This window comes from Salmo salar, chromosome 09 (genome assembly GCF_965601325.2).
Source record: "Salmo salar chromosome 09, fSalSal1, whole genome shotgun sequence".
Lineage (NCBI taxonomy): Eukaryota > Metazoa > Chordata > Actinopteri > Salmoniformes > Salmonidae > Salmo > Salmo salar.
Genome location: NC_138299.1, coordinates 109,998,615 through 110,286,972, shown reverse-complemented (window position 1 = coordinate 110,286,972; position 288,358 = coordinate 109,998,615). Strand labels below are relative to the sequence as shown.

General features: G+C 41.2%; 1 long non-coding RNA gene across 1 annotated transcript; it reads right to left on the bottom strand.

The window, feature by feature from the left end:
* Nucleotides 1–75,557: 75,557 nt before the first annotated feature.
* Nucleotides 75,558–285,520, bottom strand: LOC145857981 (uncharacterized). Its single transcript, XR_014378684.1, has 2 exons — nucleotides 285,403–285,520; nucleotides 75,558–76,030 (listed from the first exon to the last, which is right to left on the bottom strand). It is a non-coding gene; the product is annotated as an uncharacterized LOC145857981 (long non-coding RNA).
* Nucleotides 285,521–288,358: the final 2,838 nt, after the last annotated feature.

The following is a 288,358-nucleotide window of genomic DNA, read 5'->3' as shown; positions in this document are numbered from 1 at the left end:
CTCCGCAGTTTATAGTTCATATCCTCCCCATAGTCTCCTCGTTTCATATCCTTCCCATAGTCTCCTCAGTTTATAGTTCATATGCTCCCCATAGTCTCCTCAGTTTACAGTTCATATACTCCCCATAGTCTCCTCAGTTTATATCCTCCCCATAGTCTCCTCAGTTCATATCCTCCCCATAGTCTCCTCAGTTCATATCCTCCCCATAGTCTCCTCAGTTCATATCCTCACCATAGTCTCCTCAGTTTATAGTTCATATTCTCCCCATGTCTCCTCAGTTCATATCCTACCCATAGTCTCCTCAGTTCATATCCTCCCCATAGTCTCCTCAGTTCATATCCTCACCATAGTCTCCTCAGTTTATAGTTCATATTCTCCCCATAGTCTCCTCAGTTCATATCCTCCCCATAGTCTCCTCAGTTTATAGTTCATTTCCTCCCCATTGTCTCATCAGTTCATATCTTCCACATAGTCTCCTCAGTTCATATGCTCCCCATAGTCTCCTAAGTTTACAGTTCATATCCTCCCCATAGTCTCCTCAGTTTACTGTTCATATCCTCCCCATTGTCTCCTCAGTTCATATCCTCCCCATTGTCTCCTCAGTTCATATGCTCCCCATAGTCTCCTCAGTTTACAGTTCATATACTCCCCATAGTCTCCTCAGTTCATAGTCCATATCCTCCCCTAAGTCTCCTCAGTATGTAGTTCATATTCTCCCCATAGTCTCCTCAGTTCATATCCTCCCCATAGTCTCCTCAGTTTACAGTTCATATCCTCCCCATAGTCTTCATATCCTCCCCATAGTCTCCACAGTTCATATCCACCCCATAGTCTCCTCAGTTCATATCCACCCCATAGTCTCCTCAGTTCATATCCTCCCCATAGTCTCCTCAATTCATAGTCCATATCCTCCCCATAGTCTCCCCGAGTTTATAGTTCATATTCTCCCCATAGTCTCCTCAGTTCATATCCTCCCCATAGTCTCCTCAGTTCATATCCTCCCCGTAGACTCCTCAGTTCATAGTCCATATCCTCCCCATAGTCTCCCCAGTTTATAGTTCATATTCTCCTTATAGTCTCCTCAGTTTATAGTTCATATCCGCCCCATAGTCTCTTCAGTTCATATCCTCCCCATAGTCTCCTCAGTTCATATCCTCCCCATAGTCTCCTCAGTTCTGTTCCTCCCCATGGTCTCTTCAGTTCATATCCTCCCCATAGTCTCCTCAGTTCATATCCTCCCCATAGTCTCCTCAGTTCATATCCTGCCCATAGTCTCCTCAGTTCATATCCTCCCCATAGTCTCCTCAGTTCATTTCCTCCCCATAGTCTCCTCAGTTCCTATCCTCCCCATAGTCTCCTCAGTTCATAGTCCATAGTCTCCCCGAGTTTATAGTTCATATCCTCCCCGTAGTCTACTCAGTTCATAATATCCCCATAGTCTACTCACATCATATCCTCCCCATAGTCTCCTCAGTTCATATCCTCACCATAGTCTCCTCAGTTTATAGTTCATATTCTCCCCATGTCTCCTCAGTTCATATCCTACCCATAGTCTCCTCAGTTAACCTCTATGGGACCGGCGGGACGAATTCGTCCCACCTACGTAACATCCACTGCCAGCCTGTGGCGCGATTTTCAAAATCTTCAAAATCCTATTACTTCAATTTCTCAAACATATGACTATTTTACAGCCATTTAAAGATAAGACTCTCGTTAATCTAACCACACTGTCCGATTTCAAAAAGGCTTTACAACGAAAGCAAAACATTAGATTATGTCAGCAGAGTACCAAGCCAGAAATAATCAGACACCCATTTTTCAAGCCAGCATATAATGTCACCAAAACCCAGAAGACAGCTAAATGCAGCACTCACCTTTGATGATCTTCATCAGATGACAACCCTAGGACATTATGTTATACAATACATGCATGTTTTGTTCAATCAAGTTCATATTTATATCAAAAACCAGCTTTTTACATTAGCATGTGACGTTCAGAACTAGCATACCCCCCGCAAACTTACGGGGAATTCGCTAACATTTTACTAAATTACTCACGATAAACGTTCACAAAAAGCATAACAATTATTTTAAGAATTATAGATACAGACCTCCTCTATGCACTCGATATGTCCGATTTTAAAATAGCTTTTTGGTGAAAGCACATTTTGCAATATTCTAAGTATATAGCCCAGGCATCACGGGCTCGCTATTTAGACATCCGGCAAGTTTAGCACTCACCATAATCATATTTACTATTATAAAAATGTCATTACCTTTTGTTGTCTTCGTCAGAATGCACACCCAGGACGTCTACTTCAATAACAAATGTTGGTTTGGTCCAAAATAATCCATCGTTATATCCGAATAGCGGCGTTTTGTTCGTGCGTTCCAGACACTATCCGAAATAGTAAAGAAGTGTCGCGCGCTTGGCGCAATTCCTGACAATAAAATTCAAAGTATTCAATTGCCGTACGTCGAAGCATGTCAACCGCTGTTTAAAATCAATTTTTACGTCATTTTTCTCGTAGAAAAGCGGTAAAATTCCGACAGGGAATCTCCTTTTCGGCAAACAGAGGAAAAAATCCCAAAGGCGGGGGCGGTCGGGGTCACGCGCATAAGCTAGTGTCTCTTGATGGGCCACTTGAGAAAGGCGATAATGTGTTTCAGCCTGGGGCTGGAATGACGACATTCTCTTTTTTCCCGGGCTATGAGAGCCTATGGACGACGTGGGAAGTGTCACGTTAGAGCAGAGATCCTTAGTAAATGATAGAGATGGCAAAGAAGTTCCAGAAATGGTCAGACAGGCCACTTCCTGTAAAGGAATCTCTCAGGTTTTGACCTGCCATTTGAGTTCTGTTATACTCACAGACACCATTCAAACAGTTTTAGAAAATTTAGGGTGTTTTCTATCCATATGTAATAAGTATATGCATATTCTAGTTACTGAGTAGGAGTGGTAACCAGATTAAATCGGGTATGTTTTTTATCCAGCCGTGTCAATGCTGCCCCCTAGCCCTAACAGGTTTAATATCCTCCACGTAGACTCCTCAGTTCATAGTCCATATCCTCCCCATAGTCTCCTCAGTTTATAGTTCATATCCTCCCCATAGTCTCTTCAGTTCATATCCTCCCCATAGTCTCCTCAGTTCATATCCTTCCCATAGTCTCCTCAGTTTATAGTTCATATTCTCCCCATAGTCTCCTGAGTTCACATCCTCCCCATAGTCTCCTCAGTTCAAAGCCTCCCCGTAGTCTCCTCAGTTCATATCCTCCCCGTAGTCTCCTCAGTTCATATCCTCCCGTAGTCTCCTCAGTTGATATCCTCCCCGTAGTCTCCTCAGTTCATATTCTCCCCGTAGTCTCCTCAGTTCATATCCTCCCCGTAGACTCCTCAGTTCATATCCTCCCCATAGTCTCCTCAGTTCATATCCTCCCGTAGTCTCCTCAGTTCATATCCTCCCCGTAGTCTCCTCAGTTCATATCCTCCCCGTAGTCTCCTCAGTTCATATCCTCCCCATAGTCTCCTCAGTTCATATCCTCCCCGTAGTCTCTCCTCAGTTCATATCCTCCCCGTAGTCTCTCCTCAGTTCATATCCTCCCCGTAGTCTCCTCAGTTCATATCCTCCCGTAGTCTCCTCAGTTCATATCCTCCCCGTAGTCTCCTCAGTTCCTATCCTCCCCATAGTCTCCTCAGTTCCTATCCTCCCCATAGTCTCCTCAGATCATATCCTCCCCATAGTCTCCTCAGTTCATATCCTCTCCATGGTCTCTTCAGTTTACAGTTCATATCCTCCCCAGAGTCTCCTCAGTTCCTATCCTCCCCATAGTCTCCTCAGTTCCTATCCTCCCCATAGTCTCCTCTGTTCCTATTCTCCCCATAGTCTCCTCAGTTCATATCCTCCCCATAGTCTCCTCAGTTTACAGTTAATATCCTCCCCATAGTCTCCTCAGTTTACAGTTAATATCCTCACCATAGTCTCCTAAGTTTACAGTTCATATCCTCCCCATAGTCTCCTCAGTTCATATCCTCCCCATAGTCTCCTCAGTTCATATCCTCCCCATAGTCTCCTAAGTTTACAGTTAATATCCTCCCCATAGTCTCCTAAGTTTACAGTTCATATCCTCCCCATAGTCTCCTCAGTTCATATCCTCCCCATAGTCTCCTCAGTTTACAGTTCATATCCTCCCCATAGTCTCCTCAGTTTACAGTTCATATCCTCCCCATAGTCTCCTCAGTTCATATCCACCCCATAGTCTCCTCAGTTCATATCCACCCCATAGTCTCCTCAGTTCATATCCTCCCCATAGTCTCCTTAATTCATAGTCCATATCCTCCCCATAGTCTCCCCGAGTTTATAGTTCATATTCTCCCCATAGTCTCCTCAGTTCATATCCTCCCCATAGTCTCCTCAGTTCATATCCTCCCCGTAGACTCCTCAGTTCATAGTCCATATCCTCCCCATAGTCTCCCCAGTTTATAGTTCATATTCTCCTTATAGTCTCCTCAGTTTATAGTTCATATCCGCCCCATAGTCTCTTCAGTTCATATCCTCCCCATAGTCTTCTCAGTTCATATCCTCCCCATAGTCTCCTCAGTTCATATCCTCACCATAGTCTCCTCAGTTCATATCCTCCCCATAGTCTCTTCAGTTCATATCCTCCCCATAGTCTCCTCAGTTCATATCCTCCCCATAGTCTCCTCAGTTCATATCCTGCCCATAGTCTCCTCAGTTCATATCCTCCCCATAGTCTCCTCAGTTCATTTCCTCCCCATAGTCTCCTCAGTTCCTATCCTCCCCATAGTCTCCTCAGTTCATAGTCCATAGTCTCCCCGAGTTTATTGTTCATATCCTCCCCGTAGTCTACTCAGTTCATATTCTCCCCATAGTCTTCTCAGTTCATATCCTCCACATAGTCTCCTCAGTTCATATCCTCACCATAGTCTCCTCAGTTTATAGTTCATATTCTCCCCATGTCTCCTCAGTTCATATCCTACCCATAGTCTCCTCAGTTCATATCCTCCATGTAGACTCCTCAGTTCATAGTCCATATCCTCCCCATAGTCTCCTCAGTTTATAGTTCATATTCTCCCCATAGTCTCTTCAGTTCATATCCTCCCCATAGTCTCCTCAGTTCATATCCTTCCCATAGTCTCCTCAGTTTATAGTTCATATTCTCCCCATAGTCTCCTGAGTTCACATCCTCCCCATAGTCTCCTGAGTTCAAAGCCTCCCCGTAGTCTCCTCAGTTCATATCCTCCCCGTAGTCTCCTCAGTTCATATCCTCCCCATAGTCTCCTCAGTTCATATCCTTCCCATAGTCTCCTCAGTTTATAGTTCATATTCTCCCCATAGTCTCCTGAGTTCACATCCTCCCCATAGTCTCCTCAGTTCAAAGCCTCCCCGTAGTCTCCTCAGTTCATATCCTCCCCGTAGTCTCCTCAGTTCATATCCTCCCGTAGTCTCCTCAGTTCATATCCTCCCCGTAGTCTCCTCAGTTCATATTCTCCCCGTAGTCTCCTCAGTTCATATCCTCCCCGTAGTCTCCTCAGTTCATATCCTCCCCGTAGTCTCCTCAGTTAATATCCTCCCCGTAGTCTCTCCTCAGTTCATATCCTCCCCGTAGTCTCTCCTCAGTTCATATCCTCCCCGTAGTCTCCTCAGTTCATATCCTCCCGTAGTCTCCTCAGTTCATATCCTCCCCGTAGTCTCCTCAGTTCCTATCCTCCCCATAGTCTCCTCAGTTCCTATCCTCCCCATAGTCTCCTCAGATCATATCCTCCCCATAGTCTCCTCAGTTCATATCCTCCCCATGGTCTCTTCAGTTTACAGTTCATATCCTCCCCATAGTCTCCTCTGTTCCTATCCTCCCCATAGTCTCCTCAGTTCATATCCTCCACATAGTCTCCTCAGTTTACAGTTAATATCCTCCCCATAGTCTCCTAAGTTTACAGTTAATATCCTCCCCATAGTCTCCTCAGTTTACAGTTCATATCCTCCCCATAGTTACTTAGTTCATATCCTCCCCATAGTCTCCTCAGTTTACAGTTCATATCCTCCCCATAGTCTTCTTAGTGTATAGTTCATATCCTCCCCATAGTCTCCTCAGTTTATATCATCCCCATAGTCTCCTCAGTTTATATCCTCCCCATAGTCTCCTCAGTTTATATCCTCCCCATAGTCTCCTCAGTTCATATCCTCCCCATAGTCTCCTCAGTTCATATCCTCCCCATAGTCTCCTCAGTTCATATCCTCCCCATAGTCTCCTCAGTTTATATCCTCCCCATATTCTCCTCGGTTCATATCCTTCCCATAGTCTCCTCAGTTTATAGTTCATTTTCTCCCCATAGTCTCCTCAGTTCATATCCTCCCCATAGTCTCCTCAGTTCATATCCTCCCCATAGTCTCCTCAGTTTATATCCTCCCCATAGTCTCCTCAGTTCATATCCTCCATGTAGACTCCTCAGTTCATAGTCCATATCCTCCCCATAGTCTCCTCAGTTTATAGTTCATATTCTCCCCATAGTCTCTTCAGTTCATATCCTCCCCATAGTCTCCTCAGTTCATATCCTTCCCATAGTCTCCTCAGTTTATAGTTCATATTCTCCCCATAGTCTCCTGAGTTCACATCCTCAACAATAGTCTCCTCAGTTCAAAGCCTCCCCGTAGTCTCCTCAGTTCATATCCTCCCCGTAGTCTCCTCAGTTCATATCCTCCCGTAGTCTCCTCAGTTCATATCCTCCCGTAGTCTCCTCAGTTCATATCCTCCACGTAGTCTCCTCAGTTCATATTCTCCCCGTAGTCTCCTCAGTTCATATCCTCCCCGTAGTCTCCTCAGTTCATATCCTCCCCGTAGTCTCCTCAGTTCATATCCTCCCCGTAGTCTCTCCTCAGTTCATATCCTCCCCGTAGTCTCTCCTCAGTTCATATCCTCCCCGTAGTCTCCTCAGTTCATATCCTCCCGTAGTCTCCTCAGTTCATATCCTCCCCGTAGTCTCCTCAGTTCCTATCCTCCCCATAGTCTCCTCAGTTCCTATCCTCCCCATAGTCTCCTCAGATCATATCCTCCCCATAGTCTCCTCAGTTCATATCCTCCCCATGGTCTCTTCAGTTTACAGTTCATATCCTCCCCATAGTCTCCTCTGTTCCTATCCTCCCCATAGTCTCCTCAGTTCATATCCTCCACATAGTCTCCTCAGTTTACAGTTAATATCCTCCCCATAGTCTCCTAAGTTTACAGTTAATATCCTCCCCATAGTCTCCTAAGTTTACAGTTCATATCCTCCCCATAGTCTCCTCAGTTCATATCCTCCCCATAGTCTCCTCAGTTCATATCCTCCCCATAGTCTCCTCAGTTCATATCCTGCCCATAGTCTCCTCAGTTCATATCCTCCCCATAGTCTCCTCAGTTCATTTCCTCCCCATAGTCTCCTCAGTTCCTATCCTCCCCATAGTCTCCTCAGTTCATAGTCCATAGTCTCCCCGAGTTTATAGTTCATATCCTCCCCGTAGTCTACTCAGTTCATATTCTCCCCATAGTCTTCTCAGTTCATATCCTCCCCATAGTCTCCTCAGTTCATATCCTCACCATAGTCTCCTCAGTTTATAGTTCATATTCTCCCCATGTCTCCTCAGTTCATATCCTACCCATAGTCTCCTCAGTTCATATCCTCCATGTAGACTCCTCAGTTCATAGTCCATATCCTCCCCATAGTCTCCTCAGTTTATAGTTCATATTCTCCCCATAGTCTCTTCAGTTCATATCCTCCCCATAGTCTCCTCAGTTCATATCCTTCCCATAGTCTCCTCAGTTTATAGTTCATATTCTCCCCATAGTCTCCTGAGTTCACATCCTCCCCATAGTCTCCTCAGTTCAAAGCCTCCCCGTAGTCTCCTCAGTTCATATCCTCCCCGTAGTCTCCTCAGTTCATATCCTCCCGTAGTCTCCTCAGTTCATATCCTCCCGTAGTCTCCTCAGTTCATATCCTCCCCGTAGTCTCCTCAGTTCATATTCTCCCCGTAGTCTCCTCAGTTCATATCCTCCCCGTAGTCTCCTCAGTTCATATCGTCCCCGTAGTCTCCTCAGTTAATATCCTCCCCGTAGTCTCTCCTCAGGTCATATCCTCCCCGTAGTCTCTCCTCAGTTCATATCCTCCCCGTAGTCTCCTCAGTTCATATCCTCCCGTAGTCTCCTCAGTTCATATCCTCACCGTTGTCTCCTCAGTTCCTATCCTCCCCATAGTCTCCTCAGTTCCTATCCTCCCCATAGTCTCCTCAGATCATATCCTCCCCATAGTCTCCTCAGTTCATATCCTCCCCATGGTCTCTTCAGGTTACAGTTCATATCCTCCCCATAGTCTCCTCTGTTCCTATCCTCCCCATAGTCTCCTCAGTTCATATCCTCCACATAGTCTCCTCAGTTTACAGTTAATATCCTCCCCATAGTCTCCTAAGTTTACAGTTAATATCCTCCCCATAGTCTCCTAAGTTTACAGTTCATATCCTCCCCATAGTCTCCTCAGTTCATATCCTCCCCATAGTCTCCTCAGTTTACAGTTCATATCCTCCCCATAGTCTCCTCAGTTTACAGTTCATATCCTCCCCATAGTCTCCTTAGTTCATATCCTCCCCATAGTCTCCTCAGTTTACAGTTCATATCCTCCCCATAGTCTTCTTAGTGTATAGTTCATATCCTCCCCATAGTCTCCTCAGTTTATATCATCCCCATAGTCTCCTCAGTTTATATCCTCCCCATAGTCTCCTCAGTTTATGTCCTCCCCATAGTCTCCTCAGTTCATATCCTCCCCATAGTCTCCTCAGTTCATATCCTCCCCATAGTCTCCTCAGTTCATATCCTCCCCATAGTCTCCTCAGTTCATATCCTCCCCATATTCTCCTCGGTTCATATCCTTCCCATAGTCTCCTCAGTTTATAGTTCATTTTCTCCCCATAGTCTCCTCAGTTCATATCCTCCCCATAGTCTCCTCAGTTCATATCCTCCCCATAGTCTCCTCAGTTTATATCCTCCCCATAGTCTCCTCAGTTCATATCCTCCATGTAGACTCCTGAGTTCATAGTCCATATCCTCCCCATAGTCTCCTCAGTTTATAGTTCATATTCTCCCCATAGTCTCTTCAGTTCATATCCTCCCCATAGTCTCCTCAGTTCATATCCTTCCCATAGTCTCCTCAGTTTATAGTTCATATTCTCCCCATAGTCTCCTGAGTTCACATCCTCCCCATAGTCTCCTCAGTTCAAAGCCTCCCCGTAGTCTCCTCAGTTCATATCCTCCCCGTAGTCTCCTCAGTTCATATCCTCCCGTAGTCTCCTCAGTTCATATCCTCCCGTAGTCTCCTCAGTTCATATCCTCCACGTAGTCTCCTCAGTTCATATTCTCCCCGTAGTCTCCTCAGTTCATATCCTCCCCGTAGTCTCCTCAGTTCATATCCTCCCCGTAGTCTCCTCAGTTCATATCCTCCCCGTAGTCTCTCCTCAGTTCATATCCTCCCCGTAGTCTCTCCTCAGTTCATATCCTCCCCGTAGTCTCCTCAGTTCATATCCTCCCGTAGTCTCCTCTGTTCATATCCTCCCCGTAGTCTCCTCAGTTCCTATCCTCCCCATAGTCTCCTCAGTTCCTATCCTCCCCATAGTCTCCTCAGATCATATCTTCCCCATAGTCTCCTCAGTTCATATCCTCCCCATGGTCTCTTCAGTTTACAGTTCATATCCTCCCCATAGTCTCCTCTGTTCCTATCCTCCCCATAGTCTCCTCAGTTCATATCCTCCACATAGTCTCCTCAGTTTACAGTTAATATCCTCCCCATAGTCTCCTAAGTTTACAGTTAATATCCTCCCCATAGTCTCCTAAGTTTACAGTTCATATCCTCCCCATAGTCTCCTCAGTTCATATCCTCCCCATAGTCTCCTCAGTTTACAGTTCATATCCTCCCCATAGTCTTCTTAGTGTATAGTTCATATCCTCCCCATAGTCTCCTCAGTTTATATCATCCCCATAGTCTCCTCAGTTTATATCCTCCCCATAGTCTCCTGAGTTTATATCCTCCCCATAGTCTCCTCAGTTCATATCCTCCCCATAGTCTCCTCAGTTCATATCCTCCCCATAGTCTCCTCAGTTCATATCCTCCCCATAGTCTCCTCAGTTCATATCCTCCCCATATTCTCCTCGGTTCATATCCTTCCCATAGTCTCCTCAGTTTATAGTTCATTTTCTCCCCATAGTCTCCTCAGTTCATATCCTCCCCATAGTCTCCTCAGTTCATATCCTCCCCATAGTCTCCTCAGTTTATATCCTCCCCATAGTCTCCTCAGTTCATATCCTCCAAATAGTCTCATCAGTTTATATCCTTCCCATAGTCTCCTCAGTTCATATCCTCCCCATAGTCTCCTCAGTTTTTATCCTCCCCATATTCTCCTCAGTTAATATACTCCCCATAGTCTCCTCAGTTCATATACTCCCCATAGTCTCCTCAGTTCATATCCTCCCCATAGTCTCCTAAGTTTACAGTTCATATCCTCCCCATAGTCTCCTCAGTTTATAGTCCATATCCTCCCCATAGTCTCCTCAGTTCATATCCTCCCCATAGTCTCCTAAGTTTACAGTTCATATCCTCCCCATAGTCTCCACAGTTTATAGTTCATTTTCTCCCCATAGTCTCCTCAGTTTATAGTTCATTTCCTCCCATTTGTCTCCTCAGTTCATATCTTCCCCATAGTCTCCTCAGTTCATATGCTCCCCATAGTCTCCTTAATTCATAGTCCATATCCTCACCATAGTCTCCCCGAGTTTATAGTTCATATTCTCCCCATAGTCTCCTCAGTTCATATCCTCCCCATAGTCTCCTCAGTTCATATCCTCCCCGTAGACTCCTCAGTTCATAGTCCATATCCTCCCCATAGTCTCCCCAGTTTATAGTTCATATTCTCCTTATAGTCTCCTCAGTTTATAGTTCATATCCGCCCCATAGTCTCTTCAGTTCATATCCTCCCCATAGTCTCCTCAGTTCATATCCTCCCCATAGTCTCCTCAGTTCATATCCTCCCCATAGTCTCCTCAGTTCATATCCTCCCCATAGTCTCTTCAGTTCATATCCTCCCCATAGTCTCCTCAGTTCATATCCTCCCCATAGTCTCCTCAGTTCATATCCTGCCCATAGTCTCCTCAGTTCATATCCTCCCCATAGTCTCCTCAGTTCATTTCCTCCCCATAGTCTCCTCAGTTCCTATCCTCCCCATAGTCTCCTCAGTTCATAGTCCATAGTCTCCCCGAGTTTATAGTTCATATCCTCCCCGTAGTCTACTCAGTTCATATTCTCCCCATAGTCTACTCAGTTCATATCCTCCCCATAGTCTCCTCAGTTCATATCCTCACCATAGTCTCCTCAGTTTATAGTTCATATTCTCCCCATGTCTCCTCAGTTCATATCCTACCCATAGTCTCCTCAGTTCATATCCTCCATGTAGACTCCTCAGTTCATAGTCCATATCCTCCCCATAGTCTCCTCAGTTTATAGTTCATATTCTCCCCATAGTCTCTTCAGTTCATATCCTTCCCATAGTCTCCTCAGTTTATAGTTCATATTCTCCCCATAGTCTCCTGAGTTCACATCCTCCCCATAGTCTCCTCAGTTCAAAGCCTCCCCGTATTCTCCTCAGTTCATATCCTCCCCGTAGTCTCCTCAGTTCATATCCTCCCGTAGTCTCCTCAGTTCATATCCTCCCCGTAGTCTCCTCAGTTCATATTCTCCCCGTAGTCTCCTCAGTTCATATCCTCCCCGTAGTCTCCTCAGTTCATATCCTCCCCGTAGTCTCCTCAGTTCATATCCTCCCCGTAGTCTCCTCAGTTCATATCCTCCCCGTAGTCTCCTCAGTTCATATCCTCCCCTTAGTCTCTCCTCAGTTCATATACTCCCCGTAGTCTCTCCTCAGTTCATATCCTCCCCGTAGTCTCCTCAGTTCATATCCTCCCGTAGTCTCCTCAGTTCATATCCTCCCCATAGTCTCCTCAGTTCCTATCCTCCCCATAGTCTCCTCAGTTCCTATCCTCCCCATAGTCTCCTCAGATCATATCCTCCCCATAGTCTCCTCAGTTCATATCCTCCCCATGGTCTCTTCAGTTTACAGTTCATATCCTCCCCATAGTCTCCTCAGTTCCTATCCTCCCCATAGTCTCCTCTGTTCCTATCCTCCCCATAGTCTCCTCAGTTCATATCCTCCCCATAGTCTCCTCAGTTTACAGTTAATATCCTCCCCATAGTCTCCTAAGTTTACAGTTAATATCCTCCCCATAGTCTCCTAAGTTTACAGTTCATATCCTCCCCATAGTCTCCTCAGTTCATATCCTCCCCATAGTCTCCTCAGTTTACAGTTCATATCCTCCCCATAGTCTCCTCAGTTTACAGTTCATATCCTCCCCATAGTCTCCTTAGTTCATATCCTCCCCATAGTCTCTTCAGTTTACAGTTCATATCCTCCCCATAGTCTTCTTAGTGTATAGTTCATATCCTCCCCATAGTCTCCTCAGTTTATATCATCCCCATAGTCTCCTCAGTTTATATCCTCCCCATAGTCTCCTCAGTTTATATCCTCCCCATAGTCTCCTCAGTTCATATCCTCCCCATAGTCTCCTCAGTTTATATCCTCCCCATAGTCTCCTTAGTTCATATCCTCCCCATAGTCTCTTCAGTTTACAGTTCATATCCTCCCCATAGTCTTCTTAGTGTATAGTTCATATCCTCCCCATAGTCTCCTCAGTTTATATCATCCCCATAGTCTCCTCAGTTTATATCCTCCCCATAGTCTCCTCAGTTTATATCCTCCCCATAGTCTCCTCAGTTCATATCCTCCCCATAGTCTCCTCAGTTTATATCCTTCCCATAGTCTCCTCAGTTCATATACTCCCCATAGTCTCATAGTCTCCTCAGTTCATATCCTCCCCATAGTCTCCTAAGTTTACAGTTCATATCCTCCCCATAGTCTCCTCAGTTTATAGTCCATATCCTCCCCATAGTCTCCTCAGTTCATATCCTCCCCATAGTCTCCTAAGTTTAAAGTTCATATCCTCCCCATAGTCTCCTCAGTTTATAGTTCATTTTCTCCCCATAGTCTCCTCAGTTTATATCCTCCCCATAGTCTCCTCAGTTTATAGTTCATTTCCTCCCATTTGTCTCCTCAGTTCATATCTTCCCCATAGTCTCCTCAGTTCATATGCTCCCCATAGTCTCCTCAGTTCACAGTTCATATCCTCCCCATAGTCTCCTCAGTTTACTGTTCATATCCTCCCCATTGTCTCCTCAGTTCATATCCTCCCCATAGTCTCCTCAGTTCATATGCTCCCCATAGTCTCCTCAGTTTACAGTTCATATACTCCCCATAGTCTCCTCAGTTTATATCCTCCCCATAGTCTCCTCAGTTCATATCCTCCCCATAGTCTCCTCAGTTCATATCCTCCCCATAGTCTCCTCAGTTCATATCCTTCACATAGTCTCCGCAGTTTATAGTTCATATCCTCCCCATAGTCTCCTCGTTTCATATCCTTCCCATAGTCTCCTCAGTTTATAGTTCATTTTCTCCCCATAGTCAACTCAGTTCATATCCTCCCCATAGTCTCCTCAGTTTATATCCTCCCCATAGTCTCCTCAGATCATATCCTCCCCATAGTCTCCTCAGTTTATAGTCCATATCCTCCCCATAGTCTCCCTAGTTTATAGTTCATATCCTCCCCATAGTCTCCTCAGTGCATATCCTCCCCATAGTCTCCTCAGTTTATAGTCCATATCCTCCCCATAGTCTCCCTAGTTTACAGTTCATATCCTCACCATAGTCTCCTAAGTTTACAGTTCATATCCTCCCCATAGTCTCCTCAGTTTATAGTTCATATCCTCCCCATAGTCTCCTCAGTTCCTATCCTCCCCATAGTCTCCTCAGTTTAAATCCTTCCCATAGTCTCCTCAGTTCATTTTCTCCCCATAGTCTCCTCAGTTTATATCCTCCCCATATTCTCCTCAGTTCATATACTCCCCATAGTCTCCTCAGTTTATATCCTCCCCATAGTCTCCTCAGTTCATATCCTCCCCATAGTCTCCTCAGTTTATATCCTCCCCATAGGCTCCTCGGTTCATATCCTTCCCATAGTCTCCTCAGTTTATAGTTCATTTTCTCCCCATAGTCTCCTCAGTTCATATTCTCCCCATAGTCTCCTCAGGTTACAGTTCATATCCTCCCCATTGTCTCCTCAGTTCATTTCCTCCCCATAGTCTCCTCAGTTCATATGCTCCCCATAGTCTCCTCAGTTTACAGTTCATATCCTCCCCATAGTCTTCTTAGTGAATAGTGTATATCCTCCCCATAGTCTCCTCAGTTTATATCCTCCCCATAGTCTCCTCAGTTCATATCCTCCCCATAGTCTCCTCCGTTCATATCCTCCCCATAGTCTCCTCAGTTTATAGTTCATATCCTCCCCATAGTCTCCTCGGTTCATATCCTTCCCATAGGCTCCTCAGTTTATAGTTCATTTTTCTCCCCATAGTCTCCTCAGTTCATATCCTCCCAATAGTCTCCTCAGTTTACAGTTCATATCCTCACCATAGTCTTCAGTGTTTATAGTTCATATCCTCCCCATAGTCTCCACAGTTTATAGTTCATATCCTCCCCATAGTCTCCTCAGTTTATATCCTCCCCATAGTCTTCTCAGTTCATATCCTCCCCATAGTCTCCTCAGTTTATATCCTCCCCATAGGCTCCTCGGTTCATATCCTTCCCATAGTCTCCTCAGTTTATAGTTCATTTTCTCCCCATAGTCTCCTCAGTTCATATTCTCCCCATAGTCTCCTCAGGTTACAGTTCATATCCTCCCCATTGTCTCCTCAGTTCATTTCCTCCCCATAGTCTCCTCAGTTCATATGCCCCCCATAGTCTCCTCAGTTTACAGTTCATATCCTCCCCATAGTCTCTTCAGTTTACAGTTCATATCCTCCCCATAGTCTCCTCAGTTTATATCCTCCCCATAGTCTCCTCAGTTTATATCCTCCCCATGTCTCCTCAGTTCATATCCTACCCATAGTCTCCTCAGTTCATATCCTCCACGTAGACTCCTCAGTTCATAGTCCATATCTTCCCCATAGTCTCCTCAGTTTATAGTTCATATCCTCCCCATAGTCTCTTCAGTTCATATCCTCCATGTAGACTCCTCAGTTCATAGTCCATATCCTCCCCATAGTCTCCTCAGTTTATAGTTCATATCCTCCCCATAGTCTCTTCAGTTCATATCCTCCCCATAGTCTCCTCAGTTCATATCCTTCCCATAGTCTCCTCAGTTTATAGTTCATATTCTCCCCATAGTCTCCTGAGTTCACATCCTCCCCATAGTCTCCTCAGTTCAAAGCCTCCCCGTAGTCTCCTCAGTTCAAAGCCTCCTCGTAGTCTCCTCAGTTCATATCCTCCCCGTAGTCTCCTCAGTTCATATCCTCCCATAGTCTCCTCACTTCATATCCTCCCCGTAGTCTCCTCAGTTCATATTCTCCCCGTAGTCTCCTCAGTTCATATCCTCCCCGTAGTCTCCTCAGTTCATATCCTCCCCGTAGTCTCCTCAGTTCATATCCTCACCGTAGTCTCCTCAGTTCATATCCTCCCAGTAGTCTCCTCAGTTCATATCCTCCCCGTAGTCTCTCCTCAGTTCATATCCTCCCCGTAGTCTCCTCAGTTCATATCCTCCTGTAGTCTCCTCAGTTCATATACTCCCCGTAGTCTCCTCAGTTCCTATCCTCCCCATAGTCTCCTCAGTTCCTATCCTCCCCATAGTCTCCTCAGATCATATCCTCCCCATAGTCTCCTCAGTTCATATCCTCCCCATGGTCTCTTCAGTTTACAGTTCATATCCTCCCCATAGTCTCCTCAGTTCCTATCCTCCCCATAGTCTCCTCTGTTCCTATCCTCCCCATAGTCTCCTCAGTTCATATCCTCCCCATAGTCGCTTCAGTCTACAGATAATATATCCTCCCCATAGTCTCCTAAGTTTACAGTTAATATCCTCCCCATAGTCTCCTAAGTTTACAGTTAATATCCTCCCCATAGTCTCCTAAGTTTACAGTTCATATCCTCACCATAGTCTCCTCAGTTCATTTCCTCCCCATAGTCTCCTCAGTTTACAGTTCATATCCTCCCCATAGTCTCCTCAGTTTACAGTTAATATCCTCCCCATAGTCTCCTAAGTGTACAGTTAACATCCTCCCCATAGTCTCCTAAGTTTACATTTAATATCCTCCCCATAGTCTCCTAAGTTTACAGTTCATATCCTCCCCATAGTCTCCTCAGTGCATATCCTCCCCATAGTCTCCTCAGTTTACAGTTCATATCCTCCCCATAGTCTCCTCAGTTTACAGTTCATATCCTCCCCATAGTCTCCTCAGTTCATATCCTCCCCATAGTCTCCTCAGTTTACAGTTCATATCCTCCCCATAGTCTTCTTAGTGTATAGTTCATATCCTCCCCATAGTCTCCTCAGTTTATATCCTCCCCATAGTCTCCTCAGTTTATATCCTCCCCATAGTCTCCTCAGTTTATATCCTCCCCATAGTCTCCTCAGTTCATATCCTCCCCATAGTCTCCTCAGTTCATATCCTCCCCATAGTCTCCTCAGTTCATATCCTCCCCATAGTCTCCTCAGTTCATACCCTCCCCATAGTCTCCTCGGTTCATATCCTTCCCATAGTCTCCTCAGTTTATAGTTCATTTTCTCCCCATAGTCTCCTCAGTTCATATCCTCCCCATAGTCTCCTCAGTTCATATCCTCCCCATAGTCTCCTCAGTTTATATCCTCCCCATAGTCTTCTCAGTTCATATCCTCCCCATAGTCTCCTCAGTTTATATCCTCCCCATAGGCTCCTCGGTTCATATCCTTCCCATAGTCTCCTCAGTTTATAGTTCATTTTCTCCCCATAGTCTCCTCAGTTCATATTCTCCCCATAGTCTCCTCAGGTTACAGTTCATATCCTCCCCATTGTCTCCTCAGTTCATTTCCTCCCCATAGTCTCCTCAGTTCATATGCTCCCCATAGTCTCCTCAGTTTACAGTTCATATCCTCCCCATAGTCTCTTCAGTTTACAGTTCATATCCTCCCCATAGTCTCCTCAGTTTATATCCTCCCCATAGTCTCCTCAGTTTATATCCTCCCCATGTCTCCTCAGTTCATATCCTACCCATAGTCTCCTCAGTTCATATCCTCCACGTAGACTCCTCAGTTCATAGTCCATATCTTCCCCATAGTCTCCTCAGTTTATAGTTCATATCCTCCCCATAGTCTCTTCAGTTCATATCCTCCATGTAGACTCCTCAGTTCATAGTCCATATCCTCCCCATAGTCTCCTCAGTTTATAGTTCATATCCTCCCCATAGTCTCTTCAGTTCATATCCTCCCCATAGTCTCCTCAGTTCATATCCTTCCCATAGTCTCCTCAGTTTATAGTTCATATTCTCCCCATAGTCTCCTGAGTTCACATCCTCCCCATAGTCTCCTCAGTTCAAAGCCTCCCCGTAGTCTCCTCAGTTCAAAGCCTCCTCGTAGTCTCCTCAGTTCATATCCTCCCCATAGTCTCTTCAGTTTACAGTTCATATCCTCCCCATAGTCTCCTCAGTTCATATGCTCCCCATAGTCTCCTCAGTTTACAGTTCATATACTCCCCATAGTCTCCTCAGTTTATATCCTCCCCATAGTCTCCTCAGTTCATATCCTCCCCATAGTCTCCTCAGTTCATATCCTCCCCATAGTCTCCTCAGTTCATATCCTCCCCATAGTCTCCTCAGTTCATATCCTCCCCATATTCTCCTCGGTTCATATCCTTCCCACAGTTTCCTCAGTTTATAGTTCATTTTCTCCCCATAGTCTCCTCAGTTCATATCCTCCCCATAGTCTCCTCAGTTCATATCCTCCCCATAGTCTCCTCAGTTTATATCCTCCCCATAGTCTCCTCAGTTCATATCCTCCCCATAGTCTCCTCAGTTTATATCCTTCCCATAGTCTCCTCAGTTTATATCCTCCCCATAGTCTCCTCAGTTTATATCCTCCCCATATTTTCCTCAGTTCATATACTCCCCATATTCTCCTCAGTTCATATACTCCCCATAGTCTCCTCAGTTCATATACTCCCCATAGTCTCCTCAGTTCATATCCTCCCCATAGTCTCCTAAGTTTACAGTTCATATCCTCCCCATAGTCTCCTCAGTTTATAGTCCATATCCTCCCCATAGTCTCCTCAGTTCATATCCTCCACATAGTCTCCTAAGTTTACAGTTCATATCCTCCCCATAGTCTCCTCAGTTTATAGTTCATTTTCTCCCCATAGTCTCCTCAGTTCATATCCTCCCCATAGTCTCCTCAGTTTATAGTTCATTTCCTCCCCATTGTCTCCTCAGTTCATATCTTCCCCATAGTCTCCTCAGTTCATATGCTCCCCATAGTCTCTTCAGTTTACAGTTCATATCCTCCCCATAGTCTCCTCAGTTCATATGCTCCCCATAGTCTCCTCAGTTTACAGTTCATATACTCCCCATAGTCTCCTCAGTTTATATCCTCCCCATAGTCTCCTCAGTTCATATCCTCCCCATAGTCTCCTCAGTTCATATCCTCCCCATAGTCTCCTCAGTTCATATCCTCCCCATAGTCTCCTCAGTTCATATCCTCCCCATATTCTCCTCGGTTCATATCCTTCCCATAGTTTCCTCAGTTTATAGTTCATTTTCTCCCCATAGTCTCCTCAGTTCATATCCTCCCCATAGTCTCCTCAGTTCATATCCTCCCCATAGTCTCCTCAGTTTATATCCTCCCCATAGTCTCCTCAGTTCATATCCTCCCCATAGTCTCCTCAGTTTATATCCTTCCCATAGTCTCCTCAGTTTATATCCTCCCCATAGTCTCCTCAGTTTATATCCTCCCCATATTTTCCTCAGTTCATATACTCCCCATAGTCTCCTCAGTTCATATACTCCCCATAGTCTCCTCAGTTCATATACTCCCCATAGTCTCCTCAGTTCATATCCTCCCCATAGTCTCCTAAGTTTACAGTTCATATCCTCCCCATAGTCTCCTCAGTTTATAGTCCATATCCTCCCCATAGTCTCCTCAGTTCATATCCTCCACATAGTCTCCTAAGTTTACAGTTCATATCCTCCCCATAGTCTCCTCAGTTTATAGTTCATTTTCTCCCCATAGTCTCCTCAGTTCATATCCTCCCCATAGTCTCCTCAGTTTATAGTTCATTTCCTCCCCATTGTCTCCTCAGTTCATATCTTCCCCATAGTCTCCTCAGTTCATATGCTCCCCATAGTCTCTTCAGTTTACAGTTCATATCCTCCCCATAGTCTCCTCAGTTCATATGCTCCCCATAGTCTCCTCAGTTTACAGTTCATATACTCCCCATAGTCTCCTCAGTTTATATCCTCCCCATAGTCTCCTCAGTTCATATCCTCCCCATAGTCTCCTCAGTTCATATCCTCCCCATAGTCTCCTCAGTTCATATCCTCCCCATAGTCTCCTCAGTTCATATCCTCCCCATATTCTCCTCGGTTCATATCCTTCCCATAGTTTCCTCAGTTTATAGTTCATTTTCTCCCCATAGTCTCCTCAGTTCATATCCTCCCCATAGTCTCCTCAGTTCATATCCTCCCCATAGTCTCCTCAGTTTATATCCTCCCCATAGTCTCCTCAGTTCATATCCTCCCCATAGTCTCCTCAGTTTATATCCTTCCCATAGTCTCCTCAGTTTATATCCTCCCCATAGTCTCCTCAGTTTATATCCTCCCCATATTTTCCTCAGTTCATATACTCCCCATAGTCTCCTCAGTTCATATACTCCCCATAGTCTCCTCAGTTCATATACTCCCCATAGTCTCCTCAGTTCATATCCTCCCCATAGTCTCCTAAGTTTACAGTTCATATCCTCCCCATAGTCTCCTCAGTTTATAGTCCATATCCTCCCCATAGTCTCCTCAGTTCATATCCTCCACATAGTCTCCTAAGTTTACAGTTCATATCCTCCCCATAGTCTCCTCAGTTTATAGTTCATTTTCTCCCCATCGTCTCCTCAGTTCATATCCTCCCCATAGTCTCCTCAGTTTATAGTTCATATCCTCCCCATAGTCTCTTCAGTTCATATCCTCCATGTAGACTCCTCAGTTCATAGTCCATATCCTCCCCATAGTCTCCTCAGTTTATAGTTCATATCCTCCCCATAGTCTCTTCAGTTCATATCCTCCCCATAGTCTCCTCAGTTCATATCCTTCCCATAGTCTCCTCAGTTTATAGTTCATATTCTCCCCATAGTCTCCTGAGTTCACATCCTCCCCATAGTCTCCTCAGTTCAAAGCCTCCCCGTAGTCTCCTCAGTTCAAAGCCTCCTCGTAGTCTCCTCAGTTCATATCCTCCCCGTAGTCTCCTCAGTTCATATCCTCCCATAGTCTCCTCAGTTCATATCCTCCCCGTAGTCTCCTCAGTTCATATTCTCCCCGTAGTCTCCTCAGTTCATATCCTCCCCGTAGTCTCCTCAGTTCATATCCTCCCCGTAGTCTCCTCAGTTCATATCCTCACCGTAGTCTCCTCAGTTCATATCCTCCCAGTAGTCTCCTCAGTTCATATCCTCCCCGTAGTCTCTCCTCAGTTCATATCCTCCCCGTAGTCTCCTCAGTTCATATCCTCCTGTAGTCTCCTCAGTTCATATCCTCCCCGTAGTCTCCTCAGTTCCTATCCTCCCCATAGTCTCCTCAGTTCCTATCCTCCCCATAGTCTCCTCAGATCATATCCTCCCCATAGTCTCCTCAGTTCATATCCTCCCCATGGTCTCTTCAGTTTACAGTTCATATCCTCCCCATAGTCTCCTCAGTTCCTATCCTCCCCATAGTCTCCTCTGTTCCTATCCTCCCCATAGTCTCCTCAGTTCATATCCTCCCCATAGTCGCTTCAGTCTACAGATAATATATCCTCCCCATAGTCTCCTAAGTTTACAGTTAATATCCTCCCCATAGTCTCCTAAGTTTACAGTTAATATCCTCCCCATAGTCTCCTAAGTTTACAGTTCATATCCTCACCATAGTCTCCTCAGTTCATTTCCTCCCCATAGTCTCCTCAGTTTACAGTTCATATCCTCCCCATAGTCTCCTCAGTTTACAGTTAATATCCTCCCCATAGTCTCCTAAGTGTACAGTTAACATCCTCCCCATAGTCTCCTAAGTTTACATTTAATATCCTCCCCATAGTCTCCTAAGTTTACAGTTCATATCCTCCCCATAGTCTCCTCAGTGCATATCCTCCCCATAGTCTCCTCAGTTTACAGTTCATATCCTCCCCATAGTCTCCTCAGTTTATATCCTCCCCATAGTCTCCTCAGTTTATATCCTCCCCATAGTCTCCTCAGTTCATATCCTCCCCATAGTCTCCTCAGTTCATATCCTCCCCATAGTCTCCTCAGTTCATATCCTCCCCATAGTCTCCTCAGTTCATACCCTCCCCATAGTCTCCTCGGTTCATATCCTTCCCATAGTCTCCTCAGTTTATAGTTCATTTTCTCCCCATAGTCTCCTCAGTTCATATCCTCCCCATAGTCTCCTCAGTTCATATCCTCCCCATAGTCTCCTCAGTTTATATCCTCCCCATAGTCTTCTCAGTTCATATCCTCCCCATAGTCTCCTCAGTTTATATCCTCCCCATAGGCTCCTCGGTTCATATCCTTCCCATAGTCTCCTCAGTTTATAGTTCATTTTCTCCCCATAGTCTCCTCAGTTCATATTCTCCCCATAGTCTCCTCAGGTTACAGTTCATATCCTCCCCATTGTCTCCTCAGTTCATTTCCTCCCCATAGTCTCCTCAGTTCATATGCTCCCCATAGTCTCCTCAGTTTACAGTTCATATCCTCCCCATAGTCTCTTCAGTTTACAGTTCATATCCTCCCCATAGTCTCCTCAGTTTATATCCTCCCCATAGTCTCCTCAGTTTATATCCTCCCCATGTCTCCTCAGTTCATATCCTACCCATAGTCTCCTCAGTTCATATCCTCCACGTAGACTCCTCAGTTCATAGTCCATATCTTCCCCATAGTCTCCTCAGTTTATAGTTCATATCCTCCCCATAGTCTCTTCAGTTCATATCCTCCATGTAGACTCCTCAGTTCATAGTCCATATCCTCCCCATAGTCTCCTCAGTTTATAGTTCATATCCTCCCCATAGTCTCTTCAGTTCATATCCTCCCCATAGTCTCCTCAGTTCATATCCTTCCCATAGTCTCCTCAGTTTATAGTTCATATTCTCCCCATAGTCTCCTGAGTTCACATCCTCCCCATAGTCTCCTCAGTTCAAAGCCTCCCCGTAGTCTCCTCAGTTCAAAGCCTCCTCGTAGTCTCCTCAGTTCATATCCTCCCCGTAGTCTCCTCAGTTCATATCCTCCCATAGTCTCCTCAGTTCATATCCTCCCCGTAGTCTCCTCAGTTCATATTCTCCCCGTAGTCTCCTCAGTTCATATCCTCCCCGTAGTCTCCTCAGTTCATATCCTCCCCGTAGTCTCCTCAGTTCATATCCTCACCGTAGTCTCCTCAGTTCATATCCTCCCAGTAGTCTCCTCAGTTCATATCCTCCCCGTAGTCTCTCCTCAGTTCATATCCTCCCCGTAGTCTCCTCAGTTCATATCCTCCTGTAGTCTCCTCAGTTCATATCCTCCCCGTAGTCTCCTCAGTTCCTATCCTCCCCATAGTCTCCTCAGTTCCTATCCTCCCCATAGTCTCCTCAGATCATATCCTCCCCATAGTCTCCTCAGTTCATATCCTCCCCATGGTCTCTTCAGTTTACAGTTCATATCCTCCCCATAGTCTCCTCAGTTCCTATCCTCCCCATAGTCTCCTCTGTTCCTATCCTCCCCATAGTCTCCTCAGTTCATATCCTCCCCATAGTCGCTTCAGTCTACAGATAATATATCCTCCCCATAGGACTCCTAAGTTTACAGTTAATATCCTCCCCATAGTCTCCTAAGTTTACAGTTAATATCCTCCCCATAGTCTCCTAAGTTTACAGTTCATATCCTCACCATAGTCTCCTCAGTTCATTTCCTCCCCATAGTCTCCTCAGTTTACAGTTCATATCCTCCCCATAGTCTCCTCAGTTTACAGTTAATATCCTCCCCATAGTCTCCTAAGTGTACAGTTAACATCCTCCCCATAGTCTCCTAAGTTTACATTTAATATCCTCCCCATAGTCTCCTAAGTTTACAGTTCATATCCTCCCCATAGTCTCCTCAGTGCATATCCTCCCCATAGTCTCCTCAGTTTACAGTTCATATCCTCCCCATAGTCTCCTCAGTTTACAGTTCATATCCTCCCCATAGTCTCCTCAGTTCATATCCTCCCCATAGTCTCCTCAGTTTACAGTTCATATCCTCCCCATAGTCTTCTTAGTGTATAGTTCATATCCTCCCCATAGGCTCCTCAGTTTATATCCTCCCCATAGTCTCCTCAGTTTATATCCTCCCCATAGTCTCCTCAGTTTATATCCTCCCCATAGTCTCCTCAGTTCATATCCTCCCCATAGTCTCCTCAGTTCATATCCTCCCCATAGTCTCCTCAGTTCATATCCTCCCCATAGTCTCCTCAGTTCATACCCTCCCCATAGTCTCCTCGGTTCATATCCTTCCCATAGTCTCCTCAGTTTATAGTTCATTTTCTCCCCATAGTCTCCTCAGTTCATATCCTCCCCATAGTCTCCTCAGTTCATATCCTCCCCATAGTCTCCTCAGTTTATATCCTCCCCATAGTCTCCTCAGTTCATATCCTCCCCATAGTCTCCTCAGATTATATGCTTCCCATAGTCTCCTCAGTTCATATCCTCCCCATAGTCTCCTCAGTTTATATCCTCCCCATATTCTCCTCAGTTCATATACTCCCCATAGTCTGCTCAGTTCATATACTCCCCATAGTCTCCTCAGTCCATATCCTCCCCATAGTCTCCTCAGTTCATATCCTCCCCATAGTCTCCTCAGTATATAGTTCATTTTCTCCCCATAGTCTCCTCAGTTCATATCCTCCCCATAGTCTCCTCAGTTTATAGTTCATTTCCTCCCCATTGTCTCCTCAGTTCATATCTTCCCCATAGTCTCCTCAGTTCATATGCTCCCCATAGTCTCTTCAGTTTACAGTTCATATCCTCCCCATAGTCTCCTCAGTTCATATGCTCCCCATAGTCTCCTCAGTTTACAGTTCATATACTCCCCATAGTCTCCTCAGTTTATATCCTCCCCATAGTCTCCTCAGTTCATATCCTCCCCATAGTCTCCTCAGTTCATATCCTCCCCATAGTCTCCTCAGTTCATATCCTCCCCATAGTCTCCTCAGTTCATATCCTCCCCATATTCTCCTCGGTTCATATCCTTCCCATAGTTTCCTCAGTTTATAGTTCATTTTCTCCCCATAGTCTCCTCAGTTCATATCCTCCCCATAGTCTCCTCAGTTCATATCCTCCCCATAGTCTCCTCAGTTTATATCCTCCCCATAGTCTCCTCAGTTCATATCCTCCCCATAGTCTCCTCAGTTTATATCCTTCCCATAGTCTCCTCAGTTTATATCCTCCCCATAGTCTCCTCAGTTTATATCCTCCCCATATTTTCCTCAGTTCATATACTCCCCATAGTCTCCTCAGTTCATATACTCCCCATAGTCTCCTCAGTTCATATACTCCCCATAGTCTCCTCAGTTCATATCCTCCCCATAGTCTCCTAAGTTTACAGTTCATATCCTCCCCATAGTCTCCTCAGTTTATAGTCCATATCCTCCCCATAGTCTCCTCAGTTCATATCCTCCACATAGTCTCCTAAGTTTACAGTTCATATCCTCCCCATAGTCTCCTCAGTTTATAGTTCATTTTCTCCCCATAGTCTCCTCAGTTCATATCCTCCCCATAGTCTCCTCAGTTTATAGTTCATTTCCTCCCCATTGTCTCCTCAGTTCATATCTTCCCCATAGTCTCCTCAGTTCATATGCTCCCCATAGTCTCTTCAGTTTACAGTTCATATCCTCCCCATAGTCTCCTCAGTTCATATGCTCCCCATAGTCTCCTCAGTTTACAGTTCATATACTCCCCATAGTCTCCTCAGTTTATATCCTCCCCATAGTCTCCTCAGTTCATATCCTCCCCATAGTCTCCTCAGTTCATATCCTCCCCATAGTCTCCTCAGTTCATATCCTCCCCATAGTCTCCTCAGTTCATATCCTCCCCATATTCTCCTCGGTTCATATCCTTCCCATAGTTTCCTCAGTTTATAGTTCATTTTCTCCCCATAGTCTCCTCAGTTCATATCCTCCCCATAGTCTCCTCAGTTCATATCCTCCCCATAGTCTCCTCAGTTTATATCCTCCCCATAGTCTCCTCAGTTCATATCCTCCCCATAGTCTCCTCAGTTTATATCCTTCCCATAGTCTCCTCAGTTTATATCCTCCCCATAGTCTCCTCAGTTTATATCCTCCCCATATTTTCCTCAGTTCATATACTCCCCATAGTCTCCTCAGTTCATATACTCCCCATAGTCTCCTCAGTTCATATACTCCCCATAGTCTCCTCAGTTCATATCCTCCCCATAGTCTCCTAAGTTTACAGTTCATATCCTCCCCATAGTCTCCTCAGTTTATAGTCCATATCCTCCCCATAGTCTCCTCAGTTCATATCCTCCACATAGTCTCCTAAGTTTACAGTTCATATCCTCCCCATAGTCTCCTCAGTTTATAGTTCATTTTCTCCCCATAGTCTCCTCAGTTCATATCCTCCCCATAGTCTCCTCAGTTTATAGTTCATTTCCTCCCCATTGTCTCCTCAGTTCATATCTTCCCCATAGTCTCCTCAGTTCATATCCTCCCATAGTCTCCTCAGTTCATATCCTCCCCGTAGTCTCCTCAGTTCATATTCTCCCCGTAGTCTCCTCAGTTCATATCCTCCCCGTAGTCTCCTCAGTTCATATCCTCCCCGTAGTCTCCTCAGTTCATATCCTCACCGTAGTCTCCTCAGTTCATATCCTCCCAGTAGTCTCCTCAGTTCATATCCTCCCGTAGTCTCCTCAGTTCATATCCTCCCCGTAGTCTCTCCTCAGTTCATATCCTCCCCGTAGTCTCCTCAGTTCATATCCTCCTGTAGTCTCCTCAGTATATATCCTCCCCGTAGTCTCCTCAGTTCCTATCCTCCCCATAGTCTCCTCAGTTCCTATCCTCCCCATAGTCTCCTCAGATCATATCCTCCCCATAGTCTCCTCAGTTCATATCCTCCCCATGGTCTCTTCAGTTTACAGTTCATATCCTCCCCATAGTCTCCTCAGTTCCTATCCTCCCCATAGTCTCCTCTGTTCCTATCCTCCCCATAGTCTCCTCAGTTCATATCCTCCCCATAGTCGCTTCAGTCTACAGATAATATATCCTCCCCATAGTCTCCTAAGTTTACAGTTAATATCCTCCCCATAGTCTCCTAAGTTTACAGTTAATATCCTCCCCATAGTCTCCTAAGTTTACAGTTCATATCCTCACCATAGTCTCCTCAGTTCATTTCCTCCCCATAGTCTCCTCAGTTTACAGTTCATATCCTCCCCATAGTCTCCTCAGTTTACAGTTAATATCCTCCCCATAGTCTCCTAAGTGTACAGTTAACATCCTCCCCATAGTCTCCTAAGTTTACAGTTAATATCCTCCCCATAGTCTCCTAAGTTTACAGTTCATATCCTCCCCATAGTCTCCTCAGTGCATTTCCTCCCCATAGTCTCCTCAGTTTACAGTTCATATCCTCCCCATAGTCTCCTCAGTTTACAGTTCATATCCTCCCCATAGTCTCATCAGTTCATATCCTCCCCATAGTCTCCTCAGTTTACAGTTCATATCCTCCCCATAGTCTTCTTAGTGTATAGTTCATATCCTCCCCATAGTCTCCTCAGTTTATATCCTTCCCATAGTCTCCTCAGTTCATATCCTCCCCATAGTCTCCTCAGTTCATATCCTACCCATAGTCTCCTTGGTTCATATCCTTCCCATAGTCTCCTCAGTTTATAGTTCATTTTCTCCCCATAGTCTCCTCAGTTCATATCCTCCCCATAGTCTCCTCAGTTCATATCCTCCCCATAGTCTCCTCAGTTCATATCCTCCCCATAGTCTCCTCAGTTCATATCCTCCCCATAGTCTCCTCAGTTCATATCCTTCACATAGTCTCCTCAGTTTATAGTTCATATCCTCCCCATAGTCTCCTCGGTTCATATCCTTCCCATAGTCTCCTCAGTTTATAGCTCATTTTCTCCCCATAGTCTCCTCAGTTCAAATCCTCCCCATAGTCTCCTCAGTTTACAGTTCATATCCTCCCCATAGTCTCCTCAGTTTATAGTTCATATCCTCCCCATAGTCTCCTCAGTTCATATCCTCCCCATAGTCTCCTCAGTTTATATCCTCCCCATAGTCTCCTCAGTTCATATCCTCCCCATAGTCTCCTCAGTTTATACTCCATATCCTCCCCATAGTCTCCCTAGTTTATAGTTCATATCCTCCCCATAGTCTCCTCAGTTCATATCCTCCCCATAGTCTCCTCAGTTTATAGTCCATATCCTCCCCATAGTCTCCCTAGTTTACAGTTCATATCCTCCCCATAGTCTCCTAAGTTTACAGTTCATATCTTCCCTATAGTCTCCTCAGTTTATAGTCCATATCCTCCCCATAGTCTCCTCAGTTTATAGTTCATATCCTCCCCATAGTCTCCTCAGTTCATATCCTCACCATAGTCTCCTCAGTTTATATCCTTCCCATAGTCTCCTCAGTTCATATCCTCCCCATAGTCTCCTCAGTTTATATCCTCCCCATATTCTCCTCAGTTCATATACTCCCCATAGTCTCCTCAGTTCATATACTCCCCATAGTCTCCTCAGTTCATATACTCCCCATAGTCTCCTCATTTTACAGTTCATATCCTCCCCATAGTCTTCTTAGTGTATAGTGTATATCCTCCCCATAGTCTCCTCAGTTTATGTCCTCCCCATAGTCTCCTCAGTTCATATCCTCCCCATAGTCTCCTCGGTTCATATCCTTCCCATAGTCTCCTCAGTTTATAGTTCATTTTTCTCCCCATAGTCTCCTCAGTTCATATCCTCCCAATAGTCTCCTCAGTTTACAGTTCATATCCTCCCCATAGTCTCCAGTGTTTATAGTTCATATCCTCCCCATAGTCTCCACAGTTTATAGTTCATATCCTCCCCATAGTCTCCTCAGTTTATATCCTCCCCATAGTCTCCTCAGTTCATATCCTCCCCATAGTCTCCTCAGTTTATATCCTCCCCATAGTCTCCTCTGTTAATATCCTCCCCAAAGTCTCCTAAGTTTACAGTTCATATCCTCCCCATAGTCTCCTCAGTTTATAGTCCATATCCTCCCCATAGTCTCCTCAGTTCATATCCTCCCCATAGTCTCCTAAGTTTACAGTTCATATCCTCCCCATAGTCTCCTCAGTTTATAGTTCATTTCCTCCCCATTGTCTCCTCAGTTCATATCTTCCCCATAGTCTCCACAGTTCATATGCTCCCCATAGTCTCCTCAGTTTACAGTTCATATCCTCCCCATTGTCTCCTCAGTTCATATCCTCCCCATAGTCTCCTCAGTTCATATGCTCCCCATAGTCTCCTCAGTTTACAGTTCATATACTCCCCATAGTCTCCTCAGTTTATATCCTCCCCATAGTCTCCTCAGTTCATATCCTCCCCATAGTCTCCTCAGTTCATATCCTCCCCATAGTCTCCTCAGTTCATATCCTTCACATAGTCTCCTCAGTTTATAGTTCATATCCTCCCCATAGTCTCCTCGGGTCATATCCTTCCCATAGTCTCCTCAGTTTATAGTTCATTTTCTCCCCATAGTCTCCTCAGTTCAAATCCTCCCCATAGTCTCCTCAGTTTACAGTTCATATCCTCCCCATAGTCTCCTCAGTTTATAGTTCATATCCTCCCCATAGTCTCCTCAGTTCATATCCTCCCCATAGTCTCCTCAGTTTATATCCTCCCCATTGTCTCCTCAGTTCATATCCTCCCCATAGTCTCCTCAGTTTATAGTCCATATCCTCCCCATAGTCTCCCTAGTTTATAGTTCATATCCTCCCCATAGTCTCCTCAGTTCATATCCTCCCCATAGTCTCCTCAGTTTATAGTCCATATCCTCCCCATAGTCTCCCTAGTTTACAGTTCATATCCTCCCCATAGTCTCCTAAGTTTACAGTTCATATCTTCCCCATAGTCTCCTCAGTTTATAGTCCATATCCTCCCCATAGTCTCCTCAGTTTATAGTTCATATCCTCCCCATAGTCTCCTCAGTTCATATCCTCACCATAGTCTCCTCAGTTTATATCCTTCACCATAGTCTCCTCAGTTCATATCCTCCCCATAGTCTCCTCAGTTTATATCCTCCCCATATTCTCCTCAGTTCATATACTCCCCATAGTCTCCTCAGTTCATATACTCCCCATAGTCTCCTCAGATCATATACTCCCCATAGTCTCCTCAGTTCATATACTCCCCATAGTCTCCTCAGTTTACAGTTCATATCCTCCCATAGTCTTCTTAGTGTATAGTGTATATCCTCCCCATAGTCTCCTCAGTTTATATCCTCCCCATAGTCTCCTCAGTTCATATCCTCCCCATAGTCTCCTCAGTTCATATCCACCCCATAGTCTCCTCAGTTTATAGTTCATATCCTCCCCATAGTCTCCTCGGTTCATATCCTTCCCATAGTCTCCTCAGTTTATAGTTCATTTTTCTCCCCATAGTCTCATCAGTTCATATCCTCCCAATAGTCTCCTCAGTTTACAGTTCATATCCTCCCCATAGTCTCCAGTGTTTATAGTTCATATCCTCCCCATAGTCTCCACAGTTTATAGTTCATATCCTCCCCATAGTCTCCTCAGTTTATATCCTCCCCATAGTCTCCTCAGTTCATATCCTCCCCATAGTCTCCTCAGTTTATATCCTCCCCATAGGCTCCTCGGTTCATATCCTTCCCATAGTCTCCTCAGTTTATAGTTCATTTTCTCCCCATAGTCTCCTCAGTTCATATCCTCCCCATAGTCTCCTCAGTTTACAGTTCATATCCTCCCCATTGTCTCCTCAGTTCATTTCCTCCCCATAGTCTCCTCAGTTCATATGCTCCCCATAGTCTCCTCAGTTTACAGTTCATATCCTCCCCATAGTCTCTTCAGTTTACAGTTCATATCCTCCCCATAGTCTCCTCAGTTCATATCCTCCCCATAGTCTCCTCAGTTTATATCCTCCCCATAGTCTCCTCAGTTCATATCCTCCCCATAGTCACCTCAGTTTACAGTTCATATCCTCCCCATAGTCTCCTCAATTCATATCCTCCCCATAGTCTCCTCAGTTTACAGTTCATATCCTCCCCATAGTCTCCTAAGTTTACAGTTTATATCCTTCCCATAGTCTCCGCAGTTCATATCCTCCCCATAGTCTCCTCAGTTCATATCCTCCCCATAGTCTCCACGGTTCATATCCTCCCCATAGTCTCCTCAGTTCATATCCTCCCCATAGTCTCCTAAGTTTACAGTTCATACCTTCCCCATAGTCTCCTCAGTTTATAGTCCATATCCTCCCCATAGTCTCCTCAGTTTATAGTTCATATCCTCCCCATAGTCTCCTCAGTTCATATCCTCCCCATAGTCTCCTCAGTTTATATTCTCCCCATATTCTCCTCAGTTCATATACTCCCCATAGTCTCCTCAGTTCATATACTCCCCATAGTCTCCTCAGATCATATACTCCCCATAGTCTCCTCAGTTCATATACTCCCCATAGTCTCCTCAGTTTACAGTTCATATCCTCCCCATAGTCTTCTTAGTGTATAGTGTATATCCTCCCCATAGTCTCCTCAGTTCATATCCTCCCCATAGTCTCCTCAGTTCATATCCTCCCCATAGTCTCCTCAGTTTATATCCTCCCCATAGTCTCCTCAGTTTATAGTTCATTTCCTCCCCATTGTCTCCTCAGTTCATATCTTCCCCATAGTCTCCACAGTTCATATGCTCCCCATAGTCTCCTCAGTTTACAGTTCATATCCTCCCCATTGTCTCCTCAGTTCATATCCTCCCCATAGTCTCCTCAGTTCATATGCTCCCCATAGTCTCCTCAGTTTACAGTTCATATACTCCCCATAGTCTCCTCAGTTTATATCCTCCCCATAGTCTCCTCAGTTCATATCCTCCCCATAGTCTCCTCAGTTCATATCCTCCCCATAGTCTCCTCAGTTCATATCCTTCACATAGTCTCCTCAGTTTATAGTTCATATCCTCCCCATAGTCTCCTCGGGTCATATCCTTCCCATAGTCTCCTCAGTTTATAGTTCATTTTCTCCCCATAGTCTCCTCAGTTCAAATCCTCCCCATAGTCTCCTCAGTTTACAGTTCATATCCTCCCCATAGTCTCCTCAGTTTATAGTTCATATCCTCCCCATAGTCTCCTCAGTTCATATCCTCCCCATAGTCTCCTCAGTTTATATCCTCCCCATTGTCTCCTCAGTTCATATCCTCCCCATAGTCTCCTCAGTTTATAGTCCATATCCTCCCCATAGTCTCCCTAGTTTATAGTTCATATCCTCCCCATAGTCTCCTCAGTTCATATCCTCCCCATAGTCTCCTCAGTTTATAGTCCATATCCTCCCCATAGTCTCCCTAGTTTACAGTTCATATCCTCCCCATAGTCTCCTAAGTTTACAGTTCATATCTTCCCCATAGTCTCCTCAGTTTATAGTCCATATCCTCCCCATAGTCTCCTCAGTTTATAGTTCATATCCTCCCCATAGTCTCCTCAGTTCATATCCTCACCATAGTCTCCTCAGTTTATATCCTTCACCATAGTCTCCTCAGTTCATATCCTCCCCATAGTCTCCTCAGTTTATATCCTCCCCATATTCTCCTCAGTTCATATACTCCCCATAGTCTCCTCAGTTCATATACTCCCCATAGTCTCCTCAGATCATATACTCCCCATAGTCTCCTCAGTTCATATACTCCCCATAGTCTCCTCAGTTTACAGTTCATATCCTCCCATAGTCTTCTTAGTGTATAGTGTATATCCTCCCCATAGTCTCCTCAGTTTATATCCTCCCCATAGTCTCCTCAGTTCATATCCTCCCCATAGTCTCCTCAGTTCATATCCACCCCATAGTCTCCTCAGTTTATAGTTCATATCCTCCCCATAGTCTCCTCGGTTCATATCCTTCCCATAGTCTCCTCAGTTTATAGTTCATTTTTCTCCCCATAGTCTCATCAGTTCATATCCTCCCAATAGTCTCCTCAGTTTACAGTTCATATCCTCCCCATAGTCTCCAGTGTTTATAGTTCATATCCTCCCCATAGTCTCCACAGTTTATAGTTCATATCCTCCCCATAGTCTCCTCAGTTTATATCCTCCCCATAGTCTCCTCAGTTCATATCCTCCCCATAGTCTCCTCAGTTTATATCCTCCCCATAGGCTCCTCGGTTCATATCCTTCCCATAGTCTCCTCAGTTTATAGTTCATTTTCTCCCCATAGTCTCCTCAGTTCATATCCTCCCCATAGTCTCCTCAGTTTACAGTTCATATCCTCCCCATTGTCTCCTCAGTTCATTTCCTCCCCATAGTCTCCTCAGTTCATATGCTCCCCATAGTCTCCTCAGTTTACAGTTCATATCCTCCCCATAGTCTCTTCAGTTTACAGTTCATATCCTCCCCATAGTCTCCTCAGTTCATATCCTCCCCATAGTCTCCTCAGTTTATATCCTCCCCATAGTCTCCTCAGTTCATATCCTCCCCATAGTCACCTCAGTTTACAGTTCATATCCTCCCCATAGTCTCCTCAATTCATATCCTCCCCATAGTCTCCTCAGTTTACAGTTCATATCCTCCCCATAGTCTCCTAAGTTTACAGTTTATATCCTTCCCATAGTCTCCGCAGTTCATATCCTCCCCATAGTCTCCTCAGTTCATATCCTCCCCATAGTCTCCACGGTTCATATCCTCCCCATAGTCTCCTCAGTTCATATCCTCCCCATAGTCTCCTAAGTTTACAGTTCATACCTTCCCCATAGTCTCCTCAGTTTATAGTCCATATCCTCCCCATAGTCTCCTCAGTTTATAGTTCATATCCTCCCCATAGTCTCCTCAGTTCATATCCTCCCCATAGTCTCCTCAGTTTATATTCTCCCCATATTCTCCTCAGTTCATATACTCCCCATAGTCTCCTCAGTTCATATACTCCCCATAGTCTCCTCAGATCATATACTCCCCATAGTCTCCTCAGTTCATATACTCCCCATAGTCTCCTCAGTTTACAGTTCATATCCTCCCCATAGTCTTCTTAGTGTATAGTGTATATCCTCCCCATAGTCTCCTCAGTTCATATCCTCCCCATAGTCTCCTCAGTTCATATCCTCCCCATAGTCTCCTCAGTTTATATCCTCCCCATAGTCTCCTCAGTTTATATCCTCCCCATAGTCTCCTCAGTTCATATCCTCCCCATAGTCTCCTCAGTTTATAGTTCATTTTTCTCACCGTTGTCTCCTCAGTTCATATCCTCCCAATAGTCTCCTCAGTTTACAGTTCATATCCTCCCCATAGTCTTCTTAGTGTATAGTGTATATCCTCCCCATAGTCTCCTCAGTGTATATCCTCCCCATAGTCTCCTCAGTTCATATCCTCCCCATAGTCTCCTCAGTTTATATCCTCCCCATAGTCTCCTCAGTTTATATCCTCCCCATAGTCTCCTCAGTTCATATCCTCCCCATAGTCTCCTAAGTTTACAGTTCATATCCTCCCCATAGTCTCATCAGTATATAGTTCATTTTCTCCCCATAGTCTCCTCAGTTCATATCCTCCCCATAGTCTCCTCAGTTTATAGTTCATTTCCTCCCCATTGTCTCCTCAGTTCATATCTTCCCCATAGTCTCCTCAGTTCATATGCTCCCCATAGTCTCTTCAGTTTACAGTTCATATCCTCCCCATAGTCTCCTCAGTTTACAGTTCATATCCTCCCCATTGTCTCCTCAGTTCATATCCTCCCCATAGTCTCCTCAGTTCATATCCTCCCCATAGTCTCCTCAGTTTACAGTTCATATACTCCCCATAGTCTCCTCAGTTTATATCCTCCCCATAGTCTCCTCAGTTCATATCCTCCCCATAGTCTCCTCAGTTCATATCCTCCCCATAGTCTCCTCAGTTCATATCCTTCACATAGTCTCCTCAGTTTATAGTTCATATCCTCCCCATAGTCTCCTCGGTTCATATCCTTCCCATAGTCTCCTCAGTTTATAGTTCATTTTCTCCCCATAGTCTCCTCAGTTCAAATCCTCCCCATAGTCTCCTCAGTTTACAGTTCATATCCTCCCCATAGTCTCCTCAGTTTATAGTTCATATCCTCCCCATAGTCTCCTCAGTTCATATCCTCCCCATTGTCTCCTCAGTTTATATCCTCCCCATAGTCTCCTCAGTTCATATCCTCCCCATAGTCTCCTCAGTTTATAGTCCATATCCTCCCCATAGTCTCCCTAGTTTATAGTTCATATCCTCCCCATAGTCTCCTCAGTTCATATCCTCCCCATAGTCTCCTCAGTTCATATCCTCCCCATAGTCTCCTCAGTTTATAGTCCATATCCTCCCCATAGGCTCCCTAGTTTACAGTTCATATCCTCCCCATAGTCTCCTAAGTTTACAGTTCATATCTTCCCCATAGTCTCCTCAGTTTATAGTCCATATCCTCCCCATAGTCTCCTCAGTTTATAGTTCATATCCTCCCCATAGTCTCCTCAGTTCATATCCTCACCATAGTCTCCTCAGTTTATATCCTTCCCATAGTCTCCTCAGTTCATATCCTCCCCATAGTCTCCTCAGTTTATATCCTCCCCATATTCTCCTCAGTTCATATACTCCCCATAGTCTCCTCAGTTCATATCCTCCCCATAGTCTCCTCAGTTTATATTCTCCCCATATTCTCCTCAGTTCATATACTCCCCATAGTCTCCTCAGTTTACAGTTCATATCCTCCCCATAGTCTTCTTAGTGTATAGTGTATATCCTCCCCATAGTCTCCTCAGTTTATATCCTCCCTATAGTCTCCTCAGTTCATATCCTCCCCATAGTCTCCTCAGTTTATATCCTCCCCATAGTCTCCTCAGTTTATATCCTCCCCATAGTCTCCTCAGTTCATATCCTCCCCATAGTCTCCTCAGTTCATATCCTCCCCATAGTCTCCTCAGTTCATATCCTTCACATAGTCTCCTCAGTTTATAGTTCATATCCTCCCCATAGTCTCCTCGGGTCATATCCTTCCCATAGTCTCCTCAGTTTATAGTTCATTTTCTCCCCATAGTCTCCTCAGTTCAAATCCTCCCCATAGTCTCCTCAGTTTACAGTTCATATCCTCCCCATAGTCTCCTCAGTTTATAGTTCATATCCTCCCCATAGTCTCCTCAGTTCATATCCTCCCCATAGTCTCCTCAGTTTATATCCTCCCCATTGTCTCCTCAGTTCAAATCCTCCCCATAGTCTCCTCAGTTTACAGTTCATATCCTCCCCATAGTCTCCTCAGTTTATAGTTCATATCCTCCCCATAGTCTCCTCAGTTCATATCCTCCCCATTGTCTCCTCAGTTTATATCCTCCCCATAGTCTCCTCAGTTCATATCCTCCCCATAGTCTCCTCAGTTTATAGTCCATATCCTCCCCATAGTCTCCCTAGTTTATAGTTCATATCCTCCCCATAGTCTCCTCAGTTCATATCCTCCCCATAGTCTCCTCAGTTCATATCCTCCCCATAGTCTCCTCAGTTTATAGTCCATATCCTCCCCATAGGCTCCCTAGTTTACAGTTCATATCCTCCCCATAGTCTCCTAAGTTTACAGTTCATATCTTCCCCATAGTCTCCTCAGTTTATAGTCCATATCCTCCCCATAGTCTCCTCAGTTTATAGTTCATATCCTCCCCATAGTCTCCTCAGTTCATATCCTCACCATAGTCTCCTCAGTTTATATCCTTCCCATAGTCTCCTCAGTTCATATCCTCCCCATAGTCTCCTCAGTTTATATCCTCCCCATATTCTCCTCAGTTCATATACTCCCCATAGTCTCCTCAGTTCATATCCTCCCCATAGTCTCCTCAGTTTATATTCTCCCCATATTCTCCTCAGTTCATATACTCCCCATAGTCTCCTCAGTTTACAGTTCATATCCTCCCCATAGTCTTCTTAGTGTATAGTGTATATCCTCCCCATAGTCTCCTCAGTTTATATCCTCCCTATAGTCTCCTCAGTTCATATCCTCCCCATAGTCTCCTCAGTTTATATCCTCCCCATAGTCTCCTCAGTTTATATCCTCCCCATAGTCTCCTCAGTTCATATCCTCCCCATAGTCTCCTCAGTTCATATCCTCCCCATAGTCTCCTCAGTTCATATCCTTCACATAGTCTCCTCAGTTTATAGTTCATATCCTCCCCATAGTCTCCTCGGGTCATATCCTTCCCATAGTCTCCTCAGTTTATAGTTCATTTTCTCCCCATAGTCTCCTCAGTTCAAATCCTCCCCATAGTCTCCTCAGTTTACAGTTCATATCCTCCCCATAGTCTCCTCAGTTTATAGTTCATATCCTCCCCATAGTCTCCTCAGTTCATATCCTCCCCATAGTCTCCTCAGTTTATATCCTCCCCATTGTCTCCTCAGTTCATATCCTCCCCATAGTCTCCTCAGTTTATAGTCCATATCCTCCCCATAGTCTCCCTAGTTTATAGTTCATATCCTCCCCATAGTCTCCTCAGTTCATATCCTCCCCATAGTCTCCTCAGTTTATAGTCCATATCCTCCCCATAGTCTCCCTAGTTTACAGTTCATATCCTCCCCATAGTCTCCTAAGTTTACAGTTCATATCTTCCCCATAGTCTCCTCAGTTTATAGTCCATATCCTCCCCATAGTCTCCTCAGTTTATAGTTCATATCCTCCCCATAGTCTCCTCAGTTCATATCCTCACCATAGTCTCCTCAGTTTATATCCTTCACCATAGTCTCCTCAGTTCATATCCTCCCCATAGTCTCCTCAGTTTATATCCTCCCCATATTCTCCTCAGTTCATATACTCCCCATAGTCTCCTCAGTTCATATACTCCCCATAGTCTCCTCAGATCATATACTCCCCATAGTCTCCTCAGTTCATATACTCCCCATAGTCTCCTCAGTTTACAGTTCATATCCTCCCATAGTCTTCTTAGTGTATAGTGTATATCCTCCCCATAGTCTCCTCAGTTTATATCCTCCCCATAGTCTCCTCAGTTCATATCCTCCCCATAGTCTCCTCAGTTCATATCCACCCCATAGTCTCCTCAGTTTATAGTTCATATCCTCCCCATAGTCTCCTCGGTTCATATCCTTCCCATAGTCTCCTCAGTTTATAGTTCATTTTTCTCCCCATAGTCTCATCAGTTCATATCCTCCCAATAGTCTCCTCAGTTTACAGTTCATATCCTCCCCATAGTCTCCAGTGTTTATAGTTCATATCCTCCCCATAGTCTCCACAGTTTATAGTTCATATCCTCCCCATAGTCTCCTCAGTTTATATCCTCCCCATAGTCTCCTCAGTTCATATCCTCCCCATAGTCTCCTCAGTTTATATCCTCCCCATAGGCTCCTCGGTTCATATCCTTCCCATAGTCTCCTCAGTTTATAGTTCATTTTCTCCCCATAGTCTCCTCAGTTCATATCCTCCCCATAGTCTCCTCAGTTTACAGTTCATATCCTCCCCATTGTCTCCTCAGTTCATTTCCTCCCCATAGTCTCCTCAGTTCATATGCTCCCCATAGTCTCCTCAGTTTACAGTTCATATCCTCCCCATAGTCTCTTCAGTTTACAGTTCATATCCTCCCCATAGTCTCCTCAGTTCATATCCTCCCCATAGTCTCCTCAGTTTATATCCTCCCCATAGTCTCCTCAGTTCATATCCTCCCCATAGTCACCTCAGTTTACAGTTCATATCCTCCCCATAGTCTCCTCAATTCATATCCTCCCCATAGTCTCCTCAGTTTACAGTTCATATCCTCCCCATAGTCTCCTAAGTTTACAGTTTATATCCTTCCCATAGTCTCCGCAGTTCATATCCTCCCCATAGTCTCCTCAGTTCATATCCTCCCCATAGTCTCCACGGTTCATATCCTCCCCATAGTCTCCTCAGTTCATATCCTCCCCATAGTCTCCTAAGTTTACAGTTCATACCTTCCCCATAGTCTCCTCAGTTTATAGTCCATATCCTCCCCATAGTCTCCTCAGTTTATAGTTCATATCCTCCCCATAGTCTCCTCAGTTCATATCCTCCCCATAGTCTCCTCAGTTTATATTCTCCCCATATTCTCCTCAGTTCATATACTCCCCATAGTCTCCTCAGTTCATATACTCCCCATAGTCTCCTCAGATCATATACTCCCCATAGTCTCCTCAGTTCATATACTCCCCATAGTCTCCTCAGTTTACAGTTCATATCCTCCCCATAGTCTTCTTAGTGTATAGTGTATATCCTCCCCATAGTCTCCTCAGTTCATATCCTCCCCATAGTCTCCTCAGTTCATATCCTCCCCATAGTCTCCTCAGTTTATATCCTCCCCATAGTCTCCTCAGTTTATATCCTCCCCATAGTCTCCTCAGTTCATATCCTCCCCATAGTCTCCTCAGTTTATAGTTCATTTTTCTCACCGTTGTCTCCTCAGTTCATATCCTCCCAATAGTCTCCTCAGTTTACAGTTCATATCCTCCCCATAGTCTTCTTAGTGTATAGTGTATATCCTCCCCATAGTCTCCTCAGTGTATATCCTCCCCATAGTCTCCTCAGTTCATATCCTCCCCATAGTCTCCTCAGTTTATATCCTCCCCATAGTCTCCTCAGTTTATATCCTCCCCATAGTCTCCTCAGTTCATATCCTCCCCATAGTCTCCTAAGTTTACAGTTCATATCCTCCCCATAGTCTCATCAGTATATAGTTCATTTTCTCCCCATAGTCTCCTCAGTTCATATCCTCCCCATAGTCTCCTCAGTTTATAGTTCATTTCCTCCCCATTGTCTCCTCAGTTCATATCTTCCCCATAGTCTCCTCAGTTCATATGCTCCCCATAGTCTCTTCAGTTTACAGTTCATATCCTCCCCATAGTCTCCTCAGTTTACAGTTCATATCCTCCCCATTGTCTCCTCAGTTCATATCCTCCCCATAGTCTCCTCAGTTCATATCCTCCCCATAGTCTCCTCAGTTTACAGTTCATATACTCCCCATAGTCTCCTCAGTTTATATCCTCCCCATAGTCTCCTCAGTTCATATCCTCCCCATAGTCTCCTCAGTTCATATCCTCCCCATAGTCTCCTCAGTTCATATCCTTCACATAGTCTCCTCAGTTTATAGTTCATATCCTCCCCATAGTCTCCTCGGTTCATATCCTTCCCATAGTCTCCTCAGTTTATAGTTCATTTTCTCCCCATAGTCTCCTCAGTTCAAATCCTCCCCATAGTCTCCTCAGTTTACAGTTCATATCCTCCCCATAGTCTCCTCAGTTTATAGTTCATATCCTCCCCATAGTCTCCTCAGTTCATATCCTCCCCATTGTCTCCTCAGTTTATATCCTCCCCATAGTCTCCTCAGTTCATATCCTCCCCATAGTCTCCTCAGTTTATAGTCCATATCCTCCCCATAGTCTCCCTAGTTTATAGTTCATATCCTCCCCATAGTCTCCTCAGTTCATATCCTCCCCATAGTCTCCTCAGTTCATATCCTCCCCATAGTCTCCTCAGTTTATAGTCCATATCCTCCCCATAGGCTCCCTAGTTTACAGTTCATATCCTCCCCATAGTCTCCTAAGTTTACAGTTCATATCTTCCCCATAGTCTCCTCAGTTTATAGTCCATATCCTCCCCATAGTCTCCTCAGTTTATAGTTCATATCCTCCCCATAGTCTCCTCAGTTCATATCCTCACCATAGTCTCCTCAGTTTATATCCTTCCCATAGTCTCCTCAGTTCATATCCTCCCCATAGTCTCCTCAGTTTATATCCTCCCCATATTCTCCTCAGTTCATATACTCCCCATAGTCTCCTCAGTTCATATCCTCCCCATAGTCTCCTCAGTTTATATTCTCCCCATATTCTCCTCAGTTCATATACTCCCCATAGTCTCCTCAGTTTACAGTTCATATCCTCCCCATAGTCTTCTTAGTGTATAGTGTATATCCTCCCCATAGTCTCCTCAGTTTATATCCTCCCTATAGTCTCCTCAGTTCATATCCTCCCCATAGTCTCCTCAGTTTATATCCTCCCCATAGTCTCCTCAGTTTATATCCTCCCCATAGTCTCCTCAGTTCATATCCTCCCCATAGTCTCCTCAGTTCATATCCTCCCCATAGTCTCCTCAGTTTATAGTTTATTTTTCTCACCTTTGTCTCCTCAGTTCATATCCTCCCAATAGTCTCCTCAGTTTACAGTTCATATCCTCCCCATAGTCTTCTTAGTGTATAGTGTATATCCTCCCCATAGTCTCCTCAGTTTATATCCTCCCCATAGTCTCCTCAGTTCATATCCTCCCCATAGTCTCCTCAGTTTATATCCTCCCCATAGTCTCCTCAGTTTATATCCTCCCCATAGTCTCCTCAGTTCATATCCTCCCCATAGTCTCCTAAGTTTACAGTTCATATCCTCCCCATAGTCTCATCAGTATATAGTTCATTTTCTCCCCATAGTCTCCTCAGTTCATATCCTCCCCATAGTCTCCTCAGTTTATAGTTCATTTCCTCCCCATTGTCTCCTCAGTTCATATCTTCCCCATAGTCTCCTCAGTTCATATGCTCCCCATAGTCTCTTCAGTTTACAGTTCATATCCTCCCCATAGTCTCCTCAGTTTACAGTTCATATACTCCCCATAGTCTCCTCAGTTTATATCCTCCCCATAGTCTCCTCAGTTCATATCCTCCCCAAAGTCTCCTCAGTTCATATCCTCCCCATAGTCTCCTCAGTTCATATCCTTCACATAGTCTCCTCAGTTTATAGTTCATATCCTCCCCATAGTCTCCTCGGTTCATATCCTTCCCATAGTCTCCTCAGTTTATAGTTCATTTTCTCCCCATAGTCTCCTCAGTTCAAATCCTCCCCATAGTCTCCTCAGTTTACAGTTCATATCCTCCCCATAGTCTCCTCAGTTTATAGTTCATATCCTCCCCATAGTCTCCTCAGTTCATATCCTCCCCATAGTCTCCTCAGTTTATATCCTCCCCATAGTCTCCTCAGTTCATATCCTCCCCATAGTCTCCTCAGTTTATAGTCCATATCCTCCCCATAGTCTCCCTAGTTTATAGTTCATATCCTCCCCATAGTCTCCTCAGTTCATATCCTCCCCATAGTCTCCTCAGTTTATAGTCCATATCCTCCCCATAGTCTCCCTAGTTTATAGTTCATATCCTCCCCATAGTCTCCTCAGTTCATATCTTCCCCATAGTCTCCTCAGTTTATAGTCCATATCCTCCCCATAGTCTCCTCAGTTTATAGTTCATATCCTCCCCATAGTCTCCTCAGTTCATATCCTCCCCATAGTCTCCTAAGTTTACAGTTCATATCTTCCCCATAGTCTCCTCAGGTTATAGTCCATATCCTCCCCATAGTCTCCTCAGTTTATAGTTCATATCCTCCCCATAGTCTCCTCAGTTCATATCCTCACCAAAGTCTCCTCAGTTTATATCCTTCCCATAGTCTCCTCAGTTCATATCCTCCCCATAGTCTCCTCAGTTTATATCCTCCCCATATTCTCCTCAGTTCATATACTCCCCATAGTCTCCTCAGTTCAAATCCTCCCCATAGTCTCCTCAGTTTACAGTTCATATCCTCCCCATAGTCTCCTCAGTTTATAGTTCATATCCTCCCCATAGTCTCCTCAGTTCATATCCTCCCCATAGTCTCCTCAGTTTATATCCTCCCCATAGTCTCCTCAGTTCATATCCTCCCCATAGTCTCCTCAGTTTATAGTCCATATCCTCCCCATAGTCTCCCTAGTTTATAGTTCATATCCTCCCCATAGTCTCCTCAGTTCATATCCTCCCCATAGTCTCCTCAGTTTATAGTCCATATCCTCCCCATAGTCTCCCTAGTTTATAGTTCATATCCTCCCCATAGTCTCCTCAGTTCATATCTTCCCCATAGTCTCCTCAGTTTATAGTCCATATCCTCCCCATAGTCTCCTCAGTTTATAGTTCATATCCTCCCCATAGTCTCCTCAGTTTATATCCTCCCCATAGTCTCCTAAGTTTACAGTTCATATCTTCCCCATAGTCTCCTCAGTTTATAGTCCATATCCTCCCCATAGTCTCCTCAGTTTATAGTTCATATCCTCCCCATTGTCTCCTCAGTTCATATCCTCACCAAAGTCTCCTCAGTTTATATCCTTCCCATAGTCTCCTCAGTTCATATCCTCCCCATAGTCTCCTCAGTTTATATCCTCCCCATATTCTCCTCAGTTCATATACTCCCCATAGTCTCCTCAGTTCATATACTCCCCATAGTCTCCTCAGATCATATACTCCCCATAGTCTCCTCAGTTCATATACTCCCCATAGTCTCCTCAGTTTACAGTTCATATCCTCCCCATAGTCTTCTTAGTGTATAGTGTATATCCTCCCCATAGTCTCCTCAGTTTATATCCTCCCCATAGTCTCCTCAGTTCATATCCTCCCCATAGTCTCCTCAGTTCATATCATCCCCATAGTCTCCTCAGTTTATAGTTCATATCCTCCCCATAGTCTCCTCGGTTCATATCCTTCCCATAGTCTCCTCAGTTTATTATTCATTTTTCTCCCCATAGTCTCCTCAGTTCATATCCTCCCAATAGTCTCCTCAGTTTACAGTTCATATCCTCCCCATAGTCTCCAGTGTTTATAGTTCATATCCTCCCCATAGTCTCCACAGTTTATAGTTCATATCCTCCCCATAGTCTCCTCAGTTTATATCCTCCCCATAGTCTCCTCAGTTCATATCCTCCCCATAGTCTCCTCAGTTTATATCCTCCCCATAGGCTCCTCGGTTCATATCCTTCCCATAGTCTCCTCAGTTTATAGTTCATTTTCTCCCCATAGTCTCCTCAGTTCATATCCTCCCCATAGTCTCCTCAGTTTACAGTTCATATCCTCCCCATTGTCTCCTCAGTTCATTTCCTCCCCATAGTCTCCTCAGTTCATATGCTCCCCATAGTCTCCTCAGTTTACAGTTCATATCCTCCCCATAGTCTCTTCAGTTTACAGTTCATATCCTCCCCATAGTCTCCTCAGTTCATATCCTCCCCATAGTCTCCTCAGTTTATATCCTCCCCATAGTCTCCTCAGTTCATATCCTCCCCATAGTCACCTCAGTTTACAGTTCATATCCTCCCCATAGTCTCCTCAATTCATATCCTCCCCATAGTCTCCTCAGTTTACAGTTCATATCCTCCCCATAGTCTCCTAAGTTTACAGTTTATATCCTTCCCATAGTCTCCTCAGTTCATATCCTCCCCATAGTCTCCTCAGTTCATATCCTCCCCATAGTCTCCTCGGTTCATATCCTTCCCATAGTCTCCTCAGTTCATATCCTCCCCATAGTCTCCTAAGTTTACAGTTCATACCTTCCCCATAGTCTCCTCAGTTTATAGTCCATATCCTCCACCATAGTCTCCTCAGTTCATATCCTCCCCATAGTCTCCTCAGTTTATATTCTCCCCATATTCTCCTCAGTTCATATACTCCCCATAGTCTCCTCAGTTCATATACTCCCCATAGTCTCCTCAGATCATATACTCCCCATAGTCTCCTCAGTTAATATACTCCCCATAGTCTCCTCAGTTTACAGTTCATATCCTCCCCATAGTCTTCTTAGTGTATAGTGTATATCCTCCCCATAGTCTCCTCAGTTTATATCCTCCCCATAGTCTCCTCAGTTCATATCCTCCCCATAGTCTCCTCAGTTTATATCCTCCCCATAGTCTCCTCAGTTTATATCCTCCCCATAGTCTCCTCAGTTCATATCCTCCCCATAGTCTCCTCAGTTCATATCCTCCCCATAGTCTCCTCAGTTTATAGTTCATTTTTCTCACCGTTGTCTCCTCAGTTCATATCCTCCCAATAGTCTCCTCAGTTTACAGTTCATATCCTCCCCATAGTCTCCAGTGTTTATAGTTCATATCCTCCCCATAGTCTCCACAGTTTATAGTTCATATACTCCCCATAGTCTCCTCAGTATATATCCTCCCCATAGTCTCCTCAGTTTATATCCTCCCCATAGTCTCCTCAGTTATATCCTCCCCATAGTCTCCTCAGTTCATATCCTCCCCATAGTCTCCTCAGTTCATATCCTCCCCATAGTCTCCTCGGTTCATATCCTCCCCATAGTCTCCTCAGTTCATATCTTCCCCATAGTCTCCTCGGTTCATATCCTTCCCATAGTCTCCTCAGTTTATAGTTCATTTTCTCCCCATAGTCTCCTCAGTTCATATCCTCCCCATAGTCTCCTCAGTTCATATCCTCCCCATAGTCTCCTCAGTTTATATCCTCCCCATAGTCTCCTCTGTTCATATCCTCCCCATAGTCTCCTAAGTTTACAGTTCATATCCTCCCCATAGTCTCCTCAGTTTATAGTCCATATCCTCCCCATAGTCTCCTCAGTTCATATCCTCCCCATAGTCTCCTAAGTTTACAGTTCATATCCTCCCCATAGTCTCATCAGTATATAGTTCATTTTCTTCCCATAGTCTCCTCAGTTCATATCCTCCCCATAGTCTCCTCAGTTTACAGTTCATATCCTCCCCATTGTCTCCTCAGTTCATATCCTCCCCATAGTCTCCTCAGTTCATATCCTCCCCATAGTCTCCTCAGTTTACAGTTCATATACTCCCCATAGTCTCCTCAGTTTATATCCTCCCCATAGTCTCCTCAGTTCATATCCTCCCCATAGTCTCCTCAATTCATATCCTCCCCATAGTCTCCTCAGTTCATAACCTTCACATAGTCTCCTCAGTTTATAGTTCATATCCTCCCCATAGTCTCCTCGGTTCATATCCTTCCCATAGTCTCCTCAGTTTATAGTTCATTTTCTCCCCATAGTCTCCTCAGTTCAAATCCTCCCCATAGTCTCCTCAGTTTACAGTTCATATCCTCCCCATAGTCTCCTCAGTTTATAGTTCATATCCTCCCCATAGTCTCCTCAGTTCATATCCTCCCCATAGTCTCCTCAGTTTATATCCTCCCCATAGTCTCCTCAGTTCATATCCTCCCCATAGTCTCCTCAGTTTATAGTCCATATCCTCCCCATAGTCTCCCTAGTTTATAGTTCATATCCTCCCCATAGTCTCCTCAGTTCATATCCTCCCCATAGTCTCCTCAGTTTATAGTCCATATCCTCCCCATAGTCTCCCTAGTTTATAGTTCATATCCTCCCCATAGTCTCCTCAGTTCATATCTTCCCCATAGTCTCCTCAGTTTATAGTCCATATCCTCCCCATAGTCTCCTCAGTTTATAGTTCATATCCTCCCCATAGTCTCCTCAGTTCATATCCTCCCCATAGTCTCCTAAGTTTACAGTTCATATCTTCCCCATAGTCTCCTCAGTTTATAGTCCATATCCTCCCCATAGTCTCCTCAGTTTATAGTTCATATCCTCCCCATAGTCTCCTCAGTTCATATCCTCACCAAAGTCTCCTCAGTTTATATCCTTCCCATAGTCTCCTCAGTTCATATCCTCCCCATAGTCTCCTCAGTTTATATCCTCCCCATATTCTCCTCAGTTCATATACTCCCCATAGTCTCCTCAGTTCATATACTCCCCATAGTCTCCTCAGATCATATACTCCCCATAGTCTCCTCAGTTCATATACTCCCCATAGTCTCCTCAGTTTACAGTTCATATCCTCCCCATAGTCTTCTTAGTGTATAGTGTATATCCTCCCCATAGTCTCCTCAGTTTATATCCTCCCCATAGTCTCCTCAGTTCATATCCTCCCCATAGTCTCCTCAGTTCATATCATCCCCATAGTCTCCTCAGTTTATAGTTCATATCCTCCCCATAGTCTCCTCGGTTCATATCCTTCCCATAGTCTCCTCAGTTTATAGTTCATTTTTCTCCCCATAGTCTCCTCAGTTCATATCCTCCCAATAGTCTCCTCAGTTTACAGTTCATATCCTCCCCATAGTCTCCAGTGTTTATAGTTCATATCCTCCCCATAGTCTCCACAGTTTATAGTTCATATACTCCCCATAGTCTCCTCAGTTTATATCCTCCCCATAGTCTCCTCAGTTCATATCCTCCCCATAGTCTCCTCAGTTTATATCCTCCCCATAGGCTCCTCGGTTCATATCCTTCCCATAGTCTCCTCAGTTTATAGTTCATTTTCTCCCCATAGTCTCCTCAGTTCATATCCTCCCCATAGTCTCCTCTGTTCATATCCTCCCCATAGTCTCCTAAGTTTACAGTTCATATCCTCCCCATAGTCTCCTCAGTTTATAGTCCATATCCTCCCCATAGTCTCCTCAGTTCATATCCTCCCCATAGTCTCCTAAGTTTACAGTTCATATCCTCCCCATAGTCTCATCAGTATATAGTTCATTTTCTTCCCATAGTCTCCTCAGTTCATATCCTCCCCATAGTCTCCTCAGTTTATAGTTCATTTCCTCCCCATTGTCTCCTCAGTTTACAGTTCATATCCTCCCCATTGTCTCCTCAGTTCATATCCTCCCCATAGTCTCCTCAGTTCATATCCTCCCCATAGTCTCCTCAGTTTACAGTTCATATACTCCCCATAGTCTCCTCAGTTTATATCCTCCCCATAGTCTCCTCAGTTCATATCCTCCCCATAGTCTCCTCAGTTCATATCCTCCCCATAGTCTCCTCAGTTCATATCCTTCACATAGTCTCCTCAGTTTATAGTTCATATCCTCCCCATAGTCTCCTCGGTTCATATCCTTCCCATAGTCTCCTCAGTTTATAGTTCATTTTCTCCCCATAGTCTCCTCAGTTCAAATCCTCCCCATAGTCTCCTCAGTTTACAGTTCATATCCTCCCCATAGTCTCCTCAGTTTATAGTTCATATCCTCCCCATAGTCTCCTCAGTTCATATCCTCCCCATAGTCTCCTCAGTTTATATCCTCCCCATAGTCTCCTCAGTTCATATCCTCCCCATAGTCTCCTCAGTTTATAGTCCATATCCTCCCCATAGTCTCCCTAGTTTATAGTTCATATCCTCCCCATAGTCTCCTCAGTTCATATCCTCCCCATAGTCTCCTCAGTTTATAGTCCATATCCTCCCCATAGTCTCCCTAGTTTATAGTCTCCTCAGTTCATATCCTCCCCATAGTCTCCTCAGTTTATATCCTCCCCATAGTCTCCTCTGTTCATATCCTCCCCATAGTCTCCTAAGTTTACAGTTCATATCCTCCCCATAGTCTCCTCAGTTTATAGTCCATATCCTCCCCATAGTCTCCTCAGTTCATATCCTCCCCATAGTCTCCTAAGTTTACAGTTCATATCCTCCCCATAGTCTCATCAGTATATAGTTCATTTTCTTCCCATAGTCTCCTCAGTTCATATCCTCCCCATAGTCTCCTCAGTTTATAGTTCATTTCCTCCCCATTGTCTCCTCAGTTCATATCTTCCCCATAGTCTCCTCAGTTCATATGCTCCCCATAGTCTCTTCAGTTTACAGTTCATATCCTCCCCATAGTCTCCTCAGTTTACAGTTCATATCCTCCCCATTGTCTCCTCAGTTCATATCCTCCCCATAGTCTCCTCAGTTCATATCCTCCCCATAGTCTCCTCAGTTTACAGTTCATATACTCCCCATAGTCTCCTCAGTTTATATCCTCCCCATAGTCTCCTCAGTTCATATCCTCCCCATAGTCTCCTCAGTTCATATCCTCCCCATAGTCTCCTCAGTTCATATCCTTCACATAGTCTCCTCAGTTTATAGTTCATATCCTCCCCATAGTCTCCTCGGTTCATATCCTTCCCATAGTCTCCTCAGTTTATAGTTCATTTTCTCCCCATAGTCTCCTCAGTTCAAATCCTCCCCATAGTCTCCTCAGTTTACAGTTCATATCCTCCCCATAGTCTCCTCAGTTTATAGTTCATATCCTCCCCATAGTCTCCTCAGTTCATATCCTCCCCATAGTCTCCTCAGTTTATATCCTCCCCATAGTCTCCTCAGTTCATATCCTCCCCATAGTCTCCTCAGTTTATAGTCCATATCCTCCCCATAGTCTCCCTAGTTTATAGTTCATATCCTCCCCATAGTCTCCTCAGTTCATATCCTCCCCATAGTCTCCTCAGTTTATAGTCCATATCCTCCCCATAGTCTCCCTAGTTTACAGTTCCCATAGTCTCCTCAGTTCATATCCTCCACGTAGACTCCTCAGTTCATAGTCCATATCCTCCCCATAGTCTCCTCAGTTTATAGTTCATATTCTCCCCATAGTCTCCTGAGTTCACATCCTCCCCATAGTCTCCTCAGTTCAAAGCCTCCCCATAGTCTCCTCAGATCAAAGCCTCCCGATAGTCTCCTCAGTTCATATCCTCCCCGTAGTCTCCTCAGTTCCATCCTCCCGTAGTCTCCTCAGTTCATATCCTCCCCGAAGTCTCCTCAGTTCATATTCTCCCCGTAGTCTCCTCAGTTCATATTCTCCCCGTAGTCTCCTCAGTTCATATCCTCCCCGTAGTCTCCTCAGTTCATATCCTCCTTGTAGTCTCCTCAGTTCATATCCTCCCCATAGTGTCCTCAGTTCATATCCTCCCCGTAGTCTCCTCAGTTTATATCCGCCCCGTAGTCTCCTCAGTTCATATCCTCCCCGTATTCTCCTCAGTTCATATCCTCCCCGTAGTCTCCTCAGTTCATATCCTCCCCGTAGTCTCCTCAGTTCATATCCTCCCCGTAGTCTCCTCAGTTCATATCCGCCCCGTAGTCTCCTCAGTTTATATCCTCCCCGTAGTCTCCTCAGTTCATATCCTCCCCGTAGTCTCCTCAGTTCATATCCTCCCCGTAGTCTCCTCAGTTCCTATCCTCCCCTAGTCTCCTCAGTTCCTATCCTCCCCATAGTCTCCTCAGATCATATCCTCCCCATAGTCTCCTCAGTTCATATCCTCCCCATGGTCTCTTCAGTTTATAGTTCAGATCCTCCCCATAGTCTCCTAAGTTTACAGTTAATATCCTCCCCATAGTCTCCTAAGTTTACAGTTAATATCCTCCCCATAGTCTCCTAAGTTTACAGTTCATATCCTCCCCATAGTCTCCTCAGTTCATACCCTCCCCATAGTCTCCTAAGTTTACAGTTCATATCCTCCCCATAGTCTCTTCAGTTTATAGTTCATATCCTCCCCATAGTCTACTCAGTTCATATCCTCCCCATAGTCTCCTCAGTTTACAGTTCATATCCTCCCCATAGTCTCCTCAGTTTACAGTTCATATCCTCCCCATAGTCTCCTCAGTTCATGTCCTCCCCATAGTCTCCTCAGTTTATATCCTCCCCATAGTCTCCTCAGTTTACAGTTCATATCCTCCCCATAGTCTTCTTAGTGTATAGTTCATATCCTCCACATAGTCTCCTCAGTTTATATCATCCCCATAGTCTCCTCAGTTCATATCCTCCCCATAGTCTCCTCAGTTTATATCCTCCCCATAGTCTCCTCAGTTTATATCCTCCCCATAGTCTCCTCAGTTTATATCCTCCCCATAGTCTCCTCAGTTCATATCCTCCCCATAGTCTCCTCAGTTTATATCCTCCCCATAGTCTCCTCAGTTCATATCCTCCCCATAGTCTCCTCAGTATATATCCTCCCCATAGTCTCCTCAGTTTATATCCTCCCCATAGTCTCCTCAGTTTATATCCTCCCCATAGTCTCCTCAGTTCATATCCTCCCCATAGTCTCCTCAGTTTATATCCTCCCCATAGTCTCCTCAGTTCATATCCTCCCCATAGTCTCCTCAGATCATATCCTCCCCATAGTCTCCTCAGTTTATAGTTCATATCCTCCCCATAGTCTCCTCAGTTTATATCCTCCCCATAGTCTCCTCAGTTCATATCCTCCCCATAGTCTCATCAGCTCATATCCTCCCCATAGTCTCCTCAGTTTATAGTTCATTTTCTCCCCATAGTCTCCTCGGTTCATATACTTCCCATAGTCTCCTCATTTTGTAGTTCATTTTCTCCCCATAGTCTCCTCAGTTTATAGTTCATATCCTCCCCATAGTCTCCTAAGTTCATATACTCCCCATTGTCTACTCAGTTCAAATCCTCCCCATAGTCTCCTCAGTTCATATCCTCCCCATAGTCTCCTCAGTTCATATGCTCCCCATAGTCTCCTCAGTTCATATGCTCCCCATAGTCTCCTCAGTTCATATGCTCCCCATAGTCACCTCAGTTCATATGCTCTCCATAGTCTCCTCAGTTCATATCCTACCCATAGTCTCCTCAGTTCATATGCTCCCCATAGTCTCCTCAGTTCATTTGCTCCCCATAGTCTCCTCAGTTTATATCCTCCCCATAGTCTCCTCAGTTCATATCCTCCCCATAGTCTCCTCAGTTCATATTCTCCCCATAGTCTCCTCAATTTACAGTTCATATCCTCCCCATAGTCTCCTCAGTTCATATCCTCCCCATAGTTTCCTCAGTTCATATGCTCCCCATAGTCTCCTCAGTTCATATCCTCCCCATAGTCTCTTCAGTTTATAGTTCATATCCTCCCCAGAGTTTCCTCAGTTCATATCCTCCCCATAGTCTCCTAAGTTTACAGTTCATATCCTCCCCATAGTCTCCTAAGTTTACAGTTCATATCCTCCCCATTGTCTCCTCAGTTCATATACTTCCCATAGTCTCCTCAGTTCATATCCTTCCCATAGTCTCCTCAGTTCATATCCTCCCCATAGTCTCCTCAGTTCATATCCTCCCCATAGTCTCCTCAGTTCTTATCCTCCCCATAGTCTCCTCAGTTCATATCCTCCCCATAGTCTCCTCAGTTCATATCCTACCCATAGTCTCCTCAGTTCATATCCTCCACGTAGACTCCTCAGTTCATAGTCCATATCCTCCCCATAGTCTCCTCAGTTTATAGTTCATGTCCTCCCCATAGTCTCTTCAGTTCATATCCTCCGCATAGTCTCCTCAGTTCATATCCTTCCCATAGTCTCCTCAGTTTATAGTTCATATTCTCCCCATAGTCTCCTGAGTTCACATCCTCCCCATAGTCTCCTCAGTTCAAAGCCTCCCCATAGTCTCCTCAGTTCAAAGCCTCCCCATAGTCTCCTCAGTTCATATCCTCCCCGTAGTCTCCTCAGTTCATATCCTCCCCGTAGTCTCCTCAGTTCATATCCTCCCGTAGTCTCCTCAGTTCATATCCTCCCCATAGTCTCCTCAGTTCATATTCTCCCCGTAGTCTCCCCAGTTCATATCCTCCCCGTAGTCTCCTCAGTTCATATCCTCCTTGTAGTCTCCTCAGTTCATATCCTCCCCGTAGTCTCCTCAGTTCATATCCTCCCCGTAGTCTCCTCAGTTCATATCCGCCCCGTAGTCTCCTCAGTTCATATCCTCCCCGTAGTCTCCTCAGTTCATATCCTCCCCGTAGTCTCCTCAGTTCATATCCTCCCTGTAGTCTCCTCAGTTCATATCCTCCCCGTAGTCTCCTCAGTTCATATCCTCCCCATAGTCTCCTCAGTTCATATCCTCCCCGTAGTCTCTCCTCAGTTCATATCCTCCCCGTAGTCTCCTCAGTTCATATCCTCCCGTAGTCTCCTCAGTTCATATCCTCCCCGTAGTCTCCTCATTTCATATCCTCCCCATAGTCTCCTCAGTTCATATCCTCCCCATGGTCTCTTCAGTTTATAGTTCATATCCTCCCCATAGTCTCCTCAGTTCATATCCTCCCCATAGTCTCCTCAGTTTACAGTTAATATCCTCCCCATAGTCTCCTAAGTTTACAGTTAATATCCTCCCCATAGTCTCCTAAGTTTACAGTTAATATCCTCCCCATAGTCTCCTAAGTTTACAGTTCATATCCTCCCCATAGTCTCCTCAGTTCATATCCTCCCCATAGTCTTCTTAGTGTATAGTTCATATCCTCCACATAGTCTCCTCAGTTTATATCATCCCCATAGTCTCCTCAGTTCATATCCTCCCCATAGTCTCCTCAGTTTATATCCTCCCCATAGTCTCCTCAGTTTATATCCTCCCCATAGTCTCCTCAGTTTATATCCTCCCCATAGTCTCCTCAGTTCATATCCTCCCCATAGTCTCCTCAGTTTATATCCTCCCCATAGTCTCCTCAGTTCATATCCTCCCCATAGTCTCCTCAGTATATATCCTCCCCATAGTCTCCTCAGTTTATATCCTCCCCATAGTCTCCTCAGTTTATATCCTCCCCATAGTCTCCTCAGTTCATATCCTCCCCATAGTCTCCTCAGTTTATATCCTCCCCATAGTCTCCTCAGTTCATATCCTCCCCATAGTCTCCTCAGATCATATCCTCCCCATAGTCTCCTCAGTTTATAGTTCATATCCTCCCCATAGTCTCCTCAGTTTATATCCTCCCCATAGTCTCCTCAGTTCATATCCTCCCCATAGTCTCATCAGCTCATATCCTCCCCATAGTCTCCTCAGTTTATAGTTCATTTTCTCCCCATAGTCTCCTCGGTTCATATACTTCCCATAGTCTCCTCATTTTGTAGTTCATTTTCTCCCCATAGTCTCCTCAGTTTATAGTTCATATCCTCCCCATAGTCTCCTAAGTTCATATACTCCCCATTGTCTACTCAGTTCAAATCCTCCCCATAGTCTCCTCAGTTCATATCCTCCCCATAGTCTCCTCAGTTCATATGCTCCCCATAGTCTCCTCAGTTCATATGCTCCCCATAGTCTCCTCAGTTCATATGCTCCCCATAGTCACCTCAGTTCATATGCTCTCCATAGTCTCCTCAGTTCATATCCTACCCATAGTCTCCTCAGTTCATATGCTCCCCATAGTCTCCTCAGTTCATTTGCTCCCCATAGTCTCCTCAGTTTATATCCTCCCCATAGTCTCCTCAGTTCATATCCTCCCCATAGTCTCCTCAGTTCATATTCTCCCCATAGTCTCCTCAATTTACAGTTCATATCCTCCCCATAGTCTCCTCAGTTCATATCCTCCCCATAGTTTCCTCAGTTCATATGCTCCCCATAGTCTCCTCAGTTCATATCCTCCCCATAGTCTCTTCAGTTTATAGTTCATATCCTCCCCAGAGTTTCCTCAGTTCATATCCTCCCCATAGTCTCCTAAGTTTACAGTTCATATCCTCCCCATAGTCTCCTAAGTTTACAGTTCATATCCTCCCCATTGTCTCCTCAGTTCATATACTTCCCATAGTCTCCTCAGTTCATATCCTTCCCATAGTCTCCTCAGTTCATATCCTCCCCATAGTCTCCTCAGTTCATATCCTCCCCATAGTCTCCTCAGTTCTTATCCTCCCCATAGTCTCCTCAGTTCATATCCTCCCCATAGTCTCCTCAGTTCATATCCTACCCATAGTCTCCTCAGTTCATATCCTCCACGTAGACTCCTCAGTTCATAGTCCATATCCTCCCCATAGTCTCCTCAGTTTATAGTTCATGTCCTCCCCATAGTCTCTTCAGTTCATATCCTCCGCATAGTCTCCTCAGTTCATATCCTTCCCATAGTCTCCTCAGTTTATAGTTCATATTCTCCCCATAGTCTCCTGAGTTCACATCCTCCCCATAGTCTCCTCAGTTCAAAGCCTCCCCATAGTCTCCTCAGTTCAAAGCCTCCCCATAGTCTCCTCAGTTCATATCCTCCCCGTAGTCTCCTCAGTTCATATCCTCCCCGTAGTCTCCTCAGTTCATATCCTCCCGTAGTCTCCTCAGTTCATATCCTCCCCATAGTCTCCTCAGTTCATATTCTCCCCGTAGTCTCCCCAGTTCATATCCTCCCCGTAGTCTCCTCAGTTCATATCCTCCTTGTAGTCTCCTCAGTTCATATCCTCCCCGTAGTCTCCTCAGTTCATATCCTCCCCGTAGTCTCCTCAGTTCATATCCGCCCCGTAGTCTCCTCAGTTCATATCCTCCCCGTAGTCTCCTCAGTTCATATCCTCCCCGTAGTCTCCTCAGTTCATATCCTCCCTGTAGTCTCCTCAGTTCATATCCTCCCCGTAGTCTCCTCAGTTCATATCCTCCCCATAGTCTCCTCAGTTCATATCCTCCCCGTAGTCTCTCCTCAGTTCATATCCTCCCCGTAGTCTCCTCAGTTCATATCCTCCCGTAGTCTCCTCAGTTCATATCCTCCCCGTAGTCTCCTCATTTCATATCCTCCCCATAGTCTCCTCAGTTCATATCCTCCCCATGGTCTCTTCAGTTTATAGTTCATATCCTCCCCATAGTCTCCTCAGTTCATATCCTCCCCATAGTCTCCTCAGTTTACAGTTAATATCCTCCCCATAGTCTCCTAAGTTTACAGTTAATATCCTCCCCATAGTCTCCTAAGTTTACAGTTAATATCCTCCCCATAGTCTCCTAAGTTTACAGTTCATATCCTCCCCATAGTCTCCTCAGTTCATATCCTCCCCATAGTCTCCTAAGTTTACAGTTCATATCCTCCGCATAGTCTCTTCAGTTTATAGTTCATATCCTCCCCATAGTCTCCTCAGTTCATACCCTCCCCATAGTCTCCTTAGTTTACAGTTCATATCTTCCCCATAGTCTCCTCAGTTTACAGTTCACATCCACCCCATAGTCTCCTCAGTTCATGTCCTCCCCATAGTCTCCTCAGTTTATATCCTCCCCATAGTCTCCTCAGTTTACAGTTCATATCCTCCCCATAGACTTCTTAGTGTATAGTTCATATCCTCCCCATAGTCTCCTCAGTTTATATCCTCCCCATAGTCTCCTCAGTTCATATCCTCCCCATAGTCTCCTCAGTTTATATCCTCCCCATAGTCTCCTCAGTTTATATCCTCCCCATAGTCTCCTCAGTTTATATCCTCCCCATAGTCTCCTCAGTTCATATCCTCCCCATAGTCTCCTCAGTTTATATCCTCCCCAAAGTCTCCTCAGTTCATATCCTCCCCATAGTCTCCTCAGTATATATCCTCCCCATAGTCTCCTCAGTTTATATCCTCCCCATAGTCTCCTCAGTTCATATCCTCCCCATAGTCTCCTCAGTTTATAGTTCATATCCTCCCAATAGTCTCCTCGGTTCATTTCCTTCCCATAGTCTCCTCAGTTTATAGTTCATTTTCTCCCCATAGTCTCCCCAGTTTATATCCTCCCCATAGTCTCCTCAGTTTATATCCTCCCCATAGTCTCCTCAGTTTACAGTTCATATCCTCCCCATAGCCTCCTCAGTTTATAGTTCATATCCTCCCCATAGTCTCCTCAGTTTATATCCTCCCCATAGTCTCCTCAGTTTATATCCTCCCCATATTCTCCTCAGTTTATATCCTTCCCATAGTCTCCTCAGTTCATATCCTCCCCATAGTCTCCTCAGTTTATATCCTCCCCATATTCTCCTCAGTTCATATACTCCCCATAGTCTCCTCACTTCATATACTCCCCATAGTCTCCTTAGTTCATATACTCCCCATAGTCTCCTCAGTTCATATACTCCCCATAGTCTCCTCAGTTCATATACTCCCCATAGTCTCCTCAGTTCATATACTCCCCATAGTCTCCTCAGTTCATATACTCCCCATAGTCTCCTCAGTTCATATCATCCCCATAGTCTCCTCAGTTTATAGTTTATATCCTCCCCATTGTCTCCTTAGTTCATATCCTCCCCATAGGCTCCTCAGTTCATATGCTCCCCACAGTCTCCTCAGTTCATATCCTCCCCATAGTCTCCTCAGTTTATAGTTAATATACTCCCCATAGTCTCCTCGGTTCATATCCTTCCCATTGTCTCCTCAGTTTATAGTTCATTTTCTCCCCATAGTCTCCTCAGTTCATATCCTCCCCAAGGCTCCTCAGTTCATATCCTCCCCATAGTCTCCTCAGTTTATAGTCCATATCCTACCCATAGTCTCCCTAGTTTATAGTTCATATCCTACCCATAGTCTCCTCAGTTCATATCCTCCCCATAGTCTCCTCAGTTTATAGTCCATATCCTCCCCATAGTCTCCCTAGTTTACAGTTCATATCCTCCCCAAAGTCTCCTCAGTTCATATCCTCCCCATAGTCTCCTCAGTTTATAGTCCATATCCTCCCCATAGTCTCCTCAGTTTATAGTTCATATCCTCCCCATAGTCTCCTCAGTTTATATCCTCCCCATAGTCTCCTCAGTTCATATCATCCCCATAGTCTCTTCAGTTCATATCCTCCCCATAGTCTCCTCAGTTTAAATCCTCCCCATAGTCTCCTCAGTTTATATCCTCCCCATAGTCTCCACAGTTTATATCCTTCCCATAGTCTCCTCAGTTCATATCCTCCCCATAGTCTCCTCAGTTTATATCCTCCCCATATTCTCCTCAGTTCACATACTCCCCATAGTCTCCTCAGTTCATATACTCCCCATAGTCTCCTCAGTTCATATATTCCCCATAGTCTCCTCAGTTTACAGTTCATATCCTCCCCATAGTCTCCAGTGTTTATAGTTCATATTCTCCCCATAGTCTCCTCAGTTTATATCCTCCCCATAGTCTCCTCAGTTCATATCATCCCCATAGTCTCCTCAGTTTATAGTTCGTATCCTCCCCATAGTCTCCTCAGTTCATATCCTCCCCATAGTCTCCTCAGTTTATAGTTCGTATCCTCCCCATAGTCTCCTCAGTTCATATCCTCCCCATAGTTTCCTCACTTTACAGTTCATATCCTCCCCATAGTCTCCTCAGTTCATATGCTCCCCATAGTCTCCTCAGTTTACAGTTCATATCCTCCCCATAGTCTCTTCAGTTTACAGTTCATATCCTCCCCATAGTCTCCTCAGTTCATGTCCTTCCCATAGTCTCCTCAGTTTATATCCTCCCCATAGTCTCCTCAGTTCATATCCTCCCCATAGTCTCCTCAGTTTACAGTTCATATCCTCACCATAGTCTCCTCAGTTTATAGTTCATATCCTCCCCATAGTCTCCTCAGTTTACAGTACCTATCCTCCCCATAGTCTCCTCAGTTTATAGTTCATATCCTCCCCATAGTCTCCTCAGTTTATAGTTCATATCCTCCCCATAGTCTCCTCAGTTCAAATCCTCCCCATAGTCTCCTCAGTTCATATCCTCCCCATAGTCTCCTCAGTTCATGTCCTCCCCATAGTCTCCTCAGTTCATATCCTCCCCATAGTCTCCTCAGTTAAAATCCTCCCCATAGTCTCCACAGTTTATATCCTCCCCATAGTCTCCTCAGTTCATATCCTCCCCATAGTCTCCTCAGTTTATAGTTCATATCCTCCCCATAGTCTCCTCAATTTATATCCTCCCCATAGTCTCCTCAGTTCATATCCTCCCCATAGTCTCCTCATTTCATATCCTCCCCATAGTCTCCTCAATTTATAGTTAATATCCTCCCCATAGTCTCCTCGGTTCATATCCTTCCCATTGTCTCTTCAGTTTATAGTTCATTTTCTCCCCATAGTCTCCTCAGTTCATATCCTCCCCATAGTCTCCTCAGTTCATATCCTCCCCATAGTCTCCTCAGTTTATAGTCCATATCCTCCCCATAGTCTCCCTAGTTTATAGTTCATATCCTCCCCATAGTCTCCTCAGTTTATATCCTCCCCATAGTCTCCTCAGTTCATATCCTTCCCATAGTCTCCCTAGTTTACAGTTCATATCCTCCCCAAAGTCTCCTCAGTTCATATCCTCCCCATAGTCTCCTCAGTTTATAGTCCATATCCTCCCCATAGTCTCCTCAGTTTATAGTTCATATCCTCCCCATAGTCTCCTCAGTTTATATCCTCCCCATAGTCTCCTCAGTTCATATCCTCCCCATAGTCTCTTCAGTTCATATCCTCCCCATAGTCTCCTCAGTTTATATCCTCCCCATAGTCTCCTCAGTTTATATCCTCCCCATAGTCTCCACAGTTTATATCCTTCCCATAGTCTCCTCAGTTCCTATCCTCCCCATAGTCTCCTCAGTTTATATCCTCCCCATATTCTCCTCAGTTCACATACTACCCATAGTCTCCTCAGTTCATATACTCCCCATAGTCTCCTCAGTTCATATACTCCCCATAGTCTCCTCAGTTTACAGTTCATATCCTCCCCATAGTCTCCAGTGTTTATAGTTCATATCCTCCCCATAGTCTCCTCAGTTTATATCCTCCCCATAGTCTCCTCAGTTCATATCATCCCCATAGTCTCCTCAGTTTATAGTTCGCATCCTCACCATAGTCTCCTCAGTTTATAGTTCATATCCTCCCCATAGTCTCCTAAGTTCATATACTCCCCATTGTCTTCTCAGTTCAAATCCTCCCCATAGTCTCCTCAGTTCATATCCTCCCCATAGTCTCCTCAGTTCATATGCTCCCCATAGTCTCCTCAGTTCATATGCTCCCCATAGTCTCCTCAGTTCATTTGCTCCCCATAGTCTCCTCAGTTTATATCCTCCCCATAGTCTCCTCAGTTCATATCCTCCCCATAGTCTCCTCAGTTCATATTCTCCCCATAGTCTCCTCAATTTAAAGTTCATATCCTCCCCATAGTCTCCTCAGTTTATAGTTCATTTTCTCACCATAGTCTCCTCAGTTCATATCCTCCCCATAGTTTCCTCAGTTCATATGCTCCCCATAGTCTCCTCAGTTCATATCCTCCCCATATTCTCTTCAGTTTATAGTTCATATCCTCCCCAGAGTTTCCTCAGTTCATATCCTCCCCATAGTCTCCTAAGTTTACAGTTCATATCCTCCCCATAGTCTCCTAAGTTTACAGTTCATATCCTCCCCATTGTCTCCTCAGTTCATATCCTTCCCATAGTCTCCTCAGTTCATATCCTTCCCATAGTCTCCTCAGTTCATATCCTCCCCATAGTCTCCTCAGTTCATATCCTCCCCATAGTCTCCTCAGTTCATATCCTCCCCATAGTCTCCTCAGTTCATATCCTACCAATAGTCTCCTCAGTTCATATCCTCCACGTAGACTCCTCAGTTCATAGTCCATATCCTCCCCATAGTCTCCTCAGTTTATAGTTCATGTCCTCCCCATAGTCTCTTCAGTTCATATCCTCCCCATAGTGTCCTCAGTTCATATCCTTCCCATAGTCTCCTCAGTTTATAGTTCATATTCTCCCAATAGTCTCCTGAGTTCACATCCTCCCCATAGTCTCCTCAGTTCAAAGCCTCCCCATAGTCTCCTCAGTTCAAAGCCTCCCCATAGTCTCCTCAGTTCATATCCTCCCCGTAGTCTCCTCAGTTCATATCCTCCCCGTAGTCTCCTCAGTTCATATCCTCCCCGTAGTCTCCTCAGTTCATATCCTCCCGTAGTCTCCTCAGTTCATATCCTCCCCGTAGTCTCCTCAGTTCATATTCTCCCCGTAGTCTCCTCAGTTCATATCCTCCCCGTAGTCTCCTCAGTTCATATCCTCCCCATAGTCTCCTCAGTTTATAGTTCATATCCTCCCCATAGTCTCCTCAATTTATATCCTCCCCATAGTCTCCTCAGTTCATATCCTCCCCATAGTCTCCTCATTTCATATCCTCCCCATAGTCTCCTCAATTTATAGTTAATATCCTCCCCATAGTCTCCTCGGTTCATATCCTTCCCATTGTCTCTTCAGTTTATAGTTCATTTTCTCCCCATAGTCTCCTCAGTTCATATCCTCCCCATAGTCTCCTCAGTTTATAGTCCATATCCTCCCCATAGTCTCCCTAGTTTATAGTTCATATCCTCCCCATAGTCTCCTCAGTTTATATCCTCCCCATAGTCTCCTCAGTTCATATCCTCCCCATAGTCTCCCTAGTTTACAGTTCATATCCTCCCCAAAGTCTCCTCAGTTCATATCCTCCCCATAGTCTCCTCAGTTTATAGTCCATATCCTCCCCATAGTCTCCTCAGTTTATAGTTCATATCCTCCCCATAGTCTCCTCAGTTTATATCCTCCCCATAGTCTCCTCAGTTCATATCCTCCCCATAGTCTCTTCAGTTCATATCCTCCCCATAGTCTCCTCAGTTTATATCCTCCCCATAGTCTCCTCAGTTTATATCCTCCCCATAGTCTCCACAGTTTATATCCTTCCCATAGTCTCCTCAGTTCATATCCTCCCCATAGTCTCCTCAGTTTATATCCTCCCCATATTCTCCTCAGTTCACATACTACCCATAGTCTCCTCAGTTCATATACTCCCCATAGTCTCCTCAGTTCATATACTCCCCATAGTCTCCTCAGTTTACAGTTCATATCCTCCCCATAGTCTCCAGTGTTTATAGTTCATATCCTCCCCATAGTCTCCTCAGTTTATATCCTCCCCATAGTCTCCTCAGTTCATATCATCCCCATAGTCTCCTCAGTTTATAGTTCGCATCCTCACCATAGTCTCCTCAGTTTATAGTTCATATCCTCCCCATAGTCTCCTAAGTTCATATACTCCCCATTGTCTTCTCAGTTCAAATCCTCCCCATAGTCTCCTCAGTTCATATCCTCCCCATAGTCTCCTCAGTTCATATGCTCCCCATAGTCTCCTCAGTTCATATGCTCCCCATAGTCTCCTCAGTTCATTTGCTCCCCATAGTCTCCTCAGTTTATATCCTACCCATAGTCTCCTCAGTTCATATCCTCCCCATAGTCTCCTCAGTTCATATTCTCCCCATAGTCTCCTCAATTTAAAGTTCATATCCTCCCCATAGTCTCCTCAGTTTATAGTTCATTTTCTCACCATAGTCTCCTCAGTTCATATCCTCCCCATAGTTTCCTCAGTTCATATGCTCCCCATAGTCTCCTCAGTTCATATCCTCCCCATATTCTCTTCAGTTTATAGTTCATATCCTCCCCAGAGTTTCCTCAGTTCATATCCTCCCCATAGTCTCCTAAGTTTACAGTTCATATCCTCCCCATAGTCTCCTAAGTTTACAGTTCATATCCTCCCCATTGTCTCCTCAGTTCATATCCTTCCCATAGTCTCCTCAGTTCATATCCTTCCCATAGTCTCCTCAGTTCATATCCTCCCCATAGTCTCCTCAGTTCATATCCTCCCCATAGTCTCCTCAGTTCATATCCTCCCCATAGTCTCCTCAGTTCATATCCTCCCCATAGTCTCCTCAGTTCATATCCTACCCATAGTCTCCTCAGTTCATATCCTCCACGTAGACTCCTCAGTTCATAGTCCATATCCTCCCCATAGTCTCCTCAGTTTATAGTTCATGTCCTCCCCATAGTCTCTTCAGTTCATATCCTCCCCATAGTGTCCTCAGTTCATATCCTTCCCATAGTCTCCTCAGTGTATAGTTCATATTCTCCCAATAGTCTCCTGAGTTCACATCCTCCCCATAGTCTCCTCAGTTCAAAGCCTCCCCATAGTCTCCTCAGTTCAAAGCCTCCCCATAGTCTCCTCAGTTCATATCCTCCCCGTAGTCTCCTCAGTTCATATCCTCCCCGTAGTCTCCTCAGTTCATATCCTCCCCGTAGTCTCCTCAGTTCATATCCTCCCGTAGTCTCCTCAGTTCATATCCTCCCCATAGTCTCCTCAGTTCATATTCTCCCCGTAGTCTCCTCAGTTCATATCCTCCCCGTAGTCTCCTCAGTTCATATCCTCCCCATAGTCTCCTCAGTTTATAGTTCATATCCTCCCCATAGTCTCCTCAATTTATATCCTCCCCATAGTCTCCTCAGTTCATATCCTCCCCATAGTCTCCTCATTTCATATTCTCCCCATAGTCTCCTCAATTTATAGTTAATATCCTCCCCATAGTCTCCTCGGTTCATATCCTTCCCATTGTCTCTTCAGTTTATAGTTCATTTTCTCCCCATAGTCTCCTCAGTTCATATCCTCCCCATAGTCTCCTCAGTTCATATCCTCCCCATAGTCTCCTCAGTTTATAGTCCATATCCTCCCCATAGTCTCCCTAGTTTATAGTTCATATCCTCCCCATAGTCTCCTCAGTTTATATCCTCCCCATAGTCTCCTCAGTTCATATCCTCCCCATAGTCTCCCTAGTTTACAGTTCATATCCTCCCCAAAGTCTCCTCAGTTCATATCCTCCCCATAGTCTCCTCAGTTTATAGTCCATATCCTCCCCATAGTCTCCTCAGTTTATAGTTCATATCCTCCCCATAGTCTCCTCAGTTTATATCCTCCCCATAGTCTCCTCAGTTCATATCCTCCCCATAGTCTCTTCAGTTCATATCCTCCCCATAGTCTCCTCAGTTTATATCCTCCCCATAGTCTCCTCAGTTTATATCCTCCCCATAGTCTCCACAGTTTATATCCTTCCCATAGTCTCCTCAGTTCATATCCTCCCCATAGTCTCCTCAGTTTATATCCTCCACATATTCTCCTCAGTTCACATACTACCCATAGTCTCCTCAGTTCATATACTCCCCATAGTCTCCTCAGTTCATATACTCCCCATAGTCTCCTCAGTTTACAGTTCATATCCTCCCCATAGTCTCCAGTGTTTATAGTTCATATCCTCCCCATAGTCTCCTCAGTTTATATCCTCCCCATAGTCTCCTCAGTTCATATCATCCCCATAGTCTCCTCAGTTTATAGTTCGCATCCTCACCATAGTCTCCTCAGTTTATAGTTCATATCCTCCCCATAGTCTCCTAAGTTCATATACTCCCCATTGTCTTCTCAGTTCAAATCCTCCCCATAGTCTCCTCAGTTCATATCCTCCCCATAGTCTCCTCAGTTCATATGCTCCCCATAGTCTCCTCAGTTCATATGCTCCCCATAGTCTCCTCAGTTCATTTGCTCCCCATAGTCTCCTCAGTTTATATCCTCCCCATAGTCTCCTCAGTTCATATCCTCCCCATAGTCTCCTCAGTTCATATTCTCCCCATAGTCTCCTCAATTTAAAGTTCATATCCTCCCCATAGTCTCCTCAGTTTATAGTTCATTTTCTCACCATAGTCTCCTCAGTTCATATCCTCCCCATAGTTTCCTCAGTTCATATGCTCCCCATAGTCTCCTCAGTTCATATCCTCCCCATATTCTCTTCAGTTTATAGTTCATATCCTCCCCAGAGTTTCCTCAGTTCATATCCTCCCCATAGTCTCCTAAGTTTACAGTTCATATCCTCCCCATAGTCTCCTAAGTTTACAGTTCATATCCTCCCCATTGTCTCCTCAGTTCATATCCTTCCCATAGTCTCCTCAGTTCATATCCTTCCCATAGTCTCCTCAGTTCATATCCTCCCCATAGTCTCCTCAGTTCATATCCTCCCCATAGTCTCCTCAGTTCATATCCTCCCCATAGTCTCCTCAGTTCATATCCTCCCCATAGTCTCCTCAGTTCATATCCTACCCATAGTCTCCTCAGTTCATATCCTCCACGTAGACTCCTCAGTTCATAGTCCATATCCTCCCCATAGTCTCCTCAGTTTATAGTTCATGTCCTCCCCATAGTCTCTTCAGTTCATATCCTCCCCATAGTGTCCTCAGTTCATATCCTTCCCATAGTCTCCTCAGTTTATAGTTCATATTCTCCCAATAGTCTCCTGAGTTCACATCCTCCCCATAGTCTCCTCAGTTCAAAGCCTCCCCATAGTCTCCTCAGTTCAAAGCCTCCCCATAGTCTCCTCAGTTCATATCCTCCCCGTAGTCTCCTCAGTTCATATCCTCCCCGTAGTCTCCTCAGTTCATATCCTCCCGTAGTCTCCTCAGTTCATATCCTCCCCGTAGTCTCCTCAGTTCATATTCTCCCCGTAGTCTCCTCAGTTCATATCCTCCCCGTAGTCTCCTCAGTTCATATCCTCCTTGTAGTCTCCTCAGTTCATATCCTCCCCGTAGTCTCCTCAGTTCATATCCTCCCCGTCGTCTCCTCAGTTCATATCCGCCCCGTAGTCTCCTCAGTTCATATCCTCCCCGTAGTCTCCTCAGTTCATATCCTCCCCGTAGTCTCCTCAGTTCATATCCTCCCCGTAGTCTCCTCAGTTCATATCCTCCCCGTAGTCTCCTCAGTTCATATCCTCCCCGTAGTCTCCTCAGTTCATATCCTCCCCATAGTCTCCTCAGTTCATATCCTCCCCGTAGTCTCTCCTCAGTTCATATCCTCCCCGTAGTCTCCTCAGTTCATATCCTCCCGTAGTCTCCTCAGTTCATATCCTCCCCGTAGTCTCCTCATTTCATATCCTCCCTGTAGTCTCCTCAGTTCCTATCCTCCCCGTTGTCTCCTCAGTTCCTATCCTCCCCATAGTCTCCTCAGATCACATCCTCCCCATAGTCTCCTCAGTTCATATCCTCCCCATGGTCTCTTCAGTTTATAGTTCATATCCTCCCCATAGTCTCCTCAGTTCATATCCTCCCCATAGTCTCCTCAGTTTACAGTTAATATCCTCCCCATAGTCTCCTCAGTTCATATCCTCCCCATAGTCTCCTCAGTTCATATCCTCCCCATAGTCTCCTCAGTTCATATCCTCCCCATAGTCTCCTCAGTTCATATCCTACCCATAGTCTCCTCAGTTCATATCCTCCACGTAGACTCCTCAGTTCATAGTCCATATCCTCCCCATAGTCTCCTCAGTTTATAGTTCATGTCCTCCCCATAGTCTCTTCAGTTCATATCCTCCCCATAGTGTCCTCAGTTCATATCCTTCCCATAGTCTCCTCAGTTTATAGTTCATATTCTCCCAATAGTCTCCTGAGTTCACATCCTCCCCATAGTCTCCTCAGTTCAAAGCCTCCCCATAGTCTCCTCAGTTCAAAGCCTCCCCATAGTCTCCTCAGTTCATATCCTCCCCGTAGTCTCCTCAGTTCATATCCTCCCCGTAGTCTCCTCAGTTCATATCCTCCCGTAGTCTCCTCAGTTCATATCCTCCCCGTAGTCTCCTCAGTTCATATTCTCCCCGTAGTCTCCTCAGTTCATATCCTCCCCGTAGTCTCCTCAGTTCATATCCTCCTTGTAGTCTCCTCAGTTCATATCCTCCCCGTAGTCTCCTCAGTTCATATCCTCCCCGTCGTCTCCTCAGTTCATATCCGCCCCGTAGTCTCCTCAGTTCATATCCTCCCCGTAGTCTCCTCAGTTCATATCCTCCCCGTAGTCTCCTCAGTTCATATCCTCCCCGTAGTCTCCTCAGTTCATATCCTCCCCGTAGTCTCCTCAGTTCATATCCTCCCCGTAGTCTCCTCAGTTCATATCCTCCCCATAGTCTCCTCAGTTCATATCCTCCCCGTAGTCTCTCCTCAGTTCATATCCTCCCCGTAGTCTCCTCAGTTCATATCCTCCCGTAGTCTCCTCAGTTCATATCCTCCCCGTAGTCTCCTCTTTTCATATCCTCCCTGTAGTCTCCTCAGTTCCTATCCTCCCCGTTGTCTCCTCAGTTCCTATCCTCCCCATAGTCTCCTCAGATCACATCCTCCCCATAGTCTCCTCAGTTCATATCCTCCCCATGGTCTCTTCAGTTTATAGTTCATATCCTCCCCATAGTCTCCTCAGTTCATATCCTTCCCATAGTCTCCTCAGTTTACAGTTAATATCCTCCCCATAGTCTCCTCAGTTCATATCCTCCCCATAGTCTCCTCAGTTCATATCCTCCCCATAGTCTCCTCAGTTCATATCCTCCCCATAGTCTCCTCAGTTCATATCCTACCCATAGTCTCCTCAGTTCATATCCTCCACGTAGACTCCTCAGTTCATAGTCCATATCCTCCCCATAGTCTCCTCAGTTTATAGTTCATGTCCTCCCCATAGTCTCTTCAGTTCATATCCTCCCCATAGTGTCCTCAGTTCATATCCTTCCCATAGTCTCCTCAGTTTATAGTTCATATTCTCCCAATAGTCTCCTGAGTTCACATCCTCCCCATAGTCTCCTCAGTTCAAAGCCTCCCCATAGTCTCCTCAGTTCAAAGTCTCCCCATAGTCTCCTCAGTTCATATCCTCCCCGTAGTCTCCTCAGTTCATATCCTCCCCGTAGTCTCCTCAGTTCATATCCTCCCGTAGTCTCCTCAGTTCATATCCTCCTTGTAGTCTCCTCAGTTCATATCCTCCCCGTAGTCTCCTCAGTTCATATCCTCCCCGTAGTCTCCTCAGTTCATATCCGCCCCGTAGTCTCCTCAGTTCATATCCTCCCCGTAGTCTCCTCAGTTCATATCCTCCCCGTAGTCTCCTCAGTTCATATCCTCCCCGTAGTCTCCTCAGTTCATATCCTCCCCGTAGTCTCCTCAGTTCATATCCTCCCCGTAGTCTCCTCAGTTCATATCCTCCCCATAGTCTCCTCAGTTCATATCCTCCCCGTAGTCTCTCCTCAGTTCATATCCTCCCCGTAGTCTCCTCAGTTCATATCCTCCCGTAGTCTCCTCAGTTCATATCCTCCCCGTAGTCTCCTCATTTCATATCCTCCCTGTAGTCTCCTCAGTTCCTATCCTCCCCGTTGTCTCCTCAGTTCCTATCCTCCCCATAGTCTCCTCAGATCACATCCTCCCCATAGTCTCCTCAGTTCATATCCTCCCCATGGTCTCTTCAGTTTATAGTTCATATCCTCCCCATAGTCTCCTCAGTTCATATCCTCCCCATAGTCTCCTCAGTTTACAGTTAATATCCTCCCCATAGTCTCCTAAGTTTACAGTTAATATCCTCCCCATAGTCTCCTAAGTTTACAGTTAATATCCTCCCCATAGTCTCCTAAGTTTACAGTTCATATCCTCCCCATAGTCTCCTCAGTTCATATCCTCCCCATAGTCTCCTAAGTTTACAGTTCATATCCTCCGCATAGTCTCTTCAGTTTATAGTTCATATCCTCCCCATAGTCTCCTCAGTTCATATCCTCCCTATAGTCTCCTTAGTTTACAGTTCATATCTTCCCCATAGTCTCCTCAGTTTACAGTTCACATCCACCCCATAGTCTCCTCAGTTCATGTCCTCCCCATATTCTCCTCAGTTTATATCCTCCCCATAGTCTCCTCAGTTTACAGTTCATATCCTCCCCATAGTCTTCTTAGTGTATAGTTCATATCCTCCCCATAGTCTCCTCAGTTTATATCCTCCCCATAGTCTCCTCAGTTCATATCCTCCCCATAGTCTCCTCAGTTTATATCCTCCCCATAGTCTCCTCAGTTTATATCCTCCCCATAGTCTCCTCAGTTTATATCCTCCCCATAGTCTCCTCAGTTCATATCCTCCCCATAGTCTCCTCAGTTCATATCCTCCCCATAGTCTCCTCAGTTTATATCCTCCCCATAGTCTCCTCAGTTTATATCCTCCCCATAGTCTCCTCAGTTCATATCCTCCCCATAGTCTCCTCAGTTTATAGTTCATATCCTCCCAATAGTCTCCTCGGTTCATTTCCTTCCCATAGTCTCCTCAGTTTATAGTTCATTTTCTCCCCATAGTCTCCCCAGTTTATATCCTCCCCATAGTCTCCTCAGTTTATATCCTCCCCATAGTCTACTCAGTTTACAGTTCATATCATCCTCATAGTCTCCTCAGTTTATAGTTCATATCCTCCCCATAGTCTCCTCAGTTTATAGTTCATATCCTCCCCATAGTCTCCTCGGTTCATATCCTTCCCATAGTCTCCTCAGTTTATAGTTCATTTTCTCCCCATTGTCTCCCCAGTTTATATCCTCCCCATAGTCTCCTCAGTTTACAGTTCATATCCTCCCCATAGTCTCCTCAGTTTATATCCTCCCCATAGTCTCCTCAGTTTATATCCTCCCCATATTCTGCTCAGTTTATATCCTTCCCATAGTCTCCTCAGTTCATATCCTCCCCATAGTCTCCTCAGTTTATATCCTCCCCATATTCTCCTCAGTTCATATACTCCCCATAGTCTCCTCACTTCATATACTCCCCATAGTCTCCTTAGTTCATATACTCCCCATAGTCTCCTCAGTTCATATACTCCCCATAGTCTCCTCAGTTCATATACTCCCCATAGTCTCCTCAGTTCATATACTCCCCATAGTCTCCTCAGTTCATATACTCCCCATTGTCTCCTCAGTTCATATCATCCCCATAGTCTCCTCAGTTTATAGTTTATATCCTCCCCATTGTCTCCTTAGTTCATATCCTCCCCATAGGCTCCTCAGTTCATATGCTCCCCATAGTCTCCTCAGTTCATATCCTCCCCATAGTCTCCTCAGTTTATAGTTAATATACTCCCCATAGTCTCCTCGGTTCATATCCTTCCCATTGTCTCCTCAGTTTATAGTTCATTTTCTCCCCATAGTCTCTTCAGTTCATATCCTCCCCATAGTCTCCTCAGTTTAAATCCTCCCCATAGTCTCCTCAGTTCATATCATCCCCATAGTCTCCTCAGTTTATAGTTTATATCCTCCCCATTGTCTCCTTAGTTCATATCCTCCCCATAGGCTCCTCAGTTCATATGCTCCCCATAGTCTCCTCAGTTCATATCCTCCCCATAGTCTCCTCAGTTTATAGTTAATATACTCCCCATAGTCTCCTCAGTTCGTATGCTCCCCATAGTCTCCTCAGTTCATATGCTCCCCATAGTCTCCTCAGTTCATATCCTCCCCATAGTCTCCTCAGTTCATATCCTCCCCATAGTCTCCTCAGTTCATATCCTCCCCATAGTCTCCTCAGTTCATATCCTCCCCATAGTCTCCTCAATTTACAGTTCATATCCTCCCCATAGTCTCCTCAGTTTATAGTTCATTTTCTCCCCATAGTCTCCTCAGTTCATATCCTCCCCATAGTTTCCTCAGTTCATATCCTCTCCATAGTCTCCTCAGTTCATATCCTCCCCATAGTCTCTTCAGTTTATAGTTCATATCCTCCCCAGAGTCTCCTCAGTTCATATCCTCCCCATAGTCTCCTAAGTTTACAGTTCATATCCTCCCCATAGTCTCCTAAGTTTACAGTTCATATCCTCCCCATAGTCTCCTAAGTTTACAGTTCATATCCTCCCCATAGTCTCCTCTGTTTATAGTCCATATCCTCCCCATAGTCTCCCTAGTTTATAGTTCATATCCTCCCCATAGTCTCCTCAGTTCATATCCTCCCCATAGTCTCCTCAGTTTATATCCTCCCCATAGTCTCCTCAGTTCATATCCTCCCCATAGTCTCCTCATTTCATATCCTCCCCATAGTCTCCTCAGTTCATATCCTCCCCGTGGTCTCCTCAGTTTATAGTTCATATCCTCCCCATAGTCTCCTCAGTTTATATCCTCCCAATAGTGTCCTCAGTTCATATCCTCCCCATAGTCTCCTCATTTCATATCCTCCCCATAGTCTCCTCAGTTTATAGTTCATATCCTCCCCATAGTCTCCTCAATTTATATCCTCCCCATAGTCTCCTCAGTTCATATCCTCCCCATAGTCTCCGTAGCTCATATCCTCCCCATAGTCTCCTCAGTTTATAGTTCATTTTCTCCCCATAGTCTCCTCAGTTCATATCCTCCCCATAGTCTCCTCAGTTCATATCCTCCCCATATTCTCTTCAGTTTATAGTTCATATCCTCACCAGAGTCTCCTCAGTTCATATCCTTCCCATAGTCTCCTAAGTTTACAGTTCATATCCTCCCCATAGTCTCCTAAGTTTACAGTTCATATCCTCCCCATAGTCTCCTAAGTTTACAGTTCATATCCTCCCCATAGTCTCCTCTGTTTATAGTCCATATCCTCCCCATAGTCTCCCTAGTTTATAGTTCATATCCTCCCCATAGTCTCCTCAGTTCATATCCTCCCCATAGTCTCCTCAGTTCATATCCTCCCCATTGTCTCCACAGTTTATATTCTCCCCATAGTCTCCTCAGTTCATATCCTCCCCATAGTCTCCTCAGTTTATAGTTCATATCCTCCCCATAGTCTCCTCAGTTTATATCCTCCCCATAGTCTCCTCAGTTCATATCCTCCCCATAGTCTCCTCATTTCATATCCTCCCCATAGTCTCCTCAGTTTATAGTTCATATCCTCCCCATAGTCTCCTCAGTTTATATCCTCCCCATAGTCTCCTCAGTTCTTATCCTCCCCATAGTCTCCTCAGCTCATATCCTTCCCATAGTCTCCTCAGTTTATAGTTCATTTTCTCCCCATCGTCTCCTCGGTTCATATCCTTCCCATAGTCTCCTCATTTTGTAGTTCATTTTCTCCCCATAGTCTCCTCAGTTCATATACTCCCCATTGTCTCCTCAGTTCAAATCCTCCCCATAGTCTCCTCAGTTCACAGTTCATATCCTCCCCTTAGTCTCCTCGGTTTATTGTCCATATCCTCCCCATAGTCTCCCTAGTTTATAGTTCATATCCTCCCCATAGTCTCCTCAGTTCATATCCTCCCATAGTCTCCTCAGTTTATAGTTCATATCCTCCTCATAGTCTCCTAAGTTTACAGTTCATATCCTCCCCATAGTCTCCTCTGTTTATAGTCCATATCCTCCCCATAGTCTCCCTAGTTTATAGTTCATATCCTCCCCATAGTCTCCTCAGTTTATATCCTCCCCAAAGTCTCCTCAGTTCATATCCTCCCCATAGTCTCCTCAGCTCATATCCTTCCCATAGTCTCCTCAGTTTATAGTTCATTTTCTCCCCATAGTCTCCTCGGTTCATATCCTTCCCATAGTCTCCTCATTTTGTAGTTCATTTTCTCCCCATAGTCTCCTCAGTTCATATACTCCCCATTGTCTCCTCAGTTCAAATCCTCCCCATAGTCTCCTCAGTTCATATCCTCCCCATAGTCTCCTCAGTTCGTATGCTCCCCATAGTCTCCTCAGTTCATATGCTCCCCATAGTCTCCTCAGTTCATATCCTCCCCATAGTCTCCTCAGTTCATATCCTCCCCATAGTCTCCTCAGTTCATATCCTCCCCATAGTCTCCTCAGTTCATATCCTCCCCATAGTCTCCTCAATTTACAGTTCATATCCTCCCCATAGTCTCCTCAGTTTATAGTTCATTTTCTCCCCATAGTCTCCTCAGTTCATATCCTCCCCATAGTTTCCTCAGTTCATATCCTCTCCATAGTCTCCTCAGTTCATATCCTCCCCATAGTCTCTTCAGTTTATAGTTCATATCCTCCCCAGAGTCTCCTCAGTTCATATCCTCCCCATAGTCTCCTAAGTTTACAGTTCATATCCTCCCCATAGTCTCCTAAGTTTACAGTTCATATCCTCCCCATAGTCTCCTAAGTTTACAGTTCATATCCTCCCCATAGTCTCCTCTGTTTATAGTCCATATCCTCCCCATAGTCTCCCTAGTTTATAGTTCATATCCTCCCCATAGTCTCCTCAGTTCATATCCTCCCCATAGTCTCCTCAGTTTATATCCTCCCCATAGTCTCCTCAGTTCATATCCTCCCCATAGTCTCCTCATTTCATATCCTCCCCATAGTCTCCTCAGTTCATATCCTCCCCGTGGTCTCCTCAGTTTATAGTTCATATCCTCCCCATAGTCTCCTCAGTTTATATCCTCCCAATAGTGTCCTCAGTTCATATCCTCCCCATAGTCTCCTCATTTCATATCCTCCCCATAGTCTCCTCAGTTTATAGTTCATATCCTCCCCATAGTCTCCTCAATTTATATCCTCCCCATAGTCTCCTCAGTTCATATCCTCCCCATAGTCTCCGTAGCTCATATCCTCCCCATAGTCTCCTCAGTTTATAGTTCATTTTCTCCCCATAGTCTCCTCAGTTCATATCCTCCCCATAGTCTCCTCAGTTCATATCCTCCCCATATTCTCTTCAGTTTATAGTTCATATCCTCACCAGAGTCTCCTCAGTTCATATCCTTCCCATAGTCTCCTAAGTTTACAGTTCATATCCTCCCCATAGTCTCCTAAGTTTACAGTTCATATCCTCCCCATAGTCTCCTAAGTTTACAGTTCATATCCTCCCCATAGTCTCCTCTGTTTATAGTCCATATCCTCCCCATAGTCTCCCTAGTTTATAGTTCATATCCTCCCCATAGTCTCCTCAGTTCATATCCTCCCCATAGTCTCCTCAGTTCATATCCTCCCCATTGTCTCCACAGTTTATATTCTCCCCATAGTCTCCTCAGTTCATATCCTCCCCATAGTCTCCTCAGTTTATAGTTCATATCCTCCCCATAGTCTCCTCAGTTTATATCCTCCCCATAGTCTCCTCAGTTCATATCCTCCCCATAGTCTCCTCATTTCATATCCTCCCCATAGTCTCCTCAGTTTATAGTTCATATCCTCCCCATAGTCTCCTCAGTTTATATCCTCCCCATAGTCTCCTCAGTTCTTATCCTCCCCATAGTCTCCTCAGCTCATATCCTTCCCATAGTCTCCTCAGTTTATAGTTCATTTTCTCCCCATCGTCTCCTCGGTTCATATCCTTCCCATAGTCTCCTCATTTTGTAGTTCATTTTCTCCCCATAGTCTCCTCAGTTCATATACTCCCCATTGTCTCCTCAGTTCAAATCCTCCCCATAGTCTCCTCAGTTCATATCCTCCCCATAGTCTCCTCAGTTCATATGCTCCCCATAGTCTCCTCAGTTCATATGCTCCCCATAGTCTCCTCAGTTCATATCCTCCCCATAGTCTCCTCAGTTCATATCCTCCCCATAGTCTCCTCAGTTCATATCCTCCCCATAATCTCCTCAATTTACAGTTCATATCCTCCCCATAGTCTCCTCAGTTTATAGTTCATTTTCTCCCCATAGTCTCCTCAGTTCATATCCTCCCCATAGTTTCCTCAGTTCATATCCTCCCCATAGTCTCCTCAGTTCATATCCTCCCCATAGTCTCTTCAGTTTATAGTTCATATCCTCCCCAGAGTCTCCTCAGTTCATATCCTCCCCATAGTCTCCTAAGTTTACAGTTCATATCCTCCCCATAGTCTCCTAAGTTTACAGTTCATATCCTCCCCATAGTCTCCTCTGTTTATAGTCCATATCCTCCCCATAGTCTCCCTAGTTTATAGTTCATATCCTCCCCATAGTCTCCTCAGTTCATATCCTCCCCATAGTCTCCTCAGTTTATATCCTCCCCATAGTCTCCTCAGTTCATATCCTCCCCATAGTCTCCTCATTTCATATCCTCCCCATAGTCTCCTCAGTTCATATCCTCCCCGTGGTCTCCTCAGTTTATAGTTCATATCCTCCCCATAGTCTCCTCAGTTTATATCCTCCCAATAGTGTCCTCAGTTCATATCCTCCCCATAGTCTCCTCATTTCATATCCTCCCCATAGTCTCCTCAGTTTATAGTTCATATCCTCCCCATAGTCTCCTCAGTTTATATCCTCCCCATAGTCTCCTCAGTTCATATCCTCCCCATAGTCTCCGTAGCTCATATCCTTCCCATAGTCTCCTCAGTTTATAGTTCATTTTCTCCCCATAGTCTCCTCGGTTCATATCCATCGCATAGTCTCCTCATTTTGTAGTTCATTTTCTCCCCATAGTCTCCTCAGTTTATAGTTCATATCCTCCCCATAGTCTCCTCAGTTCATATACTCCCCATTGTCTCCTCAGTTCAAATCCTCCCCATAGTCTCCTCAGTTCATATGCTCCCCATAGTCTCCTCAGTTCATATGCTCCCCATAGTCTCCTCAGTTCATATCCTCCCCATAGTCTCCTCAGTTCATATCCTCCCCATAGTCTCCTCAGTTCATATCCTCCCCATAGTCTCCTCAGTTCATATCCTCCCCATAGTCTCCTCAATTTATAGTTCATATCCTCCCCATAGTCTCCTCAGTTTATAGTTCATTTTCTCCCCATAGTCTCCTCAGTTCATATCCTCCCCATAGTCTCCTCAGTTCATATCCTCCCCAGAGTCTCCTCAGTTCATATCCTCCCCATAGTCTCCTAAGTTTACAGTTCATATCCTCCCCATAGTCTCCTAAGTTTACAGTTCATATCCTCCCCATAGTCTCCTAAGTTTACAGTTCATATCCTCCCCATAGTCTCCTCTGTTTATAGTCCATATCCTCCCCATAGTCTCCCTAGTTTATAGTTCATATCCTCCCCATAGTCTCCTCAGTTCATATCCTCCCCATAGTCTCCTCAGTTCATATCCTCCCCATTGTCTCCTCAGTTCATATACTCCCCATAGTCTCCTCAGTTCATATACTCCCCATAGTCTCCTCAGTTCATATACTCCCCATAGTCTCCTCAGTTCATATACTCCACATAGTCTCCTCAGTTCATATCCTCCCCATAGTCTCTTCAGTTTATAGTTCATATCCTCCCCATAGTCTCCTCAGTTCATATCCTCCCCATAGTCTGCTAAGTTTACAGTTCATATCCTCCCCATAGTCTCCTCAGTTTACAGTTCATATCCTCCCCATAATCTCCTAAATTTACAGTTCATATCCTCCCCATAGTCTCCTCAGTTCATATCCTCCCCATAGTCTCCTCAGTTTACAGTTCATATCCTCCCCATAGTCTCCACAGTTTACAGTTCATATTCTCCCCAGTGAGGTGACCCCCCCCCCATGTTGCTGCCATGTCCTGTAGATTCATTCACCAGCCCAATTGGTACCTCTACCTTGTTGCTAGCCTTAAAATATTTTCCTTGAGCTGGGAAGGTATTTTAAAACAATCGCTGTCGTCATAATTTGTTACTATGGCGATCATCAGGTCTTGGTACTTCCAAGTAAGTGAAAAATTAAAAGGCTTTACAGCTTGTGTGTCATTTGAAGACCCAATTCAAATATGACATATCTACTGCTACAACAACAGGAGAGAACAATATCCTATGAAGGTGTGGTGTGTTGTGTGTTGTGCACACCACCTCTGATATGAGTTAACATGAAACCACACCTGCCATGAGCATGCAGTGCACAGTGTCTCACTCCTATCTTTTTCAGGTCATTATTGGAAAAGAACGTTGTCAATGATTTACCTGGTTAAAGGCTAAACATAATCCCAATTTAACACTCAGTGTGGTTTCCCTTTATCTTCTGTTGGCTATATTCAGCCCTCTTCTCTGATTAATTATAAGGACTCTAGAGATGTACAGGAATACCCTTAACCTTATAATAGAAAACGTGGTCCGATGAAGCAGATGCTAAGCTAAAGGACTGTTTTGCTAGCACAGACTGGAATATGTTCCAGGATTCTTCCGATGGCATTGAGGAGTACACCACATCAGTCATTGGCTTCATCAATAAGTGCATCAATGATGTCGTCCCCACAGTGACCGTACGTACATACCCCAACCAGAAGCCATGGATCACAGGCAACATCTGCACTGAGCTTAAGGCTAGAGCTGCCTCTTTCAAGGAGCGGGACTCTAACCCGGAAGTTTCTAAGAAATCCCCCTGTGCCCTCCAATGAACCATCAAACAGGCAAAGCTTCAATACAGGACTAAGATTGAATCCTACTACACCGGCTCTGATGCTCATCGGATGTGGCAGGGCTTGGAAACTATTACGGACTACAAAGGGAAACCCAGCCGAGAACTGCCCAGTGACGCGAGCCAACCAGACGAGCTAAATAACTTCTATAATCGCTTCGAGGCAAGTAACACTGAAACATGCATGAGAGCATCAAATCAAAATCAAATCAAATGTATTTATATAGCCCTTCGTACATCAGCTGATATCTCACAGTGCTGTACAGAAACCCAGCCTAAAACCCAAACAGCAAGCAATGCATGTGAAAGAAGCACGGTGGCAAGGAAAAACTCCCTAGGAAAAACTCTAGGAAAGACCAAAAACCTAGGAAGAAACCTAGAGAGGAACCAGGCTATGAGGGGTGGCCAGTCCTCTTCTGGCTGTGACAGGTGGATATTATAACAGAACATGGTCAAGGTGTTAAAATGTTCATAAATGACCAGCATGGTCAAATAATAATAATCATAGTAGTTGTCGAGGGTGCAACAAGCACGTCCGGTGAACAGGTCAGAGTTCCATAGCCGCAGGCAGAACAGTTGAAACTGGAGCAGAAGCACGGCCAGGTGGACTGGGGGACAGCAAGGAGTCATCATGCCAGGTAGTCCTGAGGCATGGTCCTAGGGCTCAGGTCCTCCGAGAGAAAGAAAGAAAGAGAGAGAGAATTAGAGAGAGCATATTTAAATTCACACAGGACACCGGAAAAGACAAGAAAAATACCCCAGATGTAACAGACAGCATAAATACTGGAGGCAGAGACAGGAGGGATCAGAAGACACTGTGGCCCCATCCGATGATACCCCCGGACAGGGCCAAACAGGCAGGATATAACCCCACCCACTTTGCCAAAGCACAGCCCCCACACCACTAGAGGGATGTCTCCAACCACCAACTTACCGTCCTAGGCCGAGTATAGCCCACAAAGATCTCCGCCACGGCACAACCCAAGGGGGGGGGGGCACCAACCCAGACAGGAAGACCACGTCAGTGACTCAACCCACTCAAGTGACGCACCCCTCCCATGGACAGCATGGAAGAACACCAGTAAGCCAGTGACTCAGCCCCTGTAATAGGGTTAGAGGCAGAGAATCCCAGTGGAGAGAGGGGAACCGGCAAGGCAGAGACAGCAAGGGCGGTTTGTTGCTCCAGCCTTTCCGTTCACCTTCACACTCCTGGGCCAGACTATACTTAATCATAGGACCTACTGAAGAGATAAGTCTTCAGTAAAGACTTAAAGGTTGAGACTGAGTCTGCGTCTCTCACATGGGTAGGCAGATCATTCCATAAAAATGGAGCTCTATAGGAGAAAGCCCTACCTCCAGCCGTTTGCTTAGAAATTCTAGGGACAATTAGGAGGCCTGCGTCTTGTGACCGTAGCGTACGTGTAGGTATGTACGGCAGGACCAAATCGGAAAGATAGGTAGGAGCAAGCCCATGTAATGCTTTGTAGGTTAGCAGTAAAACCTTGAAATCAGCCCTTGCCTTTACAGGAAGCCATGGTAGGGAGGCTAACACTGGAGTAACATGATCAAATTTTTTGGTTCTAGTCAGGATTCTAGCAGCCGTATTTAGCACTAACTGAAGTTTGTTTAGTGCTTTATCCGGGTAGCTGGAAAGTAGAGCATTGCAGTAGTCCAGCCTAGAAGTAACAAAAGCATGGATTAATTTTTCTGCATAATTTTTGGACAGAAAGTTTCTGATTTTTGCAATGTTACGTAGATGGAAAAAAGCTGTCCTTGAAACAGTCTTGATATGTTCTTCAAAAGAGAGATCAGGGTCCAGAGTAACGCCGAGGTCCTTCACAGTTTTATTTGAGACGACTGTACAACCATCCAGATTAATTGTCAGATTCAACAGAAGATCTCTTTGTTTCTTGGGACCTAGAACAAGCATCTCTGTTTTGTCCGAGTTTAAAAGTAGAAAGTTTGCAGCCATCCACTTCTTTATGTCTGAAACACAGGCTTCTAGCGAGGGCAATTTTGGGGCTTCACCATGTTTCATTGAAATGTACAGCTGTGTGTCGTCCGCATAGTAGTGAAATTTAACATTATGTTTTCGAATGACATCCCCAAGAGGTAAAATATATAGTGAAAACAATAGTGGTCCTAAAACGGAACCTTGAGGAACACCGACATTTACAATTGATTTGTCAGAGGACAAACCATTCACAGAGACAAACTGATATCTTTCCGACAGATAAGATCTAAACCAGGCCAGAACTTGTCCATGTAGACCAATTTGGGTTTCCAATCTCTCCAAAAGAATGTGGTGGTCAATGGTATCAAAAGCAGCACTAAGATCTAGGAGCACGAGCACAGATGCAGAGCCTCGGTCTGACGTCATTAACCTCTTACATCTAGACGTTCCGCTAGCGGAACACCTGCTCCAATATCCAATGATGGGTGTGGCGTGAAATACAAACTCCTCTAAAATCCGAAAACTTCCATTTTTCAAACATATGACTATTTTACAGCATTTTAAAGACAAGACTCTCGTTAATCTAACCACACTGTCCGATTTCAAAAAGGCTTTACAGCGAAAGCAAAACATTACATTATGTCAGCAGAGTACCCAGCCAGAAATAATCAGACACCCATTTTTCAAGCTAGCATATAATGTCACAAAAACAAAACCACAGCTAAATGCAGCACTAACCTTTGATGATCTTCATCAGATGACAACCCTAGGACATTATGTTATACAATACATGCATGTTTTGTTCAATCAAGTTCATATTTATATCAAAAAACAGCTTTTTTACATTAGCATGTGACGTTCAGAACTTGCATACCCCCCGCAAACATCCGGTGAATTTACTAAATTACTCACGATAAACGTTCACAAAAAACATAACAATTATTTTAAGAATTATAGATACAGAACTCCTCTATGCACTCGATATGTCCAATTTTAATATATCTTTTCGGTGAAAGCACATTTTGCAATATTCTCAGTAGATAGCCCAGCCATCACGGCTAGCTATTTAGACACCGACCAAGTTTAGCCCTGACCAAACTCCGATTTACTATTACAAAAGTTTGATTACCTTTGTTGTCTTCGTCAGAATGCACTCCCAGGACTGCTACTTCAATAACAAATGTTGGTTTGGTCCAAAATAACCCATCGTTATATCCAAATAGCGGTGTTTTGTTCGTGCGTTCTAGACACTATCCGAAGTGTAAATAAGGGTTACGAACATGGCGCAATTCGTGACAAAAGATTTCTAAATATTCCATTACCGTACTTCGAAGCATGTCAACCGCTGTTTAAAATCAATTTTTATGCCATTTTTTCTTGTAAAAAAGCGATAATATTCCGACCAGGAATCTGCGTTTAGGTAAACAGAGGAAAGAAAACAAAGCATTCTGTCGACGCGGGCACGAACCTGAGTCTCACAGTACTGTAACAAGCCACTACCCAAACGCGCTACTTTGTTTCAACCAGAGCCTGCAAAGCCACGATTCAGCTTTTTGCCGCGTTCTGAGAGACCATGTGAGCCGTAGGAAGTGTCACGTAAACAGCAGAGATCCTTTGGTATGGATAGAGATGGCAAAAAAGGCCAAGAAATGGTCAGACAGGGTACTTCCTGTACAGAATCTTCTCAGGTTTTGGCCTGCCAAATGAGTTCTGTTATACTCACAGACACCATTCAAACAGTTTTAGAAACTTTGGAGTGTTTTCTATCCAAAGCTAATAATTATATGCATATTCTAGTTTCTGGGCAGGAGTAATAATAAAATTAAATTGGGTACGTTTTTTATCCGGCTGTGAAAATACTGCCCCCTATCCATAACAGGTAAAAAGGTAATTTACCACCTTCCCAAGTGCAGTCTCAGTGCTGTGATGGGGTCTAAAACCAGACTGAAGCGTTTCGTATACATTGTTTGTCTTCAGGAAGGCAGTGAGTTGCTGCGCAACAGCTTTTTCGAAAATTTTTGAGAGGAATGGAAGATTCGATATAGGCCGATTGTTTTTTATAATTTCTGGGTTAAGATTTGGCTTTTTCAAGAGAGGCTTTATTACTGCCACTTTTAGTGAGCTTGGTACACATCCAGTGGATAGAGAGCCGTTTATTATGTTCAACATAGCAGGGCCAAGCACAGGAAGCAGCTCTTTCAGGAGTTTAGTTGGAATAGGGTCCAGTATGCAGCTTGAGGGTTTAGAGGCCATGATTATTTTCATCATTGTGTCAAGAGATATAGTACTAAAACACTTTAGTATCTCCCTTGATCCTAGGTCCTGGCAGAGTTGTGCAGACTCAGGACAATGGAATATGCAGATTTAAAGAGGAGTCCGTAATTTGCTTTCTAATGATCATGATCTTTTCCTCAAAGAAGTTCATAAATTTATTACTGCTGAAGTGAAAGCCATCCTCCCTTTGCGAATGCTGCTTTTTAGTTAGCTTTGCAACAGTATCAAAAATAAATTTCGGATTGTTCTTATTTTCCTCCGCTAGCGGAACACCTGCTCCAATATCCAATGATAGGCGTGGCGCGAATTACAAATTCCTCAAAAATACAAAAACTTCAATTTTTCAAACATATGACTATTTTACAGCATTTTAAAGACAAGACTCTCCTTTATCTAACCACACTGTTCGATTTCAAAAAGGCTTTACAGCGAAAGCAAAACATTAGATTATGTCAGCAGAGTACCCAGCCAGAAATAATCAGACACCCATTTTTCAAGCTAGCATATAATGTCACAAAAAACAAAACCACAGCTAAATGCAGCACTAACCTTTGATGATCTTCATCAGATGACACACCTAGGACATTATGTTATACAATACATGCATGTTTTGTTCAATCAAGTTCATATTTATATCAAAAACCAGCTTTTTACATTAGCATGTGACGTTCAGAACTAGCATACCCCCCGCAAACCTCCGGTGAATTTACAAAATTACTCACGATAAACATTCACAAAAAACGTAACAATTATTTTAAGAATTATAGATACAGAACTCCTTTGTGCAATCGAGGTGTCCGATTTTAAAATAGCTTTTCGGTGAAAGCACATTTTGCAATATTCTGAGTAGATAGCCCAGCCATCACGGCTAGCTATTTAGACACCCACCAAGTTTAGCCCTGACCAAACTCCGATTTACTATTAGAAAAGTTTGATTACCTTTGGTGTTCTTCGTCAGAATGCACTCCCAGGACTGCTACTTCAATAACAAATGTTGGTTTGGTTCAAAAGAATCCATAGTTATATCCAAATATCGGCGTTTTGTTCGTGCGTTCAAGACACTATCCGAAGTGTAAATAAGGGTCACGAGCACGACGCATTTCGTGACAAAAAAAATCTAAATATTCCATTACCGTACTTCGAAGCATGTCAACCGCTGTTTAAAATCAATTTTTATGCTATAAAAATATAGCATAAAATAATATTCCGACCGGGAAAGCGTGTATACGTACAAAGAGAGAGAAAATAAAAGCATGGGATCCCCTCGTGCACGAGCCTGAGTTTCATAGTACTGTGACCGGCCACTATCCAAACGCGCTACTTTTTTTTAGCCAGAGCCTGCAAAGCCACGATTCAGCTTTTTTCCGCCTTCTGAGAGCCCATGGGAGCCGTAGGAAGTGTCACGTAACAGCAGAGATCCCCTGTATTGGATAGAGATAATCAAGAAGGGCAAGAAATGGTCAGGCAGGGCACTTCCTGTAAGGAATCTTCTCAGGTTTTGGCCTGCCAAATGAGTTCTGTTATACTCACAGACATCATTCAAACAGTTTTAGATACTTTGGAGTGTTTTCTATCCAAAGCTAATAATTATATGCATATTCTAGTTTCTGAGCAGGAGTAATAATCAGATTAAATCGGGTACGTTTTTTATCCAGACGTGAAAATACTGCCCCCTAGCCCTAACAGGTTAACCTGTTAGGGCTAGGGGGCAGCATTGACACGGCTGGATAAAAAACATACCCGATTTAATCTGGTTACCACTCCTACTCAGTAACTAGAATATGCATATACTTATTACATATGGATAGAAAACACCCTACATTTTCTAAAACTGTTTGAATGGTGTCTGTGAGTATAACAGAACTCAAATGGCAGGTCAAAACCTGAGAGATTCCTTTACAGGAAGTGGCCTGTCTGACCATTTCTGGAACTTCTTTGCCATCTCTATCATTTACTAAGGATCTCTGCTCTAATGTGACACTTCCCACGTCTTCCATAGGCTCTCATAGCCCGGGAAAAAAGAGAATGTCGTCATTCCAGCCCCAGGCTGAAACACATTATCGCCTTTCTCAAGTGGCCCATCAAGAGACACTAGCTTATGCGCGTGACCCCGACCGCCCCCGCCTTTGGGATTTTTTCCTCTGTTTGCCGAAAAGGAGATTCCCTGTCGGAATATTATCGCTTTTCTACGAGAAAAATGACGTAAAAATTGATTTTAAACAGCGGTTGACATGCTTCGACGTACGGCAATGGAATACTTTGAATTTTATTGTCAGGAATTGCGCCAAGCGCGCGACACTTCTTTACTATTTCGGATAGTGTCTGGAACGCACGAACAAAACGCCGCTATTCGGATATAACGATGGATTATTTTGGACCAAACCAACATTTGTTATTGAAGTAGACGTCCTGGGTGTGCATTCTGACGAAGACAACAAAAGGTAATGACATTTTTATAATAGTAAATATGATTATGGTGAGTGCTAAACTTGCCGGGTGTCTAAATAGCGAGCCCGTGATGCCTGGGCTATGTACTTAGAATATTGCAAAATGTGCTTTCACCAAAAAGCTATTTTAAAATCGGACATATCGAGTGCATAGAGGAGGTCTGTATCTATAATTCTTAAAATAATTGTTATGCTTTTTGTGAACGTTTATCGTGAGTAATTTAGTAAAATGTTAGCGAATTCCCCGTAAGTTTGCGGGGGGTATGCTAGTTCTGAACGTCACATGCTAATGTAAAAAGCTGGTTTTTGATATAAATATGAACTTGATTGAACAAAACATGCATGTATTGTATAACATAATGTCCTAGGGTTGTCATCTGATGAAGATCATCAAAGGTGAGTGCTGCATTTAGCTGTCTTCTGGGTTTTGGTGACATTATATGCTGGCTTGAAAAATGGGTGTCTGATTATTTCTGGCTTGGTACTCTGCTGACATAATCTAATGTTTTGCTTTCGTTGTAAAGCCTTTTTGAAATCGGACAGTGTGGTTAGATTAACGAGAGTCTTATCTTTAAATGGCTGTAAAATAGTCATATGTTTGAGAAATTGAAGTAATATGATTTTGAAGATTTTGAAAATCGCGCCACAGGCTGGCAGTGGCTGTTACGTAGGTGGGACGAATTCGTCCCGCCGGTCCCATAGAGGTTAACACTAGAATTATTCCACAATACTGACGACAGATCAGCTCCTGGAGAGACATTAGGCCTACCACCGATAGTAGCTAATATCGAGGCATCTCATTCTAATGCTTAGCCTATCCTATAACTGTGACTCGTTTCAGGAAACTAAGAGTATGTCGTGCGCGTCACTACTTCACAGGAGAACATACATTTAGGGCAGAAATGTCTTGTGGAACATGTGAACTTTCATGTGCCTTAGTAACAAACTTGTATGCCATCTGTAAATACAAATACAATTTGTTAAATTACGAGGCTAGTTGGTTTCGCCTCTGAAAAAGACAGAAACCTTCCCGCTGGCCATGATTGGCTGAGATAATGAATGGGCTGGACATGCCGAGAGATGAGTTCATGGTGGTCTGCCATAAAGGACTGTCTATAATGAGCTGCTCAGTTTGGTTTTATAAATTTGTTATTTTACCTTTATTTAAATAGACAAGTCAGTTAAAAACAAATTCTTATTTTTAATGACGGTTTAGGTACAGTGAGTTAACTGCCTTGTTCAGGGGCAGAACAACAGATTTTTACCTTGTCAGCTCAGGGATTCAATCTTGCAACCTTTCGGTTAATAGTTCAACGCTCTCACCACTAGGCTACCTGCCAGGCTACCTGCCACCCCAGTATGTGAAGGTAATCCTTTCTAATGAGGATTTGGCCTGGCACCCCGGTGGCTGGGCCTTGCACCCCGGTGGCTGGGCCTGGCACCCCGGTGGCTGGGCCTGGCACCCCGGTGGCTGGGCCTGGCACCCCGGTGGCTGGGCCTGGCACCCCGGTGGGTGGGCCTATGCCCTCCAAGGCCCAACCATGGCTACGCCTTTACCCAGTCATGTGAAATCCATAGATCACAACCTAATGAATTTATTTCAATTCACTTATTTCCTTATATGAACTGTAACTCAGTAAAAACGTTTAAATTGTTGCATGTTGCGTTTATATTTTTGTTCAGTATACATTTTCAGATATTATATGTTTAATTTTGTCAGAAAGTCTTTTTCATTGCAAGTTAAAGTGTACGGTTAGCTAGCTAGCTAACGTTAGCTGGCTGTCTCGCTAGCCAAAGTTACATGTATGATCTGTGTAGAAATATTATTCGTATCTCAGAGCTATTTGCATCGCTAGTTATAGCCTAATGTTAGCTAGCTAACGTTGCACCTAGTTGGTTAATGTTTAGTTACCTGTAGATTCATGCAGGGTAGTAAGTAACATTATGAGTTGGGATTATGGTTAATTGTTTAGCTAGCTAGGTATCCAACTACATGTATAAACAAAAGACTCCACTATGCAAGTAACCATTTCACTGTACCGTTTACACCTACTATATCCTGTGCATGTGACAAATAAACGTTGGTTTTATTTGATTTAGTTTGTGTTTAACAGAGACGGTAATGCGAAGACCAACATGACCTGCACCAAAGTCAAATCAGGATATAACGTTAGGCCAACGAGACAGTGTCCAAGTTCTAAAATTCTCAGGATGAACGCCCTGCTTTAATTTAGTCTATATCTTATTTATCTTGCAGCCATCTTGGTTTTCAGCCTACACTATTTATCTTTCAGTCATCTCGGTTTTAAGCCTACACTATTTATCTTTCAATCATCTCGGTTTTCAGCCTACACTATTTATCTTTCAGTCATCTCGGTTGTCAGCCGACTCTATCTAGCAGCCATCTCGGGTTTTCAGCCTACACTATTTATCTAGTAGCCATCTTGGTTTTCAGCCTACTCTATTTAACTACCAGCCATCTCGGTTTTCAACCTACTCTATTTATCTAGCAGCCATCTTGGTTTTCAGCCTACACAATTTATCAAGCAGTCATCTTGGTTTTCAGCCTATACTATTTATCTAGCAGCCATCTTGGTTTTCAGCCTACACTACTTATCTTGCAGCCATCTTGGTTCTCAGCCTACACAATTTATCTAGCAGCCATCTTGGTTTTCAGCCTACTCTATTTATCTAGCAGCCATCTTGGTTTCCAGCCTACACTATTTATCTAGCAGCCATCTTGGTTTTCAGCCTACTCTATTTATCCTCTCTAGGGCAGGCGGGACGAATTCGTCCCACCTACGTAACAGCCAGTTGAATCCTGTGGCGCGATTTTCAAATACCTTAAAAATCCTATTACTTCAATTTCTCAAACATATGACTATTTTACAGCTATTTAAAGACAAGACTCTCGTTAATCTAACCACACTGTCCGATTTCAAAAAGGCTTTACAACGAAAGCAAAACATTAGATTATGTCAGCAGAGTACCCAGCCAGAAATAATCAGACACCCATTTTTCAAGCTAGCATATAATGTCACAAAAACCCAGAAGACAGCTAAATGCAGCACTAACCTTTGATGATCTTCAACATATGACAACCCTAGGACATTATGTTATACAATACATGCATGTTTTGTTCAATCAAGTTCATATTTATATCAAAAAACAGCTTTTTACATTAGCAAACTTCCGGGGAATTTACTAACAATTTACTAAATTACTCACGATAAACGTTCACAAAAAGCATAACAATTATTTTAAGAATTATAGATACAGAACTCCTCTATGCACTCGATATGTCCGATTTTAAAATAGCTTTTTGGTGAAAGCACATTTTGCAATATTCTAAGTACATAGCCCAGCCATCACGGGCTAGCTATTTAGACACCCGGCAAGTTTAGCCTTCACCAAAATCAGATTTACTATTATAAAAGTTTGATTACCTTTTGTTGTCTTCGTCAGAATGCACTCCCAGGACTGCTACTTCAATAACAAATGTTGGTTTGGTCCAAAATAATCCATCGTTATATCCGAATAGCGGCGTTTTGTTCGTGCGTCCCAGACACTATCCGAAATGGTAAATCAGGGTTGTGCGCATGGCGTAATTCGTGACAAAAAAAATCTAAATATTCCAATACCGTACCTCGAAGCATGTCAACCGCTGTTTAAAATGAATTTTTATGCAATTTATCTCATAAAAAAGCGATAATATTCCGACCGGGAATCTCCTTTTCGGCAAACAGAGGAAAAAAACACAAAGACGGGGGCGACCAGTGCACGCGCCTAAGCCCACAGTCCCTTGATCGGCCACTTGAGAAAGGCGATAATGTGTTTCAGCCTGGGGCTGGAATGACACCATTCAGGTTTTTCCCGAGCTCTGAGAGCCTACTGGAGCCGTGGGAAGTGTCACGTTACCGCAGAGATCCTTTGTAATTGAATGAGGTGTCAAAGAAAGACAATAAATGGTCAGACATGCCACTTCCTGTAAAGGAATCTCTCAGGTTTTGACCTGCCATTTGAGTTCTGTTATACTCACAGACACCATTCAAACAGTTTTAGAAACTTTGGACTGTTTTCTATCCAAAGCCAATAATTATATGCATATTCTAGTTACTGGGCAGGAGTAGTAACCAGATTAAATCGGGTACGTTTTTACTGCCCCCTAGCCCTAATAGGTTATCTAGCAGCAATCTCCGTTTTCAGCCTACACTATTTATCTAGCAGCAATCTTGGTTTTCAGCCTACTCTATTTATCTAGCAGCCATCTTGGCTTTCATCCTACTCTATTTATCTAGCAGCCATCTTGGTTTTCAGCCTACTCTACTTATCTAGCAGCCATCTTGGTTTTCAGCCTACTCTTTATCTAGCAGCCATCTTGGTTTTCAGCCTACACTATTTATCTAGCAGCCATCTTGGTTTTGAGCCTACACTATTTATCTAGCAGCCATCTTGGTTTTCAGCCTACACTATTTATCTAGCAGCAATCTTGGTTTTCAGCCTAAACTATTTATCTAGCAGCCATCTTGGTTTTCAACCTACACTATTTATCTAGCAGACATCTTGGTTTTCAGCCTAAAATTATTTATTTAGCAGCCATCTCGGTTTTCAGCCTACTCTATTTATCTACCAGCCATCTCGGTTTTCAACCTACTCTATTTATCTAGCAGCCATCTTGGTTTTCAGCCTACACAATTTATCAAGCAGTCATCTTGATTTTCAGCCTATACTATTTATCTAGCAGCCATCTTGGTTTTCAGCCTACACTACTTATCTTGCAGCCATCTTGGTTCTCAGCATACACAATTTATCTAGCAGCCATCTTGGTTTTCAGCCTACTCTATTTATCTAGCAGCCATCTTGGTTTCCAGCCTACACTATTTATCTAGCAGCCATGTTGGTTTTCAGCCTACTCTATTTATCTAGCAGCCATCTTGGTTTTCAGCCTACTCTTTTTCTAGCAGCCATCTTGGTTTTCAGCCTACTCTTTTTCTAGCAGCCATCTTGGTTTTCAGCCTACACTATTTATCTAGCAGCCATCTTGGTTTTCAGCCTACACTATTTATCTAGCAGCCATCTTGGTTTTCAGCCTACTCTATTTATCTAGCCGCCATCTTATTTTTCAGCCTATTTATCTAGCAGCCATCTTGGTTTTAAGCCTACTCTATTTATCTAGCAGCATCTTGGTTTTAAGTCTACACTATTGATCTAGCAGCCATCTTGGTTTTCAGCCTACACTATTTATCTAGCAGCCATTCTGGTTTTCAGCCAACACTATTTATCTTGCAGTCATCTCGGTTTTCAGCCTACACTATTTATCAGCAGCCATCTTGGTTTTCAGCCTACACTATTTATCTAGCAGCCATCTCGGTTTTCTGCCTACACTATTTATCTAGCAGCCATCTTGGTTTTCAGCCTACACTATTTATCTAGCAGCCATCTTGGCTTTCAGCCTACAATATTTATCTAGCTGCCATCTTGGTTTTCAGCCTACTCTATTTATCTAGCAGCCATCTTGGTTTTCAGCCTACACTATTTATCTAGCAGCCATCTTTGTTTTCAGCCTACACTATTTATCTAGCAGCCATCTTGGTTTTCAGCTAACACTATTTATCTAGCAGTCATCTTGGTTTTCAGCCTACACTATTTATCTAGCAGCCATCTTGGTTTTCAGCCTACACTATTTATCTAGCAGCAATCTTGGTTTTCAGCCTAAACTATTTATCTAGCAGCCATCTTGGTTTTCAGCTCATACTATTTATCCAGCAGCCATCTTGGTTTTCAGCCTACACTATTTATCTAGCAGCCATCTCGGTTTTCTGCCTACACTATTTATCTAGCAGCCATCTTGGTTTTCAGCCTACACTATTCATCTAGCAGCCATCTTGGTTTTCAGCCTAAACTATTTATCTAGCAGCCATCTTTGTTTTCAGCCTACACTATTTATCCAGCAGCCATCTTGGCTTTCAGCCTACACTATTTATCTAGCTGCCATCTTGGTTTTCAGCCTACACTAATTATCTAGCAGCAATCTTGGTTTTCAGCCTAAACTATTTATCTAGCAGCCATCTTGGTTTTCAGCTTATACTATTTATCCAGCAGCCATCTTGGTTTTCAGCCTACACTATTTATCTAGCAGCAATCTTGGTTTTCACCCTAAACTATTTATCTAGCAGCCATCTTGGTTTTCAGCTTATACTATTTATTCAGCAGCCATCTTGGTTTTCAGCCTACACTATTTATCTAGCAGCCATCTTGGTTTTCAGCCTACACTATTTATCTAGAGGCCATCTTGGTTATCAGCCTACTCTATTTATCTAGCAGCCATCTTGGTTTTCAGCCTACACTTTTTATCTAGCAGCCATCTTTGTTTTCACCCTAAACTATTTATCTAGCAGCCATCTTGGTTTTCAGCTTATACTATTTATTCAGCAGCCATCTTGGTTTTCAGCCTACACTATTTATCTAGCAGCCATCTTGGTTTTCAGTCTACACTATTTATCTAGCAGCCATCTTGGTTTTCAGCCTACACTATTTATCTAGCAGCCATCTTTGTTTTCAGCCTACACTATTTATCTAGCAGCCATCTTGGTTTTCAGCCGACACTATTTATCTAGCAGCAATCTTGGTTTTCAGCCTACTCTATTTATCTAGCCGCCATCTTATTTTTCAGCCTATTTATCTAGCAGCCATCTTGGTTTTAAGCCTACTCTATTTATCTAGCAGCCATCTTGGTGTTCAGTCTACACTATTGATCTAGCAGCCATCTTGGTTTTCAGCCTACACTATTTATCTAGCAGCCATTCTGGTTTTCAGCCAACACTATTTATCTTGCAGTCATCTCGGTTTTCAGCCTACACTATTTATCTAGCAGCCATCTTGGTTTTCAGCCTACACTATTTATCTAGCAGCCATCTCGGTTTTCTGCCTACACTATTTATCTAGCAGCCATCTTGGTTTTCAGCCTACACTATTTATCTAGCAGCCATCTTGGTTTTCAGCCTACACTATTTATCTAGCAGGCATCTTTGTTTTCAGCCTACACTATTTATCCAGCAGCCATCTTGGCTTTCAACCTACACTATTTATCTAGCAGCCATCTTGGTTTTCAGCCTAAACTATTTATCTAGCAGCCATCTTTGTTTTCAGCCTACACTATTTATCCAGCAGCCATCTTGGATTTCAGCCTACACTATTTATCTAGCTGCCATCTTGGTTTTCAGCCTACTCTTCTTATCTAGCAGCCATCTTGGTTTTCAGCCTAAACTATTTATCTAGCAGCCATCTTGGTTTTCAGCTTATACTATTTATTCAGCAGCCATCTTTGTTTTCAGCCTACACTATTTATCTAGCAGCCATCTTGGTTTTCAGCTAACACTATTTATCTAGCAGTCATCTTGGTTTTCAGCCTACACTATTTATCTAGCAGCCATCTTGGTTTTCAGCCTACACTAATTATCTAGCAGCAATCTTGGTTTTCAGCCTAAACTATTTATCTAGCAGCCATCTTGGTTTTCAGCTTATACTATTTATCCAGCAGCCATCTTGGTTTTCAGCCTACACTATTTATCTAGCAGCAATCTTGGTTTTCACCCTAAACTATTTATCTAGCAGCCATCTTGGTTTTCAGCCTACACTATTTATCTAGCAGCCATCTTGGTTTTCACCCTAAACTATTTATCTAGCAGCCATCTTGGTTTTCAGCTTATACTATTTATTCAGCAGCCATCTTCGTTTTCAGCCTACACTATTTATCTAGCAGCCATCTTGGTTTTCAGCCTACACTAATTATCTAGCAGCAATCTTGGTTTTCAGCCTAAACTATTTATCTAGCAGCCATCTTGGTTTTCAGCTTATACTATTTATCCAGCAGCCATCTTGGTTTTCAGCCTACACTATTTATCTAGCAGCAATCTTGGTTTTCACCCTAAACTATTTATCTAGCAGCCATCTTGGTTTTCAGCCTACACTATTTATCTAGCAGCAATCTTGGTTTTCACCCTAAACTATTTATCTAGCAGCCATCTTGGTTTTCAGCTTATACTATTTATTCAGCAGCCATCTTGGTTTTCAGCCTACGCTATTTATCTAGCAGCCATCTTGGTTTTCAGCCTACACTATTTATCTAGAGGCCATCTTGGTTTTCAGCCTACTCTATTTATCTAGCAGCCATCTTGGTTTTCAGCCTACACTTTTTATCTAGCAGCCATCTTTGTTTTCACCCTAAACTATTTATCTAGCAGCCATCTTGGTTTTCAGCTTATACTATTTATTCAGCAGCCATCTTGGTTTTCAGCCTACACTATTTATCTAGCAGCCATCTTGGTTTTCAGTCTACACTATTTATCTAGCAGCCATCTTGGTTTTCAGCCTACACTATTTATCTAGCAGCCATCTTTGTTTTCAGCCTACACTATTTATCTAGCAGCCATCTTGGTTTTCAGCCGACACTATTTATCTAGCAGCAATCTTGGTTTTCAGCCTAAACTATTTATCTAGCAGCCATCTTGGTTTTCAGCTCATACTATTTATCCAGCAGCCATCTTGGTTTTTAGCCTACACTATTTATCTAGCAGCAATCTTGGTTTTCAGCCTAAACTATTTATCTAGCAGCCATCTTGGTTTTCAGCTTATACTATTTATTCAGCAGCCATCTTGGTTTTCAGCCTACACTATTTATCTAGCAGCCATCTTGGTTTTCAGCTTACTCTATTTATCTAGCCGCCATCTTATTTTTCAGCCTATTTATCTAGCATCCATCTTGGTTTTAAGCCTACTCTATTTATCTAGCTGCCATCTTGGTTTTCAGCCTACTCTATTTATCTAGCAGCCATCTTGGTTTTCAGCCTACACTATTTATCTAGCAGCCATCTTGGTTTTCAGCCTACACTATTTATCTAGAGGCCATCTTGGTTTTCAGCCTACTCTATTTATCTAGCAGCCATCTTGGTTTTCAGCCTACACTATTTATCTAGAGGCCATCTTGGATTTCAGCCTACTCTATTTATCTAGCAGCCATCTTGGTTTTCAGCCTACACTTTTTATCTAGCAGCCATCTTTGTTTTCAGCCTACACTATTTATCTAGCAGCCATCTTGGTTTTCAGCTAACACTATTTATCTAGCAGCCATCTTGGTTTTAAGCAAACTCTATTTATCTAGCAGCCATCTTGGTTTTCAGCCTACTCTATTTATCTAGCAGCCATCTTGGTTTTCAGCCTACACTATTTATCTAGCAGCCATCTTGTTTTTCAGCCTAGACTATTTATCTAGAGGCCATCTTGGTTTTCAGCCTACTCTATTTATCTAGCAGCCATCTTGGTTTTCAGCCTACACTTTTTATCTAGCAGCCATCTTTGTTTTCACCCTAAACTATTTATCTAGCAGCCATCTTGGTTTTCAGCTTATACTATTTATTCAGCAGCCATCTTGGTTTTCAGCCTACACTATTTATCTAGCAGCCATCTTGGTTTTCAGTCTACACTATTTATCTAGCAGCCATCTTGGTTTTCAGCCTACACTATTTATCTAGCAGCCATTTTTGTTTTCAGCCTACACTATTTATCTAGCAGCCATCTTGGTTTTCAGCCGACACTATTTATCTAGCAGCAATCTTGGTTTTCAGCCTAAACTATTTATCTAGCAGCCATCTCGGTTTTCAGCTCATACTATTTATCCAGCAGCCATCTTGGTTTTCAGCCTACACTATTTATCTAGCAGCAATCTTGGTTTTCAGCCTAAACTATTTATCTAGCAGCCATCTTGGTTTTCAGCTTATACTATTTATTCAGCAGCCATCTTGGTTTTCAGCCTACACTATTTATCTAGCAGCCATCTTGGTTTTCAGCTTACTCTATTTATCTAGCCGCCATCTTATTTTTCAGCCTATTTATCTAGCATCCATCTTGGTTTTAAGCCTACTCTATTTATCTAGCTGCCATCTTGGTTTTCAGCCTACTCTATTTATCTAGCAGCCATCTTGGTTTTCAGCCTACACTATTTATCTAGCAGCCATCTTGGTTTTCAGCCTACACTATTTATCTAGAGGCCATCTTGGTTTTCAGCCTACTCTATTTATCTAGCAGCCATCTTGGTTTTCAGCCTACACTATTTATCTAGAGGCCATCTTGGATTTCAGCCTACTCTATTTATCTAGCAGCCATCTTGGTTTTCAGCCTACACTTTTTATCTAGCAGCCATCTTTGTTTTCAGCCTACACTATTTATCTAGCAGCCATCTTGGTTTTCAGCTAACACTATTTATCTAGCAATCATCTTGGTTTTCAGCCTACACTATTTATCTAGCAGCCATCTTGGTTTTCAGCCAACACTATTTATCTAGAATCAATCTTGGTTTTCAGCCTAAACTATTTATCTCGCAGCCATCTTGGTTTTCAGCTCATACTATTTATCCAGCAGCCATCTTGGTTTTCAGCCTACACTATTTATCTAGCAGCAATCTTGGTTTTCAGCCTAAACTATTTATCTAGCAGCCATCTTGGTTTTCAGCTTATACTATTTATTCAGCAGCCATCTTTGTTTTCAGCCTACTCTATTTATCTAGCCGCCATCTTATTTTTCAGCCTATTTATCTAGCAGCCATCTTGGTTTTAAGCAAACTCTATTTATCTAGCAGCCATCTTGGTTTTCAGCCTACTCTATTTATCTAGCAGCCATCTTGGTTTTCAGCCTACACTATTTATCTAGCAGCCATCTTGTTTTTCAGCCTAGACTATTTATCTAGAGGCCATCTTGGTTTTCAGCCTACTCTATTTATCTAGCAGCCATCTTGGTTTTCAGCCTACACTTTTTATCTAGCAGCCATCTTTGTTTTCACCCTAAACTATTTATCTAGCAGCCATCTTGGTTTTCAGCTTATACTATTTATTCAGCAGCCATCTTGGTTTTCAGCCTACACTATTTATCTAGCAGCCATCTTGGTTTTCAGTCTACACTATTTATCTAGCAGCCATCTTGGTTTTCAGCCTACACTATTTATCTAGCAGCCATTTTTGTTTTCAGCCTACACTATTTATCTAGCAGCCATCTTGGTTTTCAGCCGACACTATTTATCTAGCAGCAATCTTGGTTTTCAGCCTAAACTATTTATCTAGCAGCCATCTCGGTTTTCAGCTCATACTATTTATCCAGCAGCCATCTTGGTTTTCAGCCTACACTATTTATCTAGCAGCAATCTTGGTTTTCAGCCTAAACTATTTATCTAGCAGCCATCTTGGTTTTCAGCTTATACTATTTATTCAGCAGCCATCTTGGTTTTCAGCCTACACTATTTATCTAGCAGCCATCTTGGTTTTCAGCTTACTCTATTTATCTAGCCGCCATCTTATTTTTCAGCCTATTTATCTAGCAGCCATCTTGGTTTTAAGCCTACTCTATTTATCTAGCAGCCATCTTGGTTTTCAGCCTACACTATTTATCTAGCAGCCATCTTGGTTTTCAGCCTACACTATTTATCTAGCAGCCATCTTGGTTTTCAGCCTACACTATTTATCTAGAGGCCATCTTGGTTTTCAGCCTACTCTATTTATCTAGCAGCCATCTTGGTTTTCAGCCTACACTTTTTATCTAGCAGCCATCTTTGTTTTCAGCCTACACTATTTATCTAGCAGCCATCTTGGTTTTCAGCTAACACTATTTATCTAGCAATCATCTTGGTTTTCAGCCTACACTATTTATCTAGCAGCCATCTTGGTTTTCAGCCAACACTATTTATCTAGCAGCAATCTTGGTTTTCAGCCTAAACTATTTATCTAGCAGCCATCTTGGTTTTCAGCTCATACTATTTATCCAGCAGCCATCTTGGTTTTCAGCCTACACTATTTATCTAGCAGCAATCTTGGTTTTCAGCCTACTCTATTTATCTAGCAGCCATCTTTGTTTTCACCCTAAACTATTTATCTAGCAGCCATCTTGGTTTTCAGCTTATACTATTTATTCAGCAGCCATCTTGGTTTTCAGCCTACACTATTTATCTAGCAGCCATCTTGGTTTTCAGTCTACACTATTTATCTAGCAGCCATCTTGGTTTTCAGCCTACACTATTTATCTAGCAGCCATTTTTGTTTTCAGCCTACACTATTTATCTAGCAGCCACCTTGGTTTTCAGCCGACACTATTTATCTAGCAGCAATCTTGGTTTTCAGCCTAAACTATTTATCTAGCAGCCATCTCGGTTTTCAGCTCATACTATTTATCCAGCAGCCATCTTGGTTTTCAGCCTACACTATTTATCTAGCAGCAATCTTGGTTTTCAGCCTAAACTATTTATCTAGCAGCCATCTTGGTTTTCAGCTTATACTATTTATTCAGCAGCCATCTTTGTTTTCAGCCTACTCTATTTATCTAGCCACCATCTTATTTTTCAGCCTATTTATCTAGCAGCCATCTTGGTTTTCAGCCTACTCTATTTATCTAGCAGCCATCTTGGTTTTCAGCCTACACTATTTATCTAGCAGCCATCTTGGTTTTCAGCCTACACTATTTATCTAGAGGCCATCTTGGTTTTCAGCCTACTCTATTTATCTAGCAGCCATCTTGGTTTTCAGTCTACACTATTGATCTAGCAGCCATCTTTGTTTTCAGCCTACACTATTTATCTAGCAGCCATCTTGGTTTTCAGTCTACACTATTGATCTACCAGCCATCTTGGTTTTCAGCCTACACTATTTATCTAGCAGCCATCTTTGTTTTCAGCCTACACTATTTATCTAGCAGCCATCTTGGTTTTCAGCTAACACTTTTTATCTAGCAGTCATCTTGGTTTTCAGCCTACACTATTTATCTAGCAGCCATCTTGGTTTTCAGCCGACACTATTTATCTAGCAGTAATCTTGGTTTTCAGCCTAAACTATTTATCCAGCAGCCATCTTGGTTTTCAGCCTACACTATTTATCTAGCAGCAATCTTGGTTTTCAGCCTAAACTATTTATCTAGCAGCCATCTTGGTTTTCAGCTTATACTATTTATTCAGCAGCCATCTTGGTTTTCAGCCTACACTATTTATCTAGCAGCCATCTTTGTTTTCAGCCTACTCTAATTATCTAGCCGCCATCTTATTTTTCAGCCTATTTATCTAGCAGCCATCTTGGTTTTAAGCCTACTCTATTTATCTAGCAGCCATCTTGGTTTTCAGCCTACTCTATTTATATAGCAGCCATCTTGGTTTTCAGCCTACACTATTTATCTAGCAGCCATCTTGGTTTTCAGCCTACACTATTTATCTAGAGGCCATCTTGGTTTTCAGCCTACTCTATTTATCTAGCAGCCATCTTTGTTTTCAGCCTACACTATTTATCTAGCAGCCATCTTGGTTTTCAGCTAACACTATTTATCTAGCAGTCATCTTGGTTTTCAGCCTACACTATTTATCTAGCAGCCATCTTGGTTTTCAGCCGACACTATTTATCTAGCAGCAATCTTGGTTTTCAGCCTAAACTATTTATCTCGCAGCCATCTTGGTTTTCAGCTCATACTATTTATCCAGCAGCCATCTTGGTTTTCAGCCTACACTATTTATCTAGCAGCAATCTTGGTTTTCAGCCTAAACTATTTATCTAGCAGCCATCTTGGTTTTCAGCTTATACTATTTATTCAGCAGCCATCTTGGTTTTCAGCCTACACTATTTATCTAGCAGCCATCTTTGTTTTCAGCCTACTCTATTTATCTAGCCGCCATCTTATTTTTCAGCCTATTTATCTAGCAGCCATCTTTGTTTTAAGCCTACTCTATTTATCTAGCAGCCATCTTGGTTTTCAGCCTACACTATTTATCTAGCAGCCATCTTGGTATTCAGCCTACTCTATTTATCTAGCAGCAATCTTGGTTTTCAGCCTACACTATTTATCTAGCAGCCATCTTGGTTTTCAGCCTACACTATTTATCTAGAGGCCATCTTGGTTTTTTAGCCTACTCTATTTATCTAGCAGCCATCTTGGTTTTCAGTCTACACTATTGATCTAGCAGCCATCTTGGTTTTCAGCCTACACTATTTATCTAGCAGCCATCCTGGTTTTCAGCCAACACTATTTATCTAGCAGTCATCTCGGTTTTCAGCCTACACTATTTATCTAGCAGCCATCTTGGTTTTCAGCCTACACTATTTATCTAGCAGCCATCTCGGTTTTCTGCCTCCACTATTTATCTAGCAGCCATCTTGGTTTTCAGCCTACACTATTTATCTAGCAGCCATCTTGGTTTTCAGCCTACTCTATTTATCTAGCAGCCATCTTTGTTTTCACCCTAAACTATTTATCTAGCAGCCATCTTGGTTTTCAGCTTATACTATTTATTCAGCAGCCATCTTGGTTTTCAGCCTACACTATTTATCTAGCAGCCATCTTGGTTTTCAGTCTACACTATTTATCTAGCAGCCATCTTGGTTTTCAGCCTACACTATTTATCTAGCAGCCATTTTTGTTTTCAGCCTACACTATTTATCTAGCAGCCATCTTGGTTTTCAGCCGACACTATTTATCTAGCAGCAATCTTGGTTTTCAGCCTAAACTATTTATCTAGCAGCCATCTTGGTTTTCAGCTCATACTATTTATCCAGCAGCCATCTTGGTTTTCAGCCTACACTATTTATCTAGCAGCAATCTTGGTTTTCAGCCTAAACTATTTATCTAGCAGCCATCTTGGTTTTCAGCTTATACTATTTATTCAGCAGCCATCTTTGTTTTCAGCCTACTCTATTTATCTAGCCACCATCTTATTTTTCAGCCTATTTATCTAGCAGCCATCTTGGTTTTCAGCCTACTCTATTTATCTAGCAGCCATCTTGGTTTTCAGCCTACACTATTTATCTAGCAGCCATCTTGGTTTTCAGCCTACACTATTTATCTAGAGGCCATCTTGGTTTTCAGCCTACTCTATTTATCTAGCAGCCATCTTGGTTTTCAGTCTACACTATTGATCTAGCAGCCATCTTTGTTTTCAGCCTACACTATTTATCTAGCAGCCATCTTGGTTTTCAGTCTACACTATTGATCTACCAGCCATCTTGGTTTTCAGCCTACACTATTTATCTAGCAGCCATCTTTGTTTTCAGCCTACACTATTTATCTAGCAGCCATCTTGGTTTTCAGCTAACACTTTTTATCTAGCAGTCATCTTGGTTTTCAGCCTACACTATTTATCTAGCAGCCATCTTGGTTTTCAGCCGACACTATTTATCTAGCAGTAATCTTGGTTTTCAGCCTAAACTATTTATCCAGCAGCCATCTTGGTTTTCAGCCTACACTATTTATCTAGCAGCAATCTTGGTTTTCAGCCTAAACTATTTATCTAGCAGCCATCTTGGTTTTCAGCTTATACTATTTATTCAGCAGCCATCTTGGTTTTCAGCCTACACTATTTATCTAGCAGCCATCTTTGTTTTCAGCCTACTCTAATTATCTAGCCGCCATCTTATTTTTCAGCCTATTTATCTAGCAGCCATCTTGGTTTTAAGCCTACTCTATTTATCTAGCAGCCATCTTGGTTTTCAGCCTACTCTATTTATATAGCAGCCATCTTGGTTTTCAGCCTACACTATTTATCTAGCAGCCATCTTGGTTTTCAGCCTACACTATTTATCTAGAGGCCATCTTGGTTTTCAGCCTACTCTATTTATCTAGCAGCCATCTTTGTTTTCAGCCTACACTATTTATCTAGCAGCCATCTTGGTTTTCAGCTAACACTATTTATCTAGCAGTCATCTTGGTTTTCAGCCTACACTATTTATCTAGCAGCCATCTTGGTTTTCAGCCGACACTATTTATCTAGCAGCAATCTTGGTTTTCAGCCTAAACTATTTATCTCGCAGCCATCTTGGTTTTCAGCTCATACTATTTATCCAGCAGCCATCTTGGTTTTCAGCCTACACTATTTATCTAGCAGCAATCTTGGTTTTCAGCCTAAACTATTTATCTAGCAGCCATCTTGGTTTTCAGCTTATACTATTTATTCAGCAGCCATCTTGGTTTTCAGCCTACACTATTTATCTAGCAGCCATCTTTGTTTTCAGCCTACTCTATTTATCTAGCCGCCATCTTATTTTTCAGCCTATTTATCTAGCAGCCATCTTTGTTTTAAGCCTACTCTATTTATCTAGCAGCCATCTTGGTTTTCAGCCTACACTATTTATCTAGCAGCCATCTTGGTATTCAGCCTACTCTATTTATCTAGCAGCAATCTTGGTTTTCAGCCTACACTATTTATCTAGCAGCCATCTTGGTTTTCAGCCTACACTATTTATCTAGAGGCCATCTTGGTTTTTTATCCTACTCTATTTATCTAGCAGCCATCTTGGTTTTCAGTCTACACTATTGATCTAGCAGCCATCTTGGTTTTCAGCCTACACTATTTATCTAGCAGCCATCCTGGTTTTCAGCCAACACTATTTATCTAGCAGTCATCTCGGTTTTCAGCCTACACTATTTATCTAGCAGCCATCTTGGTTTTCAGCCTACACTATTTATCTAGCAGCCATCTCGGTTTTCTGCCTCCACTATTTATCTAGCAGCCATCTTGGTTTTCAGCCTACACTATTTATCTAGCAGCCATCTTGGTTTTCAGCCTACACTATTTATCTAGCAGCCATCTTTGTTTTCAGCCTACACTATTTATCCAGCAGCCATCTTGGCTTTCAGCCTACACTATTTATCTAGCTGCCATCTTGGTTTTCAGCCTACTCTATTTATCTAGCAGCCATCTTGGTTTTCAGTCTACACTATTTATCTAGCAGCCATCTTTGTTTTCAGCCTACACTATTTATCTAGAAGCTATCTTGGTTTTCAGCTAACACTATTTATCTAGCAGTCATCTTGATTTTCAGCCTACACTATTTATCTGGCAGCCATCTTGGTTTTCAGCCTACACTAATTATCTAGCAGCAATCTTGGTTTTCAGCCTAAACTATTTATCTAGCAGACATCTTGGTTTTCAGCCTAAAATTATTTATTTAGCAGCCATCTCGGTTTTCAGCCTACTCTATTTATCTACCAGCCATCTCGGTTTTCAACCTACTCTATTTATCTAGCAGCCATCTTGGTATTCAGCCTACACAATTTATCAAGCAGTCATCTTGATTTTCAGCCTATACTATTTATCTGGCAGCCATCTTGGTTTTCAGCCTACACTACTTATCTTGCAGCCATCTTGGTTCTCAGCATACACAATTTATCTAGCAGCCATCTTAGTTTTCAGCCTACTCTATTTATCTAGCAGCCATCTTGGTTTCCAGCCTACACTATTTATCTAGCAGCCATCTTGGCTTTCAGCCTACTCTATTTATCTAGCAGCCATCTTGATTTTCAGCCTACTCTATTTATCTAGCAGCCATGTTGGTTTTCAGCCTACTCTATTTATCTAGCAGCCATCTTGGTTTTCAGCCTACTCTTTTTCTAGCAGCCATCTTGGTTTTCAGCCTACTCTTTTTCTAGCAGCCATCTTGGTTTTCAGCCTACACTATTTATCTAGCAGCCATCTTGGTTTTCAGCCTACACTATTTATCTAGCAGCCATCCTGGTTTTCAGCCAACACTATTTATCTAGCAGTCATCTCGGTTTTCAGCCTACACTATTTATCTAGCAGCCATCTCGGTTTTCAGCCTACACTATTTATCTAGCAGCCATCTCGGTTTTCTGCCTACACTATTTATCTAGCAGCCATCTTGGTTTTCAGCCTACACTATTTATCTAGCAGCCATCTTGGTTTTCAGCCTACACTATTTATCTAGCAGGCATCTTTGTTTTCAGCCTACACTTTTTATCCAGCAGCCATCTTGGCTTTCAGCCTACACTATTTATCTAGCTGCCATCTTGGTTTTCAGCCTACTCTATTTATCTAGCAGCCATCTTGGTTTTCAGCCTACACTATTTATCTAGCAGCCATCTTTGTTTTCAGCCTACACTATTTATCTAGCAGCCATCTTGGTTTTCAGCTAACACTATTTATCTAGCAGTCATCTTGGTTTTCAGCCTACACTATTTATCTAGCAGCCATCTTGGTTTTCAGCCTACACTATTTATCTAGCAGCAATCTTGGTTTTCAGCCTAAACTATTTATCTAGCAGCCATCTTGGTTTTCAGCTCATACTATTTATCTAGCAGCCATCTTGGTTTTCAGCCTACACTATTTATCTAGCAGCAATCTTGGTTTTCAGCCTAAACTATTTATCTAGCAGCCATCATGGTTTCAGCTTATACTATTTATTCAGCAGCCATCTTGGTTTTCAGCCTACACTATTTATCTAGCAGCCATCTTGGTTTTCAGCCTACACTATTTATCTAGCAGCCATCTTTGTTTTCAGCCTACACTTTTTATCCAGCAGCCATCTTGGCTTTCAGCCTACACTATTTATCTAGCTGCCATCTTGGTTTTCAGCCTACTCTATTTATCTAGCAGCCATCTTGGTTTTCAGCCTACACTATTTATCTAGCAGCCATCTTTGTTTTCAGCCTACACTATTTATCTAGCAGCCATCTTGGTTTTCAGCTAACACTATTTATCTAGCAGTCATCTTGGTTTTCAGCCTACACTATTTATCTAGCAGCCATCTTGGTTTTCAGCCTACACTATTTATCTAGCAGCAATCTTGGTTTTCAGCCTAAACTATTTATCTAGCAGCCATCTTGGTTTTCAGCTCATACTATTTATCTAGCAGCCATCTTGGTTTTCAGCCTACACTATTTATCTAGCAGCAATCTTGGTTTTCAGCCTAAACTATTTATCTAGCAGCCATCTTGGTTTCAGCTTATACTATTTATTCAGCAGCCATCTTGGTTTTCAGCCTACACTATTTATCTAGCAGCCATCTTGGTTTTCAGCCTACACTATTTATCTAGAGGCCATCTTGGTTTTTTAGCCTACTCTATTTATCTAGCAGCCATCTTGGTTTTCAGTCTACACTATTGATCTAGCAGCCATCTTTGTTTTCAGCCTACACTATTTATCTAGCAGCCATCTTGGTTTTCAGTCTACACTATTGATCTAGCAGCCATCTTGGTTTTCAGCCTACACTATTTATCTAGCAGCCATCCTGGTTTTCAGCCAACACTATTTATCTAGCAGTCATCTCGGTTTTCAGCCTACACTATTTATCTAGCAGCCATCTTGGTTTTCAGCCTACACTATTTATTTAGCAGCCATCTCGGTTTTCTGCCTCCACTATTTATCTAGCAGCCATCTTGGTTTTCAGCCTACACTATTTATCTAGCAGCCATCTTGGTTTTCAGCCTACACTATTTATCTAGCAGCCATCTTTGTTTTCAGCCTACACTATTTATCTAGCAGCCATCTTGGTTTTCAGCCTACTCTATTTATCTAGCAGCCATCTTATTTTTCAGCCTATTTATCTAGCAGCCATCTTGGTTTTAAGCCTACCCTATTTATCTAGCAGCCATCTTGGTTTTCAGCCTACTCTATTTATCTAGCAGCCATCTTATTTTTCAGCCTATTTATCTAGCAGCCATCTTGGTTTTAAGCCTACCCTATTTATCTAGCAGCCATCTTGGTTTTCAGCCTACTCTATTTATCTTGCAGCCATCTTGGTTTTCAGCCTACACTATTTATCTAGCAGCCATCTTGGTTTTCAGCCTACACTATTTATCTAGAGGCCATCTTGGTTTTCAGCCTACTCTATTTATCTAGCAGCCATCTTGGTTTTCAGCCTACTCTTTTTCTAGCAGCCATCTTGGTTTTCAGCCTACACTATTTATCTAGAGGCCATCTTGGTTTTCAGCCTACTCTATTTATCTAGCAGCCATCTTGGTTTTCAGCCTACACTATTTATCTAGAGGCCATCTTGGTTTTTTAGCCTACTCTATTTATCTAGCAGCGATCTCGGTTTTCTGCCTACACTATTTATCTAGCAGCCATCTTGGTTTTCAGCCTACACTATTTATCTAGCAGCCATCTTGGTTTTCAGCCTACACTATTTATCTAGCAGGCATCTTTGTTTTCAGCCTACACTTTTTATCCAGCAGCCATCTTGGCTTTCAGCCTACACTATTTATCTAGCTGCCATCTTGGTTTTCAGCCTACTCTATTTATCTAGCAGCCATCTTGGTTTTCAGCCTACACTATTTATCTAGCAGCCATCTTTGTTTTCAGCCTACACTATTTATCTAGCAGCCATCTTGGTTTTCAGCTAACACTATTTATCTAGCAGTCATGTTGGTTTTCAGCCTACACTATTTATCTAGCAGCCATCTTGGTTTTCAGCCTACACTATTTATCTAGCAGCAATTTTGGTTTTCAGCCTAAACTATTTATCTAGCAGCCATCTTGGTTTTCAGCTCATACTATTTATCTAGCAGCCATCTTGGTTTTCAGCCTACACTATTTATCTAGCAGCAATCTTGGTTTTCAGCCTAAACTATTTATCTAGCAGCCATCTTGGTTTCAGCTTATACTATTTATTCAGCAGCCATCTTGGTTTTCAGCCTACACTATTTATCTAGCAGCCATCTTGGTTTTCAGCCTACTCTATTTATCTAGCCGCCATCTTATTTTTCAGCCTATTTATCTAGCAGCCATCTTGGTTTCAGCTTATACTATTTATTCAGCAGCCATCTTTGTTTTCAGCCTACACTATTTATCTAGCAGCCATCTTGGTTTTCAGCCTACTCTATTTATCTAGCAGCCATCTTATTTTTCAGCCTATTTATCTAGCAGCCATCTTGGTTTTAAGCCTACCCTATTTATCTAGCAGCCATCTTGGTTTTCAGCCTACTCTATTTATCTAGCAGCCATCTTATTTTTCAGCCTATTTATCTAGCAGCCATCTTGGTTTTAAGCCTACCCTATTTATCTAGCAGCCATCTTGGTTTTCAGCCTACTCTATTTATCTTGCAGCCATCTTGGTTTTCAGCCTACACTATTTATCTAGCAGCCATCTTGGTTTTCAGCCTACACTATTTATCTAGAGGCCATCTTGGTTTTCAGCCTACTCTATTTATCTAGCAGCCATCTTGGTTTTCAGCCTACTCTTTTTCTAGCAGCCATCTTGGTTTTCAGCCTACACTATTTATCTAGAGGCCATCTTGGTTTTCAGCCTACTCTATTTATCTAGCAGCCATCTTGGTTTTCAGCCTACACTATTTATCTAGAGGCCATCTTGGTTTTTTAGCCTACTCTATTTATCTAGCAGCGATCTCGGTTTTCTGCCTACACTATTTATCTAGCAGCCATCTTGGTTTTCAGCCTACACTATTTATCTAGCAGCCATCTTGGTTTTCAGCCTACACTATTTATCTAGCAGGCATCTTTGTTTTCAGCCTACACTTTTTATCCAGCAGCCATCTTGGCTTTCAGCCTACACTATTTATCTAGCTGCCATCTTGGTTTTCAGCCTACTCTATTTATCTAGCAGCCATCTTGGTTTTCAGCCTACACTATTTATCTAGCAGCCATCTTTGTTTTCAGCCTACACTATTTATCTAGCAGCCATCTTGGTTTTCAGCTAACACTATTTATCTAGCAGTCATGTTGGTTTTCAGCCTACACTATTTATCTAGCAGCCATCTTGGTTTTCAGCCTACACTATTTATCTAGCAGCAATCTTGGTTTTCAGCCTAAACTATTTATCTAGCAGCCATCTTGGTTTTCAGCTCATACTATTTATCTAGCAGCCATCTTGGTTTTCAGCCTACACTATTTATCTAGCAGCAATCTTGGTTTTCAGCCTAAACTATTTATCTAGCAGCCATCTTGGTTTCAGCTTATACTATTTATTCAGCAGCCATCTTGGTTTTCAGCCTACACTATTTATCTAGCAGCCATCTTGGTTTTCAGCCTACTCTATTTATCTAGCCGCCATCTTATTTTTCAGCCTATTTATCTAGCAGCCATCTTGGTTTCAGCTTATACTATTTATTCAGCAGCCATCTTGGTTTTAAGCCTACTCTATTTATCTAGCAGCCATCTTGGTTTTCAGCCTACACTATTTATCTAGAGGCCATCTTGGTTTTTTAGCCTACTCTATTTATCTAGCAGCCATCTTGGTTTTCAGTCTACACTATTGATCTAGCAGCCATCTTTGTTTTCAGCCTACACTATTTATCTAGCAGCCATCTTGGTTTTCAGTCTACACTATTGATCTAGCAGCCATCTTGGTTTTCAGCCTACACTATTTATCTAGCAGCCATCCTGGTTTTCAGCCAACACTATTTATCTAGCAGTCATCTCGGTTTTCAGCCTACACTATTTATCTAGCAGCCATCTTGGTTTTCAGCCTACACTATTTATTTAGCAGCCATCTCGGTTTTCTGCCTCCACTATTTATCTAGCAGCCATCTTGGTTTTCAGCCTACACTATTTATCTAGCAGCCATCTTGGTTTTCAGCCTACACTATTTATCTAGCAGCCATCTTTGTTTTCAGCCTACACTATTTATCTAGCAGCCATCTTGGTTTTCAGCCTACTCTATTTATCTAGCAGCCATCTTATTTTTCAGCCTATTTATCTAGCAGCCATCTTGGTTTTAAGCCTACCCTATTTATCTAGCAGCCATCTTGGTTTTCAGCCTACTCTATTTATCTAGCAGCCATCTTATTTTTCAGCCTATTTATCTAGCAGCCATCTTGGTTTTAAGCCTACCCTATTTATCTAGCAGCCATCTTGGTTTTCAGCCTACTCTATTTATCTTGCAGCCATCTTGGTTTTCAGCCTACACTATTTATCTAGCAGCCATCTTGGTTTTCAGCCTACACTATTTATCTAGAGGCCATCTTGGTTTTCAGCCTACTCTATTTATCTAGCAGCCATCTTGGTTTTCAGCCTACTCTTTTTCTAGCAGCCATCTTGGTTTTCAGCCTACACTATTTATCTAGAGGCCATCTTGGTTTTCAGCCTACTCTATTTATCTAGCAGCCATCTTGGTTTTCAGCCTACACTATTTATCTAGAGGCCATCTTGGTTTTTTAGCCTACACTATTTATCTAGCAGCCATCTTGGTTTTCAGTCTACACTATTGATCTAGCAGCCATCTTGGTTTTCAGCCTACACTATTTATCTAGCAGCCATCCTGGTTTTCAGCCAACACTATTTATCTAGCAGTCATCTCGGTTTTCAGCCTACACTATTTATCTAGCAGCCATCTTGGTTTTCAGCCTACACTATTTATTTAGCAGCCATCTCGGTTTTCTGCCTCCACTATTTATCTAGCAGCCATCTTGGTTTTCAGACTACACTATTTATCTAGCAGCCATCTTGGTTTTCAGCCTACACTATTTATCTAGCAGCCATCTTTGTTTTCAGCCTACACTATTTATCTAGCAGCCATCTTGGTTTTCAGCCTACTCTATTTATCTAGCAGCCATCTTATTTTTCAGCCTATTTATCTAGCAGCCATCTTGGTTTTAAGCCTACCCTATTTATCTAGCAGCCATCTTGGTTTTCAGCCTACTCTATTTATCTAGCAGCCATCTTATTTTTCAGCCTATTTATCTAGCAGCCATCTTGGTTTTAAGCCTACCCTATTCATCTAGCAGCCATCTTGGTTTTCAGCCTACTCTATTTATCTTGCAGCCATCTTGGTTTTCAGCCTACACTATTTATCTAGCAGCCATCTTGGTTTTCAGCCTACACTATTTATCTAGAGGCCATCTTGGTTTTCAGCCTACTCTATTTATCTAGCAGCCATCTTGGTTTTCAGCCTACTCTTTTTCTAGCAGCCATCTTGGTTTTCAGCCTACACTATTTATCTAGCAGCCATCTTGATTTTCAGATTACACTATTTATCTAGCAGCCATCTTGGTTTTCAGCCTACTCTATTTATCTAGCCGCCATCTTATTTTTCAGCCTATTTATCTAGCAGCCATCTTGGTTTTAAGCCTACTCTATTTATCTAGCAGCCATCTTGGTTTTCAGTCTACACTATTGATCTAGCAGCCATCTTGGTTTTCAGCCTACACTATTTATCTAGCAGCCATCCTGGTTTTCAGCCAACACTATTTATCTAGCAGTCATCTCGGTTTTCAGCCTACACTATTTATCTAGCAGCCATCTCGGTTTTCAGCCTACACTATTTATCTAGCAGCCATCTCGGTTTCCTGCCTACACTATTTAACTAGCAGCCATCTTGGTTTTCAGCTAACACTATTTATCTAGCAGTCATCTTGGTTTTCAGCCTACACTATTTATCTAGCAGCCATCTTGGTTTTTAGCCTACACTATTTATCTAGCAGCAATCTTGGTTTTCAGCCTAAACTATTTATCTAGCAGCCATCTTGGTTTTCAGCTCATACTATTTATCCAGCAGCCATCTTGGTTTTCAGCCTACACTATTTATCTAGCAGCAATCTTGGTTTTCAGCCTAAACTATTTATCTAGCAGCCATCTTGGTTTCAGCTTATACTATTTATTCAGCAGCCATCTTGGTTTTCAGCCTACACTATTTATCTAGCAGCCATCTTGGTATTCAGCCTACTCTATTTATCTAGCCGCCATCTTATTTTTCAGCCTATTTATCTAGCAGCCATCTTGGTTTTAAGCCTAATCTATTTATCTAAAAGCCATCTTGGTTTTCAGTCTACACTATTGATCTAGCAGCCATCTTGGTTTTCAGCCTACACTATTTATCTAGCAGCCATCCTGGTTTTCAGCCAACACTATTTATCTAGCAGTCATCTTGGTTTTCAGCCTACTCTATTTATCTAGCAGCCATCTTGGTTTTCAGCCTACACTATTTATCTAGCAGCCATCCTGGTTTTCAGCCAACACTATTTATCTAGCAGTCATCTCGGTTTTCAGCCTACACTATTTATCTAGCAGCCATCTCGGTTTTCAGCCTACACTATTTATCTAGCAGTCATCTTGGTTTTCTGCCTACACTATTTATCTAGCAGCCATCTTGGTTTTCAGCCTACACTATTTATCTAGCAGGCATCTTTGTTTTCAGCCTACACTTTTTATCCAGCAGCCATCTTGGCTTTCAGCCTACACTATTTATCTAGCTGCCATCTTGGTTTTCAGCCTACTCTATTTATCTAGCAGCCATCTTGGTTTTCAGTCTACACTATTGATCTAGCAGCCATCTTTGTTTTCAGCCTACACTATTTATCTAGCAGCCATCTTGGTTTTCAGTCTACACTATTGATCTAGCAGCCATCTTGGTTTTCAGCCTACACTATTTATCTAGCAGCCATCCTGGTTTTCAGCCAACACTATTTATCTAGCAGTCATCTCGGTTTTCAGCCTACACTATTTATCTAGCAGCCATCTTGGTTTTCAGCCTACATTATTTATCTAGCAGCCATCTTGGTTTTCAGTCTACTCTATTTATCCAGCAGCCATCTTGGTTTTCAGCCTACACTATTTATCTAGCAGCCATCTTGGTTTTCAGCCTACACTATTTATCTAGCAGCCATCCTGGTTTTCAGCCAACACTATTTATCTAGCAGTCATCTCGGTTTTCAGTCTACTCTATTTATCTAGCAGCCATCTTATTTTTCAGCATATTTATCTAGCAACCATCCTGGTTTTCAGTCTACTCTATTTATCTAGCAGCCATGTTGGTTTTCAGCCTACTCTATTTATCTACCAGCCATCTTGGTTTTCAGCCTACTCTATTTATCTAGCAGCCACCTTGGTTTTCAGCCTACTCTTTATCTAGCAGCCATCTTGGTTTTCAGCATACTCTATTTATCTAGCATCCATCTCTGTTTTCAGCCTACACTATTTATCTAGCAGCCATCCTGGTTTTCAGCCAACACTATTTATCTAGCAGTCATCTCGGTTTTCAGCCTACACTATTTATCTAGCAGCCATCTTGGTTTTCAGCCAACACTATTTATCTAGCAGCCATCTTGGTTTTCAGCCTACACTATTTATCTAGCAGCCATCTTGGTTTTCAGCCTACACTATTTATCTAGCAGCCATCTTGGTATTCAGCCTACACAATTTAACTAGCTGCCATCTTTGTTTTCAGCCTACACTATTTATCCAGCAGCCATCTTGGTTTTCAGCCTACACTATTTATCTAGCAGCCATCTTGGCTTTCAGGCTACACTATTTATCTAGCAGCCATCTTGGTTTTCAGCCTACACTATTTATCTAGCAGCCATCTTATTTTTCAGCCTATTTCTCTAGCAGCCATCTTGGTTTTCAGCCTACACAATTTATCTAGCAGCCATCTTGGTTGTCAGCAAACTCTATTTATCTAGCAGCCATCTTGGTTTTCAGCCTACTCTATTTATCTAGCAGCCATCTTGGTTTTCAGCCTACACTATTTATCTAGCAGCCATCTTGGTTTTCAGCCTACTCTATTTATCTAGCAGCCATCTTGGTTTTCAGCCTACACTATTTATCTAGCAGCCATCTTTGTTTTCAGCCTACACTATTTATCTAGCAGCCATCTTCGTTTTCAGCTAACACTATTTATCTAGCAGTCATCTTGGTTTTCAGCCTACACTATTTATCTAGCAGCCATCTTGGTTTTCAGCCTACACTATTTATCTAGCAGCCATCTTGGTTTTCAGCCTAAACTATTTATCTAGCAGCCATCTTGGTTTTCAGATTATACTATTTATCCAGCAGCCATCTTGGTTTTCAGCCTACACTATTTATCTAGCAGCCATCTTGGTTTTCAGCCTACACTATTTATCTAGCAGCCATCTTTGTTTTCAGCCTACACTATTTATCTAGCAGCCATCTTGGTTTTCAGCTAACACTATTTATCTAGCAGTCATCTTGGTTTTCAGCCTACACTATTTATCTAGCAGCCATCTTGGTTTTCAGCCTACACTATTTATCTAGCAGCAATCTTGGTTTTCAGCCTAAACTATTTATCTAGCAGCCATCTTGGTTTTCAGTTTATACTATTTATCCAGCAGCCATCTTGGGTTCAACCTACACTATTTATCTAGCAGCCATCTTGGTTTTCAGCCTACATTATTTATCTAGCAGCCATCTTGGTTTTCAGTGTACTCTATTTATCTAGCAGCCATCTTATATTTCAGCATATTTATCTAGCAGCCATCCTGGTTTTCAGCCTACACTATTTATCTAGCAGCCATCTTGGTTTTCAGCCTACACTATTGATCTAGCAGCCATCTTTGTTTTCAGCCTACACTATTTATCTAGCAGCCATCCTGGTTTTCAGCCAACACTATTTATCTAGCAGTCATCTCGGTTTTCAGCCTACACTATTTATCTAGCAGCCGTCTTGGTTTTCAGCCTACACTATTTATCTAGCAGCCATCCCGGTTTTCAGCCTACACTATTTATCCAGCAGCCATCTTGGTTTTCAGCCTACATTATTTATCTAGCAGCCATCTTGGTTTTCAGTCTACTCTATTTATCTAGCAGCCATCTTATATTTCAGCATATTTATCTACCAGCCATCCTGGTTTTCAGCCTACACTATTTATCTAGCAGCCATCTTGGTTTTCAGCCTACACTTTTGATCTAGCAGCCATCTTTGTTTTCAGCCTACACTATTTATCTAGCAGCCATCCTGGTTTTCAGCCAACACTATTTATCTAGCAGTCATCTCGGTTTTCAGCCTACACTATTTATCTAGCAGCCATCTCGGTTTTCAGCCTACACTATTTAATAGCAGCCATCTTGGTTTTCAGCCTACACTTTTTATCTAGCAGCCATCTTGGTTTTCAGCCTACACTATTTATCTAGCAGCCATCTTGGTTTTCAGCCTACACTATTTATCTAGCAGCCATCTTGGTTTTCAGCCTACACTATTTATCTAGCAGCAATCTTGGTTTTCAGCCTACACTATTTATCTAGCAGCCATCTTGGTTTTCAGCCTATACTATTTATCTAGCAGTCATCTTGGTTTTCAGCCTACACTATTTATCTAGCAGCCATCTTGGTTTTCAGGCAACACTATTTATCTAGCAGCCATCTTGGTTTTCAGCCTACACTATTTATCTAGCAGCCATCTTGGTTTTCAGCCTACACTATTTATCTAGCAGCCATCTTGGTATTCAGCCTACACAACTTAACTAGCTGCCATCTTTGTTTTCAGCCTACACTATTTATCCAGCAGCCATCTTGGTTTTCAGCCTACACTATTTATCTAGCAGCCATCTTGGCTTTCAGGCTACACTATTTATCTAGCAGCCATCTTGGTTTTCAGCCTACACTATTTATCTAGCAGCCATCTTATTTTTCAGCCTATTTCTCTAGCAGCCATCTTGGTTTTCAGCCTACACAATTTATCTAGCAGCCATCTTGGTTTTCAGCTTACTCTATTTATCTAGCATCCATCTTGGTTTTCAGCCTACACTATTTATCTAGCAGCCATCTTGGTTTTCTGCCTACTCTATTTATCTAGCAGCCATCTTGGTTTTCAGCCTACACTATTTATCTAGCAGTCATCTCGGTTTTCAGCCTACACTATTTATCTAGCAGCCGTCTTCGGTTTTCAGCCTACACTATTTATCTAGCAGCCATCCTTGGTTTTCAGCCTACACTATTTATCTAGCAGCCATCTTGGTTTTCAGCCTACACTATTTATCTAGCAGGCATCTTTGTTTTCAGCCTACACTTTTTATCCAGCAGCCATCTTGGCTTTCAGCCTACACTATTTATCTAGCTGCCATCTTGGTTTTCAGCCTACTCTATTTATCTAGCAGCCATCTTGGTTTTCAGCCTACACTATTTATCTAGCAGCCATCTTTGTTTTCAGCCTACACTATTTATCTAGCAGCCATCTTGGTTTTCAGCTAACACTATTTATCTAGCAGTCATCTTGGTTTTCAGCCTACACTATTTATCTAGCAGCCATCTTGGTTTTCAGCCTACACTATTTATCTAGCAGCAATCTTGGTTTTCAGCCTAAACTATTTATCTAGCAGCCATCTTGGTTTTCAGCTCATACTATTTATCTAGCAGCCATCTTGGTTTTCAGCCTACACTATTTATCTAGCAGCAATCTTGGTTTTCAGCCTAAACTATTTATCTAGCAGCCATCTTGGTTTCAGCTTATACTATTTATTCAGCAGCCATCTTGGTTTTCAGCCTACACTATTTATCTAGCAGCCATCTTGGTTTTCAGCCTACTCTATTTATCTAGCCGCCATCTTATTTTTCAGCCTATTTATCTAGCAGCCATCTTGGTTTTAAGCCTACTCTATTTATCTAGCAGCCATCTTGGTTTTCAGCCTACACTATTTATCTAGAGGCCATCTTGGTTTTTTAGCCTACTCTATTTATCTAGCAGCCATCTTGGTTTTCAGTCTACACTATTGATCTAGCAGCCATCTTTGTTTTCAGCCTACACTATTTATCTAGCAGCCATCTTGGTTTTCAGTCTACACTATTGATCTAGCAGCCATCTTGGTTTTCAGCCTACACTATTTATCTAGCAGCCATCCTGGTTTTCAGCCAACACTATTTATCTAGCAGTCATCTCGGTTTTCAGCCTACACTATTTATCTAGCAGCCATCTTGGTTTTCAGCCTACACTATTTATTTAGCAGCCATCTCGGTTTTCTGCCTCCACTATTTATCTAGCAGCCATCTTGGTTTTCAGCCTACACTATTTATCTAGCAGCCATCTTGGTTTTCAGCCTACACTATTTATCTAGCAGCCATCTTTGTTTTCAGCCTACACTATTTATCTAGCAGCCATCTTGGTTTTCAGCCTACTCTATTTATCTAGCAGCCATCTTATTTTTCAGCCTATTTATCTAGCAGCCATCTTGGTTTTAAGCCTACCCTATTTATCTAGCAGCCATCTTGGTTTTCAGCCTACTCTATTTATCTAGCAGCCATCTTATTTTTCAGCCTATTTATCTAGCAGCCATCTTGGTTTTAAGCCTACCCTATTTATCTAGCAGCCATCTTGGTTTTCAGCCTACTCTATTTATCTTGCAGCCATCTTGGTTTTCAGCCTACACTATTTATCTAGCAGCCATCTTGGTTTTCAGCCTACACTATTTATCTAGAGGCCATCTTGGTTTTCAGCCTACTCTATTTATCTAGCAGCCATCTTGGTTTTCAGCCTACTCTTTTTCTAGCAGCCATCTTGGTTTTCAGCCTACACTATTTATCTAGAGGCCATCTTGGTTTTCAGCCTACTCTATTTATCTAGCAGCCATCTTGGTTTTCAGCCTACACTATTTATCTAGAGGCCATCTTGGTTTTTTAGCCTACTCTATTTATCTAGCAGCCATCTCGGTTTTCTGCCTACACTATTTATCTAGCAGCCATCTTGGTTTTCAGCCTACACTATTTATCTAGCAGCCATCTTGGTTTTCAGCCTACACTATTTATCTAGCAGGCATCTTTGTTTTCAGCCTACACTTTTTATCCAGCAGCCATCTTGGCTTTCAGCCTACACTATTTATCTAGCTGCCATCTTGGTTTTCAGCCTACTCTATTTATCTAGCAGCCATCTTGGTTTTAAGCCTACACTATTTATCTAGCAGCCATCTTTGTTTTCAGCCTACACTATTTATCTAGCAGCCATCTTGGTTTTCAGCTAACACTATTTATCTAGCAGTCATCTTGGTTTTCAGCCTACACTATTTATCTAGCAGCCATCTTGGTTTTCAGCCTACACTATTTATCTAGCAGCAATCTTGGTTTTCAGCCTAAACTATTTATCTAGCAGCCATCTTGGTTTTCAGCTCATACTATTTATCTAGCAGCCATCTTGGTTTTCAGCCTACACTATTTATCTAGCAGCAATCTTGGTTTTCAGCCTAAACTATTTATCTAGCAGCCATCTTGGTTTCAGCTTATACTATTTATTCAGCAGCCATCTTGGTTTTCAGCCTACACTATTTATCTAGCAGCCATCTTGGTTTTCAGCCTACTCTATTTATCTAGCCGCCATCTTATTTTTCAGCCTATTTATCTAGCAGCCATCTTGGTTTCAGCTTATACTATTTATTCAGCAGCCATCTTGGTTTTAAGCCTACTCTATTTATCTAGCAGCCATCTTGGTTTTCAGCCTACACTATTTATCTAGAGGCCATCTTGGTTTTCAGTCTACACTATTGATCTAGCAGCCATCTTTGTTTTCAGCCTACACTATTTATCTAGCAGCCATCTTGGTTTTCAGTCTACACTATTGATCTAGCAGCCATCTTGGTTTTCAGCCTACACTATTTATCTAGCAGCCATCCTGGTTTTCAGCCAACACTATTTATCTAGCAGTCATCTCGGTTTTCAGCCTACACTATTTATCTAGCAGCCATCTTGGTTTTCAGCCTACACTATTTATTTAGCAGCCATCTCGGTTTTCTGCCTCCACTATTTATCTAGCAGCCATCTTGGTTTTCAGCCTACACTATTTATCTAGCAGCCATCTTGGTTTTCAGCCTACACTATTTATCTAGCAGCCATCTTTGTTTTCAGCCTACACTATTTATCTAGCAGCCATCTTGGTTTTCAGCCTACTCTATTTATCTAGCAGCCATCTTATTTTTCAGCCTATTTATCTAGCAGCCATCTTGGTTTTAAGCCTACCCTATTTATCTAGCAGCCATCTTGGTTTTCAGCCTACTCTATTTATCTAGCAGCCATCTTATTTTTCAGCCTATTTATCTAGCAGCCATCTTGGTTTTAAGCCTACCCTATTTATCTAGCAGCCATCTTGGTTTTCAGCCTACTCTATTTATCTTGCAGCCATCTTGGTTTTCAGCCTACACTATTTATCTAGCAGCCATCTTGGTTTTCAGCCTACACTATTTATCTAGAGGCCATCTTGGTTTTCAGCCTACTCTATTTATCTAGCAGCCATCTTGGTTTTCAGCCTACTCTTTTTCTAGCAGCCATCTTGGTTTTCAGCCTACACTATTTATCTAGAGGCCATCTTGGTTTTCAGCCTACTCTATTTATCTAGCAGCCATCTTGGTTTTCAGCCTACACTATTTATCTAGAGGCCATCTTGGTTTTTTAGCCTACTCTATTTATCTAGCAGCCATCTTGGTTTTCAGTCTACACTATTGATCTAGCAGCCATCTTTGTTTTCAGCCTACACTATTTATCTAGCAGCCATCTTGGTTTTCAGTCTACACTATTGATCTAGCAGCCATCTTGGTTTTCAGCCTACACTATTTATCTAGCAGCCATCCTGGTTTTCAGCCAACACTATTTATCTAGCAGTCATCTCGGTTTTCAGCCTACACTATTTATCTAGCAGCCATCTTGGTTTTCAGCCTACACTATTTATTTAGCAGCCATCTCGGTTTTCTGCCTCCACTATTTATCTAGCAGCCATCTTGGTTTTCAGCCTACACTATTTATCTAGCAGCCATCTTGGTTTTCAGCCTACACTATTTATCTAGCAGCCATCTTTGTTTTCAGCCTACACTATTTATCTAGCAGCCATCTTGGTTTTCAGCCTACTCTATTTATCTAGCAGCCATCTTATTTTTCAGCCTATTTATCTAGCAGCCATCTTGGTTTTAAGCCTACCCTATTTATCTAGCAGCCATCTTGGTTTTCAGCCTACTCTATTTATCTAGCAGCCATCTTATTTTTCAGCCTATTTATCTAGCAGCCATCTTGGTTTTAAGCCTACCCTATTCATCTAGCAGCCATCTTGGTTTTCAGCCTACTCTATTTATCTTGCAGCCATCTTGGTTTTCAGCCTACACTATTTATCTAGCAGCCATCTTGGTTTTCAGCCTACACTATTTATCTAGAGGCCATCTTGGTTTTCAGCCTACTCTATTTATCTAGCAGCCATCTTGGTTTTCAGCCTACTCTTTTTCTAGCAGCCATCTTGGTTTTCAGCCTACACTATTTATCTAGCAGCCATCTTGATTTTCAGATTACACTATTTATCTAGCAGCCATCTTGGTTTTCAGCCTACTCTATTTATCTAGCCGCCATCTTATTTTTCAGCCTATTTATCTAGCAGCCATCTTGGTTTTAAGCCTACTCTATTTATCTAGCAGCCATCTTGGTTTTCAGTCTACACTATTGATCTAGCAGCCATCTTGGTTTTCAGCCTACACTATTTAACTAGCAGCCATCCTGGTTTTCAGCCAACACTATTTATCTAGCAGTCATCTCGGTTTTCAGCCTACACTATTTATCTAGCAGCCATCTCGGTTTTCAGCCTACACTATTTATCTAGCAGCCATCTCGGTTTCCTGCCTACACTATTTAACTAGCAGCCATCTTGGTTTTCAGCTAACACTATTTATCTAGCAGTCATCTTGGTTTTCAGCCTACACTATTTATCTAGCAGCCATCTTGGTTTTTAGCCTACACTATTTATCTAGCAGCAATCTTGGTTTTCAGCCTAAACTATTTATCTAGCAGCCATCTTGGTTTTCAGCTCATACTATTTATCCAGCAGCCATCTTGGTTTTCAGCCTACACTATTTATCTAGCAGCAATCTTGGTTTTCAGCCTAAACTATTTATCTAGCAGCCATCTTGGTTTCAGCTTATACTATTTATTCAGCAGCCATCTTGGTTTTCAGCCTACACTATTTATCTAGCAGCCATCTTGGTATTCAGCCTACTCTATTTATCTAGCCGCCATCTTATTTTTCAGCCTATTTATCTAGCAGCCATCTTGGTTTTAAGCCTAATCTATTTATCTAAAAGCCATCTTGGTTTTCAGTCTACACTATTGATCTAGCAGCCATCTTGGTTTTCAGCCTACACTATTTATCTAGCAGCCATCCTGGTTTTCAGCCAACACTATTTATCTAGCAGTCATCTTGGTTTTCAGCCTACTCTATTTATCTAGCAGCCATCTTGGTTTTCAGCCTACACTATTTATCTAGCAGCCATCCTGGTTTTCAGCCAACACTATTTATCTAGCAGTCATCTCGGTTTTCAGCCTACACTATTTATCTAGCAGCCATCTCGGTTTTCAGCCTACACTATTTATCTAGCAGTCATCTCGGTTTTCTGCCTACACTATTTATCTAGCAGCCATCTTGGTTTTCAGCCTACACTATTTATCTAGCAGGCATCTTTGTTTTCAGCCTACACTTTTTATCCAGCAGCCATCTTGGCTTTCAGCCTACACTATTTATCTAGCTGCCATCTTGGTTTTCAGCCTACTCTATTTATCTAGCAGCCATCTTGGTTTTCAGTCTACACTATTGATCTAGCAGCCATCTTTGTTTTCAGCCTACACTATTTATCTAGCAGCCATCTTGGTTTTCAGTCTACACTATTGATCTAGCAGCCATCTTGGTTTTCAGCCTACACTATTTATCTAGCAGCCATCCTGGTTTTCAGCCAACACTATTTATCTAGCAGTCATCTCGGTTTTCAGCCTACACTATTTATCTAGCAGCCATCTTGGTTTTCAGCCTACATTATTTATCTAGCAGCCATCTTGGTTTTCAGTCTACTCTATTTATCCAGCAGCCATCTTGGTTTTCAGCCTACACTATTTATCTAGCAGCAATCTTGGTTTTCAGCCTAAACTATTTATCTAGCAGCCATCTTGGTTTCAGCTTATACTATTTATTCAGCAGCCATCTTGGTTTTCAGCCTACACTATTTATCTAGCAGCCATCTTGGTTTTCAGGCTACTCTATTTATCTAGCCGCCATCTTATTATTCATCCTATTTATCTAGCAGCCATCTTGGTTTTAAGCCTACTCTATTTATCTAGCAGCCATCTTGGTTTTCAGCCTACTCTATTTATCTAGCAGCCATCTTGGTTTTCAGCCTACACTATTTATCTAGCAGCCATCTTGGTTTTCAGCCTACACTATTTATCTAGAGGCCATCTGGTTTTCAGCCTACTCTATTTATCTAGCAGCCATCTTGGTTTCAGTCTACACTATTGATCTAGCAGCCATCTTTGTTTTCAGCCTACACTATTTATCTAGCAGCCATCTTGGTTTTCAGTCTACACTATTGATCTAGCAGCCATCTTGGTTTTCAGCCTACACTATTTATCTAGCAGCCATCCTGGTTTTCAGCCAACACTATTTATCTAGCAGTCATCTCGGTTTTCAGTCTACTCTATTTATCTAGCAGCCATCTTATTTTTCAGCATATTTATCTAGCAACCATCCTGGTTTTCAGTCTACTCTATTTATCTAGCAGCCATGTTGGTTTTCAGCCTACTCTATTTATCTACCAGCCATCTTGGTTTTCAGCCTACTCTATTTATCTAGCAGCCACCTTGGTTTTCAGCCTACTCTTTATCTAGCAGCCATCTTGGTTTTCAGCCTACTCTATTTATCTAGCATCCATCTCTGTTTTCAGCCTACACTATTTATCTAGCAGCCATCCTGGTTTTCAGCCAACACTATTTATCTAGCAGTCATCTCGGTTTTCAGCCTACACTATTTATCTAGCAGCCATCTTGGTTTTCAGCCAACACTATTTATCTAGCAGCCATCTTGGTTTTCAGCCTACACTATTTATCTAGCAGCCATCTTGGTTTTCAGCCTACACTATTTATCTAGCAGCCATCTTGGTATTCAGCCTACACAATTTAACTAGCTGCCATCTTTGTTTTCAGCCTACACTATTTATCCAGCAGCCATCTTGGTTTTCAGCCTACACTATTTATCTAGCAGCCATCTTGGCTTTCAGGCTACACTATTTATCTAGCAGCCATCTTGGTTTTCAGCCTACGCTATTTATCTAGCAGCCATCTTATTTTTCAGCCTATTTCTCTAGCAGCCATCTTGGTTTTCAGCCTACACAATTTATCTAGCAGCCATCTTGGTTGTCAGCAAACTCTATTTATCTAGCAGCCATCTTGGTTTTCAGCCTACTCTATTTATCTAGCAGCCATCTTGGTTTTCAGCCTACACTATTTATCTAGCAGCCATCTTGGTTTTCAGCCTACTCTATTTATCTAGCAGCCATCTTGGTTTTCAGCCTACACTATTTATCTAGCAGCCATCTTTGTTTTCAGCCTACACTATTTATCTAGCAGCCATCTTCGTTTTCAGCTAACACTATTTATCTAGCAGTCATCTTGGTTTTCAGCCTACACTATTTATCTAGCAGCCATCTTGGTTTTCAGCCTACACTATTTATCTAGCAGCCATCTTGGTTTTCAGCCTAAACTATTTATCTAGCAGCCATCTTGGTTTTCAGATTATACTATTTATCCAGCAGCCATCTTGGTTTTCAGCCTACACTATTTATCTAGCAGCCATCTTGGTTTTCAGCCTACACTATTTATCTAGCAGCCATCTTTGTTTTCAGCCTACACTATTTATCTAGCAGCCATCTTGGTTTTCAGCTAACACTATTTATCTAGCAGTCATCTTGGTTTTCAGCCTACACTATTTATCTAGCAGCCATCTTGGTTTTCAGCCTACACTATTTATCTAGCAGCAATCTTGGTTTTCAGCCTAAACTATTTATCTAGCAGCCATCTTGGTTTTCAGTTTATACTATTTATCCAGCAGCCATCTTGGGTTCAACCTACACTATTTATCTAGCAGCCATCTTGGTTTTCAGCCTACATTATTTATCTAGCAGCCATCTTGGTTTTCAGTGTACTCTATTTATCTAGCAGCCATCTTATATTTCAGCATATTTATCTAGCAGCCATCCTGGTTTTCAGCCTACACTATTTATCTAGCAGCCATCTTGGTTTTCAGCCTACACTATTGATCTAGCAGCCATCTTTGTTTTCAGCCTACACTATTTATCTAGCAGCCATCCTGGTTTTCAGCCAACACTATTTATCTAGCAGTCATCTCGGTTTTCATCCTACACTATTTATCTAGCAGCCGTCTTGGTTTTCAGCCTACACTATTTATCTAGCAGCCATCCCGGTTTTCAGCCTACACTATTTATCCAGCAGCCATCTTGGTTTTCAGCCTACATTATTTATCTAGCAGCCATCTTGGTTTTCAGTCTACTCTATTTATCTAGCAGCCATCTTATATTTCAGCATATTTATCTACCAGCCATCCTGGTTTTCAGCCTACACTATTTATCTAGCAGCCATCTTGGTTTTCAGCCTACACTTTTGATCTAGCAGCCATCTTTGTTTTCAGCCTACACTATTTATCTAGCAGCCATCCTGGTTTTCAGCCAACACTATTTATCTAGCAGTCATCTCGGTTTTCAGCCTACACTATTTATCTAGCAGCCATCTCGGTTTTCAGCTTACACTATTTAATAGCAGCCATCTTGGTTTTCAGCCTACACTTTTTATCTAGCAGCCATCTTGGTTTTCAGCCTACACTATTTATCTAGCAGCCATCTTGGTTTTCAGCCTACACTATTTATCTAGCAGCCATCTTGGTTTTCAGCCTACACTATTTATCTAGCAGCAATCTTGGTTTTCAGCCTACACTATTTATCTAGCAGCCATCTTGGTTTTCAGCCTATACTATTTATCTAGCAGTCATCTTGGTTTTCAGCCTACACTATTTATCTAGCAGCCATCTTGGTTTTCAGGCAACACTATTTATCTAGCATCCATCTTTGGTTTTCAGCCTACACTATTTATCTAGCAGCCATCTTGGTTTTCAGCCTACACTATTTATCTAGCAGCCATCTTGGTTTTCAGCTTACTCTATTTATCTAGCATCCATCTTGGTTTTCAGCCTACACTATTTATCTAGCAGCCATCTTGGTTTTCTGCCTACTCTATTTATCTAGCAGCCATCTTGGTTTTCAGCCTACACTATTTATCTAGCAGTCATCTCGGTTTTCAGCCTACACTATTTATCTAGCAGCCGTCTTGGTTTTCAGCCTACACTATTTATCTAGCAGCCATCCCGGTTTTCAGCCTACACTATTTATCCAGCAGCCATCTTGGTTTTCAGCCTACATTATTTATCTAGCAGCCATCTTGGTTTTCAGTCTACTCTATTTATCTAGCAGCCATCTTATATTTCAGCATATTTATCTACCAGCCATCCTGGTTTTCAGCCTACACTATTTATCTAGCAGCCATCTTGGTTTTCAGCCTACACTTTTGATCTAGCAGCCATCTTTGTTTTCAGCCTACACTATTTATCTAGCAGCCATCCTGGTTTTCAGCCAACACTATTTATCTAGCAGTCATCTCGGTTTTCAGCCTACACTATTTATCTAGCAGCCATCTCGGTTTTCAGCCTACACTATTTAATAGCAGCCATCTTGGTTTTCAGCCTACACTTTTTATCTAGCAGCCATCTTGGTTTTCAGCCTACACTATTTATCTAGCAGCCATCTTGGTTTTCAGCCTACACTATTTATCTAGCAGCCATCTTGGTTTTCAGCCTACACTATTTATCTAGCAGCAATCTTGGTTTTCAGCCTACACTATTTATCTAGCAGCCATCTTGGTTTTCAGCCTATACTATTTATCTAGCAGTCATCTTGGTTTTCAGCCTACACTATTTATCTAGCAGCCATCTTGGTTTTCAGGCAACACTATTTATCTAGCAGCCATCTTGGTTTTCAGCCTACACTATTTATCTAGCAGCCATCTTGGTTTTCAGCCTACACTATTTATCTAGCAGCCATCTTGGTATTCAGCCTACACAATTTAACTAGCTGCCATCTTTGTTTTCAGCCTACACTATTTATCCAGCAGCCATCTTGGTTTTCAGCCTACACTATTTATCTAGCAGCCATCTTGGCTTTCAGGCTACACTATTTATCTAGCAGCCATCTTGGTTTTCAGCCTACACTATTTATCTAGCAGCCATCTTATTTTTCAGCCTATTTCTCTAGCAGCCATCTTGGTTTTCAGCCTACACAATTTATCTAGCAGCCATCTTGGTTTTCAGCTTACTCTATTTATCTAGCATCCATCTTGGTTTTCAGCCTACACTATTTATCTAGCAGCCATCTTGGTTTTCAGCCTACTCTATTTATCTAGCAGCCATCTTGGTTTTCAGCCTACACTATTTATCTAGCAGCCATCTTTGTTTTCAGCCTACACTATTTATCTAGCAGCCATCTTCGTTTTCAGCTAACACTATTTATCTAGCAGTCATCTTGGTTTTCAGCCTACACTATTTATCTAGCAGCCATGTTGGTTTTCAGCCTACTCTATTTATCTAGCAGCCAACTTGGTTTTCAGCCTACTCTATTTATCTTTCAGCCACCTTGGTTTTCAGCCTACTCTTTATCTAGCAGCCATCTTGGTTTTAGGCCTACACTATTTATCTAGCAGCCATCTTGGTTTTCAGCCTACACTATTTATCTAGCAGCCATCTTGGTTTTCAGCCTACACTATTTATCTAGCAGCAATCTTGGTTTTCAGCCTACACTATTTATCTAGCAGCCATCTTGGTTTTCAGCTTATACTATTTATCCAGCAGCCATCTTTGTTTTCAGCCTACACTATTTATCTAGCAGCCATCTTGGCTTTCAGGCTACACTATTTATCTAGCAGCCATCTTGGTTTTCAGCCTACACTATTTATCTAGCAGCCATCTTATTTTTCAGCCTATTTCTCTAGCAGCCATCTTGGTTTTCAGCCTACACAATTTATCTAGCAGCCATCTTGGTTGTCAGCCAACTCTATTTATCTAGCAGCCATCTTGGTTTTCAGCCTACTCTATTTATCTAGAAGCCATCTTGGTTTTCAGCCTACAGTATTTATCTAGCAGCCATCTTGGTTTTCAGCTTACTCTATTTATCTAGCAGCCATCTTGGTTTTCATCCTACACTATTTATCTAGCAGACATCTTGGTTTTCAGCCTACTCTATTTATCTAGCAGCCATCTTGGTTTTCAGCCTCCACTATTTATCTAGCAGCCATCTTTGTTTTCAGCCTACACTATTTATCTAGCAGCCATCTTCGTTTTCAGCTAACACTATTTATCTAGCAGCCATCTTCGTTTTCAGCTAACACTATTTATCTAGCAGCCATCTTATTTTTCAGCCTATTTCTCTAGCAGCCATCTTGGTTTTCAGCCTAAACAATTTATCTAGCAGCCATCTTGGTTTTCAGCTTACTCTATTTATCTAGCATCCATCTTGGTTTTCAGCCTACACTATTTATCTAGCAGCCATCTTGGTTTTCTGCCTACTCTATTTATCTAGCAGCCATCTTGGTTTTCAGCCTACACTATTTATCTAGCAGTCATCTCGGTTTTCAGCCTACACTATTTATCTAGCAGCCGTCTTGGTTTTCAGCCTACACTATTTATCTACCAGCCATCCTGGTTTTCAGCCTACACTATTTATCTAGCAGCCATCTTGGTTTTCAGCCTACACTTTTGATCTAGCAGCCATCTTTGTTTTCAGCCTACACTATTTATCTAGCAGCCATCCTGGTTTTCAGCCAACACTATTTATCTAGCAGTCATCTCGGTTTTCAGCCTACACTATTTATCTAGCAGCCATCTCGGTTTTCAGCCTACACTATTTAATAGCAGCCATCTTGGTTTTCAGCCTACACTTTTTATCTAGCAGCCATCTTGGTTTTCAGCCTACACTATTTATCTAGCAGCCATCTTGGTTTTCAGCCTACACTATTTATCTAGCAGCCATCTTGGTTTTCAGCCTACACTATTTATCTAGCAGCAATCTTGGTTTTCAGCCTACACTATTTATCTAGCAGCCATCTTGGTTTTCAGCCTATACTATTTATCTAGCAGTCATCTTGGTTTTCAGCCTACACTATTTATCTAGCAGCCATCTTGGTTTTCAGCCTACACTATTTATCTAGCAGCCATCTTGGTATTCAGCCTACACAATTTAACTAGCTGCCATCTTTGTTTTCAGCCTACACTATTTATCCAGCAGCCATCTTGGTTTTCAGCCTACACTATTTATCTAGCAGCCATCTTGGTATTCAGCCTACACAATTTAACTAGCTGCCATCTTTGTTTTCAGCCTACACTATTTATCCAGCAGCCATCTTGGTTTTCAGCCTACACTATTTATCTAGCAGCCATCTTGGCTTTCAGGCTACACTATTTATCTAGCAGCCATCTTGGTTTTCAGCCTACACTATTTATCTAGCAGCCATCTTATTTTTCAGCCTATTTCTCTAGCAGCCATCTTGGTTTTCAGCCTACACAATTTATCTAGCAGCCATCTTGGTTTTCAGCTTACTCTATTTATCTAGCATCCATCTTGGTTTTCAGCCTACACTATTTATCTAGCAGCCATCTTGGTTTTCAGCCTACTCTATTTATCTAGCAGCCATCTTGGTTTTCAGCCTACACTATTTATCTAGCAGCCATCTTTGTTTTCAGCCTACACTATTTATCTAGCAGCCATCTTCGTTTTCAGCTAACACTATTTATCTAGCAGTCATCTTGGTTTTCAGCCTACACTATTTATCTAGCAGCCATGTTGGTTTTCAGCCTACTCTATTTATCTAGCAGCCAACTTGGTTTTCAGCCTACTCTATTTATCTAGCAGCCACCTTGGTTTTCAGCCTACTCTTTATCTAGCAGCCATCTTGGTTTTAGGCCTACACTATTTATCTAGCAGCCATCTTGGTTTTCAGCCTACACTATTTATCTAGCAGCCATCTTGGTTTTCAGCCTACACTATTTATCTAGCAGCAATCTTGGTTTTCAGCCTACACTATTTATCTAGCAGCCATCTTGGTTTTCAGCTTATACTATTTATCCAGCAGCCATCTTTGTTTTCAGCCTACACTATTTATCTAGCAGCCATCTTGGCTTTCAGGCTACACTATTTATCTAGCAGCCATCTTGGTTTTCAGCCTACACTATTTATCTAGCAGCCATCTTATTTTTCAGCCTATTTCTCTAGCAGCCATCTTGGTTTTCAGCCTACACAATTTATCTAGCAGCCATCTTGGTTGTCAGCCAACTCTATTTATCTAGCAGCCATCTTGGTTTTCAGCCTACTCTATTTATCTAGAAGCCATCTTGGTTTTCAGCCTACAGTATTTATCTAGCAGCCATCTTGGTTTTCAGCTTACTCTATTTATCTAGCAGCCATCTTGGTTTTCAGCCTACACTATTTATCTAGCAGCCATCTTTGTTTTCAGCCTAAACTATTTATCTAGCAGCCATCTTGGTTTTCAGCTAACACTATTTATCTAGCAGTCATCTTGGTTTTCAGCCTACACTATTTATCTAGCATCCATCTTGGTTTTCATCCTACACTATTTATCTAGCAGCCATCTTGGTTTTCAGCCTACTCTATTTATCTAGCAGCCATCTTGGTTTTCAGCCTCCACTATTTATCTAGCAGCCATCTTTGTTTTCAGCCTACACTATTTATCTAGCAGCCATCTTCGTTTTCAGCTAACACTATTTATCTAGCAGTCATCTTGGTTTTCAGCCTACACTATTTATCTAGCAGCCATCTTATTTTTCAGCCTATTTCTCTAGCAGCCATCTTGGTTTTCAGCCTAAACAATTTATCTAGCAGCCATCTTGGTTTTCAGCTTACTCTATTTATCTAGCATCCATCTTGGTTTTCAGCCTACACTATTTATCTAGCAGCCATCTTGGTTTTCTGCCTACTCTATTTATCTAGCAGCCATCTTGGTTTTCAGCCTACACTATTTATCTAGCAGTCATCTCGGTTTTCAGCCTACACTATTTATCTAGCAGCCGTCTTGGTTTTCAGCCTACACTATTTATCTACCAGCCATCCTGGTTTTCAGCCTACACTATTTATCTAGCAGCCATCTTGGTTTTCAGCCTACACTTTTGATCTAGCAGCCATCTTTGTTTTCAGCCTACACTATTTATCTAGCAGCCATCCTGGTTTTCAGCCAACACTATTTATCTAGCAGTCATCTCGGTTTTCAGCCTACACTATTTATCTAGCAGCCATCTCGGTTTTCAGCCTACACTATTTAATAGCAGCCATCTTGGTTTTCAGCCTACACTTTTTATCTAGCAGCCATCTTGGTTTTCAGCCTACACTATTTATCTAGCAGCCATCTTGGTTTTCAGCCTACACTATTTATCTAGCAGCCATCTTGGTTTTCAGCCTACACTATTTATCTAGCAGCAATCTTGGTTTTCAGCCTACACTATTTATCTAGCAGCCATCTTGGTTTTCAGCCTATACTATTTATCTAGCAGTCATCTTGGTTTTCAGCCTACACTATTTATCTAGCAGCCATCTTGGTTTTCAGCCTACACTATTTATCTAGCAGCCATCTTGGTATTCAGCCTACACAATTTAACTAGCTGCCATCTTTGTTTTCAGCCTACACTATTTATCCAGCAGCCATCTTGGTTTTCAGCCTACACTATTTATCTAGCAGCCATCTTGGTATTCAGCCTACACAATTTAACTAGCTGCCATCTTTGTTTTCAGCCTACACTATTTATCCAGCAGCCATCTTGGTTTTCAGCCTACACTATTTATCTAGCAGCCATCTTGGCTTTCAGGCTACACTATTTATCTAGCAGCCATCTTGGTTTTCAGCCTACACTATTTATCTAGCAGCCATCTTATTTTTCAGCCTATTTCTCTAGCAGCCATCTTGGTTTTCAGCCTACACAATTTATCTAGCAGCCATCTTGGTTTTCAGCTTACTCTATTTATCTAGCATCCATCTTGGTTTTCAGCCTACACTATTTATCTAGCAGCCATCTTGGTTTTCAGCCTACTCTATTTATCTAGCAGCCATCTTGGTTTTCAGCCTACACTATTTATCTAGCAGCCATCTTTGTTTTCAGCCTACACTATTTATCTAGCAGCCATCTTCGTTTTCAGCTAACACTATTTATCTAGCAGTCATCTTGGTTTTCAGCCTACACTATTTATCTAGCAGCCATGTTGGTTTTCAGCCTACTCTATTTATCTAGCAGCCAACTTGGTTTTCAGCCTACTCTATTTATCTAGCAGCCACCTTGGTTTTCAGCCTACTCTTTATCTAGCAGCCATCTTGGTTTTAGGCCTACACTATTTATCTAGCAGCCATCTTGGTTTTCAGCCTACACTATTTATCTAGCAGCCATCTTGGTTTTCAGCCTACACTATTTATCTAGCAGCAATCTTGGTTTTCAGCCTACACTATTTATCTAGCAGCCATCTTGGTTTTCAGCTTATACTATTTATCCAGCAGCCATCTTTGTTTTCAGCCTACACTATTTATCTAGCAGCCATCTTGGCTTTCAGGCTACACTATTTATCTAGCAGCCATCTTGGTTTTCAGCCTACACTATTTATCTAGCAGCCATCTTATTTTTCAGCCTATTTCTCTAGCAGCCATCTTGGTTTTCAGCCTACACAATTTATCTAGCAGCCATCTTGGTTGTCAGCCAACTCTATTTATCTAGCAGCCATCTTGGTTTTCAGCCTACTCTATTTATCTAGAAGCCATCTTGGTTTTCAGCCTACAGTATTTATCTAGCAGCCATCTTGGTTTTCAGCTTACTCTATTTATCTAGCAGCCATCTTGGTTTTCAGCCTACACTATTTATCTAGCAGCCATCTTTGTTTTCAGCCTAAACTATTTATCTAGCAGCCATCTTGGTTTTCAGCTAACACTATTTATCTAGCAGTCATCTTGGTTTTCAGCCTACACTATTTATCTAGCATCCATCTTGGTTTTCATCCTACACTATTTATCTAGCAGCCATCTTGGTTTTCAGCCTACTCTATTTATCTAGCAGCCATCTTGGTTTTCAGCCTACACTATTTATCTAGCAGCCATCTTCGTTTTCAGCTAACACTATTAATCTAGCAGTCATCTTGGTTTTCAGCCTACACTATTTATCTAGCAGCCATCTTGGTTTTCAGCATACACTATTTATCTAGCAGCCATCTTGGTTTTCAGCCTAAACTATTTATCTAGCAGCCATCTTTGTTTTCAGCTTATACTATTTATCCATCAGCCATCTTGGTTTTCAGCCTACACTATTTATCTAGCAGCCATCTTGGTTTTCAGCCTAAACTATTTATCTAGCAGCCATCTTTGTTTTCAGCCTACACTATTTATCTAGCAGCCATCTTGGTTTTCAGCTAACACTATTTATCTAGCAGTCATCTTGGTTTTCAGCCTACACTATTTATCTAGCAGCCATCTTGGTTTTCAGCCTACACTATTTATCTAGCAGCAATCTTGGTTTTCAGCCTAAACTATTTATCTAGCAGCCATCTTGGTTTTCAGCTTATACTATTTATCCAGCAGCCATCTTGGTTTTCAACCTACACTATTTATCTAGCAGCCATCTTGGTTTTCAGCCTACATTATTTATCTAGCAGCCATCTTGGTTTTCAGTCTACTCTATTTATCTAGCAGCCATCTTATATTTCAGCATATTTATCTAGCAGCCATCCTGGTTTTCAGCCTACACTATTTATCTAGCAGCCATCTTGGTTTTCAGCCTACACTATTGATCTAGCAGCCATCTCGGTTTTCAGCCTACACTATTTATCTAGCAGCCATCTTGGTTTTCAGCCTACTCTATTTATCTAGCATCCATCTCTGTTTTCAGCCTACACTATTTATCTAGCAGCCATCTTTGTTTTCAGCCTACACTATTTATCCAGCAGCCATCTTGGCTTTCAGCCTACACTATTTATCTAGCTGCCATCTTGGTTTTCAGCCTACTCTATTTATCTAGCAGCCATCTTGGTTTTCAGTCTACACTATTTATCTAGCAGCCATCTTGGTTTTCAGCCTACACTATTTATCTAGCAGCCATCTTGGTATTCAGCCTACACAATTTAACTAGCTGCCATCTTTGTTTTCAGCCTACACTATTTATCCAGCAGCCATCTTGGTTTTCAGCCTACACTATTTATCTAGCAGCCATCTTGGCTTTCAGGCTACACTATTTATCTAGCAGCCATCTTGGTTTTCAGCCTACACTATTTATCTAGCAGCCATCTTATTTTTCAGCCTATTTCTCTAGCAGCCATCTTGGTTTTCAGCCTACACAATTTATCTAGCAGCCATCTTGGTTTTCAGCCTACTCTATTTATCTAGCAGCCATCTTATTTTTCAGCCTATTTATCTAGCAGCCATCTTGGTTTTAAGCCTACCCTATTTATCTAGCAGCCACCTTGGTTTTCAGTCTACTCTTTATCTAGCAGCCATCTTGGTTTTCAGCCTACTCTATTTATCTAGCATCCATCTCTGTTTTCAGCCTACACTATTTATCTAGCAGCCATCCTGGTTTTCAGCCAACACTATTTATCTAGCAGTCATCTCGGTTTTCAGCCTACACTATTTATCTAGCAGCCATCTTGGTTTTCAGCCAACACTATTTATCTAGCAGCCATCTTGGTTTTCAGCCTACACTATTTATCTAGCAGCCATCTTGGTTTTCAGCCTACACTATTTATCTAGCAGCCATCTTGGTATTCAGCCTACACAATTTAACTAGCTGCCATCTTTGTTTTCAGCCTACACTATTTATCCAGCAGCCATCTTGGTTTTCAGCCTACACTATTTATCTAGCAGCCATCTTGGCTTTCAGGCTACACTATTTATCTAGCAGCCATCTTGGTTTTCAGCCTACACTATTTATCTAGCAGCCATCTTATTTTTCAGCCTATTTATCTAGCAGCCATCTTTGTTTTCAGCCTACACTATTTATCTAGCAGCCATCTTCGTTTTCAGCTAACACTATTTATCTAGCAGCCATCTTCGTTTTCAGCTAACACTATTTATCTAGCAGCCATCTTATTTTTCAGCCTATTTCTCTAGCAGCCATCTTGGTTTTCAGCCTAAACAATTTATCTAGCAGCCATCTTGGTTTTCAGCTTACTCTATTTATCTTGCATCCATCTTGGTTTTCAGCCTACACTATTTATCTAGCAGCCATCTTGGTTTTCTGCCTACTCTATTTATCTAGCAGCCATCTTGGTTTTCAGCCTACACTATTTATCTAGCAGTCATCTCGGTTTTCAGCCTACACTATTTATCTAGCAGCCGTCTTGGTTTTCAGCCTACACTATTTATCTAGCAGCCATCCCGGTTTTCAGCCTACACTATTTATCCAGCAGCCATCTTGGTTTTCAGCCTACATTATTTATCTAGCAGCCATCTTGGTTTTCAGTCTACTCTATTTATCTAGCAGCCATCTTATATTTCAGCATATTTATCTACCAGCCATCCTGGTTTTCAGCCTACACTATTTATCTAGCAGCCATCTTGGTTTTCAGCCTACACTTTTGATCTAGCAGCCATCTTTGTTTTCAGCCTACACTATTTATCTAGCAGCCATCCTGGTTTTCAGCCAACACTATTTATCTAGCAGTCATCTCGGTTTTCAGCCTACACTATTTATCTAGCAGCCATCTCGGTTTTCAGCCTACACTATTTAATAGCAGCCATCTTGGTTTTCAGCCTACACTTTTTATCTAGCAGCCATCTTGGTTTTCAGCCTACACTATTTATCTAGCAGCCATCTTGGTTTTCAGCCTACACTATTTATCTAGCAGCCATCTTGGTTTTCAGCCTACACTATTTATCTAGCAGCAATCTTGGTTTTCAGCCTACACTATTTATCTAGCAGCCATCTTGGTTTTCAGCCTATACTATTTATCTAGCAGTCATCTTGGTTTTCAGCCTACACTATTTATCTAGCAGCCATCTTGGTTTTCAGCCTACACTATTTATCTAGCAGCCATCTTGGTATTCAGCCTACACAATTTAACTAGCTGCCATCTTTGTTTTCAGCCTACACTATTTATCCAGCAGCCATCTTGGTTTTCAGCCTACACTATTTATCTAGCAGCCATCTTGGTATTCAGCCTACACAATTTAACTAGCTGCCATCTTTGTTTTCAGCCTACACTATTTATCCAGCAGCCATCTTGGTTTTCAGCCTACACTATTTATCTAGCAGCCATCTTGGCTTTCAGGCTACACTATTTATCTAGCAGCCATCTTGGTTTTCAGCCTACACTATTTATCTAGCAGCCATCTTATTTTTCAGCCTATTTCTCTAGCAGCCATCTTGGTTTTCAGCCTACACAATTTATCTAGCAGCCATCTTGGTTTTCAGCTTACTCTATTTATCTAGCATCCATCTTGGTTTTCAGCCTACACTATTTATCTAGCAGCCATCTTGGTTTTCAGCCTACTCTATTTATCTAGCAGCCATCTTGGTTTTCAGCCTACACTATTTATCTAGCAGCCATCTTTGTTTTCAGCCTACACTATTTATCTAGCAGCCATCTTCGTTTTCAGCTAACACTATTTATCTAGCAGTCATCTTGGTTTTCAGCCTACACTATTTATCTAGCAGCCATGTTGGTTTTCAGCCTACTCTATTTATCTAGCAGCCAACTTGGTTTTCAGCCTACTCTATTTATCTAGCAGCCACCTTGGTTTTCAGCCTACTCTTTATCTAGCAGCCATCTTGGTTTTAGGCCTACACTATTTATCTAGCAGCCATCTTGGTTTTCAGCCTACACTATTTATCTAGCAGCCATCTTGGTTTTCAGCCTACACTATTTATCTAGCAGCAATCTTGGTTTTCAGCCTACACTATTTATCTAGCAGCCATCTTGGTTTTCAGCTTATACTATTTATCCAGCAGCCATCTTTGTTTTCAGCCTACACTATTTATCTAGCAGCCATCTTGGCTTTCAGGCTACACTATTTATCTAGCAGCCATCTTGGTTTTCAGCCTACACTATTTATCTAGCAGCCATCTTATTTTTCAGCCTATTTCTCTAGCAGCCATCTTGGTTTTCAGCCTACACAATTTATCTAGCAGCCATCTTGGTTGTCAGCCAACTCTATTTATCTAGCAGCCATCTTGGTTTTCAGCCTACTCTATTTATCTAGAAGCCATCTTGGTTTTCAGCCTACAGTATTTATCTAGCAGCCATCTTGGTTTTCAGCTTACTCTATTTATCTAGCAGCCATCTTGGTTTTCAGCCTACACTATTTATCTAGCAGCCATCTTTGTTTTCAGCCTAAACTATTTATCTAGCAGCCATCTTGGTTTTCAGCTAACACTATTTATCTAGCAGTCATCTTGGTTTTCAGCCTACACTATTTATCTAGCATCCATCTTGGTTTTCATCCTACACTATTTATCTAGCAGCCATCTTGGTTTTCAGCCTACTCTATTTATCTAGCAGCCATCTTGGTTTTCAGCCTCCACTATTTATCTAGCAGCCATCTTTGTTTTCAGCCTACACTATTTATCTAGCAGCCATCTTCGTTTTCAGCTAACACTATTTATCTAGCAGTCATCTTGGTTTTCAGCCTACACTATTTATCTAGCAGCCATCTTGGTTTTCAGCCTACACTATTTATCTAGCAGCCATCTTGGTTTTCAGCCTAAACTATTTATCTAGCAGCCATCTTTGTTTTCAGCTTATACTATTTATCCATCAGCCATCTTGGTTTTCAGCCTACACTATTTATCTAGCAGCCATCTTGGTTTTCAGCCTAAACTATTTATCTAGCAGCCATCTTTGTTTTCAGCCTACACTATTTATCTAGCAGCCATCTTGGTTTTCAGCTAACACTATTTATCTAGCAGTCATCTTGGTTTTCAGCCTACACTATTTATCTAGCAGCCATCTTGGTTTTCAGCCTACACTATTTATCTAGCAGCAATCTTGGTTTTCAGCCTAAACTATTTATCTAGCAGCCATCTTGGTTTTCAGCTTATACTATTTATCCAGCAGCCATCTTGGTTTTCAACCTACACTATTTATCTAGCAGCCATCTTGGTTTTCAGCCTACATTATTTATCTAGCAGCCATCTTGGTTTTCAGTCTACTCTATTTATCTAGCAGCCATCTTATATTTCAGCATATTTATCTAGCAGCCATCCTGGTTTTCAGCCTACACTATTTATCTAGCAGCCATCTTGGTTTTCAGCCTACACTATTGATCTAGCAGCCATCTCGGTTTTCAGCCTACACTATTTATCTAGCAGCCATCTTGGTTTTCAGCCTACTCTATTTATCTAGCATCCATCTCTGTTTTCAGCCTACACTATTTATCTAGCAGCCATCTTTGTTTTCAGCCTACACTATTTATCCAGCAGCCATCTTGGCTTTCAGCCTACACTATTTATCTAGCTGCCATCTTGGTTTTCAGCCTACTCTATTTATCTAGCAGCCATCTTGGTTTTCAGTCTACACTATTTATCTAGCAGCCATCTTGGTTTTCAGCCTACACTATTTATCTAGCAGCCATCTTGGTATTCAGCCTACACAATTTAACTAGCTGCCATCTTTGTTTTCAGCCTACACTATTTATCCAGCAGCCATCTTGGTTTTCAGCCTACACTATTTATCTAGCAGCCATCTTGGCTTTCAGGCTACACTATTTATCTAGCAGCCATCTTGGTTTTCAGCCTACACTATTTATCTAGCAGCCATCTTATTTTTCAGCCTATTTCTCTAGCAGCCATCTTGGTTTTCAGCCTACACAATTTATCTAGCAGCCATCTTGGTTTTCAGCCTACTCTATTTATCTAGCAGCCATCTTATTTTTCAGCCTATTTATCTAGCAGCCATCTTGGTTTTAAGCCTACCCTATTTATCTAGCAGCCATCTTGGTTTTCAGCCTACTCTATTTATCTAGCAGCCATCTTATTTTTCAGCCTATTTATCTAGCAGCCATCTTGGTTTTAAGCCTACACAATTTATCTAGCAGCCATCTTGGTTGTCAGCTTATACTATTTATCCAGCAGCCATCTTGGTTTTCAGCCTACACTATTTATCTAGCAGCCATCTTGGTTTTCAGCCTACACTATTTATCTAGCAGCCATCTTTGTTTTCAGCCTACACTATTTATCTAGCAGCCATCTTGGTTTTCAGCTAACACTATTTATCTAGCAGTCATCTTGGTTTTCAGCCTACACTATTTATCTAGCAGCCATCTTGGTTTTCAGCCTACACTATTTATCTAGCAGCAATCTTGGTTTTCAGCCTAAACTATTTATCTAGCAGCCATCTTGGTTTTCAGCTTATACTATTTATCCAGCAGCCATCTTGGTTTTCAACCTAAACTATTTATCTAGCAGCCATCTTGGTTTTCAGTCTACTCTATTTATCTAGCAGCCATCTTATATTTCAGCATATTTATCTAGCAGCCATCCTGGTTTTCAGCCTACACTATTTATCTAGCAGCCATCTTGGTTTTCAGCCTACACTATTGATCTAGCAGCCATCTTTGTTTTCAGCCTACACTATTTATCTAGCAGCCATCCTGGTTTTCAGCCAACACTATTTATCTAGCAGCCATCTTGGTTTTCAGCCTACACTATTGATCTATCAGCCATCTCGGTTTTCAACCTACACTATTTATCTAGCAGCCATCTTGGTTTTCAGCCTACATTATTTATCTAGCAGCCATCTTGGTTTTCAGTCTACTCTATTTATCTAGCAGCCATCTTATATTTCAGCATATTTATCTAGCAGCCATCCTGGTTTTCAGCCTACACTATTTATCTAGCAGCCATCTTGGTTTTCAGCCTACACTATTGATCTAGCAGCCATCTCGGTTTTCAGCCTACACTATTTATCTAGCAGCCATCTTGGTTTTCAGCCTACTCTATTTATCTAGCATCCATCTCTGTTTTCAGCCTACACTATTTATCTAGCAGCCATCTTTGTTTTCAGCCTACACTATTTATCCAGCAGCCATCTTGGCTTTCAGCCTACACTATTTATCTAGCTGCCATCTTGGTTTTCAGCCTACTCTATTTATCTAGCAGCCATCTTGGTTTTCAGTCTACACTATTTATCTAGCAGCCATCTTGGTTTTCAGCCTACACTATTTATCTAGCAGCCATCTTGGTATTCAGCCTACACAATTTATCTAGCTGCCATCTTTGTTTTCAGCCTACACTATTTATCCAGCAGCCATCTTGGTTTTCAGCCTACACTATTTATCTAGCAGCCATCTTGGCTTTCAGGCTACACTATTTATCTAGCAGCCATCTTGGTTTTCAGCCTACACTATTTATCTAGCAGCCATCTTATTTTTCAGCCTATTTCTCTAGCAGCCATCTTGGTTTTCAGCCTACACAATTTATCTAGCAGCCATCTTGGTTTTCAGCCTACTCTATTTATCTAGCAGCCATCTTATTTTTCAGCCTATTTATCTAGCAGCCATCTTGGTTTTAAGCCTACCCTATTTATCTAGCAGCCATCTTGGTTTTCAGCCTACTCTATTTATCTAGCAGCCATCTTATTTTTCAGCCTATTTATCTAGCAGCCATCTTGGTTTTAAGCCTACACAATTTATCTAGCAGCCATCTTGGTTGTCAGCTTATACTATTTATCCAGCAGCCATCTTGGTTTTCAGCCTACACTATTTATCTAGCAGCCATCTTGGTTTTCAGCCTACACTATTTATCTAGCAGCCATCTTTGTTTTCAGCCTACACTATTTATCTAGCAGCCATCTTGGTTTTCAGCTAACACTATTTATCTAGCAGTCATCTTGGTTTTCAGCCTACACTATTTATCTAGCAGCCATCTTGGTTTTCAGCCTACACTATTTATCTAGCAGCAATCTTGGTTTTCAGCCTAAACTATTTATCTAGCAGCCATCTTGGTTTTCAGCTTATACTATTTATCCAGCAGCCATCTTGGTATTCAACCTAAACTATTTATCTAGCAGCCATCTTGGTTTTCAGTCTACTCTATTTATCTAGCAGCCATCTTATATTTCAGCATATTTATATAGCAGCCATCCTGGTTTTCAGCCTACACTATTTATCTAGCAGCCATCTTGGTTTTCAGCCTACACTATTGATCTAGCAGCCATCTTTGTTTTCAGCCTACACTATTTATCTAGCAGCCATCCTGGTTTTCAGCCAACACTATTTATCTAGCAGTCATCTCGGTTATCAGCCTACACTATTTATCTAGCAGCCATCTTGGTTTTCAGCCTACACTATTCATCTAGCAGCCATCTCGGTTTTCAGCCTACACTATTTATCCAGCAGCCATCTTGGTTTTCAGCCTACATTATTTATCTAGCAGCCATCTTGGTTTTCAGCCTACACTATTGATCTAGCAGCCATCTTTGTTTTCAGCCTACACTATTTATCTAGCAGCCATCCTGGTTTTCAGCCAACACTATTTATCTAGCAGTCATCTCGGTTTTCAGCCTACACTATTTATCTAGCATCCATCTTGGTTTTCAGTCTACACTATTTATCTAGCAGCCATCTCGGTTTTCAGCCTACACTATTTATCCAGCAGCCATCTTGGTTTTCAGCCTACATTATTTATCTAGCAGCCATCTTGGTTGTCAGCCTACACTATTTATCTAGCAGCCATTTTGTTTTCAGCCTACACTATTTATCTAGCAGCCATCTTGGTTTTCAGCCTAAACTATTTATCTAGCAGCCATCTTGGTTTTCAGCTTATACTATTTATCCAGCAGCCATCTTGGTTTTCAGCCTACTCTATTTATCTAGCAGCCATCTTGGTTTTCAGCCTACACTATTTATCTAGCAGCCATTTTGTTTTCAGCCTACACTATTTATCTAGCAGCCATCTTGGTTTTCAGCCTAAACTTTTTATCTAGCAGCCATCTTGGTTTTCAGCTTATACTATTTATCCAGCAGCCATCTTGGTTTTCAGCCTACACTATTGATCTAGCAGCCATCTTTGTTTTCAGCCTACACTATTTATCTAGCAGCCATCCTGGTTTTCAGCCAACACTATTTATCTAGCAGTCATCTCGGTTTTCAGCCAACACTATTTATCTAGCAGTCATATCGGTTTTCAGCCTACACTATTTATCCAGCAGCCATCTTGGTTTTCAACCTACACTATTTATCTAGCAGCCATCTTGGTTTTCAGCCTACATTATTTATCTAGCAGCCATCTTGGTTTTCAGTCTACTTTATTTATCTAGCAGCCATCTTATTTTTCAGCCTATTTATCTAGCAGCCATCTTGGTTTTAAGCCTACACAATTTATCTAGCAGCCATCTTGGTTGTCAGCTTATACTATTTATCCAGCAGCCATCTTGGTTTTCAGCCTACACTATTTATCTAGCAGCCATCTTGGTTTTCAGCCTACACTATTTATCTAGCAGCCATCTTTGTTTTCAGCCTACACTATTTATCTAGCAGCCATCTTGGTTTTCAGCCTACACTATTTATCTAGCAGCCATCTTTGTTTTCAGCCTACACTATTTATCTAGCAGCCATCTTGGTTTTCAGCTAACACTATTTATCTAGCAGTCATCTTGGTTTTCAGCCTACACTATTTATCTAGCAGCCATCTTGGTTTTCAGTCTACTCTATTTATCTAGCAGCCATCTTATATTTCAGCATATTTATATAGCAGCCATCCTGGTTTTCAGCCTACACTATTTATCTAGCAGCCATCTTGGTTTTCAGCCTACACTATTGATCTAGCAGCCATCTTTGTTTTCAGCCTACACTATTTATCTAGCAGCCATCCTGGTTTTCAGCCAACACTATTTATCTAGCAGTCATCTCGGTTATCAGCCTACACTATTTATCTAGCAGCCATCTTGGTTTTCAGCCTACACTATTCATCTAGCAGCCATCTCGGTTTTCAGCCTACACTATTTATCCAGCAGCCATCTTGGTTTTCAGCCTACATTATTTATCTAGCAGCCATCTTGGTTTTCAGCCTACACTATTGATCTAGCAGCCATCTTTGTTTTCAGCCTACACTATTTATCTAGCAGCCATCCTGGTTTTCAGCCAACACTATTTATCTAGCAGTCATCTCGGTTTTCAGCCTACACTATTTATCTAGCAGCCATCTTGGTTTTCAGTCTACACTATTTATCTAGCAGCCATCTCGGTTTTCAGCCTACACTATTTATCCAGCAGCCATCTTGGTTTTCAGCCTACATTATTTATCTAGCAGCCATCTTGGTTGTCAGCCTACACTATTTATCTAGCAGCCATTTTGTTTTCAGCCTACACTATTTATCTAGCAGCCATCTTGGTTTTCAGCCTAAACTATTTATCTAGCAGCCATCTTGGTTTTCAGCTTATACTATTTATCCAGCAGCCATCTTGGTTTTCAGCCTACTCTATTTATCTAGCAGCCATCTTGGTTTTCAGCCTACACTATTTATCTAGCAGCCATTTTGTTTTCAGCCTACACTATTTATCTAGCAGCCATCTTGGTTTTCAGCCTAAACTTTTTATCTAGCAGCCATCTTGGTTTTCAGCTTATACTATTTATCCAGCAGCCATCTTGGTTTTCAGCCTACACTATTGATCTAGCAGCCATCTTTGTTTTCAGCCTACACTATTTATCTAGCAGCCATCCTGGTTTTCAGCCAACACTATTTATCTAGCAGTCATCTCGGTTTTCAGCCAACACTATTTATCTAGCAGTCATATCGGTTTTCAGCCTACACTATTTATCCAGCAGCCATCTTGGTTTTCAACCTACACTATTTATCTAGCAGCCATCTTGGTTTTCAGCCTACATTATTTATCTAGCAGCCATCTTGGTTTTCAGTCTACTTTATTTATCTAGCAGCCATCTTATTTTTCAGCCTATTTATCTAGCAGCCATCTTGGTTTTAAGCCTACACAATTTATCTAGCAGCCATCTTGGTTGTCAGCTTATACTATTTATCCAGCAGCCATCTTGGTTTTCAGCCTACACTATTTATCTAGCAGCCATCTTGGTTTTCAGCCTACACTATTTATCTAGCAGCCATCTTTGTTTTCAGCCTACACTATTTATCTAGCAGCCATCTTGGTTTTCAGCCTACACTATTTATCTAGCAGCCATCTTTGTTTTCAGCCTACACTATTTATCTAGCAGCCATCTTGGTTTTCAGCTAACACTATTTATCTAGCAGTCATCTTGGTTTTCAGCCTACACTATTTATCTAGCAGCCATCTTGGTTTTCAGTCTACTCTATTTATCTAGCAGCCATCTTATATTTCAGCATATTTATATAGCAGCCATCCTGGTTTTCAGCCTACACTATTTATCTAGCAGCCATCTTGGTTTTCAGCCTACACTATTGATCTAGCAGCCATCTTTGTTTTCAGCCTACACTATTTATCTAGCAGCCATCCTGGTTTTCAGCCAACACTATTTATCTAGCAGTCATCTCGGTTATCAGCCTACACTATTTATCTAGCAGCCATCTTGGTTTTCAGCCTACACTATTCATCTAGCAGCCATCTCGGTTTTCAGCCTACACTATTTATCCAGCAGCCATCTTGGTTTTCAGCCTACATTATTTATCTAGCAGCCATCTTGGTTTTCAGCCTACACTATTGATCTAGCAGCCATCTTTGTTTTCAGCCTACACTATTTATCTAGCAGCCATCCTGGTTTTCAGCCAACACTATTTATCTAGCAGTCATCTCGGTTTTCAGCCTACACTATTTATCTAGCAGCCATCTTGGTTTTCAGTCTACACTATTTATCTAGCAGCCATCTCGGTTTTCAGCCTACACTATTTATCCAGCAGCCATCTTGGTTTTCAGCCTACATTATTTATCTAGCAGCCATCTTGGTTGTCAGCCTACACTATTTATCTAGCAGCCATTTTGTTTTCAGCCTACACTATTTATCTAGCAGCCATCTTGGTTTTCAGCCTAAACTATTTATCTAGCAGCCATCTTGGTTTTCAGCTTATACTATTTATCCAGCAGCCATCTTGGTTTTCAGCCTACTCTATTTATCTAGCAGCCATCTTGGTTTTCAGCCTACACTATTTATCTAGCAGCCATTTTGTTTTCAGCCTACACTATTTATCTAGCAGCCATCTTGGTTTTCAGCCTAAACTTTTTATCTAGCAGCCATCTTGGTTTTCAGCTTATACTATTTATCCAGCAGCCATCTTGGTTTTCAGCCTACACTATTGATCTAGCAGCCATCTTTGTTTTCAGCCTACACTATTTATCTAGCAGCCATCCTGGTTTTCAGCCAACACTATTTATCTAGCAGTCATCTCGGTTTTCAGCCAACACTATTTATCTAGCAGTCATATCGGTTTTCAGCCTACACTATTTATCCAGCAGCCATCTTGGTTTTCAACCTACACTATTTATCTAGCAGCCATCTTGGTTTTCAGCCTACATTATTTATCTAGCAGCCATCTTGGTTTTCAGTCTACTTTATTTATCTAGCAGCCATCTTATTTTTCAGCCTATTTATCTAGCAGCCATCTTGGTTTTAAGCCTACACAATTTATCTAGCAGCCATCTTGGTTGTCAGCTTATACTATTTATCCAGCAGCCATCTTGGTTTTCAGCCTACACTATTTATCTAGCAGCCATCTTGGTTTTCAGCCTACACTATTTATCTAGCAGCCATCTTTGTTTTCAGCCTACACTATTTATCTAGCAGCCATCTTGGTTTTCAGCTAACACTATTTATCTAGCAGTCATCTTGGTTTTCAGCCTACACTATTTATCTAGCAGCCATCTTGGTTTTCAGCCTACACTATTTATCTAGCAGCAATCTTGGTTTTCAGCCTAAACTATTTATCTAGCAGCCATCTTGGTTTTCAGCTTATACTATTTATCCAGCAGCCATCTTGGTTTTCAACCTAAACTATTTATCTAGCAGCCATCTTGGTTTTCAGTCTACTCTATTTATCTAGCAGCCATCTTATATTTCAGCATATTTATCTAGCAGCCATCCTGGTTTTCAGCCTACACTATTTATCTAGCAGCCATCTTGGTTTTCAGCCTACACTATTGATCTAGCAGCCATCTTTGTTTTCAGCCTACACTATTTATCTAGCAGCCATCCTGGTTTTCAGCCAACACTATTTATCTAGCAGCCATCTTGGTTTTCAGCCTACACTATTGATCTAGCAGCCATCTCGGTTTTCAACCTACACTATTTATCTAGCAGCCATCTTGGTTTTCAGCCTACATTATTTATCTAGCAGCCATCTTGGTTTTCAGTCTACTCTATTTATCTAGCAGCCATCTTATATTTCAGCATATTTATCTAGCAGCCATCCTGGTTTTCAGCCTACACTATTTATCTAGCAGCCATCTTGGTTTTCAGCCTACACTATTGATCTAGCAGCCATCTCGGTTTTCAGCCTACACTATTTATCTAGCAGCCATCTTGGTTTTCAGCCTACTCTATTTATCTAGCATCCATCTCTGTTTTCAGCCTACACTATTTATCTAGCAGCCATCTTTGTTTTCAGCCTACACTATTTATCCAGCAGCCATCTTGGCTTTCAGCCTACACTATTTATCTAGCTGCCATCTTGGTTTTCAGCCTACTCTATTTATCTAGCAGCCATCTTGGTTTTCAGTCTACACTATTTATCTAGCAGCCATCTTGGTTTTCAGCCTACACTATTTATCTAGCAGCCATCTTGGTATTCAGCCTACACAATTTAACTAGCTGCCATCTTTGTTTTCAGCCTACACTATTTATCCAGCAGCCATCTTGGTTTTCAGCCTACACTATTTATCTAGCAGCCATCTTGGCTTTCAGGCTACACTATTTATCTAGCAGCCATCTTGGTTTTCAGCCTACACTATTTATCTAGCAGCCATCTTATTTTTCAGCCTATTTCTCTAGCAGCCATCTTGGTTTTCAGCCTACACAATTTATCTAGCAGCCATCTTGGTTTTCAGCCTACTCTATTTATCTAGCAGCCATCTTATTTTTCAGCCTATTTATCTAGCAGCCATCTTGGTTTTAAGCCTACCCTATTTATCTAGCAGCCATCTTGGTTTTCAGCCTACTCTATTTATCTAGCAGCCATCTTATTTTTCAGCCTATTTATCTAGCAGCCATCTTGGTTTTAAGCCTACACAATTTATCTAGCAGCCATCTTGGTTGTCAGCTTATACTATTTATCCAGCAGCCATCTTGGTTTTCAGCCTACACTATTTATCTAGCAGCCATCTTGGTTTTCAGCCTACACTATTTATCTAGCAGCCATCTTTGTTTTCAGCCTACACTATTTATCTAGCAGCCATCTTGGTTTTCAGCTAACACTATTTATCTAGCAGTCATCTTGGTTTTCAGCCTACACTATTTATCTAGCAGCCATCTTGGTTTTCAGCCTACACTATTTATCTAGCAGCAATCTTGGTTTTCAGCCTAAACTATTTATCTAGCAGCCATCTTGGTTTTCAGCTTATACTATTTATCCAGCAGCCATCTTGGTATTCAACCTAAACTATTTATCTAGCAGCCATCTTGGTTTTCAGTCTACTCTATTTATCTAGCAGCCATCTTATATTTCAGCATATTTATCTAGCAGCCATCCTGGTTTTCAGCCTACACTATTTATCTAGCAGCCATCTTGGTTTTCAGCCTACACTATTGATCTAGCAGCCATCTTTGTTTTCAGCCTACACTATTTATCTAGCAGCCATCCTGGTTTTCAGCCAACACTATTTATCTAGCAGTCATCTCGGTTATCAGCCTACACTATTTATCTAGCAGCCATCTTGGTTTTCAGCCTACACTATTCATCTAGCAGCCATCTCGGTTTTCAGCCTACACTATTTATCCAGCAGCCATCTTGGTTTTCAGCCTACATTATTTATCTAGCAGCCATCTTGGTTTTCAGCCTACACTATTGATCTAGCAGCCATCTTTGTTTTCAGCCTACACTATTTATCTAGCAGCCATCCTGGTTTTCAGCCAACACTATTTATCTAGCAGTCATCTCGGTTTTCAGCCTACACTATTTATCTAGCAGCCATCTTGGTTTTCAGTCTACACTATTTATCTAGCAGCCATCTCGGTTTTCAGCCTACACTATTTATCCAGCAGCCATCTTGGTTTTCAGCCTACATTATTTATCTAGCAGCCATCTTGGTTGTCAGCCTACACTATTTATCTAGCAGCCATTTTGTTTTCAGCCTACACTATTTATCTAGCAGCCATCTTGGTTTTCAGCCTAAACTATTTATCTAGCAGCCATCTTGGTTTTCAGCTTATACTATTTATCCAGCAGCCATCTTGGTTTTCAGCCTACTCTATTTATCTAGCAGCCATCTTGGTTTTCAGCCTACACTATTTATCTAGCAGCCATTTTGTTTTCAGCCTACACTATTTATCTAGCAGCCATCTTGGTTTTCAGCCTAAACTTTTTATCTAGCAGCCATCTTGGTTTTCAGCTTATACTATTTATCCAGCAGCCATCTTGGTTTTCAGCCTACACTATTGATCTAGCAGCCATCTTTGTTTTCAGCCTACACTATTTATCTAGCAGCCATCCTGGTTTTCAGCCAACACTATTTATCTAGCAGTCATCTCGGTTTTCAGCCAACACTATTTATCTAGCAGTCATATCGGTTTTCAGCCTACACTATTTATCCAGCAGCCATCTTGGTTTTCAACCTACACTATTTATCTAGCAGCCATCTTGGTTTTCAGCCTACATTATTTATCTAGCAGCCATCTTGGTTTTCAGTCTACTTTATTTATCTAGCAGCCATCTTATATTTCAGCATATTTATCTAGCAGCCATCCTGGTTTTCAGCCTACACTATTTATCTAGCAGCCATCTTGGTTTTCAGCCTACACTATTGATCTAGCAGCCATCTTTGTTTTCAGCCTACACTATTTATCTAGCAGCCATCCTGGTTTTCAGCCAAAACTATTTATCTAGCAGTCATCTCGGTTTTCAGCCTACACTATTTATCTAGCAGCCATCTTGGTTTTCAGCCTACACTATTTATCTAGCAGCCATCTCGGTTTTCAGCCTACACTATTTATCTAGCAGCCATCTTGGTTTTCAGCCTACATTATTTATCTAGCAGCCATCTTGGTTTTCAGCCTACATTATTTATCTAGCAGCCATCTCGGTTTTCAGCCTACACTATTTATCTAGCAGCCATCTTGGTATTCAGCCTACTCTATTTATCTAGCAGCCATCTTGTTTTTCAGCCTACATTATTTATCTAGCAGCCATCTTGGTTTTCAGTCTACTCTATTTATCTAGCAGCCATCTTATTTTTCAGCATATTTATCTAGCAGCCATCCTGGTTTTCAGCCTACTCTATTTATCTAGCAGCCATCTTGGTTTTCAGCCTACACTATTTATCTAGCAGCCATTTTGTTTTCAGCCTACACTATTTATCTAGCAGGCATCTTGGTTTTCAGCCTAAACTTTTTATCTAGCAGCCATCTTGGTTTTCAGCTTATACTATTTATCCAGCAGCCATCTTGGTTTTCAGCCTACACTATTGATCTAGCAGCCATCTTTGTTTTCAGCCTACATTATTTATCTAGCAGCCATCTTGGTTTTCAGTCTACTCTATTTATCTAGCAGCCATCTTATATTTCAGCATATTTATCTACCAGCCATCCTGGTTTTCAGCCTACACTATTTATCCAGCAGCCATCTTGGTTTTCAGCCTACACTATTTATCTAGCAGCCATCTTGGTTTTCAGCCAACACTATTTATCTAGCAGTCATCTTGGTTTTCAGCCTACACTATTTATCCAGCAGCCATCTTGGTTTTCAGCCTACTCTATTTATCTAGCAGCCATCTTGGTTTTCAGCCAACACTATTTATCTAGCAGCCATCGTTGTTTTCAGCCTACACTATTTATCTAGCAGCCATCTTGGTTTTCAGCCTACTCTATTTATCTAGCTGCCATCTTATTTTTCAGCCTATTTATCTAGCAGCCATCTTGGTTTTCAGCCTACACTATTTATCTAGCAGCAATCTTGTTTTTCAGCCTAAACTATTTATCTAGCAGCCATCTTGGTTTTCAGTCTACTCTATTTATCTAGCAGCCATCTTATATTTCAGCATATTTATCTAGCAGCCATCCTGGTTTTCAGCATACACTATTTGTCTAGCAGCCATGTTGGTTTTCAGCCTACACTATTTATCTAGCAGCCATCTTGGTTTTCAGCCTACTCTATTTATCTAGCATCCATCTCTGTTTTCAGCCTACACTATTTATCTAGCAGCCATCTTGGTTTTCAGTCTACTCTATTTATCTAGCAGCCATCTTATATTTCAGCATATTTATCTACCAGCCATCCTGGTTTTCAGCCTACACTATTTATCCAGCAGCCATCTTGGTTTTCAGCCTACACTATTTATCTAGCAGCCATCTTGGTTTTCAGCCTAAACTATTTATCTAGCAGCCATCTTGGTTTTCAGCTTATACTATTTATCCAGCAGCCATCTTGGTTTTCAGCCTACTCTATTTATCTAGCAGCCATCTTGGTTTTCAGCCTACACTATTTATCTAGCAGCCATTTTGTTTTCAGCCTACACTATTTATCTAGCAGCCATCTTGGTTTTCAGCCTAAACTTTTTATCTAGCAGCCATCTTGGTTTTCAGCTTATACTATTTATCCAGCAGCCATCTTGGTTTTCAGCCTACACTATTGATCTAGCAGCCATCTTTGTTTTCAGCCTACACTATTTATCTAGCAGCCATCCTGGTTTTCAGCCAACACTATTTATCTAGCAGTCATCTCGGTTTTCAGCCAACACTATTTATCTAGCAGTCATATCGGTTTTCAGCCTACACTATTTATCCAGCAGCCATCTTGGTTTTCAACCTACACTATTTATCTAGCAGCCATCTTGGTTTTCAGCCTACATTATTTATCTAGCAGCCATCTTGGTTTTCAGTCTACTTTATTTATCTAGCAGCCATCTTATATTTCAGCATATTTATCTAGCAGCCATCCTGGTTTTCAGCCTACACTATTTATCTAGCAGCCATCTTGGTTTTCAGCCTACACTATTGATCTAGCAGCCATCTTTGTTTTCAGCCTACACTATTTATCTAGCAGCCATCCTGGTTTTCAGCCAAAACTATTTATCTAGCAGTCATCTCGGTTTTCAGCCTACACTATTTATCTAGCAGCCATCTTGGTTTTCAGCCTACACTATTTATCTAGCAGCCATCTCGGTTTTCAGCCTACACTATTTATCTAGCAGCCATCTTGGTTTTCAGCCTACATTATTTATCTAGCAGCCATCTTGGTTTTCAGCCTACATTATTTATCTAGCAGCCATCTCGGTTTTCAGCCTACACTATTTATCTAGCAGCCATCTTGGTATTCAGCCTACTCTATTTATCTAGCAGCCATCTTGTTTTTCAGCCTACATTATTTATCTAGCAGCCATCTTGGTTTTCAGTCTACTCTATTTATCTAGCAGCCATCTTATTTTTCAGCATATTTATCTAGCAGCCATCCTGGTTTTCAGCCTACTCTATTTATCTAGCAGCCATCTTGGTTTTCAGCCTACACTATTTATCTAGCAGCCATTTTGTTTTCAGCCTACACTATTTATCTAGCAGCCATCTTGGTTTTCAGCCTAAACTTTTTATCTAGCAGCCATCTTGGTTTTCAGCTTATACTATTTATCCAGCAGCCATCTTGGTTTTCAGCCTACACTATTGATCTAGCAGCCATCTTTGTTTTCAGCCTACATTATTTATCTAGCAGCCATCTTGGTTTTCAGTCTACTCTATTTATCTAGCAGCCATCTTATATTTCAGCATATTTATCTACCAGCCATCCTGGTTTTCAGCCTACACTATTTATCCAGCAGCCATCTTGGTTTTCAGCCTACACTATTTATCTAGCAGCCATCTTGGTTTTCAGCCAACACTATTTATCTAGCAGTCATCTTGGTTTTCAGCCTACACTATTTATCCAGCAGCCATCTTGGTTTTCAGCCTACTCTATTTATCTAGCAGCCATCTTGGTTTTCAGCCAACACTATTTATCTAGCAGCCATCGTTGTTTTCAGCCTACACTATTTATCTAGCAGCCATCTTGGTTTTCAGCCTACTCTATTTATCTAGCTGCCATCTTATTTTTCAGCCTATTTATCTAGCAGCCATCTTGGTTTTCAGCCTACACTATTTATCTAGCAGCAATCTTGTTTTTCAGCCTAAACTATTTATCTAGCAGCCATCTTGGTTTTCAGTCTACTCTATTTATCTAGCAGCCATCTTATATTTCAGCATATTTATCTAGCAGCCATCCTGGTTTTCAGCATACACTATTTGTCTAGCAGCCATGTTGGTTTTCAGCCTACACTATTTATCTAGCAGCCATCTTGGTTTTCAGCCTACTCTATTTATCTAGCATCCATCTCTGTTTTCAGCCTACACTATTTATCTAGCAGCCATCTTGGTTTTCAGTCTACTCTATTTATCTAGCAGCCATCTTATATTTCAGCATATTTATCTACCAGCCATCCTGGTTTTCAGCCTACACTATTTATCCAGCAGCCATCTTGGTTTTCAGCCTACACTATTTATCTAGCAGCCATCTTGGTTTTCAGCCTATACTATTTATCTAGCAGTCATCTTGGTTTTCAGCCTACACTATTTATCTAGCAGCCATCTTGGTTTTCAGCCTACTCTATTTATCTAGCAGCCATCTTATTTATCAGCCTATTTATCTAGCAGCCATCTTGGTTTTCAGCCTACACTATTTATCTAGCAGCAATCTTGTTTTTCAGCCTAAACTATTTATCTAGCAGCCATCTTGGTTTTCAGCTTATACTATTTATCCAGCAGCCATCTTGGTTTTCAACCTACACTATTTATCTAGCAGCCATCTTGGTTTTCAGCTTATACTATTTATCCAGCAGCCATCTTGGTTTTCAGCCTACTCTATTTATCTAGCAGCCATCTTGGTTTTCAGCCTACACTATTTATCTAGCAGCCATGTTTGTTTTCAGCCTACACTATTTATCTAGCAGCCATCTTGGTTTTCAGCCTCCTCTATTTATCTAGCAGCCACCTTGGTTTTCAGCCTACTCTTTATCTAGCAGCCATCTTGGTTTTCGGCCTACACTATTTATCTAGCAGCCATCTTGGTTTTCAGCCTACACTATTTATCTAGCAGCCATCTTGGTTTTCAGCCTACACTATTTATCTAGCAGCAATCTTGGTTTTCAGCCTATACTATTTATCTAGCAGCCATCTTGGTTTTCAGCCAACACTATTTATCTAGCAGCCATCTTGGTTTTCAGCCTACACTATTTATCTAGCAGCCATCTTGGTTTTCAGCCTACACTATTTATCTAGCAGCCATCTTGGTATTCAGCCTACACAATTTAACTAGCTGCCATCTTTGTTTTCAGCCTACACTATTTATCCAGAAGCCATCTTGGTTTTCAGCCTACACTATTTATCTAGCAGCCATCTTGGTTGTCAGCCAACTCTATTTATCTAGCAGCCATCTTGGTTTTCAGCCTACTCTATTTATCTAGCAGCCATCTTGGTTTTCAGCCTACACTATTTATCTAGCAGCAATCTTGGTTTTCAGCCTACTCTATTTATCTAGCAGCCATCTTGGTTTTCAGCCAACACTATTTATCTAGCAGCCATCGTTGTTTTCAGCCTACACTATTTATCTAGCAGCCATCTTGGTTTTCAGCCTACTCTATTTATCTAGCTGCCATCTTATTTTTCAGCCTATTTATCTAGCAGCCATCTTGGTTTTCAGCCTACACTATTTATCTAGCAGCAATCTTGTTTTTCAGCCTAAACTATTTATCTAGCAGCCATCTTGGTTTTCAGTCTACTCTATTTATCTAGCAGCCATCTTATATTTCAGCATATTTATCTAGCAGCCATCCTGGTTTTCAGCATACACTATTTGTCTAGCAGCCATCTCGGTTTTCAGCCTACACTATTTATCTAGCAGCCATCTTGGTTTTCAGCCTACTCTATTTATCTAGCATCCATCTCTGTTTTCAGCCTACACTATTTATCTAGCAGCCATCTTATTTTTCAGCCTATTTATCTAGCAGCCATGTTGGTTTTCAGCCTACACTATTTATCTAGCAGCCATCTTGGTTTTCAGTCTACTCTATTAATCTAGCAGCCACCTTGGTTTTCAGCCTACTCTTTATCTAGCAGCCATCTTGGTTTTCGGCCTACACTATTTATCTAGCAGCCATCTTGGTTTTCAGCCTACACTATTTATCTAGCAGTCATCTTGGTTTTCAGCCAACACTATTTATCTAGCAGCCATCTTGGTTTTCAGCCTACACTATTTATCTAGCAGCCATCTTGGTTTTCAGCCTACACTATTTATCTAGCAGCACCTTGGTATTCAGCCTACACAATTTAACTAGCTGCCATCTTTGTTTTCAGCCTACACTATTTATCCAGGAGCCATCTTGGTTTTCAGCCTACACTATTTATCTAGCAGCCATCTTGGCTTTCAGGCTACACTATTTATCTAGCAGCCATCTTGGTTTTCAGCCTACACTATTTATCTAGCAGCCATCTTATTTTTCAGCATATTTCTCTAGCAGCCATCTTGGTTTTCAGCCTACACAATTTATCTAGCAGCCATCTTGGTTGTCAGCCAACTCTATTTATCTAGCAGCCATCTTGGTTTTCAGCCTACTCTATTTATCTAGCAGCCATCTTGGTTTTCAGCCTACACTATTTATCTAGCAGCCATCTTGGTTTTCAGCCTACTCTATTTATCTAGCAGCCATCTTGGTTTTCAGCCTACACTATTTATCTAGCAGCCATCTTTGTTTTCAGCCTACACTATTTATCTAGCAGCCATCTTTGTTTTTAGCCTACACTATTTATCTAGCAGCCATCTTGGTTTTCAGCTAACACTATTTATCTAGCAGTCATCTTGGTTTTCAGCCTACACTATTTATCTAGCAGCCATCTTGGTTTTCAGCCTACACTAATTATCTAGCAGCAATCTTGGTTTTCAGCCTAAACTATTTATCTAGCAGCCATGTTGGTTTTCAGCCTACACTATTTATCCTGCAGCCATCTTGGTTTTCAACCTACACTATTTATCTAGCAGCCATTTTTGTTTTCAGCCTACATTATTTATCTAGCAGCCATCTTGGTTTTCAGTCTACTCTATTTATCTAGCAGCCATCTTATATTTCAGCATATTTATCTAGCAGCCATCCTGGTTTTCAGCCTACACTATTTATCTAGCAGCCATCTTGGTTTTCAGCCTACACTATTGATCTAGCAGCCATCTTTGTTTTCAGCCTACACTATTTATCTAGCAGCCATCTTGGTTTTCAGCATATTTATCTAGCAGCCATCCTGGTTTTCAGCCTACACTATTTATCTAGCAGCCATCTTTGTTTTCAGCCTACACTATTTATCTAGCAGCCATCCTGGTTTTCAGCCAACACTATTTATCTAGCAGTCATCTCGGTTTTCAGCCTACACTATTTATCCAGCAGCCATCTTGGTTTTCAGCCTACATTATTTATCTAGCAGCCATCTTGGTTTTCAGTCTACTCTATTTATCTAGCAGCCATCTTATATTTCAGCATATTTATCTACCAGCCATCCTGGTTTTCAGCCTACACTATTTATCTAGCAGCCATCTTGGTTTTCAACCTACACTATTGATCTAGCAGCCATCTTTGTTTTCAGCCTACACTATTTCTCTAGCAGCCATCCTGGTTTTCAGCCAACACTATTTATCTAGCAGTCATCTCGGTTTTCAGCCTACACTATTTATCTAGCAGCCATCTTGGTTTTCAGCCTACACTATTTATCAAGCAGTCATCTCGGTTTTCAGCCTACACTATTTAATAGCAGCCATCTTGGTTTTCAGGCTACACTTTTTATCTAGCAGCCATCTTGGTTTTCAGCCTACACTATTTATCTAGCAGCCATCTTTGTTTTCAGCCTACACTATTTATCCAGCACCATCTTGGCTTTCAGCCTACACTCTTTCTCTAGCAGCCATCTTGGTTTTCAGCCTACTCTATTTATCTAGCATCCATCTCTGTTTTCAGCCTACACTAATTATCTAGCAGCCATCTTATTTTTCAGCCTATTTATCTAGCAGCCATGTTGGTTTTCAGCCTACACTATTTATCTAGCAGCCATGTTGGTTTTCAGCCTACTCTATTTATCTAGCAGCCATCTTGGTTTTCAGCCTACACTATTTATCTAGCAGCCATCCTGGTTTTCAGCCAACACTATTTATCTAACAGTCATCTCGGTTTTCAGCCTACACTATTTATCTAGCAGCCATCTTGGTTTTCAGCCTACACTATTTATCTAGCATCCATCTCTGTTTTCAGCCTACACTAATTATCTAGCAGCCATCTTATTTTTCAGCCTATTTATCTAGCAGCCATGTTGGTTTTCAGCCTACACTATTTATCTAGCAGCCATGTTGGTTTTCAGCCTACTCTATTTATCTAGCAGCCATCTTGGTTTTCAGCCTACACTATTTATCTAGCAGCCATCCTGGTTTTCAGCCAACACTATTTATCTAACAGTCATCTCGGTTTTCAGCCTACACTATTTATCTAGCAGCCATCTTGGTTTTCAGCCTACACTATTTATCTAGCTGCCATCTCGGTTTTCAGCCTACACTATTTATCCAGCAGCCATCTTGGTTTTCAGCCTACATTATTTATCTAGCAGCCATCGTGGTTTTCAGTCTACTCTATTTATCTAGCAGCCATCTTATATTTCAGCATATTTATCTACCAGCCATCCTGGTTTTCAGCCTACACTATTGATCTAGCAGCCATCTTTGTTTTCAGCCTACACTATTTATCTAGCAGCCATCCTGGTTTTCAGCCAACACTATTTATCTAGCAGTCATCTCGGTTTTCAGCCTACACTATTTATCTAGCAGCCATCTTGGTTTTCAGCCTACACTATTTATCTAGCAGCCATCTCGGTTTTCAGCCTACACTATTCATCCAGCAGCCATCTTGGTTTTCAGCCTACATTATTTATCTAGCAGCCATCTTGGTTTTCAGTCTACTTTATTTATCTAGCAGCCATCTTATATTTCAGCATATTTATCTACCAGCCATCCTGGTTTTCAGCCTACACTATTTATCTAGCAGCCATCTTGGTTTTCAGCCTACACTATTGATCTAGCAGCCATCTTTGTTTTCAGCCTACACTATTTATCTAGCAGCCATCCTGGTTTTCAGCCAACACTATTTATCTAGCAGTCATCTCGGTTTTCAGCCTACACTATTTATCTAGCAGCCATCTTGGTTTTCAGCCTACACTATTTATCTAGCAGCCATCTCGGTTTTCAGCCTACACTATTTAATAGCAGCCATCTTGGTTTTCAGCCTACACTAATTATCTAGCAGCCATCTTATTTTTCAGCCTATTTATCTAGCAGCCATGTTGGTTTTCAGCCTACACTATTTATCTAGCAGCCATGTTGGTTTTCAGCCTACTCTATTTATCTAGCAGCCATCTTGGTTTTCAGCCTACACTATTTATCTAGCAGCCATCCTGGTTTTCAGCCAACACTATTTATCTAACAGTCATCTCGGTTTTCAGCCTACACTATTTATCTAGCAGCCATCTTGGTTTTCAGCCTACACTATTTATCTAGCTGCCATCTCGGTTTTCAGCCTACACTATTTATCCAGCAGCCATCTTGGTTTTCAGCCTACATTATTTATCTAGCAGCCATCGTGGTTTTCAGTCTACTCTATTTATCTAGCAGCCATCTTATATTTCAGCATATTTATCTACCAGCAATCTTGGTTTTCAGCCTACTCTATTTATCTAGCAGCCATCTTGGTTTTCAGCCAACACTATTTATCTAGCAGCCATCGTTGTTTTCAGCCTACACTATTTATCTAGCAGCCATCTTGGTTTTCAGCCTACTCTATTTATCTAGCTGCCATCTTATTTTTCAGCCTATTTATCTAGCAGCCATCTTGGTTTTCAGCCTACACTATTTATCTAGCAGCAATCTTGTTTTTCAGCCTAAACTATTTATCTAGCAGCCATCTTGGTTTTCAGTCTACTCTATTTTTCTAGCAGCCATCTTATATTTCAGCATATTTATCTAGCAGCCAACCTGGTTTTCAGCATACACTATTTGTCTAGCAGCCATCTCGGTTTTCAGCCTACACTATTTATCTAGCAGCCATCTTGGTTTTCAGCCTACTCTATTTATCTAGCATCCATCTCTGTTTTCAGCCTACACTATTTATCTAGCAGCCATCTTATTTTTCAGCCTATTTATCTAGGAGCCATGTTGGTTTTCAGCCTACACTATTTATCTAGCAGCCATCTTGGTTTTCAGTCTACTCTATTAATCTAGCAGCCACCTTGGTTTTCAGCCTACTCTTTATCTAGCAGCCATCTTGGTTTTCGGCCTACACTATTTATCTAGCAGCCATCTTGGTTTTCAGCCTACACTATTTATCTAGCAGTCATCTTGGTTTTCAGCCTACACTATTTATCTAGCAGCCATCTTGGTTTTCAGCCAACACTATTTATCTAGCAGCCATCTTGGTTTTCAGCCTACACTATTTATCTAGCAGCCATCTTGGTTTTCAGCCTACACTATTTATCTAGCAGCACCTTGGTATTCAGCCTACACAATTTAACTAGCTGCCATCTTTGTTTTCAGCCTACACTATTTATCCAGGAGCCATCTTGGTTTTCAGCCTACACTATTTATCTAGCAGCCATCTTGGCTTTCAGGCTACACTATTTATCTAGCAGCCATCTTGGTTTTCAGCCTACACTATTTATCTAGCAGCCATCTTATTTTTCAGCATATTTCTCTAGCAGCCATCTTGGTTTTCAGCCTACACAATTTATCTAGCAGCCATCTTGGTTGTCAGCCAACTCTATTTATCTAGCAGCCATCTTGGTTTTCAGCCTACTCTATTTATCTAGCAGCCATCTTGGTTTTCAGCCTACACTATTTATCTAGCAGCCATCTTGGTTTTCAGCCTACTCTATTTATCTAGCAGCCATCTTGGTTTTCAGCCTACACTATTTATCTAGCAGCCATCTTTGTTTTCAGCCTACACTATTTATCTAGCAGCCATCTTTGTTTTTAGCCTACACTATTTATCTAGCAGCCATCTTGGTTTTCAGCTAACACTATTTATCTAGCAGTCATCTTGGTTTTCAGCCTACACTATTTATCTAGCAGCCATCTTGGTTTTCAGCCTACACTATTTATCTAGCAGCAATCTTGGTTTTCAGCCTAAACTATTTATCTAGCAGCCATGTTGGTTTTCAGCCTACACTATTTATCCTGCAGCCATCTTGGTTTTCAACCTACACTATTTATCTAGCAGCCATTTTTGTTTTCAGCCTACATTATTTATCTAGCAGCCATCTTGGTTTTCAGTCTACTCTATTTATCTAGCAGCCATCTTATATTTCAGCATATTTATCTAGCAGCCATCCTGGTTTTCAGCCTACACTATTTATCTAGCAGCCATCTTGGTTTTCAGCCTACACTATTGATCTAGCAGCCATCTTTGTTTTCAGCCTACACTATTTATCTAGCAGCCATCCTGGTTTTCAGCCAACACTATTTATCTAGCAGTCATCTCGGTTTTCAGCCTACACTATTTATCTAGCAGCCATCTTGGTTTTCAGCCTACACTATTTATCTAGCAGCCATCTCGGTTTTCAGCCTACACTATTTATCCAGCAGCCATCTTGGTTTTCAGCCTACATTATTTATCTAGCAGCCATCTTGGTTTTCAGTCTACTCTATTTATCTAGCAGCCATCTTATATTTCAGCATATTTATCTACCAGCCATCCTGGTTTTCAGCCTACACTATTTATCTAGCAGCCATCTTGGTTTTCAGCCTACACTATTGATCTAGCAGCCATCTTTGTTTTCAGCCTACACTATTTCTCTAGCAGCCATCCTGGTTTTCAGCCAACACTATTTATCTAGCAGTCATCTCGGTTTTCAGCCTACACTATTTATCTAGCAGCCATCTTGGTTTTCAGCCTACACTATTTATCTAGCAGTCATCTCGGTTTTCAGCCTACACTATTTAATAGCAGCCATCTTGGTTTTCAGCCTACACTTTTTATCTAGCAGCCATCTTGGTTTTCAGCCTACACTATTTATCTAGCAGCCATCTTTGTTTTCAGCCTACACTATTTATCCAGCACCATCTTGGCTTTCAGCCTACACTATTTATCCTGCAGCCATCTTGGTTTTCAACCTACACTATTTATCTAGCAGCCATCTTGGTTTTCAGCCTACATTATTTATCTAGCAGCCATCTTGGTTTTCAGCATATTTATCTAGCAGCCATCCTGGTTTTCAGCCTACACTATTTATCTAGCAGCCATCTTTGTTTTCAGCCTACACTATTTATCTAGCAGCCATCCTGGTTTTCAGCCAACACTATTTATCTAGCAGTCATCTCGGTTTTCAGCCTACACTATTTATCCAGCAGCCATCTTGGTTTTCAGCCTACATTATTTATCTAGCAGCCATCTTGGTTTTCAGTCTACTCTATTTATCTAGCAGCCATCTTATATTTCAGCATATTTATCTACCAGCCATCCTGGTTTTCAGCCTACACTATTTATCTAGCAGCCATCTTGGTTTTCAACCTACACTATTAATCTAGCAGCCATCTTTGTTTTCAGCCTACACTATTTCTCTAGCAGCCATCCTGGTTTTCAGCCAACACTATTTATCTAGCAGTCATCTCGGTTTTCAGCCTACACTATTTATCTAGCAGCCATCTTGGTTTTCAGCCTACACTATTTATCAAGCAGTCATCTCGGTTTTCAGCCTACACTATTTAATAGCAGCCATCTTGGTTTTCAGGCTACACTTTTTATCTAGCAGCCATCTTGGTTTTCAGCCTACACTATTTATCTAGCAGCCATCTTTGTTTTCAGCCTACACTATTTATCCAGCACCATCTTGGCTTTCAGCCTACACTCTTTCTCTAGCAGCTATCTTGGTTTTCAGCCTACTCTATTTATCTAGCATCCATCTCTGTTTTCAGCCTACACTAATTATCTAGCAGCCATCTTATTTTTCAGCCTATTTATCTAGCAGCCATGTTGGTTTTCAGCCTACACTATTTATCTAGCAGCCATGTTGGTTTTCAGCCTACTCTATTTATCTAGCAGCCATCTTGGTTTTCAGCCTTTACTATTTATCTAGCAGCCATCCTGGTTTTCAGCCAACACTATTTATCTAACAGTCATCTCGGTTTTCAGCCTACACTATTTATCTAGCAGCCATCTTGGTTTTCAGCCTACACTATTTATCTAGCATCCATCTCTGTTTTCAGCCTACACTAATTATCTAGCAGCCATCTTATTTTTCAGCCTATTTATCTAGCAGCCATGTTGGTTTTCAGCCTACACTATTTATCTAGCAGCCATGTTGGTTTTCAGCCTACTCTATTTATCTAGCAGCCATCTTGGTTTTCAGCCTACACTATTTATCTAGCAGCCATCCTGGTTTTCAGCCAACACTATTTATCTAACAGTCATCTCGGTTTTCAGCCTACACTATTTATCTAGCAGCCATCTTGGTTTTCAGCCTACACTATTTATCTAGCTGCCATCTCGGTTTTCAGCCTACACTATTTATCCAGCAGCCATCTTGGTTTTCAGCCTACATTATTTATCTAGCAGCCATCGTGGTTTTCAGTCTACTCTATTTATCTAGCAGCCATCTTATATTTCAGCATATTTATCTACCAGCCATCCTGGTTTTCAGCCTACACTATTGATCTAGCAGCCATCTTTGTTTTCAGCCTACACTATTTATCTAGCAGCCATCCTGGTTTTCAGCCAACACTATTTATCTAGCAGTCATCTCGGTTTTCAGCCTACACTATTTATCTAGCAGCCATCTTGGTTTTCAGCCTACACTATTTATCTAGCAGCCATCTCGGTTTTCAGCCTACACTATTCATCCAGCAGCCATCTTGGTTTTCAGCCTACATTATTTATCTAGCAGCCATCTTGGTTTTCAGTCTACTTTATTTATCTAGCAGCCATCTTATATTTCAGCATATTTATCTACCAGCCATCCTGGTTTTCAGCCTACACTATTTATCTAGCAGCCATCTTGGTTTTCAGCCTACACTATTGATCTAGCAGCCATCTTTGTTTTCAGCCTACACTATTTATCTAGCAGCCATCCTGGTTTTCAGCCAACACTATTTATCTAGCAGTCATCTCGGTTTTCAGCCTACACTATTTATCTAGCAGCCATCTTGGTTTTCAGCCTACACTATTTATCTAGCAGCCATCTCGGTTTTCAGCCTACACTATTTAATAGCAGCCATCTTGGTTTTCAGCCTACACTAATTATCTAGCAGCCATCTTATTTTTCAGCCTATTTATCTAGCAGCCATGTTGGTTTTCAGCCTACACTATTTATCTAGCAGCCATGTTGGTTTTCAGCCTACTCTATTTATCTAGCAGCCATCTTGGTTTTCAGCCTACACTATTTATCTAGCAGCCATCCTGGTTTTCAGCCAACACTATTTATCTAACAGTCATCTCGGTTTTCAGCCTACACTATTTATCTAGCAGCCATCTTGGTTTTCAGCCTACACTATTTATCTAGCTGCCATCTCGGTTTTCAGCCTACACTATTTATCCAGCAGCCATCTTGGTTTTCAGCCTACATTATTTATCTAGCAGCCATCGTGGTTTTCAGTCTACTCTATTTATCTAGCAGCCATCTTATATTTCAGCATATTTATCTACCAGCCATCCTGGTTTTCAGCCTACACTATTGATCTAGCAGCCATCTTTGTTTTCAGCCTACACTATTTATCTAGCAGCCATCCTGGTTTTCAGCCAACACTATTTATCTAGCAGTCATCTCGGTTTTCAGCCTACACTATTTATCTAGCAGCCATCTTGGTTTTCAGCCTACACTATTTATCTAGCAGCCATCTCGGTTTTCAGCCTACACTATTCATCCAGCAGCCATCTTGGTTTTCAGCCTACATTATTTATCTAGCAGCCATCTTGGTTTTCAGTCTACTTTATTTATCTAGCAGCCATCTTATATTTCAGCATATTTATCTACCAGCCATCCTGGTTTTCAGCCTACACTATTTATCTAGCAGCCATCTTGGTTTTCAGCCTACACTATTGATCTAGCAGCCATCTTTGTTTTCAGCCTACACTATTTATCTAGCAGCCATCCTGGTTTTCAGCCAACACTATTTATCTAGCAGTCATCTCGGTTTTCAGCCTACACTATTTATCTAGCAGCCATCTTGGTTTTCAGCCTACACTATTTATCTAGCAGCCATCTCGGTTTTCAGCCTACACTATTTAATAGCAGCCATCTTGGTTTTCAGCCTACTCTATTTATCTAGCATCCATCTCTGTTTTCAGCCTACACTATTTATCTAGCAGCCATCTTATTTTTCAGCCTATTTATCTAGCAGCCATGTTGGTTTTCAGCCTACACTATTTATCTAGCAGCCATGTTGGTTTTCAGCCTACACTATTTATCTAGCAGCAATCTTGGTTTTCAGCCTACACTATTTATCTAGCAGCCATCTTGGTTTTCAGCCTATACTATTTATCTAGCAGTCATCTTGGTTTTCAGCCTACACTATTTATCTAGCAGCCATCTTGGTTTTCAGCCAACACTATTTATCTAGCAGCCATCTTGGTTTTCAGCCTACACTATTTATCTAGCAGCGATCTTGGTTTTCAGCCTACACTATTTATCTAGCAGCCACCTTGGTATTCAGCCTACACAATTTAACTAGCTGCCATCTTTGTTTTCAGCCTACACTATTTATCCAGAAGCCATCTTGGTTTTCAGCCTACACTATTTATCTAGCAGCCATCTTGGCTTTCAGGCTACACTATTTATCTAGCAGCCATCTTGGTTTTCAGCCTACACTATTTATCTAGCAGCCATCTTATTTTTCAGCATATTTCTCTAGCAGCCATCTTGGTTTTCAGCCTACACAATTTATCTAGCAGCCATCTTGGTTGTCAGCCAACTCTATTTATCTAGCAGCCATCTTGGTTTTCAGCCTACTCTATTTATCTAGCAGCCATCTTGGTTTTCAGCCTACACTATTTATCTAGCAGCCATCTTGGTTTTCAGCCTACTCTATTTATCTAGCAGCCATCTTGGTTTTCAGCCTACACTATTTATCTAGTCAGTCATCTTGGTTTTCAGCCTACACTATTTATCTAGCAGCCATCTTGGTTTTCAGCCTACACTATTTATCCAGAAGCCATCTTGGTTTTCAGCCTACACTATTTATCTAGCAGCCATCTTGGCTTTCAGGCTACACTATTTATCTAGCAGCCATCTTGGATTTCAGCCTACACTATTTATCTAGCAGCCATCTTATTTTTCAGCATATTTCTCTAGCAGCCATCTTGGTTTTCAGCCTACACAATTTATCTAGCAGCCATCTTGGTTGTCAGCCAACTCTATTTATCTAGCAGCCATCTTGGTTTTCAGCCTACTCTATTTATCTAGCAGCCATCTTGGTTTTCAGCCTACACTATTTATCTGGCAGCCATCTTGGTTTTCAGCCTACTCTATTTATCTAGCAGCCATCTTGGTTTTCAGCCTACACTATTTATCTAGCAGTCATCTTGGTTTTCAGCCTACACTATTTATCTAGCAGCCATCTTTGTTTTCAGCCTAAACTATTTATCTAGCAGCCATCTTGGTTTTCAGCTTATACTATTTATCCAGCAGCCATCTTGGTTTTCAGCCTACACTATTTATCTAGCAGCCATCTTGGTTTTCAGCCTACACTATTTATCTAGCATCCATCTTGGTTTTCAGCTAACACTATTTATCTAGCAGTCATCTTGGTTTTCAGCCTACACTATTTATCTAGCAGCCATCTTGGTTTTCAGCCTACACTATTTATCTAGCAGCCATCTTTGTTTTCAGCCTAAACTATTTATCTAGCAGCCATCTTGGTTTTCAGCTTATACTATTTATCCAGCAGCCATCTTGGTTTTCAGCCTACACTATTTATCTAGCAGCCATCTTGGTTTTCAGCCTACACTATTTATCTAGCAGCCATCTTTGTTTTCAGCCTACACTATTTATCTAGCAGCCATCTTGGTTTTCAGCTAACACTATTTATCTAGCAGTCATCTTGGTTTTCAGCCTACACTATTTATCTAGCAGCCATCTTGGTTTTCAGCCTACACTATTTATCTAGCAGCAATCTTGGTTTTCAGCCTAAACTATTTATCTAGCAGCCATGTTGGTTTTCAGCCTACACTATTTATCCTGCAGCCATCTTGGTTTTCAACCTACACTATTTATCTAGCAGCCATCTTGGTTTTCAGCCTACATTATTTATCTAGCAGCCATCTTGGTTTTCAGTCTACTCTATTTATCTAGCAGCCATCTTATATTTCAGCATATTTATCTAGCAGCCATCCTGGATTTCAGCCTACACTATTTATCTAGCAGCCATCTTGGTTTTCAGCCTACACTATTGATCTAGCAGCCATCTTTGTTTTCAGCCTACACTATTTATCTAGCAGCCATCCTGGTTTTCAGCCAACACTATTTATCTAGCAGTCATCTCGGTTTTCAGCCTACACTATTTATCTAGCAGCCATCTTGGTTTTCAGCCTACACTATTTATCTAGCAGCCATCTCGGTTTTCAGCCTACACTATTCATCCAGCAGCCATCTTGGTTTTCAGCCTACATTATTTATCTAGCAGCCATCTTGGTTTTCAGTCTACTCTATTTATCTAGCAGCCATCTTATATTTCATCATATTTATCTACCAGCCATCCTGGTTTTCAGCCTACACTATTTATCTAGCAGCCATCTTGGTTTTCAGCCTACACTATTGATCTAGCAGCCATCTTTGTTTTCAGCCTACACTATTTATCTAGCAGCCATCCTGGTTTTCAGCCAACACTATTTATCTAGCAGTCATCTCGGTTTTCAGCCTACACTATTTATCTAGCAGCCATCTTGGTTTTCAGCCTACACTATTTATCTAGCAGCCATCTCGGTTTTCAGCCTACACTATTTAATAGCAGCCATCTTGGTTTTCAGCCTACTCTATTTATCTAGCATCCATCTCTGTTTTCAGCCTACACTATTTATCTAGCAGCCATCTTATTTTTCAGCCTATTTATCTAGCAGCCATGTTGGTTTTCAGCCTACACTATTTATCTAGCAGCCATGTTGGTTTTCAGCCTACTCTATTTATCTAGCAGCCACCTTGGTTTTCAGCCTACACTATTTATCTAGCAGCCATCCTGGTTTTCAGCCAACACTATTTATCTAGCAGTCATCTCTGTTTTCAGCCTACACTATTTATCTAGCAGCCATCTTGGTTTTCAGCCTACACTATTTATCTAGCTGCCATCTCGGTTTTCAGCCTACACTATTTATCCAGCAGCCATCTTGGTTTTCAGCCTACATTATTTATCTAGCAGCCATCGTGGTTTTCAGTCTACTCTATTTATCTAGCAGCCATCTTATATTTCAGCATATTTATCTACCAGCCATCCTGGTTTTCAGCCTACACTATTGATCTAGCAGCCATCTCGGTTTTCAGCCTACACTATTTAATAGCAGCCATCTTGGTTTTCAGCCTACACTTTTTATCTACCAGCCATCTTGGTTTTCAGCCTACACTATTTATCTAGCAGCCATCTTTGTTTTCAGCCTACACTATTTATCTAGCAGCCATCCTGGTTTTCAGCCAACACTATTTATCTAGCAGTCATCTCGGTTTTCAGCCTACACTATTTATCTAGCAGCCATCTTGGTTTTCAGCCTACACTATTTATCTAGCAGCCATCTCGGTTTTCAGCCTACACTATTTAATAGCAGCCATCTTGGTTTTCAGCCTACTCTATTTATCTAGCATCCATCTCTGTTTTCAGCCTACACTATTTATCTAGCACCCATCTTATTTTTCAGCCTATTTATCTAGCAGCCATGTTGGTTTTCAGCCTACACTATTTATCTAGCAGCCATGTTGGTTTTCAGCCTACTCTATTTATCTAGCAGCCACCTTGGTTTTCAGCCTACACTATTTATCTAGCAGCCATCCTGGTTTTCAGCCAACACTATTTATCTAGCAGTCATCTCTGTTTTCAGCCTACACTATTTATCTAGCAGCCATCTTGGTTTTCAGCCTACACTATTTATCTAGCTGCCATCTCGGTTTTCAGCCTACACTATTTATCCAGCAGCCATCTTGGTTTTCAGCCTACATTATTTATCTAGCAGCCATCGTGGTTTTCAGTCTACTCTATTTATCTAGCAGCCATCTTATATTTCAGCATATTTATCTACCAGCCATCCTGGTTTTCTGCCTACACTATTTATCTAGCAGCCATCTTGGTTTTCAGCCTACACTATTTATCCAGCAGCCATCTTGGCTTTCAGCCTACACTATTTATCTAGCAGCCATCTTGGTTTTCAGCCTACTCTATTTATCTAGCAACCATCTCGGTTTTCAGCCTACACCATCTTTGTTTTCAGCCTACACTATTTATCTAGCAGCCATCTTGGTTTTCAGCCTACTCTATTTATCTAGCAGCCATCTTATTTTTCAGCCTATTTCTCTAGCAGCCATCTTGATTTTCAGCCTACACTATTTATCTAGCAGCCATCTTGGTTTTCAGCCTAGTCTATTTATCTAGCAGCCATCTTGGTTTTCAGCCAACACTATTTATCCAGCAGCCATCTTGGTTTTCAGCCTACACTATTTATCTAGCAGCCATCTTGGCTTTTAGCCTACACTATTTATCTAGCAGCCATCTTGGTTTTCAGGCTACTCTATTCATCTAGCAGCCATCTTATTTTTCAGCCTATTTCTCTAGAAGCCATCTTGGTTTTCAGCCTACACAATTTATCTAGCAGCCATCTTGGTTTTCAGCCTACTCTATTTATCTAGCAGCCATCTTGATTTTCAGCCTACACTATTTATCTAGCAGCCATCTTGGTTTTCAGCCTACTCTATTTATCTAGCAGCCATCTTGGTTTTCAGCCAACACTATTTATCTAGCAGCCATCTTTGTTTTCAGCCTACACTATTCATCTAGCAGCCATCTTGGTTTTCAGCCTACTCTATTTATCTAGCAGCCATCTTATTTTTCAGCCTATTTCTCTAGCAGCCATCTTGGTTTTCAGCCTACACAATTTATCTAGCAGCCTTCTTGGTTTTCAGCCTACTCTATTTATCTAGCAGACATCTTGGTTTTCAGCCTACTCTATTTATCTAGCAGCCATCTTGGTTTTCAGCCTACACTATTTATCTAGCAGCCATCTTGGTTTTCAGCCTACTCTATTTATCTAGCAGCCATCTTGGTTTTCAGCCAACACTAATTATCTAGCAGCCATCTTTGTTTTCATCCTACACTATTTATCTAGCAGCCATCTTGGTTGTCAGCCTACACTATTTATCTAGCAGCCATGTTGGTTTTCAGCCTACTCTATTTATCTAGCATCCATCTCTGTTTTCAGCCTACACTATTTATCTAGCAGCCATCTTATTTTTCAGCCTATTTATCTAGCAGCCATGTTGGTTTTCAGCCTATTTATCTAGCAGCCATGTTGGTTTTCAGCCTACTCTATTTATCTAGCAGCCATCTTGGTTTTCGGCCTACACTATTTATCTAGCAGCCATCTTGGTTTTCAGCCTACACTATTTATCTAGCAGCCATCTTGGTTTTCAGCCTACACTATTTATCTAGCAGCAATCTTGGTTTTCAGCCTACACTATTTATCTAGCAGCCATCTTGGTTTTCAGCCTATACTATTTATCTAGCAGTCATCTTGGTTTTCAGCCTACACTATTTATCTAGCAGCCATCTTGGTTTTCAGCCAACACTATTTATCTAGCAGCCATCTTGGTTTTCAGCCTACACTATTTATCTAGCAGCCATCTTGGTTTTCAGCCTACACTATTTATCTAGCAGCCACCTTGGTATTCAGCCTACACAATTTAACTAGCTGCCATCTTTGTTTTCAGCCTACACTATTTATCCAGAAGCCATCTTGGTTTTCAGCCTACACTATTTATCTAGCAGCCATCTTGGCTTTCAGGCTACACTATTTATCTAGCAGCCATCTTGGTTTTCAGCCTACACTATTTATCTAGCAGCCATCTTATTTTTCAGCATATTTCTCTAGCAGCCATCTTGGTTTTCAGCCTACACAATATATCTAGCAGCCATCTTGGTTGTCAGCCAACTCTATTTATCTAGCAGCCATCTTGGTTTTCAGCCTACTCTATTTATCTAGCAGCCATCTTGTTTTTCAGCCTACACTATTTATCTAGCAGTCATCTTGGTTTTCAGCCTACACTATTTATCTAGCAGCCATCTTTGTTTTCAGCCTAAACTATTTATCTAGCAGCCATCTTGGTTTTCAGCTTATACTATTTATCCAGCAGCCATCTTGGTTTTCAGCCTACACTATTTATCTAGCAGCCATCTTGGTTTTCAGCCTACACTATTTATCTAGCAGCCATCTTTGTTTTCAGCCTACACTATTTATCTAGCAGCCATCTTGGTTTTCAGCTAACACTATTTATCTAGCAGTCATCTTGGTTTTCAGCCTACTCTATTTATCTAGCAGCCATCTCGGTTTTCAGCCTACACTATTTATCTAGCAGCTATCTCATTTTTCAGCCTATTTATCTAGCAGCCATGTTGGTTTTCAGCCTACACTATTTATCTAGCAGCCATGTTGGTTTTCAGCTTACTCTATTTATCTAGCAGCCATCTTGGTTTTCAGCCTACTCTATTTATCTAGCATCCATCTCTGTTTTCAGCCTACACTATTTATCTAGCAGCCATCTTATTTTTCAGGTTATTTATCTAGCAGCCATGTTGGTTTTCAGCCTATTTATCTAGCAGCCATGTTGGTTTTCAGCCTACTCTATTTATCTAGCAGCCATCTTGGTTTTCGGCCTACACTATTGATCTAGCAGCCATCTTGGTTTTCAGCCTACTCTATTTATCTAGCAGCCATCTTGGTTTTCAGCCAACACTATTTATCTAGCAGCCATCTTTGTTTTCATCCTACACTATTTATCTAGCAGCCATCTTGGTTGTCAGCCTACACTATTTATCTAGCAGCCATCTTGGTTTTCAGCCAACACTATTTATCTAGCAGCCATCTTGGATTTCAGCCTACACAATTTATCTAGCTGCCATCTTTGTTTTCAGCCTAAACTATTTATCCAGCAGCCATCTTGGTTTTCAGCCTACACTATTTTATCTAGCAGCCATCTTGGTTTTCAGCCTATACTATTTATCTAGCAGTCATCTTGGTTTTCAGCCTACACTATTTATCTAGCAGCCATCTTGGTTTTCAGCCTACACTATTTATCTAGCAGCCATCTTGCTTTACAGCCTACACTATTTATCTAGCAGCCATCTTATTTTTCAGCCTATTTATCTAGCAGCCATCTTGGTTTTCAGCCTATTTATCTAGCAGCCATGTTGGTTTTCAGCCTACTCTATTTATCTAGCAGCCATCTTGGTTTTCGGCCTACACTATGTATCTAGCAGCCATCTTGGTTTTCAGCCTACTCTATTTATCTAGCAGCCATCTTACTTTTCAGCCTATTTCTCTAGCAGCCATCTTGGTTTTCAGCCAACACTATTTATCTAGCAGCCATCTTGGTTTTCAGTCTACTCTATTTATCTAGCAGCCATCTTGTTTTTCAGCCTACACTATTTATCTAGCAGTCATCTTGGTTTTCAGCCTACACTATTTATCTAGCAGCCATCTTTGTTTTCAGCCTAAACTATTTATCTAGCAGCCATCTTGGTTTTCAGCTTATACTATTTATCCAGCAGCCATCTTGGTTTTCAGCCTACACTATTTATCTAGCAGCCATCTTGGTTTTCAGCCTAAACTATTTATCTAGCAGCCATCTTGGTTTTCAGCTTATACTATTTATCCAGCAGCCATCTTGGTTTTCAGCCTACACTATTTATCTAGCAGCCATCTTTGTTTTCAGCCTACACTATTTATCTAGCAGCCATCTTGGTTTTCAGCTAACACTATTTATCTAGCAGTCATCTTGGTTTTCAGCCTACTCTATTTATCTAGCAGCCATCTCGGTTTTCAGCCTACACTATTTATCTAGCAGCCATCTCATTTTTCAGCCTATTTATCTAGCAGCCATGTTGGTTTTCAGCCTACACTATTTATCTAGCAGCCATGTTGGTTTTCAGCTTACTCTATTTATCTAGCAGCCATCTTGGTTTTCAGCCTACTCTATTTATCTAGCATCCATCTCTGTTTTCAGCCTACACTATTTATCTAGCAGCCATCTTATTTTTCAGCCTATTTATCTAGCAGCCATGTTGGTTTTCAGCCTATTTATCTAGCAGCCATGTTGGTTTTCAGCCTACTCTATTTATCTAGCAGCCATCTTGGTTTTCGGCCTACACTATTTATCTAGCAGCCATCTTGGTTTTCAGCCTAATCTATTTATCTAGCAGCCATCTTGGTTTTCAGCCAACACTATTTATCTAGCAGCCATCTTTGTTTTCATCCTACACTATTTATCTAGCAGCCATCTTGGTTGTCAGCCTACACTATTTATCTAGCAGCCATCTTGGTTTTCAGCCAACACTATTTATCTAGCAGCCATCTTGGATTTCAGCCTACACAATTTATCTAGCTGCCATCTTTGTTTTCAGCCTACACTATTTATCCAGCAGCCATCTTGGTTTTCAGCCTACACTATTTTATCTAGCAGCCATCTTGGTTTTCAGCCTATACTATTTATCTAGCAGTCATCTTGGTTTTCAGCCTACACTATTTATCTAGCAGCGATCTTGGTTTTCAGCCTACACTATTTATCTAGCAGCCATCTTGCTTTACAGCCTACACTATTTATCTAGCAGCCATCTTATTTTTCAGCCTATTTATCTAGCAGCCATCTTGGTTTTCAGCCTATTTATCTAGCAGCCATGTTGGTTTTCAGCCTACTCTATTTATCTAGCAGCCATCTTGGTTTTCGGCCTACACTATTTATCTAGCAGCCATCTTGGTTTTCAGCCTACTCTATTTATCTAGCAGCCATCTTACTTTTCAGCCTATTTCTCTAGCAGCCATCTTGGTTTTCAGCCTACACAATTTATCTAGCAGCCATCTTGGTTGTCAGCCAACTCTATTTATCTAGCAGCCATGTTGGCTTTCAGGCTACACTATTTATCTAGCAGCCATCTTGGTTTTCAGCCTACACTATTTATCTAGCAGCCATCTTATTTTTCAGCATATTTCTCTAGCAGCCATCTTGGTTTTCAGCCTACACAATTTATCTAGCAGCCATCTTGGTTGTCAGCCAACTCTATTTATCTAGCAGCCATCTTGGTTTTCAGCCTACTCTATTTATCTAGCAGCCATCTTGTTTTTCAGCCTACACCATTTATCTAGCAGCCATCTTGGTTTTCAGCCTACTCTATTTATCTAGCAGCCATCTTGGTTTTCAGCCTACACTATTTATCTAGCAGTCATCTTGGTTTTCAGCCTACACTATTTATCTAGCAGCCATCTTTGTTTTCAGCCTAAACTATTTATCTAGCAGCCATCTTGGTTTTCAGCTTATACTATTTATCCAGCAGCCATCTTGGTTTTCAGCCTACACTATTTATCTAGCAGCCATCTTGGTTTTCAGCCTACACTATTTATCTAGCATCCATCTTGGTTTTCAGCTAACACTATTTATCTAGCAGTCATCTTGGTTTTCAGCCTACACTATTTATCTAGCAGCCATCTTGGTTTTCAGCCTACACTATTTATCTAGCAGCCATCTTTGTTTTCAGCCTAAACTATTTATCTAGCAGCCATCTTGGTTTTCAGCTTATACTATTTATCCAGCAGCCATCTTGGTTTTCAGCCTACACTATTTATCTTGCAGCCATCTTGGTTTTCAGCCTACACTATTTATCTAGCAGCCATCTTTGTTTTCAGCCTACACTATTTATCTAGCAGCCATCTTGGTTTTCAGCTAACACTATTTATCTAGCAGTCATCTTGGTTTTCAGCCTACACTATTTATCTAGCAGCCATCTTGGTTTTCAGCCTACACTATTTATCTAGCAGCAATCTTGGTTTTCAGCCTAAACTATTTATCTAGCAGCCATGTTGGTTTTCAGCCTACACTATTTATCCTGCAGTCATCTTGGTTTTCAACCTACACTATTTATCTAGCAGCCATCTTGGTTTTCAGCCTACATTATTTATCTAGCAGCCATCTTGGTTTTCAGTCTACTCTATTTATCTAGCAGCCATCTTATATTTCAGCATATTTATCTAGCAGCCATCCTGGTTTTCAGCCTACACTATTTATCTAGCAGCCATCTTGGTTTTCAGCCTACACTATTGATCTAGCAGCCATCTTTGTTTTCAGCCTACACTATTTATCTAGCAGCCATCCTGGTTTTCAGCCAACACTATTTATCTAGCTGTCATCTCGGTTTTCAGCCTACACTATTTATCTAGCAGCCATCTTGGTTTTCAGCCTACACTATTTATCTAGCAGCCATCTCGGTTTTCAGCCTAGACTTTTTATCCAGCAGCCATCTTGGTTTTCAGCCTACATTATTTATCTAGCAGCCATCTTGGTTTTCAGTCTACTCTATTTATCTAGCAGCCATCTTATATTTCAGCATATTTATCTACCAGCCATCCTGGTTTTCAGCCTACACTATTTATCTAGCAGCCATCTTGGTTTTCAGCCTACACTATTGATCTAGCAGCCATCTTTGTTTTCAGCCTACACTATTTATCTAGCAGCCATCCTGGTTTTCAGCCAACACTATTTATCTAGCAGTCATCTCGGTTTTCAGCCTACACTATTTATCTAGCAGCCATCTTGGTTTTCAGCTTACACTATTTATCTAGCAGCCATCTCGGTTTTCAGCCTACACTATTTAATAGCAGCCATCTTGGTTTTCAGCCTACTCTATTTATCTAGCATCCATCTCTGTTTTCAGCCTACACTATTTATCTAGCAGCCATCTTATTTTTCAGCCTATTTATCTAGCAGCCATGTTGGTTTTCAGCCTACACTATTTATCTAGCAGCCATCCTGGTTTTCAGCCAACACTATTTATCTAGCAGTCATCTCTGTTTTCAGCCTACACTATTTATCTAGCAGCCATCTTGGTTTTCAGCCTACATTATTTATCTAGCAGCCATCTTGGTTTTCAGTCTACTCTATTTATCTAGCAGCCATCTTATATTTCAGCATATTTATCTAGCAGCCATCCTGGTTTTCAGCCTACACTATTTATCTAGCAGCCATCTTGGTTTTCAGCCTACACTATTGATCTAGCAGCCATCTTTGTTTTCAGCCTACACTATTTATCTAGCAGCCATCCTGGTTTTCAGCCAACACTATTTATCTAGCTGTCATCTCGGTTTTCAGCCTACACTATTTATCTAGCAGCCATCTTGGTTTTCAGCCTACACTATTTATCTAGCAGCCATCTCGGTTTTCAGCCTAGACTTTTTATCCAGCAGCCATCTTGGTTTTCAGCCTACATTATTTATCTAGCAGCCATCTTGGTTTTCAGTCTACTCTATTTATCTAGCAGCCATCTTATATTTCAGCATATTTATCTACCAGCCATCCTGGTTTTCAGCCTACACTATTTATCTAGCAGCCATCTTGGTTTTCAGCCTACACTATTGATCTAGCAGCCATCTTTGTTTTCAGCCTACACTATTTATCTAGCAGCCATCCTGGTTTTCAGCCAACACTATTTATCTAGCAGTCATCTCGGTTTTCAGCCTACACTATTTATCTAGCAGCCATCTTGGTTTTCAGCTTACACTATTTATCTAGCAGCCATCTCGGTTTTCAGCCTACACTATTTAATAGCAGCCATCTTGGTTTTCAGCCTACTCTATTTATCTAGCATCCATCTCTGTTTTCAGCCTACACTATTTATCTAGCAGCCATCTTATTTTTCAGCCTATTTATCTAGCAGCCATGTTGGTTTTCAGCCTACACTATTTATCTAGCAGCCATCCTGGTTTTCAGCCAACACTATTTATCTAGCAGTCATCTCTGTTTTCAGCCTACACTATTTATCTAGCAGCCATCTTGGTTTTCAGCCTACACTATTTATCTAGCTGCCATCTCGGTTTTCAGCCTACACTATTTATCCAGCAGCCATCTTGGTTTTCAGCCTACATTATTTATCTAGCAGCCATCGTGGTTTTCAGTCTACTCTATTTATCTAGCAGCCATCTTATATTTCAGCATATTTATCTACCAGCCATCCTGGTTTTCAGCCTACACTATTTATCTAGCAGCCATCTCGGTTTTCAGCCTACACTATTTAATAGCAGCCATCTTGGTTTTCAGCCTACACTTTTTATCTAGCAGCCATCTTGGTTTTCATTCTACACTATTTATCTAGCAGCCATCTTTGTTTTCAGCCTACACTATTTATCCAGCAGCCATCTTGGCTTTCAGCCTACACTATTTATCTAGCAGCCATCTTGGTTTTCAGCCTACTCTATTTATCTAGCAGCCATCTCGGTTTTCAGCCTACACCATCTTTGTTTTCAGCCTACACTATTTATCTAGCAGCCATCTTGGTTTTCAGCCTACTCTATTTATCTAGCAGCCATCTTATTTTTCAGCCTATTTCTCTAGCAGCCATCTTGATTTTCAGCCTACACTATTTATCTAGCAGCCATCTTGGTTTTCAGCCTACTCTATTTATCTAGCAGCCATCTTGGTTTTCAGCCAACACTATTTATCCAGCAGCCATCTTGGTTTTCAGCCTACACTATTTATCTAGCAGCCATCTTGGCTTTCAGCCTACACTATTTATCTAGCAGCCATCTTGGTTTTCAGCCTACTCTATTTATCTAGCAGCCATCTTATTTTTCAGCCTATTTCTCTAGCAGCCATCTTGGTTTTCAGCCTACACAATTTATCTAGCAGCCATCTTTGGTTTTCAGCCTACTCTATTTATCTAGCAGCCATCTTGATTTTCAGCCTACACTATTTATCTAGCAGCCATCTTGGTTTTCAGCCTACTCTATTTATCTAGCAGCCATCTTGGTTTTCAGCCAACACTATTTATCTAGCAGCCATCTTTGTTTTCAGCCTACACTATTTATCTAGCAGCCATCTTGGTTTTCAGCCTACTCTATTTATCTAGCAGCTATCTTATTTTTCAGCCTATTTCTCTAGCAGCGATCTTATATTTCAGCATATTTATCTACCAGCCATCCTGGTTTTCAGCCTACACTATTTATCTAGCAGCCATCTTGGTTTTCAGCCTACACTATTGATCTAGCAGCCATCTTTGTTTTCAGCCTACACTATTTATCTAGCAGCCATCCTGGTTTTCAGCCAACACTATTTATCTAGCAGTCATCTCGGTTTTCAGCCTACACTATTTATCTAGCAGCCATCTTGGTTTTCAGCCTACACTATTTATCTAGCAGCCATCTCGGTTTTCAGCCTACACTATTTAATAGCAGCCATCTTGGTTTTCAGCCTACTCTATTTATCTAGCATCCATCTCTGTTTTCAGCCTACACTATTTATCTAGCAGCCATCTTATTTTTCAGCCTATTTATCTAGCAGCCATGTTGGTTTTCAGCCTACACTATTTATCTAGCAGCCATGTTGGTTTTCAGCCTACTCTATTTATCTAGCAGCCATCTTGGTTTTCAGCCTACACTATTTATCTAGCAGCCATCCTGGTTTTCAGCCAACACTATTTATCTAGCAGTCATCTCTGTTTTCAGCCTACACTATTTATCTAGCAGCCATCTTGGTTTTCAGCCTACACTATTTATCTAGCTGCCATCTCGGTTTTCAGCCTACACTATTTATCCAGCAGCCATCTTGGTTTTCAGCCTACGTTATTTATCTAGCAGCCATCGTGGTTTTCAGTCTACTCTATTTATCTAGCAGCCATCTTATATTTCAGCATATTTATCTACCAGCCATCCTGGTTTTCAGCCTACACTATTTATCTAGCAGCCATCTTGGTTTTCAGCCTACACTATTGATCTAGCAGCCATCTCGGTTTTCAGCCTACACTATTTAATAGCAGCCATCTTGGTTTTCAGCCTACACTTTTTATCTAGCAGCCATCTTGGTTTTCAGCCTACACTATTTATCTAGCAGCCATCTTTGTTTTCAGCCTACACTATTTATCCAGCAGCCATCTTGGCTTTCAGCCTACACTATTTATCTGGCAGCCATCTTGGTTTTCAGCCTACTCTATTTATCTAGCAGCCATCTCGGTTTTCAGCCTACACCATCTTTGTTTTCAGCCTACACTATATATCTAGCAGCCATCTTGGTTTTCAGCCAACTCTATTTATCTAGCAGCCATCTTATTTTTCAGCCTATTTCTCTAGCAGCCATCTTGATTTTCAGCCTACACTATTTATCTAGCAGCCATCTTGGTTTTCAGCCTACTCTATTTATCTAGCAGCCATCTTGGTTTTCAGCCAACACTATTTATCCAGCAGCCATCTTGGTTTTCAGCCTACACTATTTATCTAGCAGCCATCTTGGCTTTCAGCCTACACTATTTATCTAGCAGCCATCTTGGTTTTCAGTCTACTCTATTTATCTAGCAGCCATCTTATTTTTCAGCCTATTTCTCTAGCAGCCATCTTGGTTTTCAGCCTACACAATTTATCTAGCAGCCATCTTGATTTTCAGCCTACACTATTTATCTAGCAGCCATCTTGGTTTTCAGCCTACTCTATTTATCTAGCAGCCATCTTGGTTTTCAGCCAACACTATTTATCTAGCAGCCATCTTTGTTTTCAGCCTACACTATTTATCTAGCAGCCATCTTGGTTTTCAGCCTACTCTATTTATCTAGCAGCCATCTTATTTTTCAGCCTATTTCTCTAGCAGCCATCTTGGTTTTCAGCCTACACAATTTATCTAGCAGCCTTCTTGGTTTTCAGCCTACTCTATTTATCTAGCAGACATCTTGGTTTTCAGCCTACTCTATTTATCTAGCAGCCATCTTGGTTTTCAGCCTACACTATTTATCTAGCAGCCATCTTGGTTTTCAGCCAACACTATTTATCTAGCAGCCATCTTTGTTTTCATCCTACAGTATTTATCTAGCAGCCATCTTGGTTGTCAGCCTACACTATTTATCTAGCAGCCATCTTTGTTTTCAGCCTACACTATTTATCTAGCAGCCATCTTGGTTTTCAGCCTACTCTATTTATCTAGCAGCCATCTTATTTTTCAGCCTATTTCTCTAGCAGCCATCTTGGTTTTCAGCCTACACAATTTATCTAGCAGCCTTCTTGGTTTTCAGCCTACTCTATTTATCTAGCAGCCATCTTGGTTTTCAGCCTACACAATTTATCTAGCAGCCTTCTTGGTTTTCAGCCTACTCTATTTATCTAGCAGACATCTTGGTTTTCAGCCTACTCTATTTATCTAGCAGCCATCTTGGTTTTCAGCCTACACTATTTATCTAGCAGCCATCTTGGTTTTCAGCCAACACTATTTATCTAGCAGCCATCTTTGTTTTCATCCTACAGTATTTATCTAGCAGCCATCTTGGTTGTCAGCCTACACTATTTATCTAGCAGCCATCTTTGTTTTCAGCCTACACTATTTATCTAGCAGCCATCTTGGTTTTCAGCCTACTCTATTTATCTAGCAGCCATCTTATTTTTCAGCCTATTTCTCTAGCAGCCATCTTGGTTTTCAGCCTACACAATTTATCTAGCAGCCTTCTTGGTTTTCAGCCTACTCTATTTATCTAGCAGCCATCTTGGTTTTCAGCCTACACTATTTATCTAGCTGCCATCTCGGTTTTCAGCCTACACTATTTATCCAGCAGCCATCTTGGTTTTCAGCCTACATTATTTATCTAGCAGCCATCGTGGTTTTCAGTCTACTCTATTTATCTAGCAGCCATCTTATATTTCAGCATATTTATCTACCAGCCATCCTGGTTTTCAGCCTACACTATTTATCTAGCAGCCATCTTGGTTTTCAGCCTACACTATTGATCTAGCAGCCATCTCGGTTTTCAGCCTACACTATTTAATAGCAGCCATCTTGGTTTTCAGCCTACACTTTTTATCTAGCAGCCATCTTGGTTTTCATTCTACACTATTTATCTAGCAGCCATCTTTGTTTTCAGCCTACACTATTTATCCAGCAGCCATCTTGGCTTTCAGCCTACACTATTTATCTAGCAGCCATCTTGGTTTTCAGCCTACTCTATTTATCTAGCAGCCATCTCGGTTTTCAGCCTACACCATCTTTGTTTTCAGCCTACACTATTTATCTAGCAGCCATCTTGGTTTTCAGCCTACTCTATTTATCTAGCAGCCATCTTATTTTTCAGCCTATTTCTCTAGCAGCCATCTTGATTTTCAGCCTACACTATTTATCTAGCAGCCATCTTGGTTTTCAGCCTACTCTATTTATCTAGCAGCCATCTTGGTTTTCAGCCAACACTATTTATCCAGCAGCCATCTTGGTTTTCAGCCTACACTATTTATCTAGCAGCCATCTTGGCTTTCAGCCTACACTATTTATCTAGCAGCCATCTTGGTTTTCAGCCAACACTATTTATCTAGCAGCCATCTTTGTTTTCAGCCTACACTATTTATCTAGCAGCCATCTTGGTTTTCAGCCTACTCTATTTATCTAGCAGCCATCTTATTTTTCAGCCTATTTCTCTAGCAGCCATCTTGGTTTTCAGCCTACACAATTTATCTAGCAGCCTTCTTGGTTTTCAGCCTACTCTATTTATCTAGCAGACATCTTGGTTTTCAGCCTACTCTATTTATCTAGCAGCCATCTTGGTTTTCAGCCTACACTATTTATCTAGCAGCCATCTTGGTTTTCAGCCAACACTATTTATCTAGCAGCCATCTTTGTTTTCATCCTACAGTATTTATCTAGCAGCCATCTTGGTTGTCAGCCTACACTATTTATCTAGCAGCCATCTTTGTTTTCAGCCTACACTATTTATCTAGCAGCCATCTTGGTTTTCAGCCTACTCTATTTATCTAGCAGCCATCTTATTTTTCAGCCTATTTCTCTAGCAGCCATCTTGGTTTTCAGCCTACACAATTTATCTAGCAGCCTTCTTGGTTTTCAGCCTACTCTATTTATCTAGCAGCCATCTTGGTTTTCAGCCTACACAATTTATCTAGCAGCCTTCTTGGTTTTCAGCCTACTCTATTTATCTAGCAGACATCTTGGTTTTCAGCCTACTCTATTTATCTAGCAGCCATCTTGGTTTTCAGCCTACACTATTTATCTAGCAGCCATCTTGGTTTTCAGCCTACTCTATTTATCTAGCAGCCATCTTGGTTTTCAGCCAACACTATTTATCTAGCAGCCATCTTTGTTTTCATCCTACAGTATTTATCTAGCAGCCATCTTGGTTGTCAGCCTACACTATTTATCTAGCAGCCATCTTTGTTTTCAGCCTACACTATTTATCTAGCAGCCATCTTGGTTTTCAGCCTACTCTATTTATCTAGCAGCCATCTTATTTTTCAGCCTATTTCTCTAGCAGCCATCTTGGTTTTCAGCCTACACAATTTATCTAGCAGCCTTCTTGGTTTTCAGCCTACTCTATTTATCTAGCAGCCATCTTGGTTTTCAGCCTACACTATTTATCTAGCTGCCATCTCGGTTTTCAGCCTACACTATTTATCCAGCAGCCATCTTGGTTTTCAGCCTACATTATTTATCTAGCAGCCATCGTGGTTTTCAGTCTACTCTATTTATCTAGCAGCCATCTTATATTTCAGCATATTTATCTACCAGCCATCCTGGTTTTCAGCCTACACTATTTATCTAGCAGCCATCTTGGTTTTCAGCCTACACTATTGATCTAGCAGCCATCTCGGTTTTCAGCCTACACTATTTAATAGCAGCCATCTTGGTTTTCAGCCTACACTTTTTATCTAGCAGCCATCTTGGTTTTCATTCTACACTATTTATCTAGCAGCCATCTTTGTTTTCAGCCTACACTATTTATCCAGCAGCCATCTTGGCTTTCAGCCTACACTATTTATCTAGCAGCCATCTTGGTTTTCAGCCTACTCTATTTATCTAGCAGCCATCTCGGTTTTCAGCCTACACCATCTTTGTTTTCAGCCTACACTATTTATCTAGCAGCCATCTTGGTTTTCAGCCTACTCTATTTATCTAGCAGCCATCTTATTTTTCAGCCTATTTCTCTAGCAGCCATCTTGATTTTCAGCCTACACTATTTATCTAGCAGCCATCTTGGTTTTCAGCCTACTCTATTTATCTAGCAGCCATCTTGGTTTTCAGCCAACACTATTTATCCAGCAGCCATCTTGGTTTTCAGCCTACACTATTTATCTAGCAGCCATCTTGGCTTTCAGCCTACACTATTTATCTAGCAGCCATCTTGGTTTTCAGCCTACTCTATTTATCTAGCAGCCATCTTATTTTTCAGCCTATTTCTCTAGCAGCCATCTTGGTTTTCAGCCTACACAATTTATCTAGCAGCCATCTTTGGTTTTCAGCCTACTCTATTTATCTAGCAGCCATCTTGATTTTCAGCCTACACTATTTATCTAGCAGCCATCTTGGTTTTCAGCCTACTCTATTTATCTAGCAGCCATCTTGGTTTTCAGCCAACACTATTTATCTAGCAGCCATCTTTGTTTTCAGCCTACACTATTTATCTAGCAGCCATCTTGGTTTTCAGCCTACTCTATTTATCTAGCAGCTATCTTATTTTTCAGCCTATTTCTCTAGCAGCGATCTTATATTTCAGCATATTTATCTACCAGCCATCCTGGTTTTCAGCCTACACTATTTATCTAGCAGCCATCTTGGTTTTCAGCCTACACTATTGATCTAGCAGCCATCTTTGTTTTCAGCCTACACTATTTATCTAGCAGCCATCCTGGTTTTCAGCCAACACTATTTATCTAGCAGTCATCTCGGTTTTCAGCCTACACTATTTATCTAGCAGCCATCTTGGTTTTCAGCCTACACTATTTATCTAGCAGCCATCTCGGTTTTCAGCCTACACTATTTAATAGCAGCCATCTTGGTTTTCAGCCTACTCTATTTATCTAGCATCCATCTCTGTTTTCAGCCTACACTATTGATCTAGCAGCCATGTTGGTTTTCAGCCTACACTATTTATCTAGCAGCCATGTTGGTTTTCAGCCTACTCTATTTATCTAGCAGCCATCTTGGTTTTCAGCCTACACTATTTATCTAGCAGCCATCCTGGTTTTCAGCCAACACTATTTATCTAGCAGTCATCTCTGTTTTCAGCCTACACTATTTATCTAGCAGCCATCTTGGTTTTCAGCCTACACTATTTATCTAGCTGCCATCTCGGTTTTCAGCCTACACTATTTATCCAGCAGCCATCTTGGTTTTCAGCCTACGTTATTTATCTAGCAGCCATCGTGGTTTTCAGTCTACTCTATTTATCTAGCAGCCATCTTATATTTCAGCATATTTATCTACCAGCCATCCTGGTTTTCAGCCTACACTATTTATCTAGCAGCCATCTTGGTTTTCAGCCTACACTATTGATCTAGCAGCCATCTCGGTTTTCAGCCTACACTATTTAATAGCAGCCATCTTGGTTTTCAGCCTACACTTTTTATCTAGCAGCCATCTTGGTTTTCAGCCTACACTATTTATCTAGCAGCCATCTTTGTTTTCAGCCTACACTATTTATCCAGCAGCCATCTTGGCTTTCAGCCTACACTATTTATCTAGCAGCCATCTTGGTTTTCAGCCTACTCTATTTATCTAGCAGCCATCTCGGTTTTCAGCCTACACCATCTTTGTTTTCAGCCTACACTATATATCTAGCAGCCATCTTGGTTTTCAGCCAACTCTATTTATCTAGCAGCCATCTTATTTTTCAGCCTATTTCTCTAGCAGCCATCTTGATTTTCAGCCTACACTATTTATCTAGCAGCCATCTTGGTTTTCAGCCTACTCTATTTATCTAGCAGCCATCTTGGTTTTCAGCCAACACTATTTATCCAGCAGCCATCTTGGTTTTCAGCCTACACTATTTATCTAGCAGCCATCTTGGCTTTCAGCCTACACTATTTATCTAGCAGCCATCTTGGTTTTCAGTCTACTCTATTTATCTAGCAGCCATCTTATTTTTCAGCCTATTTCTCTAGCAGCCATCTTGGTTTTCAGCCTACACAATTTATCTAGCAGCCATCTTGATTTTCAGCCTACACTATTTATCTAGCAGCCATCTTGGTTTTCAGCCTACTCTATTTATCTAGCAGCCATCTTGGTTTTCAGCCAACACTATTTATCTAGCAGCCATCTTTGTTTTCAGCCTACACTATTTATCTAGCAGCCATCTTGGTTTTCAGCCTACTCTATTTATCTAGCAGCCATCTTATTTTTCAGCCTATTTCTCTTGCAGCCATCTTGGTTTTCAGCCTACACAATTTATCTAGCAGCCTTCTTGGTTTTCAGCCTACTCTATTTATCTAGCAGACATCTTGGTTTTCAGCCTACTCTATTTATCTAGCAGCCATCTTGGTTTTCAGCCTACACTATTTATCTAGCAGCCATCTTGGTTTTCAGCCTACTCTATTTATCTAGCAGCCATCTTGGTTTTCAGCCAACACTATTTATCTAGCAGCCATCTTTGTTTTCATCCTACAGTATTTATCTAGCAGCCATCTTGGTTGTCAGCCTACACTATTTATCTAGCAGCCATCTTGGTTTTCAGCCAAGACTATTTATCTAGCAGCCATCTTGGTTTTCAGCCTACACAATTTATCGAGCTGCCATCTTTGTTTTCAGCCTACACTATTTATCCAGAAGCCATCTTGGTTTTCAGCCTACACTATTTTATCTAGCAGCCATCCTGGTTTTCAGCCAACACTATTTATCTAGCAGTCATCTCGGTTTTCAGCCTACACTATTTATCTAGCAGCCATCTTGGTTTTCAGCCTACACTATTTATCTAGCAGCCATCTTGGTTTTCAGCCTACGTTATTTATCTAGCAGCCATCGTGGTTTTCAGTCTACTCTATTTATCTAGCAGCCATCTTATATTTCAGCATATTTATCTACCAGCCATCCTGGTTTTCAGCCTACACTATTTATCTAGCAGCCATCTTGGTTTTCAGCCTACACTATTGATCTAGCAGCCATCTCGGTTTTCAGCCTACACTATTTAATAGCAGCCATCTTGGTTTTCAGCCTACACTTTTTATCTAGCAGCCATCTTGGTTTTCAGCCTACACTATTTATCTAGCAGCCATCTTTGTTTTCAGCCTACACTATTTATCCAGCAGCCATCTTGGCTTTCAGCCTACACTATTTATCTAGCAGCCATCTTGGTTTTCAGCCTACTCTATTTATCTAGCAGCCATCTCGGTTTTCAGCCTACACCATCTTTGTTTTCAGCCTACACTATATATCTAGCAGCCATCTTGGTTTTCAGCCAACTCTATTTATCTAGCAGCCATCTTATTTTTCAGCCTATTTCTCTAGCAGCCATCTTGATTTTCAGCCTACACTATTTATCTAGCAGCCATCTTGGTTTTCAGCCTACTCTATTTATCTAGCAGCCATCTTGGTTTTCAGCCAACACTATTTATCCAGCAGCCATCTTGGTTTTCAGCCTACACTATTTATCTAGCAGCCATCTTGGCTTTCAGCCTACACTATTTATCTAGCAGCCATCTTGGTTTTCAGTCTACTCTATTTATCTAGCAGCCATCTTATTTTTCAGCCTATTTCTCTAGCAGCCATCTTGGTTTTCAGCCTACACAATTTATCTAGCAGCCATCTTGATTTTCAGCCTACACTATTTATCTAGCAGCCATCTTGGTTTTCAGCCTACTCTATTTATCTAGCAGCCATCTTGGTTTTCAGCCAACACTATTTATCTAGCAGCCATCTTTGTTTTCAGCCTACACTATTTATCTAGCAGCCATCTTGGTTTTCAGCCTACTCTATTTATCTAGCAGCCATCTTATTTTTCAGCCTATTTCTCTAGCAGCCATCTTGGTTTTCAGCCTACACAATTTATCTAGCAGCCTTCTTGGTTTTCAGCCTACTCTATTTATCTAGCAGACATCTTGGTTTTCAGCCTACTCTATTTATCTAGCAGCCATCTTGGTTTTCAGCCTACACTATTTATCTAGCAGCCATCTTGGTTTTCAGCCTACTCTATTTATCTAGCAGCCATCTTGGTTTTCAGCCAACACTATTTATCTAGCAGCCATCTTTGTTTTCATCCTACAGTATTTATCTAGCAGCCATCTTGGTTGTCAGCCTACACTATTTATCTAGCAGCCATCTTGGTTTTCAGCCAAGACTATTTATCTAGCAGCCATCTTGGTTTTCAGCCTACACAATTTATCGAGCTGCCATCTTTGTTTTCAGCCTACACTATTTATCCAGCAGCCATCTTGGTTTTCAGCCTACAGTATTTTATCTAGCAGCCATCCTGGTTTTCAGCCAACACTATTTATCTAGCAGTCATCTCGGTTTTCAGCCTACACTATTTATCTAGCAGCCATCTTGGTTTTCAGCTTACACTATTTATCTAGCAGCCATCTCGGTTTTCAGCCTACACTATTTAATAGCAGCCATCTTGGTTTTCAGCCTACTCTATTTATCTAGCATCCATCTCTGTTTTCAGCCTACACTATTTATCTAGCAGCCATCTTATTTTTCAGCCTATTTATCTAGCAGCCATGTTGGTTTTCAGCCTACACTATTTATCTAGCAGCCATCCTGGTTTTCAGCCAACACTATTTATCTAGCAGTCATCTCTGTTTTCAGCCTACACTATTTATCTAGCAGCCATCTTGGTTTTCAGCCTACACTATTTATCTAGCTGCCATCTCGGTTTTCAGCCTACACTATTTATCCAGCAGCCATCTTGGTTTTCAGCCTACATTATTTATCTAGCAGCCATCGTGGTTTTCAGTCTACTCTATTTATCTAGCAGCCATCTTATATTTCAGCATATTTATCTACCAGCCATCCTGGTTTTCAGCCTACACTATTTATCTAGCAGCCATCTTGGTTTTCAGCCTACACTATTGATCTAGCAGCCATCTCGGTTTTCAGCCTACACTATTTAATAGCAGCCATCTTGGTTTTCAGCCTACACTTTTTATCTAGCAGCCATCTTGGTTTTCATTCTACACTATTTATCTAGCAGCCATCTTTGTTTTCAGCCTACACTATTTATCCAGCAGCCATCTTGGCTTTCAGCCTACACTATTTATCTAGCAGCCATCTTGGTTTTCAGCCTACTCTATTTATCTAGCAGCCATCTCGGTTTTCAGCCTACACCATCTTTGTTTTCAGCCTACACTATTTATCTAGCAGCCATCTTGGTTTTCAGCCTACTCTATTTATCTAGCAGCCATCTTATTTTTCAGCCTATTTCTCTAGCAGCCATCTTGATTTTCAGCCTACACTATTTATCTAGCAGCCATCTTGGTTTTCAGCCTACTCTATTTATCTAGCAGCCATCTTGGTTTTCAGCCAACACTATTTATCCAGCAGCCATCTTGGTTTTCAGCCTACACTATTTATCTAGCAGCCATCTTGGCTTTCAGCCTACACTATTTATCTAGCAGCCATCTTGGTTTTCAGCCTACTCTATTTATCTAGCAGCCATCTTATTTTTCAGCCTATTTCTCTAGCAGCCATCTTGGTTTTCAGCCTACACAATTTATCTAGCAGCCATCTTTGGTTTTCAGCCTACTCTATTTATCTAGCAGCCATCTTGATTTTCAGCCTACACTATTTATCTAGCAGCTATCTTGGTTTTCAGCCTACTCTATTTATCTAGCAGCCATCTTGGTTTTCAGCCAACACTATTTATCTAGCAGCCATCTTTGTTTTCAGCCTACACTATTTATCTAGCAGCCATCTTGGTTTTCAGCCTACTCTATTTATCTAGCAGCTATCTTATTTTTCAGCCTATTTCTCTAGCAGCGATCTTATATTTCAGCATATTTATCTAGCAGCCATCCTGGTTTTCAGCCTACACTATTTATCTAGCAGCCATCTTGGTTTTCAGCCTACACTATTGATCTAGCAGCCATCTTTGTTTTCAGCCTACACTATTTATCTAGCAGCCATCCTGGTTTTCAGCCAACACTATTTATCTAGCAGTCATCTCGGTTTTCAGCCTACACTATTTATCTAGCAGCCATCTTGGTTTTCAGCCTACACTATTTATCTAGCAGCCATCTCGGTTTTCAGCCTACACTATTTAATAGCAGCCATCTTGGTTTTCAGCCTACTCTATTTATCTAGCATCCATCTCTGTTTTCAGCCTACACTATTTATCTAGCAGCCATCTTATTTTTCAGCCTATTTATCTAGCAGCCATGTTGGTTTTCAGCCTACACTATTTATCTAGCAGCCATGTTGGTTTTCAGCCTACTCTATTTATCTAGCAGCCATCTTGGTTTTCAGCCTACACTATTTATCTAGCAGCCATCCTGGTTTTCAGCCAACACTATTTATCTAGCAGTCATCTCTGTTTTCAGCCTACACTATTTATCTAGCAGCCATCTTGGTTTTCAGCCTACACTATTTATCTAGCTGCCATCTCGGTTTTCAGCCTACACTATTTATCCAGCAGCCATCTTGGTTTTCAGCCTACGTTATTTATCTAGCAGCCATCGTGGTTTTCAGTCTACTCTATTTATCTAGCAGCCATCTTATATTTCAGCATATTTATCTACCAGCCATCCTGGTTTTCAGCCTACACTATTTATCTAGCAGCCATCTTGGTTTTCAGCCTACACTATTGATCTAGCAGCCATCTCGGTTTTCAGCCTACACTATTTAATAGCAGCCATCTTGGTTTTCAGCCTACACTTTTTATCTAGCAGCCATCTTGGTTTTCAGCCTACACTATTTATCTAGCAGCCATCTTTGTTTTCAGCCTACACTATTTATCCAGCAGCCATCTTGGCTTTCAGCCTACACTATTTATCTAGCAGCCATCTTGGTTTTCAGCCTACTCTATTTATCTAGCAGCCATCTCGGTTTTCAGCCTACACCATCTTTGTTTTCAGCCTACACTATATATCTAGCAGCCATCTTGGTTTTCAGCCAACTCTATTTATCTAGCAGCCATCTTATTTTTCAGCCTATTTCTCTAGCAGCCATCTTGATTTTCAGCCTACACTATTTATCTAGCAGCCATCTTGGTTTTCAGCCTACTCTATTTATCTAGCAGCCATCTTGGTTTTCAGCCAACACTATTTATCCAGCAGCCATCTTGGTTTTCAGCCTACACTATTTATCTAGCAGCCATCTTGGCTTTCAGCCTACACTATTTATCTAGCAGCCATCTTGGTTTTCAGTCTACTCTATTTATCTAGCAGCCATCTTATTTTTCAGCCTATTTCTCTAGCAGCCATCTTGGTTTTCAGCCTACACAATTTATCTAGCAGCCATCTTGATTTTCAGCCTACACTATTTATCTAGCAGCCATCTTGGTTTTCAGCCTACTCTATTTATCTAGCAGCCATCTTGGTTTTCAGCCAACACTATTTATCTAGCAGCCATCTTTGTTTTCAGCCTACACTATTTATCTAGCAGCCATCTTGGTTTTCAGCCTACTCTATTTATCTAGCAGCCATCTTATTTTTCAGCCTATTTCTCTAGCAGCCATCTTGGTTTTCAGCCTACACAATTTATCTAGCAGCCTTCTTGGTTTTCAGCCTACTCTATTTATCTAGCAGACATCTTGGTTTTCAGCCTACTCTATTTATCTAGCAGCCATCTTGGTTTTCAGCCTACACTATTTATCTAGCAGCCATCTTGGTTTTCAGCCTACTCTATTTATCTAGCAGCCATCTTGGTTTTCAGCCAACACTATTTATCTAGCAGCCATCTTTGTTTTCATCCTACAGTATTTATCTAGCAGCCATCTTGGTTGTCAGCCTACACTATTTATCTAGCAGCCATCTTGGTTTTCAGCCAAGACTATTTATCTAGCAGCCATCTTGGTTTTCAGCCTACACAATTTATCGAGCTGCCATCTTTGTTTTCAGCCTACACTATTTATCCAGCAGCCATCTTGGTTTTCAGCCTACACTATTTTATCTAGCAGCCATCTTGGTTTTCAGCCTATACTATTTATCTAGCAGTCATCTTGGTTTTCAGCCTACACTATTTATCTAGCAGCCATCTTGGTTTTCAGCCTAAACTATTTATCTAGCAGCCATCTTGCTTTACAGCCTACACTATTTATCTAGCAGCCATCTTATTTTTCAGCCTATTTATCTAGCAGCCATCTTGGTTTTCAGCCTACACTATTTATCTAGCAGCCATCTTGGTTTTCAGCCTACTCTATTTATCTAGCAGCCATCTTGGTTTTCAGCCTACACTATTTATCTAGCAGCCATCTTGGTTTTCAGCCTACTCTATTTATCTAGCAGCCATCTTGGTTTTCAGCCAACACTATTTATCTAGCAGCCATCTTTGTTTTCATCCTACAGTATTTATCTAGCAGCCATCTTGGTTGTCAGCCTACACTATTTATCTAGCAGCCATCTTGGTTTTCAGCCAAGACTATTTATCTAGCAGCCATCTTGGTTTTCAGCCTACACAATTTATCGAGCTGCCATCTTTGTTTTCAGCCTACACTATTTATCCAGCAGCCATCTTGGTTTTCAGCCTACACTATTTTATCTAGCAGCCATCTTGGTTTTCAGCCTATACTATTTATCTAGCAGTCATCTTGGTTTTCAGCCTACACTATTTATCTAGCAGCCATCTTGGTTTTCAGCCTAAACTATTTATCTAGCAGCCATCTTGCTTTACAGCCTACACTATTTATCTAGCAGCCATCTTATTTTTCAGCCTATTTATCTAGCAGCCATCTTGGTTTTCAGCCTACACTATTTATCTAGCAGCCATCTTGGTTTTCAGCCTACTCTATTTATCTAGCAGCCATCTTGGTTTTCAGCCTACACTATTTATCTAGCAGCCATCTTGGTTTTCGGCCTACACTATTTATCTAGCAGCCATCTTTGTTTTCAGCCTACACTATTTATCTAGCAGCCATCTTGGTTTTCAGCCTACACTATTTATCTAGCAGCCATCTTGGTTTTCGGCCAACACTATTTATCTAGCAGCCATCTTGGTTTTCAGCCTACACTATTTATCTAGCAGCCATCTTGGTTTTTAGCCTACACTATTTATCTAGCAGCCATCTTGGCTTTCAGCCTACACTATTTATCTAGCAGCCATCTTGGTTTTCAGCCTACTCTATTTATCTAGCAGCCATCTTACTTTTCAGCCTATTTCTCTAGCAGCCATCTTGGTTTTCAGCCTACACAATTTATCTAGCAGCCATCTTGGTTTTCAGCCTACTCTATTTATCTAGCAGACATCTTGGTTTTCAGCCTACTCTATTTATCTAGCAGCCATCTTGATTTTCAGCCTACACTATTTATCTAGCATCCATCTTGGTTTTCAGCCTACTCTATTTATCTAGCAGCCATCTTGGTTTTCAGCCAACACTATTTATCTAGCAGCCATCTTTGTTTTCAGCCTACACTATTTATCTAGCAGCCATCTTGGTTTTCAGCCTACACTATTTATCTAGCAGCCATCTTGGTTTTCAGCCAACACTATTTATCTAGCAGTCATCTCGGTTTTCAGCCTACACTATTTATCTAGCAGCCATCTTGGTTTTCAGCCTACACTATTTATCTAGCAGCCATCTCGGTTTTCAGCCTACACTATTTATCTAGCAGCCATCTTGGTTTTCAGCCTACACTATTTATCTAACAGCCATCTTTGTTTTCAGCCTACACTATTTATCTAGCAGCCATCTTGGTTTTCAGCCTACACTATTTATCTAGCAGCCATCTTGGTTTTCAGCCTACACTATTTATCTAGCAGCCATCTTGGTTTTCAGCCAACACTATTTATCTAGCAGCCATCTTGGTTTTCAGCCTACTCTATTTATCTAGCAGCCATCTTATTTTTCAGCCTATTTCTCTAGCAGCCATCTTGGTTTTCAGCCTACACAATTTATCTAGCAGCCTTCTTGGTTTTCAGCCTACTCTATTCATCTAGCAGACATCTTGGTTTTCAGCCTACTCTATTTATCTAGCAGCCATCTTGGTTTTCAGCCTAAACTTTTTATCTAGCAGCCATCTTGGTTTTCAGCCTACTCTATTTATCTAGCAGCCATCTTGGTTTTCAGCCAACACTATTTATCTAGCAGCCATCTTTGTTTTCATCCTACACTATTTATCTAGCAGCCATCTTGGTTGTCAGCCTACACTATTTATCTAGCAGCCATCTTGGTTTTCAGCCAACACTATTTATCTAGCAGCCATCTTGGTTTTCAGCCTACACAATTTATCTAGCTGCCATCTTTGTTTTCAGCCTACACTATTTATCCAGCAGCCATCTTGGTTTTCAGTCTACACTATTTTATCTAGCAGCCATCTTGGTTTTCAGCCTATACTATTTATCTAGCAGTCATCTTGGTTTTCAGCCTACACTATTTATCTAGCAGCCATCTTGGTTTTCAGCCTACACTATTTATCTAGCAGCCATCTTGCTTTACAGCCTACACTATTTATCTAGCAGCCATCTTATTTTTCAGCCTATTTATCTAGCAGCCATCTTGGTTTTCAGCCTACACTATTTATCTAGCAGCCATCTTGGTTTTCAGCCTACTCTATTTATCTAGCAGCCATCTTGGTTTTCAGCCTACACTATTTATCTAGCAGCCATCTTTGTTTTCAGCCTACACTATTTATCTAGCAGCCATCTTTGTTTTCAGCCTACACTATTTATCTAGCAGCCATCTTGGTTTTCAGCCTACACTATTTATCTAGCATCCATCTTGGTATTCAGCCTACACAATTTAACTAGCTGCCATTTTTGATTTCAGCCTACACTATTTATCCAGCAGCCATCTTGGTTTTCAGTCTACACTATTTATCTAGCAGCCATCTTGGCTTTCAGCCTACACTATTTATCTAGCAGCCATCTTGGTTTTCAGCCTACTCTATTTATCTAGCAGCCATCTTACTTTTCAGCCTATTTCTCTAGCAGCCATCTTGGTTTTCAGCCTACACAATTTATCTAGCAGCCATCTTGGTTTTCAGCCTACTCTATTTATCTAGCAGACATCTTGGTTTTCAGCCTACTCTATTTATCTAGCAGCCATCTTGATTTTCAGCCTACACTATTTATCTAGCAGCCATCTTGGTTTTCAGCCTACTCTATTTATCTAGCAGCCATCTTGGTTTTCAGCCAACACTATTTATCTAGCAGCCATCTTTGTTTTCAGCCTACACTATTATCTAGCAGCCATCTTGGTTTTCAGCCTACACTATTTATCTAGCAGCCATCTTGTTTTTCAGCCAACACTATTTATCTAGCAGTCATCTCGGTTTTCAGCCTACACTATTTATCTAGCAGCCATCTTGGTTTTCAGCCTACACTATTTATCTAGCAGCCATCTCGGTTTTCAGCCTACACTATTTATCTAGCAGCCATCTTGGTTTTCAGCCTACACTATTTATCTAGCAGCCATCTTTGTTTTCAGCCTACACTATTTATCTAGCAGCCATCTTGGTTTTCAGCCTACACTATTTATCTAGCAGCCATCTTGGTTTTCAGCCTACACTATTTATCTAGCAGCCATCTTGGTTTTCGGCCAACACTATTTATCTTGCAGTCATCTTGGTTTTCAGCCTACACTATTTATCTAGCAGCCATCTTGGTTTTTAGCCTACACTATTTATCTAGCAGCCATCTTGGCTTTCAGCCTACAGTATTTATCTAGCAGCCATCTTGGTTTTCAGCCTACTCTATTTATCTAGCAGCCATCTTACTTTTCAGCCTATTTCTCTAGCAGCCATCTTGGTTTTCAGCCTACACAATTTATCTAGCAGCCATCTTGGTTTTCAGCCTACTCTATTTATCTAGCAGACATCTTGGTTTTCAGCCTACTCTATTTATCTAGCAGCCATCTTGGTTTTCAGCCTACTCTATTTATCTAGCAGCCATCTTACTTTTCAGCCTATTTCTCTAGCAGCCATCTTGGTTTTCAGCCTACACAATTTATCTAGCAGCCATCTTGGTTTTCAGCCTACTCTATTTATCTAGCAGACATCTTGGTTTTCAGCCTACTCTATTTATCTAGCAGCCATCTTGATTTTCAGCCTACACTATTTATCTAGCAGCCATCTTGGTTTTCAGCCTACTCTATTTATCTAGCAGCCATCTTGGTTTTCAGCCAACACTATTTATCTAGCAGCCATCTTTGTTTTCAGCCTACACTATTTATCTAGCAGCCATCTTGGTTTTCAGCCTACACTATTTATCTAGCAGCCATCTTGGTTTTCAGCCAACACTATTTATCTAGCAGTCATCTCGGTTTTCAGCCTACACTATTTATCTAGCAGCCATCTTGGTTTTCAGCCTACACTATTTATCTAGCAGCCATCTCGGTTTTCAGCCTACACTATTTATCTAGCAGCCATCTTGGTTTTCAGCCTACACTATTTATCTAGCAGCCATCTTTGTTTTCAGCCTACACTATTTATCTAGCAGCCATCTTGGTTTTCAGCCTACACTATTTATCTAGCAGCCATCTTGGTTTTCAGCCTACACTATTTATCTAGCAGCCATCTTGGTTTTCGGCCAACACTATTTATCTTGCAGTCATCTTGGTTTTCAGCCTACACTATTTATCTAGCAGCCATCTTGGTTTTTAGCCTACACTATTTATCTAGCAGCCATCTTGGCTTTCAGCCTACACTATTTATCTAGCAGCCATCTTGGTTTTCAGCCTACTCTATTTATCTAGCAGCCATCTTACTTTTCAGCCTATTTCTCTAGCAGCCATCTTGGTTTTCAGCCTACACAATTTATCTAGCAGCCATCTTGGTTTTCAGCCTACTCTATTTATCTAGCAGACATCTTGGTTTTCAGCCTACTCTATTTATCTAGCAGCCATCTTGATTTTCAGCCTACACTATTTATCTAGCAGCCATCTTGGTTTTCAGCCTACTCTATTTATCTAGCAGCCATCTTGGTTTTCAGCCAACACTATTTTATCTAGCAGCCATCTTTGTTTTCAGCCTACACTATTTATCTAGCAGCCATCTTGGTTTTCAGCCTACACTATTTATCTAGCAGCCATCTTGGTTTTCAGCCAACACTATTTATCTAGCAGTCATCTCGGTTTTCAGCCTACACTATTTATCTAGCAGCCATCTTGGTTTTCAGCCTACACTATTTATCTAGCAGCCATCTCGGTTTTCAGCCTACACTATTTATCTAGCAGCCATCTTGGTTTTCAGCCTACACTATTTATCTAGCAGCCATCTTTGTTTTCAGCCTACACTATTTATCTAGCAGCCATCTTGGTTTTCAGCCTACACTATTTATCTAGCAGCCATCTTGGTTTTCAGCCTACACTATTTATCTAGCAGCCATCTTGGTTTTCGGCCAACACTATTTATCTTGCAGTCATCTTGGTTTTCAGCCTACACTATTTATCTAGCAGCCATCTTGGTTTTTAGCCTACACTATTTATCTAGCAGCCATCTTGGTATTCAGCCAACACAATTTAACTAGCTGCCATCTTTGTTTTCAGCCTACACTATTTATCCAGCAGCCATCTTGGTTTTCAGCCTACACTATTTATCTAGCAGCCATCTTGGCTTTCAGCCTACACTATTTATCTAGCAGCCATCTTGGTTTTCAGTCTACTCTATTTATCTAGCAGCGATCTTATTTTTGAGCCTATTTCTCTAGCAGCCATCTTGGTTTTCAGACTACACAATTTATCTAGCAGCCATCTTGGTTTTCAGCCTACTCTATTTATCTAGCAGACATCTTGGTTTTCAGCCTACTCTATTTATCTAGCAGCCATCTTGATTTACAGCCTACACTATTTATCTAGCAGCCATCTTGGTTTTCAGCCTACTCTATTTATCTAGCAGCCATCTTGGTTTTCAGCCAACACTATTTATCTAGCAGCCATCTTTGATTTCAGCCTACACTATTTATCTAGCAGCCATCTTGGTTTTCAGCCTACTCTATTTATCTAGCAGCCATCTTATTTTTCAGCCTATTTCTCTAGCAGCCATCTTGGTTTTCAGCCTACACAATTTATCTAGCAGCCATCTTGGTTTTCAGCCTACTCTATTTATCTAGCAGACATCTTGGTTTTCAGCCTACTCTATTTATCTAGCAGCCTTCTTGGTTTTCAGTCTACACTATTTATATAGCAGCCATCTTGGTTTTCAGCCTACTCTATTTATCTAGCAGCCATCTTGGTTTTCAGCCAACACTATTTATCTAGCAGCCATCTTGGTTTTCAGCCTACACTATTTATCTAGCAGCCATCTTGGTTTTTAGCCTACACTATTTATCTAGCAGCCATCTTTGTATTCAGCCTACACAATTTAACTAGCTGCCATCTTTGTTTTCAGCCTACACTATTTATCCAGCAGCCATCTTGGTTTTCAGCCTACACTATTTATCTAGCAGCCATCTTGGCTTTCAGCCTACACTATTTATCTAGCAGCCATCTTGGTTTTCAGCCTACTCTATTTATCTAGCAGCCATCTTATTTTTCAGCCTATTTCTCTAGCAGCCATCTTGGTTTTCAGCCTACACAATTTATCTAGCAGCCATCTTGGTTTTCAGCCTACTCTATTTATCTAGCAGCCATCTTGGTTTTCAGCCTACACTATTTATATAGCAGCCATCTTGGTTTTCAGCCTACTCTATTTATCTAGCAGCCATCTTGGTTTTCAGCCAACACTATTTATCTAGCAGCCATCTTGGTTTTCAGCCTACACTATTTATCTAGCAGCCATCTTGGTTTTTAGCCTACACTATTTATCTAGCAGCCATCTTTGTATTCAGCCTACACAATTTAACTAGCTGCCATCTTTGTTTTCAGCCTACACTATTTATCCAGCAGCCATCTTGGTTTTCAGCCTACACTATTTATCTAGCAGCCATCTTGGCTTTCAGCCTACACTATTTATCTAGCAGCCATCTTGGTTTTCAGCCTACTCTATTTATCTAGCAGCCATCTTATTTTTCAGCCTATTTCTCTAGCAGCCATCTTGGTTTTCAGCCTACACAATTTATCTAGCAGCCATCTTGGTTTTCACGCTACTCTATTTATCTAGCAGCCATCTTGGTTTTCAGCCTACACTATTTATCTAGCAGCCATCTTGGTTTTCAGCCTACACTATTTATCTAGCAGCCATCTTGGTTTTCAGCCAACACTATTTATCTAGCAGCCATCTTGGTTTTCAGCCTACACTATTTATCTAGCAGCCATCTTGGTTTTTAGCCTACACTATTTATCTAGCAGCCATCTTGGTATTCAGCCCACACAATTTAACTAGCAGCCATCTTGGTTTTCAGCCAACACTATTTATCTAGCAGCCATCTTTGTTTTCAGCCTACACTATTTATATAGCAGCCATCTTGGTTTTCAGCCTACACTATTTATCTAGCAGCCATCTTGGTTTTCAGCCAACACTATTTATCTAGCAGCCATCTTGGTTTTCAGCCTACACTATTTATCTAGCAGCCATCTTGGTTTTCAGCCTACTCTATTTATCTAGCAGCCATCTTACTTTTCAGCCTATTTCTCTAGCAGCCATCTTGGTTTTCAGCCTACACAATTTATCTAGCAGCCATCTTGGTTTTCAGCCTACTCTATTTATCTAGCAGCCATCTTGGTTTTCAGCCAACACTATTTATCTAGCAGCCATCTTGGTTTTCAGCCTACACTATTTATCTAGCAGCCATCTTGGTTTTCAGCCTACTCTATTTATCTAGCAGCCATCTTACTTTTCAGCCTATTTCTCTAGCAGCCATCTTGGTTTTCAGCCTACACAATTTATCTAGCAGCCATCTTGGTTTTCAGCCTACACTATTTATCTAGCAGCCATCTTGGTTTTCAGCCTACTCTATTTATCTAGCAGCCATCTTGGTTTTCAGCCAACACTATTTATCTAGCAGCCATCTTTGTTTTCAGCCTACACTATTTATCTAGCAGCCATCTTGGTTTTCAGCCTACACTATTTATCTAGCAGCCATCTTGGTTTTCAGCCAACACTATTTATCTAGCAGTCATCTCGGTTTTCAGCCTACACTATTTATCTAGCAGCCATCTTGGTTTTCAGCCTACACTATTTATCTAGCAGCCATCTCGGTTTTCAGCCTACACTATTTATCTAGCAGCCATCTTGGTTTTCAGCCTACACTATTTATCTAGCAGCCATCTTTGTTTTCAGCCTACACTATTTATCTAGCAGCCATCTTGGTTTTCAGCCTACACTATTTATCTAGCAGCCATCTTGGTTTTCAGCCTACACTATTTATCTAGCAGCCATCTTGGTTTTCGGCCAACACTATTTATCTTGCAGTCATCTTGGTTTTCAGCCTACACTATTTATCTAGCAGCCATCTTGGTTTTTAGCCTACACTATTTATCTAGCAGCCATCTTGGCTTTCAGCCTACACTATTTATCTAGCAGCCATCTTGGTTTTCAGCCTACTCTATTTATCTAGCAGCCATCTTACTTTTCAGCCTATTTCTCTAGCAGCCATCTTGGTTTTCAGCCTACACAATTTATCTAGCAGCCATCTTGGTTTTCAGCCTACTCTATTTATCTAGCAGACATCTTGGTTTTCAGCCTACTCTATTTATCTAGCAGCCATCTTGATTTTCAGCCTACACTATTTATCTAGCAGCCATCTTGGTTTTCAGCCTACTCTATTTATCTAGCAGCCATCTTGGTTTTCAGCCAACACTATTTTATCTAGCAGCCATCTTTGTTTTCAGCCTACACTATTTATCTAGCAGCCATCTTGGTTTTCAGCCTACACTATTTATCTAGCAGCCATCTTGGTTTTCAGCCAACACTATTTATCTAGCAGTCATCTCGGTTTTCAGCCTACACTATTTATCTAGCAGCCATCTTGGTTTTCAGCCTACACTATTTATCTAGCAGCCATCTCGGTTTTCAGCCTACACTATTTATCTAGCAGCCATCTTTGTTTTCAGCCTACACTATTTATCTAGCAGCCATCTTGGTTTTCAGCCTACACTATTTATCTAGCAGCCATCTTGGTTTTCAGCCTACACTATTTATCTAGCAGCCATCTCGGTTTTCAGCCTACACTATTTATCTAGCAGCCATCTTTGTTTTCAGCCTACACTATTTATCTAGCAGCCATCTTGGTTTTCAGCCTACACTATTTATCTAGCAGCCATCTTGGTTTTCAGCCTACACTATTTATCTAGCAGCCATCTTGGTTTTCGGCCAACACTATTTATCTTGCAGTCATCTTGGTTTTCAGCCTACACTATTTATCTAGCAGCCATCTTGGTTTTTAGCCTACACTATTTATCTAGCAGCCATCTTGGTATTCAGCCAACACAATTTAACTAGCTGCCATCTTTGTTTTCAGCCTACACTATTTATCCAGCAGCCATCTTGGTTTTCAGCCTACACTATTTATCTAGCAGCCATCTTGGCTTTCAGCCTACACTATTTATCTAGCAGCCATCTTGGTTTTCAGTCTACTCTATTTATCTAGCAGCGATCTTATTTTTGAGCCTATTTCTCTAGCAGCCATCTTGGTTTTCAGACTACACAATTTATCTAGCAGCCATCTAGGTTTTCAGCCTACACTATTTATCTAGCAGCCATCTCGGTTTTCAGCCTACACTATTTATCTAGCAGCCATCTTTGTTTTCAGCCTACACTATTTATCTAGCAGCCATCTTGGTTTTCAGCCTACACTATTTATCTAGCAGCCATCTTGGTTTTCAGCCTACACTATTTATCTAGCAGCCATCTTGGTTTTCGGCCAACACTATTTATCTTGCAGTCATCTTGGTTTTCAGCCTACACTATTTATCTAGCAGCCATCTTGGTTTTTAGCCTACACTATTTATCTAGCAGCCATCTTGGTATTCAGCCAACACAATTTAACTAGCTGCCATCTTTGTTTTCAGCCTACACTATTTATCCAGCAGCCATCTTGGTTTTCAGCCTACACTATTTATCTAGCAGCCATCTTGGCTTTCAGCCTACACTATTTATCTAGCAGCCATCTTGGTTTTCAGTCTACTCTATTTATCTAGCAGCGATCTTATTTTTGAGCCTATTTCTCTAGCAGCCATCTTGGTTTTCAGACTACACAATTTATCTAGCAGCCATCTTGGTTTTCAGCCTACTCTATTTATCTAGCAGACATCTTGGTTTTCAGCCTACTCTATTTATCTAGCAGCCATCTTGATTTACAGCCTACACTATTTATCTAGCAGCCATCTTGGTTTTCAGCCTACTCTATTTATCTAGCAGCCATCTTGGTTTTCAGCCAACACTATTTATCTAGCAGCCATCTTTGATTTCAGCCTACACTATTTATCTAGCAGCCATCTTGGTTTTCAGCCTACTCTATTTATCTAGCAGCCATCTTATTTTTCAGCCTATTTCTCTAGCAGCCATCTTGGTTTTCAGCCTACACAATTTATCTAGCAGCCATCTTGGTTTTCAGCCTACTCTATTTATCTAGCAGACATCTTGGTTTTCAGCCTACTCTATTTATCTAGCAGCCTTCTTGGTTTTCAGTCTACACTATTTATATAGCAGCCATCTTGGTTTTCAGCCTACTCTATTTATCTAGCAGCCATCTTGGTTTTCAGCCAACACTATTTATCTAGCAGCCATCTTGGTTTTCAGCCTACACTATTTATCTAGCAGCCATCTTGGTTTTTAGCCTACACTATTTATCTAGCAGCCATCTTTGTATTCAGCCTACACAATTTAACTAGCTGCCATCTTTGTTTTCAGCCTACACTATTTATCCAGCAGCCATCTTGGTTTTCAGCCTACACTATTTATCTAGCAGCCATCTTGGCTTTCAGCCTACACTATTTATCTAGCAGCCATCTTGGTTTTCAGCCTACTCTATTTATCTAGCAGCCATCTTATTTTTCAGCCTATTTCTCTAGCAGCCATCTTGGTTTTCAGCCTACACAGTTTATCTAGCAGCCATCTTGGTTTTCAGCCTACTCTATTTATCTAGCAGCCATCTTGGTTTTCAGCCTACACTATTTATATAGCAGCCATCTTGGTTTTCAGCCTACTCTATTTATCTAGCAGCCATCTTGGTTTTCAGCCAACACTATTTATCTAGCAGCCATCTTGGTTTTCAGCCTACACTATTTATCTAGCAGCCATCTTGGTTTTTAGCCTACACTATTTATCTAGCAGCCATCTTTGTATTCAGCCTACACAATTTAACTAGCTGCCATCTTTGTTTTCAGCCTACACTATTTATCCAGCAGCCATCTTGGTTTTCAGCCTACACTATTTATCTAGCAGCCATCTTGGCTTTCAGCCTACACTATTTATCTAGCAGCCATCTTGGTTTTCAGCCTACTCTATTTATCTAGCAGCCATCTTATTTTTCAGCCTATTTCTCTAGCAGCCATCTTGGTTTTCAGCCTACACAATTTATCTAGCAGCCATCTTGGTTTTCACGCTACTCTATTTATCTAGCAGCCATCTTGGTTTTCAGCCTACACTATTTATCTAGCAGCCATCTTGGTTTTCAGCCTACACTATTTATCTAGCAGCCATCTTGGTTTTCAGCCAACACTATTTATCTAGCAGCCATCTTGGTTTTCAGCCTACACTATTTATCTAGCAGCCATCTTGGTTTTTAGCCTACACTATTTATCTAGCAGCCATCTTGGTATTCAGCCCACACAATTTAACTAGCAGCCATCTTGGTTTTCAGCCAACACTATTTATCTAGCAGCCATCTTTGTTTTCAGCCTACACTATTTATATAGCAGCCATCTTGGTTTTCAGCCTACACTATTTATCTAGCAGCCATCTTGGTTTTCAGCCAACACTATTTATCTAGCAGCCATCTTGGTTTTCAGCCTACACTATTTATCTAGCAGCCATCTTGGTTTTTAGCCTACACTATTTATCTAGCAGCCATCTTGGCTTTCAGCCTACACTATTTATCTAGCAGCCATCTTGGTTTTCAGCCTACTCTATTTATCTAGCAGCCATCTTATTTTTCAGCCTATTTCTCTAGCAGCCATCTTGGTTTTCAGCCTACACAATTTATCTAGCAGCCATCTTGGTTTTCACCCTACTCTATTTATCTAGCAGCCATCTTGGTTTTCAGCCTACACTATTTATCTAGCAGCCATCTTAGTTTTCAGCCTACACTATTTATCTAGCAGCCATCTTGGTTTTCAGCCAACACTATTTATCTAGCAGCCATCTTGGTTTTCAGCCTACACTATTTATCTAGCAGCCATCTTGGTTTTTAGCCAACACTATTTATCTAGCAGCCATCTTGGTATTCAGCCTACACAATTTAACTAGCTGCCATCTTTGTTTTCAGCCTACACTATTTATCCAGCAGCCATCTTGGTTGTCAGCCTACACTATTTATCTAGCAGCCATCTTGGTTTTCAGCCAACACTATTTATCTAGCAGCCATCTTGGTTTTCAGCCTACACAATTTATCTAGCTGCCATCTTTGTTTTCAGCCTACACTATTTATCCAGCAGCCATCTTGGTTTTCAGTCTACACTATTTTATCTAGCAGCCATCTTGGTTTTCAGCCTATACTATTTATCTAGCAGTCATCTTGGTTTTCAGCCTACACTATTTATCTAGCAGCCATCTTGGTTTTCAGCCTACACTATTTATCTAGCAGCCATCTTGCTTTACAGCCTACACTATTTATCTAGCAGCCATCTTATTTTTCAGCCTATTTATCTAGCAGCCATCTTGGTTTTCAGCCTACACTATTTATCTAGCAGCCATCTTGGTTTTCAGCCTACTCTATTTATATAGCAGCCATCTTGGTTTTCAGCCTACACTATTTATCTAGCAGCCATCTTTGTTTTCAGCCTACACTATTTATCTAGCAGCCATCTTTGTTTTCAGCCTACACTATTTATCTAGCAGCCATCTTGGTTTTCAGCCTACACTATTTATCTAGCAGCCATCTTGGTTTTCGGCCAACACTATTTATCTAGCAGCCATCTTGGTTTTCAGCCTACACTATTTATCTAGCAGCCATCTTGGTTTTTAGCCTACACTATTTATCTAGCATCCATCTTGGTATTCAGCCTACACAATTTAACTAGCTGCCATCTTTGTTTTCAGCCTACACTATTTATCCAGCAGCCATCTTGGTTTTCAGTCTACACTATTTATCTAGCAGCCATCTTGGCTTTCAGCCTACACTATTTATCTAGCAGCCATCTTGGTTTTCAGCCTACTCTATTTATCTAGCAGCCATCTTACTTTTCAGCCTATTTCTCTAGCAGCCATCTTGGTTTTCAGCCTACACAATTTATCTAGCAGCCATCTTGGTTTTCAGCCTACTCTATTTATCTAGCAGACATCTTGGTTTTCAGCCTACTCTATTTATCTAGCAGCCATCTTGATTTTCAGCCTACACTATTTATCTAGCAGCCATCTTGGTTTTCAGCCTACTCTATTTATCTAGCAGCCATCTTGGTTTTCAGCCAACACTATTTATCTAGCAGCCATCTTGTTTTTCAGCCAACACTATTTATCTAGCAGCCATCTTGGTTTTAGCCTACACTATTTATCTAGCATCCATCTTGGTATTCAGCCTACACAATTTAACTAGCTGCCATCTTTGTTTTCAGCCTACACTATTTATCCAGCAGCCATCTTGGTTTTCAGTCTACACTATTTATCTAGCAGCCATCTTGGCTTTCAGCCTACACTATTTATCTAGCAGCCATCTTGGTTTTCAGCCTACTCTATTTATCTAGCAGCCATCTTACTTTTCAGCCTATTTCTCTAGCAGCCATCTTGGTTTTCAGCCTACACTATTTATCTAGCAGCCATCTCGGTTTTCAGCCTACACTATTTATCTAGCAGCCATCTTGGTTTTCAGCCTACACTATTTATCTAGCAGCCATCTTTGTTTTCAGCCTACACTATTTATCTAGCAGCCATCTTGGTTTTCAGCCTACACTATTTATCTAGCAGCCATCTTGGTTTTCAGCCTACACTATTTATCTAGCAGCCATCTTGGTTTTCGGCCAACACTATTTATCTTGCAGTCATCTTGGTTTTCAGCCTACACTATTTATCTAGCAGCCATCTTGGTTTTTAGCCTACACTATTTATCTAGCAGCCATCTTGGCTTTCAGCCTACAGTATTTATCTAGCAGCCATCTTGGTTTTCAGCCTACTCTATTTATCTAGCAGCCATCTTACTTTTCAGCCTATTTCTCTAGCAGCCATCTTGGTTTTCAGCCTACACAATTTATCTAGCAGCCATCTTGGTTTTCAGCCTACTCTATTTATCTAGCAGACATCTTGGTTTTCAGCCTACTCTATTTATCTAGCAGCCATCTTGATTTTCAGCCTACACTATTTATCTAGCAGCCATCTTGGTTTTCAGCCTACTCTATTTATCTAGCAGCCATCTTGGTTTTCAGCCAACACTATTTATCTAGCAGCCATCTTTGTTTTCAGCCTACACTATTATCTAGCAGTCTAGCAGCCATCTTTGTTTTCAGCCTACACTATTATCTAGCAGCCATCTTGGTTTTCAGCCTACACTATTTATCTAGCAGCCATCTTGTTTTTCAGCCAAAACTATTTATCTAGCAGTCATCTCGGTTTTCAGCCTACACTATTTATCTAGCAGCCATCTTGGTTTTCAGCCTACACTATTTATCTAGCAGCCATCTTGGTTTTCAGCCTACACTATTTATCTAGCAGCCATCTTGGTTTTCAGCCTACACTATTTATCTAGCAGCCATCTCGGTTTTCAGCCTACACTATTTATCTAGCAGCCATCTTGGTTTTCAGCCTACACTATTTATCTAGCAGCCATCATTGTTTTCAGCCTACACTATTTATCTAGCAGCCATCTTGGTTTTCAGCCTACACTATTTATCTAGAAGCCATCTTGGTTTTCAGCCTACACTATTTATCTAGCAGCCATCTTGGTTTTCGGCCAACACTATTTATCTTGCAGTCATCTTGGTTTTCAGCATACACTATTTATCTAGCAGCCATCTTGGTTTTTAGCCTACACTATTTATCTAGCAGCCATCTTGGCTTTCAGCCTACACTATTTATCTAGCAGCCATCTTGGTTTTCAGCCTACTCTATTTATCTAGCAGCCATCTTACTTTTCAGCCTATTTCTCTAGCAGCCATCTTGGTTTTCAGCCTACACAATTTATCTAGCAGCCATCTTGGTTTTCAGCCTACTCTATTTATCTAGCAGACATCTTGGTTTTCAGCCTACTCTATTTATCTAGCAGCCATCTTGATTTTCAGCCTACACTATTTATCTAGCAGCCATCTTGGTTTTCAGCCTACTCTATTTATCTAGCAGCCATCTTGGTTTTCAGCCTACACTATTTATCTAGCAGCCATCTTGGTTTTCAGCCTACACTATTTATCTAGCAGCCATCTCGGTTTTCAGCCTACACTATTTATCTAGCAGCCATCTTGGTTTTCAGCCTACACTATTTATCTAGCAGCCATCTTTGTTTTCAGCCTACACTATTTATCTAGCAGCCATCTTGGTTTTCAGCCTACACTATTTATCTAGCAGCCATCTTGGTTTTCAGCCTACACTATTTATCTAGCAGCCATCTTGGTTTTCGGCCAACACTATTTATCTTGCAGTCATCTTGGTTTTCAGCCTACACTATTTATCTAGCAGCCATCTTGGTTTTTAGCCTACACTATTTATCTAGCAGCCATCTTGGTATTCAGCCAACACAATTTAACTAGCTGCCATCTTTGTTTTCAGCCTACACTATTTATCCAGCAGCCATCTTGGTTTTCAGCCTACACTATTTATCTAGCAGCCATCTTGGCTTTCAGCCTACACTATTTATCTAGCAGCCATCTTGGTTTTCAGTCTACTCTATTTATCTAGCAGCCATCTTATTTTTCAGCCTATTTCTCTAGCAGCCATCTTGGTTTTCAGACTACACAATTTATCTAGCAGCCATCTTGGTTTTCAGCCTACTCTATTTATCTAGCAGACATCTTGGTTTTCAGCCTACTCTATTTATCTAGCAGCCATCTTGATTTACAGCCTACACTATTTATCTAGCAGCCATCTTGGTTTTCAGCCTACTCTATTTATCTAGCAGCCATCTTGGTTTTCAGCCAACACTATTTATCTAGCAGCCATCTTTGATTTCAGCCTACACTATTTATCTAGCAGCCATCTTGGTTTTCAGCCTACTCTATTTATCTAGCAGCCATCTTATTTTTCAGCCTATTTCTCTAGCAGCCATCTTGGTTTTCAGCCTACACAATTTATCTAGCAGCCATCTTGGTTTTCAGCCTACTCTATTTATCTAGCAGACATCTTGGTTTTCAGCCTACTCTATTTATCTAGCAGCCATCTTGGTTTTCAGTCTACACTATTTATATAGCAGCCATCTTGGTTTTCAGCCTACTCTATTTATCTAGCAGCCATCTTGGTTTTCAGCCAACACTATTTATCTAGCAGCCATCTTGGTTTTCAGCCTACACTATTTATCTAGCAGCCATCTTGGTTTTTAGCCTACACTATTTATCTAGCAGCCATCTTTGTATTCAGCCTACACAATTTAACTAGCTGCCATCTTTGTTTTCAGCCTACACTATTTATCCAGCAGCCATCTTGGTTTTCAGCCTACACTATTTATCTAGCAGCCATCTTGGCTTTCAGCCTACACTATTTATCTAGCAGCCATCTTGGTTTTCAGCCTACTCTATTTATCTAGCAGCCATCTTATTTTTCAGCCTATTTCTCTAGCAGCCATCTTGGTTTTCAGCCTACACAATTTATCTAGCAGCCATCTTGGTTTTCAGCCTACTCTATTTATCTAGCAGCCATCTTGGTTTTCAGCCTACACTATTTATATAGCAGCCATCTTGGTTTTCAGCCTACTCTATTTATCTAGCAGCCATCTTGGTTTTCAGCCAACACTATTTATCTAGCAGCCATCTTGGTTTTCAGCCTACACTATTTATCTAGCAGCCATCTTGGTTTTTAGCCTACACTATTTATCTAGCAGCCATCTTTGTATTCAGCCTACACAATTTAACTAGCTGCCATCTTTGTTTTCAGCCTACACTATTTATCCAGCAGCCATCTTGGTTTTCAGCCTACACTATTTATCTAGCAGCCATCTTGGCTTTCAGCCTACACTATTTATCTAGCAGCCATCTTGGTTTTCAGCCTACTCTATTTATCTAGCAGCCATCTTATTTTTCAGCCTATTTCTCTAGCAGCCATCTTGGTTTTCAGCCTACACAATTTATCTAGCAGCCATCTTGGTTTTCACGCTACTCTATTTATCTAGCAGCCATCTTGGTTTTCAGCCTACACTATTTATCTAGCAGCCATCTTGGTTTTCAGCCTACACTATTTATCTAGCAGCCATCTTGGTTTTCAGCCAACACTATTTATCTAGCAGCCATCTTGGTTTTCAGCCTACACTATTTATCTAGCAGCCATCTTGGTTTTTAGCCTACACTATTTATCTAGCAGCCATCTTGGTATTCAGCCCACACAATTTAACTAGCAGCCATCTTGGTTTTCAGCCAACACTATATATCTAGCAGCCATCTTTGTTTTCAGCTTACACTATTTATCTAGCAGCCATCTTGGTTTTCAGCCTACACTATTTATCTAGCAGCCATCTTGGTTTTTAGCCTACACTATTTATCTAGCAGCCATCTTGGTATTCAGCCTACACAATTTAACTAGCTGCCATCTTTGTTTTCAGCCTACACTATTTATCCAGCAGCCATCTTGGTTTTCAGCCTACACTATTTATCTAGCAGCCATCTTGGCTTTCAGCCTACACTATTTATCTAGCAGCCATCTTGGTTTTCAGCCTACTCTATTTATCTAGCAGCCATCTTACTTTTCAGCCTATTTCTCTAGCAGCCATCTTGGTTTTCAGCCTACACAATTTATCTAGCAGCCATCTTGGTTTTCAGCCTACTCTATTTATCTAGCAGCCATCTTGGTTTTCAGCCTACACTATTTATCTAGCAGCCATCTTGGTTTTCAGCCTACACTATTTATCTAGCAGCCATCTTGGTTTTCGGCCAACACTATTTATCTTGCAGCCATCTTGGTTTTCAGCCTACACTATTTATCTAGCAGCCATCTTGGTTTTTAGCCTACACTATTTATCTAGCAGCCATCTTGGCTTTCAGCCTACACTATTTATCTAGCAGCCATCTTGGTTTTCAGCCTACTCTATTTATCTAGCAGCCATCTTACTTTTCAGCCTATTTCTCTAGCAGCCATCTTGGTTTTCAGCCTACACAATTTATCTAGCAGCCATCTTGGTTTTCAGCCTACTCTATTTATCTAGCAGACATCTTGGTTTTCAGCCTACTCTATTTATCTAGCAGCCATCTTGATTTTCAGCCTACACTATTTATCTAGCAGCCATCTTGGTTTTCAGCCTACTCTATTTATCTAGCAGCCATCTTGGTTTTCAGCCTACACTATTTATCTAGCAGCCATCTTGGTTTTCGGCCAACACTATTTATCTAGCAGCCATCTTGGTTTTCAGCCTACACTATTTATCTAGCAGCCATCTTGGTTTTTAGCCTACACTATTTATCTAGCATCCATCTTGGTATTCAGCCTACACAATTTAACTAGCAGCCATCTTATTTTTCAGCCTATTTATCTAGCAGCCATCTTGGTTTTCAGCCTACACTATTTATCTAGCAGCCATCTTGGTTTTCAGCCTACTCTATTTATATAGCAGCCATCTTGGTTTTCAGCCTACACTATTTATCTAGCAGCCATCTTTGTTTTCAGCCTACACTATTTATCTAGCAGCCATCTTTGTTTTCAGCCTACACTATTTATCTAGCAGCCATCTTGGTTTTCAGCCTACACTATTTATCTAGCAGCCATCTTGGTTTTCGGCCAACACTATTTATCTAGCAGCCATCTTGGTTTTCAGTCTACACTATTTATCTAGCAGCCATCTTGGTTTTTAGCCTACACTATTTATCTAGCATCCATCTTGGTATTCAGCCTACACAATTTAACTAGCTGCCATCTTTGTTTTCAGCCTACACTATTTATCTAGCAGCCATCTTGGTTTTCAGTCTACACTATTTATCTAGCAGCCATCTTGGCTTTCAGCCTACACTATTTATCTAGCAGCCATCTTGGTTTTCAGCCTACTCTATTTATCTAGCAGCCATCTTACTTTTCAGCCTATTTCTCTAGCAGCCATCTTGGTTTTCAGCCTACACAATTTATCTAGCAGCCATCTTGGTTTTCAGCCTACTCTATTTATCTAGCAGACATCTTGGTTTTCAGCCTACTCTATTTATCTAGCAGCCATCTTGATTTTCAGCCTACACTATTTATCTAGCAGCCATCTTGGTTTTCAGCCTACTCTATTTATCTAGCAGCCATCTTGGTTTTCAGCCAACACTATTTATCTAGCAGCCATCTTTGTTTTCAGCCTACACTATTATCTAGCAGCCATCTTGGTTTTCAGCCTACACTATTTATCTAGCAGCCATCTTGGTTTTTCAGCCAACACTATTTATCTAGCAGCCATCTCGGTTTTCAGCCTACACTATTTATCTAGCAGCCATCTTGGTTTTCAGCCTACTCTATTTATCTAGCAGCCATCTTACTTTTCAGCCTATTTCTCTAGCAGCCATCTTGGTTTTCAGCCTACACAATTTATCTAGCAGCCATCTTGGTTTTCAGCCTACTCTATTTATCTAGCAGACATCTTGGTTTTCAGCCTACTCTATTTATCTAGCAGCCATCTTGATTTTCAGCCTACACTATTTATCTAGCAGCCATCTTGGTTTTCAGCCTACTCTATTTATCTAGCAGCCATCTTGGTTTTCAGCCTACACTATTTATCTAGCAGCCATCTTGGTTTTCAGCCTACACTATTTATCTAGCAGCCATCTCGGTTTTCAGCCTACACTATTTATCTAGCAGCCATCTTGGTTTTCAGCCTACACTATTTATCTAGCAGCCATCTTTGTTTTCAGCCTACACTATTTATCTAGCAGCCATCTTGGTTTTCAGCCTACACTATTTATCTAGCAGCCATCTTGGTTTTCAGCCTACACTATTTATCTAGCAGCCATCTTGGTTTTCGGCCAACACTATTTATCTTGCAGTCATCTTGGTTTTCAGCCTACACTATTTATCTAGCAGCCATCTTGGTTTTTAGCCTACACTATTTATCTAGCAGCCATCTTGGTATTCAGCCAACACAATTTAACTAGCTGCCATCTTTGTTTTCAGCCTACACTATTTATCCAGCAGCCATCTTGGTTTTCAGCCTACACTATTTATCTAGCAGCCATCTTGGCTTTCAGCCTACACTATTTATCTAGCAGCCATCTTGGTTTTCAGTCTACTCTATTTATCTAGCAGCCATCTTATTTTTCAGCCTATTTCTCTAGCAGCCATCTTGGTTTTCAGACTACACAATTTATCTAGCAGCCATCTTGGTTTTCAGCCTACTCTATTTATCTAGCAGACATCTTGGTTTTCAGCCTACTCTATTTATCTAGCAGCCATCTTGATTTACAGCCTACACTATTTATCTAGCAGCCATCTTGGTTTTCAGCCTACTCTATTTATCTAGCAGCCATCTTGGTTTTCAGCCAACACTATTTATCTAGCAGCCATCTTTGATTTCAGCCTACACTATTTATCTAGCAGCCATCTTGGTTTTCAGCCTACTCTATTTATCTAGCAGCCATCTTATTTTTCAGCCTATTTCTCTAGCAGCCATCTTGGTTTTCAGCCTACACAATTTATCTAGCAGCCATCTTGGTTTTCAGCCTACTCTATTTATCTAGCAGACATCTTGGTTTTCAGCCTACTCTATTTATCTAGCAGCCATCTTGGTTTTCAGTCTACACTATTTATATAGCAGCCATCTTGGTTTTCAGCCTACTCTATTTATCTAGCAGCCATCTTGGTTTTCAGCCAACACTATTTATCTAGCAGCCATCTTGGTTTTCAGCCTACACTATTTATCTAGCAGCCATCTTGGTTTTTAGCCTACACTATTTATCTAGCAGCCATCTTTGTATTCAGCCTACACAATTTAACTAGCTGCCATCTTTGTTTTCAGCCTACACTATTTATCCAGCAGCCATCTTGGTTTTCAGCCTACACTATTTATCTAGCAGCCATCTTGGCTTTCAGCCTACACTATTTATCTAGCAGCCATCTTGGTTTTCAGCCTACTCTATTTATCTAGCAGCCATCTTATTTTTCAGCCCATTTCTCTAGCAGCCATCTTGGTTTTCAGCCTACACAATTTATCTAGCAGCCATCTTGGTTTTCAGCCTACTCTATTTATCTAGCAGCCATCTTGGTTTTCAGCCTACACTATTTATATAGCAGCCATCTTGGTTTTCAGCCTACTCTATTTATCTAGCAGCCATCTTGGTTTTCAGCCAACACTATTTATCTAGCAGCCATCTTGGTTTTCAGCCTACACTATTTATCTAGCAGCCATCTTGGTTTTTAGCCTACACTATTTATCTAGCAGCCATCTTTGTATTCAGCCTACACAATTTAACTAGCTGCCATCTTTGTTTTCAGCCTACACTATTTATCCAGCAGCCATCTTGGTTTTCAGCCTACACTATTTATCTAGCAGCCATCTTGGCTTTCAGCCTACACTATTTATCTAGCAGCCATCGTGGTTTTCAGCCTACTCTATTTATCTAGCAGCCATCTTATTTTTCAGCCTATTTCTCTAGCAGCCATCTTGGTTTTCAGCCTACACAATTTATCTAGCAGCCATCTTGGTTTTCACGCTACTCTATTTATCTAGCAGCCATCTTGGTTTTCAGCCTACACTATTTATCTAGCAGCCATCTTGGTTTTCAGCCTACACTATTTATCTAGCAGCCATCTTGGTTTTCAGCCAACACTATTTATCTAGCAGCCATCTTGGTTTTCAGCCTACACTATTTATCTAGCAGCCATCTTGGTTTTTAGCCTACACTATTTATCTAGCAGCCATCTTGGTATTCAGCCCACACAATTTAACTAGCAGCCATCTTGGTTTTCAGCCAACACTATTTATCTAGCAGCCATCTTGGTTTTCAGCCAACACTATTTATCTAGCAGCCATCTTGGTTTTCAGCCTACACTATTTATCTAGCAGCCATCTTGGTTTTTAGCCTACACTATTTATCTAGCAGCCATCTTGGTATTCAGCCTACACAATTTAACTAGCTGCCATCTTTGTTTTCAGCCTACACTATTTATCCAGCAGCCATCTTGGTTTTCAGCCTACACTATTTATCTAGCAGCCATCTTGGCTTTCAGCCTACACTATTTATCTAGCAGCCATCTTGGTTTTCAGCCTACTCTATTTATCTAGCAGCCATCTTATTTTTCAGCCTATTTCTCTAGCAGCCATCTTGGTTTTCAGCCTACACAATTTATCTAGCAGCCATCTTGGTTTTCAGCCTACTCTATTTATCTAGCAGCCATCTTGGTTTTCAGCCTACACAATTTATCTAGCAGCCATCTTGGTTTTCAGCCTACTCTATTTATCTAGCAGACATCTTGGTTTTCAGCCTACTCTATTTATCTAGCAGCCATCTTGATTTTCAGCCTACACTATTTATCTAGCAGCCATCTTGGTTTTCAGCCTACTCTATTTATCTAGCAGCCATCTTGGTTTTCAGCCAACACTATTTATCTAGCAGCCATCTTTGTTTTCAGCCTACACTATTATCTAGCAGCCATCTTGGTTTTCAGCCTACACTATTTATCTAGCAGCCATCTTGTTTTTCAGCCAACACTATTTATCTAGCAGCCATCTTGGTTTTTAGCCTACACTATTTATCTAGCATCCATCTTGGTATTCAGCCTACACAATTTAACTAGCTGCCATCTTTGTTTTCAGCCTACACTATTTATCCAGCAGCCATCTTGGTTTTCAGTCTACACTATTTATCTAGCAGCCATCTTGGCTTTCAGCCTACACTATTTATCTAGCAGCCATCTTGGTTTTCAGCCTACTCTATTTATCTAGCAGCCATCTTACTTTTCAGCCTATTTCTCTAGCAGCCATCTTGGTTTTCAGCCTACACAATTTATCTAGCAGCCATCTTGGTTTTCAGCCTACTCTATTTATCTAGCAGACATCTTGGTTTTCAGCCTACACTATTTATCTAGCAGCCATCTTGGTTTTCAGCCTACACTATTTATCTAGCAGCCATCTCGGTTTTCAGCCTACACTATTTATCTAGCAGCCATCTTGGTTTTCAGCCTACACTATTTATCTAGCAGCCATCTTTGTTTTCAGCCTACACTATTTATCTAGCAGCCATCTTGGTTTTCAGCCTACACTATTTATCTAGCAGCCATCTTGGTTTTCAGCCTACACTATTTATCTAGCAGCCATCTTGGTTTTCGGCCAACACTATTTATCTTGCAGTCATCTTGGTTTTCAGCCTACACTATTTATCTAGCAGCCATCTTGGTTTTTAGCCTACACTATTTATCTAGCAGCCATCTTGGTTTTCGGCCAACACTATTTATCTTGCAGTCATCTTGGTTTTCAGCCTACACTATTTATCTAGCAGCCATCTTGGTTTTTAGCCTACACTATTTATCTAGCAGCCATCTTGGCTTTCAGCCTACAGTATTTATCTAGCAGCCATCTTGGTTTTCAGCCTACTCTATTTATCTAGCAGCCATCTTACTTTTCAGCCTATTTCTCTAGCAGCCATCTTGGTTTTCAGCCTACACAATTTATCTAGCAGCCATCTTGGTTTTCAGCCTACTCTATTTATCTAGCAGACATCTTGGTTTTCAGCCTACTCTATTTATCTAGCAGCCATCTTGATTTTCAGCCTACACTATTTATCTAGCAGCCATCTTGGTTTTCAGCCTACTCTATTTATCTAGCAGCCATCTTGGTTTTCAGCCAACACTATTTATCTAGCAGCCATCTTTGTTTTCAGCCTACACTATTTATCTAGCAGCCATCTTGGTTTTCAGCCTACACTATTTATCTAGCAGCCATCTTGGTTTTCAGCCAACACTATTTATCTAGCAGTCATCTCGGTTTTCAGCCTACACTATTTATCTAGCAGCCATCTTGGTTTTCAGCCTACACTATTTATCTAGCAGCCATCTCGGTTTTCAGCCTACACAATTTATCTAGCAGCCATCTTGGTTTTCAGCCTACTCTATTTATCTAGCAGACATCTTGGTTTTCAGCCTACTCTATTTATCTAGCAGCCATCTTGATTTTCAGCCTACACTATTTATCTAGCAGCCATCTTGGTTTTCAGCCTACTCTATTTATCTAGCAGCCATCTTGGTTTTCAGCCAACACTATTTATCTAGCAGCCATCTTTGTTTTCAGCCTACACTATTATCTAGCAGCCATCTTGGTTTTCAGCCTACACTATTTATCTAGCAGCCATCTTGTTTTTCAGCCAAAACTATTTATCTAGCAGTCATCTCGGTTTTCAGCCTACACTATTTATCTAGCAGCCATCTTGGTTTTCAGCCTACACTATTTATCTAGCAGCCATCTCGGTTTTCAGCCTACACTATTTATCTAGCAGCCATCTTGGTTTTCAGCCTACACTATTTATCTAGCAGCCATCTTTGTTTTCAGCCTACACTATTTATCTAGCAGCCATCTTGGTTTTCAGCCTACACTATTTATCTAGCAGCCATCTTGGTTTTCAGCCTACACTATTTATCTAGCAGCCATCTTGGTTTTCGGCCAACACTATTTATCTTGCAGTCATCTTGGTTTTCAGCCTACACTATTTATCTAGCAGCCATCTTGGTTTTTAGCCTACACTATTTATCTAGCAGCCATCTTGGCTTTCAGCCTACAGTATTTATCTAGCAGCCATCTTGGTTTTCAGCCTACTCTATTTATCTAGCAGCCATCTTACTTTTCAGCCTATTTCTCTAGCAGCCATCTTGGTTTTCAGCCTACACAATTTATCTAGCAGCCATCTTGGTTTTCAGCCTACTCTATTTATCTAGCAGACATCTTGGTTTTCAGCCTACTCTATTTATCTAGCAGCCATCTTGATTTTCAGCCTACACTATTTATCTAGCAGCCATCTTGGTTTTCAGCCTACTCTATTTATCTAGCAGCCATCTTGGTTTTCAGCCAACACTATTTATCTAGCAGCCATCTTTGTTTTCAGCCTACACTATTTATCTAGCAGCCATCTTGGTTTTCAGCCTACACTATTTATCTAGCAGCCATCTTGGTTTTCAGCCAACACTATTTATCTAGCAGTCATCTCGGTTTTCAGCCTACACTATTTATCTAGCAGCCATCTTGGTTTTCAGCCTACACTATTTATCTAGCAGCCATCTCGGTTTTCAGCCTACACTATTTATCTAGCAGCCATCTTGGTTTTCAGCCTACACTATTTATCTAGCAGCCATCTTTGTTTTCAGCCTACACTATTTATCTAGCAGCCATCTTGGTTTTCAGCCTACACTATTTATCTAGCAGCCATCTTGGTTTTCAGCCTACACTATTTATCTAGCAGCCATCTTGGTTTTCGGCCAACACTATTTATCTTGCAGTCATCTTGGTTTTCAGCCTACACTATTTATCTAGCAGCCATCTTGGTTTTTAGCCTACACTATTTATCTAGCAGCCATCTTGGCTTTCAGCCTACACTATTTATCTAGCAGCCATCTTGGTTTTCAGCCTACTCTATTTATCTAGCAGCCATCTTACTTTTCAGCCTATTTCTCTAGCAGCCATCTTGGTTTTCAGCCTACACAATTTATCTAGCAGCCATCTTGGTTTTCAGCCTACTCTATTTATCTAGCAGACATCTTGGTTTTCAGCCTACTCTATTTATCTAGCAGCCATCTTGATTTTCAGCCTACACTATTTATCTAGCAGCCATCTTGGTTTTCAGCCTACTCTATTTATCTAGCAGCCATCTTGGTTTTCAGCCTACACTATTTATCTAGCAGCCATCTTGGTTTTCAGCCTACACTATTTATCTAGCAGCCATCTCGGTTTTCAGCCTACACTATTTATCTAGCAGCCATCTTGGTTTTCAGCCTACACTATTTATCTAGCAGCCATCTTTGTTTTCAGCCTACACTATTTATCTAGCAGCCATCTTGGATTTCAGCCTACACTATTTATCTAGCAGCCATCTTGGTTTTCAGCCTACACTATTTATCTAGCAGCCATCTTGGTTTTCGGCCAACACTATTTATCTTGCAGTCATCTTGGTTTTCAGCCTACACTATTTATCTAGCAGCCATCTTGGTTTTTAGCCTACACTATTTATCTAGCAGCCATCTTGGTATTCAGCCAACACAATTTAACTAGCTGCCATCTTTGTTTTCAGCCTACACTATTTATCCAGCAGCCATCTTGGTTTTCAGCCTACACTATTTATCTAGCAGCCATCTTGACTTTCAGCCTACACTATTTATCTAGCAGCCATCTTGGTTTTCAGTCTACTCTATTTATCTAGCAGCCATCTTATTTTTCAGCCTATTTCTCTAGCAGCCATCTTGGTTTTCAGACTACACAATTTATCTAGCAGCCATCTTGGTTTTCAGCCTACTCTATTTATCTAGCAGACATCTTGGTTTTCAGCCTACTCTATTTATCTAGCAGCCATCTTGATTTACAGCCTACACTATTTATCTAGCAGCCATCTTGGTTTTCAGCCTACTCTATTTATCTAGCAGCCATCTTGGTTTTCAGCCAACACTATTTATCTAGCAGCCATCTTTGATTTCAGCCTACACTATTTATCTAGCAGCCATCTTGGTTTTCAGCCTACTCTATTTATCTAGCAGCCATCTTATTTTTCAGCCTATTTCTCTAGCAGCCATCTTGGTTTTCAGTCTACACTATTTATATAGCAGCCATCTTGGTTTTCAGCCTACTCTATTTATCTAGCAGCCATCTTGGTTTTCAGCCAACACTATTTATCTAGCAGCCATCTTGGTTTTCAGCCTACACTATTTATCTAGCAGCCATCTTGGTTTTTAGCCTACACTATTTATCTAGCAGCCATCTTTGTATTCAGCCTACACAATTTAACTAGCTGCCATCTTTGTTTTCAGCCTACACTATTTATCCAGCAGCCATCTTGGTTTTCAGCCTACACTATTTATCTAGCAGCCATCTTGGCTTTCAGCCTACACTATTTATCTAGCAGCCATCTTGGTTTTCAGCCTACTCTATTTATCTAGCAGCCATCTTATTTTTCAGCCTATTTCTCTAGCAGCCATCTTGGTTTTCAGCCTACACAATTTATCTAGCAGCCATCTTGGTTTTCAGCCTACTCTATTTATCTAGCAGCCATCTTGGTTTTCAGCCTACACTATTTATATAGCAGCCATCTTGGTTTTCAGCCTACTCTATTTATCTAGCAGCCATCTTGGTTTTCAGCCAACACTATTTATCTAGCAGCCATCTTGGTTTTCAGCCTACACTATTTATCTAGCAGCCATCTTGGTTTTTAGCCTACACTATTTATCTAGCAGCCATCTTTGTATTCAGCCTACACAATTTAACTAGCTGCCATCTTTGTTTTCAGCCTACACTATTTATCCAGCAGCCATCTTGGTTTTCAGCCTACACTATTTATCTAGCAGCCATCTTGGCTTTCAGCCTACACTATTTATCTAGCAGCCATCTTGGTTTTCAGCCTACTCTATTTATCTAGCAGCCATCTTATTTTTCAGCCTATTTCTCTAGCAGCCATCTTGGTTTTCAGCCTACACTATTTATCTAGCAGCCATCTTGGTTTTCAGCCTACACTATTTATCTAGCAGCCATCTTGGTTTTCAGCCAACACTATTTATCTAGCAGCCATCTTGGTTTTCAGCCTACACTATTTATCTAGCAGCCATCTTGGTTTTTAGCCTACACTATTTATCTAGCAGCCATCTTGGTATTCAGCCCACACAATTTAACTAGCAGCCATCTTGGTTTTCAGCCAACACTATTTATCTAGCAGCCATCTTTGTTTTCAGCCTACACTATTTATCTAGCAGCCATCTTGGTTTTCAGCCTACACTATTTATCTAGCAGCCATCTTGGTTTTCAGCCAACACTATTTATCTAGCAGCCATCTTGGTTTTCAGCCTACACTATTTATCTAGCAGCCATCTTGGTTTTTAGCCTACACTATTTATCTAGCAGCCATCTTGGTATTCAGCCTACACAATTTAACTAGCTGCCATCTTTGTTTTCAGCCTACACTATTTATCCAGCAGCCATCTTGGTTTTCAGCCTACACTATTTATCTAGCAGCCATCTTGGCTTTCAGCCTACACTATTTATCTAGCAGCCATCTTGGTTTTCAGCCTACTCTATTTATCTAGCAGCCATCTTATTTTTCAGCCTATTTCTCTAGCAGCCATCTTGGTTTTCAGCCTACACAATTTATCTAGCAGCCATCTTGGTTTTCACCCTACTCTATTTATCTAGCAGCCATCTTGGTTTTCAGCCTACACTATTTATCTAGCAGCCATCTTGGTTTTCAGCCTACACTATTTATCTAGCAGCCATCTTGGTTTTCAGCCAACACTATTTATCTAGCAGCCATCTTGGTTTTCAGCCTACACTATTTATCTAGCAGCCATCTTGGTTTTTAGCCAACACTATTTATCTAGCAGCCATCTTGGTATTCAGCCTACACAATTTAACTAGCTGCCATCTTTGTTTTCAGCCTACACTATTTATCCAGCAGCCATCTTGGTTGTCAGCCTACACTATTTATCTAGCAGCCATCTTGGTTTTCAGCCAACAATATTTATCTAGCAGGCATCTTGGTTTTCAGCCTACACAATTTATCTAGCTGCCATCTTTGTTTTCAGCCTACACTATTTATCCAGCAGCCATCTTGGTTTTCAGTCTACACTATTTTATCTAGCAGCCATCTTGGTTTTCAGTCTATACTATTTATCTAGCAGTCATCTTGGTTTTCAGCCTACACTATTTATCTAGCAGCCATCTTGGTTTTCAGCCTACACTATTTATCTAGCAGCCATCTTGCTTTACAGCCTACACTATTTATCTAGCAGCCATCTTATTTTTCAGCCTATTTATCTAGCAGCCATCTTGGTTTTCAGCCTTCACTATTTATCTAGCAGCCATCTTGGTTTTCAGCCTACACTATTTATCTAGCAGCCATCTTGGTTTTCAGCCTACACTATTTATCTAGCAGCCATCTTGGTTTTCGGCCAACACTATTTATCTTGCAGTCATCTTGGTTTTCAGCCTACACTATTTATCTAGCAGCCATCTTGGTTTTTAGCCTACACTATTTATCTAGCAGCCATCTTGGCTTTCAGCCTACACTATTTATCTAGCAGCCATCTTGGTTTTCAGCCTACTCTATTTATCTAGCAGCCATCTTACTTTTCAGCCTATTTCTCTAGCAGCCATCTTGGTTTTCAGCCTACACAATTTATCTAGCAGCCATCTTGGTTTTCAGCCTACTCTATTTATCTAGCAGACATCTTGGTTTTCAGCCTACTCTATTTATCTAGCAGCCATCTTGATTTTCAGCCTACACTATTTATCTAGCAGCCATCTTGGTTTTCAGCCTACTCTATTTATCTAGCAGCCATCTTGGTTTTCAGCCTACACTATTTATCTAGCAGCCATCTTGGTTTTCAGCCTACACTATTTATCTAGCAGCCATCTCGGTTTTCAGCCTACACTATTTATCTAGCAGCCATCTTGGTTTTCAGCCTACACTATTTATCTAGCAGCCATCTTTGTTTTCAGCCTACACTATTTATCTAGCAGCCATCTTGGATTTCAGCCTACACTATTTATCTAGCAGCCATCTTGGTTTTCAGCCTACACTATTTATCTAGCAGCCATCTTGGTTTTCGGCCAACACTATTTATCTTGCAGTCATCTTGGTTTTCAGCCTACACTATTTATCTAGCAGCCATCTTGGTTTTTAGCCTACACTATTTATCTAGCAGCCATCTTGGTATTCAGCCAACACAATTTAACTAGCTGCCATCTTTGTTTTCAGCCTACACTATTTATCCAGCAGCCATCTTGGTTTTCAGCCTACACTATTTATCTAGCAGCCATCTTGACTTTCAGCCTACACTATTTATCTAGCAGCCATCTTGGTTTTCAGTCTACTCTATTTATCTAGCAGCCATCTTATTTTTCAGCCTATTTCTCTAGCAGCCATCTTGGTTTTCAGACTACACAATTTATCTAGCAGCCATCTTGGTTTTCAGCCTACTCTATTTATCTAGCAGACATCTTGGTTTTCAGCCTACTCTATTTATCTAGCAGCCATCTTGATTTACAGCCTACACTTTTTATCTAGCAGCCATCTTGGTTTTCAGCCTACTCTATTTATCTAGCAGCCATCTTGGTTTTCAGCCAACACTATTTATCTAGCAGCCATCTTTGATTTCAGCCTACACTATTTATCTAGCAGCCATCTTGGTTTTCAGCCTACTCTATTTATCTAGCAGCCATCTTATTTTTCAGCCTATTTCTCTAGCAGCCATCTTGGTTTTCAGCCTACACAATTTATCTAGCAGCCATCTTGGTTTTCAGCCTACTCTATTTATCTAGCAGACATCTTGGTTTTCAGCCTACTCTATTTATCTAGCAGCCATCTTGGTTTTCAGTCTACACTATTTATATAGCAGCCATCTTGGTTTTCAGCCAACACTATTTATCTAGCAGCCATCTTGGTTTTCAGCCTACACTATTTATCTAGCAGCCATCTTGGTTTTTAGCCTACACTATTTATCTAGCAGCCATCTTTGTATTCAGCCTACACAATTTAACTAGCTGCCATCTTTGTTTTCAGCCTACACTATTTATCCAGCAGCCATCTTGGTTTTCAGCCTACACTATTTATCTAGCAGCCATCTTGGCTTTCAGCCTACACTATTTATCTAGCAGCCATCTTGGTTTTCAGCCTACTCTATTTATCTAGCAGCCATCTTATTTTTCAGCCTATTTCTCTAGCAGCCATCTTGGTTTTCAGCCTACACAATTTATCTAGCAGCCATCTTGGTTTTCAGCCTACTCTATTTATCTAGCAGCCATCTTGGTTTTCAGCCTACACTATTTATATAGCAGCCATCTTGGTTTTCAGCCTACTCTATTTATCTAGCAGCCATCTTGGTTTTCAGCCAACACTATTTATCTAGCAGCCATCTTGGTTTTCAGCCTACACTATTTATCTAGCAGCCATCTTGGTTTTTAGCCTACACTATTTATCTAGCAGCCATCTTTGTATTCAGCCTACACAATTTAACTAGCTGCCATCTTTGTTTTCAGCCTACACTATTTATCCAGCAGCCATCTTGGTTTTCAGCCTACACTATTTATCTAGCAGCCATCTTGGCTTTCAGCCTACACTATTTATCTAGCAGCCATCTTGGTTTTCAGCCTACTCTATTTATCTAGCAGCCATCTTATTTTTCAGCCTATTTCTCTAGCAGCCATCTTGGTTTTCAGCCTACACTATTTATCTAGCAGCCATCTTGGTTTTCAGCCTACACTATTTATCTAGCAGCCATCTTGGTTTTCAGCCAACACTATTTATCTAGCAGCCATCTTGGTTTTCAGCCTACACTATTTATCTAGCAGCCATCTTGGTTTTTAGCCTACACTATTTATCTAGCAGCCATCTTGGTATTCAGCCCACACAATTTAACTAGCAGCCATCTTGGTTTTCAGCCAACACTATTTATCTAGCAGCCATCTTTGTTTTCAGCCTACACTATTTATCTAGCAGCCATCTTGGTTTTCAGCCTACACTATTTATCTAGCAGCCATCTTGGTTTTCAGCCAACACTATTTATCTAGCAGCCATCTTGGTTTTCAGCCTACACTATTTATCTAGCAGCCATCTTGGTTTTTAGCCTACACTATTTATCTAGCAGCCATCTTGGTATTCAGCCTACACAATTTAACTAGCTGCCATCTTTGTTTTCAGCCTACACTATTTATCCAGCAGCCATCTTGGTTTTCAGCCTACACTATTTATCTAGCAGCCATCTTGGCTTTCAGCCTACACTATTTATCTAGCAGCCATCTTGGTTTTCAGCCTACTCTATTTATCTAGCAGCCATCTTATTTTTCAGCCTATTTCTCTAGCAGCCATCTTGGTTTTCAGCCTACACAATTTATCTAGCAGCCATCTTGGTTTTCACCCTACTCTATTTATCTAGCAGCCATCTTGGTTTTCAGCCTACACTATTTATCTAGCAGCCATCTTGGTTTTCAGCCTACACTATTTATCTAGCAGCCATCTTGGTTTTCAGCCAACACTATTTATCTAGCAGCCATCTTGGTTTTCAGCCTACACTATTTATCTAGCAGCCATCTTGGTTTTTAGCCAACACTATTTATCTAGCAGCCATCTTGGTATTCAGCCTACACAATTTAACTAGCTGCCATCTTTGTTTTCAGCCTACACTATTTATCCAGCAGCCATCTTGGTTGTCAGCCTACACTATTTATCTAGCAGCCATCTTGGTTTTCAGCCAACAATATTTATCTAGCAGGCATCTTGGTTTTCAGCCTACACAATTTATCTATCTGCCATCTTTGTTTTCAGCCTACACTATTTATCCAGCAGCCATCTTGGTTTTCAGTCTACACTATTTTATCTAGCAGCCATCTTGGTTTTCAGTCTATACTATTTATCTAGCAGTCATCTTGGTTTTCAGCCTACACTATTTATCTAGCAGCCATCTTGGTTTTCAGCCTACACTATTTATCTAGCAGCCATCTTGCTTTACAGCCTACACTATTTATCTAGCAGCCATCTTATTTTTCAGCCTATTTATCTAGCAGCCATCTTGGTTTTCAGCCTACACTATTTATCTAGCAGCCATCTTGGTTTTCAGCCTACTCTATTTATATAGCAGCCATCTTGGTTTTCAGCCTACACTATTTATCTAGCAGCCATCTTTGTTTTCAGCCTACACTATTTATCTAGCAGCCATCTTTGTTTTCAGCCTACACTATTTATCTAGCAGCCATCTTGGTTTTCAGCCTACACTATTTATCTAGCAGCCATCTTGGTTTTCGGCCAACACTATTTATCTAGCAGCCATCTTGGTTTTCAGCCTACACTATTTATCTAGCAGCCATCTTGGTTTTTAGCCTACACTATTTATCTAGCATCCATCTTGGTATTCAGCCTACACAATTTAACTAGCTGCCATCTTTGTTTTCAGCCTACACTATTTATCCAGCAGCCATCTTGGTTTTCAGTCTACACTATTTATCTAGCAGCCATCTTGGCTTTCAGCCTACACTATTTATCTAGCAGCCATCTTGGTTTTCAGCCTACTCTATTTATCTAGCAGCCATCTTACTTTTCAGCCTATTTCTCTAGCAGCCATCTTGGTTTTCAGCCTACACAATTTATCTAGCAGCCATCTTGGTTTTCAGCCTACTCTATTTATCTAGCAGACATCTTGGTTTTCAGCCTACTCTATTTATCTAGCAGCCATCTTGATTTTCAGCCTACACTATTTATCTAGCAGCCATCTTGGTTTTCAGCCTACTCTATTTATCTAGCAGCCATCTTGGTTTTCAGCCAACACTATTTATCTAGCAGCCATCTTTGTTTTCAGCCTACACTATTATCTAGCAGCCATCTTGGTTTTCAGCCTACACTATTTATCTAGCAGCCATCTTGTTTTTCAGCCAACACTATTTATCTAGCAGTCATCTCGGTTTTCAGCATACACTATTTATCTAGCAGCCATCTTGGTTTTTAGCCTACACTATTTATCTAGCAGCCATCTTGGCTTTCAGCCTACACTATTTATCTAGCAGCCATCTTGGTTTTCAGCCTACTCTATTTATCTAGCAGCCATCTTGGTTTTCAGCCTATTTCTCTAGCAGCCATCTTGGTTTTCAGCCTACACAATTTATCTAGCAGACATCTTGGTTTTCAGCCTACTCTATTTATCTAGCAGCCATCTTGATTTTCAGCCTACACTATTTATCTAGCAGCCATCTTGGTTTTCAGCCTACTCTATTTATCTAGCAGCCATCTTGGTTTTCAGCCTACACTATTTATCTAGCAGCCATCTTGGTTTTCAGCCTACACTATTTATCTAGCAGCCATCTCGGTTTTCAGCCTACACTATTTATCTAGCAGCCATCTTGGTTTTCAGCCTACACTATTTATCTAGCAGCCATCTTTGTTTTCAGCCTACACTATTTATCTAGCAGCCATCTTGGTTTTCAGCCTACACTATTTATCTAGCAGCCATCTTGGTTTTCAGCCTACACTATTTATCTAGCAGCCATCTTGGTTTTCAGCCTACACTATTTATCTAGCAGCCATCTTGCTTTACAGCCTACACTATTTATCTAGCAGCCATCTTATTTTTCAGCCTATTTATCTAGCAGCCATCTTGGTTTTCAGCCTACACTATTTATCTAGCAGCCATCTTGGTTTTCAGCCTACTCTATTTATATAGCAGCCATCTTGGTTTTCAGCCTACACTATTTATCTAGCAGCCATCTTTGTTTTCAGCCTACACTATTTATCTAGCAGCCATCTTTGTTTTCAGCCTACACTATTTATCTAGCAGCCATCTTGGTTTTCAGCCTACACTATTTATCTAGCAGCCATCTTGGTTTTCGGCCAACACTATTTATCTAGCAGCCATCTTGGTTTTCAGCCTACACTATTTATCTAGCAGCCATCTTGGTTTTTAGCCTACACTATTTATCTAGCATCCATCTTGGTATTCAGCCTACACAATTTAACTAGCTGCCATCTTTGTTTTCAGCCTACACTATTTATCCAGCAGCCATCTTGGTTTTCAGTCTACACTATTTATCTAGCAGCCATCTTGGCTTTCAGCCTACACTATTTATCTAGCAGCCATCTTGGTTTTCAGCCTACTCTATTTATCTAGCAGCCATCTTACTTTTCAGCCTATTTCTCTAGCAGCCATCTTGGTTTTCAGCCTACACAATTTATCTAGCAGCCATCTTGGTTTTCAGCCTACTCTATTTATCTAGCAGACATCTTGGTTTTCAGCCTACTCTATTTATCTAGCAGCCATCTTGATTTTCAGCCTACACTATTTATCTAGCAGCCATCTTGGTTTTCAGCCTACTCTATTTATCTAGCAGCCATCTTGGTTTTCAGCCAACACTATTTATCTAGCAGCCATCTTTGTTTTCAGCCTACACTATTATCTAGCAGCCATCTTGGTTTTCAGCCTACACTATTTATCTAGCAGCCATCTTGTTTTTCAGCCAACACTATTTATCTAGCAGTCATCTCGGTTTTCAGCATACACTATTTATCTAGCAGCCATCTTGGTTTTTAGCCTACACTATTTATCTAGCAGCCATCTTGGCTTTCAGCCTACACTATTTATCTAGCAGCCATCTTGGTTTTCAGCCTACTCTATTTATCTAGCAGCCATCTTGGTTTTCAGCCTATTTCTCTAGCAGCCATCTTGGTTTTCAGCCTACACAATTTATCTAGCAGCCATCTTGGTTTTCAGCCTACTCTATTTATCTAGCAGACATCTTGGTTTTCAGCCTACTCTATTTATCTAGCAGCCATCTTGATTTTCAGCCTACACTATTTATCTAGCAGCCATCTTGGTTTTCAGCCTACTCTATTTATCTAGCAGCCATCTTGGTTTTCAGCCTACACTATTTATCTAGCAGCCATCTTGGTTTTCAGCCTACACTATTTATCTAGCAGCCATCTCGGTTTTCAGCCTACACTATTTATCTAGCAGCCATCTTGGTTTTCAGCCTACACTATTTATCTAGCAGCCATCTTTGTTTTCAGCCTACACTATTTATCTAGCAGCCATCTTGGTTTTCAGCCTACACTATTTATCTAGCAGCCATCTTGGTTTTCAGCCTACACTATTTATCTAGCAGCCATCTTGGTTTTCGGCCAACACTATTTATCTTGCAGTCATCTTGGTTTTCAGCCTACACTATTTATCTAGCAGCCATCTTGGTTTTTAGCCTACACTATTTATCTAGCAGCCATCTTGGTATTCAGCCAACACAATTTAACTAGCTGCCATCTTTGTTTTCAGCCTACACTATTTATCCAGCAGCCATCTTGGTTTTCAGCCTACACTATTTATCTAGCAGCCATCTTGGCTTTCAGCCTACACTATTTATCTAGCAGCCATCTTGGTTTTCAGTCTACTCTATTTATCTAGCAGCCATCTTATTTTTCAGCCTATTTCTCTAGCAGCCATCTTGGTTTTCAGACTACACAATTTATCTAGCAGCCATCTTGGTTTTCAGCCTACTCTATTTATCTAGCAGACATCTTGGTTTTCAGCCTACTCTATTTATCTAGCAGCCATCTTGATTTACAGCCTACACTATTTATCTAGCAGCCATCTTGGTTTTCAGCCTACTCTATTTATCTAGCAGCCATCTTGGTTTTCAGCCAACACTATTTATCTAGCAGCCATCTTTGATTTCAGCCTACACTATTTATCTAGCAGCCATCTTGGTTTTCAGCCTACTCTATTTATCTAGCAGCCATCTTATTTTTCAGCCTATTTCTCTAGCAGCCATCTTGGTTTTCAGCCTACACAATTTATCTAGCAGCCATCTTGGTTTTCAGCCTACTCTATTTATCTAGCAGCCATCTTGGTTTTCAGCCTACACTATTTATATAGCAGCCATCTTGGTTTTCAGCCTACTCTATTTATCTAGCAGCCATCTTGGTTTTCAGCCAACACTATTTATCTAGCAGCCATCTTGGTTTTCAGCCTACACTATTTATCTAGCAGCCATCTTGGTTTTTAGCCTACACTATTTATCTAGCAGCCATCTTTGTATTCAGCCTACACAATTTAACTAGCTGCCATCTTTGTTTTCAGCCTACACTATTTATCCAGCAGCCATCTTGGTTTTCAGCCTACACTATTTATCTAGCAGCCATCTTGGCTTTCAGCCTACACTATTTATCTAGCAGCCATCGTGGTTTTCAGCCTACTCTATTTATCTAGCAGCCATCTTATTTTTCAGCCTATTTCTCTAGCAGCCATCTTGGTTTTCAGCCTACACAATTTATCTAGCAGCCATCTTGGTTTTCACGCTACTCTATTTATCTAGCAGCCATCTTGGTTTTCAGCCTACACTATTTATCTAGCAGCCATCTTGGTTTTCAGCCTACACTATTTATCTAGCAGCCATCTTGGTTTTCAGCCAACACTATTTATCTAGCAGCCATCTTGGTTTTCAGCCTACACTATTTATCTAGCAGCCATCTTGGTTTTTAGCCTACACTATTTATCTAGCAGCCATCTTGGTATTCAGCCCACACAATTTAACTAGCAGCCATCTTGGTTTTCAGCCAACACTATTTATCTAGCAGCCATCTTTGTTTTCAGCCTACACTATTTATCTAGCAGCCATCTTGGTTTTCAGCCTACACTATTTATCTAGCAGCCATCTTGGTTTTCAGCCAACACTATTTATCTAGCAGCCATCTTGGTTTTCAGCCTACACTATTTATCTAGCAGCCATCTTGGTTTTTAGCCTACACTATTTATCTAGCAGCCATCTTGGTATTCAGCCTACACAATTTAACTAGCTGCCATCTTTGTTTTCAGCCTACACTATTTATCCAGCAGCCATCTTGGTTTTCAGCCTACACTATTTATCTAGCAGCCATCTTGGCTTTCAGCCTACACTATTTATCTAGCAGCCATCTTGGTTTTCTGCCTACTCTATTTATCTAGCAGCCATCTTATTTTTCAGCCTATTTCTCTAGCAGCCATCTTGGTTTTCAGCCTACAGAATTTATCTAGCAGCCATCTTGGTTTTCACCCTACTCTATTTATCTAGCAGCCATCTTGGTTTTCAGCCTACACTATTTATCTAGCAGCCATCTTGGTTTTCAGCCTACACTATTTATCTAGCAGCCATCTTGGTTTTCAGCCAACACTATATATCTAGCAGCCATCTTGGTTTTCAGCCTACACTATTTATCTAGCAGCCATCTTGGTTTTTAGCCAACACTATTTATCTAGCAGCCATCTTGGTATTCAGCCTACACAATTTAACTAGCTGCCATCTTTGTTTTCAGCCTACACTATTTATCCAGCAGCCATCTTGGTTGTCAGCCTACACTATTTATCTAGCAGCCATCTTGGTTTTCAGCCAACAATATTTATCTAGCAGCCATCTTGGTTTTCAGCCTACACAATTTATCTAGCTGCCATCTTTGTTTTCAGCCTACACTATTTATCCAGCAGCCATCTTGGTTTTCAGTCTACACTATTTTATCTAGCAGCCATCTTGGTTTTCAGTCTATACTATTTATCTAGCAGTCATCTTGGTTTTCAGCCTACACTATTTATCTAGCAGCCATCTTGGTTTTCAGCCTACACTATTTATCTAGCAGCCATCTTGCTTTACAGCCTACACTATTTATCTAGCAGCCATCTTATTTTTCAGCCTATTTATCTAGCAGCCATCTTGGTTTTCAGCCTACACTATTTATCTAGCAGCCATCTTGGTTTTCAGCCTACTCTATTTATATAGCAGCCATCTTGGTTTTCAGCCTACACTATTTATCTAGCAGCCATCTTTGTTTTCAGCCTACACTATTTATCTAGCAGCCATCTTTGTTTTCAGCCTACACTATTTATCTAGCAGCCATCTTGGTTTTCAGCCTACACTATTTATCTAGCAGCCATCTTGGTTTTCGGCCAACACTATTTATCTAGCAGCCATCTTGGTTTTCAGCCTACACTATTTATCTAGCAGCCATCTTGGTTTTTAGCCTACACTATTTATCTAGCATCCATCTTGGTATTCAGCCTACACAATTTAACTAGCTGCCATCTTTGTTTTCAGCCTACACTATTTATCCAGCAGCCATCTTGGTTTTCAGTCTACACTATTTATCTAGCAGCCATCTTGGCTTTCAGCCTACACTATTTATCTAGCAGCCATCTTGGTTTTCAGCCTACTCTATTTATCTAGCAGCCATCTTACTTTTCAGCCTATTTCTCTAGCAGCCATCTTGGTTTTCAGCCTACACAATTTATCTAGCAGCCATCTTGGTTTTCAGCCTACTCTATTTATCTAGCAGACATCTTGGTTTTCAGCCTACTCTATTTATCTAGCAGCCATCTTGATTTTCAGCCTACACTATTTATCTAGCAGCCATCTTGGTTTTCAGCCTACTCTATTTATCTAGCAGCCATCTTGGTTTTCAGCCAACACTATTTATCTAGCAGCCATCTTTGTTTTCAGCCTACACTATTATCTAGCAGCCATCTTGGTTTTCAGCCTACACTATTTATCTAGCAGCCATCTTGTTTTTCAGCCAACACTATTTATCTAGCAGTCATCTCGGTTTTCAGCATACACTATTTATCTAGCAGCCATCTTGGTTTTCAGCCTACACTATATATCTAGCAGCCATCTCGGTTTTCAGCCTACACTATTTATCTAGCAGCCATCTTGGTTTTCAGCCTACACTATTTATCTAGCAGCCATCTTTGTTTTCAGCCTACACTATTTATCTAGCAGCCATCTTGGTTTTCAGCCTACACTATTTATCTAGCAGCCATCTTGGTTTTCAGCCTACACTATTTATCTAGTAGCCATCTTGGTTTTCGGCCAACACTATTTATCTTGCAGTCATCTTGGTTTTCAGCCTACACTATTTATCTAGCAGCCATCTTGGTTTTTAGCCTACACTATTTATCTAGCAGCCATCTTGGCTTTCAGCCTACAGTATTTATCTAGCAGCCATCTTGGTTTTCAGCCTACTCTATTTATCTAGCAGCCATCTTACTTTTCAGCCTATTTCTCTAGCAGCCATCTTGGTTTTCAGCCTACACAATTTATCTAGCAGCCATCTTGGTTTTCAGCCTACTCTATTTATCTTGCAGACATCTTGGTTTTCAGCCTACTCTATTTATCTAGCAGCCATCTTGATTTTCAGCCTACACTATTTATCTAGCAGCCATCTTGGTTTTCAGCCTACTCTATTTATCTAGCAGCCATCTTGGTTTTCAGCCAACACTATTTATCTAGCAGCCATCTTTGTTTTCAGCCTACACTATTTATCTAGCAGCCATCTTGGTTTTCAGCCTACACTATTTATCTAGCAGCCATCTTGGTTTTCAGCCAACACTATTTATCTAGCAGTCATCTCGGTTTTCAGCCTACACTATTTATCTAGCAGCCATCTTGGTTTTCAGCCTACACTATTTATCTAGCAGCCATCTCGGTTTTCAGCCTACAATATTTATCTAGCAGCCATCTTGGTTTTCAGCCTACACTATTTATCTAGCAGCCATCTTTGTTTTCAGCCTACACTATTTATCTAGCAGCCATCTTGGTTTTCAGCCTACACTATTTATCTAGCAGCCATCTTGGTTTTCAGCCTACACTATTTATCTAGCAGCCATCTTGGTTTTCGGCCAACACCATTTATCTTGCAGTCATCTTGGTTTTCAGCCTACACTATTTATCTAGCAGCCATCTTGGTTTTTAGCCTACACTATTTATCTAGCAGCCATCTTGGCTTTCAGCCTACACTATTTATCTAGCAGCCATCTTGGTTTTCAGCCTACTCTATTTATCTAGCAGCCATCTTACTTTTCAGCCTATTTCTCTAGCAGCCATCTTGGTTTTCAGCCTACACAATTTATCTAGCAGCCATCTTGGTTTTCAGCCTACTCTATTTATCTAGCAGACATCTTGGTTTTCAGCCTACTCTATTTATCTAGCAGCCATCTTGATTTTCAGCCTACACTATTTATCTAGCAGCCATCTTGGTTTTCAGCCTACTCTATTTATCTAGCAGCCATCTTGGTTTTCAGCCAACACTATTTATCTAGCAGCCATCTTTGTTTTCAGCCTACACTATTATCTAGCAGCCATCTTGGTTTTCAGCCTACACTATTTATCTAGCAGCCATCTTGTTTTTCAGCCAACACTATTTATCTAGCAGTCATCTCGGTTTTCAGCATACACTATTTATCTAGCAGCCATCTTGGTTTTCAGCCTACACTATTTATCTAGCAGCCATCTCGGTTTTCAGCCTACACTATTTATCTAGCAGCCATCTTGGTTTTCAGCCTACACTATTTATCTAGCAGCCATCTTTGTTTTCAGCCTACACTATTTATCTAGCAGCCATCTTGGTTTTCAGCCTACACTATTTATCTAGCAGCCATCTTGGTTTTCAGCCTACACTATTTATCTAGCAGCCATCTTGGTTTTCGGCCAACACTATTTATCTAGCAGCCATCTTGGTTTTCAGCCTACACTATTTATCTAGCAGCCATCTTGGTTTTTAGCCTACACTATTTATCTAGCATCCATCTTGGTATTCAGCCTACACAATTTAACTAGCTGCCATCTTTGTTTTCAGCCTACACTATTTATCCAGCAGCCATCTTGGTTTTCAGTCTACACTATTTATCTAGCAGCCATCTTGGCTTTCAGCCTACACTATTTATCTAGCAGCCATCTTGGTTTTCAGCCTACTCTATTTATCTAGCAGCCATCTTACTTTTCAGCCTATTTCTCTAGCAGCCATCTTGGTTTTCAGCCTACACAATTTATCTAGCAGCCATCTTGGTTTTCAGCCTACTCTATTTATCTAGCAGACATCTTGGTTTTCAGCCTACTCTATTTATCTAGCAGCCATCTTGATTTTCAGCCTACACTATTTATCTAGCAGCCATCTTGGTTTTCAGCCTACTCTATTTATCTAGCAGCCATCTTGGTTTTCAGCCAACACTATTTATCTAGCAGCCATCTTTGTTTTCAGCCTACACTATTATCTAGCAGCCATCTTGGTTTTCAGCCTACACTATTTATCTAGCAGCCATCTTGTTTTTCAGCCAACACTATTTATCTAGCAGTCATCTCGGTTTTCAGCATACACTATTTATCTAGCAGCCATCTTGGTTTTCAGCCTACACTATATATCTAGCAGCCATCTCGGTTTTCAGCCTACACTATTTATCTAGCAGCCATCTTGGTTTTCAGCCTACACTATTTATCTAGCAGCCATCTTTGTTTTCAGCCTACACTATTTATCTAGCAGCCATCTTGGTTTTCAGCCTACACTATTTATCTAGCAGCCATCTTGGTTTTCAGCCTACACTATTTATCTAGCAGCCATCTTGGTTTTCGGCCAACACTATTTATCTTGCAGTCATCTTGGTTTTCAGCCTACACTATTTATCTAGCAGCCATCTTGGTTTTTAGCCTACACTATTTATCTAGCAGCCATCTTGGCTTTCAGCCTACAGTATTTATCTAGCAGCCATCTTGGTTTTCAGCCTACTCTATTTATCTAGCAGCCATCTTACTTTTCAGCCTATTTCTCTAGCAGCCATCTTGGTTTTCAGCCTACACAATTTATCTAGCAGCCATCTTGGTTTTCAGCCTACTCTATTTATCTTGCAGACATCTTGGTTTTCAGCCTACTCTATTTATCTAGCAGCCATCTTGATTTTCAGCCTACACTATTTATCTAGCAGCCATCTTGGTTTTCAGCCTACTCTATTTATCTAGCAGCCATCTTGGTTTTCAGCCAACACTATTTATCTAGCAGCCATCTTTGTTTTCAGCCTACACTATTTATCTAGCAGCCATCTTGGTTTTCAGCCTACACTATTTATCTAGCAGCCATCTTGGTTTTCAGCCAACACTATTTATCTAGCAGTCATCTCGGTTTTCAGCCTACACTATTTATCTAGCAGCCATCTTGGTTTTCAGCCTACACTATTTATCTAGCAGCCATCTCGGTTTTCAGCCTACAATATTTATCTAGCAGCCATCTTGGTTTTCAGCCTACACTATTTATCTAGCAGCCATCTTTGTTTTCAGCCTACACTATTTATCTAGCAGCCATCTTGGTTTTCAGCCTACACTATTTATCTAGCAGCCATCTTGGTTTTCAGCCTACACTATTTATCTAGCAGCCATCTTGGTTTTCGGCCAACACCATTTATCTTGCAGTCATCTTGGTTTTCAGCCTACACTATTTATCTAGCAGCCATCTTGGTTTTTAGCCTACACTATTTATCTAGCAGCCATCTTGGCTTTCAGCCTACACTATTTATCTAGCAGCCATCTTGGTTTTCAGCCTACTCTATTTATCTAGCAGCCATCTTACTTTTCAGCCTATTTCTCTAGCAGCCATCTTGGTTTTCAGCCTACACAATTTATCTAGCAGCCATCTTGGTTTTCAGCCTACTCTATTTATCTAGCAGACATCTTGGTTTTCAGCCTACTCTATTTATCTAGCAGCCATCTTGATTTTCAGCCTACACTATTTATCTAGCAGCCATCTTGGTTTTCAGCCTACTCTATTTATCTAGCAGCCATCTTGGTTTCAGCCAACACTATTTATCTAGCAGCCATCTTTGTTTTCAGCCTACACTATTATCTAGCAGCCATCTTGGTTTTCAGCCTACACTATTTATCTAGCAGCCATCTTGTTTTTCAGCCAACACTATTTATCTAGCAGTCATCTCGGTTTTCAGCATACACTATTTATCTAGCAGCCATCTTGGTTTTCAGCCTACACTATTTATCTAGCAGCCATCTCGGTTTTCAGCCTACACTATTTATCTAGCAGCCATCTTGGTTTTCAGCCTACACTATTTATCTAGCAGCCATCTTTGTTTTCAGCCTACACTATTTATCTAGCAGCCATCTTGGTTTTCAGCCTACACTATTTATCTAGCAGCCATCTTGGTTTTCAGCCTACACTATTTATCTAGCAGCCATCTTGGTTTTCGGCCAACACTATTTATCTAGCAGCCATCTTGGTTTTCAGCCTACACTATTTATCTAGCAGCCATCTTGGTTTTTAGCCTACACTATTTATCTAGCATCCATCTTGGTATTCAGCCTACACAATTTAACTAGCTGCCATCTTTGTTTTCAGCCTACACTATTTATCCAGCAGCCATCTTGGTTTTCAGTCTACACTATTTATCTAGCAGCCATCTTGGCTTTCAGCCTACACTATTTATCTAGCAGCCATCTTGGTTTTCAGCCTACTCTATTTATCTAGCAGCCATCTTACTTTTCAGCCTATTTCTCTAGCTGCCATCTTTGTTTTCAGCCTACACTATTTATCCAGCAGCCATCTTGGTTTTCAGTCTACACTATTTATCTAGCAGCCATCTTGGCTTTCAGCCTACACTATTTATCTAGCAGCCATCTTGGTTTTCAGCCTACTCTATTTATCTAGCAGCCATCTTACTTTTCAGCCTATTTCTCTAGCAGCCATCTTGGTTTTCAGCCTACACAATTTATCTAGCAGCCATCTTGGTTTTCAGCCTACTCTATTTATCTAGCAGACATCTTGGTTTTCAGCCTACTCTATTTATCTAGCAGCCATCTTGATTTTCAGCCTACACTATTTATCTAGCAGCCATCTTGGTTTTCAGCCTACTCTATTTATCTAGCAGCCATCTTGGTTTTCAGCCAACACTATTTATCTAGCAGCCATCTTTGTTTTCAGCCTACACTATTATCTAGCAGCCATCTTGGTTTTCAGCCTACACTATTTATCTAGCAGCCATCTTGTTTTTCAGCCAACACTATTTATCTAGCAGTCATCTCGGTTTTCAGCATACACTATTTATCTAGCAGCCATCTTGGTTTTCAGCCTACACTATATATCTAGCAGCCATCTCGGTTTTCAGCCTACACTATTTATCTAGCAGCCATCTTGGTTTTCAGCCTACACTATTTATCTAGCAGCCATCTTTGTTTTCAGCCTACACTATTTATCTAGCAGCCATCTTGGTTTTCAGCCTACACTATTTATCTAGCAGCCATCTTGGTTTTCAGCCTACACTATTTATCTAGCAGCCATCTTGGTTTTCGGCCAACACTATTTATCTTGCAGTCATCTTGGTTTTCAGCCTACACTATTTATCTAGCAGCCATCTTGGTTTTTAGCCTACACTATTTATCTAGCAGCCATCTTGGCTTTCAGCCTACAGTATTTATCTAGCAGCCATCTTGGTTTTCAGCCTACTCTATTTATCTAGCAGCCATCTTACTTTTCAGCCTATTTCTCTAGCAGCCATCTTGGTTTTCAGCCTACACAATTTATCTAGCAGCCATCTTGGTTTTCAGCCTACTCTATTTATCTTGCAGACATCTTGGTTTTCAGCCTACTCTATTTATCTAGCAGCCATCTTGATTTTCAGCCTACACTATTTATCTAGCAGCCATCTTGGTTTTCAGCCTACTCTATTTATCTAGCAGCCATCTTGGTTTTCAGCCAACACTATTTATCTAGCAGCCATCTTTGTTTTCAGCCTACACTATTTATCTAGCAGCCATCTTGGTTTTCAGCCTACACTATTTATCTAGCAGCCATCTTGGTTTTCAGCCAACACTATTTATCTAGCAGTCATCTCGGTTTTCAGCCTACACTATTTATCTAGCAGCCATCTCGGTTTTCAGCCTACAATATTTATCTAGCAGCCATCTTGGTTTTCAGCCTACACTATTTATCTAGCAGCCATCTTTGTTTTCAGCCTACACTATTTATCTAGCAGCCATCTTGGTTTTCAGCCTACACTATTTATCTAGCAGCCATCTTGGTTTTCAGCCTACACTATTTATCTAGCAGCCATCTTGGTTTTCGCCCAACACCATTTATCTTGCAGTCATCTTGGTTTTCAGCCTACACTATTTATCTAGCAGCCATCTTGGTTTTTAGCCTACACTATTTATCTAGCAGCCATCTTGGCTTTCAGCCTACACTATTTATCTAGCAGCCATCTTGGTTTTCAGCCTACTCTATTTATCTAGCAGCCATCTTACTTTTCAGCCTATTTCTCTAGCAGCCATCTTGGTTTTCAGCCTACACAATTTATCTAGCAGCCATCTTGGTTTTCAGCCTACTCTATTTATCTAGCAGACATCTTGGTTTTCAGCCTACTCTATTTATCTAGCAGCCATCTTGATTTTCAGCCTACACTATTTATCTAGCAGCCATCTTGGTTTTCAGCCTACTCTATTTATCTAGCAGCCATCTTGGTTTTCAGCCAACACTATTTATCTAGCAGCCATCTTTGTTTTCAGCCTACACTATTATCTAGCAGCCATCTCGGTTTTCAGCCTACACTATTTATCTAGCAGCCATCTTGTTTTTCAGCCAACACTATTTATCTAGCAGTCATCTCGGTTTTCAGCATACACTATTTATCTAGCAGCCATCTTGGTTTTCAGCCTACACTATTTATCTAGCAGCCATCTCGGTTTTCAGCCTACACTATTTATCTAGCATCCATCTTGGTATTCAGCCTACACAATTTAACTAGCTGCCATCTTTGTTTTCAGCCTACACTATTTATCCAGCAGCCATCTTGGTTTTCAGTCTACACTATTTATCTAGCAGCCATCTTGGCTTTCAGCCTACACTATTTATCTAGCAGCCATCTTGGTTTTCAGCCTACTCTATTTATCTAGCAGCCATCTTACTTTTCAGCCTATTTCTCTAGCAGCCATCTTGGTTTTCAGCCTACACAATTTATCTAGCAGCCATCTTGGTTTTCAGCCTACTCTATTTATCTAGCAGACATCTTGGTTTTCAGCCTACTCTATTTATCTAGCAGCCATCTTGATTTTCAGCCTACACTATTTATCTAGCAGCCATCTTGGTTTTCAGCCAACTCTATTTATCTAGCAGCCATCTTGGTTTTCAGCCAACACTATTTATCTAGCAGCCATCTTTGTTTTCAGCCTACACTATTATCTAGCAGCCATCTTGGTTTTCAGCCTACATTATTTATCTAGCAGCCATCTTGTTTTTCAGCCAACACTATTTATCTAGCAGTCATCTCGGTTTTCAGCATACACTATTTATCTAGCAGCCATCTTGGTTTTCAGCCTACACTATATATCTAGCAGCCATCTCGGTTTTCAGCCTACACTATTTATCTAGCAGCCATCTTGGTTTTCAGCCTACACTATTTATCTAGCAGCCATCTTTGTTTTCAGCCTACACTATTTATCTAGCAGCCATCTTGGTTTTCAGCCTACACTATTTATCTAGCAGCCATCTTGGTTTTCAGCCTACACTATTTATCTAGCAGCCATCTTGGTTTTCGGCCAACACTATTTATCTTGCAGTCATCTTGGTTTTCAGCCTACACTATTTATCTAGCAGCCATCTTGGTTTTTAGCCTACACTATTTATCTAGCAGCCATCTTGGCTTTCAGCCTACAGTATTTATCTAGCAGCCATCTTGGTTTTCAGCCTACTCTATTTATCTAGCAGCCATCTTACTTTTCAGCCTATTTCTCTAGCAGCCATCTTGGTTTTCAGCCTACACAATTTATCTAGCAGCCATCTTGGTTTTCAGCCTACTCTATTTATCTTGCAGACATCTTGGTTTTCAGCCTACTCTATTTATCTAGCAGCCATCTTGATTTTCAGCCTACACTATTTATCTAGCAGCCATCTTGGTTTTCAGCCTACTCTATTTATCTAGCAGCCATCTTGGTTTTCAGCCAACACTATTTATCTAGCAGCCATCTTTGTTTTCAGCCTACACTATTTATCTAGCAGCCATCTTGGTTTTCAGCCTACACTATTTATCTAGCAGCCATCTTGGTTTTCAGCCAACACTATTTATCTAGCAGTCATCTCGGTTTTCAGCCTACACTATTTATCTAGCAGCCATCTTGGTTTTCAGCCTACACTATTTATCTAGCAGCCATCTCGGTTTTCAGCCTACAATATTTATCTAGCAGCCATCTTGGTTTTCAGCCTACACTATTTATCTAGCAGCCATCTTTGTTTTCAGCCTACACTATTTATCTAGCAGCCATCTTGGTTTTCAGCCTACACTATTTATCTAGCAGCCATCTCGGTTTTCAGCCTACACTATTTATCTAGCAGCCATCTTGGTTTTCAGCCTACTCTATTTATCTAGCAGCCATCTTACTTTTCAGCCTATTTCTCTAGCAGCCATCTTGGTTTTCAGCCTACACAATTTATCTAGCAGCCATCTTGGTTTTCAGCCTACTCTATTTATCTAGCAGACATCTTGGTTTTCAGCCTACTCTATTTATCTAGCAGCCATCTTGATTTTCAGCCTACACTATTTATCTAGCAGCCATCTTGGTTTTCAGCCTACTCTATTTATCTAGCAGCCATCTTGGTTTTCAGCCAACACTATTTATCTAGCAGCCATCTTTGTTTTCAGCCTACACTATTATCTAGCAGCCATCTTGGTTTTCAGCCTACACTATTTATCTAGCAGCCATCTTGTTTTTCAGCCAACACTATTTATCTAGCAGTCATCTCGGTTTTCAGCATACACTATTTATCTAGCAGCCATCTTGGTTTTCAGCCTACACTATTTATCTAGCAGCCATCTCGGTTTTCAGCCTACACTATTTATCTAGCATCCATCTTGGTATTCAGCCTACACAATTTAACTAGCTGCCATCTTTGTTTTCAGCCTACACTATTTATCCAGCAGCCATCTTGGTTTTCAGTCTACACTATTTATCTAGCAGCCATCTTGGCTTTCAGCCTACACTATTTATCTAGCAGCCATCTTGGTTTTCAGCCTACTCTATTTATCTAGCAGCCATCTTACTTTTCAGCCTATTTCTCTAGCAGCCATCTTGGTTTTTAGCCTACACTATTTATCTAGCAGCCATCTTGGCTTTCAGCCTACAGTATTTATCTAGCAGCCATCTTGGTTTTCAGCCTACTCTATTTATCTAGCAGCCATCTTACTTTTCAGCCTATTTCTCTAGCAGCCATCTTGGTTTTCAGCCTACACAATTTATCTAGCAGCCATCTTGGTTTTCAGCCTACTCTATTTATCTTGCAGACATCTTGGTTTTCAGCCTACTCTATTTATCTAGCAGCCATCTTGATTTTCAGCCTACACTATTTATCTAGCAGCCATCTTGGTTTTCAGCCTACTCTATTTATCTAGCAGCCATCTTGGTTTTCAGCCAACACTATTTATCTAGCAGCCATCTTTGTTTTCAGCCTACACTATTTATCTAGCAGCCATCTTGGTTTTCAGCCTACACTATTTATCTAGCAGCCATCTTGGTTTTCAGCCAACACTATTTATCTAGCAGTCATCTCGGTTTTCAGCCTACACTATTTATCTAGCAGCCATCTTGGTTTTCAGCCTACACTATTTATCTAGCAGCCATCTCGGTTTTCAGCCTACAATATTTATCTAGCAGCCATCTTGGTTTTCAGCCTACACTATTTATCTAGCAGCCATCTTTGTTTTCAGCCTACACTATTTATCTAGCAGCCATCTTGGTTTTCAGCCTACACTATTTATCTAGCAGCCATCTCGGTTTTCAGCCTACACTATTTATCTAGCAGCCATCTTGGTTTTCAGCCTACTCTATTTATCTAGCAGCCATCTTACTTTTCAGCCTATTTCTCTAGCAGCCATCTTGGTTTTCAGCCTACACAATTTATCTAGCAGCCATCTTGGTTTTCAGCCTACTCTATTTATCTAGCAGACATCTTGGTTTTCAGCCTACTCTATTTATCTAGCAGCCATCTTGATTTTCAGCCTACACTATTTATCTAGCAGCCATCTTGGTTTTCAGCCTACTCTATTTATCTAGCAGCCATCTTGGTTTTCAGCCAACACTATTTATCTAGCAGCCATCTTTGTTTTCAGCCTACACTATTATCTAGCAGCCATCTTGGTTTTCAGCCTACACTATTTATCTAGCAGCCATCTTGTTTTTCAGCCAACACTATTTATCTAGCAGTCATCTCGGTTTTCAGCATACACTATTTATCTAGCAGCCATCTTGGTTTTCAGCCTACACTATTTATCTAGCAGCCATCTTGGTTTTCAGCCTACTCTATTTATCTAGCAGCCATCTTACTTTTCAGCCTATTTCTCTAGCAGCCATCTTGGTTTTCAGCCTACACAATTTATCTAGCAGCCATCTTGGTTTTCAGCCTACTCTATTTATCTAGCAGACATCTTGGTTTTCAGCCTACTCTATTTATCTAGCAGCCATCTTGATTTTCAGCCTACACTATTTATCTAGCAGCCATCTTGGTTTTCAGCCTACTCTATTTATCTAGCAGCCATCTTGGTTTTCAGCCAACACTATTTATCTAGCAGCCATCTTTGTTTTCAGCCTACACTATTATCTAGCAGCCATCTTGGTTTTCAGCCTACACTATTTATCTAGCAGCCATCTTGTTTTTCAGCCAACACTATTTATCTAGCAGTCATCTCGGTTTTCAGCATACACTATTTATCTAGCAGCCATCTTGGTTTTCAGCCTACACTATTTATCTAGCAGCCATCTCGGTTTTCAGCCTACACTATTTATCTAGCATCCATCTTGGTATTCAGCCTACACAATTTAACTAGCTGCCATCTTTGTTTTCAGCCTACACTATTTATCCAGCAGCCATCTTGGTTTTCAGTCTACACTATTTATCTAGCAGCCATCTTGGCTTTCAGCCTACACTATTTATCTAGCAGCCATCTTGGTTTTCAGCCTACTCTATTTATCTAGCAGCCATCTTACTTTTCAGCCTATTTCTCTAGCAGCCATCTTGGTTTTCAGCCTACACAATTTATCTAGCAGCCATCTTCGTTTTCAGCCTACTCTATTTATCTAGCAGACATCTTGGTTTTCAGCCTACTCTATTTATCTAGCAGCCATCTTGATTTTCAGCCTACACTATTTATCTAGCAGCCATCTTGGTTTTCAGCCTACTCTATTTATCTAGCAGCCATCTTGGTTTTCAGCCAACACTATTTATCTAGCAGCCATCTTTGTTTTCAGCCTACACTATTATCTAGCAGCCATCTTGGTTTTCAGCCTACACTATTTATCTAGCAGCCATCTTGTTTTTCAGCCAACACTATTTATCTAGCAGTCATCTCGGTTTTCAGCATACACTATTTATCTAGCAGCCATCTTGGTTTTCAGCCTACACTATATATCTAGCAGCCATCTCGGTTTTCAGCCTACACTATTTATCTAGCAGCCATCTTGGTTTTCAGCCTACACTATTTATCTAGCAGCCATCTTTGTTTTCAGCCTACACTATTTATCTAGCAGCCATCTTGGTTTTCAGCCTACACTATTTATCTAGCAGCCATCTTGGTTTTCAGCCTACACTATTTATCTAGCAGCCATCTTGGTTTTCGGCCAACACTATTTATCTTGCAGTCATCTTGGTTTTCAGCCTACACTATTTATCTAGCAGCCATCTTGGTTTTTAGCCTACACTATTTATCTAGCAGCCATCTTGGCTTTCAGCCTACAGTATTTATCTAGCAGCCATCTTGGTTTTCAGCCTACTCTATTTATCTAGCAGCCATCTTACTTTTCAGCCTATTTCTCTAGCAGCCATCTTGGTTTTCAGCCTACACAATTTATCTAGCAGCCATCTTGGTTTTCAGCCTACTCTATTTATCTTGCAGACATCTTGGTTTTCAGCCTACTCTATTTATCTAGCAGCCATCTTGATTTTCAGCCTACACTATTTATCTAGCAGCCATCTTGGTTTTCAGCCTACTCTATTTATCTAGCAGCCATCTTGGTTTTCAGCCAACACTATTTATCTAGCAGCCATCTTGGTTTTCAGCCTACACTATTTATCTAGCAGCCATCTTGGTTTTCAGCCAACACTATTTATCTAGCAGTCATCTCGGTTTTCAGCCTACACTATTTATCTAGCAGCCATCTTGGTTTTCAGCCTACACTATTTATCTAGCAGCCATCTCGGTTTTCAGCCTACAATATTTATCTAGCAGCCATCTTGGTTTTCAGCCTACACTATTTATCTAGCAGCCATCTTTGTTTTCAGCCTACACTATTTATCTAGCAGCCATCTTGGTTTTCAGCCTACACTATTTATCTAGCAGCCATCTTGGTTTTCAGCCTACACTATTTATCTAGCAGCCATCTTGGTTTTCGGCCAACACCATTTATCTTGCAGTCATCTTGGTTTTCAGCCTACACTATTTATCTAGCAGCCATCTTGGTTTTTAGCCTACACTATTTATCTAGCAGCCATCTTGGCTTTCAGCCTACACTATTTATCTAGCAGCCATCTTGGTTTTCAGCCTACTCTATTTATCTAGCAGCCATCTTACTTTTCAGCCTATTTCTCTAGCAGCCATCTTGGTTTTCAGCCTACACAATTTATCTAGCAGCCATCTTGGTTTTCAGCCTACTCTATTTATCTAGCAGACATCTTGGTTTTCAGCCTACTCTATTTATCTAGCAGCCATCTTGATTTTCAGCCTACACTATTTATCTAGCAGCCATCTTGGTTTTCAGCCTACTCTATTTATCTAGCAGCCATCTTGGTTTTCAGCCAACACTATTTATCTAGCAGCCATCTTTGTTTTCAGCCTACACTATTATCTAGCAGCCATCTTGGTTTTCAGCCTACACTATTTATCTAGCAGCCATCTTGTTTTTCAGCCAACACTATTTATCTAGCAGTCATCTCGGTTTTCAGCATACACTATTTATCTAGCAGCCATCTTGGTTTTCAGCCTACACTATTTATCTAGCAGCCATCTCGGTTTTCAGCCTACACTATTTATCTAGCAGCCATCTTGGTTTTCAGCCTACACTATTTATCTAGCAGCCATCTTTGTTTTCAGCCTACACTATTTATCTAGCAGCCATCTTGGTTTTCAGCCTACACTATTTATCTAGCAGCCATCTTGGTTTTCAGCCTACACTATTTATCTAGCAGCCATCTTGGTTTTCGGCCAACACTATTTATCTTGCAGTCATCTTAGTTTTCAGCCTACACTATTTATCTAGCAGCCATCTTGGTTTTTAGCCTACACTATTTATCTAGCAGCCATCTTGGCTTTCAGCCTACAGTATTTATCTAGCAGCCATCTTGGTTTTCAGCCTACTCTATTTATCTAGCAGCCATCTTACTTTTCAGCCTATTTCTCTAGCAGCCATCTTGGTTTTCAGCCTACACAATTTATCTAGCAGCCATCTTGGTTTTCAGCCTACTCTATTTATCTAGCAGACATCTTGGTTTTCAGCCTACTCTATTTATCTAGCAGCCATCTTGATTTTCAGCCTACACTATTTATCTAGCAGCCATCTTGGTTTTCAGCCTACTCTATTTATCTAGCAGCCATCTTGGTTTTCAGCCAACACTATTTATCTAGCAGCCATCTTTGTTTTCAGCCTACACTATTTATCTAGCAGCCATCTTGGTTTTCAGCCTACACTATTTATCTAGCAGCCATCTTGGTTTTCAGCCAACACTATTTATCTAGCAGTCATCTCGGTTTTCAGCCTACACTATTTATCTAGCAGCCATCTTGGTTTTCAGCCTACACTATTTATATAGCAGCCATCTCGGTTTTCAGCCTACACTATTTATCTAGCAGCCATCTTGGTTTTCAGCCTACACTATTTATCTAGCAGCCATCTTTGTTTTCAGCCTACACTATTTATCTAGCAGCCATCTTGGTTTTCAGCCTACACTATTTATCTAGCAGCCATCTTGGTTTTCAGCCTACACTATTTATCTAGCAGCCATCTTGGTTTTCGGCCAACACTATTTATCTTGCAGTCATCTTGGTTTTCAGCCTACACTATTTATCTAGCAGCCATCTTGGTTTTTAGCCTACACTATTTATCTAGCAGCCATCTTGGCTTTCAGCCTACACTATTTATCTAGCAGCCATCTTGGTTTTCAGCCTACTCTATTTATCTAGCAGCCATCTTACTTTTCAGCCTATTTCTCTAGCAGCCATCTTGGTTTTCAGCCTACACAATTTATCTAGCAGCCATCTTGGTTTTCGGCCAACACTATTTATCTTGCAGTCATCTTGGTTTTCAGCCTACACTATTTATCTAGCAGCCATCTTGGTTTTTAGCCTACACTATTTATCTAGCAGCCATCTTGGCTTTCAGCCTACAGTATTTATCTAGCAGCCTTCTTGGTTTTCAGCCTACTCTATTTATCTAGCAGCCATCTTACTTTTCAGCCTATTTCTCTAGCAGCCATCTTGGTTTTCAGCCTACACAATTTATCTAGCAGCCATCTTGGTTTTCAGCCTACTCTATTTATCTAGCAGTCATCTCGGTTTTCAGCATACACTATTTATCTAGCAGCCATCTTGGTTTTCAGCCTACACTATTTATCTAGCAGCCATCTCGGTTTTCAGCCTACACTATTTATCTAGCAGCCATCTTGGTTTTCAGCCTACACTATTTATCTAGCAGCCATCTTTGTTTTCAGCCTACACTATTTATCTAGCAGCCATCTTGGTTTTCAGCCTACACTATTTATCTAGCAGCCATCTTGGTTTTCAGCCTACACTATTTATCTAGCAGCCATCTTGGTTTTCGGCCAACACTATTTATCTTGCAGTCATCTTGGTTTTCAGCCTACACTATTTATCTAGCAGCCATCTTGGTTTTTAGCCTACACTATTTATCTAGCAGCCATCTTGGCTTTCAGCCTACACTATTTATCTAGCAGCCATCTTGGTTTTCAGCCTACTCTATTTATCTAGCAGCCATCTTACTTTTCAGCCTATTTCTCTAGCAGCCATCTTGGTTTTCAGCCTACACAATTTATCTAGCAGCCATCTTGGTTTTCAGCCTACTCTATTTATCTAGCAGACATCTTGGTTTTCAGCCTACTCTATTTATCTAGCAGCCATCTTGATTTTCAGCCTACACTATTTATCTAGCAGCCATCTTGGTTTTCAGCCTACTCTATTTATCTAGCAGCCATCTTGGTTTTCAGCCAACACTATTTATCTAGCAGCCATCTTTGTTTTCAGCCTACACTATTTATCTAGCAGCCATCTTGGTTTTCAGCCTACACTATTTATCTAGCAGCCATCTTGGTTTTCAGCCAACACTATTTATCTAGCAGTCATCTCGGTTTTCAGCCTACACTATTTATCTAGCAGCCATCTTGGTTTTCAGCCAACACTATTTATCTAGCAGTCATCTCGGTTTTCAGCCTACACTATTTATCTAGCAGCCATCTTGGTTTTCAGCCTACACTATTTATATAGCAGCCATCTCGGTTTTCAGCCTACACTATTTATCTAGCAGCCATCTTGGTTTTCAGTCTACACTATTTATCTAGCAGCCATCTTTGTTTTCAGCCTACACTATTTATCTAGCAGCCATCTTGGTTTTCAGCCTACACTATTTATCTAGCAGCCATCTTGGTTTTCAGCCTACACTATTTATCTAGCAGCCATCTTGGTTTTTGGCCAACACTATTTATCTTGCAGTCATCTTGGTTTTCAGCCTACACTATTTATCTAGCAGCCATCTTGGTTTTTAGCCTACACTATTTATCTAGCAGCCATCTTGGCTTTCAGCCTACACTATTTATCTAGCAGCCATCTTGGTTTTCAGCCTACTCTATTTATCTAGCAGCCATCTTACTTTTCAGCCTATTTCTCTAGCAGCCATCTTGGTTTTCAGCCTACACAATTTATCTAGCAGCCATCTTGGTTTTCGGCCAACACTATTTATCTTGCAGTCATCTTGGTTTTCAGCCTACACTATTTATCTAGCAGCCATCTTGGTTTTTAGCCTACACTATTTATCTAGCAGCCATCTTGGCTTTCAGCCTACAGTATTTATCTAGCAGCCATCTTGGTTTTCAGCCTACTCTATTTATCTAGCAGCCATCTTACTTTTCAGCCTATTTCTCTAGCAGCCATCTTGGTTTTCAGCCTACACAATTTATCTAGCAGCCATCTTGGTTTTCAGCCTACTCTATTTATCTTGCAGACATCTTGGTTTTCAGCCTACTCTATTTATCTAGCAGCCATCTTGATTTTCAGCCTACACTATTTATCTAGCAGCCATCTTGGTTTTCAGCCTACTCTATTTATCTAGCAGCCATCTTGGTTTTCAGCCAACACTATTTATCTAGCAGCCATCTTTGTTTTCAGCCTACACTATTTATCTAGCAGCCATCTTGGTTTTCAGCCTACACTATTTATCTAGCAGCCATCTTGGTTTTCAGCCAACACTATTTATCTAGCAGTCATCTCGGTTTTCAGCCTACACTATTTATCTAGCAGCCATCTTGGTTTTCAGCCTACACTATTTATCTAGCAGCCATCTCGGTTTTCAGCCTACAATATTTATCTAGCAGCCATCTTGGTTTTCAGCCTACACTATTTATCTAGCAGCCATCTTTGTTTTCAGCCTACACTATTTATCTAGCAGCCATCTTGGTTTTTAGCCTACACTATTTATCTAGCAGCCATCTTGGCTTTCAGCCTACACTATTTATCTAGCAGCCATCTTGGTTTTCAGCCTACTCTATTTATCTAGCAGCCATCTTACTTTTCAGCCTATTTCTCTAGCAGCCATCTTGGTTTTCAGCCTACACAATTTATCTAGCAGCCATCTTGGTTTTCAGCCTACTCTATTTATCTAGCAGACATCTTGGTTTTCAGCCTACTCTATTTATCTAGCAGCCATCTTGATTTTCAGCCTACACTATTTATCTAGCAGCCATCTTGGTTTTCAGCCTACTCTATTTATCTAGCAGCCATCTTGGTTTTCAGCCAACACTATTTATCTAGCAGCCATCTTTGTTTTCAGCCTACACTATTTATCTAGCAGCCATCTTGGTTTTCAGCCTACACTATTTATCTAGCAGCCATCTTGGTTTTCAGCCAACACTATTTATCTAGCAGTCATCTCGGTTTTCAGCCTACACTATTTATCTAGCAGCCATCTTGGTTTTCAGCCAACACTATTTATCTAGCAGTCATCTCGGTTTTCAGCCTACACTATTTATCTAGCAGCCATCTTGGTTTTCAGCCTACACTATTTATATAGCAGCCATCTCGGTTTTCAGCCTACACTATTTATCTAGCAGCCATCTTGGTTTTCAGCCTACACTATTTATCTAGCAGCCATCTTTGTTTTCAGCCTACACTATTTATCTAGCAGCCATCTTGGTTTTCAGCCTACACTATTTATCTAGCAGCCATCTTGGTTTTCAGCCTACACTATTTATCTAGCAGCCATCTTGGTTTTTGGCCAACACTATTTATCTTGCAGTCATCTTGGTTTTCAGCCTACACTATTTATCTAGCAGCCATCTTGGTTTTTAGCCTACACTATTTATCTAGCAGCCATCTTGGCTTTCAGCCTACACTATTTATCTAGCAGCCATCTTGGTTTTCAGCCTACTCTATTTATCTAGCAGCCATCTTACTTTTCAGCCTATTTCTCTAGCAGCCATCTTGGTTTTCAGCCTACACAATTTATCTAGCAGCCATCTTGGTTTTCGGCCAACACTATTTATCTTGCAGTCATCTTGGTTTTCAGCCTACACTATTTATCTAGCAGCCATCTTGGTTTTTAGCCTACACTATTTATCTAGCAGCCATCTTGGCTTTCAGCCTACAGTATTTATCTAGCAGCCATCTTGGTTTTCAGCCTACTCTATTTATCTAGCAGCCGTCTTACTTTTCAGCCTATTTCTCTAGCAGCCATCTTGGTTTTCAGCCTACACAATTTATCTAGCAGCCATCTTGGTTTTCAGCCTACTCTATTTATCTTGCAGACATCTTGGTTTTCAGCCTACTCTATTTATCTAGCAGCCATCTTGATTTTCAGCCTACACTATTTATCTAGCAGCCATCTTGGTTTTCAGCCTACTCTATTTATCTAGCAGCCATCTTGGTTTTCAGCCAACACTATTTATCTAGCAGCCATCTTTGTTTTCAGCCTACACTATTTATCTAGCAGCCATCTTGGTTTTCAGCCTACACTATTTATCTAGCAGCCATCTTGGTTTTCAGCCAACACTATTTATCTAGCAGTCATCTCGGTTTTCAGCCTACACTATTTATCTAGCAGCCATCTTGGTTTTCAGCCTACACTATTTATCTAGCAGCCATCTCGGTTTTCAGCCTACAATATTTATCTAGCAGCCATCTTGGTTTTCAGCCTACACTATTTATCTAGCAGCCATCTTTGTTTTCAGCCTACACTATTTATCTAGCAGCCATCTTGGTTTTCAGCCTACACTATTTATCTAGCAGCCATCTTGGTTTTCAGCCTACACTATTTATCTAGCAGCCATCTTGGTTTTCGGCCAACACCATTTATCTTGCAGTCATCTTGGTTTTCAGCCTACACTATTTATCTAGCAGCCATATTGGTTTTTAGCCTACACTATTTATCTAGCAGCCATCTTGGCTTTCAGCCTACACTATTTATCTAGCAGCCATCTTGGTTTTCAGCCTACTCTATTTATCTAGCAGCCATCTTACTTTTCAGCCTATTTCTCTAGCAGCCATCTTGGTTTTCAGCCTACACAATTTATCTAGCAGCCATCTTGGTTTTCAGCCTACTCTATTTATCTAGCAGACATCTTGGTTTTCAGCCTACTCTATTTATCTAGCAGCCATCTTGATTTTCAGCCTACACTATTTATCTAGCAGCCATCTTGGTTTTCAGCCTACTCTATTTATCTAGCAGCCATCTTGGTTTTCAGCCAACACTATTTATCTAGCAGCCATCTTTGTTTTCAGCCTACACTATTATCTAGCAGCCATCTTGGTTTTCAGCCTACACTATTTATCTAGCAGCCATCTTGTTTTTCAGCCAACACTATTTATCTAGCAGTCATCTCGGTTTTCAGCATACACTATTTATCTAGCAGCCATCTTGGTTTTCAGCCTACACTATTTATCTAGCAGCCATCTCGGTTTTCAGCCTACACTATTTATCTAGCAGCCATCTTGGTTTTCAGCCTACACTATTTATCTAGCAGCCATCTTTGTTTTCAGCCTACACTATTTATCTAGCAGCCATCTTGGTTTTCAGCCTACACTATTTATCTAGCAGCCATCTTGGTTTTCAGCCTACACTATTTATCTAGCAGCCATCTTGGTTTTCGGCCAACACTATTTATCTTGCAGTCATCTTGGTTTTCAGCCTACACTATTTATCTAGCAGCCATCTTGGTTTTTAGCCTACACTATTTATCTAGCAGCCATCTTGGCTTTCAGCCTACAGTATTTATCTAGCAGCCATCTTGGTTTTCAGCCTACTCTATTTATCTAGCAGCCATCTTACTTTTCAGCCTATTTCTCTAGCAGCCATCTTGGTTTTCAGCCTACACAATTTATCTAGCAGCCATCTTGGTTTTCAGCCTACTCTATTTATCTAGCAGACATCTTGGTTTTCAGCCTACTCTATTTATCTAGCAGCCATCTTGATTTTCAGCCTACACTATTTATCTAGCAGCCATCTTGGTTTTCAGCCTACTCTATTTATCTAGCAGCCATCTTGGTTTTCAGCCAACACTATTTATCTAGCAGCCATCTTTGTTTTCAGCCTACACTATTTATCTTGCAGTCATCTTGGTTTTCAGCCTACACTATTTATCTAGCAGCCATCTTGGTTTTTAGCCTACACTATTTATCTAGCAGCCATCTTGGCTTTCAGCCTACAGTATTTATCTAGCAGCCATCTTGGTTTTCAGCCTACTCTATTTATCTAGCAGCCATCTTACTTTTCAGCCTATTTCTCTAGCAGCCATCTTGGTTTTCAGCCTACACAATTTATCTAGCAGCCATCTTGGTTTTCAGCCTACTCTATTTATCTAGCAGACATCTTGGTTTTCAGCCTACTCTATTTATCTAGCAGCCATCTTGATTTTCAGCCTACACTATTTATCTAGCAGCCATCTTGGTTTTCAGCCTACTCTATTTATCTAGCAGCCATCTTGGTTTTCAGCCAACACTATTTATCTAGCAGCCATCTTTGTTTTCAGCCTACACTATTTATCTAGCAGCCATCTTACTTTTCAGCCTATTTCTCTAGCAGCCATCTTGGTTTTCAGCCTACACAATTTATCTAGCAGCCATCTTGGTTTTCAGCCTACTCTATTTATCTAGCAGACATCTTGGTTTTCAGCCTACTCTATTTCTCTAGCAGCCATCTTGGTTTTCAGCCTACACAATTTATCTAGCAGCCATCTTGGTTTTCAGCCTACTCTATTTATCTAGCAGACATCTTGGTTTTCAGCCTACTCTATTTATCTACCAGCCATCTTGATTTTCAGCCTACACTATTTATCTAGCAGCCATCTTGGTTTTCAGCCTACTCTATTTATCTAGCAGCCATCTTGGTTTTCAGCCAACACTATTTATCTAGCAGCCATCTTTGTTTTCAGCCTACACTATTTATCTAGCAGCCATCTTGGTTTTCAGCCTACACTATTTATCTAGCAGCCATCTTGGTTTTCAGCCAACACTATTTATCTAGCAGTCATCTCGGTTTTCAGCCTACACTATTTATCTAGCAGCCATCTTGGTTTTCAGCCTAAACTATTTATCTAGCAGCCATCTCGGTTTTCAGCCTACACTATTTATCTAGCAGCCATCTTGGTTTTCAGCCTACACTATTTATCTAGCAGCCATCTTTGTTTTCAGCCTACACTATTTATCTAGCAGCCATCTTGGTTTTCAGCCTACACTATTTATCTAGCAGCAATCTTGGTTTTCAGCCTACACTATTTATCTAGCAGCCATCTTGGTTTTCGGCCAACACTATTTATCTTGCAGTCATCTTGGTTTTCAGCCTACACTATTTATCTAGCAGCCATCTTGGTTTTTAGCCTACACTATTTATCTAGCAGCCATCTTGGTATTCAGCCAACACAATTTAAATAGCTGCCATCTTTGTTTTCAGCCTACACTATTTATCCAGCAGCCATCTTGGTTTTCAGCCTACACTATTTATCTAGCAGCCATCTTGGCTTTCAGCCTACACTATTTATCTAGCAGCCATCTTGGTTTTCAGTCTACTCTATTTATCTAGCAGCCATCTTATTTTTCAGCCTATTTCTCTAGCAGCCATCTTGGTTTTCAGACTACACAATTTATCTAGCAGCCATCTTGGTTTTCAGCCTACTCTATTTATCTAGCAGACATCTTGGTTTTCAGCCTACTCTATTTATCTAGCAGCCATCTTGATTTACAGCCTACACTATTTATCTAGCAGCCATCTTGGTTTTCAGCCTACTCTATTTATCTAGCAGCCATCTTGGTTTTCAGCCAACACTATTTATCTAGCAGCCATCTTTGATTTCAGCCTACTCTATTTATCTAGCAGCCATCTTATTTTTCAGCCTATTTCTCTAGCAGCCATCTTGGTTTTCAGCCTACACAATTTATCTAGCAGCCATCTTGGTTTTCAGCCTACTCTATTTATCTAGCAGACATCTTGGTTTTCAGCCTACTCTATTTATCTAGCAGCCATCTTGGTTTTCAGTCTACACTATTTATATAGCAGCCATCTTGGTTTTCAGCCTACTCTATTTATCTAGCAGCCATCTTGGTTTTCAGCCAACACTATTTATCTAGCAGCCATCTTGGTTTTCAGCCTACACTATTTATCTAGCAGCCATCTTGGTTTTTAGCCTACACTATTTATCTAGCAGCCATCTTTGTATTCAGCCTACACAATTTAACTAGCTGCCATCTTTGTTTTCAGCCTACACTATTTATCCAGCAGCCATCTTGGTTTTCAGCCTACACTATTTATCTAGCAGCCATCTTGGCTTTCAGCCTACACTATTTATCTAGCAGCCATCTTGGTTTTCAGCCTACTCTATTTATCTAGCAGCCATCTTATTTTTCAGCCTATTTCTCTAGCAGCCATCTTGGTTTTCAGCCTACACAATTTATCTAGCAGCCATCTTGGTTTTCAGCCTACACTATTTATATAGCAGCCATCTTGGTTTTCAGCCTACTCTATTTATCTAGCAGCCATCTTGGTTTTCAGCCAACACTATTTATCTAGCAGCCATCTTGGTTTTCAGCCTACACTATTTATCTAGCAGCCATCTTGGTTTTTAGCCTACACTATTTATCTAGCAGCCATCTTGGCTTTCAGCCTACACTATTTATCTAGCAGCCATCTTGGTTTTCAGCCTACTCTATTTATCTAGCAGCCATCTTATTTTTCAGCCTATTTCTCTAGCAGCCATCTTGGTTTTCAGCCTACACAATTTATCTAGCAGCCATCTTGGTTTTCAGCCTACTCTATTTATCTAGCAGACATCTTGGTTTTCAGCCTACTCTATTTATCTAGCAGCCATCTTGATTTTCAGCCTACACTATTTATCTAGCAGCCATCTTGGTTTTCAGCCTACTCTATTTATCTAGCAGCCATCTTGGTTTTCAGCCAACACTATTTATCTAGCAGCCATCTTTGTTTTCAGCCTACACTATTTATCTAGCAGCCATCTTGGTTTTCAGCCTACACTATTTATCTAGCAGCCATCTTGGTTTTCAGCCTACACTATTTATCTAGCAGCCATCTTGGTTTTCAGCCTACACTATTTATCTAGCAGCCATCTTTGTTTTCAGCCTACACTATTTATCTAGCAGCCATCTTGGTTTTCAGCCTACACTATTTATCTAGCAGCCATCTTGGTTTTCAGCCTACACTATTTATCTAGCAGCCATCTTGGTTTTCGGCCAACACTATTTATCTTGCAGTCATCTTGGTTTTCAGCCTACACTATTTATCTAGCAGCCATCTTGGTTTTTAGCCTACACTATTTATCTAGCAGCCATCTTGGCTTTCAGCCTACACTATTTATCTAGCAGCCATCTTGGTTTTCAGCCTACTCTATTTATCTAGCAGCCATCTTACTTTTCAGCCTATTTCTCTAGCAGCCATCTTGGTTTTCAGCCTACACAATTTATCTAGCAGCCATCTTGGTTTTCAGCCTACTCTATTTATCTAGCAGACATCTTGGTTTTCAGCCTACTCTATTTATCTAGCAGCCATCTTGATTTTCAGCCTACACTATTTATCTAGCAGCCATCTTGGTTTTCAGCCTACTCTATTTATCTAGCAGCCATCTTGGTTTTCAGCCAACACTATTTATCTAGCAGCCATCTTTGTTTTCAGCCTACACTATTTATCTAGCAGCCATCTTGGTTTTCAGCCTACACTATTTATCTAGCAGCCATCTTGGTTTTCAGCCAACACTATTTATCTAGCAGTCATCTCGGTTTTCAGCCTACACTATTTATCTAGCAGCCATCTTGGTTTTCAGCCTACACTATTTATCTAGCAGCCATCTCGGTTTTCAGCCTACACTATTTATCTAGCAGCCATCTTGGTTTTCAGCCTACACTATTTATCTAGCAGCCATCTTTGTTTTCAGCCTACACTATTTATCTAGCAGCCATCTTGGTTTTCAGCCTACACTATTTATCTAGCAGCCATCTTGGTTTTCAGCCTACACTATTTATCTAGCAGCCATCTTGGTTTTCGGCCAACACTATTTATCTTGCAGTCATCTTGGTTTTCAGCCTACACTATTTATCTAGCAGCCATCTTGGTTTTTAGCCTACACTATTTATCTAGCAGCCATCTTGGCTTTCAGCCTACACTATTTATCTAGCAGCCATCTTGGTTTTCAGCCTACTCTATTTATCTAGCAGCCATCTTACTTTTCAGCCTATTTCTCTAGCAGCCATCTTGGTTTTCAGCCTACACAATTTATCTAGCAGCCATCTTGGTTTTCAGCCTACTCTATTTATCTAGCAGACATCTTGGTTTTCAGCCTACTCTATTTATCTAGCAGCCATCTTGATTTTCAGCCTACACTATTTATCTAGCAGCCATCTTGGTTTTCAGCCTACTCTATTTATCTAGCAGCCATCTTGGTTTTCAGCCAACACTATTTATCTAGCAGCCATCTTTGTTTTCAGCCTACACTATTTATCTAGCAGCCATCTTGGTTTTCAGCCTACACTATTTATCTAGCAGCCATCTTGGTTTTCAGCCAACACTATTTATCTAGCAGTCATCTCGGTTTTCAGCCTACACTATTTATCTAGCAGCCATCTTGGTTTTCAGCCTAAACTATTTATCTAGCAGCCATCTCGGTTTTCAGCCTACACTATTTATCTAGCAGCCATCTTGGTTTTCAGCCTACACTATTTATCTAGCAGCCATCTTTGTTTTCAGCCTACACTATTTATCTAGCAGCCATCTTGGTTTTCAGCCTACACTATTTATCTAGCAGCCATCTTGGTTTTCAGCCTACACTATTTATCTAGCAGCCATCTTGGTTTTCGGCCAACACTATTTATCTTGCAGTCATCTTGGTTTTCAGCCTACACTATTTATCTAGCAGCCATCTTGGTTTTTAGCCTACACTATTTATCTAGCAGCCATCTTGGTATTCAGCCAACACAATTTAAATAGCTGCCATCTTTGTTTTCAGCCTACACTATTTATCCAGCAGCCATCTTGGTTTTCAGCCTACACTATTTATCTAGCAGCCATCTTGGCTTTCAGCCTACACTATTTATCTAGCAGCCATCTTGGTTTTCAGTCTACTCTATTTATCTAGCAGCCATCTTATTTTTCAGCCTATTTCTCTAGCAGCCATCTTGGTTTTCAGACTACACAATTTATCTAGCAGCCATCTTGGTTTTCAGCCTACTCTATTTATCTAGCAGACATCTTGGTTTTCAGCCTACTCTATTTATCTAGCAGCCATCTTGATTTACAGCCTACACTATTTATCTAGCAGCCATCTTGGTTTTCAGCCTACTCTATTTATCTAGCAGCCATCTTGGTTTTCAGCCAACACTATTTATCTAGCAGCCATCTTTGATTTCAGCCTACACTATTTATCTAGCAGCCATCTTGGTTTTCAGCCTACTCTATTTATCTAGCAGCCATCTTATTTTTCAGCCTATTTCTCTAGCAGCCATCTTGGTTTTCAGCCTACACAATTTATCTAGCAGCCATCTTGGTTTTCAGCCTACTCTATTTATCTAGCAGACATCTTGGTTTTCAGCCTACTCTATTTATCTAGCAGCCATCTTGGTTTTCAGTCTACACTATTTATATAGCAGCCATCTTGGTTTTCAGCCTACTCTATTTATCTAGCAGCCATCTTGGATTTCAGCCAACACTATTTATCTAGCAGCCATCTTTGTTTTCAGCCTACACTATTTATCTAGCAGCCATCTTGGTTTTCAGCCTACACTATTTATCTAGCAGCCATCTTGGTTTTCAGCCAACACTATTTATCTAGCAGTCATCTCGGTTTTCAGCCTACACTATTTATCTAGCAGCCATCTTGGTTTTCAGCCTAAACTATTTATCTAGCAGCCATCTCGGTTTTCAGCCTACACTATTTATCTAGCAGCCATCTTGGTTTTCAGCCTACACTATTTATCTAGCAGCCATCTTTGTTTTCAGCCTACACTATTTATCTAGCAGCCATCTTGGTTTTCAGCCTACACTATTTATCTAGCAGCCATCTTGGTTTTCAGCCTACACTATTTATCTAGCAGCCATCTTGGTTTTCGGCCAACACTATTTATCTTGCAGTCATCTTGGTTTTCAGCCTACACTATTTATCTAGCAGCCATCTTGGTTTTTAGCCTACACTATTTATCTAGCAGCCATCTTGGTATTCAGCCAACACAATTTAAATAGCTGCCATCTTTGTTTTCAGCCTACACTATTTATCCAGCAGCCATCTTGGTTTTCAGCCTACACTATTTATCTAGCAGCCATCTTGGCTTTCAGCCTACACTATTTATCTAGCAGCCATCTTGGTTTTCAGTCTACTCTATTTATCTAGCAGCCATCTTATTTTTCAGCCTATTTCTCTAGCAGCCATCTTGGTTTTCAGACTACACAATTTATCTAGCAGCCATCTTGGTTTTCAGCCTACTCTATTTATCTAGCAGACATCTTGGTTTTCAGCCTACTCTATTTATCTAGCAGCCATCTTGATTTACAGCCTACACTATTTATCTAGCAGCCATCTTGGTTTTCAGCCTACTCTATTTATCTAGCAGCCATCTTGGTTTTCAGCCAACACTATTTATCTAGCAGCCATCTTTGATTTCAGCCTACACTATTTATCTAGCAGCCATCCTGGTTTTCAGCCTACTCTATTTATCTAGCAGCCATCTTATTTTTCAGCCTATTTCTCTAGCAGCCATCTTGGTTTTCAGCCTACACAATTTATCTAGCAGCCATCTTGGTTTTCAGCCTACTCTATTTATCTAGCAGACATCTTGGTTTTCAGCCTACTCTATTTATCTAGCAGCCATCTTGGTTTTCAGTCTACACTATTTATATAGCAGCCATCTTGGTTTTCAGCCTACTCTATTTATCTAGCAGCCATCTTGGATTTCAGCCAACACTATTTATCTAGCAGCCATCTTGGTTTTCAGCCTACACTATTTATCTAGCAGCCATCTTGGTTTTTAGCCTACACTATTTATCTAGCAGCCATCTTTGTATTCAGCCTACACAATTTAACTAGCTGCCATCTTTGTTTTCAGCCTACACTATTTATCCAGCAGCCCTCTTGGTTTTCAGCCTACACTATTTATCTAGCAGCCATCTTGGCTTTCAGCCTACACTATTTATCTAGCAGCCATCTTGGTTTTCAGCCTACTCTATTTATCTAGCAGCCATCTTATTTTTCAGCCTATTTCTCTAGCAGCCATCTTGGTTTTCAGCCTACACAATTTATCTAGCAGCCATCTTGGTTTTCAGCCTACACTATTTATATAGCAGCCATCTTGGTTTTCAGCCTACTCTATTTATCTAGCAGCCATCTTGGTTTTCAGCCAACACTATTTATCTAGCAGCCATCTTGGTTTTCAGCCTACACTATTTATCTAGCAGCCATCTTGGTTTTTAGCCTACACTATTTATCTAGCAGCCATCTTGGCTTTCAGCCTACACTATTTATCTAGCAGCCATCTTGGTTTTCAGCCTACTCTATTTATCTAGCAGCCATCTTATTTTTCAGCCTATTTCTCTAGCAGCCATCTTGGTTTTCACCCTACTCTATTTATCTAGCAGCCATCTTGGTTTTCAGCCTACACTATTTATCTAGCAGCCATCTTGGTTTTCAGCCTACACTATTTATCTAGCAGCCATCTTGGTTTTCAGCCAACACTATTTATCTAGCAGCCATCTTGGTTTTCAGCCTACACTATTTATCTAGCAGCCATCTTGGTTTTTAGCCAACACTATTTATCTAGCAGCCATCTTGGTATTCAGCCTACACAATTTAACTAGCTGCCATCTTTGTTTTCAGCCTACACTATTTATCCAGCAGCCATCTTGGTTTTCAGCCTACACTATTTATCTAGCAGCCATCTTGGCTTTCAGCCTACACTATTTATCTAGCAGCCATCTTGGTTTTCAGCCTACTAAATTTATCTAGCAGCCATCTTATATTTCAGCCTATTTCTCTAGCAGCCATCTTGGTTTTCAGCCTACACAATTTATCTAGCAGCCATCTTGGTTTTCACCCTACTATATTTATCTAGCAGACATCTTGGTTTTCAGCCTACTCTATTTATCTAGCAGCCATCTTGATTTACAGCCTACACTATTTATCTTGCAGCCATCTCGGTTTTCAGCCTACACTATTTATCTAGCAGCCATCTTGGTTTTCAGCCTACACTATTTATCTAGCAGCCATCTTGGATTTCGGCCAACACTATTTATCTAGCAGTCATCTTGGTTTTCAGCCTACACTATTTATCTAGCAGCCATCTTGGTTTTTAGCCTACACTATTTATCTAGCAGCCATCTTGGTTTTCAGCCAACACTATTTATCTAGCAGCCATCTTGGTTTTCAGCCTACACTATTTATCTAGCAGCCATCTTGGTTTTTAGCCTACACTATTTATCTAGCAGCCATCTTGGTATTCAGCCCACACAATTTAACTAGCAGCCATCTTGGTTTTCAGCCAACACTATTTATCTAGCAGCCATCTTTGTTTTCAGCCTACACTATTTATCTAGCAGCCATCTTGGTTTTCAGCCTACACTATTTATCTAGCAGCCATCTTGGTTTTCAGCCAACACTATTTATCTAGCAGCCATCTTGGTTTTCAGCCTACACTATTTATCTAGCAGCCATCTTGGTTTTTAGCCTACACTATTTATCTAGCAGCCATCTTGGTATTCAGCCTACACAATTTAACTAGCTGCCATCTTTGTTTTCAGCCTACACTATTTATCCAGCAGCCATCTTGGTTTTCAGCCTACACTATTTATCTAGCAGCCATCTTGGCTTTCAGCCTACACTATTTATCTAGCAGCCATCTTGGTTTTCAGCCTACTCTATTTATCTAGCAGCCATCTTATTTTTCAGCCTATTTCTCTAGCAGCCATCTTGGTTTTCAGCCTACACAATTTATCTAGCAGCCATCTTGGTTTTCAGCCTACACTATTTATCTAGCAGCCATCTTGGTTTTCAGCCAACACTATTTATCTAGCAGCCATCTTGGTATTCAGCCTACACAATTTAACTAGCTGCCATCTTTGTTTTCAGCCTACACTATTTATCCAGCAGCCATCTTGGTTTTCAGCCTACACTATTTATCTAGCAGCCATCTTGGCTTTCAGCCTACACTATTTATCTAGCAGCCATCTTGGTTTTCAGCCTACTAAATTTATCTAGCAGCCATCTTATTTTTCAGCCTATTTCTCTAGCAGCCATCTTGGTTTTCAGCCTACACAATTTATCTAGCAGCCATCTTGGTTTTCACCCTACTCTATTTATCTAGCAGACATCTTGGTTTTCAGCCTACTCTATTTATCTAGCAGCCATCTTGATTTACAGCCTACACTATTTATCTTGCAGCCATCTCGGTTTTCAGCCTACACTATTTATCTAGCAGCCATCTTGGTTTTCAGCCTACACTATTTATCTAGCAGCCATCTTGGTTTTCGGCCAACACTATTTATCTAGCAATCATCTTGGTTTTCAGCCTACACTATTTATCTAGCAGCCATCTTGGTTTTTAGCCTACACTATTTATCTAGCAGCCATCTTGGTATTCAGCCTACACAATTTAACTAGCTGCCATCTTTGTTTTCAGCCTACACTATTTATCCAGCAGCCATCTTGGTTTTCAGCCTACACTATTTATCTAGCAGCCATCTTGGCTTTCAGCCTACACTATTTATCTAGCAGCCATCTTGGTTTTCAGCCTACTCTATTTATCTAGCAGCCATCTTATTTTTCAGCCTATTTCTCTAGCAGCCATCTTGGTTTTCAGCCTACACAATTTATCTAGCAGACATCTTGGTTTTCAGCCTACTCTATTTATCTAGCAGCCATCTTGATTTACAGCCTACACTATTTATCTAGCAGCCATCTTGGTTTTCAGCCTACTCTATTTATCTAGCAGCCATCTTGGTTTTCAGCCAACACTATTTATCTAGCAGCCATCTTTGTTTTCAGCCTACACTATTTATCTAGCAGCCATCTTGGTTTTCAGCCTACTCTATTTATCTAGCAGCCATCTTATTTTTCAGCCTATTTATCTAGCAGCCATCTTGGTTTTCAGTCTACACTATTTATCTAGCAGCCATCTTGGTTTTCAGCCTACTCTATTTATCTAGCAGCCATCTTGGTTTTCAGCCTACACTATTTATCTAGCAGCCATCTTTGTTTTCAGCCTACACTATTTATCTAGCAGCCATCTTGATTTTCAGCCTACACTATTTATCTAGCAGCCATCTTGGTTTTCAGCCTACTCTATTTATCTAGCAACCATCTTGGTTTTCAGCCAACACTATTTATCTAGCAGCCATCTTGGTTTTCAGCCTACTCTACTTATCTAGCAGACATCTTGGTTTTCAGCCTACTCTATTTATCTAGCAGCCATCTTGATTTACAGCCTACACTATTTATCTAGCAGCCATCTTGGTTTTCAGCCTACTCTATTTATCTAGCAGCCATCTTGGTTTTCAGCCAACACTATTTATCTAGCAGCCATCTTTGTTTTCAGCCTACACTATTTATCTAGCAGCCATCTTGGTTTTCAGCCTACTCTATTTATCTAGCAGCCATCTTATTTTTCAGCCTATTTATCTAGCAGCCATCTTGGTTTTCAGCCTACACTATTTATCTAGCAGCCATCTTGGTTTTCAGCCTACACTATTTATCTAGCAGCCATCTTGATTTTCAGCCTACACTATTTATCTAGCAGCCATCTTGGTTTTCAGCCTACTCTATTTATCTAGCAGCCATCTTGGTTTTCAGCCAACACTATTTATCTAGCAGCCATCTTTGTTTTCAGCCTTCACTATTTATCTAGCAGCCATCTTGGTTTTCAGCCTACTCTATTTATCTAGCAGCCATCTTATTTTTCAGCCTATTTCTCTAGCAGCCATCTTGGTTTTCAGCCAACACTATTTATCTAGCAGCCATCTTTGTTTTCAGCCTACACTATTTATCTAGCAGCCATCTTGGTTTTCAGCCTACACTATTTATCTAGCAGCCATCTTGGTTTTCAGCCAACACTATTTATCTAGCAGCCATCTTGGTTTTCAGCCTACACTATTTCTCTAGCAGCCATCTTGGTTTTTAGCCTACACTATTTATCTAGCAGCCATCTTGGTATTCAGCCTACACAATTTAACTAGCTGCCATCTTTGTTTTCAGCCTACACTATTTATCCAGCAGCCATCTTGGTTTTCAGCCTACACAATTTAACTAGCAGCCATCTTGGTTTTCAGCCTACACTATTTATCTAGCAGCCATCTTGGTTTTCAGCCTACTCTATTTATCTAGCAGCCATCTTGGTTTTCAGCCAACACTATTTATCTAGCAGCCATCTTTGTTTTCAGCCTACACTACTTATCTAGCAGCCATCTTGGTTTTCAGCCTACTCTATTTATCTAGCAGCCATCTTATTTTTCAGCCTATTTATCTAGCAGCCATCTTGGTTTTCAGCCTACACTATTTATCTAGCAGCCATCTTGGTTTTCAGCCTACTCTATTTATCTAGCAGCCAATTTGGTTTTCAGCCTACACTATTTATCTAGCAGCTATCTTTGTTTTCAGCCTACACTATTTATCTAGCAGCCATCTTGGTTTTCGGCCAACACTATTTATCTAGCAGTCATCTTGGTTTTCAGCCTACACTATTTATCTAGCAGCCATCTTGGTTTTTAGCCTACACTATTTATCTAGCAGCCATCTTGGTATTCAGCCTACACTATTTAACTAGCTGCCATCTTTGTTTTCAGCCTACACTATTTATCCAGCAGCCATCTTGGTTTTCAGCCTACACTATTTATCTAGCAGCCATCTTGGCTTTCAGCCTACACTATTTATCTAGCAGCCATCTTGGTTTTCAGCCTACTCTATTTATCTAGCAGCCATCTTGATTTTCAGCCTACACTATTTATCTAGCAGCCATCTTGGTTTTCAGGCTACTCTATTTATCTAGCAGCCATCTTGGTTTTCAGCCAACACTATTTATCTAGCAGCCATCTTGGTTTTCAGCCTACACTATTTATCTAGCAGACATCTTGGTTTTCAGCCTACTCTATTTATCTAGCAGCCATCTTATTTTTCAGCCTATTTCTCTAGCAGCCATCTTGTTTTTCAGCCAACACTATTTATCTAGCAGCCATCTTGGTTTTTAGCCTACACTATTTATCTAGCAGCCATCTTGGTATTCAGCCTACACAATTTAACTAGCAGCCATCTTTGTTTTCAGCCTACACTATTTATCCAGCAGCCATCTTGGTTTTCAGCCTACACAATTTAACTAGCAGCCATCTTGGTTTTCAGCCTACACTATTTATCTAGCAGCCATCTTGGTTTTCAGCCTACTCTATTTATCTAGCAGCCATCTTGGTTTTCAGCCAACACTATTTATCTAGCAGCCATCTTTGTTTTCAGCCTACACTATTTATCTAGCAGCCATCTTGGTTTTCAGCCTACTCTATTTATCTAGCAGCCATCTTATTTTTCAGCCTATTTATCTAGCAGCCATCTTGGTTTTCAGCCTACACTATTTATCTAGCAGCCATCTTGGTTTTCAGCCTACTCTATTTATCTAGCAGCCAATTTGGTTTTCAGCCTTCACTATTTATCTAGCAGCTATCTTTGTTTTCAGCCTACACTATTTATCTAGCAGCCATCTTGGTTTTCGGCCAACACTATTTATCTAGCAGTCATCTTGGTTTTCAGCCTACACTATTTATCTAGCAGCCATCTTGGTTTTTAGCCTACACTATTTATCTAGCAGCCATCTTGGTATTCAGCCTACACAATTTAACTAGCTGCCATCTTTGTTTTCAGCCTACACTATTTATCCAGCAGCCATCTTGGTTTTCAGCCTACACTATTTATCTAGCAGCCATCTTGGCTTTCAGCCTACACTATTTATCTAGCAGCCATCTTGGTTTTCAGCCTACTCTATTTATCTAGCAGACATCTTGGTTTTCAGCCTACTCTATTTATCTAGCAGCCATCTTGATTTACAGCCTACACTATTTATCTAGCAGCCATCTTGGTTTTCAGCCTACTCTATTTATCTAGCAGCCATCTTGGTTTTCAGCCAACACTATTTATCTAGCAGCCATCTTTGTTTTTCAGCCTACACTATTTATCTAGCAGCCATCTTGGTATTCAGCCTACACAATTTAACTAGCAGCCATCTTTGTTTTCAGCCTACACTATTTATCCAGCAGCCATCTTGGTTTTCAGCCTACACTATTTATCTAGCAGCCATCTTGGTTTTCAGCCTACACTATTTATCTAGCAGCCATCTTGGTTTTCAGCCTACTCTATTTATCTAGCAGCCATCTTGGTTTTCAGCCAACACTATTTATCTAGCAGCCATCTTTGTTTTCAGCCTACACTATTTATCTAGCAGCCATCTTGGTTTTCAGCCTACTCTATTTATCTAGCAGCCATCTTATTTTTCAGCCTATTTATCTAGCAGCCATCTTGGTTTTCAGCCTACACTATTTATCTAGCAGCCATCTTGGTTTTCAGCCTACACTATTTATCTAGCAGCCATCTTGGTTTTTAGCCTACACTATTTATCTAGCAGCCATCTTGGTATTCAGCCTACACAATTTAACTAGCTGCCATCTTTGTTTTCAGCCTACACTATTCATCCAGCAGCCATCTTGGTTTTCAGCCTACACTATTTATCTAGCAGCCATCTTGGCTTTCAGCCTACACTATTTATCTAGCAGCCATCTTGGTTTTCAGCCTACTCTATTCATCTAGCAGCCATCTTATTTTTCAGCCTATTTCTCTAGCAGCCATCTTGGTTTTCAGCCTACACAATTTATCTAGCAGCCATCTTGGTTTTCAGCCTACTCTATTTATCTAGCAGACATCTTGGTTTTCAGCCTACTCTATTTATCTAGCAGCCATCTTGATTTTCAGCCTACACTATTTATCTAGCAGCCATCTTGGTTTTCAGCCTACTCTATTTATCTAGCAGCCATCTTGGTTTTCAGCCTACACTATTTATCTAGCAGCCATCTTTGTTTTCAGCCTACACTATTTATCTAGCAGCCATCTTTGATTTTCAGCCTACACTATTTATCTAGCAGCCATCTTGGTTTTCAGCCTACACTATTTATCTAGCAGCCATCTTGGTTTTCAGCCTACACTATTTATCTAGCAGCCATCTTGGTTTTCAGCCTACTCTACTTATCTAGCAGACATCTTGGTTTTCAGCCTATTCTATTTATCTAGCAGCCATCTTGATTTACAGCCTACACTATTTATCTAGCAGCCATCTTGGTTTTCAGCCTACTCTATTTATCTAGCAGCCATCTTGGTTTTCAGCCAACACTATTTATCTAGCAGCCATCTTTGTTTTCAGCCTACACTATTTATCTAGCAGCCATCTTGGTTTTCAGCCTACTCTATTTATCTAGCAGCCATCTTATTTTTCAGCCTATTTATCTAGCAGCCATCTTGGTTTTCAGCCTACACTATTTATCTAGCAGCCATCTTGGTTTTCAGCCTACTCTATTTATCTAGCAGCCAATTTGGTTTTCAGCCTACACTATTTATCTAGCAGCCATCTTTGTTTTCAGCCTACACTATTTATCTAGCAGCCATCTTGATTTTCAGCCTACACTATTTATCTAGCAGCCATCTTGGTTTTCAGCCTACTCTATTTATCTAGCAGCCATCTTGGTTTTCAGCCAACACTATTTATCTAGCAGCCATCTTTGTTTTCAGCCTACACTATTTATCTAGCAGCCATCTTGGTTTTCAGCCTACTCTATTTATCTAGCAGCCATCTTATTTTTCAGCCTATTTCTCTAGCAGCCATCTTGGTTTTCAGCCAACACTATTTATCTAGCAGCCATCTTTGTTTTCAGCCTACACTATTTATCTAGCAGACATCTTGGTTTTCAGCCTACACTATTTATCTAGCAGCCATCTTGGTTTTCAGCCAACACTATTTATCTAGCAGCCATCTTGGTTTTCAGCCTACACTATTTATCTAGCAGCCATCTTGGTTTTTAGCCTACACTATTTATCTAGCAGCCAGCTTGGTATTCAGCCTACACAATTCAACTAGCTGCCATCTTTGTTTTCAGCCTACACTATTTATCCAGCAGCCATCTTGGTTTTCAGCCTACACAATTTAACTAGCAGCCATCTTGGTTTTCAGCCTACACTATTTATCTAGCAGCCATCTTGGTTTTCAGCCTACTCTATTTATCTAGCAGCCATCTTGGTTTTCAGCCAACACTATTTATCTAGCAGCCATCTTTGTTTTCAGCCTACACTACTTATCTAGCAGCCATCTTGGTTTTCAGCCTACTCTATTTATCTAGCAGCCATCTTATTTTTCAGCCTATTTATCTAGCAGCCATCTTGGTTTTCAGCCTACACTATTTATCTAGCAGCCATCTTGGTTTTCAGCCTACTCTATTTATCTAGCAGCCAATTTGGTTTTCAGCCTACACTATTTATCTAGCAGCTATCTTTGTTTTCAGCCTACACTATTTATCTAGCAGTCATCTTGGTTTTCAGCCTACACTATTTATCTAGCAGCCATCTTGGTTTTTAGCCTACACTATTTATCTAGCAGCCATCTTGGTATTCAGCCTACACTATTTAACTAGCTGCCATCTTTGTTTTCAGCCTACACTATTTATCCAGCAGCCATCTTGGTTTTCAGCCTACACTATTTATCTAGCAGCCATCTTGGCTTTCAGCCTACACTATTTATCTAGCAGCCATCTTGTTTTTTTCAGCCTACTCTATTTATCTAGCAGACATCTTGGTTTTCAGCCTACTCTATTTATCTAGCAGCCATCTTGATTTACAGCCTACATTATTTATCTAGCAGCCATCTTGGTTTTCAGCCTACTCTATTTATCTAGCAGCCATCTTGTTTTTCAGCCAACACTATTTATCTAGCAGCCATCTTTGTTTTCAGCCTACACTATTTATCTAGCAGCCATCTTGGTTTTCAGCCTACTCTATTTATCTAGCAGCCATCTTATTTTTCAGCCTATTTATCTAGCAGCCATCTTGGTTTTCAGCCTACACTATTTATCTAGCAGCCATCTTGGTTTTCAGCCTACTCTATTTATCTAGCAGCCAATTTGGTTTTCAGCCTACACTATTTATCTAGCAGCCATCTTTGTTTTCAGCCTACACTATTTATCTAGCAGCCATCTTGATTTTCAGCCTACACTATTTATCTAGCAGCCATCTTGGTTTTCAGGCTACTCTATTTATCTAGCAGCCATCTTGGTTTTCAGCCAACACTATTTATCTAGCAGCCATCTTGGTTTTCAGCCTACACTATTTATCTAGCAGACATCTTGGTTTTCAGCCTACTCTATTTATCTAGCAGCCATCTTATTTTTCAGCCTATTTCTCTAGCAGCCATCTTGTTTTTCAGCCAACACTATTTATCTAGCAGCCATCTTGGTTTTTAGCCTACACTATTTATCTAGCAGCCATCTTGGTATTCAGCCTACACAATTTAACTAGCAGCCATCTTGGTTTTCAGCCTACACTATTTATCCAGCAGCCATCTTGGTTTTCAGCCTACACAATTTAACTAGCAGCCATCTTGGTTTTCAGCCTACACTATTTATCTAGCAGCCATCTTGGTTTTCAGCCTACTCTATTTATCTAGCAGCCATCTTGGTTTTCAGCCAACACTATTTATCTAGCAGCCATCTTTGTTTTCAGCCTACACTATTTATCTAGCAGCCATCTTGGTTTTCAGCCTACTCTATTTATCTAGCAGCCATCTTATTTTTCAGCCTATTTATCTAGCAGCCATCTTGGTTTTCAGCCTACACTATTTATCTAGCAGCCATCTTGGTTTTCAGCCTACTCTATTTATCTAGCAGCCAATTTGGTTTTCAGCCTTCACTATTTATCTAGCAGCTATCTTTGTTTTCAGCCTACACTATTTATCTAGCAGCCATCTTGGTTTTCGGCCAACACTATTTATCTAGCAGTCATCTTGGTTTTCAGCCTACACTATTTATCTAGCAGCCATCTTGGTTTTTAGCCTACACTATTTATCTAGCAGCCATCTTGGTATTCAGCCTACACAATTTAACTAGCTGCCATCTTTGTTTTCAGCCTACACTATTTATCCAGCAGCCATCTTGGTTTTCAGCCTACACTATTTATCTAGCAGCCATCTTGGCTTTCAGCCTACACTATTTATCTAGCAGCCATCTTGGTTTTCAGCCTACTCTATTTATCTAGCAGACATCTTGGTTTTCAGCCTGCTCTATTTATCTAGCAGCCATCTTGATTTACAGCCTACACTATTTATCTAGCAGCCATCTTGGTTTTCAGCCTACTCTATTTATCTAGCAGCCATCTTGGTTTTCAGCCAACACTATTTATCTAGCAGCCATCTTTGTTTTCAGCCTACACTATTTATCTAGCAGCCATCTTGGTTTTTAGCCTACACTATTTATCTAGCAGCCATCTTGGTATTCAGCCTACACAATTTAACTAGCAGCCATCTTTGTTTTCAGCCTACACTATTTATCCAGCAGCCATCTTGGTTTTCAGCCTACACAATTTAACTAGCAGCCATCTTGGTTTTCAGCCTACACTATTTATCTAGCAGCCATCTTGGTTTTCAGCCTACACTATTTATCTAGCAGCCATCTTGGTTTTCAGCCTACTCTATTTATCTAGCAGCCATCTTATTTTTCAGCCTATTTATCTAGCAGCCATCTTGGTTTTCAGCCTACACTATTTATCTAGCAGCCATCTTGGTTTTCAGCCTACTCTATTTATCTAGCAGCCAATTTGGTTTTCAGCCTTCACTATTTATCTAGCAGCTATCTTTGTTTTCAGCCTACACTATTTATCTAGCAGCCATCTTGGTTTTCAGCCAACACTATTTATCTAGCAGTCATCTTGGTTTTCAGCCTACACTATTTATTTAGCAGCCATCTTGGCTTTCAGCCTACACTATTTATCTAGCAGCCATCTTGGTTTTCAGCCTACTCTATTTATCTAGCAGACATCTTGGTTTTCAGCCTACTCTATTTATCTAGCAGCCATCTTGATTTACAGCCTACACTATTTATCTAGCAGCCATCTTGGTTTTCAGCCTACTCTATTTATCTAGCAGCCATCTTGGTTTTCAGCCAACACTATTTATCTAGCAGCCATCTTTGTTTTCAGCCTACACTATTTATCTAGCAGCCATCTTGGTTTTCAGCCTACTCTATTTATCTAGCAGCCATCTTATTTTTCAGCCTATTTATCTAGCAGCCATCTTGGTTTTCAGCCTACACTATTTATCTAGCAGCCATCTTGGTTTTCAGCCTACTCTATTTATCTAGCAGCCAATTTGGTTTTCAGCCTACACTATTTATCTAGCAGCCATCTTTGTTTTCAGCCTACACTATTTATCTAGCAGCCATCTTGATTTTCAGCCTACACTATTTATCTAGCAGCCATCTTGGTTTTCAGGCTACTCTATTTATCTAGCAGCCATCTTGGTTTTCAGCCAACACTATTTATCTAGCAGCCATCTTGGTTTTCAGCCTACACTATTTATCTAGCAGACATCTTGGTTTTCAGCCTACTCTATTTATCTAGCAGCCATCTTATTTTTCAGCCTATTTCTCTAGCAGCCATCTTGTTTTTCAGCCAACACTATTTATCTAGCAGCCATCTTGGTTTTTAGCCTACACTATTTATCTAGCAGCCATCTTGGTATTCAGCCTACACAATTTAACTAGCAGCCATCTTTGTTTTCAGCCTACACTATTTATCCAGCAGCCATCTTGGTTTTCAGCCTACACAATTTAACTAGCAGCCATCTTGGTTTTCAGCCTACACTATTTATCTAGCAGCCATCTTGGTTTTCAGCCTACACTATTTATCTAGCAGCCATCTTGGTTTTCAGCCTACTCTATTTATCTAGCAGCCATCTTGGTTTTCAGCCTACACTATTTATCTAGCAGGCCATCTTGGTTTTCAGCCTACACTATTTATCTAGCAGCCATCTTGGTTTTCAGCCTACACTATTTATCTAGCAGCCATCTTTGTTTTCAGCCTACACTATTTATCTAGCAGCCATCTTGGTTTTCAGCCTACTCTATTTATCTAGCAGGCCATCTTGGTTTTCAGCCTACACAATTTAACTAGCAGCCATCTTGGTTTTCAGCCTACACTATTTATCTAGCAGCCATCTTGGTTTTCAGCCTACACTATTTATCTAGCAGCCATCTTGGCTTTCAGCCTACACTATTTATCTAGCAGCCATCTTGGTTTTCAGCCTACTCTATTTATCTAGCAGACAACTTGGTTTTCAGCCTACTCTATTTATCTAGCAGCCATCTTGATTTACAGCCTACATTATTTATCTAGCAGCCATCTTGGTTTTCAGCCTACTCTATTTATCTAGCAGCCATCTTGGTTTTCAGCCAACACTATTTATCTAGCAGCCATCTTTGTTTTCAGCCTACACTATTTATCTAGCAGCCATCTTATTTTTCAGCCTACTCTATTTATCTAGCAGCCATCTTATTTTTCAGCCTATTTATCTAGCAGCCATCTTGGTTTTCAGCCTACACTATTTATCTAGCAGCCATCTTGGTTTTCAGCCTACTCTATTTATCTAGCAGCCAATTTGGTTTTCAGCCTACACTATTTATCTAGCAGCCATCTTTGTTTTCAGCCTACACTATTTATCTAGCAGCCATCTTGATTTTCAGCCTACACTATTTATCTAGCAGCCATCTTGGTTTTCAGGCTACTCTATTTATCTAGCAGCCATCTTGGTTTTCAGCCAACACTATTTATCTAGCAGCCATCTTGGTTTTCAGCCTACACTATTTATCTAGCAGACATCTTGGTTTTCAGCCTACTCTATTTATCTAGCAGCCATCTTATTTTTCAGCCTATTTCTCTAGCAGCCATCTTGTTTTTCAGCCAACACTATTTATCTAGCAGCCATCTTGGTTTTTAGCCTACACTATTTATCTAGCAGCCATCTTGGTATTCAGCCTACACAATTTAACTAGCAGCCATCTTTGTTTTCAGCCTACACTATTTATCCAGCAGCCATCTTGGTTTTCAGCCTACACAATTTAACTAGCAGCCATCTTGGTTTTCAGCCTACACTATTTATCTAGCAGCCATCTTGGTTTTCAGCCTACTCTATTTATCTAGCAGCCATCTTGGTTTTCAGCCAACACTATTTATCTAGCAGCCATCTTTGTTTTCAGCCTACACTATTTATCTAGCAGCCATCTTGGTTTTCAGCCTACTCTATTTATCTAGCAGCCATCTTATTTTTCAGCCTATTTATCTAGCAGCCATCTTGGTTTTCAGCCTACACTATTTATCTAGCAGCCATCTTGGTTTTCAGCCTACTCTATTTATCTAGCAGCCATCTTGGTTTTCAGCCTACATCATATTTATACTAGCAGCCATCTTGGTTTTCAGCCTACACTATTTATCTAGCAGCCATCTTGGCTTTCAGCCTACACTATTTATCTAGCAGCCATCTTGGTTTTCAGCCTACTCTATTTATCTAGCAGACATCTTGGTTTTCAGTCTACTCTATTTATCTAGCAGCCATCTTGATTTTCAGCCTACACTATTTATCTAGCAGCCATCTTGGTTTTCAGCCTACTCTATTTATCTAGCAGCCATCTTGGTTTTCAGCCAACACTATTTATCTAGCAGCCATCTTTGTTTTCAGCCTACACTATTTATCTAGCAGCCATCTTGGTTTTCAGCCTACACTATTTATCTAGCAGCCATCTTGGTTTTCAGCCTACACTATTTATCTAGCAGCCATCTTGGTTTTCAGCCTACACTATTTATCTAGCAGCCATCTTGGTTTTCAGCCTACACAATTTAACTAGCAGCCATCTTGGTTTTCAGCCTACACTATTTATCTAGCAGCCATCTTGGTTTTCAGCCTACTCTATTTATCTAGCAGCCATCTTGGTTTTCAGCCAACACTATTTATCTAGCAGCCATCTTGGTTTTCAGCCTACACTATTTATCTAGCAGCCATCTTGGTTTTCAGCCTACTCTATTTATCTAGCAGCCAATTTGGTTTTCAGCCTTCACTATTTATCTAGCAGCTATCTTTGTTTTCAGCCTACACTATTTATCTAGCAGCCATCTTGGTTTTCGGCCAACACTATTTATCTAGCAGTCATCTTGGTTTTCAGCCTACACTATTTATCTAGCAGCCACCTTGGCTTTCAGCCTACACTATTTATCTAGCAGCCATCTTGGTTTTCAGCCTACTCTATTTATCTAGCAGACATCTTGGTTTTCAGCCTACTCTATTTATCTAGCAGCCATCTTGATTTACAGCCTACACTATTTATCTAGCAGCCATCTTGGTTTTCAGCCTACTCTATTTATCTAGCAGCCATCTTGGTTTTCAGCCAACACTATTTATCCAGCAGCCATCTTTGTTTTCAGCCTACACTATTTATCTAGCAGCCATCTTGGTTTTCAGCCTACTCTATTTATCTAGCAGCCATCTTATTTTTCAGCCTATTTATCTAGCAGCCATCTTGGTTTTCAGCCTACACTATTTATCTAGCAGCCATCTTGGTTTTCAGCCTACTCTATTTATCTAGCAGCCAATTTGGTTTTCAGCCTACACTATTTATCTAGCAGCCATCTTTGTTTTCAGCCTACACTATTTATCTAGCAGCCATCTTGATTTTCAGCCTACACTATTTATCTAGCAGCCATCTTGGTTTTCAGGCTACTCTATTTATCTAGCAGCCATCTTGGTTTTCAGCCAACACTATTCATCTAGCAGCCATCTTGGTTTTCAGCCTACACTATTTATCTAGCAGACATCTTGGTTTTCAGCCTACTCTATTTATCTAGCAGCCATCTTTTTTTTCAGCCTATTTCTCTAGCAGCCATCTTGTTTTTCAGCCAACACTATTTATCTAGCAGCCATCTTGGTTTTTAGCCTACACTATTTATCTAGCAGCCATCTTGGTATTCAGCCTACACAATTTAACTAGCAGCCATCTTTGTTTTCAGCCTACACTATTTATCCAGCAGCCATCTTGGTTTTCAGCCTACACAATTTAACTAGCAGCCATCTTGGTTTTCAGCCTACACTATCTATCTAGCAGCCATCTTGGTTTTCAGCCTACACTATTTATCTAGCAGCCATCTTGGTTTTCAGCCTACTCTATTTATCTAGCAGCCATCTTATTTTTCAGCCTATTTATCTAGCAGCCATCTTGGTTTTCAGCCTACACTATTTATCTAGCAGCCATCTTGGTTTTCAGCCTACTCTATTTATCTAGCAGGCAATTTGGTTTTCAGCCTACACAATTTAACTAGCAGCCATCTTGGTTTTCAGCCTACACTATTTATCTAGCAGCCATCTTTGTTTTCAACCTACACTATTTATCTAGCAGCCATCTTGGTTTTCAGCCTACTCTATTTATCTAGCAGCCATCTTATTTTTCAGCCTATTTATCTAGCAGCCATCTTGGTTTTCAGCCTACACTATTTATCTAGCAGCCATCTTGGTTTTCAGCCTACTCTATTTATCTAGCAGCCAATTTGGTTTTCAGCCTTCACTATTTATCTAGCAGCTATCTTTGTTTTCAGCCTACACTATTTATCTAGCAGCCATCTTGGTTTTCGGCCAACACTATTTATCTAGCAGTCATCTTGGTTTTCAGCCTACACTATTTATCTAGCAGCCATCTTGGTTTTTAGCCTACACTATTTATCTAGCAGCCATCTTGGTATTCAGCCTACACAATTTAACTAGCTGCCATCTTTGTTTTCAGCCTACACTATTTATCCAGCAGCCATCTTGGTTTTCAGCCTACACTATTTATCTAGCAGCCATCTTGGCTTTCAGCCTACACTATTTATCTAGCAGCCATCTTGGTTTTCAGCCTACTCTATTTATCTAGCAGACATCTTGGTTTTCAGCCTACTCTATTTATCTAGCAGCCATCTTGATTTACAGCCTACACTATTTATCTAGCAGCCATCTTGGTTTTCAGCCTACTCTATTTATCTAGCAGCCATCTTGGTTTTCAGCCAACACTATTTATCTAGCAGCCATCTTTGTTTTCAGCCTACACTATTTATCTAGCAGCCATCTTGGTTTTTAGCCTACACTATTTATCTAGCAGCCATCTTGGTATTCAGCCTACACAATTTAACTAGCAGCCATCTTGGTTTTCAGCCAACACTATTTATCTAGCAGTCATCTCGGTTTTCAGCCAACACTATTTATCTAGCAGCCATCTTGGTTTTCAGCCTACACTATTTATCTAGCAGCCATCTCGGTTTTCAGCCTACACTATTTATCTAGCAGCCATCTTGGTTTTCAGCCTACACTATTTATCTAGCAGCCATCTTTGTTTTCAGCCTACACTATTTATCTAGTAGCCATCTTGGTTTTCAGCCTACACTATTTATCTAGCAGCCATCTTGGTTTTCAGCCTACACTATTTATCTAGCAGCCATCTTGGTTTTCAGCCTACACTATTTATCTAGCAGCCATCTTGGTTTTTAGCCTACACTATTTATCTAGCAGCCATCTTGGTTTTCAGCCTACTCTATTTATCTAGCAGCCATCTTATTTTTCAGCCTATTTCTCTAGCAGCCATCTTGATTTTCAGCCTACACTATTTATCTAGCAGCCATCTTGGTTTTCAGCCTACTCTATTTATCTAGCAGCCATCTTGGTTTTCAGCCAACACTATTTATCCAGCAGCCATCTTGGTTTTCAGCCTACACTATTTATCTAGCAGCCATCTTGGCTTTCAGCCTACACTATTTATCTAGCAGCCATCTTGGTTTTCAGCCTACTCTATTTATCTAGCAGCCATCTTATTTTTTCAGCCTATTTCTCTAGCAGCCTTCTTGGTTTTCAGCCTACACAATTTATCTAGCAGCCATCTTCGTTTTCAGCCTACTCTATTTATCTAGCAGCCATCTTGATTTTCAGCCTACACTATTTATCTAGCAGCCATCTTGGTTTTCAGCCTACTCTATTTATCTAGCAGCCATCTTGGTTTTCAGCCAACACTATTTATCTAGCAGCCATCTTTGTTTTCAGCCTACACTATTTATCTAGCAGCCATCTTGGTTTTCTGCCTACTCTATTTATCTAGCAGCCATCTTATTTTTCAGCCTATTTCTCTAGCAGCCATCTTGGTTTTCAGCCTACACAATTTATCTAGCAGCCATCTTGGTTTTCAGCCTACACAATTTATCTAGCTGCCATCTTTGGTTTTCAGCCTACACTATTTATCCAGCAGCCATCTTGGTTTTCAGCCTACACTATTTTATCTAGCAGCCATCTTGGTTTTCAGCCTATACTATTTATCTAGCAGTCATCTTTGTTTTCAGCCTACACTATTTATCTAGCAGCCATCTTGGTTTTCAGCCTACACTATTTATCTAGCAGCCATCTTGCTTTACAGCCTACACTATTTATCTAGCAGCCATCTTATTTTTCAGCCTATTTATCTAGCAGCCATCTTGGTTTTCAGCCTACACTATTTATCTAGCAGCCATCTTGGTTTTCAGCCTACTCTATTTATCTAGCAGCCATCTTGGTTTTCAGCCTACACTATTTATCTAGCAGCCATCTTGGTTTTCAGCCTACACTATTTATCTAGCAGCCATCTTGGTTTTCAGCCAACACTATTTATCTAGCAGCCATCTTGGTTTTCAGCCTACACTATTTATCTAGCAGCCATCTTGGTTTTTAGCCTACACTATTTATCTAGCAGCCATCTTGGTATTCAGCCTACACAATTTAACTAGCTGCCATCTTTGTTTTCAGCCTACACTATTTATCCAGCAGCCATCTTGGTTTTCAGCCTACACTATTTATCTAGCAGCCATCTTGGCTTTCAGCCTACACTATTTATCTAGCAGCCATCTTGGTTTTCAGCCTACTCTATTTATCTAGCAGCCATCTTATTTTTCAGCCTATTTCTCTAGCAGCCATCTTGGTTTTCAGCCTACACAATTTATCTAGCAGCCATCTTGGTTTTCAGCCTACTCTATTTATCTAGCAGCCATCTTGGTTTTCAGCCTACTCTATTTATCTAGCAGCCATCTTTGTTTTCAGCCTACACTATTTATCTAGCAGCCATCTTGGTTTTCAGCCTACACTATTTATCTAGCAGCCATCTTGGTTTTCAGCCAACACTATTTATCTAGCAGCCATCTTGGTTTTCAGCCTACACTATTTATCTAGCAGCCATCTTGGTTTTTAGCCTACACTATTTATCTAGCAGCCATCTTGGTATTCAGCCTACACAATTTAACTAGCTGCCTTCTTTGTTTTCAGCCTACACTATTTATCCAGCAGCCATCTTGGTTTTCAGCCTACACTATTTATCTAGCAGCCATCTTGGCTTTCAGCCTACACTATTTATCTAGCAGCCATCTTGGTTTTCAGCCTACTCTATTTATCTAGCAGCCATCTTGGTTTTCAGCCAACACTATTTATCTAGCAGCCATCTTGGTTTTCAGCCTACACTATTTATCTCGCAGCCATCTTGGTTTTCAGCCAACACTATTTATCTAGCAGCCATCTTGGTTTTCAGCATACACTATTTATCTAGCAGCCATCTTTGTTTTCAGCCTACACTATTTATCTAGCAGCCATCTTGGTTTTCAGCCTACACTATTTATCTAGCAGCCATCTTGGTTTTCAGCCTACACTATTTATCTAGCAGCCATCTTGGTTTTCAGCCTACACTATTTATCTAGCAGCCATCTTGGTTTTCAGCCTACACTATTTAACTAGCAGCCATCTTTGTTTTCAGCCTACACTATTTATCCAGCAGCCATCTTGGTTTTCAGCCTACACTATTTATCCAGCAGCCATCTTGGTTTTCAGCCTACACTATTTATCTAGCAGCCATCTTGGTTTTCAGCCTACACTATTTATCTAGCAGCCATCTTGGTTTTTAGCCTACACTATTTATCTAGCAGCCATCTTGGTATTCAGCCTACACAATTTAACTAGCTGCCATCTTTGTTTTCAGCCTACACTATTTATCCAGCAGCCATCTTGGTTTTCAGCCTACACTATTTATCTAGCAGCCATCTTGGCTTTCAGCCTACACTATTTATCTAGCAGCCATCTTGGTTTTCAGCCTACTCTATTTATCTAGCAGCCATCTTATTTTTCAGCCTATTTCTCTAGCAGCCATCTTGGTTTTCAGCCTACACAATTTATCTAGCAGCCATCTTGGTTTTCAGCCTACTCTATTTATCTAGCAGACATCTTGGTTTTCAGCCTACTCTATTTATCTAGCAGCCATCTTGGTTTTCAGCCTACACTATTTATCTAGCAGCCATCTTGGTTTTCAGCCTACTCTATTTATCTAGCAGCCATCTTGGTTTTCAGCCTACACTATTTATCTAGCAGCCATCTTGGTTTTCAGCCAACACTATTTATCTAGCAGCCATCTTGGTTTTCAGCCTACACTATTTATCTAGCAGCCATCTTGGTTTTTAGCCTACACTATTTATCTAGCAGCCATCTTGGTATTCAGCCTACACAATTTAACTAGCTGCCATCTTTGTTTTCAGCCTACACTATTTATCCAGCAGCCATCTTGGTTTTCAGCCTACACTATTTATCTAGCAGCCATCTTGGCTTTCAGCCTACACTATTTATCTAGCAGCCATCTTGGTTTTCAGCCTACTCTATTTATCTAGCAGCCATCTTATTTTTCAGCCTATTTCTCTAGCAGCCATCTTGGTTTTCAGCCTACACAATTTATCTAGCAGCCATCTTGGTTTTCAGCCTACTCTATTTATCTAGCAGACATCTTGGTTTTCAGCCTACTCTATTTATCTAGCAGCCATCTTATTTTTCAGCCTATTTCTCTAGCAGCCATCTTGGTTTTCAGCCTACACAATTTATCTAGCAGCCATCTTGGTTTTCAGCCTACTCTATTTATCTAGCAGACATCTTGGTTTTCAGCCTACTCTATTTATCTAGCAGCCATCTTGGTTTTCAGCCTACACTATTTATCTAGCAGCCATCTTGGTTTTCAGCCTACACTATTTATCTAGCAGCCATCTTGGTTTTCAGCCTACACTATTTATCTAGCAGCCATCTTTGTTTTCAGCCTACACTATTTATCTAGCAGCCATCTTGGTTTTCAGCCTACACTATTTATCTAGCAGCCATCTTGGTTTTCAGCCTACACTATTTATCTAGCAGCCATCTTGGTTTTCAGCCTACACTATTTATCTAGCAGCCATCTTGGTTTTCAGCCTACACTATTTATCTAGCAGCCATCTTGGTATTCAGCCTACACAATTTAACTAGCTGCCATCTTTGTTTTCAGCCTACACTATTTATCCAGCAGCCATCTTGGTTTTCAGCCTACACTATTTATCTAGCAGCCATCTTGGCTTTCAGCCTACACTATTTATCTAGCAGCCATCTTGGTTTTCAGCCTACTCTATTTATCTAGCAGCCATCTTAGTTTTCAGCCACACTATTTATCTAGCAGCCATCTTGGTTTTCAGCCTACACTATTTATCTAGCAGCCATCTTGGTTTTCAGCCTACACTATTTATCTAGCAGCCATCTTGGTTTTCAGCCTACACTATTTATCTAGCAGCCATCTTGGTATTCAGCCTACACAATTTAACTAGCTGCCATCTTTGTTTTCAGCCTACACTATTTATCCAGCAGCCATCTTGGTTTTCAGCCTACACTATTTATCTAGCAGCCATCTTGGCTTTCAGCCTACACTATTTATCTAGCAGCCATCTTGGTTTTCAGCCTACTCTATTTATCTAGCAGCCATCTTATTTTTCAGCCTATTTCTCTAGCAGCCATCTTGGTTTTCAGCCTACACAATTTATCTAGCAGCCATCTTGGTTTTCAGCCTACTCTATTTATCTAGCAGACATCTTGGTTTTCAGCCTACTCTATTTATCTAGCAGCCATCTTGGTTTTCAGCCTACACTATTTATCTAGCAGCCATCTTGGTTTTCAGCCTACACTATTTATCTAGCAGCCATCTTGGTTTTCAGCCTACACTATTTATCTAGCAGCCATCTTGGTTTTCAGCCAACACTATTTATCTAGCAGCCATCTTGGTTTTCAGCCTACACTATTTATCTAGCAGCCATCTTGGTTTTCAGCCTACACTATTTATCTAGCAGCCATCTTGGTATTCAGCCTACACAATTTAACTAGCTGCCATCTTTGTTTTCAGCCTACACTATTTATCCAGCAGCCATCTTGGTTTTCAGCCTACACTATTTATCTAGCAGCCATCTTGGCTTTCAGCCTACACTATTTATCTAGCAGCCATCTTGGTTTTCAGCCTACTCTATTTATCTAGCAGCCATCTTATTTTTCAGCCTATTTCTCTAGCAGCCATCTTGGTTTTCAGCCTACACAATTTATCTAGCAGCCATCTTGGTTTTCAGCCTACTCTATTTATCTAGCAGACATCTTGGTTTTCAGCCTACTCTATTTATCTAGCAGCCATCTTATTTTTCAGCCTATTTCTCTAGCAGCCATCTTGGTTTTCAGCCTACACTATTTATCTAGCAGCCATCTTGGTTTTCAGCCTACTCTATTTATCTAGCAGCCATCTTGGTTTTCAGCCTACACTATTTATCTAGCAGCCATCTTGGTTTTCAGCCTACACTATTTATCTAGCAGCCATCTTGGTTTTCAGCCTACTCTATTTATCTAGCAGCCATCTTGGTTTTCAGCCAACACTATTTATCTAGCAGCCATCTTTGTTTTCAGACTACACTATTTATCTAGCAGCCATCTTGGTTTTCAGCCTACACTATTTATCTAGCAGCCATCTTGGTTTTCAGCCAACACTATTTATCTAGCAGCCATCTTGGTTTTCAGCCTACACTATTTATCTAGCAGCCATCTTGGTTTTTAGCCTACACTATTTATCTAGCAGCCATCTTGGTATTCAGCCTACACAATTTAACTAGCTGCCTTCTTTATTTTCAGCCTACACTATTTATCCAGCAGCCATCTTGGTTTTCAGCCTACACTATTTATCTAGCAGCCATCTTGGCTTTCAGCCTACACTATTTATCTAGCAGCCATCTTGGTTTTCAGCCTACTCTATTTATCTAGCAGCCATCTTATTTTTCAGCCTATTTCTCTAGCAGCCATCTTGGTTTTCAGCCTACACAATTTATCTAGCAGCCATCTTGGTTTTCAGCCTACTCTATTTATCTAGCAGACATCTTGGTTTTCAGCCTACTCTATTTATCTAGCAGCCATCTTATTTTTCAGCCTATTTCTCTAGCAGCCATCTTGGTTTTCAGCCTACACAATTTATCTAGCAGCCATCTTGGTTTTCAGCCTACTCTATTTATCTAGCAGACATCTTGGTTTTCAGCCTACTCTATTTATCTAGCAGCCATCTTGGTTTTCAGCCTACACTATTTATCTAGCAGCCATCTTGGTTTTCAGCCTACACTATTTATCTAGCAGCCATCTTGGTTTTCAGCCTACACTATTTATCTAGCAGCCATCTTGGTTTTCAGCCAACACTATTTATCTAGCAGCCATCTTGGTTTTCATCCTACACTATTTATCTAGCAGCCATCTTGGTTTTCAGCCTACACTATTTATCTTGCAGCCATCTTGGTATTCAGCCTACACAATTTAACTAGCTGCCATCTTTGTTTTCAGCCTACACTATTTATCCAGCAGCCATCTTGGTTTTCAGCCTACACTATTTATCCAGCAGCCATCTTGGTTTTCAGCCTACACTATTTATCTAGCAGCCATCTTGGCTTTCAGCCTACACTATTTATCTAGCAGCCATCTTGGTTTTCAGGCTACTCTATTTATCTAGCAGCCATCTTATTTTTCAGCCTATTTCTCTAGCAGCCATCTTGGTTTTCAGCCTACACAATTTATCTAGCAGCCATCTTGGTTTTCAGCCTACTCTATTTATCTAGCAGACATCTTGGTTTTCAGCCTACTCTATTTATCTAGCAGCCATCTTGGTTTTCAGCCTACACTATTTATCTAGCAGCCATCTTGGTTTTCAGCCTACTCTATTTATCTAGCAGCCATCTTGGTTTTCAGCCTACACTATTTATCTAGCAGCCATCTTGGTTTTCAGCCTACACTATTTATCTAGCAGCCATCTTGGTTTTCAGCCAACACTATTTATCTAGCAGCCATCTTGGTTTTCAGCCTACACTATTTATCTAGCAGCCATCTTGGTTTTTAGCCTACACTATTTATCTAGCAGCCATCTTGGTATTCAGCCTACACAATTTAACTAGCTGCCATCTTTGTTTTCAGCCTACACTATTTATCCAGCAGCCATCTTGGTTTTCAGCCTACACTATTTATCTAGCAGCCATCTTGGCTTTCAGCCTACACTATTTATCTAGCAGCCATCTTGGTTTTCAGCCTACTCTATTTATCTAGCAGCCATCTTATTTTTCAGCCTATTTCTCTAGCAGCCATCTTGGTTTTCAGCCTACACAATTTATCTAGCAGCCATCTTGGTTTTCAGCCTACTCTATTTATCTAGCAGACATCTTGGTTTTCAGCCTACTCTATTTATCTAGCAGCCATCTTATTTTTCAGCCTATTTCTCTAGCAGCCATCTTGGTTTTCAGCCTAGACAATTTATCTAGCAGCCATCTTGGTTTTCAGCCTACTCTATTTATCTAGCAGACATCTTGGTTTTCAGCCTACTCTATTTATCTAGCAGCCATCTTGGTTTTCAGCCTACACTATTTATCTAGCAGCCATCTTGGTTTTCAGCCTACTCTATTTATCTAGCGGCCATCTTGGTTTTCAGCCAACACTATTTATCTAGCAGCCATCTTGGTTTTCAGCCTACACTATTTATCTCGCAGCCATCTTGGTTTTCAGCCAACACTATTTATCAAGCAGCCATCTTGGTTTTCAGCCTACACTATTTATCTAGCAGCCATCTTTGTTTTCAGCCTACACTATTTATCTAGCAGCCATCTTGGTTTTCAGCCTACACTATTTATCTAGCAGCCATCTTGGTTTTCAGCCAACACTATTTATCTAGCAGCCATCTTGGTTTTCATCCTACACTATTTATCTAGCAGCCATCTTGGTTTTCAGCCTACACTATTTATCTAGCAGCCATCTTGGTATTCAGCCTACACAATTTAACTAGCTGCCATCTTTGTTTTCAGCCTACACTATTTATCCAGCAGCCATCTTGGTTTTCAGCCTACACTATTTATCCAGCAGCCATCTTGGTTTTCAGCCTACACTATTTATCTAGCAGCCATCTTGGCTTTCAGCCTACACTATTTATCTAGCAGCCATCTTGGTTTTCAGCCTACTCTATTTATCTAGCAGCCATCTTATTTTTCAGCCTATTTCTCTAGCAGCCATCTTGGTTTTCAGCCTACACAATTTATCTAGCAGCCATCTTGGTTTTCAGCCTACTCTATTTATCTAGCAGACATCTTGGTTTTCAGCCTACACTATTTATCTAGCAGCCATCTTGGTTTTCAGCCTACTCTATTTATCTAGCAGCCATCTTGGTTTTCAGCCAACACTATTTATCTAGCAGCCATCTTGGTTTTCAGCCTACACTATTTATCTAGCAGCCATCTTGGTTTTCAGCCTACACTATTTATCTAGCAGCCATCTTGGTTTTCAGCCTACTCTATTTATCTAGCAGCCATCTTGGTTTTCAGCCTACTCTATTTATCTAGCAGACATCTTGGTTTTCAGCCTACACTATTTATCTAGCAGCCATCTTGGTTTTCAGCCTACTCTATTTATCTAGCAGCCATCTTATTTTTCAGCGTATTTCTCTAGCAGCCATCTTGGTTTTCAGCCTACACTATTTATCTAGCAGCCATCTTGGTTTTCAGCCTACACTATTTATCTAGCAGCCATCTTGGTTTTCAGCCTACTCTATTTATCTAGCAGCCATCTTGGTTTTCAGCCTACACTATTTATCTAGCAGCCATCTTGGCTTTCAGCCTACACTATTTATCTAGCAGCCATCTTGGTTTTCAGCCTACTCTATTTATCCAGCAGCCATCTTATTTTGCAGCCTATTTCTCTAGCAGCCATCTTGGTTTTCAGCCTACACAATTTATCTAGCAGCCATCTTGGTTTTCAGCCTACTCTATTTATCTAGCAGACATCTTGGTTTTCAGCCTACACTATTTATCTAGCAGCCATCTTGGCTTTCAGCCTACACTATTTATCTAGCAGCCATCTTGGTTTTCAGCCTACTCTATTTATCTAGCAGCCATCTTATTTTTCAGCCTATTTCTCTAGCAGCCATCTTGGTTTTCAGCCTACACAATTTATCTAGCAGCCATCTTGGTTTTCAGCCTACTCTATTTATCTAGCAGACATCTTGGTTTTCAGCCTACTCTATTTATCTAGCAGCCATCTTGGTTTTCAGCCTACACTATTTATCTAGCAGCCATCTTGGTTTTCAGCCTACTCTATTTATCTAGCAGCCATCTTGGTTTTCAGCCTACACTATTTATCTAGCAGCCATCTTGGTTTTCAGCCTACACTATTTATCTAGCAGCCATCTTGGTTTTCAGCCAACACTATTTATCTAGCAGCCATCTTGGTTTTCAGCCTACACTATTTATCTAGCAGCCATCTTGGTTTTTAGCCTACACTATTTATCTAGCAGCCATCTTGGTATTCAGCCTACACAATTTAACTAGCTGCCATCTTTGTTTTCAGCCTACACTATTTATCCAGCAGCCATCTTGGTTTTCAGCCTACACTATTTATCTAGCAGCCATCTTGGCTTTCAGCCTACACTATTTATCTAGCAGCCATCTTGGTTTTCAGCCTACTCTATTTATCTAGCAGCCATCTTATTTTTCAGCCTATTTCTCTAGCAGCCATCTTGGTTTTCAGCCTACACAATTTATCTAGCAGCCATCTTGGTTTTCAGCCTACTCTATTTATCTAGCAGACATCTTGGTTTTCAGCCTACTCTATTTATCTAGCAGCCATCTTGGTTTTCAGCCTACACTATTTATCTAGCAGCCATCTTGGTTTTCAGCCTACACTATTTATCTAGCAGCCATCTTGGTTTTCAGCCAACACTATTTATCTAGCAGCCATCTTGGTTTTCAGCCTACACTATTTATCTAGCAGCCATCTTGGTTTTCAGCCTACACTATTTATCTAGCAGCCATCTTGGTTTTCAGCCTACACTATTTATCTAGCAGCCATCTTGGTTTTCAGCCTACACTATTTATCTAGCAGCCATCTTGGTTTTCAGCCTACACTATTTATCTAGCAGCCATCTTGGTTTTCAGCCTACACTATTTATCTAGCAGCCATCTTGGTTTTCAGCCTACACTATTTATCTAGCAGCCATCTTGGTATTCAGCCTACACAATTTAACTAGCTGCCATCTTTGTTTTCAGCCTACACTATTTATCCAGCAGCCATCTTGGTTTTCAGCCTACACTATTTATCCAGCAGCCATCTTGGTTTTCAGCCTACACTATTTATCTAGCAGCCATCTTGGCTTTCAGCCTACACTATTTATCTAGCAGCCATCTTGGTTTTCAGCCTACTCTATTTATCTAGCAGCCATCTTATTTTTCAGCCTATTTCTCTAGCAGCCATCTTGGTTTTCAGCCTACACAATTTATCTAGCAGCCATCTTGGTTTTCAGCCTACTCTATTTATCTAGCAGACATCTTGGTTTTCAGCCTACACTATTTATCTAGCAGCCATCTTGGTTTTCAGCCTACTCTATTTATCTAGCAGCCATCTTGGTTTTCAGCCAACACTATTTATCTAGCAGCCATCTTGGTTTTCAGCCTACACTATTTATCTAGCAGCCATCTTGGTTTTCAGCCTACACTATTTATCTAGCAGCCATCTTGGTTTTCAGCCTACTCTATTTATCTAGCAGCCATCTTGGTTTTCAGCCTACACTATTTATCTAGCAGCCATCTTGGTTTTCAGCCTACACTATTTATCTAGCAGCCATCTTGGTTTTCAGCCTACACTATTTATCTAGCAGCCATCTTGGTTTTCAGCCTACTCTATTTATCTAGCAGCCATCTTGGTTTTCAGCCTACACTATTTATCTAGCAGCCATCTTGGCTTTCAGCCTACACTATTTATCTAGCAGCCATCTTGGTTTTCAGCCTACTCTATTTATCCAGCAGCCATCTTATTTTGCAGCCTATTTCTCTAGCAGCCATCTTGGTTTTCAGCCTACACAATTTATCTAGCAGCCATCTTGGTTTTCAGCCTACTCTATTTATCTAGCAGACATCTTGGTTTTCAGCCTACACTATTTATCTAGCAGCCATCTTGGCTTTCAGCCTACACTATTTATCTAGCAGCCATCTTGGTTTTCAGCCTACTCTATTTATCTAGCAGCCATCTTATTTTTCAGCCTATTTCTCTAGCAGCCATCTTGGTTTTCAGCCTACACAATTTATCTAGCAGCCATCTTGGTTTTCAGCCTACTCTATTTATCTAGCAGACATCTTGGTTTTCAGCCTACTCTATTTATCTAGCAGCCATCTTGGTTTTCAGCCTACACTATTTATCTAGCAGCCATCTTTGTTTTCAGCCTACACTATTTATCTAGCAGCCATCTTGGTTTTCAGCCTACACTATTTATCTAGCAGCCATCTTGGTATTCAGCCTACACAATTTAACTAGCTGCCATCTTTGTTTTCAGCCTACACTATTTATCCAGCAGCCATCTTGGTTTTCAGCCTACACTATTTATCTAGCAGCCATCTTGGTTTTCAGCCTACACTATTTATCTAGCAGCCATCTTGGTTTTCAGCCAACACTATTTATCTAGCAGCCATCTTGGTTTTCAGCCTACACTATTTATCTAGCAGCCATCTTGGTTTTCAGCCTACACTATTTATCTAGCAGCCATCTTGGTATTCAGCCTACACAATTTAACTAGCTGCCATCTTTGTTTTCAGCCTACACTATTTATCCAGCAGCCATCTTGGTTTTCAGCCTACACTATTTATCCAGCAGCCATCTTGGTTTTCAGCCTACACTATTTATCTAGCAGCCATCTTGGCTTTCAGCCTACACTATTTATCTAGCAGCCATCTTGGTTTTCAGCCTACTCTATTTATCTAGCAGCCATCTTATTTTTCAGCCTATTTCTCTAGCAGCCATCTTGGTTTTCAGCCTACACAATTTATCTAGCAGCCATCTTGGTTTTCAGCCTACTCTATTTATCTAGCAGACATCTTGGTTTTCAGCCTACTCTATTTATCTAGCAGCCATCTTGGTTTTCAGCCTACACTATTTATCTAGCAGCCATCTTGGTTTTCAGCCTACACTATTTATCTAGCAGCCATCTTGGTTTTCAGCCTACACTATTTATCTAGCAGCCATCTTGGTTTTCAGCCTACACTATTTATCTAGCAGCCATCTTGGTTTTCAGCCTACACTATTTATCTAGCAGCCATCTTGGTTTTTAGCCTACACTATTTATCTAGCAGCCATCTTGGTATTCAGCCTACACAATTTAACTAGCTGCCATCTTTGTTTTCAGCCTACACTATTTATCCAGCAGCCATCTTGGTTTTCAGCCTACACTATTTATCTAGCAGCCATCTTGGCTTTCAGCCTACACTATTTATCTAGCAGCCATCTTGGTTTTCAGCCTACTCTATTTATCTAGCAGCCATCTTATTTTTCAGCCTATTTCTCTAGCAGCCATCTTGGTTTTCAGCCTACACAATTTATCTAGCAGCCATCTTGGTTTTCAGCCTACTCTATTTATCTAGCAGACATCTTGGTTTTCAGCCTACTCTATTTATCTAGCAGCCATCTTGGTTTTCAGCCTACACTATTTATCTAGCAGCCATCTTGGTTTTCAGCCTACACTATTTATCTAGCAGCCATCTTGGTTTTCAGCCTACACTATTTATCTAGCAGCCATCTTGGTTTTCAGCCTACACTATTTATCTAGCAGCCATCTTGGCTTTCAGCCTACACTATTTATCTAGCAGCCATCTTGGTTTTCAGCCTACTCTATTTATCTAGCAGCCATCTTATTTTTCAGCCTATTTCTCTAGCAGCCATCTTGTTTTTCAGCCTACTCTATTTATCTAGCAGACATCTTGGTTTTCAGCCTACACTATTTATCTAGCAGCCATCTTGGTTTTCAGCCTACACTATTTATCTAGCAGCCATCTTGGTTTTCAGCCTACACTATTTATCTAGCAGCCATCTTGGTATTCAGCCTACACAATTTAACTAGCTGCCATCTTTGTTTTCAGCCTACACTATTTATCCAGCAGCCATCTTGGTTTTCAGCCTACACTATTTATCCAGCAGCCATCTTGGTTTTCAGCCTACACTATTTATCTAGCAGCCATCTTGGCTTTCAGCCTACACTATTTATCTAGCAGCCATCTTGGTTTTCAGCCTACTCTATTTATCTAGCAGCCATCTTATTTTTCAGCCTATTTCTCTAGCAGCCATCTTGGTTTTCAGCCTACACAATTTATCTAGCAGCCATCTTGGTTTTCAGCCTACTCTATTTATCTAGCAGACATCTTGGTTTTCAGCCTACACTATTTATCTAGCAGCCATCTTGGTTTTCAGCCTACTCTATTTATCTAGCAGCCATCTTGGTTTTCAGCCAACACTATTTATCTAGCAGCCATCTTGGTTTTCAGCCTACACTATTTATCTAGCAGCCATCTTGGTTTTCAGCCTACACTATTTATCTAGCAGCCATCTTGGTTTTCAGCCTACTCTATTTATCTAGCAGCCATCTTGGTTTTCAGCCTACTCTATTTATCTAGCAGACATCTTGGTTTTCAGCCTACACTATTTATCTAGCAGCCATCTTGGTTTTCAGCCTACTCTATTTATCTAGCAGCCATCTTATTTTTCAGCGTATTTCTCTAGCAGCCATCTTGGTTTTCAGCCTACACTATTTATCTAGCAGCCATCTTGGTTTTCAGCCTACACTATTTATCTAGCAGCCATCTTGGTTTTCAGCCTACTCTATTTATCTAGCAGCCATCTTGGTTTTCAGCCTACACTATTTATCTAGCAGCCATCTTGGCTTTCAGCCTACACTATTTATCTAGCAGCCATCTTGGTTTTCAGCCTACTCTATTTATCCAGCAGCCATCTTATTTTTCAGCCTATTTCTCTAGCAGCCATCTTGGTTTTCAGCCTACACAATTTATCTAGCAGCCATCTTGGTTTTCAGCCTACTCTATTTATCTAGCAGACATCTTGGTTTTCAGCCTACACTATTTATCTAGCAGCCATCTTGGCTTTCAGCCTACACTATTTATCTAGCAGCCATCTTGGTTTTCAGCCTACTCTATTTATCTAGCAGCCATCTTATTTTTCAGCCTATTTCTCTAGCAGCCATCTTGGTTTTCAGCCTACACAATTTATCTAGCAGCCATCTTGGTTTTCAGCCTACTCTATTTATCTAGCAGACATCTTGGTTTTCAGCCTACTCTATTTATCTAGCAGCCATCTTGGTTTTCAGCCTACACTATTTATCTAGCAGCCATCTTGGTTTTCAGCCTACTCTATTTATCTAGCAGCCATCTTGGTTTTCAGCCAACACTATTTATCTAGCAGCCATCTTTGTTTTCAGACTACACTATTTATCTAGCAGCCATCTTGGTTTTCAGCCTACACTATTTATCTAGCAGCCATCTTGGTTTTCAGCCTACACTATTTATCTAGCAGCCATCTTGGTTTTCAGCCTACACTATTTATCTAGCAGCCATCTTGGTTTTTAGCCTACACTATTTATCTAGCAGCCATCTTGGTATTCAGCCTACACAATTTAACTAGCTGCCTTCTTTATTTTCAGCCTACACTATTTATCCAGCAGCCATCTTGGTTTTCAGCCTACACTATTTATCTAGCAGCCATCTTGGCTTTCAGCCTACACTATTTATCTAGCAGCCATCTTGGTTTTCAGCCTACTCTATTTATCTAGCAGCCATCTTGGTTTTCAGCCAACACTATTTATCTAGCAGCCATCTTGGTTTTCAGCCTACACTATTTATCTAGCAGCCATCTTGGTTTTCAGCCTACACTATTTATCTAGCAGCCATCTTGGTTTTCAGCCTACCTATTTATCTAGCAGCCATCTTGGTTTTCAGCCTACTCTATTTATCTAGCAGCCATCTTGGTTTTCAGCCTACACTATTTATCTAGCAGCCATCTTGGTTTTCAGCCTACACTATTTATCTAGCAGCCATCTTATTTTTCAGCCTATTTCTCTAGCAGCCATCTTGGTTTTCAGCCTACACAATTTATCTAGCAGCCATCTTGGTTTTCAGCCTACTCTATTTATCTAGCAGCCATCTTGGTTTTCAGCCTACACTATTTATCTAGCAGCCATCTTGGTTTTCAGCCTACACTATTTATCTAGCAGCCATCTTGGTTTTCAGCCTACTCTATTTATCTAGCAGCCATCTTATTTTTCAGCCTATTTCTCTAGCAGCCATCTTGGTTTTCAGCCTACTCTATTTATCTAGCAGCCATCTTGGTTTTCAGCCTACACTATTTATCTAGCAGCCATCTTGGTTTTCAGCCTACACTATTTATCTAGCAGCCATCTTGGTTTTCAGCCTACACTATTTATCTAGCAGCCATCTTGGTTTTCAGCCTACACTATTTATCTAGCAGCCATCTTGGTTTTCAGCCTACACTATTTATCTAGCAGCCATCTTGGCTTTCAGCCTACACTATTTATCTAGCAGCCATCTTGGTTTTCAGCCTACTCTATTTATCCAGCAGCCATCTTATTTTTCAGCCTATTTCTCTAGCAGCCATCTTGGTTTTCAGCCTACACAATTTATCTAGCAGCCATCTTGGTTTTCAGCCTACTCTATTTATCTAGCAGACATCTTGGTTTTCAGCCTACACTATTTATCTAGCAGCCATCTTGGTTTTCAGCCTACTCTATTTATCTAGCAGCCATCTTGGTTTTCAGCCAACACTATTTATCTAGCAGCCATCTTGGTTTTCAGCCTACACTATTTATCTAGCAGCCATCTTGGTTTTCAGCCTACACTATTTATCTAGCAGCCATCTTGGTTTTCAGCCTACTCTATTTATCTAGCAGCCATCTTGGTTTTCAGCCTACACTATTTATCTAGCAGCCATCTTGGCTTTCAGCCTACACTATTTATCTAGCAGCCATCTTGGTTTTCAGCCTACTCTATTTATCCAGCAGCCATCTTATTTTTCAGCCTATTTCTCTAGCAGCCATCTTGGTTTTCAGCCTACACAATTTATCTAGCAGCCATCTTGGTTTTCAGCCTACTCTATTTATCTAGCAGACATCTTGGTTTTCAGCCTACACTATTTATCTAGCAGCCATCTTGGTTTTCAGCCTACTCTATTTATCTAGCAGCCATCTTGGTTTTCAGCCAACACTATTTATCTAGCAGCCATCTTTGTTTTCAGCCTACACTATTTATCTAGCAGCCATCTTGGTTTTCAGCCTACACTATTTATCTAGCAGCCATCTTGGTATTCAGCCTACACAATTTAACTAGCTGCCATCTTTGTTTTCAGCCTACACTATTTATCCAGCAGCCATCTTGGTTTTCAGCCTACACTATTTATCTAGCAGCCATCTTGGTATTCAGCCTACACAATTTAACTAGCTGCCATCTTTGTTTTCAGCCTACACTATTTATCCAGCAGCCATCTTGGTTTTCAGCCTACACTATTTATCCAGCAGCCATCTTGGTTTTCAGCCTACACTATTTATCTAGCAGCCATCTTGGCTTTCAGCCTACACTATTTATCTAGCAGCCATCTTGGTTTTCAGCCTACTCTATTTATCTAGCAGCCATCTTATTTTTCAGCCTATTTCTCTAGCAGCCATCTTGGTTTTCAGCCTACACAATTTATCTAGCAGCCATCTTGGTTTTCAGCCTACTCTATTTATCTAGCAGACATCTTGGTTTTCAGCCTACACTATTTATCTAGCAGCCATCTTGGTTTTCAGCCTACACTATTTATCTAGCAGCCATCTTGGTATTCAGCCTACACAGTTTAACTAGCTGCCATCTTTGTTTTCAGCCTACACTATTTATCCAGCAGCCATCTTGGTTTTCAGCCTACACTATTTATCTAGCAGCCATCTTGGTATTCAGCCTACACAATTTAACTAGCTGCCATCTTTGTTTTCAGCCTACACTATTTATCCAGCAGCCATCTTGGTTTTCAGCCTACACTATTTATCCAGCAGCCTTCTTGGTTTTCAGCCTACACTATTTATCTAGCAGCCATCTTGGCTTTCAGCCTACACTATTTATCTAGCAGCCATCTTGGTTTTCAGCCTACTCTATTTATCTAGCAGCCATCTTATTTTTCAGCCTATTTCTCTAGCAGCCATCTTGGTTTTCAGCCTACACAATTTATCTAGCAGCCATCTTGGTTTTCAGCCTACTCTATTTATCTAGCAGACATCTTGGTTTTCAGCCTACACAATTTAACTAGCTGCCATCTTTGTTTTCAGCCTACACTATTTATCCAGCAGCCATCTTGGTTTTCAGCCTACACTATTTATCTAGCAGCCATCTTGGTTTTCAGCCTACTCTATTTATCTAGCAGCCATCTTGGTTTTCAGCCAACACTATTTATCTAGCAGCCATCTTTGTTTTCAGCCTACACTATTTATCTAGCAGCCATCTTGGTTTTCAGCCTACACTATTTATCTAGCAGCCATCTTGGTATTCAGCCTACACAATTTAACTAGCTGCCATCTTTGTTTTCAGCCTACACTATTTATCCAGCAGCCATCTTGGTTTTCAGCCTACACTATTTATCTAGCAGCCATCTTGGCTTTCAGCCTACACTATTTATCTAGCAGCCATCTTGGTTTTCAGCCTACTCTATTTATCTAGCAGCCATCTTATTTTTCAGCCTATTTCTCTAGCAGCCATCTTGGTTTTCAGCCTACTCTATTTATCTAGCAGACATCTTGGTTTTCAGCCTACTCTATTTATCTAGCAGCCATCTTGGTTTTCAGCCTACACTATTTATCTAGCAGCCATCTTGGTTTTCAGCCTACTCTATTTATCTAGCAGCCATCTTGGTTTTCAGCCAACACTATTTATCTAGCAGCCATCTTTGTTTTCAGCCTACACTATTTATCTAGCAGCCATCTTGGTTTTCAGCCTACACTATTTATCTAGCAGCCATCTTGGTTTTCAGCCAACACTATTTATCTAGCAGCCATCTTGGTTTTCAGCCTACACTATTTATCTAGCAGCCATCTTTGTTTTCAGCCTACACTATTTATCTAGCAGCCATCTTGGTTTTCAGCCTACACTATTTATCTAGCAGCCATCTTGGTTTTCAGCCAACACTATTTATCTAGCAGCCATCTTGGTTTTCATCCTACACTATTTATCTAGCAGCCATCTTGGTTTTCAGCCTACACTATTTATCTAGCAGCCATCTTGGTATTCAGCCTACACAATTTAACTAGCTGCCATCTTTGTTTTCAGCCTACACTATTTATCCAGCAGCCATCTTGGTTTTCAGCCTACACTATTTATCCAGCAGCCATCTTGGTTTTCAGCATACACTATTTATCTAGCAGCCATCTTGGTTTTCAGCCTACACTATTTATCCAGCAGCCATCTTGGTTTTCAGCATACACTATTTTCCAGCAGCCATCTTGGTTTTCAGCATACACTATTTATCTAGCAGCCATCTTGGTTTTCAGCATACACTATTTATCTAGCAGCCATCTTGGTTTTCAGCCTACACTATTTATCCAGCAGCCATCTTGGTTTTCAGCCTACACTATTTATCCAGCAGCCATCTTGGTTTTCAGCATACACTATTTCTCTAGCAGCCATCTTGGCTTCCTTTATGCAATCAAGGTGTCCGATTTTAAAATAGCTCTTCGGTGAAAGCACATTTTGCAGAGAGCGCACTTCCTGTAAGGAATCTTCTCAGGTTTTGGCCTGCCAAATGGGTTCTGTTATACTCACAGACACCATTCAAACAGTTTGTGGGTGTCAAATTAGCTAGCCGTGATGGCTGAGCTATGTACTCAGAATATTGCAAAATGTGCTTTCGCCGAAAGCTATTTTAAAATCGGACATAGCGATTGCATAAAGGAGTTCTGTATCTATAATTCTTAAAATAATTGTTATGTATTTTGTCAATGTTTATCGTGAGTAATTTAGTAAATTCACTGGAAGTTTTCGGTGTGTATGCTAGTTCTGAACATCACATGCTAATGTAAAAAGCTGGTTTTTGATATAAATATGAACTTGATTGAACAAAACATGCATGTATTGTGTAACATAATGTCCTAGGAGTGTCATTTAGCTGTGTTTTGGGTATTTGTGATGCATGCTAGTTGCTTGGTATTGGCTGTGTGGTTTTTTGTGTCTATGTACTCTCCTAACATAATCTAATGTTTTGCTTTCTCTGTAAAGCCTTTTGGAAATCGGACAACGTGGTTCGATTCAGGAGAAGTATATCTATAAAATGGTGTAAAATAGTCCTATGTTTGAGAACTTTGAATTATGACATTTTGTGGTTTTAAATTTGGCGCTCTGATTTGTCACTGGCTGTTGAATAGTGTGGGACGATTTCGTCCCACCTCCCCTAGATAGGTTAACTAGGCATGTCAGTTAAGAACAAATTCTTATTTACAATGACGGCCCGGACGACGCTGGGCCAAATGTGCCTCCCAATCACGGCCAGTTGTGATACAGCCTGGATTCGAACCAGGGACTGTAGTGACGCCTCTTGCACTGAGATGCAGTGCCTTAGACCACTGCGTCCGTGTGTGTGTTAACTATTTAACAGTACTAGAAGTTAGAAAGGCCGCAAAAATGTTATATATCGGTTATCGGTATCGTTTTTTTTTTGGCAAGGAAATTATCGATATCGGCCAAAAATGTCATATCGGTGCATCACTAGTTTGGAGCCCGTAAAATGGCAGCCATCCCCTACGGCGCCATTATTATGGAACACAGGAACATCAGTATTAGAAATAGTTCTAGAACACTATAGAAACAACACAGGAACATCAAGTATTAGAAATAGTTCTAGAATGTTCTAGGAGCACACCGATGCCAATATGACAGACAGGATATATATGGACCCGGTTTCTCTGAGAAATGCTATTAAAACAACTAAGTCAACACAACAACAGCCATAAATATCTCCAGTCATCATCACCCCTCCTGCACACCCCTGTGTGCTCCTGATGATATTTACATAGGCCCTTATAAAAAGCTTCACAATAAGAAAGCAATACACATCTAAATGTAATTCAGTAAGAAACGTATAATATGACGTGGCCTATTCTCTCCAAGTTCAGGGCACAGTGTACTCTATCCCCTAACATCTACTGAGCTGATTGATTGGTTGGTAAATTGAGCTGCAGAAGAGACAACAGGTGATTCTGTATTGTGTGGGGGTTACCTCCTCAATGATAGAGTCCAGTGAGGACGTAGCTTCATCATACAGCAGGATAGGAGGGTTCTTCAGTATGGCCCTGGCTATGTCCACACGCTGCTTCTCCCCACCTGAAACACACACAGCAAGTCAATGATGCAGTCCTGACACACACAGCAACAGAGACAGAACCGGAAGTAAATAATGCAGTCTTGACACACATGGCAACAGAGACAGAAAAGGAAGTAAATAAAGCATTATTGGCACACACGGCAACAGAGACATAACAGGAAGCAAATAAAGCAGTCTTGATACACACGGCAACAGAGACAGGACAGGAAGCATACACATATCTAGAGCCAGGTCAGGTCACAAAGAAAGCAACGCAACTGAAGACGTTTGTCATTCTCTCTGTTCTAACTGACTCTGTAGAAGTGCTATGGAAAAGTCAACAGGTAGCCAAAGTGGTAGATATAGAAAGCCCCAGTGGTAACAGTAGGAGCTACACCAGTCAGACTGGTAGATATAGAAAGCCCCAGTGGTAACAGTAGGAGCTACACCAGTCAGACAGGTAGATTTTTGAGTCCCCTCTCCCGACCAGAGTGTGTCTGACCTACCTGACAGTTTGAGTCCCCTCTCGCCGACCTGAGTGTCGTATCCGTGGGGCATCCTAAGGATGGCATCGTGGATCCCTGCCAGCCGTGCCACCTGGTACACCTCCTCTGGCGTGGCGTTGATGTTCCCGTACTGAAGGTTGTAGAAGATGGTGTTGTGGAAGAGCACTGCATCCTGAGTAGGGAGGAGGAGAGATAGAAGGAGGAGGGTAGAGAGACAGAGAGAGGGAGGAAACAGTAGTCAATCAATACCTTCAGCTCAACTTGAGGAGAGGAAACATCAGGAGAGGACAACATCAAGTGTAGAAACACACTGAACAAATACACAAACTGTTCTTTCAACATGTGAAGGAAAGAACTTGTAGTTTCTATATGCTTCCACAGTGCCCCCTTGTTGTGGGAGTTTATTGTTGTCCAAGTCAACTTAATACAGGATCAATAAGTTTAATCAAATCAAGGCAGTTTTACCTGTGGTACCACCCCTACGGCCCATCACAAACTATTCAGTCCAACGTCTCTGATGTTCTGTCCAGCGATGTAGATGTTTCCATTCGGGGGCTCATAAAACCGGAACAACATACGCACTATGGTGCTCTTCCTGAAACAACACAGAACCATTATTCCTGTCGTGCTCTTCCTGAAACAACACAGAACCATTATTTCTGTGGTGCTGTTCCTGAAACAACACATAACCATTATTCCTGTGGTGCGCTTCGTGAAAACCCAAATATATTACTCGCTAATGTTCTGTCCCTGGACAATAAAGTAGATGAGCTCAAGGCGAGGATCTCCCTCCAGAGAGACATCAGGGACTGTAACATACTCATGGAATCGTGTCTCTTTCCGGATATACTGTCCCCGTCCATACAGCCAGCTGCGTTCTCAGTACATCACACAGACAGGAATAAAGAACTCTCCGGGAAGAAGAAAGGCGGGGGTGTATGTTTCATGATTAACTACTCATGGTGAGGTTGTGATAACGTACAGGAACTCAAGTCCTTTTGTTCACCCAACCAAGAATACCTCACAATCAAATGCCAACCATATTACCTCCAGAGAGAATTATCTTCGGTTATCCTCACAGTCATGTATATTCCCCCTCAAGCCGATACCACAACGTCCCTGAAGGAACTACACTGAGCTTTGTGCAAACTGGAAAACACATATCCTGAGGCCACATTTATCGTAGCTAGGGATTTTAACAAAATAAATTTGAGGAAAACGCTACCGAAGTTGGATCAACACATTGCTTGTCGTACTCGCGCTTCAAAAACTCTAGACCATTGTTACTCCCTCGCCCTCGCCCTCCATCCTCCTTCTCCCTTCCTATAGGCAGAAACTCAAACAGGAAGTACCCGTGCTAAGGTCTATTCAACGTTGGTCTGACCAATCAGAATCCATGCTTCAAGACTGTTTTGATCACGCAGACTGGGCTATGTTCCCGGGTAGCCTCTGAGAATAACATTGACGTATACAGTTGAAATCAGAAGTTTACATACACCTTAGCCAAATACATTTCAACTGACGTCACAACAGTAGTAGGCTTGATTCCCAACAATGACGAGACAGCCTACAGGGAGGGGGTGAGTGCCCTGGCGGAGTGGTGCCAGGAAAACAACCTCTCACTCAACATCAACAAATCGGAGGAGCTGATCGTGGACTTCAGGAGACAGTGGAGGGAGCACGCCCCATCCACATCGACAGGACCACAGCGGAGAAGGTGAAGAGCTTCAAGTTCCTCAGTGCACACATCACTGACAATCTGAAATGGTCCACCCACTCAGACAGTGTGATGAAGAAGGCGGAACAGCGCCTCTTCAACCTCAGGAGGCTGAAGAAATTTGGCTTGGTCCCTAAGACCCTTAAACTTTTACAGATGCACAATCGAGAGCATCCTGTCGGGCTGTATCACCACCTGGTACGGCAACTGCACCGCCCACAACGGCAGGGCTACCCAGAGGGTGGTGCGGTCTGCTCAACGCATTCCCGGGGGAAAACTACCTGCCCTCCAGGACACCTACACCACCCAATGTCACAGGCCAAAAAGATCATCAAGGACATCAACCACCCGAATCACGGCCTGTTCACCCCGCTATCATCCAGAAGGCGAGGTCAGTACAGGTGCATCAAAGCTGGGACCAATAGACTGAAAAACAGCTTCTATCTCAAGGACATCACTGTTAAATAGCCATCTCTAGTGTCGTGTCTTTGCTATACCGGATTAAGTGATATGACAAGCTATTCTATAAAATCCTTTCTCTGTAATTAATATCACCTGATTCACTAATCATGTAAATGTAATTAACTAGAAAGTCGGGACACCACGGAAGAGTGTTTATAGAGCCGTTATCTTCCGAATAAACTCTTAA